The sequence below is a fragment of the Dreissena polymorpha genome, chromosome 3, assembly GCF_020536995.1.
Source record: "Dreissena polymorpha isolate Duluth1 chromosome 3, UMN_Dpol_1.0, whole genome shotgun sequence".
Taxonomy (NCBI): domain Eukaryota; kingdom Metazoa; phylum Mollusca; class Bivalvia; order Myida; family Dreissenidae; genus Dreissena; species Dreissena polymorpha.
Genome location: NC_068357.1, coordinates 129,421,768 through 129,710,125, shown reverse-complemented (window position 1 = coordinate 129,710,125; position 288,358 = coordinate 129,421,768). Strand labels below are relative to the sequence as shown.

At 35.5% G+C, this 288,358-nt stretch overlaps 1 protein-coding gene and 3 long non-coding RNA genes across 4 annotated transcripts; 1 reads left to right on the top strand and 3 right to left on the bottom strand.

Moving 5' to 3' along the window:
* Positions 1-146,158: 146,158 nt before the first annotated feature.
* LOC127872589 (breakpoint cluster region protein-like) lies at positions 146,159-242,971 on the bottom strand. Its single transcript, XM_052415916.1, has 21 exons — positions 242,960-242,971; positions 213,042-213,163; positions 212,150-212,305; positions 203,949-204,140; positions 189,950-190,054; positions 169,174-169,216; positions 168,085-168,137; positions 164,005-164,148; positions 163,490-163,626; positions 162,872-162,939; positions 161,537-161,649; positions 159,167-159,383; positions 158,346-158,450; positions 157,853-157,924; positions 156,525-156,727; positions 152,784-152,840; positions 152,094-152,170; positions 151,748-151,809; positions 150,253-150,330; positions 147,720-147,854; positions 146,159-146,797 (listed from the first exon to the last, which is right to left on the bottom strand). The coding sequence occupies exons 2-21, from the start codon at positions 213,051-213,053 to the stop codon at positions 146,469-146,471; spliced, it is 2,358 nt and encodes a 785-aa protein (XP_052271876.1). The 5' UTR covers positions 213,054-213,163; positions 242,960-242,971; the 3' UTR covers positions 146,159-146,468.
* LOC127871435 (uncharacterized) lies at positions 193,179-194,907 on the top strand. Its single transcript, XR_008045336.1, has 3 exons — positions 193,179-193,355; positions 193,706-193,775; positions 194,748-194,907. It is a non-coding gene; the product is annotated as an uncharacterized LOC127871435 (long non-coding RNA).
* Positions 197,982-199,426, bottom strand: LOC127871436 (uncharacterized). Its single transcript, XR_008045337.1, has 3 exons — positions 199,337-199,426; positions 198,922-199,000; positions 197,982-198,002 (listed from the first exon to the last, which is right to left on the bottom strand). It is a non-coding gene; the product is annotated as an uncharacterized LOC127871436 (long non-coding RNA).
* A 10,876-nt stretch (positions 242,972-253,847) lies between the features above and the next one.
* Positions 253,848-257,180, bottom strand: LOC127871434 (uncharacterized). Its single transcript, XR_008045335.1, has 6 exons — positions 257,131-257,180; positions 256,822-256,894; positions 256,286-256,435; positions 255,633-256,047; positions 254,882-254,953; positions 253,848-253,962 (listed from the first exon to the last, which is right to left on the bottom strand). It is a non-coding gene; the product is annotated as an uncharacterized LOC127871434 (long non-coding RNA).
* Between the last annotated feature and the right edge of the window lie 31,178 nt (positions 257,181-288,358).

Genomic DNA, 288,358 nt, shown 5'->3' with positions numbered 1-288,358 from the left:
AAAGGTGAAGGGACTCTCAATTTAAATCACAAAGGAGGGAGAGGTGGAGTGAAGAGGGTTGTAAAGTGTGGGGTTGTGAACATTTATTACATTATCTTCCAAAAATGCGGAAAAAAAATGCAAACAAAAATATATTTTTTTTTTACAATATATTCAAAGTTACTAAGTCAAAAAGGGCCATAATTCCGTAAAAATGACAACCAGAGTTATGCAACTTGTCCTTTTACTGTCCCCTTATGATAGTTTGCGAGTGTTCCAAGTGTGAAAGCAATATCTATGATACTTTAGGGGTAAAGTGGACCAAAACACAAAACTTAACCCCAATTTCCAATTTTCTAAGTATAAAGGGCCCATAATTTCGTCCAAATGCCAGTTAGAGTTACATAACTTTGCCTGCACAGTCCCCTTATGATAGTAAATAAGTGTTGCAAGTATGAAAGCAATAGCTTTGATAATGTAGAAATAAAGTTGACCTAAAAACAAAACTTAACCGAATTTTCAATTTTCTAAGTATAAAATAGGCACATAGTTCTGTCAAAATGCACGCCATAGTTATCTACCTTTGCCTGCCCAGTCCCCTCATGATAGTAAGTAAGTGTACCAAGTTTGAATGCAATAGCATTGATACTTTCTGAGAAAAGTGGACCTAAACGCAAAACTTAACCGGACGCCGACGCCAACGCCGACGCCGACGCCAAGGTGATGACAATAGCTTTTTTTTTCAAAAATTGATGAGCTTAAAAGATACTGGTATAACCATTTTCTATGATTTTGTGTTATAACCCCCAAATAACCATTATCTATGATGTTGTGTTATAACCCCCAAATAACCATTATCTATGATTCTGTGTTGTAACTCCCAAATATTTCATAGTTTATTTTATTAACATTGGTTTCCTTTTTTACTGGAATCCGTGTGCAGTTTTCATTAATGGAACAGAACTGTGTAGGTTTTAAAACATCTGCTTCATCTTGTAAGCGTAATTTCATATTTTCCACACCTTCAAGGGGAGATGATTCTGAACTTATTCTAACGTTGCTCATTTACGATAGGGGTTGAGTACTCATTGATATGAAAGCACTGTAAAAGTTTTAATGTGTTTACGAACCCCCCCCCCCCCCCCCACCTTCTCAAACATATTTCATGGGCATAATAAAAACAATTTTTTTTTTACAATAAAACAGCATATTTATTCAAATTAAAATCAAAACAAAAAGTTAACATAGAACACAAATAAAATTATTTGATTCTACTGGGGCTCGAACCTTGGGCCTCTCACATGTGAAACGAGCGTGTAACCACTACACTACGGAACCGCTTGAAAAATCACCTTCTAACTAAGATATCAATAAGTGACTGTAGTGTAACGGTTATCAATAAAGCAATAAACCGTGTTATCGCTGTCGTCTTGTAAAATTAAAGAAAATACGCGTTAACCTAAACTCGAACAGCAAAAGTCTGCGCTATTGTTAGAAAAACCACAAAATAAATATATTTTGATTATGTTTTGTTTTTATACAAAACCAGAAAGTTTCACAGGTTCGCGTATTTCCCAAGTCCCTGTGATCTTTTATTATATCCCAGTCCCTGTGATCAGTTTAAAATTTAAAGAATTAGCTTTGCATTTTTGGCAATAAATGTTTTAGTAAAAAGGCACAAATGCAGTCCTTATTTACACTAATTTACACAAAAAATCACCACTATGCAAGATATTCTGACAACAAAAATATATACATTGATCCGTTAAATAACTTCTTCTCCCATAAGCGAAACATAAGCGTATTACACATGAGTCGCCGCACTTCAGTGCGACGCCTAAAAGCGGGTTTTCAGCCTCATTGTGTTACTTGTTTAACAAATGCTTGTATATATGAAAATCATCTGTAATAAATGTTCAATCGTTGCAGGTATGTTTGCAAATATGTGAAACATACATGTAACAAGGATTTTGTGTCGTTTTCATATTGTAAAAGTGTTTATGATGATGATCAGTGTTATTGTTGTGATTAAATTCAATTAAACACATGAATTTGATATATTCATACACGTTGTTCAATAACCTTAAAACAAATTTTATCGCTCAAATAAAATAATGCTGTAATAAAGTAATTAATTGAAAAGTGACAAATGTACGTTTATGCAATGTCAACGGACTATTTCAGTGTTATCCAACCTATAAATGTACAGACCTTTAACTAATAAGAACAGTGCAGGTACATGTTAAATCAAATTTTAATTGGCATATTATCTTATAATTCAAATAAATTTGAATAATTTCAATTAAAAAATATGAAGTTTCCGCCATTGAAATGTTACTTACAGCTACAATAAAGTCAGATCTTTCCAATTATTTTTCCATTCAATGATAAATGCATATGAACAAGAACAAGAATCTTCACGTCAAAACTTGATTTCTTACGCATATGACGTGACAATATCGCGATCATAACCTATAGCCCACATCACCATTTCATACTTATCATCGTTTCCAAACAAGAGAAGGTTTGTGTCCCAGTAAGCTCGATACTTCGCTGTTATATGATTATGGACAAGGAGCAAACAATCAAATAAAATAACCGTCCAATAAAGTTACCATGAACTAATTAATTATTGCGATTACATAAAAAATGACCAACTTTACGCCGATATAGACATGTTTACTCGAATTTTTTGAGGCACCATCGTTATGATCGGGATCTAAAATATTTGTGATTATCGACACATCTACTCTGTAGGTACAAACAAGGTTTACCAGGGTCCGGTTTAATAAAAAACTACAAAACACGACTGTAGTCGCGCGACTGTGCGGTCGACCGACGGTTGTCGGCCGCCAACTGACAAATTGTCGCGTTCACGGAGAAATTTGCGGCGACTGTGGTCGCATGACTGTGTGGTCAGTCGACTGCGGTGGTTGTAGTCGCTATTTTTAGAAAATTATCACTTCCGCCATCAACATTGTTTTATTTATTGTGCGAAAACTCATATCACGAAAAGTAAATCTTAAATTTGTTAAAATAATATGAAATTATTTGTTTAAATAGAATTCGCTTGCGGATTCTTCGTCAAAGGTGTGTTTGTAATAATATTCATTAAGTGTTCAAAGTTCAAATACAAAATCTGACGAATGAAATAAAATCTACTACTATGGTTCACGCGTCTCTGGACAATGTCCTTTCGCGTGTCAAAATTGCAGAACCTCAAACATACTTGCCGACGCAGTTTCAAGATGTTGGTACTAAAGACCGTACATTTATATGAATATTCACCGTATACCAATATGAATTAGTGCGCTCGACAAATCGGACGGAAGGAAGGATCGAATGAATAATGCTCGTAGATCGAGGAAAACGCGTGCAAAAACTGCATTGTGGAGTCTGGATGTCTACGGAAGTCTTTAAAACCAAATAGCGGGTTTGCAATCAGCTCTAGAATTCACTTATGATTATGGACATACTGCTGAGACATTTTTGTTAAAATGTTCTTTTACATCTGGCTTCTAAATCTGCCCAATAATTATTGCACTTAAAGGTTTGATACATTGCATTATCGTCTGCAAAATTCATATTAATGAGAATCTATCTAAATGAGGTTGATATTTCTATTTTATAGGATTGAACTTATGACACTTTATCTGGGCAATGATCGTTTTGTTAATTATTCATATTCCATTGTAAATTTCACTTCAACTTGATACACATACTCGAATAATATGTATGGGACTCTTCTAAATAAATCTAGGTACATGGTGCTGAGAAAATTGTATTTTGGGGAGTTCGTTCCTGCATATTTTATAATACTGTCAACATATCTGAGATTTGCTTTATTGATACCATGCTGTTTTGTCTAAAGTAAACGGTATTTTTATACGGGATATATTTCACATCTGATCTGAAAAAAAAACGTCATGAATTCGTACTGTCGGTACTAGAAGATTAATGAAATGAATATTTGAAGCATCTGTCAGTATTACAAAAAAGTTTACTTACACTTATCTTGTCTGTATTTAAGATATTAGTCTGGTTATTGATGGCTCAAAACTGATCTAGTAATCCGAGTGTTTTTTAGCATTATTTTTGTGATTTAATTTTATTATTGATGTCTTTATCAATATATCATTTTATTTCTCAACCTACAAAAATGACGTAATGATTCATGAGGGAAAATACTAATCCTTTATTTGTTGATATTTGTTTCTGTTTTTCCCTTCATTCGTTGTAACCACAAATTCTTTCTTCTAAAAGCCATTATTCATTATTAATATTGATGTAGGTTATATGACTCATTCAATATTGTTATTACAAAATTACATTGGTACTGTTTCTTTTATATAAACACGAAGTGATGAAGCTATTATTGGAGTAACATTAAAGTTGTGCACATGTAACTAAGTATCAACACCATTTTACTTTACACTTTACTGCATGTATAAATCATGTGTGCGTATGGTATAAGTATTGCCGTTTTTTATACCATGGTGTATTTTTACAATTTTAAAAGAATGCTATCAATATACATATATGTTGTCATTCCATATAGTTCAGCATATATATGAGCCGTACTCTGTCAAAAGTGGGTTAAATGCATGTGCGTAAAGTGTCATCCCAGATTAGCCTAGGCAGTCCGCACAGGCTAATTAGGGACGATATTTTCCGATGTTATGATATTGTTCGTTTAAAGAAAGTGCCTCCTTAACAAAAGTCTATTTTAGGCACACAGTGTCGTCCCTGATTAGCCTGTGCGGACTAAACAGGCTAATAGTGGAAGCTACTTTACGCACATGGATTAAACCCCCTTTTTACAGAGCACGGACCATATGTATAGTAATGCGTCAACGGGACACGTTGAATGTAAAATCCGTGCCTTCAACTGAATTCATCTCAACGTACGTGTACAATTTGCGAATTATAGGCCAAGATAAGTTCAAAAGAAAGTTGCCCTTAATGAGCAGTTTATTGAATGATATTGGTGCACATAAACCCGGGATTATTTGCGCATTGCCTTCCTGTGGGACTAACCTTTAACTTTCAGTGAACAGTTTGCACTCCTCTCTTGTATTAATACTACTCTTTATAAACCGGGAGAAAAATAAATGACGCGACGTTTAGCATCATAAAACATATTTATCCCATTGTTATTAAGGTAAATCAATTAAGTGCATTTCTTCTAAACTACTGATATGTATTACTTTCCCTTGCTCGAGACATCCGTGTATTGGATGGGAAATACGCATATTGATGATACAATATTGTATAAATTTCGGAAACGTATTCTAGATCTAAAGCAAAGGTGTCTATGAGCTCCAATAGCTCTCTCCTTGGTAAGCGAAATCGACAGAAAAGTTCATCATCATTGTACATGTCTAATGGATTCAACCTATCTCTAAAAACTCGCTCTCTTCGAAAATGTCTTCGCATTCGATGAATGAGGCCGCCATGATTAAGCTCGAAACTATCCGCGTTCATTTTGCACGGGTTTTCAATGCCGACAAAGAGTCAAGCGACGAGCAGTCGTGGTGTGAGAGGTAGACTGCGGTCGCTCGACAATATGTCGAACAACGCGCGGTCGATTGACGACCGTCGCTCTCCATTAAACACGGCTATCGTCGCAAGACGATTATTCGCTGGTACAACCATAGTCGCCCGACCATGGTCGCTCTCATTAAACCGGACCCAGTTGTAGTTGTAACATGTTTATTATACTTGTCCTTTGTACGGTTTATGTAAATGTTTACATAATTTAACATGGGTCAGTTTGGTTTAAACACTATTTATTTAGTTCAATAGAAAGTACATAAGTACATATAAGCAATACAATACAAACATACATATTATTTTCAAACAATACACAAGGCAGGAAGAAATTGCAGTATTGCTTAATATAAAGGCTGTCGGATACAATTTGACAGAATTGAGAAAAAAGCTCGAGGCTTATGCTATGTCTCTCTTCTGTCAGTTAGAAGCGCTGCTGATATGGTGTAAACAGCCGAACGTGTAACAACAACGTATAAAAATGACAAAATTTTGAAACATATAGTTCAGTGATTGGTATTTGAATACCGTTTAGAAATGGAGAAAATATATATGTTGTAATACAAATCATATAACAGGGTAGTATAGATACCAAAAAATGTAATAAGTTGAGAAGGAAATGGAAGGAAGTGTAAGAGTAGAGTTCGAGTAAAAGAAGTTGCGATAAGAAAAAAAGTAGTTGCGGGACGGGGCATCGTTAGCAGAAATGGTTTGTTCCTGAGATGAAGTAGGAATAGAACCTATGACTATCTCGGATGAAAGACTGAACATGTTTGAAAATTAATGAATCTACTTCGTATGATCCATCTTTAACACTCAAAAGAAGTAGTTGCAGAGTTTTTGGTTGAAAACTGGACAGATTGTCAAAAAGTATAACCCTTTTCACAGTATAAATGGGAAAATTGAAGAAGAAAGGATATGTATCTTTAATCTCACCACATTGACAATATGGACTTTGTACAATTTTTTTTGCGTACAAATGTTCATTTAAGCTGCTACAATGCATTCGTAAACGTGCATGTAGAATATTAGACTGCCGCTCTCCATTGTAGTAATGCTGGGGAATTATTTTTTTTTCTTTGTTTAGATTTGCTTTGAAAGCTGAGAGAGAAGGAGCTGTTCTTACAGATTCAGGTTAATTGTTCCATAAGTTTATAGTTGATGGTAGGACAGATCGTGAAAAAAGTTGTGGTTTACATTGAATGATGCGAATATTGTTTGAATTGTGAAGTGAATAATCCGAACTAACTGTCTCCAACGCTAGAGGGGATCAGATTACACAAATAGGGGGGGGGGGTGATATAGAATTATACATTTTATAGAAATTTGTAAGTAAATGTTTTGTTCTCCTATTGTTTAATGGTTCGAGAGCCGTTTCATTATATCGTTTCTGCAAAGATGCTAAACGTGTTCCTCCGCTGATTATTCTTGCTGCGTCCTGTTGAATCTTTCAAGTTCAATTTCATCTTGTGTAGTAATATTGTTCCAGACTACATCAGCATATTCGAGAATTGGTCTGATAAATGTTGTGTATATTAATAGAAGGGACTTTCTATCGAGCGTCAACTTGAACGTTCGCATTAAATTAATTCTCTGCCATGCTTTCTTCTTGATTGATTCAATATGGTCGTGCCAGGAATATGAATCAGAAAAATTTAAGCCGAGATGTTTATGAGACTAAACCTCAGTGATTTGGCAGTCGTTGAGAAAAAGAGGGGATGAATTGGGCGGTTGACTTTTCTAGACATTACTAAGTATTCGGTTTTGGATGGAATGAAGTTAACCAACCACTTATCAGCCCAAGAATGGATTTTTGCAAGATCAGAGTTAAGATGGTTAGCTGCATCATTCGGGTTGTCGACGATTATATATAGCGCAGTATCGTCTGCAAATACGCGAATTGGACAGTGAATATCTCGTACAATATCGTTGATGTATATAAGAAAGATGTGGGGCCCTAATATAGACCCTTGAGGAACACCAGCATTTATCGGTAATGGGTCAGATTGGCAGCCGGCGATTACAACACACTAGATCCTCTCCTTTAGGTAGTCTTTGAACCAAGATAGAAGATTTCCAGAGATACCACATAGTCGGAGCTTGTGAAAAAGTCCTTCGTGCCATACTCTATCAAATGCCTTAGAAATGTAACAAAATACGGCTCTAACCTCTTTTCCTTCGTCGACAGCTTAAATAAAGGTGTGATATACCGAGCCTAATTGGTTGACAGTGGAATGTTTTGGTATGAAACTTGATTGAAATGGGGTTATTAAATCGGTAGCCCTTAAATGGTTAAAAATGTATTTGTGGAGGATTCTCTCCAGACATTTACTTAAAACGCTTAAAAGGGAGATTGGTCTATAATTTCCAACATCCTGAGGATCAGACTTTATGTGAAGTGCACAAACAATTGCTTCTTTCCAACTCCGAGGGACTCTACCAGTACTGATGGAACAATTGAAAAGATTTTGTTGTGGACCTGCAATTTCAGATTCAATATGCTTTAGAACTTGGCTATTTATTATTTCTGGTCCTGATGCCTTTTCCGTTTTCATTACTTTTATTGAATCTAAAACATCTTGACGGGAAATGATGAAATCTTGAAAAGACGGGGCAATCTGGCTCATGGGAATGTAAGTTGTGCATGTGAGTACTGGGTATAGTTAAAGTAGATAAAGATTGGAAAAAGGAATTTAGGATATTTATGATATTTGCTTTGTCAAGAGGTGACTCATATATTGTACCATTATGAATTAAGGGAGGCAACTCGTTATGTGAGGTGTTTTTATTTGTGAATTTATTTAATTATTTTCCAGCAGTCGGATGAGGAGTGTTGATTTTCACATATTTGTTTTGCAAGATTATCAAAGTGAACTTCTTTTGCTGACTTTACAAGATAATTGACCATATTACGTTGTTGGCGATAAATGTGCCAATGATGGTCTGAATTGGTAGCCTTGGCGTTTTTGTATGCTCTTTTGCAGCGTCGGATTTCTTTTCGAATATTACTATGCAGCCTTGGAAGATCAGCTATTCTTATTGTAACTGTTTTGGATGGGATAGTAGCTTCGCAGAAACAGATAAGTAAACGTGTGAAATTTGAGGTATATATGTCAATGTTATTATCGCAGCAGTTGTTCCAATCTAAGTTCTGCACAAGTTGTCTTAGTTAAGTGTAGTCCCCATCTTTGTAATTTCCATATTTTACGTTTAAAATTTGACCCAACTTTTCTGTTGAAGTTTATGACGCAGTAGACTGGACAATGAAACCGAACTTGTTGGTCAAAAAAAGGTTCTCCGACGCCACATTTTAGCACTGTCAATGATGATGTTAACATAAAAAGGTCAAGAAGAGAATTTAAGGTTTCAGTGAAATGAGTAGGTTCCTTAAGGTTCATGTTCATTTTGAAAAATGTGGGACCCCTAGCATTCAACTCAAATTTGACTAAAGGAAGAGTGCCACATTGATAATGTATACATATATGCTTTAATGGATGTTTTTCCTTCAAACTGCTACCAATTGTGTACATCAACGTATCATAACATCCAAAAAATCAATCAAAATACAAAGAGATTTTAACACTAAAATATACATTATTTTCAAAAATCTGAATCATGTTTATTCCACGTATTTCGGCGGAAAATTATATAACTAGTGAATGATATCGACATTGACGAGGGCAAGTTACGCTTAAATAGTAAAAAAAGTTTGCATATCTAGAAATATCAAAACTCGAACACATGTCATTTCATCACCATGGGGGCAGCCATTTTTAAATTAATAAAATAGAAAGAAACATGCTAAAAACTCACTCATCGCCTAATTGACATTCCATACGGTTGACGATGACAAATGCATTGGATTGTAATCTTTCCGTTGATGTTTGCAAACTGCACGATCAGACCTCATAAACACTCAAAAGAATAACTATGTAAGAAGCATTTCACCAATGTTTACAATCGTTGTCGAATCACATATACTTTATTATTGCGCATAAAATAGTACGCTTACAGACTGACAGAAAGATCTAGATTACTCCGTTCAATTCATCACGGTATACTATTCTATTGATAATATATAATAATACATCGCTTTAACAATCTGAAAGTAGTAATAATTCTTTTAAACGGAGTTTTTAATAACGAAAGTGAAAACAACGGAAGTTGGTTGGATATTCTGTGAGATGCACTTCGGCTCCAGAAAAACAATACAAATTAACTAAAAAGACGTGTGGGGGACAATTTTCAGCTGGAAACTATTTCAAATAGGGTAAGTGATGATATCTCTACGCGGTCATTTCTGTTATTTAGTGCGATCTCTTGCTGATTAATGTTAATAGTTGTTTTACAAGTTGCCACCAAACTGTCAAAATAAGCATGTGTTATCTCAGGTATGTGTATACACATACCCGGTTTTCACACCACTGCACGTGGTTTCGACCGATTTGTTTTGCACGTTTTTCTACGGATCACAGCGATGACCACGCTTTCAAATGGGTATAATGAATCGAAATATAAAATCAATCGTTTTGCCAATTTCTTTATATTCCTTAACAATTTTATATGTCGTCTGCAATCTATTTCAATTTGAGATGGTTTAAAATTTGCAATTTGGTTGAGAGGTAAATAACAAAATTGTTAAGCCTTTGAAATAGAATTGTGACTCTTATTATCCACCATACCTGGATTGTTAAAAAGTAGTTACGTTTTAGTTATTTTTAGAACTATGTTTAGGATATTTATCCAAAAAAGGCAGTTGAATAAAAACTCATTTGTTGTTTTATGACAATAATTTTCTGTGAAATGTTGCTAACTTGACCTTGTATATGTATATAGCTTTGTATTTATTCAACTTAAGGTAGTGCATATCATTCCTTACTTTAGATTGAGATTTTGTAAATTAGTGTAAACAAGTATTGGTTTTAAACCAAAATACGAATAAAGCACACAAATATTGAATGTCAAAAATGTGTTTATGTTATTCTATCCGTCTTTAGCTTTAAAATGATATATAGTTTGACCATATTGTACCACATTCAATGAAGAAAAACCAAAGCGAAGTTTTAATGAATTTTATCCCCCCCCCCCATGAACCTTAATAACCTGTGTGAGATTGTACTGTAAAAGAAGGGAGTTCCTACACTGTGGTTTATTCATGTCGAGGTTGAAATCACCTGTGATAACAATGTTTTTAATACCTGTGTCAAAGGCTACTGAGATCGAATCGTTTATGCATTCTAGTATATAAGGACACTAGTTAGGTGGTCTATAGAAAGATCCAAATAAAAGACGCCTTCCCTTGGTACGTTATTCAACCCATAGACATTCTTGATCGTCTATTTGTAGGTCAGGTCGCTCAATGGCAAAGAGATAAGATTTTATGTACACTGGAATGCCTCCATTGGGATCGTTACGTCTATCGCGTCTAAACGGCGTATGATAGGAAGGGAAAAGTAAGTCGGCAGTGTCAACTGTTGAGCTGAGCCAAGTTTCAGTAAAAACTATTATGTCAAAATTATTAAGGTCGGCATATAAAATATATTTCTTGGCGAGGAAGCTCTGAACGTTGTAATAGACAATTTTAAGATTATGCGCAAATGCATCAGATATGGAAGATGAAAAAGATGTACCTGTAGATAAGGAAAACATATCAAAGTAGTTGTCGGGTCCTGGATTTTGGTGGACATCGCCTCCTCTAAGAAGAAGAATTGCCATCCAGCAAACTAACTCGAACATATTTATTTGTTGAAGCCCTTTACTTTTCATTGTGAGGGAGTAGAACAAACCAATCCTCATGCTGTAAACACCTATGTCAATGTACATTATGTAATGCCCGAGTGTAACAGATAACTGGATTAGGATTCGCTATCGTGCGCCCGGCCCGCAAGAAATGGAAGATAGAATGGAAAAATTATGACAAGAGAAGAATTGCAAAAATAAACAAAAGTTTGAGGATATTTGTTGGATTCGGTGGAATATCGATTTTCCCAGAAAAACAGCGAAAAATATCGATATTTTCACTGTTATTTTTTTCATTGTTTAAAAAAAGTGAAATACCAGTTTATTCTACTGATATTTCTGTATAAATCACCGGAAAGCATAGAATAAATAAGCATCCATTAAAGTTAATCTACCGCAATTGTGTTAATTTGTATTGCTTGTCATTTATCCGCAGGTCAATAGTTAATGGTTGTGGTGCAATCGTTTTCGTTCTTGGACACTGCACTCCCTTCAATGAGATTTCTTTACCTTAATATCTCATATATGAACTTACAATTCTTTTGGGAGTAATGGTCCAGACAACTGGATAAAACAGCAACAATATGCTAACCCTTTATTTTTCGAGGAACATAATTGAGAATTCCTGTGCTAGCCCCCAATCACAGTATGTTGGGGTATAATAATAGTCAAATTTTCTTTTTCTTTCATCCAAGACTACAACTTTAAGAAAGCCATTTTTCCCTTTATTTTTATTGATAAACAAGGTTTTGTAACAATCTATACTATACATAGATAGCTTTAACAGCACAATGTGGCTCACTTGAAACTGATTGTTTCCTTGTGGTGTTAACTTATTTTTCATGAAGATCTAGAAAAGGAAGGCATTGTGAGTATGAACAAACAATTTGCGTCTATCCGATCTAGTTGAGTCTTGTAACCGAGTTCCTACTTTTATTTATTTGAACATTCTGATCAACTGCCATGAAGATCAGGTAAAAAATGTAAGTGTTAACATGGACATTAATGATTTTAGTTATTGATCAAATGCTTGGAAGCACATCACCCACTTTGGAACGTGACCTGCTAATCACTGAGACTAGACCTTGTGACCTTAATGTTGCATATGCTACTTTCAAGCTTGTCTTTGAAATCATTTAAAATAATGTTCTAACCAATTTATCAGTGGATCAAATAGAGAATGTGACCACTAAAGTATTAACAGACCTTTTCTTATATTTGAACTAGTGCCCTAATTTTTGATAGAATATGAGACCCAAAATGACATAGAGGTGACTAGTTTCATAAGAATCTGACAAAGAGTAGAAACCCATATTTAAACATTGTAAAATGATATCTTATGGGTTCACAATAAACTTTGGATAAAATACAACAGACAAAGAGTGATAACAAAAGTTTACCTTGTCACATCATAACAAGTGAGAAAAATAACCAAAACTATGACATCATATAATTGCTCAGTTACTTCCAATAACAATAAAATGTGACTTTTGAAACAAATACAATTCCTTCCCTTTCTTACTACAGGCTGTTCTAAAACAAGATAGCCCTGTATCGCTCACCCAAAACTCCTTCTATAGTGTCAAAAACTTGTTTATGATTTGACTAAGTTGTAACCTAGCTTTAGCCTGCACATGACCAACTTGCAAATTCAGCTTTTGATTTGATTAAGATGGACATTGTAAGCAATTTTCATGAAAATCAGGAAGATAATGTGAACTGTAGAAAGGTAAAGGAAGTTTTCTATATTTTGACCTTATGACCTAGTTTTTGACAAAATACCAACTTTCAAACTGAAACTTTATTTCATCGAGATAACATTCTGTCCAATTTTCACGAAGATCTGGAAGAAAATGTGACCTCTGGAGTGTTCACTAACCCTTTCTGTGATTTTGTTTGTTGACCTAGTTTGGACCACATATGACCTACTTTCAAACTTAACCTAGAATTGACCGAGATGAACATTTACCAACAAAAGACAAACAAGGGCTGTTTGTAAAACATGCATGCCCCCATATGGGCTGTCAGTTGTAGTGTTAGCCATTGGGTGAATACATTTTTTGTCACTGTGACCTTGACCTTTGACCTAGTGACCTGAAAATAAATAGGGATCATCTGCCAGTCATGATCAAGTTACCTATGAAGTTTCATAATTCTAGGCCTTACTATTCTTGAGTTATCATCAGGAAACCTTTTACTGTTATGAGTCACTGTGACCTTGACCTTTGACCAAGTGACCTGAAAATCAATAAGGGTTATATACCAATCATGATCAATTTACCTATGAAGTTTCATAATCCTAGGCCTTACTATTCTTAAGTTATTATCAGGAAACCTTTTTACTGTTATGAGTTACTGTGACCTTGACCTTTGACCAAGTGACCTGGAAATCAATTATATATATATTACCAGTCACGATCAATGTACCTATGAAGTTAAATGGTCCTAGGCGTAAGCATTTTTGAGTTATCATCTGGAAATCATTAAAATGTTTTGACTCACTGTGACCTTTACCTTTGACCTAATGACCTGAACATCAATAGGGGTCATATGCCAGTCATGATCAATGTACCTATGTAGTTTCATGATCCTAGGCCTAAGCATTCTAGTCACTGTGACCTTACCCTTTTATCTAGTGACCTGAAAATCAAAAGCGTTCATCTGCCAGTCATGAGCAATGTACCTATGAAGTTTCATGATCCTAGGCCTAAGCATTCTTGAGTTATTATCCGGAAACCATCTGGTGGACGGACCGACTGACGGACTGACCGACATGTGCTAAACAATATACCCCGAACAAGCCACATAAGAAATGCAGCATAACAAATTATAAAAGTAAAAGACATTTGTGCAATGATATCTTTTCTTCAAATGGTAAGATGAACAAACAAGATGGCCTGAAAGGCCCAAAGTCGTTCACCTGAGATAACAAGATATTATTGGGACAAATATTGTGACCAAAATTCATGAAGATCGGAAAGTAAATGTGACCTCTCGAGTGTTAACAATGTTTTACTATAGCAATATAAGGAAAAATGCCCCACCCCCTCGCAGCCATGTTTTTCAACCAATTGTAACCATTTTCGAACTGATCCAAGTTATCATTGAGACTTATATTCTGGCCAAATTTTATGAAGATTGGAATATAAACGTGGCATCCACAGAGTTAACAAGGCAAATGTTGACGGCTCACGACGGCCAAAAAAGCGATCACAAAAGCTCACCATGAGCACGTTGTGTGATTACACTCAATGCGTTTAATTTTTTCTCATAGGCTTTGCCATTAACCTTTAGGGTATGGATGGCTTTGTTATTATGTATTGCTATCACGTACCTGCAATAGTGTGTGTATGTTTACAATACACAAAGCATATGACATAAATAGACCTATTGAGCTTATAATAATCTGATTACTATAGCCAGGTCAATTAAGGACTTAAACACATTTTTGTTGTCCTGATTTCATGAAGGCTTGAGATATTTATGCACATAGAGTTTCAAGATATGGGATTATCCACAAATAAAAAGTATTTTTGATCTGTGTTGTGCAGGCTCTTTTTCCATGACTGTCAAAGTGAAATTTCCATGTGAAAAGGATGTCAATTTTTTCATTCAACCATTGTGTATAAAGAACGGTTCAGCATATAATTTGCCATTTTGATAGGAGATGACCAGGGTGACAGAGAAAAGGAATATGCATTTGAGATCTGGTCAGAACTCCATATAAAAGTGGTTATATTTAAAAATGTTTAATTATCACATGACCATGGACTCTAGATCTTCGTGACATGACTAAGGTTCTAAATTAATCTAGTATGAACATTTGAACTATATCTTTTGAAAACAATTAAAAAATAATATTTGATGTACACATTTAATCTACCAATGTTTACAGATACTACTTAACATATATTTGACTGTATTGAATGTAGGAACTAGTTAAAATATCCATTAGAAAAAGAGATCAGGATATGAAATATTCATTGCCTGAAGCAAAGACCCTGGAGCTTTGTTTGTATATCTTTAAACACACTGATTAAAGAAGTAAAACAATGCATTGATACAACAGAGGTAAAATCATCCCCTCTGAACAAAATGATACATAATTATATATCATATCTTTTTATCTGGATCTGGATAGGTACACAGCAGGATGTTTAGGTGTGCGCGCTGCGGGTGAGATATAGGAGTTACTTATATTTTGGATTTAATTTAATTCACTGAAATTCATCACTGAAGTTACAGTATGATCTCATTTGATATACATGTACATGATTGTATCAAGCAAAATATATTAAATAATTATCAGTATTAATTGACTGTCATGATTTCAGTATCATTAAAATGATTTCATTAAAGTCTCAGTATCATTAAAATGATTTCAGTAAAGTCTATCATTCATATGCATCAATTTTGTAAATATCAATATAAGTAAACTACATGAAAACATTTTTGAAACAAGGGCTGTTGGTAAAACATGCATGCCCCCAATATGGGCTGTCAGTTGTAGTGGCAGCCATTGTGTGAATACATTTTTTGGCACTGAGACCTTGACCTTTGACCTAGTGACCTGAAAATCAAAAGGGGTCATCTGCGAGTCATGATCAATGTACCTTTGAAGTTTCATGATCCTAGGCGTAAGCTTTCGTGTGTTATCATCCAGAAACCATTTTACTGTGTCAAGTCACCGTGACCTTAACCTTTGACATAGTGACCTGAAAGTCAATTGGGGTCATCTGCGAGTCATGATCAATATACCTAAGAATTTTCATGATCATAGGCGTAAGCATTGTTGATTTATCATCCGGAAACCATTTTTCAAAGTTGTGTCACTGTGACCTTCACCTTTGACCTAGTGACCTGAAAATCATTAGGGGTCATCAGCGGGTCAGGATCAATGTACCTATGAAGTTTCATGATCCTAGGCATAAACGTTGTTGAGTTATCATCCGGAAACCATTTTACTATTTAGAGTCACCATGACCTTAACCTTTGACCTAGTGACCTGAAATTCAATAGGATCATCTGCTAGTCATGATCAATGTATCTATGAAGTTTCATGATCCTACGCATAAGCGTTCTTGAGTTATCATCCGGAAACCATTTAACTATTTCGGGTCACCGTGACCTTGACCTTGGACCTAGTGACCTCAAAAGGGGTCATCTGCGAGTCATGATCAATGTATCTATGAAGTTTTATGACCCTAGGCATAAGCGTTCTTGAGTTATCATCCGGAAACCGTTTTACTATTTCGGGTCACCGTGACCTTGACCTTTGACTTAGTGACCTCAAAATCGATATTGGTCATCTGCGAGTCATGATCAATGTACACAATGAAGTTTCATGATCCTATCCATAAGCGTTCTTGAGTTATCATCAGATAACCATTTTACTTTTTCGGGTCACCGTGACATTGCTCTTTGACCTGGTGATCTCAAAATCAATATTAGTCATCTGCGAGTCATGATCAATGTACCTATGAAGTTTCATGATCCTAGGCATAAGCATTCTTGAGTTATCCTCCAGAAACCATCTTTTTATATTTGTATGCATTTGTATGTGTTTGAAAAAAATGTATAGTCTTAAATGACATCTTCTGACCATGCCTGTCCTAGATTTCAAAATCCAGGCTCTGGTCTGACACATTGGTTACATAATGTCGTGGTGGTGTAGTGGATGAGGTGTCCGCCTAGCGATCGGGAGTTCGTGGGTTCGCTCCCTACTCGGGGAGCAATCTCATTATCTCCTCCACAGACACCAAGTACTGGTTCTTCCCAGGAAACGGACTCGACAATGTCCACATCTGCCTGTAATAGGCCTTCCTGTAATAGTCAGCAATTGACTATAGGAAGTACAAAGTAGAAGAAGTAGAAGTTACCGTTAAACTGTTACCAGGCTTCTGAATTTAATTAGCCCTGTCACAGGAAAATGGAAGTCTAAACAGTATCCAATTAAACTATTTGTCATTGTCAGAAAACCGCCTTAATGTCTCTTTTACTGAGATACAGTTCATTTAAAGCGATATTATGGGCATCTAACAGTTTATAGGTGTCTATCGCAACCGTTTTTTATTTTTGGTGTTTTCACTTCATATTCACTTATATATTAATGCAGCATCAACATACTAAAACAATATCTCGGAAAGAGAAAAATAATGCATTTGAATATCAACCGTACTTTCATTTGACAACTGATGATGCATGTACGTTTTGAACCAATATTTAGTTTTAGTGCAGATTCGTTCATACGACACAAAGACACAATTTTGTTTTACGGATCATTTCGGCTTACACGACTGGGTGGGTAATGTAAGAATATCGAATATAAAATATATTTTATAAACAACTGGTAGCAAGATGGGTTGCAGAAAATTGATCAGTATCCACAATTTAACTAACTCTTTTGATCTGTTAATTCTTTTCAGCTCAATTCAACAGTGAAAATGCCCATACTATCACTTTAACTTTAAAGGGATCTTTTCACGTTTTGGTAAATTGACAAAAATTGAAAAAAGTTGTATCGGATTCGCAAATTTTCGTTTTAATTATGTCATTTTTAGGAAACAGTATTACTGAACATTTACCATGGTCTAATATAGCCATTATATGCATCTTTTAAAAATCGTAAAGCGTTGCAACGCGAAACGATTGAATAATTTGGAGAGTTATGTTGTTGTTGTGTAATTGTGTGAAACTACGAAGATTGCTTATATTAGGTATAAATTGCGTCAACCATTTATACTTGGCAGAATAGTCGAGCAGGCTAATGCGTTTTTACTCCAGGACTAAGGGGGTCACTGGTTCGAGCCCTGCTGCGGACTACTTTAAAAAAAATATTTATTCTTGATTTTTATCTGGAGCTTTTAAGATCCAATGTTTACATTTATCAATATAAAGCATTTAATGACTAACTTCAAAACATGTAAAAATCTGTGAAAAGGCCCCTTTAACATAATATCTACTCCTATAAATATGAGGTCGATATACATGGACTAAACGGTAAATTACGTCTAATTATTTGGACTAAAATGATATCAACTACTTAAATAGAAAGAAGAAAGAATTCATACAAACCAGTAAGTTGAGTAAAGAGTTTGTAATCAATGTTGTATTTCAGGACAGCTTGGTGATATGCAAATCCGATATGACATGATGATATCGGGTATCATAGCCATTTAATAAGTCGCAAAATGCTCGAACAAAATTTATAAAGCAAAATGTGACTTAAATTGATAACTAAAATTATCAGTATCATCAGTATGCCAGTTTTGTCTTGTCAAGCTGTCGAGATCCAGAAAGTGCTTCATTTACATTGAATATATCCTTCGAATTCCATTTATTGTTGCATTACTAAATAGCAAAACAAGCCGAATTAAGCTGTAAGAAAGTTTTGACACGAGTGTTATCAAGTCTCTCATTGGCGAAGCCATTGTTGTAGAAAGTGATCCATTCACATCGAATATATCCTTCGAATTCCATCCATTGTTGTCATTAGCGGAGATTTAGTGAATAAATAATTCATTTATCATAAATGACAGCTTCTAAATAGCGATACAAACAAATTTATGCAGTAGGAAAGTTTTGACTCAAGACTTTCATGGGGGCGGCCATTGTTGAATGTTGAAACACGAACGACAACTCTGCTAGGAGAATGTTATCAATGAAAATCAACGAGGTCGAGGTATTTCGATTAGAAAAATCGAGTTATCTCAATCGGACTGGCTCGGTCTTTTACATAGGTCGCCATTGTGAAGATTTTTTTGATGGTTATCCAGCATCGTCAAAAAGTCGAAATTGTAATCGATGAGCGCGTATTAACATAGAAGTACAATACTCTACGCAACATGGGCTTAATAATCATGCCGAAAATTGGCGAGCTTTTTACAAAGCTTGTAGTATATGCCAATGAGGCGTGTAAATGAACGCCGAACGGGAGAGTCCGTGTTTGTACAGTGTGCACGATTTCCGCAAGCTGAAAATAAGATACATGTGCACTGGGAGTGTGTCAAAGAATTAAAGATTACAGTTTAGGCACAAGTTAGAGGTGATAGAACGTGTTAAATATATGTTTTGAAGTTAGGCCTTTGCAAATAGTTTCGGGTGTAATGGCTTTTTGAAATTGCCTCTTAATGGATTATTTTTAGTAAGAAGTGTGCAGTTGCATTGAACACAAAAAAATGGATGTGTTTGTTCACCAAAGTGTAGATATTCATATTTCAAGCTAGTGGATTTATTCATTCGAGGATTTGTTACCAGCTGTTATGGGCGTAATTACACACCACAATTGAAAGCAACATTCAAACAGACATGTACAAGCAATGAGTCTGGCAAGATCTCACAAATCATAGTAGAAGGTAGAATGTCACATAAATGAGTTTGTAAAAATCAAGTTATTTATCGTAGGATATTATAAAGTAATAAGAAAGTAGAATATACCAAAAGAAAGAATACATAGTTATTTTGGGGAGTGATAAATATAAGAAATGTATGCAACTATGTGTGTGTGTAAATAAAACAAAAGAAATGTATGCAACTAAGTGCATGTGTAATTGTTGGGTACAGATTGTACATTTAACGTTTTTATATATGCAATGGTAGTGTGTACTTGACGTTATTTGTTTGAACACTTATATTTGAAGGCAAAACGTGTGTTGTATGAGAGCATGAATAAATGACTTCAAACAGTAAATTAATTACATTCAGTCAACATAACAACACAATAATTCTAAAACAAATAAGTAACTGTACAAACAAAATAAGTCATCTAGCATCTGAGCTTAAAACATTTGAGTGCTATTTAGTACACAAACAATATAAGCACTAAGTTGTAGTTCAACATATTAGAATATAGCTGATCTATAGCAACAGACTTTGGAAAATATAAGTGTTAGAGAGTTCACAGACAATATATAATTAAGCTGCTGTATAAAATAAGATAACTTATGCAGTTAGGTTCAACTTCATAAATGCTAGAGAGTACACATAGTAAGATAACTCACCCAGCAGGCTGAGGTTCAAAAATGAGTTTTACACAGTACCATCAATTATATAAGACACATTTCATTAACAACATTTTATACACCATAATAATGTATTTGTTATAACATATATTATGTACACCATTGCAACATTGCCATCCATTATCCCCACGTTTTTCGGAAAAAAGTGGGGATATTGTATTGATGTGCGTCTGTCCGTCCGTCCGTCCTGGCAACCTGATCCTCCGACACTATTAGCACTAGAACCTTGAAACTTACATACATGGTAGATATGAGCATATGTGCGACGGTGACAGTGACGGAATTTTGATCTGACCCCTGGGTCAAAAGTTTTGGGGGTTGGGGTGGGCCGGGTCAGAGATTTTCACACATTTTTTTTGTTATTTTTACATTAACTTCTTCATTTCTGCACCTATTTACTTCAAATTGATACTGAGCCTCTCTAATGACAATAAGGTCAATCTCAACAATGCGTGGCTCCATTACCAACCCTAAGGCGCCCCGGCCACATGGCCACGCCCACCCAAACTTGCCTTTTACTATAATTTCTTCATTTCTACACCGATTCACTTCAAATTGATACTGAACCTCTCTTATGACAATACGGTCCATCTCAGCTATGCATGGCCCCATAACCAACCCTAGGGCATCCCGCACACATAGGCCACGCCCACCCAAAATTGCCTTTTACTATAATTTCTTCTTTTCTACACCGATTCACTTCAAATTGATACTAAACCTCTCATATGACAATACAGTTAATCTCAACTATGCATGGCCCCATTACCAACCCTGGGGCGCCCCGCCCACATAGGCCACGCCCACCCAAAATTGCCTTTCACTATAATTTCTTCATTTCTACACAGATTTACTTCAAATTGATACTGAACATCTCTTTTGACAATACGGCCAATCTCAACTATGTATGGCCCCTTAACCAACCCTGGGGCACCCCGCCCATAATAAGCCACACCCACCCTAAATTGTCTTTTACTATAATTTCTTCATTTCTACACCGATTCACTTCTAATTGATACTGAACTTCTCTTTTGACAATACGGTCAATCTCAACTATGCATGGACCCATTACCAATCATGGGGCGCCCCTGGGTCAAACATGCGGCGTGGGGATACGCGTCTGCCTCTGCCACGCCATTTCTAGTTATTGTTTGAAGTCGCATAAAATATATTATTGCTGAAAAAGATATTTTTACAAGTATGATTGTTTCAGGGCATTGACTTGTGTAAAGAAAAATATATTAATAACAATAATAAAAATTTAAATATCCATTTGTAGATGACTTGTATATCAACACAATCCTAGTTTATACATTTCAAGTTATGAATGAATTAGACATAAGATTTGATACATTGATATTATCTATGAACACTCTAAATACACCAACATCACATGACCTCATTTTGATCTTGACATTGATGTTTCTCTAACATGTATCAGAAAAACACAAGAAAAACTTGTATACTTTAATCAATGTTTTCTATGAGTGCTCTCAAGACATCCACAACATCTGACCTCATTTTTACATCGAAATCTACCTACTGTGGACGAAGACATATTAAGATTGTCAAAATTCTTAGTTTACCCAAACGGATAGGTTTTGTAAAGGTTTCATCATGAAAGGATGTAAATCATGTGATATATGAATAATGTCAACACACCAGCATCACCAGGCCTCATTTTGACCTTTTTATGTCCCCCACCACTATAGTGGGGGACATATTGTTTTTGCCCTGTCTGTTGGTTTGTTGGTTGGTTGGTTTGTTTGGGCAAACTTTAACATTTGCCATAACTCTGGCAATATAAAAGATAGCAACTTTATATTTGGCATGATTGTGTATCTTATGGAGCTGCACATTTTGAGTGGTGAAAGGTCGAGGTCAAGGTGATCTTTCAAGGTCAAAGGTCCAAAAACGATTATTAAAGCGGCGCAGATGGGGACATAGTGTTTCCAAGAAACACATTTCTTGTTGGACTAAGACTTAACAGAAGGTCAAAATGATTTGTTTGCCCACATTGACCATTTGATGAACACTACTACTTAATTAAACGCTTTGATACATCAATGAAACACAAAGTCAGCACATCCATATCACCTAACCTCATTTTATTATACCCCCATTACTGGTAATGGGGGATATATAGGAGTCACTTTGTTGGTCTGTCTGTCGGTCTGTGTGTCTGTCGGTCTGTCTGTCCCGCAAATTTCATCCGATCTTCACCAAACTTGGTCAGAAGTTGTATCTAGATGATGTCTAGGTCAAGTTTTAATATGGGTCATGCCGGGTCGAAAACTAGGTCACTGGGTCACTTTAAGCGGTTTTAACCAAAAGTTTGTCCAAACCATAACTAAGTCATTTATCGTTAGATTTTAAGATGACTTGGTACATTTGTTCACCTTCAATGGACGGTGTGTCGCCCGAAAGAATTATGATGATATCTCCAAGGTCAAGGTCACACTTTGAGTTGAAAGATCAAATGCTTGTCCGGGCCATAACTTTGTTGTTTATTGTGAGACTGAACAATTATTTGGCACATTTGTTCACCATCATGGGACTGTATGTCACGCGAAAAAATTACGTCAATATCTCCAAGATCAAGGTCACAATTTGAGTGCAAAGGTCTAAAATGGCCATAAAGGAGCTTGTCCGGGCAATAACTATGTCTTTCATTGTAAGACTTTAAAATCATTCGGCACATTTGTTCACCATCATTGGACGGTGTGTCGCGCAAAAGAATTACGTGGATATCTCCAAGGTCATGGTCACACACTCAAAGTTCAAATTTCAAAAATGGCCATAAATGAGCTAATCCGGGCCATAACTATGTAGTTCATTGTGAGATTTTAAAATCATTTGGCACATTTGCTTGCCATCATTGGACAGTGTGTCGCGCGAAAGAATTGCACCAATATCATCAAGGTCAAGGTCACACTTTGAGTTCAAAGTTTAAAAATATCCATAAATGAGCTTGTCCGGGCAATAACTATGTCGTTCATTGTGAAATTTAAAAATCATAATGGCACATTTGTTCACCAATATTGCACGGTGTGTCGCGCGAAAGAATTATGTCAATATCTCAAAGGTCAAGGCCACTCTTTTAGTTCAAAGATAAAAAATGGCCATAAATGAGCTTGTCCGAGCCATATCTATGTCGTTCATTGTGAGATTTTACAATCATTTGGCACATTTGTTCACCATCCTTGCAAGGTGTGTCATACTAAAGAATTATGTCGATATCTCCAACATCAAGGTCACACTTTTAGTTCAAAGGTGAAAAATGGCCATAAATGATCTTGTCCCGGCCATAACTATATCATTCATCGTGATATTTTAAAATTACTCTGTATATTTGTTCACAATTATTGGACGGTGTGTCATGCGAAAGCATTACGTCAATATCTCCAAGGTCAAGGTCACACTTTGAGTTCAAAGTTCAAACATGACCATAAATGATCTTGTCCGGGCCATAACTATGTCATTCATTGTGAGATTTTAATTTTTCTATAAATGTCAAGGCTGGTAACATAATTTTTATCGGCAAGTCTAGACCAGATGGTCAGTAATTAAATTACACTAAAATACCAATTGAGGTGAAAACAAATTTATACTAGTGTTTAATGGCATTTTTATCAGAAAAAAAACCCCCTACATTTTGGCACATACCCCTCATTTATTGTCTGTAATCTGCAGCTTTTCAGCCTTTTTCCAGCCTCATTGATGGTAGATTTTGTTTCAGGTGTTTCCCATCATCAGAACACTCAGAACTTGAGGAAGTTTGTTGGTAGATAATAAGCCTCTCACAGCCAATAGTATATAAAGTATGTTGCAGTGTTTGTGAACACTTTGTAATACATATGTATTTGTTATTTTAATTCCTGCATCATTGATCTTTTATGACATGTTAACACTTAAGAAAAATTCAATTGTTCATTCAATCTGACCTCTTTAGAGTCTTAATATGGTTTATCTACAGTAAAACAATTTGGTTGTAAAAATCCAGGTAAAGACAAACTGCCATGTTGTTGCCACAGGTGCAAAGAATTGTAATTCGATTTGTATCAGGTAAGCTTTAATTCCAAAAACTTGCAAATTTGGGATTTGGTTCCTTGTAATATACTTATCTGCTATACTTAGGAGAAACATATTAATACCTTGGTCCCTTCTATCCGCCAGCCAAGAAATGGTAGTTTCATAAAAAAAGTCGCCAGCCTCAGTGAACACTTTTCTCCAATCGAATAAAGACCATGTTTCCTCATGGTGAATGTTGTCTAGGCAGACTTGTGTGGGGTGGACTCAGCTTGGTGAATGTTGTCTAGACAGACTTGTGTGGGGTGGACTCATATATTCATGGTGAATGTTGTCTAGACAGACTTGTGTGGGTGGACTCATATTGGGGAATGTTGTATAGACAGTGGTGAATGTTGTCTAGGCAGACTTGTGTGGGGTGGACTCAGCATGATGAATCTTGTCTAGACAGACTTGTGTGGGGCTGACTTATATATTCATGGTGAATGTTGTCTAGACAGACTTGTGTGGGGTGGACTCATATATTCATGGTGAATGTTGTCTAGACAGACTTGTGTGGGGTGGACTCATGTTTCCTTATAGGTGAATGTTGTCTAGACAGATTTGTGTGGGTGGACTCATATATTCATGGTTAATGTTGTCTAGACAGACTTGTGTGGGGTAACCTCATATTGGTTAATGTTGTCTTGACAGTGGTGAATGTTGTCTAGGCAGACTTGTGTGGGGTGGACTCATGTTTCCTTATGGTGAATGTTGTCTAGACAGACTTGTGTGGGGTGGACTCATATATTCATGGTGAATGTTGTCTAGACAGACTTGTGTGGGGTGGACTCATATTGGTTAATGTTGTCTAGACAGTGGTGAATGTTGTCTAGACAGACTTGTGTGGGGTGGACTCATATATTCATGGTAAATGTTGTCTAGACAGACTTGTGTGGGGTGGACTCATATACTCATGGTGAATGTTGTCTAGACAGACTTGTGTGGGGTGGACTCATGTTTCGTTATGGTGAATGTTGTCTAGACAGACTTGTGTGGGTGGACTCATATATTCATGGTTAATGTTGTCTAGACAGACTTGTGTGGGGTGGACTCATATTGGTTTATGTTGTCTAGACAGTGGTGAATGTTGTCTAGGCAGACTTGTGTGGGGTGGACTCATGATTCCTTATGGTGAATGTTGTCTAGACAGACTTGTGTGGGTGGACTCATATATTCATGGTGAATGTTGTCTAGACAGACTTGTGTGGGGTGGACTCATATTGGTTAATGTTGTCTAGACAGTGGTGAATGTTGTCTAGGCAGACTTGTGTGGGGTGGACTCAGCATGATGAATGTTGTCTAGACAGACTTGTGTGGGGTTGACTCATATATTCATGGTGAATGTTGTCTAGACAGACTTGTGTGGGGTGGACTCATATATTCATGGTGAATTTTGTCTAGACAGACTTGTGTGGGGTGGACTCATGTTTCCTTATGGTGAATGTTGTCCAGACAGACTTGTGTGGGGTGGACTCATATATTCATGGTTAATGTTGTCTAGACAGACTTGTGTGGGGTAACCTCATATTGGTTAATGTTGTCTAGACAGTGGTGAATGTTGTCTAGGCAGACTTGTGTGGGGTGGACTCATGTTTCCTTATGGTGAATGTTGTCTAGACAGACTTGTGTGGGTGGACTCATATATTCATGGTGAATGTTGTCTAGACAGACTTGTGTGGGGTGGACTCATATTGGTTAATGTTGTCTAGACAGTGGTGAATGTTGTCTAGACAGACTTGTGTGGGGTGGACTCATATATTCATGGTGAATGTTGTCTAGACAGACTTGTGTGGGGTGGACTCATATACTCATGGTGAATGTTGTCTAGACAGACTTGTGTGGGGTGGACTCATGTTTCGTTATGGTGAATGTTGTCTAGACAGACTTGTGTGGGTGGACTCATATATTCATGGTTAATGTTGTCTAGACAGACTTGTGTGGGGTGGACTCATATTGGTTTATGTTGTCTAGACAGTGGTGAATGTTGTCTAGGCAGACTTGTGTGGGGTGGACTCATGATTCCTTATGGTGAATGTTGTCTAGACAGACTTGTGTGGGTGGACTCATATATTCATGGTGAATGTTGTCTAGACAGACTTGTGTGGGGTGGACTCATATTGGTTAATGTTGTCTAGACAGTGGTGAATGTTGTCTAGGCAGACTTGTGTGGGGTGGACTCAGCATGATGAATGTTGTCTAGACAGACTTGTGTGGGGTTGACTCATATATTCATGGTGAATGTTGTCTAGACAGACTTGTGTGGGGTGGACTCATATATTCATGGTGAATTTTGTCTAGACAGACTTGTGTGGGGTGGACTCATGTTTCCTTATGGTGAATGTTGTCCAGACAGACTTGTGTGGGGTGGACTCATATATTCATGGTGAATGTTGTCTAGACAGACTTGTGTGGGGTGGACTCATATATTCATGGTGAATGTTGTCTAGACAGACTTGTGTGGGGTGGACTAATATATTCATGGTGAATTTTGTCTAGACAGACTTGTGTGGGGTGGACTCATATATTCATGGTGAATGTTGTCTAGACAGACTTGTGTGGGGTGGACTCATATATTCATGGTGAATGTTGTCTAGACATACTTGTGTGGGGTGGACTCATATTTTCAGTCTTGCCAATGTTTAATTGGATCCAACATGCTCATCATACTCAGATATTTGCAAAATCTAAACAGAAATCAATTAAGTTAAATGTCAATGATGGAAGGCCAGACCAATCGGCAGAAGTGTTAAGAAGCCAGGAAAACTGAGAAGCATTTTCTGTAAAGAAAAACCATGTTTTTAAGTGAGTGCAATTTTACTGTAAACACATGACATAATTTCCAAACAACAAACTTATTTTGTAAGATATTTTAAGCTATTATAACAAAAACGCTGTCTTTTTATGGATTTATTTACCATTGAATTTTGTTTCATGTTATTCCAGAAGAAAGTCAAAGATTTGAAAAGTTTGTTGTTTTCATGCTCCATCTCTTTCTCCACCAGAGCAGTTTTCTTTCTGATAACCAGCTAATCAATAACTTACGATGGAAACGATTGGCAAATGTGATCTCTCATTCCGATCAATTTCTCATAGCATGCAGTTGGCAGACTTATAGAATGACAACTCCATATATTTCTAGAAAATGCGATAATTCATGTCCTTAAATATTTTTGTCTGGCAACTTATTTTAGAATTATGCATTGTTGAGAAATCGATAGCTGTCTTTTATGTTTAACTGGAGGTTGGTGGAATGTTTTGGTATGGAATGGAAGTAGAGTAATATTGTCACTAAAATAACTAAAATGAATTTACCATCCATTGCCATTATATTACAGACATATTCAACAATACCATGTTCTTTGAAATAGCATAGTATTGTACCATCTTATTCATAAAAGCATTTGTTTAAAATATTATTGTGTTTATTCCTTTCATTCTTTTGAACCTTTTCAATTATGTACAATATGCTTAAAATATGTTTGCATATACATGTATGTCTGATTGAAGTTCTGTGTGGGTAGCTACACGGTGTGCGGTAACCATAAAGTAAGCTGTGAATTTATATTAAAATTAGAATTCAAATCACTTGTATAGCTATAAACCTGTCAGTTTCAGCATGTTCATTTCTATTCCCGATGCTTTGTTTGTGTTTCCTGTATGTTTTCCTGGTACAATTAATCTGACAGATAAATCTGGCCTTATCATTGACCGGACTCTGACTTTAGGGTTGGATAGTAATGAGAGACAAGCAGTCTTAAACATGATATGTTATTGATGAATTATTTCATGGGTTTATTTCTTGGAGATTGGACAAAACAGAGCACGCTGGGGATTTAATACTGATCTAATGAGGTTATGACTCCATATTAAGACTCTAAATGGAACTGACTAATGATGTAGAAGAAATTGTTCACTGTAGCAGATTGCATATCAGATATCACAGAGGCTATATTTTCTGTGTGGGTTACTTTAAGGGCATTGTTTGTTGATTGTTGAAGTTGTGATATTAAAACTGAAGGTCAGGTTATGAGATGAATGGTTTTCGATTGAAAGAGTGCCAGATAATGAACCTTTTGTACATTCCAGTTTATGTTTTGTTATTTCTTCTCAAGAACTACATTGCATATTGCATCAGTTCATTTAGTTTATAGGCCTCACGGTTTTAAGATTTAATTTTACAAAGAGGTTCATTTTGCTGTTATGACCACTTTAGTCTTAACTTGGATATGTTTCTAACAAAAACCCTTTCTCATTTCACATACCGGCAGTGTTCATTCTGGGCCAGATTGCAGGATCAGCCATAAATTTAGTGGGCCATTTAAAGATTATGTAGGGGCCACCTGATTGCAGGATGTATGATAACTACCAGCTGTATGTCTATTCAGAGTACAAAATGTGCCTTTCCGAAAATTCGAACAGCCTTAAAAAATGTTACTTTTACTATGCTTTTTGCAAATGACACAAAAGATTAAATTATTTTTGTCATCGAATGACAACCACGTAAATTTATCTAACGCCCCTTTCTGGAATTTATGATCATCTACATTTTCCGAAGGTTTCAGCATTTGTTCGCTTGACCAGCAGACGATGTTGGCCTACTCGCTTCGGCCGAAGCATCTGATGTTTTGCCGCCATTCTGATCAGAAGTCCTTTCACTTTCCCTTTGTTTTTTTGTTAAAAAAAAGGTAGGAGAGTTCGTCTCTCGCTGCTCTCCTTTTCTTCTTTACACTTTGACATGTTTAAACACTTTATTGTTTCTTAAAAACGTTTGAAAATTGCAACATAATATTTTTAAACACTTTCTAATGACGTACAGACAGTTTGCTAACATGTGACATCTATCAACCAATGGAAGTGCAGGATTCAACACAGTGCGCCCGCGGTAGCCAAGCAACGGTTATTTTCCACCTACATTTCGACTCAGCAGACCCGTGTTTAGAATTCTCAGTACGATTCCGTCGCTTTGTTTTTCATAATAAAATCTCCCACTGATATAATTTTTAATGCGCCAATTACATTATGTATGCGCCCGAATGGCCCACTGATATTATTTAGATTGCGCCCATTAATATTTCGATGCGGGAATCTCGCAAGGGTGCTGCCCACAATGAACACTGTACCGGTAATAAATGACATAAGTTTACTTAGGCATATTAGTCTGTTTTGTAATTACTGCATTGTTACTTTCCTAAATTCATAATGATATCAATGATATCATTATACTAATGATAATTTAATTAATAGCTTCACTTCCTACAGTGTAAGTGTTGGTCGTATATTTAGAAAGTGTCAAACTTAAATTTATCAGATAATAACCTACTCTAATTAAGCAGAAAATGATACAAAATTGAGTGAATGAAAAACTTATTCTGGGTCAGCCATTCCCTGTAGATAATAATCAGCATTTACTGCATTCTTCACATTCTTCTCATCCTTAATCTACCAGTTTGTACATAACTACTATATCACAAGAGTATTTCATTTCAATCTTGTTCTTTTTTGTGCTGAATGAGTATTGTACATTGTATACCATTAGTTCATTACTTACAAACTATAAAAGAAATGTGATTGTTCTGGGTCAACTGTCATGTTGAAAATATACCTTTGTTTGTCAGGTCAAAACAGGGTAAGTATATATCTTAGAAAGAAGTTGTTTTTATTAAAGGTCATGTGAAATTTAATATTATTTGAACTTCTTAAAATAGTTTTATCTCCACGTTTTTCGAAGAAAAAGCGGGGATATTGTGGTGATGTCCGTCGGTCCGTCCGTCCTGACCACCTGCTCCTCCTACACTATTAGCACTAGAACCTTGAAACTTACATACATGGTAGCTATGAGCATATGTGCGAAGGTGACAGTGACGGAATTTTGATCTGACCCCTGGGTCAAAAGTTATGGGGGTTGGGGCGGGGCCGGGTCAGAGATTTTCACTCATTTTTTATGTTATTTTACATTATCTTCTTCATTTCTGCACCGATTTTCTTCAAATTGATACTGAGCCTCTCTTATGACAATACGGTCAATCTCAACTATGCATGAACCCATTACCAATCCTGGGGCGCCCCGGCCACATAGGCCACGCCCACCCAAAATTGCATTTTACTATGATTTCTTCATTTCTACCCGATTCACTTCCGATTGATACTGAACTTCTCCTATGACAATACGATCAATCTCAGCTATGCATGGCCCTATTACCAACCATAGGGAACCCCGCCCACATAGGCCACGCCCACATAGGCCACGCCCACCCAAAATTGCCTTTTACTATAATTTCTTCATTTCTACACCGATTCACTTCAATTTGATACTGAACCTCTCTTATGACAATACGGTCAATCTCTGCTATGCATGGCTCCATTTCCAACCCTGGGGCGCCCCGCCCACATAGGCCACGCCCACATAGGCCACGCCCACCTTAAATTGCCTTTTACTATAATTTCCTCATTTCTACACCGATTCACTTCATATTGATACTGAACCTCTCTTATGACAATATGGTCAATCTCAGCTATGCATGGCCCCATTACCAACCCTGAGGCGCCCCGCCCACATATGCCACGCCTACCCAAAATTGCCTTTTACTATAACTTCTTCATTTCTACACCGATTCACTTCAAATTGATACTGCCCCTCTCTTATGACAATACGGTTAATCTCAACTATGCATGACCCCATTAACAACCCTGGGGAGCCCCGCCCAAATAGGCCACGCCCACCAAAAATTGCCTTTTACTATAATTTCTTCATTTCTACACCGATTCACTTCTAATTGATACTGAACATCTCTTATGACAATACGGTCAATCTCAACTATGCATGGCCCCATTACCAACCCTGGGGCGCCCCTGGGTCAAACATGCGGCGTGGGGATACGCGTCGGCCTCTGCCGCGCCATTTCTAGTTATCTTATTACTTGAGGCTTATAGAAACAAGATACATATTTAGCATGATAACTTATTAACATATATTAGTTCTGAGAAGGATTCATCATGGTGAAAATATATCAGGGGGGTAATTGCTCAATTGAAGTATATACATGGCCATTATATATGGCACAATAGATTTGATAATTGGTTAATGCACACATTTTATGTAATTCTTTTGGTATAAGTACCTAATTTTCAGTTATATGATGCTGTTTACTCATTGTGTACAATGGACTTAATAGATGACTCACTTTTGTCATAATCTTGTAATGTTACAACAGAGACGTAGATAACAGAGATAAGCAGGTCGCCAAATATCGGTAAACTCTCGCCCGTCGCGGGTTTCGGCGAGATAAGCGCGCAACTGTTTGTCGGTTGCCACGGTAGTTAACACGCTTATCAATATTCCTGAAACACGCTTTCGCGTTTCAGTTTTTTTGCGATTTGAAACAAATAAACTGTTATGTATTATTAATATTAGAATGTATACGGTACTATCAAACAATTGTAATGTGTCAATTAAAATAAATCACATGCCGCATTGTTGTATTTAGCGATTTTATTCGCCTCCAGTTTGAAAAAACACACACCATCATAACCGGTATTTAATGATGGCCTTTGAAATACGATAAATTCAAATAATGAAGCGATCATAATCTTACGACAAACAACTAATAATTGGTTGTTTTAATTAGATTTTTGTTTTTCAATTTAATTGCAGTGTTTAAATTTGATAAATCCGACTGCCATTTACGTGTAGTATAATTTGAATAAAGCTCTGAACAAATTCGTATTATTATGGAGATAATCTATTCTTTGTCGGCTCTAATCGACTGTTTGTGTTCATTGTTCTCTTTAATGACCGCTAAATTCAATGCACGATTTTTCCAATTATAACATTACCACCTAGAGTACATGTATAGAAATCTTCAGACCCGTATACTGTGCCATTCTCCGTAATTAAGCATATCGATCCAGTTATGAAGTTACTTTCCTGTGGCTTCACAATGTCTGAAACGGATATTGTGTCATGGGATGACGAGGATTTAAATCTGGATTTACTTCTAGTTATACCGATTATGATGAATATTGTGATAGTGAATTATGATGAATATTGTGATAGTGAATTATGATGAATATTATGATAGTTAATTTGTTCAGGACTTTACTCAGTCAGTTGTGTATGAGTGCCCAGAATGCAAAGTTAATGAAAAGAACATATGGATTCCGTATGGTGTAAAAAAGCATCATCTAAACTTGAAAAGTATGTTCTCTCATGTACATTATGATTAAGTGTGTCCCGGCTTCTACAGAGGTGCCTATGCAACCATTTATGTGATAAAGTCTCTTCATAAACCTCTGTAGTAACAATTTTAGTCGGTGCAATAAAAGAATGCATGAACATAGTTTTTACAGTTTAATATTTCATCAAAACTTCATATTTCATGAACAAATATCAATACACCTTCCATAACAAAAATTAAGCAATTTATCCAACATAACACATATTAAGCAAGTTGTTGATATAACAAATAACATATTGGAAGAAAACAGCTAATATTCTGCAGTTATGCAGGCAACAAACATGTATTTTTTTGTAAGCTAATGCATAAGAGCCATTATCGTTTGAGGCAGGGTATTAATATTGCTGAAGAAAAACCATAATCACATAATAATTTTTCATCATGGCGATTGGACTATAAATGTGACTTAGAGTGTTGACATGTTTTTACCATAGCCATATAAGGAAAAATGCCTCGCCCCCTGGCCGTGTTTTTAAAACAACCGGAACCATTTTCGAACTTGTCCGAGAAATCATTGGGACACATTGTTTGACCAAGTTTCATTAAGACCGGACAATAAATGTGGCCTCTAGAGTGTTAAAAATGTTTTTTATAGCTATATTTAGACATATAAGGAAAAATGCCCCACCCCCTGGTGCCAATGTTTTTCAACCAACCAGAACCATTTTTGAACTTGCCCAAGATATCATAGGGACACATCTTCTGACCAAGTTTCATGATGACAGACCATACACCAGAACCATTTTTTAACTTGTCCAAGATATCATTGGGACAAATGTTCTGACCAAATTTCATGAAGATTGGACAATTTATGTGGTCTGTAAAGTGTTAACAAGGCAAATGTTGATGCCCGACAATACACTGCGCATGACAGACAAAAGGTGATCACAAAAGCTCACCAATGACACACTGTGCTTAGGTGAGCTAATTGGCACAAAGATAATCACTAGAAATGTGTTCCCACAAAAAATGGTCCTGAGCAACTTCCTAACAATGAACATACATACACAATAGTGTGTCCTGCTTTATTTACACATACTTTCATGCTTAATATGTTTTGCCATTGCTTTGATCTGAATGTAAACAGAGCATTTCCAGGTCTCTTGCGTGCATATGGACAATATATGGCTTTGGATCACTTCCTTAAGTATGTAACACTCAACCCTGATAGGCACATTGATCTCAACCTGGCAGACTCCAACGGCAGCTGAGCCTGGTTCGGTTGTTGACGATGACAAACCACACATAGTTGCTTTGTCTTCATACAATGCGATGTTGAGAGAAGTATCGTCCTCAGTTCTCAGTTATGGATTCATCCTCATTGAGCAGGAGACTATCGACAAGTGCTGTTCGGGATGATTCATCAAGTAAATGTCGAGATCGCTTTTGCACCCCATCACTCAGTCGCTCCCTCCTGGGCCTGGCCAAACTGAAAATACCAATTAGCATGGCAGATGAGCACCAAATCATATGATATTTATTATATGCTATTCTAAATTTTGATGAAAAATATAAATACCTCATAAAATTTATAAAGAAGGCATATAAACATGCATTTTTAATGTTTCCTAATGAATTCATGAATACATTCATTGTCATATTTCAGCAAATGAACATAGAAAGACAATTAACAACCAATCCACCATTTACACCACACGATACCTGGTAATAAGTCAAAATTTTGTCTTGTTACCAGGTATTGTGTGGTATTAAATATTACCTGAGCTAACCCACCTTATTAAATTACTTTACTATCATAAATTGATCAACAAGAACCATTAGGATTAATATTAAATTCTTATATTAATAATAACACGACTAAATTTATAAATTAAATCATATATTTAATGATTAATTAATTTAAACCTTCCTCAACTTATAAAACAGAAGCACTTTTTAATTAAGCACATTCATCAACGGTTTGAACTACACAAAAAAAACTATTATTTATACGAATTTACACAAAGTAATATTGCGAATGAGTATGATGCCTAATTATACATGATTATTATAAAAAGTTGATTTAATTTGGGAGGGCTAATGATATGATCCATAGAACATGCTGTCACCATATCTGGCACCATACTGTCTCTGCCATAATAAATTTTAGATCTATCTACTGATAATGCATATTTCACCCATATAGCCATAAACTAGATGACTGAATTGGCAGTTCTGTATGGAATATTACATAACATTAGTAACTAGGGTCAATTTTTACATCTGCCTTGGAAGGTTTTTATGGATATTTGGGAAAGCTAAGAAAGGAATAAAGGAATCCCTACTGTGTGCACTTAAATTTAATGCTAAGTTTTATTGTTTTTGAAATCAATAATAATGAGGCATTTAACCATATTCATATTATAATGAAATTTCTTTATTGTAAATTAACATCCACATGTTGAAATTGAGCTTTAATTCTATTCAATACTGTCAACTGTCTCAGAATGCTTGAAATCAAAATTTTCCCATAATCTTTCTCCTCGAATTGCCAGCATGAGTCCATTTCTTTGTAACAAATTTATTTTTTATTCATTTTTGTATAATTTCAATCACATTGGGATTTAATTATTTTAAAATAAAAAGCAATTTTAACACAGTCTTTAAGCTTTGTTGCAGAAAATCAAAAGGGCTGAATTAAAATGTCTTAAAAACTGGGTCAATTAAAAATTGCACAATTCCATTATTTAAAGGAATATCACAATGAAATTATGGGCAGCCATAAAACTAAATCTGCACTGTAAAATAATTAAGTTTATGTTACAGGCAATAGTATATGTTTTAAGTTTTAGTGATGACAGCTATGAAGGAGTTGAATGGAAACTTTTTATGGATAAAACATTCACCTGCAAAATGGGGTGTATAAAATATGGTGTAACTTTCTTAAGCAAAGAAATATCACTATGAAACGGAGGAGCTAAATAAAGTTCAATCAGCACTGTAGAAAAATATCAGTTATTATATGAAGCCATGTACCCCTTTTTAGCTTTGGTCGCTCAAAATATAAAAAAATTTGCGGAAAATCGAAACGGCTGTATGCAAATACCTGAAAAACAGGATAAATTACCACTTGCAGAATTTCATTATTTAACGGAATGTCAAAATGAAAATTTGGGCAGACATAAAACTCATTTCGCATGCCAAAAAAAAGATACCATATTTGATGCGATCCATAGTTTATATTTGACGTTTTAGTCGCTGCAACTATGAAATGTTTGGATTGAAACAATTTTTGGCTTAAAGAAGTCACCTGCAAAGTGGGGTAAATAAAATATGTTGTAATTTTCTTATGCAAAAGAATATCACACTGAAAATGTGGGACTATATAATTTACAAATAGCACTCTTTAAAAATATAAGTTATGATATATTGCAATGGACCCTTTTTTTAGCTTTGGTCACGCAAAATATGCAAGGTTTTTGCGGAAAATCAAAACGACTGAATGCAAATACCTGAAAAAACAGGACAAATTAAAACTTGGATAATTTCATTATTAAAAGGAATATCAAAATGAAAATAAGGGATGCCTTAAAACTCAGTTTGCACTTTAAAATGATACCATTGATGATATGATCAATAGAACATGTTGTCAGTTTTAGTCGTTAAAACTATGAAGAGTTTGGATTAAAACAATTTGTGGCTTATAGCATGCACCGACAAAATGGGGAAAATTTAATTTGGTGTCAATTTCTTATTCAAAGGCATATAATAAAAGTAATGATATGATGCAATGCACCCTTTTTTTAGCTTTGGTCACGCAAAATATGCAAGATTTTTTGCGGAAAATCAAAACGACTGAATGCAAATACCTGAAAAACAGGACAAATTAAAACTTGGATAATTTCATTTATGAGAGGAATATCAAAATGAAAATAAGGGCAGCCTTAAAACTCAATCCGCACTTTAAAATGATACCATTGATGATATGATCCATAGAATATATTGTCAGTTTTAGTCGTTAAAACTATGAAGAGTTTGGATTAAAACAATTTGTGGCTTATAGCATGCACCGACAAAATGGGGATAATTTAATTTGGTGTCAATTTCTTATTCAAAGGCATATAACAATGAAAATATGTGACTTAATAAATTACAATTAACACTTTAAAAAAATATAAGTAATGATATGATGCAATGCACCCTTTTTTAGCTTTGGTCACGCAAAATATGCAAGGTTTTTGCGGAAAATCAAAACGACAGAATGCAAATACCTGAAAAACAGGACAAATTAAAACTTGGATAATTTCATTATTGAAAGGAATATCAAAATGAAAATAAGGGCAGCCTTAAAACTCAGTCTGCACTTTAAAATGATACCATTGATGATATGATCCATAGAACACGTTGTCAGTTTTAGTCGTTAAAACTATAAAGAGTTTGGATTAAAATAATTTTTGGCTTATCGCATGCACCAACAAAATGGGGAAAATTTAATTTGGTGTCAATTTCTTATTCAAAGGCATATCACAATGAAAATAGGTGACTTTATACATTACAATTAGCACTTGAAAAAAAAAATAAGTTATGATATGATGTAATGCACCCTTTTTTAGCTTTGGTCATGCAAAATATGCAAGGTTTTTGCGGAAAAATCAAAACGACAGAATGCAAATACCTGAAAAACAGGACAAATTAAAACTTGGAAAATTTCATTATTGAAAGGAATATCAAAATGAAAATAAGAGAAGCCTTAAAACTCAGTCTGCACTTTAAAATGATACCATTGATGATATGATCCATAGAACACGTTGTCAGTTTTAGTCGTTATAACTATGAAGAGTTTGGATTAAAACAATTTTTGGCTTATAGCATGCACCAACAAAATGGGGAAAATTTAATTTGGTGTCAATTTCTTATTCAAATGCATATCACAATGAAAATATGTGACTTAATAAATTACAATTAGCACTTTGAAAAAATATAAGTTATGATATGATGCAATGCACTCTTTTTTAGCTTTGGTCACTGGAAATATGCATGTTTTTTTTATGGAAAACCAAAATGGCTGAAAGCAAGTATGTGAAAAATAGGGTAAAATTAAAACTTGCACAACTTCATTATTTAATGGAATATCACACTGAAAATATGGGCAGACATAAAACCCAATCAGCACTTTAAAATGAAACCATATATGATGTGATCCATAGTTTATATTCGAAGTTTTATTCGCTAAAACTATGAGGAGTTTAAATAGAAAATCAAATGCATCGGCAAAATGGGGTAAATAAAATCTGGTGTAATTTTATTATCTAACAGAATATCACTATAAAAAGGTGTGAATTCATTAAACCGAATCAGTACTTTAATACAAAAATGAAATTTAATAATATTTAGGTCATATTTTCTTAGTTAAATGTGTCACAAGTATACTGCAATTGGAGCAAAACGTGTGTTTACCGAGAATAGCGTAAAAATGCAGTAATGTTCGTAACGATTCTTACCGTAACCTCCAATGATGTCCCTTGTTTACTGAACTGGTCTGGTGAAAACATTATCCAGCAATTTAAAAATAACATATTCAGTCAATGTCAACAAAGAACTCGCTCTAAATTCGCTCTTTAGTTTGTAGCTTTTACCCGCTTCGCAAACAAAATGGCGTCGTCTATATTTTTCTTCAAGTCTCGCGAAATCCCGTAACGGGCGAGAACTCGGCACGCTTTATTATATAAAATGGGTGACCTTCCAGTCTCTGTTATCTACGTCTCTGGTTACAAGAGAATGGAAGTGGGTCTATGCTTTTTAAGATAGGAGAAATATCAATATCAAACAATCTTGGAATTTGAAACCGAAAATGTCCAAGATTATTTGGATTGTTGATAAAGTAACATTTAATTATTTATTATATAGATGCTTGCATTATGTAAGCATGTCTATTGGAATGAGTGCAAGTTTTTGTGATTTCTATAACATACGGGTACAAGCATAATTGATAATCATAGGATGTGCATAGCCACAGTTAGAGAATGATAAAGTGATGTTAGTAAACCATTGAGATTTATCCTGTGTCAACATTGCAGTAAAAACAAATGTCCTGCCATGTGATTTGATTGTTGATTTCAGTCTGTTTTATTGAGCGTGTCATGGTAACAATTAAATAGATGATATATTGTGAATGAACCTATGGATGGTTGTGTACATACACCAAGCAGTGATGTAATTTATAATCAAAACAAATTAAACAAAGGTAAAATACAGTATGAGATGTTCAGCAAGTCTATTGTAGGTGGTGTAGTGCACAGTAAATGCTATACATGTGGAAATAAGTATCATTTTAATGGTATTTTGAAGTTACAAAAATTATTTTACAAAAATATTATTATTGAGAAAAACATGTGATTAATGTAGAAACACCTTAATGATGAGAAGATAAATAAATAAATATGTCTACACAATTTATTATAAGTTGAATTTGATAAATGGGATGTTAAGCGACATTATTTAAGCAAGTAGTAGACATGGTTGTCGTATAATACATTTACTTGAATAAGTTTCGCATGTGACTGGTATTAATAAGATTTGTTTATGACATCGATAACGGATTAGTAGAAAATTGTGTTTAAAACATGTAAGATTATGCTTTTCTACTAACAAAACTCTGAATTTAAGCACAATGACATTTCATAGGTCTGTTACATCAAATTATAATCCAAGATGTGTCTGGTTTATGCGGTTAAACATGAAATATACCGCTGATTTATCAAACCGAAGTCAAGTTTCACTTTAAAAAATGCAATTTAGGTTTACAACTGTGTTTAATGACGCAATTTTACAATTTCCAAATTGATCTATGTATCGTTAAGCCACTGGTGTGTTTAGAAATGTGTAGGGTGACCCAGTTATCAGAAGTAAAGGCTATGATTATTACTTTTATTAGGCGTGATCATGTCTCTGACAGTATACGTATATGCCTCGCTACGACAACGCTTTAGCGTGTATGCGTTTTTCACAGAAGACGTATTGGTTATCTCTTGAAGGCAAAATAAAGAAAAGTTTTTTTTAATACAGAGTCATTGAGTGGCTGGATGTTTCCTTTGAGGAAGAGGTAGTAACAACGGCACAATATGATCCGAAGCGCACAGTCGACACGGTAATGCACATTATTATGATATAATTAAAATCACGACAAGGCCAAAGGAAACGATTCAAATCGAAAATCCATATATAAGACGACAGTTGAGAGTCGAGAACCTAATGTCGTCAGTCTCAATAAAAAGGACGCATCTTCTCCTCGTGACAATCCCTTATACGTTTATTTTGATAGAGAGAGACGATAGGTTTTCAGCATACGGTACTCTTTATCAAATAACATTCGATTCTCGTTATCCCCAACTCGCTTATCTCAAAACGCTGCTTATGTCAAAGTAAATCATGTCCCAACTTCGATCATATTTATCTCATACGGATTTTTATTTTTACATTGTATATATCAAAGCGATTTTCTTGAAAATCGGTTATCGTCAACTAATTTTGAGATGAATTTCATGTTCGTATACATGATTTTATCTGTAAAATCCACACCTGTAACAGCCGTAAGGTGTGGAAAGTAGGACCCCAATGGCACAAATCAGCAATTGCATAACCAGTATATTGTTGTAAAGGTGTGGCAGTGGGTTTCTGTCACAGGTTATTGTGTACTGCGTACATGACGGCCGGTAAATTAACCTCGTGTTACAATGCGGTTAAGGCACAGTCTCACTATGATACCGGCGGGCCCGAGTGCGTGATCAGGCATCTACCGGGATAAACCGGGGCCCTACCGGGATGATCCGGTGCTCCACCGGGATGAACCGTGGACGACCAGGGACAACCGGGGCTCCACCGGGGAAGTATAAAAATGTTTAATACCTCCGGGATGAACAGGGAGTCACCAAGTAGGACCGGCAACGACCGGCGTGGCACCGGGTACAACCGGGACTGTACCGGGAAAAACCGGGACGGCACCTTAGCTCCACCGGGGCCCAAACACACCCCAGCAGAGCCACGGAAACGCCCCGGTGGAGCCCCGGTAAATGCCGGCAGAGTCTCTTTATAGCTACGTTACATAAGTAAACCGGTGCTCTGACGGTGCCGTCCCGGTTGTTTCCGGTGAAGTCCCGGTTGTTTCCAGTGCCAAGCCGGTCATTGCCGGTCCTTCCCGGTAACTCCTGGTTCATCACGGATGTATTAAACATTTGAATACTTTCCCGGTGGAGCCCCGGTTGTCCACGGTTAAACCGGGGCGTTGCCGCAGCTCTGCCGCGGTTTGATGCCGTTATAGCCCCGGTGAGTGCCGGCGTAGTGACGGTATACCGGGGCTCTGCCGGGACTCTGCCGGCTTTCAACGGGTTCAACTTTTTCGTTTGGATGTTAATGCGCACAGTGAAACACGGAATCTTTTGCACTGGAAAATAGCAGTTTGCAGTAACTGCAAACTGCATGTGATATGTCCTGAAATGGATACAGAATCTTCGTTGAGCAACCTATACATTAAATTTGTACTTCGTTGCGCAACCAATACATACTCTGTGCGAAACCTATACATAAAGCGACTTGTAATTTCCTTCAAAACAAAGCATTTGAATGATTAAAATATATGTTCGTAACCTGTTTTGTACTTTAAAATGTGAAATGTACACTGAATCAAAGTAACATGTAGTTTTATTTAATTTAAGTTACCGTAATTGGCTATTTTAACAGAATAACCACCTTATGCATTGCTTCAATTCGAAATATTTCGATTTTAGCTCAAAATAAACTTAAAGGTTGCAACTACGCGCATTTGTTATTAGTTTGTTATTGAAAATAAGTACCTAGCATTACTGGATGCTCCGTTCTCTAATCCATAAACACCAGAAAAGATGAAACTCGCCTGATTAAGTAGTGTATTTACACAATGTTTTCGTAGTTAAACATATACCCGACGTCGTAGCGAAACGGACTACGCTTTGACCTCGTCAGCCCCCAGTGGTATTGTTGAGATGAGGAAGTCAAAAATAAATATATATGTTTATACAGGGCTTTTTTTTCCTGACTTTGTGAAGCGGCCTTGGCCCCTCACTTTGTGAAAAAATGAGTCTCGAACATGTCAAAATTTTGAAAAATTGAGTCGCGAACTTCTTAAAATTGTGAAAAAAAGAGTCGCGAACTACTTAAACTTGTGAAATTCAAAGTTCAATGCATTAGTATAGTTAAAGCATGTTAAACACTTGAATATTATCAAAATTTCATGTCCTTAAGTAATGCAATAAAGCATTATTTTCCTTCTATGAATACTGCATTTGATACAATAACAACACATATACATATATCTGATTTGCAAAACATTCATGTACCAAATGCAACTAAAATACCTGGTCCCAACACTTCATTACAACAGGAAAAACATTTATAAACATAGAGCATTTCAAGGGCACATAACTCAGACATGTTCTGGACTTTACAGCTTTAAAACTCTGTTCATTTTACTCTTGAAAATGTTAATAATTCTCTCAATATCTGAAAACGAAAATTCCTTCTTCATTATATTTTTCATGTTCTGTGAGCCTGACCCTCGCCAGTGCATGATGATCTCCCTTGGAGGTTGTCATTTGATCTGAAACATTAGGAATACATTGAACAACAGTACTTATGTAAGAAATGTAAACAAGTTATTTTATTTTTCACATTTTTTCACAAAGCATAAATAGACTACATACAAAGTTTGAATCATGAATATGCGTCATAAATATGCATTTAAATTACAAAAATATACATAAAGGGACCACATTATTACTTTAACCAAGATTTACAATCGTAAACAGATACGAATAACAAGTCACGGTCATCAATACAAGAGGACGTTTTGACTAGCTTCCATCAATAATTTGCCGCGGCAGATGCTTTCACTTTTATCAAATGACTTCTTATAATGTTATCAATGTGCATGTTTCAAACCTTACACCTTCTATAGAAAGCTTTTGTTTCTTCACTGTTATCCCAAATTTCAATATTTCGGGATTATTTTGCGTTTTTTTAAATTTTCTTCGTGTAGTAACGAGCGTTCCGCGTCGCCATTTTTTTTATAGTGACGTTGCTAGGCAGATCTTTTACTATTTACGCCGGTTTCACCGGTTACACAACAATTTAAAGTAACAATAACGCTCAAAATTATCGAATATTTCGTTAAATAAAGCTAACCCATACAAAAATCAATGTTCCTTTTAGCAAAATGCAAAATTTCAACGTTAGATGTTGTCTGGTAGAATTGATTTAACGAGGTTCAAAATGCTTGTTTTTATTTTTTTGTGGCCACAAATAATTCCATTTATATCTCCCGTGAAATATCCGAACATTAACGGGCGAATACGAGATTGGATACGGTAAGCGTCGGAAGCATAACGTAGCCCTCATGAATAATCATTCTGTGAAATCAAAATGAATTCTGGGTAACTGGAACTTAGCGAATTCGAAAATGGCTTGTATAAATTATGCAAATGAACGCAACCCGAATGAATCCGATCCTGACTCGATAGCGAAAGTAGATTACATCGTGGAACGATATTTAGATATTTAGATGCTTAAAACTTGCCGAATGCTTGTAATATAACGTTTTTACATCAATGTTACTTGTTTTTAGGGTCTTCCTACTGTAATTAACCATCGTATGGTACTACTTGTTGTCGAATGTTTTTATATAGCATAATACAGTAGCCGTATGTATTGGTGAGCGTGATAGTGACTTTAAAATCGATTAAAACAAGCGAACATCGGTAACGCGAGTCGACAATTTTTCGCAATATCGGAATTAAAAACGAGGTTTTGAAACTTATATTTTTGTTCCAAAATGGCCGTTTTTGACAGTTTTGAGCACGAAAAGTCCGTTTCACGATTTAAAACGGCCGTTTTTGTAAATATTCACGGACATGTCAGGTTTGTGAATTGGCCGTGTCAAAATTGTAAAATGTCCGTCCACGGCCAATCGCAAAGAAGGAAAAAAGCCCTGATTTAATATACATATAGATATAAGTAGCAACTTGAGTACTTTTTGCAACATTTTGAGGTAATAATGTGGCAACAGTATTATAATAAACAATACATATTGAGAGCGTTTGTGAAAAACACGCACAATATTTATGGATTTGTTCATGATAACCATATATTGATACTACAAGTACAACTACAGGTGTATTGAAACTTATACACTTATGTATACAACATATTTACACTTGATGGTGCTAATTGTCAATGAGTTGGGGTAGTCTACTAGTACTTGTTGATTCTTTTACATTTATGAATGCATATTTATACAAATCTATCCAATATACATGATATTAGTATTACTTGTAAGAAATAGGTAATAGCAAACAACTTCGGTAGAATTGTAACTTATACACTTATGTATAAAACATATTTACACTTAATGATATTAATTGACAATTAATTATGGTAGTCTACAAGTACTTGTTGATACTTTTACATTTTTATATCATTATACATATCTATCAACTATACATATATCATCGTTATAAGGTTTAGAGTTCACATACTCATGATCTTTTATTTATATATGTGTTATGGTATATATCAACTTATACATGTACATACATATTTATACATTCATGTGGTAAGGTATATATCAACAAATGCATATATACTTATACATTCATACATACATGTACACACATATATGCACATACAAACACACTTATACTATTTTTTAACTTGGATGTTAGGGTATGCATTCTTGTACCTTATATGGGTGGGAACCGGGTACATATTAAATAGTCATTAAAAAGGATGTTTAATGGAATGCAGAAATTGTTTGAGAAAGATTGACTAAAAACAATATTAAAATTGAAGGTCAAGTCAACACTGGGTATTAGCTCATGCATGTGAAAGATTGTGATTTGCTTCAGGCCAAATTTAGAAAGTTCCTGGATGGAAGTGATCTTGATTTTCTGTTCCTGGTTCTTCAACTTAATGAATATGTTTCCATCAAATGTCCATGTATCTGCTATGGGAGACTGTGGGTCGTGTTTCAATTGTCGGCAATGGAAAGCAATTTCCCTTCTCATTGGGGTTAATTGTTCATCGAGGAACACTTTGCTTTTATCAAGTCTCAGTTGTTTTCTTGATTTAATGAAATCTGTCTTTGCTTTGTAGTTAGTGAACTTAACTATTATGTCTCTGTGTTTACCATCATTCCTTTTTGGAGGTCCATTTCTGTGGGACCTGTCGATATCTGACAGGACAATGTTGGAACTATTATCTTTAGCTATTTGTATGATGATATCATCAGTGGATTCCTCCTTTGTTTCAGGTACATTGCTGACAATGACACAATGACGCCTGCTGTATTGATTGGCATCGTCCAGATCTTGTTCAAGAACAGCAACTTTGTTACACATGGTTTTCACAGAAAATTTCAGTTCACTGATTTCATTTAAAAGAGGAGTAACATGCTCAGCCACACATGCCTGGACCAGCCCACGGATTTAATCATTGAGGGAGATTCTCAATGTGTGGACAATTCGTTGAAGATCAAAGTCGGTAATGAAGGACGGTGGCAGCATTTGGATGGGTGTTGACTGCATAGTGGGTGGGGAGGTCATGAATGGTGGAAACTGCTTCTCAGGGGACATGACGTAGTGATGTTCTGATGCACCTGTTAGATGTACAGATGACTGAGGAGTGTTATGGCATGGTATAGAGTTTAGCGACTGTTGATTATTCACACAGTTTCTATTAACGAGTGTTGAGTCAAGAGTGTCTCCATGAGTATTACTGTTCGACATTTTGTGAACTGAGTCAGCTATATGAGAGTCGATGGTGTAATTGGGCGAAAACCAGTCCACACTTGACCCTTCAGTACTCTCCGATTCGTGCTCAGATTCAGTGTCTGTAGTTAATCTGGACTTTTTATCTCGTTTTGTGTTATCAGGGGAGACAACTTTATGTTTTTAACACGGACCCGTTTTGTTTGTGATTTATTAAGATTGTTTGAATCTTTGGAAGGAGAGACACTGGACGCTAGATCACCTTTACCCATTAGACAGTTCTGCTTTATGATTCAGGTGAGGTTAACTTAGTTGTAGACCGGAAACCGGAAGCAAACTCCATATTTCAAACTGTTATTAAATATTTTTTCCCAGAATATGCTGTCCTATTTATAGCTCAGCTTCCTATACCTTTATCAATGATAATCAGCGAGGTATGCCGATAAGAAAAATCGAGCTATCTCAATCGGACTTGCTCGGTCTTTTACATATGTCGCCATTGTGAAGAATTTTTTCATGGTATTATAACTTATAAGAGCTTCTTCGCAGCATCGTCAAAAACGGTACACATATAGAGCATGCCGAGTCAAACATAACGAGTTTTTTACCCTAAACGGACCAAAGATCATTATTCTAGGTGATTCAGTTGAAAAATGTTTAGCGTAGTTAATTTTGAATGCGTTCTGGTCATGGTATTTTCAGTGTTTATTACAGACTACCGATGGCTTGTGCATACCTCTTGTATATGTCATCACGCAGGGTTGACAAATTGAGGCTAGGCTATTGTTTTGCAACCAGTTCATTTATTGTGAACCGTTTATAGTTGTACACATATCTTTAACAATGTTAATCGACCAACCGTCAGTACTTTCGATCACATGTTAGCTGTTGTTTTAGTATAAGTAATTTAATGACTGAAAATTTTCTGACGCTTAAAAATTTTGAGATAACCTGAAAATATACATATTTCATCTGCGTTTGGATATCCATGCGTATAACGTCAATTACTGACATGTAAACGTGTGCTAAATAAAGAATAAAAATATATATACTGTCAGTGTGCTAATAATGATGAAATAATTTGATCTTGAAAATTTTCTTTCTTCTGTAGTAAATTCAGCTGGAGCCTATTCGTGCTACTTTTTACTTCACCTAACGATTTCAGGAAGCCCAAAATTCGACAATTTAGACGATTTTTGGGCATTACGTGTCCACGCATGACCAAAGAAAAAAACAACAACTGTTAACTATCATTTTAAGTAAATAAGCCGCCGTTGAAGTAAATTAATGTTTCAGTCATTTTCTCACGAAAAACATGCTGATTTAGTGATACTTAAAACATAAATATATCCACACAATACAGATTTATCTGAGGAGTAATAAAAAATGAAAACCAAGTAAAGCAATGTAGGGTACCCACACACACACGCACGCACACACGTGCGCTAGCGCGCTCTCGCACACAAGCACTCATGTACGCACGCATACACAAGCGCATCTCTAAAATCGGTTTAAGATATTTTAAGCGTTTGAACTGTAAAAATGGACTATTTTGCGATTGTGTTCACATTTCATATTTAAAGAAGCATGGAAGCTTAATGAGATAATACATTAACGTACTCCCGAGTGTAATTTAGCTTTAGATTCGTTTTTATGAATGTCATGACATATAACACATCAGAACTATGATTTTACGAGCGAGAATTGTTTGTTCCAAATCTGTCATAGGCATTTCCATTAACAAATTTATTTTACTGATAAACCATTTGTTGAAAACGACTGTCTTCTTGTACGCACCGGGACTGAAAATATCAAGAATCAACACCCACCAAGCAGACAGATCAGGGAACCTGTTCATAAAAGGAATGTAAAAGCATGCATTATTTAAATCCAACGTCTGATATTTCTTGAACAAATAATCACGATGTTTTGTAACAGTGGACAAAATACGAATATGATATATATGTGACATGTATAAATACTTAGTATATGTCTGCTTAATAAAGTTTGTTAAAATTATGATATTTTCCGTTTAGAATGCCTCAACCAACGTGCACGTCGACACTATAACATACGAGCTGCTGGCAACATATATTTTTACAGTATTATAGTTAAAGGAAACACTCAATGTGGCTAAGCAGTTTCCATACATTTTTATAGAACAACTAATAATGGAGAATTCCTTTTCCAACTCGATCTCTAAAATCAAAGTGTAATGCAACGTGTTGCACAATAGCTGAACATATGTGACACAATTTTCCATCGCAAGGCAGATTCGATTTTTGTTTGGGTTTCGGCTTTGACACAATAACAGTTATTGGAAATATACCAGTCACAAAAACACATAAACACATATTAAAATTATCACAATAATTAATACCATTAATTATTGCAATGCATCTTGCAAGACAATAACTGTTAAATAATGGAATTGTTAAATAATTTCAATAGAGCATTCGAAGAAGGATTAATTGATGTCAATACACGTATCAGCTAAGTTTTTTTTATTGTAATCATGATATCAAAACATCTTAGCATTACGGCAATCCATTTTCTATTGCGGAGTTTGGTATACATGCGAAACATTTATATTTTCCTACATTAAAAGCAGAGTAATTAAACAGTTAAGCAAACTCAGTACATGTAACATGCTTTTTAATATCTTCTCTTTGCCGTCTATTGCATTGGTTGACGACAAGTAATGGTCAATAAACGCGTTGGCAATTAATTTTAAGCAGAAACAAAAGAAGAAGAACAATACCGGTCGATATAAGATGTATGTACAGCCAATATGGATGGCTCGAAATCCTTTGGCTCCAATTTCCTAAAGGCTCAAAATCTCATCAAAGCACTTACTTTGTATTGCTTTATACTCATGATTATTTATATCATTTGGCTCGAATTCGCGAGGGTGGGATATTTGGATGGCTCACAATGTTTCGTCAGTTCCGGTCACAGTTTTCACACTTTCTTCACATTATGTTAGAAATCGTTTGGCTCGAATTCCCGATGCATGAAACTTTTCTTGTCGGACAGCGCGAGTTCAATCTATCGGGTTTTGACTGTATGTTCAAGATGGCATAGTTCGCATTCATATATGCTTTTCTCACTTTTAACGATGTTTTTAAATAGTTCTTAAGTTATATGAGATACAATACTCAAAACGCACTCACTATGATACATCATTTGGTGACAAGTGGGTTAGCGTAAGGTTATAGAATTCTATAATTTCAGAAATTGCTCGATGTGTGCGTTCCATACTAATGGTATGAAAGATCGATACCAATATGACGCGTACCACTGGAGTGCATGGCACTTATTGCATTGTTGCTCACAAATATGGTATCACATATCACAACATACTTTTCCACTGGTCGAGCGAACTGAACATTTCTGTTGCAATCAAACGTTGCATATTTTATTTACAAGAAACATAAAAGGCAAATCAATGACTTCAATTAGTGAAATGACTCCTAAATTGTGGCATGTGAAATATTAAGTAAAATTTTGATAAATTAAACTACAAAATATGAAAATTAAAAACATACGCACAATTACAAATGTTTAAATGAAATAGTAGCATTATTACCATGGCAATGCCAGCAGGATGTTATCCTTTTACTATTTTAAATTATCATTTCATACCATAATGTAACGTGCCCATCTTGCTTTAGGCATTGTTTGAATACGATATGTGATGCTAGAACATAACCGCTTTACAGTTAGTAAAGATCGGGATCATAAAAAGTGAATGCTGCTCCTTGCTAATCAACGACCCACATCCCTTTCTTTAGGTGCTTCGTCATGGTAAAAAAAATAACACAAAGTGTTTTGTCAAAATATGGATGTCCACACACTGCACTTAATATTAGCAAGGAATATGATGTTAATCAATGATACGTGTTGTCATGTACATTGCTCCATGCGTAATATCAACTCACAACTAGTTGTGTCTTACAATTTAGTCTAGCAACCATTTACTAAATAATGTTTATGCATATTCGAAGGGGATATCTGATTCAAAGTACTTATTTATACTTCAATCCATGTTTCCAACCCAGAATTTTATATAAATAAAGGCTTGTTTCACTGCAAATAAAGGAGCCGTGCCCTGTGAAACTTGGGTCTACTGCTTGAACGTAAAGTGTCGTCCTAGATTAGCCTATCCAGTCCACACAAGCTAATCAGGAACAACACTTTCCGCTTGTATAATAGTTTCTGTTTAAAGAAAGTATCTTCTTAGCAAAAATCCAGTTGCGGACTACACAGGCTAATCTTGGACGACACTTTACGCACATGCATTAAATCCCCTTATCGCAGAGCACGGCCCAAATACACTTCAGAGTAGATTACTCTGATAACGTTCATAAAAGGCAATATAAAAATATTCATGTTTAGAATTAACATTGTTTTGAAGAAACAAAGAAATGAGTGAAAACTGTGATAGGGTCAAATGTTTCTCAGGCAAACGTTATAGTCATTACGGAGTTTAAGACAACATCATAAGCAAACTGATGCTATTGGTGGCGTCATATACATCACCAACTAAACACCGCTAAACGATGATTATAATAATAATAATAATAATAATAATAATAATAATAATAATATAATAATAATAATAATAATAATCTATTTTTTCTGAAGGTAACTCATTAAGACTTTTTAAGAACATTAATTTCTTTTTAATTACATTTTCCCATATGTTCACACGACACACAGGCACGCACACGCACACACGCGCACACACACATACACACACATACAATTAATTACCATATCTTAATTAACACGACCAATTACAATATCAAGAAGTTACCAAGAACAGCCGCGTACATTATTGTACAAAGTCAGAACTTAAAAACGTGAAATACATTATTCTTAAAATAGTTTACGATCGATAGAAAGTGACTGATATACATAAATATTATACACGTAATATATAATATAATATTACAGAAAACAACATTCATGACCAGTGTTCACAATAGGATATGAAATCACACAACTGCTATGAAGAATAGCCTACACCTCCTTGCGAAAAAATAGTTTGAAAAAGCAATATGTATATATTTGTTTGCAGAAATTAAATCTACAGTAATCATTGCGACAACGTATGGAGTATTGACTTTTGAAAAGGAGAAACAAAATGTTACTACGCGTGAGACTCATTTTGCGCCTCAATAAGGAAATATTTCTTAAGCCTACGTTTGAAAGTGGTGAGAGTGAGCAATTGTCGAATACTAACCGGTATATGGTCCCATATTTCCATACCAGAGTTACTAAACGACTTTTTTTAAAAGGTTTGAGTGAGGTGTTTTATGCGTCAAATCATTGTTCGATATCGATCTTAAATTGTAATTATTGTTTTTTACCATTTTAATCAGGTCGTCGATATATATTGGCGTTAACTTAGGAAGAGATTTGTAAATAACTATACTTGTGAAATATTTACATCTGTTTTCAAAAGAAAGCCATTGAATTTTTTGTGCTAGGTCATAATCATTTATATTTAAATCATTTCGTAATATTACTCTTAAAAACCTTTTTTGCAGTTGTGATATTCTGTTTATGTCTCTAGTATTTGCATTTTGCCATGTGACACATCCATAATCAATAATTGGTGTTACGTACGCATTATAGAACTTAATTTTCATCTCAGGTGTTAGAAAATATTGTATACGCATGAACAGTGATAATTTCGAAACAAGTTTTGAAAAAGTTTGATCAACATAGGCCTTCCAATTAAAATGTTTATCAATATGGATACCTAGAAGTTTTGGGGTTGCTACATGTTTTATTTTTTAGTTATTTACAAACAAATTTAGATCTTCTGAATGTTTTAGTTTTTGACGTGATCCTATAGTCATGCAAGTAGTTTTATCTGGATTGATTGCCATATTATTTATCATACACAAATTGTGTGACCTTAGTAAGTCGTATTGAAGTGTGCAATTTATCATCGGTTATATTATTCCCTTTACAATGGATTGTTACATCGTCAGTATACATGTCAGATTCTGATGTAAGTTATAAGGGTAGATCAAAAAAAGGTTAATATGTATTGTTTTCTTTAGTCGTTTGTGATTTTTAAGAAAGAAAAAACTGAATACTTATGAATAAGGATGAGTTGCATAAAGTGGGTAGAAAGCGTACTGGACTTGTATATGAAAGTTTAATGTGTTTCCATTTTTGTTCAAATATATGAAGTGTATCATTGTTTAGAGCTATTTCTTTTTCAAGTTGAATCTTTTGTTTCTTGAAGTTTTAAATAATTGATAAAACAGTTCATTGTAGGTTTTTGTTTTCTGTATTTCATGCTGAATATAAAATATTTCATTAGTATAATTATGTAATTCACAGCGTTATTAACCTCTTTTATTTTGAAGGTATTTACCCCTAAACTGATGTCTAAGAGAGAGAGTTTAATATTTAATTGTTGTTTCTCTAGCATGGTTGTCAATTGATTCCATAGAGATTGAATATGTTTACACTCCCAGAAAAGGTGTTCTATTATTTCAATATGTTCACTACACATATCACATAGATTTGTGTTGGATAGGATGCACTTAAAAATATATTTATTTGTAGCTATGATTCTCTGGATGTATTTGTATTGAAAATTTCTCAGTGTGCTATCAGTAGTTGATTTATATGGCATTACATATATTTGTTTCCAATTAAATTCTTTTTCTCCAAGAAGGTTTTGCGATTTAGTTTGAGCTTTGGAGATTCCGGAAGGGTTTTTAATTTGAAGTGTGTTAAATATTTTGTTCGTTTTGTTTTGTTTTGCAGTTATGTTTCCTACAAATGTTTTTTGAGTACATGGTATGTTATTTGTATTGGTAGCAGCTTTAATATGTATGAGTATACTTTTGATCAATGTGTTGTACATCAAGAAATTACTTGTAGGTATTCTGTATATGTAGCATAAGTTTTCAAAAGAATAGAAGTCGTTTATTCTGTAGTCGTACAATTGATCTAAATATTTCATGTTCCGTTCGAACCAATTTTTATAGAAAAACGTTTTATTGTTAGTAGTTATATATTTATTGTTCCATAAAATGATTTTACTGTTTATTTTGGTTTCTAAATTATGAGTAACTTTACACAATGCCGATAGAACATTCGATAGAAATATGTTTTTGGTTGAAATTTCGTTTAAGATATTAATGTCGATATTACATTCAAAAAGTAAGGAGTCACCATAAGTGTTTAAAATTTTCTGGTAGAATAATTTCCATTTACTCGTATTGGTATTATCTAAATATCTTTTAACCCAACTGCGTTTGATTGCATTCAGGAATGAATCAATGTCCGTTAGTCTGATACCTCCGTGTTCCACTGGTTGAATTAATTGAGTTCGCTTAACTTTATCAGGTTTACCATCCCATATGAAATTAAATATTTCTGATTTTATATCTTCCATAATATCATTTGGTGGGTTTGGGAGAACTGTTAGTGTGTAAATTAATTTAGGTAGCGCAAACGTTTTCAACACCGTGTTTTTTACCGATTAGTGTTAGTTTACGATGCTGCCATGATTTTAAACAATTTTTATATTTTAGTAATTAAGGCAATATGTTTTTTAGAATTGTTTCATTTTCATGGTTTGTAAAGGTTATTCCTAACGTTTTTGCTTCATCTGATGTCCAGTTGAATTTTATTTCTTTTTTAAGACGAATATTAATTTGTTTATACCGTAACTTATCATGCAGGTGTCTGATGTTACTCCATCTGCAAGAATAAGTTGCGAAAGGTTTGTAGATATGATTTGAAAAAATCAAAGACGAATTAGAAAAATGATATAGTTTCAACTTTTGCAGAAGAATGGTGTGGTCTACTAAGTTAAATGGTTTTTTGAAGTCCACAAAAACAGTTCCTATCAAATAACCATCGTCCATACAATTTAACCATGTATCAACGAGTCTGATTAAAGCAGTTTGGCATGAGTGGTTTTGTCTAAAACGTGATTGGTGTTTATTTAGTATACATGTTTCGTTTAAATATTTATTTAATTGAATGGCTACATGTCTTTCAATTATTTTAGAAATTGTAGGTAATAAAAAGGTTTAAAATTATTAGGATCATGTTTATCTCCTCCTTTATGGAGAAGTATGACACTTGCTAATTTAAGTAAGTCTGGAAAGACTCCAGTTGAAATAGAAGTTTTTATTAATGTCGTTAGAGGTTGTACAATATAATCTTTGCAAAGTTTAAGGATATTAGGTCCTATTCTGTCTAATCCACTAGTTTTATTTGGATTAAGCTTATCAATTAGTGTAAGAACTTCCAGAGGCGATATATATTCTAATTTGAACGCTCGATTACCCAATTTTTCATCTAAGAAACATTTTCAATATTCACAATTTTCAGTTTGAAAACTGTTTTCTTAATTATATGAGCTATGTTAACAAGTGTTTGTTAAGTTCATTAGCCACAATCTGTTTTCCACTAACATAACCATTGTATATGTTTTATGTATTAGGTAAAATTGCACTTTGATTTTCACTATCATTGGGTATGCTTTTGATAGTTCGCCACAATTGTTTAATATCTTTCTTCTCTTTAACAACATTATTGAAAAACGCTCTCTTATTTTTCTTAATTATGGAATGCATTTGTTTCTCCATATTTTATACCGATCAAAATTGTTGCAAGTTTTAAATGTATCCCTTTTTAATCTCGCCTGCTTTATTTCATCAAAATACCATCCAGGCTGATGTATGCGTTTAACCCGCTTACTATTAATTGGCGCATGCTGGGAAAATACTGTGTTTCATATATTGTATATAGTCCTTAGGGCCAAATTCGGATCATTGGTAGTTTCTATAATATTTATATCATATTGGCCTAGCTCTTGTAGAAAAAGTGTTTCGTCAAAATGTTCAAACGATCTATAAGTAATTATTCTATGTTCAGATATAGACTTACTTTTCAGATTACAAATGAGTGTACACGTGATTGGATAGTGGTCACTGAGGCCTATTACTGGAACGTTAACTTCTGATACGCAAGATATTGATGTTGTGTATACATGATCAATTATTTTTGACGACGTTTTTGTTACTCTGGTTGAATATTGAACCAGTTTAGCGAGTCCGAAATCAAGTACAGTGTTTGCCCATTTTGTATTATTAAATTTATTTGGTGAAGAAAATTCAATGTTAAAATCGCCAATAGCTGACCAATTCATATTAGATTATTCTGCAAATTCCATTTGTTTCTCAACGGAATCTATCCAAGACTGGGGACTGTTTGGAGCACGGTAGATAAAGCATAGAAGATGTGATTTATTAGTTTCGATAGCTACCTGTAGCCATAAAGTCTCAATGTCCGAGGATTCAAGATCAAAGCGACGGACAAAGCTTATGTTCTTTTTGAGATATAATGAGTCCTCCGCCAGCCTTTTTTGATCTGTCTTTACGTTCAAATACGAAGTCGTTAATTAATAGATCTGTATCATTAATTGAACCTGTTAAAAACGTTTCACTCAAATCAAATATATCAATGGACCCTGGTTCTCCCATTATAAGTTTGAGTTCATCTAATTTCGGAATAATGTGTTGAATATTCAAACTTGCTACATAAATACCTTGTGTGTTGAAAGTAAAAACGTTTTTATGAATCAACAATTTATCCTTGAAATGATTATTTGTTTTGAGAGGAGGCACTTTCGACAAATCAACGTTTTTGTTAACATTTGTGTATTTTATGATTTCATAAAAGTTTTTATGTGGATGTTTTGCGAGTTGAATTTAGTGTTTGCTGACCTTAATAAAGTAGTCGGGAAATGCACAACCAATCAATGACAGGATATTCGTCACATGACGGTTTTTTACCAATCGGTGCACAGCATCAGCCTCAATGTTGGAAAATTTCTGGAGGAGAGTCACACTTATTGTTTACTCAAAAACCCACCGCCACCCCTCCTCCTCCCCTGTCACTGGTTGGCTTTGCTTTTTCATACTCTTATTGCGGGCGCTACAGGCAAGTTTTTTAATGGGTTTTCATGAGTAAATAAGTTAGACATGATATGTCCGTCAGTGTTTTCCTACCATAATCTGTGATTTCGGCAATCTTCTGTCGAGTGGTTTGCTAAACAGCAATGTCTTCACGGTGGCCATCGTCCGCGCAGCTGAAAGTTTCTATTTCCAAACTGGCGACCGTTGTTCTGGAAACGGCCCCTTATTCCATATGTCGCTCCTGTCCACGGTGGCCAAGAGTAACGTGTTGCGGCTCTGTGTGTTGATTGTCTCGCAGACGTATGTTTGAACTTCACAATTGGAGTTACCGCGTTTATTGTCGAAACCAGTCTACTCAAGCATTTTTGACACAGGCGTATACTGTCTTTGAAATAAAACGGACGAATTGTGGTGTTGTTAGCGTAAATGAACGAATGATAGCAGTCAATGAGAACAGCACCGTTGTCCATACACAATTTCTGTATTTCTTCATTTACTGACCCGATATTCGTGTCCGTTCGCGGACAGAGAGTGCATAAATATACAGTGGCGTGGAGCCTCAACTGTTGAGCGGAGCGTTTCATACACACTGCGTGATGTTCCGGAAGCTGCATCATTACCTCCGACATAAATAACTATTTTGTGTATTTTGTTATGTCTTCAGTCAATAGACGAGTGTAAATGTCTCTCGATTTCTTACCGGGAAGTGTACGTACGTCAACATTGCTCTGAAGGCCACGCTTACTTATACCCTTTAGAATTGAGTCTCTTATTAATAACGTTCTATTTTTGTTCAAGTCTGGGTTTATATACGAATTCATTAGTATGTGCGTTTCCGCTTTCTGTTAGTTCCGACGTGTTCTGCGAATATTTCCTTCATCAAATGATTGCGTCGCGGGAAACGTTATACAATCATTTGATCGTTGCACTGTGACTTTATTGCTTACTAACGGATGAGTTTCCGGTTTCGATTTCGGCGCTGTTTTAAGCGTATCCGATATTGCTTGTAATTTATTTATTATTCCTATATCCACTGATGGGAAATAATCATTTAATTGTTTACTAGAATGGCTGATTTCATCAATGGCAGTATGAATATCATTGAAATGCGAAAATCTTGTATTTCACCAACACGCAACGTTGTTGCCTGTATATGATTTTGGAGTTCCTCGCGAATTTCTGAAAATGATTTCACAAGTACGTCAATTTTAGTTTCCAATGACTTCATGTGGTCAAAGTCAGTTGAAGTTTCTGATTTCCCATGTACATTTTTCTCATGCCTCGACTTTCGCACATTTTCCACAACTTAATTTAAGGCACTAAGTTCTTCACTACGTCCAATTGCCATACAATCTTGAACATTAGCAACACCCGAAGAACATGATAAAATTAAGCGTTGTATTGTTGCGTTTATCTCATCTTCGGTCGTGCCATGTTTGATCAAGTTCTGTTCACCAAACTATAGTATTTCCGGTAGATCATCGCGTATTAACACATTCATCTGTTTACCATTCAATAAACAGGAACTCTGTGTGTAGTACAATTTGATGGTATAGACACCCTGTCGACCAAGTGAAAGCTTGTATTTGGTTTCAATTAAGAATCCCTTTTTGTCATGCACCGGGATATGTTGACATTTATATTTCAATTTTCTGCATCTATAATATTCATCAGCAGATGTTTTGAACAGTTTATACATTCCCGCATTTAATATCAATTTCAAACCACCACCTGTTTCACACACAGTAATTTCATCAAGTGTTGTTGAATATAATTTCTAACTAAATGATTCACTTTTGTTTAAGTCAAAGTATCTCACCTCCGTCATGTTATTCAAACTCTTGCTAGAGATGTCCGGTGGCGACGCTCGGATGGCAATGTCTTCGACATTCATTTTCCGCCAATTTTTTTTTTAATTTCCGTCAAATTTAGAATAAATTGTTGAAAATTGTTGATTATTGTTTTATCAATAACTGTTTTCCTCAAAATTTTGCAAAAATTGTTTGAATATTAATTTATTTCTTTATTTTTTTTATTTTACTGATTTAAAAGTTGTTGTGGCGTTAACCGGACGTGACGGATTGACCACTAAACGATCTGAGTCATTAAAACATTCTTTCACAAATCCAAAATTAGTCATACTAGTCCAAAATAATCACTGCATATAAAAAAACACACCACAATTTGAATTATGATTGAAAACAAAATAACTGTGTAAAGAAATTATTATGTTCATACCGGTTATTATAATTGTACATAGGTCGTGTGTTTTGGAATGTTGAAAGTTAGATAAATTCTGCAGGGGCGGAGGTGGAATTACAAATATTATGCTAGAACACATAAATATCAGCTGTTATTTATATTTATTATTTATGATCAACGTTTATTTGCATTTTTCGGATTTCATAATTGTATTGAAATTTTATTGTTTACATTCCCATACAACGCATGAAAACCCGCGGTAAAAATACACCCTGCTATAAAAACGAGAGCTTGTCACAGTAGTGCCAACTCCCCGCCGAAATTTGATTGCTTTTATGACAACATTTGTTTTAGAGATTAGAATAATATTTGTAAAACATGGCACCTGTGTCATCTATTTATATTTCAAGGATCAGTTAGTTATATAGTGTTGGTGTTATGCTGTAGAGAATAACATATATGGAATGAAAGAAAGGGAGGTAATTAAAAAAGAAGACTATAAACAGTTACTGTTCTTGATCAGTGTATTTTTCCTCAAACTCATCTATTCATTTTACAGTGAATACTTCAGTGTTCAAATTAAAATATTATTTGTAAAATTAGATAACGGGAGATATTAAAAATTGAAAAGCTTAAATATTTACTATGAAATTAAATTAAACATAATTTAGAATTATGAATAAATTAATAAAATATTTATAAAAAAGGGGGATACTTAAAAAAAACTAGGGCCGAAAGAGTTATGGTTCATGCTCACTTCACTTCTCCTACTTGCCATCTGTTTATATTTCTAGTATCAAGTAAATCCCTTCAGTAGATTTAGAATTGTGCTCCGAACAAAAATTTATTTTGAAATTAAATAAAGGGAGATAATTCAATAACTAAGGTAGATAGAGTTATGGTTCTTAGTCACTGCACTTTTTCTTCTTGCCATATGTTTTATATTACAAGTTTCAAGTAAATCCCTTCAGTACATTAAGAGTTATGTTCTGGACAAACATTTACTTTGAAATTAGATAAAGGGAGATAATTCAAAAACTAAGGTAGATAGTGTTATGGTTCTTAGTCACTGCACTTCTCCTGCTTGCCATCTGTTTATTGTCCCCTACCGGTTTCATCGGAGGTGACTTGTAGTTTTCGCTCTGTGTGTCTGTCTGTCTGTGAGTCTGTCACACTTTTCTTGATCCTGCGATAACTTTAAAAGCTCTTAATATTTGTTCATGAAACTTGGAACATGCATAGATGGCAATATGGACATTATGCACGTCATTTCATTTTGTTCCTACGTCAAACATTCTGATTGCTATGGCAACAAATAGACTAGAAGTACTGTTGAAAATGGTGGTTTTCTGGATCCTATGATAACTTTTAAAGTTCTTCATATTTTTCCATGAAACTTGAAACATGGATAGATGGCAATATGGAGATTATGCTAGTCATTTCATTGTGTTACTACCTAAAAAATTCTGGTTGCTATGGCAACAATTAAAAAAATAAAATCCGACAATAGTGAAGCCGGTAGGTGACATATATTGCTTGGCAATAGTCTTGTATTTCAAGTTTCAAGTAAGTCCCTTCAGTAGATTTAGAGTTATGCTCTGGACAAACATTTACTTTGAAACTATATAAAGAGAGATAATTCAAAATTTAAGGTAGATAGAGTAATGGTTCTTGGTCACTGCACTTCTCCTAGTTGCCACCTGTTTATATTCTAAGTTTAAAGTAAATCCGTTGAATAGATTTGGAGTTATACTCTGGACAACGTTTCGGACGGAAAGACGGACGCACAGATGCACAGACGCAAAGACGGACGGGACCAATTACTATATCCCCTCCGATTTTTTTTTCGGCAGGGATAACAAGCTAGACGTTTTCAACATTTTAGTTTTTAGAACGTAAAGATATTATTCATAAATGGTATTTTGCAAAATCTGGCATTCATAAAAATGTATATATGATCATAGTAAATACAGTACGATATTTATTTGGTGGATGGCAACGTTAATCAATAAAGGCGTTTCGTGATGTCTAATCATATCAATTGTTTACTGATAAATGTTCAATATCTAGTGGCGTTGACGTCATTTCGTCGTTGCTTACCTTTTGTAAGAGCTGAAAAAGATTCTAAAAATGCCTTTTTGTAAAAAGTAATTTTATTGGTAGTTGTTGACTTATTAACTGTTTAGTTTTTCGCTTTCCGAGCCTTCTGCGTGGGCATTGGTATAAAACACATTCACATACGACCAGTTTCCACAAACAAGCCGATAAATCTTCTACGGGCAGATATTTTGTCATATGTAATGACAACGGGTATACAAAAACTGGCTTTATTGTTTCGATTAGATTGTTGGATCTTATAAAAAAGAATTATTTTTTTTCAAAGCTGAAAGGAGACATGAGCATGGTTGGGATTTTTTTGGACAATGAATTCCCTGAAAATCATACATGGAAACTAAGGAATATCACACAACCAGAGAAGTTCATGTTTAATACCGTTGACCTACGGATCCTCACGACACTAAACGTAACGGTTGTTGTTTTTGGAGTTTGGGCCCTACTAGCTCTGAGAAGGACAAGGAAAACCCCTGAAACCGCCAAGTAAATAGTTTTATAATTTATCTTTTATTTATTTATTCAATTTAAACGTGAACAACTTTTTTGTATTTATTTTTCTAAAAATTGTATTTATTCGACGAACAAATAATATAGTATAGTTTACAAGAATATTTGACGTTTTCAAAAATAAAAAAGTTACATGTGCACCCATAGCCCAATTCGTTCTTAATCGCTTTTGATTACTTCACTTACTTGTTGCAGAGTAATATTTTAATACCGACCGAGACAAATGTTTATGAAAGAAATAACAAAAATAGTAACTTATTTTTATTCAATTTGAGATTACTACCATATTTGTTAAAGCGGGATAATACGATGTTGTCAAATATTTATTAATTTATATCAAATGTGTAAAACAACTTATTAAAGTTCAATATAAATTAAAATACAAGTTAAGAAGAACATGTGTCGAAAAATGCGAAATAGGCCAGATATTTAGTTCTGAAATCGAAAATGTATGCACAGTCGAATTCGCCATCATGTAAATCATGCATGTACGATGAGAATCTAAATTTAGTTTAACGGTTCATTTTAAATTCCTGCAACGATATCTATTCATACGACACACGAACACTAACTAAAAAGACGAATGCTTCGGTTATTGTAGGAAAATATGTACGAAATATCTTCGTCACAATCGGCTCGGGGCGCTAATTTGTCTTTGCTGTATTTGATGAAATTCGTCTTCAATGTATAATTTTTCTTGCCTATTTTGTGTTATTGTAACATATTTTATCAATTTATTACAAGTTAACACATATAAAAATCGTAAAATCTCGCTTTAAGATATGTTAAAAAATAAAAAATATTTTCAAACCGACGAAAACATTTTATAAAAAGGCTCTCTATATATTAGAAGTTATCTTGGATTATCTGAAATAACAATCAATGAAAAATAAGGAAAATGCAAGAAATACACTGCAATCTTTTATTTAAATTAAAAATATAACCCATACATTTTGAGCTAAAAGGCACTCCTCAACAATATATATTTAGTCATTAAGAACAGGCAAGACTTTATTTTACCTTGTCTCTAATAGCTTTATATCTTAAATAAAAATCGTATACTGTATATTGAAGACCAAACTTAATTGTCCATTATTGACATAGAAAAACATGTTGGGGATAAACATATAGAAAAGGATTATTGAATTTAATGAATTCACTGTACACGGATATTGACTATTTAAAATGCAAATGGCAAACGTGTTAAACAACAATAATGAACAACAATACAACAACAACAACAACATGCACCAAAGATAACATTGACACAAATTAACAGTGTATTACACATTACCTGTTATTCTATAAAACCTTTATCTTCTCCGAGATTGGAAACACTATAAGTGGTATTGTTTATATGGACAAATACATCAAAAGGAGTATCTATGCTCTTACATAATACTATGACATTAATACAAATAAATGTATTCGAACAAAAACTAAACATAAATCATTAAAACAATTTGGCTTAACTCTTGGAGTAGTGTCTGATATTTTCTTACAAAACATGATAATTTATTATTTTGAAAACAAAATTAACGGTATTGATAGCGTTAACATGATTGGATTATTAATATTATTGCACCGCTGGGAGAGGTTACTATGGTCAAATTATTATGTCTATCTTTACTTAAACATATATTAGTACCCCTATCAGCAACAAAAAAGAGGCGATGAAGTAAATTAACAAATTATTGTATGACTTTATTTTGGCACGTCGAAATTCAACAAAAGCTTATATCATTGTTAAAACATAAAACGAAGGCGGATTTAATATGAACGATACATGTTATTTTGATACAAATAAAACACCATTACATGAATATAAAAATGCTTGAGCGGGTCGGCAAGCTTTTCATTGACCGTTCCAAGACTTTGATTCCAATGTGCATCATGTTACGTGCCCCACTGTAGTAATGTTATAAAAGCGGTAGATGTTATCAATTCCTCACCTGTCTTGACTTTCAATGTTTTCTATATAGAGAATAATAGGTTAGTGTTGATTATAGATCAGGTTTATCATGCGAGGCTTAGAAAACAAAAAGCACGAGCTTGACATGTTTTTGCGCTTGATTTATAAATTAAGGATGTATTGCCCTCTCTATAAAATAACATATACGCTTTTTTTTGCAGCTTATGCATTGCGATTTTTCTCAAATGTTGACAAAATGAATTTGTGCTCTTTTTTATTCTTAAAATGAAACAAAACCTTTATCTGTGTATCTTCTCATACATTTAGCATCTAAATATAAAAATAGACTTTAACTATTCTTAACGAATCATGTTAATTCGTTGTCTTCTCCTAAAACGATTAATTTAAAAAATAAGTGGCTAATGGTATATGGTTTTGTTTGCAAAATCAACAATAAAACATATACGTGAGGTAATGAAATTAATTTGTTTAACGTGTAAAACACAATTTAAAAAACTGAAGCAAATTATATTATATAAAAATGAACATCCTAGAAGTTTTAACTCCGAACACCGTACAATAAATTACCAATGATATTATGCTCATGCTTTGATCTTCATTTGATGTTAAGTGTAAATATAAGGTGTTAATTGTGGATATCTGTCAAACGGACTTCTTGTAACAATCGCTTAATTATATATATTGTCGATGTGGTCATCGATTTTGTATCACATGTAACTCGATTGCTTTACAATGCCATTTTCAATAGTGTTTACTTATAGATCTCGACGCCACGAGTCCACGGGAAGCGGCAACTAAAACCATCTTTCGGAATAGAAAATAGAATATTGCTTTCTGGGATATAATGTAAATCCGTTGTAAATAGGTGTTATAGTCAAGTCCCGGAAGCCAAAAATTACAAACTATAAAGATACGTAATATATATCAACCATACATTATTATATGTCACTAAAATCGGCAACAATACGTAACAATACGTTAGCTGTTAAACGAAATAAGTAGCAAAATGTAACCTATCTATGTTTGAATATATTGTTATACCTTTATTAAGTTAAATAAAAAAGCAACACAGGGTTCCTTTAAACTTCTTTTTTTTTCATAATAGATTTCAGTTTATAGTGAAAACAGTAGATCAAAACTAATATACACAACTTCAAAAATGCATTCCTGCATCTTGTATTGTATCTTTCTCGATGTTATGTGACTGGGAATAGTTTAATATGATTACTCAGTATAAATACCGAAAATAAGTATTTGTTTACATTATAATAGGTACTTACGAATGGGATGGTTAACGATCTAGCAACATGTTTCATCTGACTGAAAAATCGATAATTTTCAGAATGAAACTACCTATACATTTCCATTTTCAGACTGAAAAAAGTTTTCCGATTTCTGTAATTATTTAAAATACTAGTTTCAAAAAGCATTAAATGCTTAAATAAATATTATGAACACGAGATGTTCATAAATTGTATGTACGTATTTTTATAGTTTGTTATTATAAGGGTTCTATGGTCCGTCAAGCTTTAAATGTATCATTATATACAAATTCACACAAAAATTTCAGATTCCTAACTAAAGGACTTCTATGTTTCGACATATGCGCCGTTGGACTGTTGACGGGGGCCAAGTTCGCTTCGAACGTCTACGTTCACCATATACTTGAACTCCATGGACTTTCTTCGGCCTTTCTTTCGTACTTCACTGTTGGTATTATGTCATTAGAAAGACTAATTATGTTTTCAAAGCCACTGTTTTACTTGAAGCAAATGACAACCGTTAAGATAAAAGCTACTGTGCGTAAGTCATGGGCTATTTTCTATCTTGTTTTCATGTTTGTCCGATTCGTGCCTTGTTATTTATACAACACAAATATAAACATTTTTTTTAGCCAAAATGAATGCTTTAAGACGTCTGAGCCGTTTTTCGTGACGGTAATATTTTTCACTGTTTTAGTATCCGGTGCATGCTACATAAAGATAATTTACATTGTATTCCGCGAATCGTCCGTGAAAGGTGTTCGTAAACATCTGAAGAAAACAGTCCGATCCTTTAGAAACTACAAATCTACTAAATTGTATTTGTATATGCTGTAAACATATGTATAACGGCGATCGTTCACGCTCTCGTTATAACAAACGTCATACCATTACAAGACATACAAATATATGTAGACCTAACGAACTCATTAAACTGCATAATGAACCCGATACACTACGTGCTTTGGTTAAAGGAATGCAGAATGGAAATGCTGAGAATTATTTTTACATGCTGTCCATGTCTAACCTCTAAAGTGAAAAAAATGCGAATGAGCATATATAAAGTGGTCACAAACGTTAGAACTGTTCCTATTGAAACGGACGTCAGTAAAGCACCAGTGCGTCCGGAACTTCATATATAACGTTAAGAAACGATTATTTGATCATAGTTCAAGCACTCATAACACACACGTGCTTTCAAACAGGATTTCAACGAAGTTGAAAATACTGGTCATGAGATGTGGGTATGTCGGGCGGGCGTTGTATATACCTTACATGCAGGCCAAGCTCAGGAAAGGATAAGGGTTAAAATAGGTCAAGGTAAAATTCTCTTTCACTTGTAATAGAAATCGAGCGATTTTGCTCGATAACTAGATAATATTTATATAAATTGCACTTGCATTGTGTGCGTAGTCAGAATTAAAAATAAAATGTTGCGGAATGCATGGAATGTCTAAATTCTCATTGCTTTAAATATAAAAATGAACTCAATAACATAACTCTTTTTATTAAGGTATTTCACGTACAATGTAAATGTTGGTACACTTTTAACTTGCAAATCAAACTTGGGATTTCATTAGAAGCCGTTCAAGGTCCATCATTCAACATTTTTAAAAGTATTGCCTACTTTATAAGTTAAGTTTTGATTGTATGACTATGTTGACATTATGTTAATTGATACCTTACTCGCAGACAAAGTGTGTGGTTGCATTTAACGACGTTTTGCAATATGCAGGACACCGTTACTTCATACATAAAATCGTTTCAGCCCATAAGCTCGCTCTGAAACGTTACTTCCATTTAGCTCATAGTACATTGAGCATGGAATTGCACAATTGTTTAATAAAATTTATTAGACATAATTATGTTGATAATCTGCATGGTTTGTTGACTTGTTGTTGTTTGTTTTATATCAATATACAAATTATTGTATAGATGTACATTATTTCTGTTAAGTGTTTAAGCATTGTAGGCTTGTTTGTGAATATGTTTAAGTGTAAACTTGGTATAGTATATTTAAAATAAAAAGTAAAAATAAAACGATTGTGTGAGATTCTATTATTTTGCTAATGTTTCTAATTACGGTAAATCAATTGTTTAATCAATTTCATTCATATTTTAATTGCTTATATAACTATTCCGTTGTGTCAGTTAGGCATACATTTAACCCAGTTATGCCTAGCGGACTCTCCCATCCTTCTAAATTGGATCAATTTATTTCCAAAATTAGGGATGTCTAGTATATGTATTTCTATATTTAGAATATTTCTTACAGAAATTCATTTAAGCAAACAGCGCAGACCCTGATGAGACGCCGTATTTGCCAAGGCTTTTTTCTAGACGCAAGGCATAAATGGGTTACAAGTAACAAGAACGCAGTGTTTTTTTAAGCTGGTGCACGGTGTCGATTACCGAATATAATGCATCCAAACGTATCTTACACATGGGCATTACGTTTCCGCCATTTTAACGATGCTTACTAATAATATTTAAGTCAGATCATTACAAATATGTGTTATGACAAATGCACCGGAACACTAATGTTAAAGTCAGAATGTAATGTATCGAACACACACATAAAACCAGTGAGACTCATCAGCGACCGATAGCCAGAAACACCTTTGCATTATTATTAGCGTAATATTTATGCAATATTTGAAACATATATATGCGGTATTTAAATCTAGATCAGTTTAAACAAAACAGCTAACGTTAACTGACTTATTTGTATGACTGAATTACTGTAAAGAAATAAAGAAGTAATTATTTGTTTGGGTGAGGTTCGCGCTTGTCTAACATTTACTTCATTCTTCGTGCTTTGGTAGTAAATGAACCACATAAGCAAATAGAGGCTTTGAATTCGGTTTGAAAAACCCATAGGAATCTTGCTTTTCTTTACTTGCTATCCTCCTCAAGATGCTCAGAAAGTAGGTTTTTCCCTTCATAAACTTGATGTTTTAACCCGAAAAAGGGATATTTAATTAATGTTTAGCCCATTTATATGTTTATGCTTTGAATTATGAAAAGGGATATTCAATAAAGACTCCCAGTTCTTCATTAAGTTGATGTTTGCAATGTAAAAAAGAAAGGAATTGATTGTATTGTGAAGTTATGTTCAGTAAGTGTATTTTGCATTTAATATGATTTCACAAACTACATCATATTGTGAGTACAATAAGCTACCTAATGAAATTATTACCGACCATATTGCCCAATGCATAAAGTTAAATGTAATAGTCAATATTACTGACAAGAAATTGCCATCACTTTACTGGATACCTAAATTACATAAGACGCCATATAAAAGTCGTTTTATCGTTAATTCAGTGTCTTGTACCACCAAACAATTATCAGTGTATCTTACATCTGCATTGAGTGCTATTAGATATCATATAGCTAAATTTTGTAATAAAGTTTATGAAAATAGTAATATTAACCTATTTTGGTCAATAAAAAACACCTTAGAAGTTATTGATAAAATTGAAAATAAAAAATATAAGGTGTCGCAGGTAAGTACTTATGATTTTTCGACACTATATACAACGCTTCCTCACGCTTTAATAAAATCCAAACTTGTTTCTTTGATTGAAAAAACTTTTGCAAGAGAGAAATGTTTGTATCTAGCTTTAAACACTAAAACAGCTTTTTTTACTAATCAGATATAAGATAATTACATCATTTGGACTGGTCTTGACTTTTGTGCAGCACTTACTTTTCTTTTGGATAACTTGTTTGTTGAATTTAATGGTAAAATATTTAAACAAATTATTGGCGTTCCTATGGGTACTTATTGTGCGCCACTTATAGCTGACCTTTTTTTATATTGTTATGAAAGCGAATTTATGTTAGAATTATCTAAAACTAAGCAAGTAGATTTGATTAATTGTTTTAACCTTACTAGTAGGTACATTGATGACATACTTAATTTAGATAATCCATTATTTGAACAATATATTCACAAAATCTACCCAAAAGAACTAGTCTTAAATAGATCGTGTATATCCAATACAGACGCTGCGTATTTAGACTTACATTTAACTATTAATAATAATTTGATCAAAACTAGTTTATACGACAAACGGGACGATTTTAACTTTGAAATTGTGAATTTTCCGTTTCTAGATGGCAACATCCCTAAAGGACCTTCCTATGGTATTTACATTTCGCAGTTGGTACGTTATGCCAGAGCATGTTCGTGTATTAAAGATTTTAATGATCGTAATCTAATATTAACTAAAAAATTGCTAAAACAAGGATTTTTGTATCATAACTTAAGAAATAAATTTGCTAGATTTTACTCTAAGTATGGTGATTTAATTTCAAAATATAATGTTTCTTTAAAATGGCATTTAAATAATGGAATCTCCCATCCATCATTTTACGGAGATGTTTTGAAGCGTGTCCGCAAATTAAAATATGTTAAACCAAATGTTCATATTAAACTTTTCAATTTAATTAACTTGTTTTTATCAAAAGGATACGATGCTTATGTACTTAAAAACACGTGTTTGATGGTTTTCGATTCACTATATCTTTCTTCCCTTAAAATTTGGAATCATTAGTGATATTATAGGCATTTTTCACTGTTGAATAAAATTGTGTCATTGTGTCGTATGAACAAATCTGCATGAATACTACATTATAGGCATTTGTCACTGTTTAATAAAATTGTGTCATTGTGTCGTATGAACAAATCTGCATGTAAACTACATTTGGACTCAAATCGTACATCAAATCATTTCTGTCTTCAGTTGTCAAAACACCTATATACTGTTTGATTCCAATAATGTCGCTTTAATGGAATTACCATTTGTATTCATTTGCTTCTTAATATTAAATCACGTAAACTTGTTTTATTAGTAGCACAGCCCGATTAATATTTTTATTTAGTACTGCCCTTGGAATTTGTTCACGTCATTATGTCATTATGGATTTTTGTGACGTCATACGACCGACTTTCCCAGTTGTAATCTACATGCATAGGTCATTGGGTTTATAACGTTTCATTTTATTTATATTTTCTCTCTGATAGGCGTTTCTTGTTTGATTTAATTATTTTTAATTTGTTTAGCAGTCACATAAACAACCAAGCTATGTAATATGGAATTTTTACACCCATTATTGCTGCTTCTTCCTGTATTTGCGCGATGATTATCTGAGATATTAACTCTATGTTTCTACATTCTCAAATCTTTTCTATAAAGAAGGAATGTAGTTGACAATTGTTAATAGTTTTATTTGATCGTTCGTCAAAAAGTTGTAATTCTGTTACTCTTGTATCTTCAATGCAATTGAGTAATTAAATAGTAATTAAATTGAATGCGTTTTAATTCCCTTTTATTATTGTTTAATTTGAGTTACAATGCTATGACGTTAAATTTTATTTACACTTGAATGTATTATGAATATTGCTGGGCCAAGTGTGAGGTTGAGCGCTCTATAACCAGGTTTAAACCCCCAATGCTTTGCATTGACCGTTCCAAGGCGGTGACCCCAGCTTTATTCATATTTTGTGTTTATGTTGGTTTGTATTGTGCTGTATTGTGCTGTTTTGTACTGTTTGGGCAATCGGTCACTTGCCTTAAATAAAGGACCAACTAATTGTTTTTAATGAAAATTCAATACTGCTCCAGCAGCTGGAGTTTCACTTCTTTATATTGAACTGTGAAGATGGCTTCACTATGTGAAGATGTAAAGATGGTTGTTTTTGCCTGTCAAAATGTTGATGTTTGATATTTGAAGATGATTTGTACTAAATAGTGTAGCCTTTCCTAATGTCGATGTTTAAATTGTACAGAGTGGTGTTTAGTTAGTAATTGCAATATTTCAAAGGATTGTTCATGTTTCAGAATGTTAATGCTGGCAAGGTAAATATGTTTGTTCAGCGAGTGGTTGTTGCTCTTCCGAATGTTCATGTTGGAATTGTTTATAGTGATGGACAGTAAAATATAATTAACTTTTATAATGTTGATATTTGAAATTTACAGAGTGGTGTGCAATTAATTGTAGTCCTTCATTAAGTTGATGTTTACGATATAAAGAGAGATGTCACTTAAAGGCTCAAAAACGTGTAAATGAATGTGTGTCGTTATTTGATTCATCGCTCCCGGTGTGCATGTAAGCTTAGTTTGTGTTCACCATAACGGGCAAAGACGGTTTCCTTCGGGTACTCCGTTTCCCTACCGATAAAGAAAAAACAATGAATATATTTCAGTTACAACGAACTAGGTATAAATTGCAGCGATAATATCAATTTCGTTCGAAACTTTCATAGTCCGTAATTAGATAATTAAGGAGTGCCAATAAACACTTGGACTATAACATAATGCATCGTCAGACATTGAAATACATCTTACACTTCGAAATATATAAAAACATATGAATGCTATGGTATGTTGTAAAATTTCAAATAACGACCACACAGAGGTTTCATGACTTTAGTGTTGGCTTTGGTTTTGATTAAGGCCAAGCAGGTACAACTTTACAACATATTTCTGCTGATTGTTTAAACACGATTTAATAGCTTAATATGATATATATTTGAAAGCATAAACATTTCCGATTTATAGACAAACATATGAACATCAGAACAACTAAGCGACGCTCACGTGTTTGCTGTAATTGGCAGATAGATTATATCTTAAAAGTGATGTCATTTGGAATATACCGTTTCGTCGCATACTCAAAGGTGCCCTTGATATTTTTATGGAGTACAGAGCTTTACGTTGTATGTGGGCTTTTCGAAAAACAAAACACACTTTAAGCAAGTGAATAGCATATTAATGTCAACATGGCATTATATAAATCTTAAAAAATTACATGAATATAAACAAGAGTGGTTCATTAATGTTAATGAATCTGTTCAAAGCCAATACGTGTACAGAGAATTCCCACATAGTGTTTAGAAATCCGTTATAAAATTTGACTTGAAAGAGTAAAGTCGCTCGTAAGAGTTTAATGATATGTTTAAATACTGGGCTTGTAGTAAAAAGGAGTTACATTCGTGTTTAAGAATCTGTTAAAAAGTTTACTTTTAATTTTTAAAAAGTAGTACCTGAAAATTTTAATGATGTGTTGTTTCTAGCAAAGCACCATACTTGTTACAATTCATTATTTGCTCGTTTTAGCTCGATCGGCGTTGATTACAGTTTTTGTCGTCAGGTGATTGTTTTATTTGTGGACCTACTATTTTATAAACTGTAGAGATGTAATTAATCCATGTTATATCCATACCGCTATTTAAGGCGTAAACAATAGTAGTAGAGCTATGAAGCTGTCACATTTTTTGTCATTTTAGAATTTACTAAAAAACTGTAGTATGTGGAATCATTGTAAATACATAAAACAAGAAAAAATATCAAAACATAATTTGCGTGTCATGTTGCTCGAAACCGGGACTTATTAAAGCAGGATTTTAATTTTGTACTGTAGTATAGGCCTAGTATCACGAACATACTTAAGTCAATATTTTGACTCAACTTTGAGATTTTGCTCAATTTTTTAGATGAGTGTAAACACCTTGCTCAAGTTGGTTATCACGAAACGTTTTTGAGTACTGAGTCAGACTCATCTCTGAGTTTGAGCAAAAATATTTGAGCAAGCGTTCGACCTGTCTCAAGTTTTAAAGCAGTACTCAAACATTCAACGTTTACGAGGGCGTTATCCCATTGAACGCGTTTTTTTGCGGACAGCAGCAACCCGTTAGACAAAGTAAGCGAAATATATTGATTTCACCCGGAAACTATTTCTTTATTTCATTGTTGGATTGCTAATTAATGAATTGGACACCGACTCGTCGTTCATTGCCGATGCAACCTTTGCCGTCAGTTTTGATAGTAAATAGGGCAAAGAAACCTTTGTTCAACAACTGTATAATTGTTAAATTGCATTGATTTTCAAATGGCAAATACGTAGAATTGTTGGCTATTTTTTTATATTAATTATATTCACATTTATGTTAATTTTCTGTATAATGGCCTCTATATAATCGAAACTCATACTCAAAAAACATGTTGATGCATATTTTTAAAGAGAAATTTGTTTAAGATAATCGTTAGCGCGTTTTACGACATCGGATTTGGGCGGGAATACAGCTCGGGTACAGTCTAATATCGACCGGGTACGATTAAGTATATTTACCGTACCCTGGGTACATGTAAGTAAACTTGAGAGTACCCGGGGTACATATAAGTAGTACCCGAGCCGACAATGACCAATCGAGCATCAGTAATATCTTAAACAATTGTCTTAAGTTAAGTATGAACTCTTCTTCATGGTTCATTGATGTTGTGTCAAGATGGCCTGGTGCCACACGTGATGCTTCGGTGTTTGACAGCAGTGGCTTAAAGATAACTGTGTTGCATTAATTAAAAAATAGATCAATTCACAGCAATATCGGAGCATTTATTTTGAACTCTTTAAATAAACATTATGCTTGTCCTCTTTTTATTAAAGTAATTGTTCCAGTGTATTTAAATGACACTGTGCATATATGGCTAATACATACACAAATAACATGTTTTATAGGCTGTTGACAATTTTTATAAAGGAACATACAGTATAACTTTATATTGACACCAAATAAACCTCAGTGGAAACAGCACAATTTTGTCAATTAAAATGTAGAAAATTGTTTTTTGATTTTTCAAGATGGAGGGCATTTTTTTAGACTCTTAGTGCTATGTTAAAGAAAGACTTGTGATAATTTGTTTTAGATGTCTGCATCACACTGCTGGACGACTGCATTTCAAGCCAAATAGGTGCTGTGAAACAGCACATGTTAGCATGCGCCGGCACAAACTGTGCTTGAAATTATTCATTCCGCTGATAGAGGTAGAAGTTGGGGACATGATCGATCATGCGGTTACAAACAACACACCAGTACAGGGAGCAGCAGTCAACAAGAGGCAGCAGCTGATCGTACTGTTTAGTTGAAAATGTCTTAAAGTGATAGTTATAAATATTTAAAGTGATATATATCCAAATAGGCAGAGCTATACTACACACCCAAATATCAGTTTTTGCTTCCTCATGCTTTGGTTCAAGTAAACACCCAATACCGGGTTATAAGTTTGCGAAAGAAAGTGTAATTAAATATTCTTCATATTTATTGAAGCTTCAGATCATATACTGAAGCTACTTTTCCCTATGAACACTTTTTTCAAGCGATTTTTTTTCCAACTGACCATCGGCTCTAGTGGGTATTGGAGATCAGTACTGAGAAACCTCAAAGTGAAGTTGGCTTTTAAATGTATTTTTACCTAATAATAGTGAGTGAACAGTATATAAACATGGATATTATTGTCATATGAGAAGCTTGGTAAATAAACAATTACATATATTTGTTAAATGTTATAACTCATGTACTGAAAAACATCCTTGATATGATGCTTTGTTAAAGAATCAAGTCTTTAGTTACCCTAAAACTATTATTTATGTTAAAACTGTTATTTACCGGTGCAATTTGTTTAGTAATTTTATAAACATATTTATGATTATAACATTTACTTGTTGTCTTTTTATAACAAATGCAATTGCATGTGTTTTCAATGAATAACACATTTAGAACATTCATTTTTATTTAGAGTTATTTATAATATTTAGAGAGTACAATATACACCTCATGTCATATCAGTAAATACAGATAAAGATTTATGGAAATAATTGAACGTTGAAATATTTCTTTTTTAGAGACACGAGTTGGGCACGAGTTCTTCATCCAAATATTTGTGTATGTCCCGAAGAATGTCATTTCTTGTTCTGGACTCTTTAAGCATTCGTTCTGGGTTTATGTGAAGCTGTGTATTCATGCTTGACATGTCACTGCAAGTTAATAAATTTAACAGTTTAAATTGTATTTATTAAAAAAGATATGTATTAGACAAAACATACAGATATTTCATGTATCATGCATGCGTGGTTGTTGAAAATAAAACAAACACTTAATAATAAGACTTCAATGCTTCATGAGCTGGTTTTGGTTCTAAAAGCTTTTGTATCATAAAATTTAACTAGCCTTACGTAATTAAACTTAACATGTGCATGTGACTCTCATGCCCTACATTCCAATTACGTCATTAAGTATATAAATATTGAAAAAGAATTTAAAACAAACACAGACACACAAGTTTACACCCTGGATATTTGATAATTTATGTTTAAACAACAAAGCATCAGTAATGTATCCCCATATTACAGATATCCACACAACCCACAATTTAATTTACCAGACATACTAATTAATAGTCATAGACTAAGCATATATATAAATATACCGCTAGTGCTATTTTATCATAAAAACCAAACACCAAAGTTCTGTACAGTTTCTAGCATTTTCAATGTACTTTATGTGTTTAACAAGACATGTGCCTGTTTAAAGTGCTGATGGATAGTAATTTTGCAAGGCAACTAGCCCAAACAGACTAGTGCTTTAAAAACAAGAGCACCGCATAACGGGTGCCAACGCTTGGCTGCGGGTGCAGTATTAAATAAATGAAAGCTTGTCATTTTTTTGATTTTTTTTAGAGGTCACAGTGACCTTGACCTTTGACCTAGTGACCAAAATATGGGTGTGGCGTGTATAACTCATCAAGGTGAATGTGCATATGAAGTTTCAAAGTTGTAGGGGAAGCAGTTTGATTTTAGAGCCAATGTTAAGGTTTTAGCACGCCGGACGGCGGAAGACACGACGAGCTGGCTATGACAATAATACCTAGGGTTTTCTCAGAAAACAGCCGAGCAAATAATTAAGTTAAAAACTGTTACATTGTGGGCACAAACTATTCACTATAGAAAAGTATACCTCTTGATTTTGTATTCTCAAACATTTTTATAATTTCTTGAACAGTTATGTCGCCTTGAAGCTTCCAGTTGCTAAAATAAAACAAGTGAAGTATGTAAGTTACCTATTAAAATGATGAAAAAACTGAGTTAAGTGATCTTAATTGATATTTTAATGTGTACAAGAGGCATGGCATTACAAAACCCATCATTCACAAGAACATGACTAAAATGTAACACAAAAGAAGCATAGGCTACATTATAGCAAACCACACATTTCTTATTTACTTCTGACACTTTCAGTCATGTATTGTCATTACAAAATTGTACAGGCTATTTTTGGGTTTCCGTACATTGTAATCTCTAGATGTATATCACATGTTAAACACATTAAATGATTTACTTGAAAAAATAATAATTTGCACACACACTAGCTCATTACCTTCGCAAATTTGTCAGCATAGATTTCCATGTTTCCTCTCGCATCGTATAGTCGTTTGAGCCCGTTTAGCTGACTGTACAGCTCATCGTAATAGTTTATTATTTTTTCAAACAGACAGAGCCTTTCGTTTTCAGAAAAAATATTTGACCTAGGCATTCTCACTCTCGTAGACGAAAAGAAAACTGACACTATTTCCCGTAAAAATGTTATTAATCAATCACCTTTTGAAGAACGTCGCTTACATCTTTAACAAATAATAAGTATTTGAGTTGAGTCGGAAAGTTAAGTCGGTCTCAACTGAGATGAGTTTTGAGTTCGTTCGTGAGATCCCCGTCATACTCAATTCTCAGCTGAGTGGAAAATCAATTCTCACTTGCTGAGTTGAGTTTAAAACTTAAGAACGTTCGTGATACTAGGCCATAAACGCTATTTCGAGACTCATCTTGAGTTCGCATTTGAGCAAACAAGTTTACGGCATGAAATGTACACTACAGTTATTGCACAGATTTTTGAACAGCTATCAATAGTTGTCGCTGAAGGAATGTGTACTTTGTAGATATTGTAAACATGTTTGTGTAACTGTGAACTTACTGAGTAACTAAGTCAACACACATCCTACCGATGTAGCCCTCGAAATAAACAGCTATTCGTTGGAGACCACTCGCAGTACTGAACGTTTACACAGGGTCACTGAACGAAGTGGATCCGACGCTTTGCGGCCGCGACGGGTTGCTGCATGAGCACCGTTGTCAGTAGTCTGGATTACATGCCCCTGACACTTTTTGTTGGGTCAGGCACACATGATTGATGGCGGCAGCCATTGTGTTCTTCAAAATGGATCTTTTTTTTCGGAGCAAGCAGTTTAAATTATAATAATCGGTACGTTTTATTATAATTAATATATTGGCGACATCGATTTTTCTTGTTTTTGTACGTCTAACCTCAATACATAGATATATATATATGGCTATATTTCAAAGAGAACGGATTTCGGATATACTTTTATAACGCATCGATTTTTTTCATTCTTTATAAAGTACCCGTAAAAGGTACTTTCCCAACTGAAGAAAAACTACAAAATTCGCAATTGCTGTCTGACAATGTCCCAAAGGGAAAGCAGATTCCTTCAATTTTGTTCCAAAAGTGCATTATCTGCAAGTTAACAAATAAAATGAGCACTATCTATCTATTTATACTGCAACGCCCTCTTTCGAGTATTATGTGCAGGTGCGCTGTCAGTGCAAGAAATTTAAGGAAGAAATGTATAGGAGACTAAAAGTAATACTGTACAGTATTTGTGAGACCTGAAATAAAAGTTGAAAGTGTTAATTTAAGAAATCGAATATATAGTTAAAAGAGATAAAAACAATATTTTCAGTTTAAACATGGTGGGATAAGGTGGTCACCGCCTGTTTGAATTGACCCAGGGTAGGGACCTGCACACGCTCAGATGGCAGTGAGTTCCAAAGAATAATGGTAGCTGGAAAAGGAATATTTATAGTTATTACAAGGGGTTAGTATCTGTCTGTATGAAAGAGGTTGTGAGTGTCTGGAAGATCTGAGTGAATGTTGAATGTAATGGGGTAAGGAACTGCAACCAGCCCATCCACAATCTTGTAAAACATTAGGAGTCTGGCGTCAAACCGCCTATTTTCAAGGGAGCGCCAACCTAAATTACCTTACATTTGGGAGACACTGCTGTATGGTGAATAGTCCATTGTGACCCATCGCGCAGCTCTGCGCTTGACCTTTTCCGTTTTTTTGATGTTCTGTTAGGTTTAGTGACATAAGACAGAACATGCATATTTAAGCTGAGGTCTGACCAGGGTTTTATAATCGAATTCCCTTACGCTTGAATTTTTAGAGGGGATGTTATGTTTAAGGAAGTTAAAGGTCTGGCTTGCCTTGGTTGTAACCTGATTTATATGTTTGTTCCAGTTAAGGTCTGAGAAAATAGTGACGTCTAGGTACTTTGCATCACTTACAGTTTCTAGGACTTGGCCATGGAGTGAATATGTGGACCTAAAGGGGCGTGATATTTAGAAATGTTCACTTAGAGGGATTAAAATCCATGTTCCATTGGGCTTCCCATAGTTGTAACCTGTCAAGGTCTTGCTGCAAGATCCTTTTTTGGGAAGTATTGTTGAAGGTGATGTAAACAGCAGTGTCATCGGCGAATAACATCACCTGTGAAAAAATATTTTCAGGCAGGTCATTTATGTATCAAACAAACAAGAGGGGACCTAGGACTGAGCCCTGGGGAACTCCGGATGTTACGGGGATCTCATCTGATGCTTTCCCATCTACTAGGACGGACTGACTACGAACTATCAAGAAGGATTTAACCCATTGTAATGTATTGCCTTGTACTCCATGCTCGTGAAGTTTATATAGGAGTTTTAGATGGTTAACCTTATAAAAGGCTTTGGAGAAATCAAAGAGGACTTAATCAGTTTGGTGGCATTGGATGAGGTTTCTTGATATATCAAGTGCAATGAGCTGAGTTTCACATGACCTTTTTTCCATAAACCCGTGTTGTAGATCATAACGAATGTTATTGACCTGATAATGTTTTTTGATATTGGATGCTACAATATGCTCAAGTAATTTACAAAGGACGCAGGTTAGGGAGATAGGTCTATAATTGGCAGGATTGCTCTTATTTCCCCAGTCTTTTGTTATATTTTAGAGATCAGAGGGACAATCTGGACGGAGACGTTTTTCCGGACAATAGGTTTAAGATTATCGGGGCCACAGGCTTTATCAATTTTAAGAGAAGTTAGTAATGTCTGGACAACCTTTACTGAGACGGTAACCTTGGGCATGGATATATTAGTGATGGGACTTTCATTTTGCAGAGTTTACATAACCTTATTGGAGACATTGGATGAAGACCGATTGGAATTGACGATTTTATATGTTAGCTTTGTATTTGTAGTCTGAGTGGAGTTTGTTGTTTTCTTATAAAGGCGAAATGCCTTGTGAATCCCGTTTTGCATTTTTTGCTAAAGAGAAGAGTTTCTTGCGGGCAAATTTTTGACCTTCATGATGACTACCAGAATCGGTTTGACCAGTTTCGGATTCAAGGACATATTCTATGTAGTCATCATATGCCTTTTTGATATTTGTTTTGACCTGGCTCCTAAGTTCTTTAAACTGTTTTCTTAGTTCGGGGGTGGTCTTCTTTTGAAGGTTCTCTTTTTCTGATTCGACGTTTAATGCTTTGGGTGATCCAGGGTAAGGTGGGCTTTGAACCAATTCTTTTAGTTGGGATGAAGAGGTTCATTCCTTCATGGATTAGTCCCTTCAATTCTGACCACAAGTCCTCCACTGACTTAGTTTCGTAACCTTTGAGGAGAGAGGGGGACCTTGAGTCAATGAATTTTTGGAATTTGACCCAATCTGCTTTTTATAGAGGCTGACTAAACGGGGTTTTTGAATGTATGGTCTAGGTTTGACTCTTAACTGCAATTTGATTATGTCGTGATCGGATATGCCAGCTATATTATTAACATTATTTACCAAGGTGGGATTTGAAGTGAGAAAAAGATCCAGTGTATTGTTTAACCTAGTTGGTAAGCTAACCATTTGTTGGAGGGAGAAGTCATTTATAATGGATAAAAATTCATCATATAATTTAGGGTGAGAACATCCAAGTTTAATGGACGGGGTGCCTTCAGTATCCCAGGATAGTTTTGGGAAATTAAAATCACCACTTAACCAGATTTTACCTTTTATTTTGTTGGCCATTTCAAGGGATTTCCGTAGTTCGTTTAAGCTGTCTTCATCATGTTCGTGTGGCCTGTAGTATGACGCAATATAGAGAGGCTGAGTACCAAATATTTATATTTTTAACCAAATAATTTCACAGTTAGTATTTAGCTTTTTCATTTCCGAGACGGCAATAGAATTTTCGACCAGGATGAAGAAGCCCCCACCCGGTTTATCTGTGCTCCTATATTGTCTAAAAGGGGTGTAACCTAGATTAGGGGGAAATATTTCACTATCGGTATGTTTGGAGGTTAACCAGGAATCGGTGCCAAACACTATGTCTGGGAGTTTTGAGTGAATGAGAGTTTGGGGGTCTAATTTCTTGTTTACAACAGATTGACAATTATTTGTTAAAGTTTTAAGGCCCGAGATAAAGCTTTTGGTGTTCTTATTGTTCCCTGTTTGGAGATTACTTTTGGGAGGGTTAATTTCTGTATCATGGTCGGACAAAGAAGAGAAACTGTTGTCTGATGAGAGAGACGTTTGTGAAGTGTGAGACGAGCCTGCGAAATTTGTAGAATTACAATTTGTGCAGCACTAGAAGGACTGATTGCAGTTAACTAGGTCAGAGTACTGATCTTGGCTGATGGATTCACAGTGTATGTGGAACCAGGTATCACATGTGTCACATAATATGGCAGGGTCATTGTCTAAAATATTTATGCCACATGACCCACATGGATAATCCGGACCTGGGTCTAACTCAATGTCCGCTGAGAGTGTGAGCAATAACACTATGAAATAGTTTTTCGAAATAGTTGGTGCACCGGCAGATGTCTTCTTCATTTTGGAGAAAATAAAACCTACTTGCATATTTTCGGTTTAAGGCTGTTTGGCTGCTTGCAGGGCCTACGAATACAACTATCTGGGTGATAAATAGTTTTATTTTGGCCAGTAATAGCACTGAAAAGTGTAAACAACATGACAGGAAGTAAACTTTCTGTAAACATTATTACTTCCGCTGCATAGTCAAAATATCATGAAGGTGAAAGACGAATGACCGGAGCTGAATAAAAACTGGGAAAAAACTCACCAATACCGAGCTTGCGGGAGGTTCCTACCTACTTTATGTATTAAAGTGGTATCAAAAAGTGTTTATACATAAAAATTTCCTGTCTGGAACCAAGTTTAAAACTGACAATATGAAAACAATTGTTTTCAGAAAATTTTAGCGAGAGCGAAGAAAACAGCTGTTAGTTCCACGACGCATGCGCAATGCGCAATGCATTTACACTGAACATTTCAAGCCAAAATGAATGTTATTCAATATTTTAGTAGATTTTTGCTTTCATATCAAGCAATTAAAAAACCTATAATTCACGATTGGAAGATTTCACGTTACGAATTTTCCCAATTCAAGTGTTTTTTGCGCTAATTTTCCCAATTGGTATTGTACAGGTACTTTTCCCAATTAAGGAAGAAAAATCGCTGTAACGCAATGTTTAAGCAAAGCCGGATTTAAGGTTGACATTAAGTTTGACATTAATTTGTTAATAGGAGTACTTTAGTAAACATGTTCATGTGTTAAAAATATTTTCACACTTCCAGGCTCTATATAACCTCTAAGTCAAAGGCAACGGCCACCGTAGATTGGTAGCGGATCTGTGGTGTAGTGGAAACGCAATGGCTTTACAATCCAGAGATCGCTAGTTCGATCCCCCGCTGCACGTAACATAATTACTTTCGCATGAGAATTTAAACCGAGAAGCAGTGTACTAGGTGCTATACACCGGGCACTAAAAGACCCAGGATCACCTCTGGAATGGTTTGTCTCCTGTATCTTGCAAATGCAAAGTGACAGGGGCAGGTAATCCAGACTACACGCAGAGTTGTCTCTCACAAACACCTCTGCAACGGGCTCGCAGCCATAGATTGCCAAGAATCTTGATGAGTATAAACATTACCACCACCTGTGATTGTAGCGACCGGTCAACCTATGACCCTTTCATTTATAGTCGTTTGACATACATGTAACAAGAAATTCCTCTCTTCAATTATTGTATTATGTTGTACTTGTACTGAAAGGTTTTATACTAGTAAATGTATATTTTTAATAAGAACTGTTCGCAGACTATGATAACAACTATTTCTTTTTTCTTATTAGATTACTGTTATTATTTTGGTGTTTCAGTATTTTGATATTTCAATTGTTGTAGTTAAACAAAATTGACATTATTAAAGAAACAAAAACATGAGAAAAAGTCCCTTTAACTGGTGGCATATTTCTGGGATATTAATAGAGAAAAACAAACCCATACTATCTTTTTAGATTTTAATAACAGTATTCAACACATGTGCTTAGGAGATACCATTTAAAAAGGATAAACACATTACTTGAAAATACATGAACAATGAAAAAACTGAAGTTAAGCTGTAATGTATGCAGATTCACAGATGTGTGTTATGAAAGAAAGATCCGCTAAAAAAATATATTAAGGAAAGTTTTACATTATACCACAAATATTTTTATGCCCCCGGTAGGGTGGCATATAGCAGTTGAACTGTCCGTCAGTATGTCAGTCCGTCCGTCCGTCCAAAATAAAACACTTCAACATTGGCCATAACTTTTTAAATATTGAAGACAGCAGCTTGATATTTAGCCTGCATGTGTATCTCACTTCAACATTGGCCATAACTTTTTAAATATTGAAGACAGCAGCTTGATATTTAGCCTGCATGTGTATCTCATGGAGCTGCACATTTTGACTGGTAAAATTTCAAGGTGAACATCATCCTTCAAGGTCTAGGGATCGAAAAAACAAATCCAAGGGAAGTAATAAGCTTTAACTGGACATAATTATCTGACCTGCCAAATTATATATATTTTTTAAATAAATCAAAGTTGCGCAGTAGGCGTCTTTGTGTTTCTGACAAACAAATCGTGGTAAACGGTAAAGGTCAATGTCATCCTTCAAGGTCTAAGGTAAAAAATACAAATCAAAGGGAAGTAATAAGCTTTAAAGGGAGATAATAATTCAATATTGAACATAGCAACTTGATATTTGGCATGCATGTGTATCTCATGAAGCTGCACATTGAGTGGTGAATCAACAGTCACGGTAGTGGCTTTTAATTATTTGCTACTAAAAATAGAGATTTGTTTGAGACAATTATTTTTGAGGGAAGTAATTTATATAATTATAAATCTCATATTATATATTTACTTACGAAGAATTTAGCTTCTTTTCACAGTTACTGTACATATTTTTTATTTGGATTATTTATAACTCAAATGAATGATTTGTCAAAGGTTTTTTTCAAATGATATTAAAATTTCTTTACTGTGCTAATTTGTGAATGGTTGGTTTCATTATATACATCTGGACTTATGTCTATAGGTACATGATGAACTCTTTGATAAACCACAGGCCTTGGTTGTCAGTGATGTCTGACATGGTTATTTTTACTGTCTACAGAACCCCCCCCCAATTGGATTTGACAAAAGCCAAGGGAAGTAATAAGTTTTAAAGGGAGATAATTTCTATACCTGCCACATGATAAATAGAAATTTAATTTAAAAGCGGCGCAGTAGGGGGCATTGTGTTTCTGACGAACACATCTCTTGTTTTTGAATGTTTATGGTCTTAAAAATGCTTAATTTCCTCTAACATGCCTTTGTATTTTAAGATAGAATACTTTCCTTCCCAGAGGAAAGAGGTCTTGGTTCAAATCTCAGCGGGGCTACAGCATCGTCGGATACCCACGTTCGACCCATTCCGTTGCTCTCCATTTATCGACCGTGGGACATTACGAGCTCTTTTCACCGTTTTAGGGTGTGTCAAATCCAGTTATTTCATTGGATTCCTCACGGTTTCATGAGAATTTTTTTGACCAATGATTCAACTCGTACTATTGAGACTTCGGGTTTGTTGTCAAAATTGCATCGTCCGTAGAAATGGAATTTCTTTGTGCATGCGTATACTTTAAAATTGAGAATTTAAACGACTTTCAGAGTAAAAGTATCTCTAGTCTCTTAAAAGGGCGCGATGTCTTTTTAAGCACTCGGACAGGTAGATGGAAAAGCTTGTTGTATCAAATCGCAATTATCCAGGCGAAGCATTGACACCTCCAAAGCGAAATTATTTTTGTAAACTGCGTTGTCGTTGGTCTACTGAAAGGTTACAGTTAAGGTCAAAACGGCGTGTATTGCTTATATTGTCCCACGGCTAATGCTGAAGAGTAACGGAATGAATTAGTCGTGGGTATCCGACGATGGGCTACAGAGGAGATGCATTTTGGGACAAATGATTGCATTTGCTTTTATTGTATTTGCTTTACTTTATCCGTTAACTCGTCAAAATCAACATGCAGATGTATTGAAAATAATCTTTGTTTTTACATAAATGAAATGACATAAACCTTATGAATGGACATCATCTTTTTAATTTGTTTTAGTCACTTAAACTATCACGCAAAATTCAAATGCAAAAGAATAAAATTAATGGTTATAATAAACTCAATAAAATACAAACACAGCATAATTCAAAAAAGGAGAGAACAAAATAAACTCAATAATTACATGTTTATTACAATTTCACACTTTATAACAGTTTAAATAACCGAATAATAAATGATGATAGTAATGTACAGGTATTTAAATACATCTAAATACTAAAAACTTGACAAATGATGACTTTGCCTAAAATTCCTTTAAATCCAAGACCACATTTGTGAATTTAAGGTTTGAAATTGTGGGTAAAGAATAGGAATTGTGTATGTGTGCACATGAAGCGCCTAAAAAGAGGAAAAAACAATTAACTGGGTTTGCAACTGACTTCTGGATATCTTCTAATTGAACTCATACAGTATGTGGCTTGGAATGGATTTCCATGTTGTTGAAAAGCCATTATTTGATGTCCTGGGTTTGGAAGGCAGATCAGTGTAGGAATTCAGCTACTTAACTTTTTCTGTGGAATCTGAATGTTCCTTTACGATCACTTATCCCCTTTTTCACATTTGAACTCGTCAACATTGAACAAGGGGGGGGGGGAGGGCTGAATATCTCATGTCTGATTTTGACACTTTTCTAATGATTATGTTACTGGTGAACAAATGCCTTTTTTATTTATAGGGATTTTTTTTTCAATAAATATCCATATATTTCATGAAAACATACATAATTTCATATTTATACAATTTTAAAGCTATACATAAATGATTGTGACATTGTGTGTTTCATTATTGATATATTTTGCAGACAAAAATATAATACAAACCCTTTTCATTAGAGTTGTTAAATGGCAAATTGACAGTATGACCATTGCCTCATTTTGAAACAAGGCCATACAATTTGATTATATTTTTATCGTCTAAGGTGTGACCAAACTTTTATGATCAAGCGGAAAATTAACACCATCGGCACGAATAAGGCTGACTGATTGAATCAACCAGTGATAGATTCATTAAAATTATAAGAATTGATATGGTTAGTGATTTTGAAAGTTTTGTGCCCACAGATAAGTAGGTTTTACAAAAATCTAGCATTTATGGAGTAAGTCTGTACTTAAATAGCTCCAAGAGACTGCCAAACAAGTATTTTGTTTTGATTAAGATATAAGCACTTCCAATATTCATCGTTAAGAATGGTAATTTTTCTGTGATTGTCAATAACTGCATAGATTGAACGTTGTGAATTTGCTTTTTTGTCTCTTTTACTACCTTTTTATATAGTATTTATTGCCTTTTTAAGATTTACTTTCAAGTATTTACCCAATAATTGTAGATCTTAAATATTCTGTGATACAAAATTGTAGGTTTGTTAACATCAAACAACCATATCCATAATATAATACTGAATTAAGACTGATATAAAATATTATGGTATGAGATGGTTTTCTTTAAAGCAGTGTTTTGCTAGTCATATTAAGTTATACAAGCAAATTCGTTGAATTGATATCACCCGCATGTATGCCTCTTGACACAAAGGTGTTATATTTGACACTCAAAAAAGCATTTTTTTCAAGATACAAAGGTCATAACTCCATTATTAACAGATGGTGTACAATGCCATTTGGCGTGCATCAACCTCTTACCCATATATATATACTCATACCAAGTTTCAATGAAATCCGCCAAAGCACTTCCAAATTATGGCTCCAGACGGACGGAAAGACGGAAGAACGGACGAACAACGCCAAAACAATATCCCTCCCCCTATGGCGGGGAAAGCAAAGCGGTATGATAAAAACAATGTTTAGGATTACATGTATACAATAATCACTAACTGTGAAATTTACCACAATCATGAAAATAATTATTTAACTGTTTTACAGATTTTTTATGTACTCATCGTTTTTTTTACTCCTGTCTGATTCTTCATTTCGAAAAGTCATGTGGACGCTAAACATATAATCAAATCTGTATGGGCTATTGCATTATACATATACAACTTTTGGTTATCAAGGGGCCTTTTCACGTTTTGGTAAATTGACAAAATAAAAGACAATTTTTTTAGATTCGCAAATTTTCATTGTAGTTATGATATTTGTGAGGAAACAGTAGTACTGAACATTAACCATGCTCTAAAATATCCATAATATGCATCTTTTGACATTTTAAAAATTGAAAATAATAAAGCGTTGCAATGCAAAGCGATTGAATAATTTGGATAGGTCTGTTGTTTTTGTTATATTTTGTCATACTACAAGGATTGCTTATATCAAGTATAAAAAACATCACTAATTGTATGTGCACTGATGGCCAATTGGTCTAAGCGATATACTTTTACAGGGGTCTCTGGTTGAGCCCATTTGAGGGTTTCAATTTTTCTTTGTTTAAATTGTATTCTTGTTCTTTTACTGGATCTTTTTAGATCTAATGTTTACATTATCAATATTAAGCATTGCAAGACAAACTTCAATACATGCCAAAATATGTGAAAAGGTCCCTTTAGAGACATTGATTTATGAAACACAAAGTGACAGTTAATACATAAGTAGTTCGCCGCCATTTTCAACGGTTGCCTGCAGTACTAAAATATAGAACGACGGGAACCAGAAAACGTTGTCTTCTGTTTAAACTGACCATACCGATCTTGCTTCATGGCATATTTATCATAGTCCGCGACACAATCAAGGTAACAAGTGGCATCGAGGTATTATTTTAATATATTTTTCATGAATCATTTTGCGAAAGACATTTCAAGTATTGATCCATTTGAATTTCTCGCATATTAAAGGGGCCGTCCAATTGATTTTGGTTCAGACAAAAAATAAAATTATTTTTTTTGATATTAAAAACGATTATCGCCTTTGATTTAAGGATAGAAAAACCCAAAGCAGACACAAGGAAGCATAACAGAAACCAACGCATACGCCCAAGCGGTTGGAAATTCTATTTTGTATTTCAAAAACGCCGCACGGCGTTTTTGGACCTTAAAATAAATGGAGCTGAAAATCAGCTGACAAGTCACGTGGTACATGGTACTGTCATTTATTTTTTGCATAGAAATTACATTATTTCAAAAGAAAGAGATTTACCTTGTTGAGCAAATAATTAATTTTCATTGAATATTTTTGATAAACCAATTAAATATAAAATACATCATATTTAAATCAACATTTTTTGTGAAAATCACTTTTCACAAATACGAATTTGCGGTCGGAAACTGAAAGCTATCCTTTAATCCTTCAATCAGAGTCTTGACGATCCTCGTGGATCAACCGAGTTGTAGCACCCGTAAGGCTTCTTGGTTATAAGTAAATTCCCAGCACTTTCTTAGAGCAAACACTATTACTTGACGAAATTGTAGTGAGCGGACGCGTGGATGTAGTAATTTTTGACAACTCAAAGATTTTAAAGCGTTTTGTATGCGATGTAAAAAACAGATGCCGGCATTGAAACTCAATTCTGTGAAGTCTCTGACATTCTGCTTTGGAAAGTGTGTGCTTTTTTGTAAAGTACAGTACAATCAATGAAAGCGCTAACTTTCTGTTGTTGTGTGTACGACTGCAACAAACCTGGGAAGGTTTCTTCGATCACACTCTCAATGTCTCGGAGAAAAGGATCTCGAACCGCAACCAAGCCCGAACATTCGAGGAACATGTGTTGAAGTGTCTCAGGAGACTCGTAGCGCACTCTGCATGTGTCATCGACCTTGTTTTTACTAAAAGCTGCCCGATCACTCTGTAGAACGCACTTGCCACACATAAACTTGAGTTTGAGTACTTGCCGGTTCGCATAGTATGTAGAAACCGCCTCTTGTTGTAGAAGAGGATGTGGTTTTCCTGGCTTCACCATTTTCTTGTTAAGATTTTGTAAAGTTTTCATTGTTTTTGATTCAGTTATTGCCTTGTGTAACCATATATTGTCTATTGTCTTTATTAACCGTTCTCTTCCAGTGGTCATTCTGTGACGTAATAACCCCGTAGAGATAAATAAATTAATTAGTTATGTTTATATAGTATAGACATTTAATTACATATATATATTAATAATATGATAGGAAATTGTAGGTGGATTTGTTCATCACAAGTTTTAAAATATCTAGGCTAATTTCATGTACATACTGGTTCAAAATATTGGAAAACTTTATCAATAGATGAAAGATAAAAGAATAGTATATTTAGATATGGTGTATGTTTAACAACAATAGAGGGGTCGACGCTGTTGAAATAGGGATTTGGGCGGTGGTGTTTTGTTTGCCTTGGACACACAAAGTTGCATTGATTATACAAAGCGTTGCACCGGGAAACGTACTTCATGTAAAAACTTGAACGATTTAGTTTATCAAGTCCCAGGTTGCAATTTAACCAACCAGCAATCAGTACGTGCAGCATTTGACCAATCAAAATTTAAATTCAGTTTAAAAATGTAAATTATTTAGATATGGTGTATGTTTAACAACAATAGAGGGGTCGACGCTGTTGACATAGGGCTTTTGGCGGTGGTGTTTTGTTTGCCTTGGACACACAAAGTTTCATTGATTATACACAGCGTTGCACCGGGAAACGTACTTCATGTAAAAACTTGAACGATTTAGTTTATCCATTCCCAGGGTGCAATTTAACCAACCAGCAATAAGTACGTGCAGCATTTGACCAATCAAAATTCAAATTCAGTTTAATGATGTAAATGTTTGGTAATGAGAAGGCAGACCGCGCTGAGATCTTGAGGTGTACGGATCGAGAAAGATCCAATCATGTAGCTATTTATCAGACTGTATTTGTAAAACTGGAAGATATTAGTTATGTTAAACATTACATTGGACTAGAAACTGATATATGGTGTTGTTGAATATTTCATCCCACATTATGCAGAGAAATTAACATTCATAGAAAGGGACGAACTTGTCCCATGCGCGATACAGCAAAATGGTAGTTAATGCAAATCTCGTCATCATGGCGAAACGCGCATGACGAGAAATCGAATGATAGGCTACACACCAATAATTTTAGAGTGATGAACATTGTTAGTAACTAAGTGTCATCCATGAACAATGAACGATTACGCGACACAGTACATTAAATGGTGACCGTGTACCAGTGATATTTGAACTAAGGGGCACTAACGATTGCGAAGCCATGAACCACAACGCGAAAGACCTCCATTTCTGCAACTTCTGTAACCAGTAACAACGACCGTGAGCCGGGAACAATGACATCAGACCGCACATATTCTGCAATTTCCGGTGAGTGACTGTTTTATTTCCTGACGCTTGTATCAAAATGGCAGATCAAATAATCCCTCATTTTTTTCAAAATTAAAATGAACAAATTAAAGATGTTAAAACGGCCATAAGCACTCAGACTATTTCACAGGTTGTACAATCATTTTATGGAAATTCAAAAGAATTTAAAACTTGGATTAAAATGTAGAAAAATATGGAACGCTTACCAATTTAGATGAGAATAAATTAAAATTCGTTGCTTACCAATCTAGTAAAGGGCTTGTTAGTGACTACATACATCGCCTTTTGAATGACAATCAGACAGGGACATGGTCAGATTTAAAGGAACAGCTGAAATTAAAATTTGCGGAAATTCAAGACCCACAATATGCTTCCTCATTATTAAAGACGATTAAACAAAAGGCGGACGAAAATGTTCAACTATACGCTTGCAACTGATGCACGAAAACATTGAAGGAAATTTAGACATTATTGAAAAACAATTAGTAGAAATTTTTACAGACGGATTATTGCACGACTATCTGAGACTTAAATAAATGCGCGAAAATCATGCAACCCTATTATCTGCTGTTAAAAGCGCAATACAGGAACAAAGTATCAGGGCTAGATTTGAGTTACGACCGATAATATTCAGACAGATATCGATTATATTAAGTCATCTATTGTTTGCACATATTGTAAGAAAACCGGTCATTCTATTGAAAACTGTCGCCGTAGGCAACGCGAGATAAGTGCATATACGGTAAGACGAAACGGTCATACGATAGGACAAAAAGGTAACGGGCGCAAGAACGAATATGACAAAAATTGGAAAAGTAAAATTGATTGTAGGAATGTGGTAAATTAGGACACTTTAGTAGGGAATGTACTCAAAGAAAAACGTACATTAATCGAAAAAACTAGGAAATTCTTACAAAAAATGGGGTCTATGGTAAGAATGAGAAAGTCGAGACATATAATATCGCTTTGTGTGGTAGTCCAAATTCTTGTGTTATTTCATCAGGTGGTTTTTCAATTTAGGAGCCTCATTGATTCCGGGGCCAAGTGTTATATCGTGAGTAAACGTACTTATGATATGTTAAAACAAAAACCCGCACTGATAATTAAAAAAGTAAATCTAAAGTCGGTAAATGGAAATTCATTACATGTCCACGGTAGTGTAAAATTGAGATTCAAAATAGGGAGCATATATAAAGAGCACATGTTTTTTGTAGTGAGTAACATCAATAGAAATGTTATCTTAGGAAGATACTTTTTACCAGATAATGGTGTCCGTTTGTACTTTGATTTAGGATGCTTGAGATTTGATAACTGTTTTGTACCTCTAGAGGAAGATGTACACCTTTCAAAGATAGCGAGATTAACTAGGCATTCTGTTTTAAACCCCAAACTGCCTATAGACTCTTTGCTCAAGCGAAAAGGAACTGAATACGTTCAAATAAAAATTATGAATTCAATGGAATAAGCAAGTCTTTCTTTGATAATTAACCTGGTTTAACAATTGTTAACTCAGTCGTCAAGACAACGCGTGATAGACAATTTCCTATTTTAATTATAAACAATACACACAAAACTAATAAGACTTAGACGTCACTGTGCCATAGGGCGAATAAAAGCGGTAAATGATAATGAAATATGTTCGGTACAAGAAGTTATCAAAAATAATCAGCCGAAATCAGTATTACTGTGAAACCATTTATTTTCGTCAGCACGAAATTTCGTCCTTTTTAAAAAAATGACTATTTCGTCAGCACTTAAATTCGTCCATTTCTGGTTTTGAAAAAAAAGCGTCCGATTTGTTTGTAATGTTTGTAATACATGTAATACGCGGTTGCGAAAAAATCGGGACTGGGAAAGAGGGGTGAAACTTGTTAGTCACTTGCAGGAGGTGGGCCTTGTTTTGCATATGCCAATTAACAAGTCTGTTATTTCAGGTGATAGTAACTGTCCCTTATTATTTTATGTCATTGACACGTTCTTTGTTATGATTAGCGGATAAGTGGGTCTGAATAACCGTTAACGCGTGTTTTAAACAACGAAGCCAATTGCCAATTAGACTTTTTCCATTACAATCACGGTCAAACTGATAACAATCTTACCTTTATCGGCGCCAATTATAGAAGGTGCGAACATTATGGGTTATAATTAGCGTTAGCAAATTATTTTGGTCATATTTCATTAAAGTTTCAAGCGTTTTGCATCGTAAATATTTGATCATTTTTAGAACAGTAATTTGTCGGAAATGTCACTGTTAACGTGGCTAAAAACAGGTCCTACACCTACCCGTTCACCGTCTGTCCCAGGTCTACCCGATCCTGCTAATTCTGCATCACAAAAAGAAACCAAACAACCAAACACAAATCAATATGTTCTTTATTAATTTGTAATAAAAGCGCAGAATATATTTCAGTCAGGTGTTGATCACACATCATCATATTTTAATTACGTTTAATAGTATTGTCTTTAATCCGGATTCGCCGCGTGTTGGCTGTATAATCTGCAACACCCCTGAAAAACACAACACGAAAAATGGGTAATAAAGTTGTTAACAATTAGCGCTAATCAACACTATTCTACCTAAACGAAGTTGCCTTACTGCGTTCGCGTTTTACAGGAAATGTCAGTTGTCAGTACACTGTATAATGTACACCCCTTTGTGTCAAAACCGGATTTAACTTGAGTGTGAATATTCGACTGTTTCATGTTCTTTGTATCAATACCATCCGGGTATCTGTACTATATGTATACCAGTCTACAAACAAGGTGCGCGCTTCCGCATATGGGTATTCAGACTTTCAAAACATTGACCTACGGTTTAGCGTTCATGCCGTCGAACGCATTTAGCAATATAACTCGTTTTTTTTCACTATTTCTTTACTTGCAAAAAATTAAGTGGCTTATAACTTATCTTGCAATCTTTTTTACTCGCATTTTGCGAGTGTGCGAGTGTTAATTTCGAGCCTTGTGTATATGCGTGGATTACGCTGGATTTAAATGCCTCATGCCTACGGTAATTCAGTCTTATTTGTTTCAAATATGGGACATGATTGTTCGTTAGGATCTTGAATTCGTCTATCGGTAGAAGGACGAAAAAGACGAAAATTAATGTCTGACGAATAATAATGGTTTAAAAGTATCTAAAGATGTAATCTTATCAGATTTACATGTAGCTGAAGATCAAAAAGAAAATATTCTCCCGGTACTATTAAAATACAGAACTCTCTTTGCAAGAAATAATTTAGAGTTAACTCAAACTTCATCAATAGAATTTACCATAAATACAGGGAATCATCCGCCCATTAAATTGAAGCCGTATCGAACACCATTAAACAATAAGGTATTTATAGACAAAGCAATTGACGAAATGCTAGCCGCAAACATAATAAGTACATCAAGAAGCCCGTGGAGTTTTCCTATAGTTTTAGTAGAAAAAAAGAAAAATACACATAACTCAAACAAAGATAATAAAGAGGAAAAAAGGTTTTGCGTTTATTTTAGACAATTAAACAAAATTACAAAACCAATTGCCTATCCATTACCACTAATAGATGATATATTGGCGTTTTTAGGTAAAAGTAAATATTTCACCAGTTTAGATTTGATATCGGGATATTGGCAAATACCTATAAAGGAAGAGAACAGAGAAAAAACGGCTTTTGCTTCAGGATTTTGGGGTCTATTTCACTTAAACGTGATGTCATTTGGGGATTGTGGTGCTAGTGCTATATTTCAAGAATTGGCTAATAAAGTACTCAAGGGTTGTGAAGAGTTCGCTTTGGCATACCAGGACGATATACTAATATTTTCACCTGACTTGCAATATCACTTATCGCACGTAAATACCGTAGTACAGAGTCCCAGTAAACATAACCTAAAGCTTAAGCTATCAAAATGTCAATTTTTACAAAGAGAGACTAGATACCTAGGTTTTATCATAGATCAAAACGGTATTAGACCGGATCCATTAAAAGTGGAAGCGATTAAACAATTCCCTAGACCCAAGTGCATACGTGATGTACGATCTATCTTAGGTGCAGCGGGATTTTATAGGAGATTTTGCCCTAAATATTCTGAAATGGTTGAGCCTCTTATTAATCTCACGAGAAAGAATGTACCATTTACATGGTCAAAACAATGTGAAGATAGTTTCATACAATTAAAAGATTCATTCACACAAATTCCTTATTTAAGTTACCCACAACCTAATAAGCCTTATATGCTTCTGATAAATGTATAGGTTCTTGTTTAACTCAAAAATGCGTAGATAACGAAACTGGGGATTATGTGGGCGTAAAGCCGAAATTTTTCATATCGCACAAGTTAAGCCCCACGCAATGCAAATATAGTAAAATTGAAAAAGAATGTTACAGCATATTTTACAGTCTAAGTAAATTACACCATTATTTGCACAATGCTGAATTTGTTATCAGAACAGATCATAAGCCGCTTTAGTACTTGCTCGAGAGTCCGATGCAAAACAAGAAAATACAATTATGGGCCTTAAGTATAGCGGGTTACAACTGTAAAATTTAATATATATCGGGAAAAAATAATATTATTGCCGACTTTTTAAGCCGACCTCCAAACACCAGAATAAAAAATAATCAATGCGATCAAACAGAAATAGAATTAGATATAAAAGATAAACATTTTACGATTAATTCGGAAATAAATAAACAAGATCAAGCACGCGAAATTAATGTAATCGACTCTACACACATTGACCACAGACAAATAATTGATAATATTATTACCCCGCAACCACTCCCAGCGAACGACACAGCGTCGAATGATAGCATATCAGGGCTTTATATGCAAATAGAACAAGAAAAAGACCCTCATATATCTGAGATTAAAGCGAGATTAAGATTAGGGAAACAAAACAAAAATGAAGATGATAGATATATTATGGTTGATGGAATACTGTACTACATATCAAGCGTAGATGAGGAACCTACTCTCAGGCTTCTTGTACCTAAACACCTGACTGGTTCAGTTGTCAAGCAATATCATGATGAAAACGGTCATCCGGGATCTCAGAGGCTTTTTCATACAATGAAAGAGAAATATTACTGGCCTAAAATGTTCAAAGAATTGAATGATTATGTATCTAAGTGCATTATATGTCAAAGTAGAACCTTAAAAGCAATTAAAGCTCCCATATCGTCAGATACCTCAATATTATAGATAATGCGGGCAATATCCGAAAACGCTTTCCGGAAATAGATATATAATATGTTTTGTAGATCAATACTCAGGATACATAGAGGCATTCCCATCACGAGATAAGTCTTCTGATAGCGTAATACACCTGTTAATGAATGAAATCTATTGCCGTCAATCCTGTCCTGTACGAGTTATAACTGATAACGGTAAAGAATGGATGCTACTATCTACAACCAGATGTCATATACTCTTCAACAGGACGTCTCATCTCTTCACCCTGACGCCACATCACCTCTAGCAAGATGTCAAAAATAAACACTATTCATAATGGATTTTCCATATCAGTGACGCATTCCACTTCATTGTGATTGACATTAACAATGTATAACCATTTCAACATTGTGTTATTTCAGCAGAAACACTCGTTAAAATTTAATTAATAATTTGCAGCTTTTCATCGTATATGTGTTTTGGTCACTGGTGTTTTCATGTATTTCATGGTTTAGTAATTCCATTTAAAAGATTTTTTTCATCGTATCTGTTAATATGAACAATGTTTTCATGTACTTCCATACCTAAAATCTTATAGATTTTTCTGTATCATAAAATACAGAAAAATCAAATTAAGGGGGAGAGTTGTGTGACGTAATAACCCCGTAGAGATAAATAAATTAATTAGTTATGTTTATATAGTATAACAAATGATAGACATTTAATTACATATATACATTAAATATATGATAGGAAATTGTAGGTGGATTTGTTCATCATAAGATTTAAAATATCTGGGCTTATTTCATGTACATACTGGTTCAAAATATTGGAAAACTTTATCAACAGATGAAAGATTAAAGAATAGTATATTTAGATATGGTGTATGTTTAACAACAATAGAGGGGTCGACGCTGTTGAAATAGGGATTTGGGCGGTGGTGTTTTGTTTGCCTTGGACACACAAAGTTGCATTGATTATACAAAGCGTTGCACCGGGAAACGTACTTCATGTAAAAACTTGAACGATTTAGTTTATCAAGTCCCAGGTTGCAATTTAACCAGCCAGCAATAAGTACGTGCAGCATTTGACCAATCAAAATTCAAATTCAGTTTAATGATGTAAATGTTTGGTAATGAGAAGGCAGACCGCGCTGAGATCTTGAGGTGTACGGATCGAGAAAGATCCAATCATGTAGCTATTTATCAGACTGTATTTGTAAAACTGGAAGATATTAGTTATGTTAAACATTACATTGGACTAGAAACTGATATATGGTGTTGTTGAATATTTCATCCCACATTATGCAGAGAAATTAACATTCATAGAAAGGGACGAACTTGTCCCATGCGCGATACAGCAAAATGGTAGTTAATGCAAATCTCGTCATCATGGCGAAACGCGCATGACGAGAAATCGAATGATAGGCTACACACCAATAATTTTAGAGTGATGAACATTGTTAGTAACTAAGTGTCATCCATGAACAATGAACGATTACGCGACACAGTACATTAAATGGTGACCGTGTACCAGTGATATTTGAACTAAGGGGCACTAACGATTGCGAAGCCATGAACCACAACGCGAAAGACCTCCATTTCTGCAACTTCTGTAACCAGTAACAACGACCGTGAGCCGGGAACAATGACATCAGACCGCACATATTCTGCAATTTCCGGTGAGTGACTGTTTTATTTCCTGACGCTTGTATCAAAATGGCAGATCAAATAATCCCTCATTTTTTTCAAAATTAAAATGAACAAATTAAAGATGTTAAAACGGCCATAAGCACTCAGACTATTTCACAGGTTGTACAATCATTTTATGGAAATTCAAAAGAATTTAAAACTTGGATTAAAATGTAGAAAAATATGGAACGCTTACCAATTTAGATGAGAATAAATTAAAATTCGTTGCTTACCAATCTAGTAAAGGGCTTGTTAGTGACTACATACATCGCCTTTTGAATGACAATCAGACAGGGACATGGTCAGATTTAAAGGAACAGCTGAAATTAAAATTTGCGGAAATTCAAGACCCACAATATGCTTCCTCATTATTAAAGACGATTAAACAAAAGGCGGACGAAAATGTTCAACTATACGCTTGCAACTGATGCACGAAAACATTGAAGGAAATTTAGACATTATTGAAAAACAATTAGTAGAAATTTTTACAGACGGATTATTGCACGACTATCTGAGACTTAAATAAATGCGCGAAAATCATGCAACCCTATTATCTGCTGTTAAAAGCGCAATACAGGAACAAAGTATCAGGGCTAGATTTGAGTTACGACCGATAATATTCAGACAGATATCGATTATATTAAGTCATCTATTGTTTGCACATATTGTAAGAAAACCGGTCATTCTATTGAAAACTGTCGCCGTAGGCAACGCGAGATAAGTGCATATACGGTAAGACGAAACGGTCATACGATAGGACAAAAAGGTAACGGGCGCAAGAACGAATATGACAAAAATTGGAAAAGTAAAATTGATTGTAGGAATGTGGTAAATTAGGACACTTTAGTAGGGAATGTACTCAAAGAAAAACGTACATTAATCGAAAAAACTAGGAAATTCTTACAAAAAATGGGGTCTATGGTAAGAATGAGAAAGTCGAGACATATAATATCGCTTTGTGTGGTAGTCCAAATTCTTGTGTTATTTCATCAGGTGGTTTTTCAATTTAGGAGCCTCATTGATTCCGGGGCCAAGTGTTATATCGTGAGTAAACGTACTTATGATATGTTAAAACAAAAACCCGCACTGATAATTAAAAAAGTAAATCTAAAGTCGGTAAATGGAAATTCATTACATGTCCACGGTAGTGTAAAATTGAGATTCAAAATAGGGAGCATATATAAAGAGCACATGTTTTTTGTAGTGAGTAACATCAATAGAAATGTTATCTTAGGAAGATACTTTTTACCAGATAATGGTGTCCGTTTGTACTTTGATTTAGGATGCTTGAGATTTGATAACTGTTTTGTACCTCTAGAGGAAGATGTACACCTTTCAAAGATAGCGAGATTAACTAGGCATTCTGTTTTAAACCACAAACTGCCTATAGACTCTTTGCTCAAGCGAAAAGGAACTGAATACGTTCAAATAAAAATTATGAATTCAATGGAATAAGCAAGTCTTTCTTTGATAATTAACCTGGTTTAACAATTGTTAACTCAGTCGTCAAGACAACGCGTGATAGACAATTTCCTATTTTAATTATAAACAATACACACAAAACTAATAAGACTTAGACGTCACTGTGCCATAGGGCGAATAAAAGCGGTAAATGATAATGAAATATGTTCGGTACAAGAAGTTATCAAAAATAATCAGCCGAAATCAGTATTACTGTGAAACCATTTATTTTCGTCAGCACGAAATTTCGTCCTTTTTCAAAAAATGACTATTTCGTCAGCACTTAAATTCGTCCATTTCTGGTTTTGAAAAAAAAGCGTCCGATTTGTTTGTAATGTTTGTAATACATGTAATACGCGGTTGCGAAAAAATCGGGACTGGGAAAGAGGGGTGAAACTTGTTAGTCACTTGCAGGAGGTGGGCCTTGTTTTGCATATGCCAATTAACAAGTCTGTTATTTCAGGTGATAGTAACTGTCCCTTATTATTTTATGTCATTGACACGTTCTTTGTTATGATTAGCGGATAAGTGGGTCTGAATAACCGTTAACGCGTGTTTTAAACAACGAAGCCAATTGCCAATTAGACTTTTTCCATTACAATCACGGTCAAACTGATAACAATCTTACCTTTATCGGCGCCAATTATAGAAGGTGCGAACATTATGGGTTATAATTAGCGTTAGCAAATTATTTTGGTCATATTTCATTAAAGTTTCAAGCGTTTTGCATCGTAAATATTTGATCATTTTTAGAACAGTAATTTGTCGGAAATGTCACTGTTAACGTGGCTAAAAACAGGTCCTACACCTACCCGTTCACCGTCTGTCCCAGGTCTACCCGATCCTGCTAATTCTGCATCACAAAAAGAAACCAAACAACCAAACACAAATCAATATGTTCTTTATTAATTTGTAATAAAAGCGCAGAATATATTTCAGTCAGGTGTTGATCACACATCATCATATTTTAATTACGTTTAATAGTATTGTCTTTAATCCGGATTCGCCGCGTGTTGGCTGTATAATCTGCAACACCCCTGAAAAACACAACACGAAAAATGGGTAATAAAGTTGTTAACAATTAGCGCTAATCAACACTATTCTACCTAAACGAAGTTGCCTTACTGCGTTCGCGTTTTACAGGAAATGTCAGTTGTCAGTACACTGTATAATGTACACCCCTTTGTGTCAAAACCGGATTTAACTTGAGTGTGAATATTCGACTGTTTCATGTTCTTTGTATCAATACCATCCGGGTATCTGTACTATATGTATACCAGTCTACAAACAAGGTGCGCGCTTCCGCATATGGGTATTCAGACTTTCAAAACATTGACCTACGGTTTAGCGTTCATGCCGTCGAACGCATTTAGCAATATAACTCGTTTTTTTTCACTATTTCTTTACTTGCAAAAAATTAAGTGGCTTATAACTTATCTTGCAATCTTTTTTACTCGCATTTTGCGAGTGTGCGAGTGTTAATTTCGAGCCTTGTGTATATGCGTGGATTACGCTGGATTTAAATGCCTCATGCCTACGGTAATTCAGTCTTATTTGTTTCAAATATGGGACATGATTGTTCGTTAGGATCTTGAATTCGTCTATCGGTAGAAGGACGAAAAAGACGAAAATTAATGTCTGACGAATAATAATGGTTTAAAAGTATCTAAAGATGTAATCTTATCAGATTTACATGTAGCTGAAGATCAAAAAGAAAATATTCTCCCGGTACTATTAAAATACAGAACTCTCTTTGCAAGAAATAATTTAGAGTTAACTCAAACTTCATCAATAGAATTTACCATAAATACAGGGAATCATCCGCCCATTAAATTGAAGCCGTATCGAACACCATTAAACAATAAGGTATTTATAGACAAAGCAATTGACGAAATGCTAGCCGCAAACATAATAAGTACATCAAGAAGCCCGTGGAGTTTTCCTATAGTTTTAGTAGAAAAAAAGAAAAATACACATAACTCAAACAAAGATAATAAAGAGGAAAAAAGGTTTTGCGTTTATTTTAGACAATTAAACAAAATTACAAAACCAATTGCCTATCCATTACCACTAATAGATGATATATTGGCGTTTTTAGGTAAAAGTAAATATTTCACCAGTTTAGATTTGATATCGGGATATTGGCAAATACCTATAAAGGAAGAGAACAGAGAAAAAACGGCTTTTGCTTCAGGATTTTGGGGTCTATTTCACTTAAACGTGATGTCATTTGGGGATTGTGGTGCTAGTGCTATATTTCAAGAATTGGCTAATAAAGTACTCAAGGGTTGTGAAGAGTTCGCTTTGGCATACCAGGACGATATACTAATATTTTCACCTGACTTGCAATATCACTTATCGCACGTAAATACCGTAGTACAGAGTCCCAGTAAACATAACCTAAAGCTTAAGCTATCAAAATGTCAATTTTTACAAAGAGAGACTAGATACCTAGGTTTTATCATAGATCAAAACGGTATTAGACCGGATCCATTAAAAGTGGAAGCGATTAAACAATTCCCTAGACCCAAGTGCATACGTGATGTACGATCTATCTTAGGTGCAGCGGGATTTTATAGGAGATTTTGCCCTAAATATTCTGAAATGGTTGAGCCTCTTATTAATCTCACGAGAAAGAATGTACCATTTACATGGTCAAAACAATGTGAAGATAGTTTCATACAATTAAAAGATTCATTCACACAAATTCCTTATTTAAGTTACCCACAACCTAATAAGCCTTATATGCTTCTGATAAATGTATAGGTTCTTGTTTAACTCAAAAATGCGTAGATAACGAAACTGGGGATTATGTGGGCGTAAAGCCGAAATTTTTCATATCGCACAAGTTAAGCCCCACGCAATGCAAATATAGTAAAATTGAAAAAGAATGTTACAGCATATTTTACAGTCTAAGTAAATTACACCATTATTTGCACAATGCTGAATTTGTTATCAGAACAGATCATAAGCCGCTTTAGTACTTGCTCGAGAGTCCGATGCAAAACAAGAAAATACAATTATGGGCCTTAAGTATAGCGGGTTACAACTGTAAAATTTAATATATATCGGGAAAAAATAATATTATTGCCGACTTTTTAAGCCGACCTCCAAACACCAGAATAAAAAATAATCAATGCGATCAAACAGAAATAGAATTAGATATAAAAGATAAACATTTTACGATTAATTCGGAAATAAATAAACAAGATCAAGCACGCGAAATTAATGTAATCGACTCTACACACATTGACCACAGACAAATAATTGATAATATTATTACCCCGCAACCACTCCCAGCGAACGACACAGCGTCGAATGATAGCATATCAGGGCTTTATATGCAAATAGAACAAGAAAAAGACCCTCATATATCTGAGATTAAAGCGAGATTAAGATTAGGGAAACAAAACAAAAATGAAGATGATAGATATATTATGGTTGATGGAATACTGTACTACATATCAAGCGTAGATGAGGAACCTACTCTCAGGCTTTTTGTACCTAAACACCTGACTGGTTCAGTTGTCAAGCAATATCATGATGAAAACGGTCATCCGGGATCTCAGAGGCTTTTTCATACAATGAAAGAGAAATATTACTGGCCTAAAATGTTCAAAGAATTGAATGATTATGTATCTAAGTGCATTATATGTCAAAGTAGAACCTTAAAAGCAATTAAAGCTCCCATATCGTCAGATACCTCAATATTATAGATAATGCGGGCAATATCCGAAAACGCTTTCCGGAAATAGATATATAATATGTTTTGTAGATCAATACTCAGGATACATAGAGGCATTCCCATCACGAGATAAGTCTTCTGATAGCGTAATACACCTGTTAATGAATGAAATCTATTGCCGTCAATCCTGTCCTGTACGAGTTATAACTGATAACGGTAAAGAATGGATGCTACTATCTACAACCAGATGTCATATACTCTTCAACAGGACGTCTCATCTCTTCACCCTGACGCCACATCACCTCTAGCAAGATGTCAAAAATAAACACTATTCATAATGGATTTTCCATATCAGTGACGCATTCCACTTCATTGTGATTGACATTAACAATGTATAACCATTTCAACATTGTGTTATTTCAGCAGAAACACTCGTTAAAATTTAATTAATAATTTGCAGCTTTTCATCGTATATGTGTTTTGGTCACTGGTGTTTTCATGTATTTCATGGTTTAGTAATTCCATTTAAAAGATTTTTTTCATCGTATCTGTTAATATGAACAATGTTTTCATGTACTTCCATACCTAAAATCTTATAGATTTTTCTGTATCATAAAATACAGAAAAATCAAATTAAGGGGGAGAGTTGTGTGACGTAATAACCCCGTAGAGATAAATAAATTAATTAGTTATGTTTATATAGTATAACAAATGATAGACATTTAATTACATATATATATTAAATATATGATAGGAAATTGTAGGTGGATTTGTTCATCATAAGATTTAAAATATCTGGGCTTATTTCATGTACATACTGGTTCAAAATATTGGAAAACTTTATCAACAGATGAAAGATTAAAGAATAGTATATTTAGATATGGTGTATGTTTAACAACAATAGAGGGGTCGACGCTGTTGAAATAGGGATTTGGGCGGTGGTGTTTTGTTTGCCTTGGACACACAAAGTTGCATTGATTATACAAAGCGTTGCACCGGGAAACGTACTTCATGTAAAAACTTGAACGATTTAGTTTATCAAGTCCCAGGTTGCAATTTAACCAGCCAGCAATAAGTACGTGCAGCATTTGACCAATCAAAATTCAAATTCAGTTTAATGATGTAAATGTTTGGTAATGAGAAGGCAGACCGCGCTGAGATCTTGAGGTGTACGGATCGAGAAAGATCCAATCATGTAGCTATTTATCAGACTGTATTTGTAAAACTGGAAGATATTAGTTATGTTAAACATTACATTGGACTAGAAACTGATATATGGTGTTGTTGAATATTTCATCCCACATTATGCAGAGAAATTAACATTCATAGAAAGGGACGAACTTGTCCCATGCGCGATACAGCAAAATGGTAGTTAATGCAAATCTCGTCATCATGGCGAAACGCGCATGACGAGAAATCGAATGATAGGCTACACACCAATAATTTTAGAGTGATGAACATTGTTAGTAACTAAGTGTCATCCATGAACAATGAACGATTACGCGACACAGTACATTAAATGGTGACCGTGTACCAGTGATATTTGAACTAAGGGGCACTAACGATTGCGAAGCCATGAACCACAACGCGAAAGACCTCCATTTCTGCAACTTCTGTAACCAGTAACAACGACCGTGAGCCGGGAACAATGACATCAGACCGCACATATTCTGCAATTTCCGGTGAGTGACTGTTTTATTTCCTGACGCTTGTATCAAAATGGCAGATCAAATAATCCCTCATTTTTTTCAAAATTAAAATGAACAAATTAAAGATGTTAAAACGGCCATAAGCACTCAGACTATTTCACAGGTTGTACAATCATTTTATGGAAATTCAAAAGAATTTAAAACTTGGATTAAAATGTAGAAAAATATGGAACGCTTACCAATTTAGATGAGAATAAATTAAAATTCGTTGCTTACCAATCTAGTAAAGGGCTTGTTAGTGACTACATACATCGCCTTTTGAATGACAATCAGACAGGGACATGGTCAGATTTAAAGGAACAGCTGAAATTAAAATTTGCGGAAATTCAAGACCCACAATATGCTTCCTCATTATTAAAGACGATTAAACAAAAGGCGGACGAAAATGTTCAACTATACGCTTGCAACTGATGCACGAAAACATTGAAGGAAATTTAGACATTATTGAAAAACAATTAGTAGAAATTTTTACAGACGGATTATTGCACGACTATCTGAGACTTAAATAAATGCGCGAAAATCATGCAACCCTATTATCTGCTGTTAAAAGCGCAATACAGGAACAAAGTATCAGGGCTAGATTTGAGTTACGACCGATAATATTCAGACAGATATCGATTATATTAAGTCATCTATTGTTTGCACATATTGTAAGAAAACCGGTCATTCTATTGAAAACTGTCGCCGTAGGCAACGCGAGATAAGTGCATATACGGTAAGACGAAACGGTCATACGATAGGACAAAAAGGTAACGGGCGCAAGAACGAATATGACAAAAATTGGAAAAGTAAAATTGATTGTAGGAATGTGGTAAATTAGGACACTTTAGTAGGGAATGTACTCAAAGAAAAACGTACATTAATCGAAAAAACTAGGAAATTCTTACAAAAAATGGGGTCTATGGTAAGAATGAGAAAGTCGAGACATATAATATCGCTTTGTGTGGTAGTCCAAATTCTTGTGTTATTTCATCAGGTGGTTTTTCAATTTAGGAGCCTCATTGATTCCGGGGCCAAGTGTTATATCGTGAGTAAACGTACTTATGATATGTTAAAACAAAAACCCGCACTGATAATTAAAAAAGTAAATCTAAAGTCGGTAAATGGAAATTCATTACATGTCCACGGTAGTGTAAAATTGAGATTCAAAATAGGGAGCATATATAAAGAGCACATGTTTTTTGTAGTGAGTAACATCAATAGAAATGTTATCTTAGGAAGATACTTTTTACCAGATAATGGTGTCCGTTTGTACTTTGATTTAGGATGCTTGAGATTTGATAACTGTTTTGTACCTCTAGAGGAAGATGTACACCTTTCAAAGATAGCGAGATTAACTAGGCATTCTGTTTTAAACCACAAACTGCCTATAGACTCTTTGCTCAAGCGAAAAGGAACTGAATACGTTCAAATAAAAATTATGAATTCAATGGAATAAGCAAGTCTTTCTTTGATAATTAACCTGGTTTAACAATTGTTAACTCAGTCGTCAAGACAACGCGTGATAGACAATTTCCTATTTTAATTATAAACAATACACACAAAACTAATAAGACTTAGACGTCACTGTGCCATAGGGCGAATAAAAGCGGTAAATGATAATGAAATATGTTCGGTACAAGAAGTTATCAAAAATAATCAGCCGAAATCAGTATTACTGTGAAACCATTTATTTTCGTCAGCACGAAATTTCGTCCTTTTTCAAAAAATGACTATTTCGTCAGCACTTAAATTCGTCCATTTCTGGTTTTGAAAAAAAAGCGTCCGATTTGTTTGTAATGTTTGTAATACATGTAATACGCGGTTGCGAAAAAATCGGGACTGGGAAAGAGGGGTGAAACTTGTTAGTCACTTGCAGGAGGTGGGCCTTGTTTTGCATATGCCAATTAACAAGTCTGTTATTTCAGGTGATAGTAACTGTCCCTTATTATTTTATGTTATTGACACGTTCTTTGTTATGATTAGCGGATAAGTGGGTCTGAATAACCGTTAACGCGTGTTTTAAACAACGAAGCCAATTGCCAATTAGACTTTTTCCATTACAATCACGGTCAAACTGATAACAATCTTACCTTTATCGGCGCCAATTATAGAAGGTGCGAACATTATGGGTTATAATTAGCGTTAGCAAATTATTTTGGTCATATTTCATTAAAGTTTCAAGCGTTTTGCATCGTAAATATTTGATCATTTTTAGAACAGTAATTTGTCGGAAATGTCACTGTTAACGTGGCTAAAAACAGGTCCTACACCTACCCGTTCACCGTCTGTCCCAGGTCTACCCGATCCTGCTAATTCTGCATCACAAAAAGAAACCAAACAACCAAACACAAATCAATATGTTCTTTATTAATTTGTAATAAAAGCGCAGAATATATTTCAGTCAGGTGTTGATCACACATCATCATATTTTAATTACGTTTAATAGTATTGTCTTTAATCCGGATTCGCCGCGTGTTGGCTGTATAATCTGCAACACCCCTGAAAAACACAACACGAAAAATGGGTAATAAAGTTGTTAACAATTAGCGCTAATCAACACTATTCTACCTAAACGAAGTTGCCTTACTGCGTTCGCGTTTTACAGGAAATGTCAGTTGTCAGTACACTGTATAATGTACACCCCTTTGTGTCAAAACCGGATTTAACTTGAGTGTGAATATTCGACTGTTTCATGTTCTTTGTATCAATACCATCCGGGTATCTGTACTATATGTATACCAGTCTACAAACAAGGTGCGCGCTTCCGCATATGGGTATTCAGACTTTCAAAACATTGACCTACGGTTTAGCGTTCATGCCGTCGAACGCATTTAGCAATATAACTCGTTTTTTTTTCACTATTTCTTTACTTGCAAAAAATTAAGTGGCTTATAACTTATCTTGCAATCTTTTTTACTCGCATTTTGCGAGTGTGCGAGTGTTAATTTCGAGCCTTGTGTATATGCGTGGATTACGCTGGATTTAAATGCCTCATGCCTACGGTAATTCAGTCTTATTTGTTTCAAATATGGGACATGATTGTTCGTTAGGATCTTGAATTCGTCTATCGGTAGAAGGACGAAAAAGACGAAAATTAATGTCTGACGAATAATAATGGTTTAAAAGTATCTAAAGATGTAATCTTATCAGATTTACATGTAGCTGAAGATCAAAAAGAAAATATTCTCCCGGTACTATTAAAATACAGAACTCTCTTTGCAAGAAATAATTTAGAGTTAACTCAAACTTCATCAATAGAATTTACCATAAATACAGGGAATCATCCGCCCATTAAATTGAAGCCGTATCGAACACCATTAAACAATAAGGTATTTATAGACAAAGCAATTGACGAAATGCTAGCCGCAAACATAATAAGTACATCAAGAAGCCCGTGGAGTTTTCCTATAGTTTTAGTAGAAAAAAAGAAAAATACACATAACTCAAACAAAGATAATAAAGAGGAAAAAAGGTTTTGCGTTTATTTTAGACAATTAAACAAAATTACAAAACCAATTGCCTATCCATTACCACTAATAGATGATATATTGGCGTTTTTAGGTAAAAGTAAATATTTCACCAGTTTAGATTTGATATCGGGATATTGGCAAATACCTATAAAGGAAGAGAACAGAGAAAAAACGGCTTTTGCTTCAGGATTTTGGGGTCTATTTCACTTAAACGTGATGTCATTTGGGGATTGTGGTGCTAGTGCTATATTTCAAGAATTGGCTAATAAAGTACTCAAGGGTTGTGAAGAGTTCGCTTTGGCATACCAGGACGATATACTAATATTTTCACCTGACTTGCAATATCACTTATCGCACGTAAATACCGTAGTACAGAGTCCCAGTAAACATAACCTAAAGCTTAAGCTATCAAAATGTCAATTTTTACAAAGAGAGACTAGATACCTAGGTTTTATCATAGATCAAAACGGTATTAGACCGGATCCATTAAAAGTGGAAGCGATTAAACAATTCCCTAGACCCAAGTGCATACGTGATGTACGATCTATCTTAGGTGCAGCGGGATTTTATAGGAGATTTTGCCCTAAATATTCTGAAATGGTTGAGCCTCTTATTAATCTCACGAGAAAGAATGTACCATTTACATGGTCAAAACAATGTGAAGATAGTTTCATACAATTAAAAGATTCATTCACACAAATTCCTTATTTAAGTTACCCACAACCTAATAAGCCTTATATGCTTCTGATAAATGTATAGGTTCTTGTTTAACTCAAAAATGCGTAGATAACGAAACTGGGGATTATGTGGGCGTAAAGCCGAAATTTTTCATATCGCACAAGTTAAGCCCCACGCAATGCAAATATAGTAAAATTGAAAAAGAATGTTACAGCATATTTTACAGTCTAAGTAAATTACACCATTATTTGCACAATGCTGAATTTGTTATCAGAACAGATCATAAGCCGCTTTAGTACTTGCTCGAGAGTCCGATGCAAAACAAGAAAATACAATTATGGGCCTTAAGTATAGCGGGTTACAACTGTAAAATTTAATATATATCGGGAAAAAATAATATTATTGCCGACTTTTTAAGCCGACCTCCAAACACCAGAATAAAAAATAATCAATGCGATCAAACAGAAATAGAATTAGATATAAAAGATAAACATTTTACGATTAATTCGGAAATAAATAAACAAGATCAAGCACGCGAAATTAATGTAATCGACTCTACACACATTGACCACAGACAAATAATTGATAATATTATTACCCCGCAACCACTCCCAGCGAACGACACAGCGTCGAATGATAGCATATCAGGGCTTTATATGCAAATAGAACAAGAAAAAGACCCTCATATATCTGAGATTAAAGCGAGATTAAGATTAGGGAAACAAAACAAAAATGAAGATGATAGATATATTATGGTTGATGGAATACTGTACTACATATCAAGCGTAGATGAGGAACCTACTCTCAGGCTTTTTGTACCTAAACACCTGACTGGTTCAGTTGTCAAGCAATATCATGATGAAAACGGTCATCCGGGATCTCAGAGGCTTTTTCATACAATGAAAGAGAAATATTACTGGCCTAAAATGTTCAAAGAATTGAATGATTATGTATCTAAGTGCATTATATGTCAAAGTAGAACCTTAAAAGCAATTAAAGCTCCCATATCGTCAGATACCTCAATATTATAGATAATGCGGGCAATATCCGAAAACGCTTTCCGGAAATAGATATATAATATGTTTTGTAGATCAATACTCAGGATACATAGAGGCATTCCCATCACGAGATAAGTCTTCTGATAGCGTAATACACCTGTTAATGAATGAAATCTATTGCCGTCAATCCTGTCCTGTACGAGTTATAACTGATAACGGTAAAGAATGGATGCTACTATCTACAACCAGATGTCATATACTCTTCAACAGGACGTCTCATCTCTTCACCCTGACGCCACATCACCTCTAGCAAGATGTCAAAAATAAACACTATTCATAATGGATTTCCATATCAGTGACGCATTCCACTTCATTGTGATTGACATTAACAATGTATAACCATTTCAACATTGTGTTATTTCAGCAGAAACACTCGTTAAAATTTAATTAATAATTTGCAGCTTTTCATCGTATATGTGTTTTGGTCACTGGTGTTTTCATGTATTTCATGGTTTAGTAATTCCATTTAAAAGATTTTTTTCATCGTATCTGTTAATATGAACAATGTTTTCATGTACTTCCATACCTAAAATCTTATAGATTTTTCTGTATCATAAAATACAGAAAAATCAAATTAAGGGGGAGAGTTGTGTGACGTAATAACCCCGTAGAGATAAATAAATTAATTAGTTATGTTTATATAGTATAACAAATGATAGACATTTAATTACATATATATATTAAATATATGATAGGAAATTGTAGGTGGATTTGTTCATCATAAGATTTAAAATATCTGGGCTTATTTCATGTACATACTGGTTCAAAATATTGGAAAACTTTATCAACAGATGAAAGATTAAAGAATAGTATATTTAGATATGGTGTATGTTTAACAACAATAGAGGGGTCGACGCTGTTGAAATAGGGATTTGGGCGGTGGTGTTTTGTTTGCCTTGGACACACAAAGTTGCATTGATTATACAAAGCGTTGCACCGGGAAACGTACTTCATGTAAAAACTTGAACGATTTAGTTTATCAAGTCCCAGGTTGCAATTTAACCAGCCAGCAATAAGTACGTGCAGCATTTGACCAATCAAAATTAAAATTCAGTTAAATGATGTAAATGTTTGGTAATGAGAAGGCAGACCGCGCTGAGATCTTGAGGTGTACGGATCGAGAAAGATCCAATCATGTAGCAATTTATCAGACTGTATTTGTATAACTGGAAGATATTAGTTATGTTAAACATTAAATTGGACTAGAAACTGATATATGGTGTTGTTGAATATTTCATCCCACATTATGCAGAGAAATTAACATTAATAGAAAGGGACGAACTTGTCCCATGCGCGATACAGCAAAATGGTAGTTAATGCAAATCTCGCCATCATGGCAATACGCGCATGACGAGAAATCGAATGATAGGCTACACACCAATTATTTAAGAGTGATGAACATTGTTAGTAACTATGTGTCGTCCATGAACAATGAACGATTACGCGACATTTCTCTGTTGGAAACTCGAGCAAATCTTCTGGATCGCCAAGTTCGTACAGCCAGAATAACTTACGGATGTCTGCAAACCAACTCGCGCTATTGTTGTTCTTTACAGTCAACTGTCTTACAGCTATACGACGTTCCACGGCACTTTCATTGTGTAGACACACATTGTTAAACATGATTAAAGCTCTCTTGTGTATCTGGATTTTGACTGGCAGGAGACCACTTATTGAGTAGATTGCAATGTCAGGTGCACTACTAAGTAACACAAGTAGTTAATTGAGTATTCGTTTTTGAGAGGTTTCGATTTTTTCTATTTGTGTCTTTTAGGTAAGATAACTTCAAGTCCATATAACAGAATATGAATGATATGCATTTTCAAAATATGTAGAATTGATAGGACGTCCAAACCACCAGCACCATATAATCCTGACGACATAAAGCTTTATACTGTTCTTCTTACCCTTTGAATATTGTTATTAACATTTTATTCCGCTGTAGAACTGATAGTGTGAGATCGTTTCAAACCTAGATGAGTACTGGTATCTGTGTTTGTAATTTTATTTCCATATATTTCAAAGTCTTCTTCGACTATTTCCTTTCTAGAACTTGTAACGACTTTTAGAGCTTCCGTCTTTTTAGGCTGCAAAATATATCTTTCATAGTTGGCAAATGTTTCGGCCATACTTATAAGAACTGATGTTTCTCTTGGTTTTTCAGAATTCAACGTAACATCGTTTGCACATGCACTAGTGTTACATCTGACATCACCTATAACACATCCTTCTTCCGCCATCTCTAAACGTTTCAGCAGAGGATTGATGTAAATCTTGTATAGGTCAGTACTGGTGATCCCTCCATGTCTCACACCTTGTAGAACCTCAAAGGCATCTGATCTTGAATTTGTCAATTTCACAACACTAGTTGACTGCTTATGAATACTGTTAAAATTGTCCAATTGTCTATCATTAACGCCAGAGTGGTATAACCTGCGTAGTAGGTGATGTTGATCCACAGCATCGAAAGCCGCTTTTGAGTAGAGGAACACAAGATCAATGTCCTCTCCGTTATCTTTTTACTCGCGGGAAACCTCCTCGACTATCAACGCTGTGTGATATGGTGAGGTTTTGGCAGTGAACCCCCGTTGGAATGCACTCTGGTATTTTTCAAGAGTTGGAACAAGTCGTTATTTTAGAACCATTTCAAGAATCTTTTCTATAACAGGTAGCACGGTAATTATAAGCTTCGTTTCTAGAACCCTTATTTTTGTTTACCAGTGTTAAAATACCAATTTTCATACGCTCAGGCACGTATCCAGATGACATAATATAATTCAAGAGTTTCAAAATCACATTTTGTAGAATAGGACCTCCATTTAGAACACATTCATTCAATAGATAACCCATGGTAGTCCATGTTTATTCCCCGTATTGCCTTTTGAATTTCCTCAAGAGTAATTGGCTGTATTTCTGTTTCAAAAACCATATCACTGATGTGGTTACACTCTTTGATTACTGTTTTGTGATATTCATTGTCAAAATTTGGATTATCTGAATGTTCAGCTAGCGCTTTGAAATGCTTCTTGAAAGATTCACCATTTACATTTAAATCTTCAATGAAACAATTCCTTTTTTTCTATTCTTATTGATAAGTTTGTGAAATATCTTAGGATCAGTATTCAAGATGGTTCGGACAAAAACAAGTGCGAGTGTTAATAAAAGACTCAAAATAGCAAGAGAGGCAAGGTTCAGTCGTAATAAAAGGGAAAGGATAATAGACATTGGTATTCAGTGTGATCGATGAAGAGGAGTTAAAGAAGCTATTGGGATTGAAAAGGACGAGAAAATGATGGAAATATTGATCGATGCGTAAGTCTTCTTCATATTCATTTTGTGTGTCAGAGCAACTTTTCTATCAATTCCCGTAATTATTTTGCTACACAATGAACACGATTTGACTTAAACACACACACAAACCCTTTTGTTTATCTGATCCTAAAACTTTGAACTCTTAAGCTAACATTATAGTCTAAATTTGACCCCAAAAAACATTATCGTGGGACGAAACGTCTTAGGGTCGAAACGTCTTGCTTCCTTTCTAAGATTGTTTTCTTACTGGATGCAATAAGAATAGATGCAGTGATTTAAGATAAAAATTTAATACAAAGATATGTTTATTTGCGAAACTTTACTCTAAAGACGCTGTGGATTTATTTGTGATTTAACATTTGACATCCATCCTGTTATTGGAATATACAACCATTTTTTTAAGTCTCAAGTGAATTACCCCTGCTTTCCCTACATCACTAGAGTCTAAAGAGCAGTGTTTGCAAATGAGTCGTTCTCGATTAATTGCCTTTAGATGAGACCATATCATACTGAAAGTCAGAAGCCAGTGTCAATCATAATAAATACTCAAGTTAATAATACTGTTATTTATTCATAGTTGTGAAACCGGCTAGAACATATACGCCTCGACTGGGAATCGAACCCAGGACCTCTTGAGCCATAAACGGACAGTCTACCACGTCGCCATAAAAGTTAGCTTCTAGGGGATGTAGTACAAATGCCGTTAACCTCGCTTCAGTTGCAAACAAAAACGTAATAGCTTTGGACTAATAGTAATTATTATAATTTATGTCACTGATTAAATTTAATAAATTATAAGCATATTATGCATATGCATTTATTTTTTGTTATTTATTTTTTGTTATAGATATTTAGACTCTCATTGTAAGGATATTCCTGAACTCATTGACCCTTGCAAAAGAAAATTGGAAACTCCACCTGCAGGTGTCAACAAGCGTCTGGATATTAGACGGATGGAATCAACATCTATGCCAGGCACCAGTTCAGAAATCTCAGAGCTCCTTATTTCATCTGTCTCAGAAGCATCGTCTACAGATGAATGGTAAAGGTATTGTTTACTATCTTTCTTCATCTTTTAACAAATGTGGTATCCCCATAAGATTTATTCTGTGTTTTTGGGAGCATTACATTATGATTAGCAGATACTAATTTTTTTTAATGTTGTATTATATAACTGTAGGTTCACTAAGGCAAACATTTGCATGTAGATTTGAAATTTATTATGATTAAATATATTTCAAATTTCTTATTAAAATCATGTTAATCGATGTTACAATATTTGGCATTCATTGACACCTGAACTGAATATACAGTAGCCATTGTAAACTACATGGGTAGTTGCAAGGTGAATTATGTGGCAAATAAAACTCATTTTTGAATATGATACAGTTGCTTAATTTTGATACTTAAAAGTAAGGCTGAATGGGTCAAGTTCCCCGTGGTTACTAATTCCCCGTACCCCGGATACTTTGAAGTACACTTCACCGTACACCGATTTTCAAATGATACTTTTGGGTACCCCGGTATACTTACAGGTACCTCATCTTTCCAATAAAAAAAATCTTACCCAAATTGTTTTCGTACCCAAAATTTTCGTACCCACATTTTTTTCGTACCCAAAATGTTCGTACCTAAAAAAATTTCGTACCCAAATTTTTTTTCGTACCCATTTTTGTTTGTACTCAAATCTTTTTAGGCATAATGTTTTCGTACCCAAAATTTTCGAACTCAAATTTTTTCGTAACCAAATTCTTTTCATACCCAATTTTCTTTTTGCACAATTTTTTGGAACCCAAAATTTTTGTACCCACATTTTTTTCGTAACCAAAATGTTTGTACCCAATATTTTTTCGCTCCCAATATTTTTGTTCCCACATTTTTGTCGTACCCACAATTTTCTTACCCACATTTTTTTCGTACCTTAAATTTCGATACCCACATTTTTTACATATGGGTAAAAATTATGTCAAAAAATGGGAAGGAAAAAAAATGGGTACGAAAAAATTTGGGTACGAAAATTTTGGGTACAAAAAATTATGTCAAAAAAAATATTTGTGTTTGAGAAAAAAAATTGGGTACGAAAAAAAATTGGGTACGAAAATTTATGGCACGAAATAAAATGTGGGTACGAAAATTTTGGGTACGAAAAACAATTTGGGTACGATTTTTTTTCATACGAAAGATGGGGTACCTGTAAGTATACCGGGGTACCCAAAAGTACAATTTGAAAATCGGTGTACAGTGAAGTATACTTCAAAGTACCCGGGGTATGGGGAAGAAGTACCCGGGGGGAACTTGACCCATTCAGCGAAAGTTAGGAAAAGATAGTTTTATACGCCATTTCCACTATTCAAGAGTGAAGAGAATAAGTCTAAAATTAAGTTTCAGTCTTTATAACTATGTGTCTGAATCAGCATTCTTGCCTGGTTAGGACTTAGGAGCCAATACAAATGTCATCCTGATGAGAATGTATACTGTAAATGAAAATAGTTTGCCAGTTTATAGCTTGCTGAAAATGAATAGTTCATGTATGCTTTTTTAACTGAAAGCAAAAACATCAAACGTCTTGTAATTTGCAATGTATTGATATGCTAACTATATGGTATGAGTAAAAGCATGTCTGCAGCTTTCAAAATTCCAGTTTTTTTTATTGATATCTCAAGATTTTATTGGAATCTCACTTTTTTTGTTTCAATCTTAAGAATGAGTAAATTCGAACTCATTTAAGTTGTTAGTATACATTGATTTTATAATTACATGTATATGTGTAGTTAAACAAGCGGCTAAATCTTTTGGTTCTTTTTATTTTCAGACAAGGTATAGCTGTAACCAGCAGAGAACCAAAGATAGTAACAGCATCAATAACCAAGGGAACAAGGTTCTCAAAATTTTGATATTTTTGCAAAATTAATGTTAAGTTGGACTGCTAGTTCTCTAAATGCATAGATTGTACAAAACTTTTAATGAAGTGATTGGACATTTAAGTTGATCCTATTATTTTGAAATCTCCAAACCAACCCTTTGATATGATGGCATGGTCCTTGTCATTGGCACTCGGCAAATATCAGTTTAACATTATTCGGATGAAGATCAAAGGTTTTTTTTATAAATTGGTCAACAGAATGACTTTTTAATTTAAATGGAATGATAATCATTTATGTTTGTCAACATTTTGTCAGTTATTAAGTTAACACATTTAAAAATTTGTTTTTATCAATATATTGATGCGCCCCACCTTTTGTTCAATGATATTCGGAATATTAATATTTGTTAATAAATTATACTATTTATGTAGTAAATGAACACTTACCTTTTAATACATTTATTAACATTCCAAGAGTTTTGATGATCACCAGTGAGGGAATTTTATTTAAATACGTGACTGCATATTTTTATGTCTATACAGAATGCATTTTATAAGTAAAACCCCCCTCACTGTAATTTTAGCTTCCATAAACGTTTAATTATTTTATTGTTGCTAAACACTTGTAAGGAGCGAAGCAGTTTCTATGTTTAATGGCGTCCTGATAGGCAAATTCTCCATTTTTTAGTAATATGTATCCATTTCAACTCACCACAGAGTTTTAGTAGTTATTTTCCTCTATGTCATATATCATATCTCATTTTACTAAAAATCGCTCATGGTAAGTCCTCATCAGAGCTTTGTTTACATTCGCTATGGCGGCCATCTTGGATTCTTAGAACTTGTCGACCCGGGTCGATTTGCCTTAGTTGGTCGTTCGATCATAGGTCGGGTCGACCGGGTGCTGAATCGACCAAGGAAGATCAGCGTTCTTTTGGAAGCATTCCGGTTCGAGCCTTCACGAAGAACGGTCGTATTTTTGTATCGTAAGAACTAAAGAGGTGCTATTCGGTGGATGATCAAGAGAACAGTTAAACTTGAATCGCCGATCCAGTTTGCAGATAAGGTTTTCTACTTTCTTTCTTGTAATTGTTTCGCTTGAAATTTCAATCGGTTCAACTTCATGAATTGTCTCATTTTTTTACTTGTTTGTTTACATCCTGTGGTGACTCATCCGAGATACAGATTCTTCATCTCATATTTTAAGTCGATTAACGTTTTCTGTATACGTAGAAATAACTGCTTAGCTCCACGAACCAGATATTCCAGAGTCTTATATATCCGCTGTTGTAATCCAACAATCGACGTACGTTATACAGAATAAATCTGTAAACTTATGGCGGCGTTATTTTGCTTGAAACTTGTTACGGCTAACTAATTAAATCAATACGGGGTAGTACAAAACGGGGCAGTACGCTACAACTTTTTGGTGACGGCGGTGGGATCCCATTATTTAAATGTGGATCCCGTGATATGAACCCTTATAGTGAAAATCTAAATCCTGAAAGTCCTACACGCAGTTTATAGAAATCAAAGCACTGAGAGCCTCACATTCAGACGAAAGTTATTACAACAGCTGTCAAGAATAAGCCTTTATATAGCAGCTTTGTCAATCAGCTATTGTAACGTTGGATATACAAAGTCAACACAATACGTTTTAAAGACTTTATTGCTTAGCGAAACAAACAACAATAGCAACTTAAAAAATAAATAACAACAAGCATAATATTCATTTTGTTCGTGACAAATGATATTTCAGAGTATTGTTGGTATATATATCATTATATTGGTCCATGATGGCTGCAAACAAAGAAAATAAGGATGTATCAAGCGACTCTGAGGTTCATTTCAGAATTAACAGGGACAATACAAATTCCCGCTCAGATGAGGAAGACAGACCTGTTGACCAACAACAACAGGTAAGTGACGCAGACACCGAACCGGAATCCGGGTCTGAGTCACAAGTCAGATCCGATAGGGTAAACGAAAGGAGGAGACCTAGCGAAGCAGTGAGACAAGGTCAGTATAAGAAGGGCTTACTGGGGCTTTAAGGGATCTGGTTTCAGAAGTAAAGGATATCCGTGCTGGACAGACACAGCTTTAAGCCCGCATAGAGCAAGTACAAATAACAGGTACAGAAAAAGGCCCGCAAGTTCAAGCACAGACTACATCCAGTGATCCTCGACTGAATACCAACAGCCCACCCTTTGTAAGCAGGAATTCAACAGACCCAGCACCAGCAGACCTTAATGGTAACTCCTATTATTATAATCCCAGACACCAGGGCTACCAATACATGGGCGATCATGGTAGGCAACATTTCTATAATCGATCAGATGATTTTGCATGTAGTGAACCTTACAGGCAGAGACCAAGAGATCTAATGAAGGTCCCTGCGTTTGACGGCAAAGAAGAATGGCGTGTCTGGGTAACACGCTACGAGACCATAGCAGATCGCCTCCAGTTGGACGAGGATCAACGCCTTGACCATCTCTTACAGCGATTGGAGGGGCAAGCCGCCACAGTAGCATTCACTCTTCTACCACCCGCGGTGTTGCACAACTACAGAGACCTCAAGGCTGAACTATCAAGTAGATTTCAGTTGGTGGAAACGACAAAAATCTTCGAGGCAAGGTTTACAAGAAGAAATCAGCGTCATGATGAGAGCGTTGAAGACTACGCGTCAGAGTTAAAGATGCTCTACGATCGTGCCCATCCACAACGAGACCGAAGAACTAGGGAAGAAGATCTTGTACGCCGCTTCCTCGACGGGCTACAAGATTAAGAGGCCCGTTTTGAAGTTGAATTCCACAAGGAGCCTACAACAGTAGATGAAGCGGCATTCAACGTAGCAACTTATCTACAGATGCGAGGAAAGCAAGATGAAAGGCGTTACAGAAGACCTACACGTCGGGCTACAGAGAAGCTCTCAGAGCCACAGTTTGATACTAGTGGAACAATAATGGCAGTGGTCCAGAGATACAGGTGGTAAGTGCTTTTCGTACAGTAATCAGCAGCCTAGGCATTATAATGAACCTAAAGATGAGATCCTAACAAAGATCCTGAAGCGACTGGATGATCAAGAGAGTAAGTATGACACTGCGAAAAAGGGAAAGCCTAACAGAAAGCAAGATGTTGTTTGCTACCGGTGCCAACAGAAAGGTCATTTTGCCAGGGAGTGCCCCGACAAATGTTTGTATGGTGATCAGGTAACAAAGGTCGATGGCGATGACAAGTCTGCTCCTTTAAACTTCCAAGGACCAGCCCTTGTGGCCAGAGGGAGGTCCCAGTAAAAAGTACCGAAGGCCAAAATCAAGATGACAAAACACAGCAAGTTACGAAGGAGTGTGCTCGGGTTCAGAGGTCCAGGCCATCAGCGGATGGGGTGTATGTAAAGGGAACAGTGAATGGGTTTCCTGTTACATTCACAGCCGATACTGGAGCGACAATGACCATAGTGTCAACCAGGGTGTTTAAACAGATAAACCCGCATGCATGTCCCGTAGTTTATAAAACTGACCGGTTGGTTGGTGCAGGAGGAGCACCAATAAAAGATGTTGGTCTAACAAAGTTAGATATTAGCCTTGGACCTCTACAAGTGGCAAGGGATATCATGGTGGCGGACATCGAGGATGATGCTCTGCTTGGGTATGATATTCTGAAAGGTAAAATTGGGAGGCCGGCAGACATTCTTTTGAGTCAGAACAGAATTCTGTTAGACGGCATGGAGATACCAATATTCCAGGTAGGGAAGATTGGAAAAGCAAGGAGAGTAGTGGTGGCAGAAAACATGACAGTACCAGGCCATGCAGAAGCCGTGGTAAGTGTTTATATATAAAGGTTTGAAGCAGATGATGACGATACGGAGGCAGACTACGTAGTCGAGCCTAACCAGCTATTTAAAGAGAGGTACCCTTTGCAAATGGCAACCACATTAGTGAACCTCAATAAGGCTCCAACATGCAAGGTAAGAGTTCTTAACCCTTATCCAACGGAAGTAAACCTGAGACAGGATGCAGAAATAGGAATAGCAGAGAGGATGGAGAAGATAGTCTCGGTACTGACAAAAGCAGAACATCAAGCAGAAAGTGACAACTTGGTGGCCGTAAGAAGAATCACTAAAAGGTCAGACGAGGTAAAAGTAGTTAATGATGAACCAAATGGAAAAATACAGGTCCCAGCGCATCTAGAATCATTACTGCGAAAATCTAGTGAAGATAAGTCTGACGTCGAAAAGAAAGCGCTAGCAAGCCTGTTGGCGAAACACGGTGACACCTTTAGTAAAGATGAGTGGGATCTTGGGTTGACCCACTTAGCTGAACATAGCATAAATACTGAGGATGCGGCACCAATCAAACAGCGACCAAGACCTGTACCTTTAGCATACACTAATGAGGAGAAACAAGCTATTGAAGATCTGCTGAAAAAGGGAGTCATAAGGAAAAGTACCTCCCCCTGGGCAAGTCCTATCGTACTAGTACGAAAGAAGAACGGATCAATCAGACCATGTGTTGACTACAGACGGCTGAATGCCCTTGTCAAGCCGGATGGTTTTCCCATGCCCAGAGTACAAGAGTGTCTTGATGCAGTCGCAGGAGCAAAGTATTTCAGTAGCCTCGACCTCACATCTGGGTATTTCCAGATACCGCTGAAGGATAAAGACATTCCAAAAAGCGCCTTTGTATGTAAATTTGGACAATACGAAATGACGCGAATGGCATTTGGGCTTAAAAATTCGGCCAGTACTTTTCAAAAAGTCATCGAGCTGGTTCTTCATGGTCTTCAGTGGGAAACATGCCTTGTATACATTGACGACATCGTGATCTATGCATCTGACCTGGAGCAACATATGCAACGACTTGAAGAAGTACTGACACGCATCAAAGAAGCCGGACTGAAATTGAAGCCGGATAAATGCAACCTGCTACAAGAGGAAGTGGTCTTCCTGGGTCACATTGTAAGCAGCAAGGGGGTGCGCCCCGAAAGCTCCAATATAGCCAATATAGTAGAGTGGCCTAGGCCTACTACACCAAAACAGGTAAAGCAGTTTGTGGCAACTGGGTCATATTACAGGCGCTTTGTAAAAAACTTTGCCAAGATTGCAAGGCCCCTTACGAACTTGACCAAGGTCGACAGTGCCTTTCATTGGACAACAGAATGCGAGGAAGCATTCAATGCGTTGAAGCAAGCCTTAATTGGTCCAGATGTGATCGGCTACCCATTGAATGAAGCAGGCAGCTTTTACCTCGACACGGACGCCTCCGGGATCGGACTTGGGGCGGTGCTCTCTCAAATGCAGGAAGGTCGGGAGCGCGTGATAGCCTACGCCAGCAGGGTAACCAATAAAGCTGAACGGAACTACTGTATTACAGAACAAGAACTCCTAGCAGTCGTCTACTTCATACAGTACTTCCGTCAGTACCTATTGGGAAGGCACTTTGTAGTAAGAACCGACCATCAGGCACTTGTATGGTTGTTCAGTTTGAAAGAGCCGAGCAGTAAGATCGCGAGATCGATCGATATATTGTCGAGGTATGACTTCACAATAGAGTACAGGGCAGGTAAAAGGATGGGGCATTGTGACGCATTGTCCAGATGTACGAATCCCAAAGACTGCAATTGTCCAGATATAGACATGATGGAACCACTCAAATGTGGACCTTGCAAGAAATGCCTTAGGCGATCCGAAACAATGGCTCTGGACAGAAAGGTAAGCGACCAAACTGAGGACCAAAAGTGCGCAGTTCATGACAAGGTCAAGAATGAGGAAGATGGCACAAAGATTGAGCCGGTAAGAGCCGTTTCAAATGGTAATCGAAACACACCCGGCACATCGAGAGATCAAATAGTACCCGAAAGCAGACAACCATGGGCAGCTATCTTCAGCACAGCAGAAATGAGTCAGAAACAGCAGGAAGATGCACAGATCAGACCAATCCTTAAAGCGAAGTTGGCCGGAGTCAAACCTAAGCAAGATGATATGCTCGACAAAAGTCCAGAAACCCGGCACTATTAGATCATATGGGACACCTTGGAAATACACTCTGGTACGTTGTATCGAAGGTTTCAGAAAACAGGTAACGGTGATGATCGTTTACAGCTAGTGGTCCCACAAGCTTTACGTACAGATGTGATGAAACAGGCACATGACCCAGTAACTGCTGGACACATGGGCATCAAGAGAACCAAACACCGAATCCTGGAAAGTCACTTCTGGTTCGCGCTGAAAAGTGACGTCACGCTATATGTCCACCATCGCGATATCTGCGAAGCCGATAAGAAGCCGTCAAGAAAGCCAAAAGCTCCACTGGGACACATAAGAGTTGGAGCTCCATTGGATGTGCTTGCACTTGACTTCACAGGTCCCTTTCCCATAACAGAAATAAAAAACAGGTATGTCTTAGTTCTAACAGACATTTTTTCTAAATATGTAGAAGTAGTAGCAGTACCAGACCAGACAGCTGAGACATGTGGAAAAGTCATTGTGGACAAAATCGTAAGTAGATGGGGGACACCACTGTCGATACACAGTGACCAGGGCTCAGCATTTGAAAGTAAGTTAATTCTGGAGTTATGTGAACTGCTAGAAATCAAGAAAACCAGAACGAGTGCTAGAAACCCAAGAGGGAATGGACAGGTAGAAAGGTTAACCGGTCATTATTGAGGATGATAAGGTGTTACCTAGCAGACGAACAAGACGAATGGGACTTGCACCTTGAAGCTTTAGCAGGAGCGTACAGAGCGACACCACATGAAAGCACGAAGTTATCACCAAATATGGTGATGATTGGGAGAGAGGTGAGACTACCAAGCAGTGTAATATTTGGACATGTGAACCCCGCACAGAACCATGATATTTCAGAAGTCGATTTTGTAATAGAAACTAAGGCGAGGCTCCAACGCACGCATGGCCTGGTCCGGAAACAATTACAGAAGTCGGCCGAAAGAAGCAAGGAGATACACGATGTAAAGTTGAATTTCCTGCAATACCAGGTGGGCGACTTAGTTTGGTTCTTGCATGAAGGCCGGCAGGTAGGTATAAACCCAAAGTTAGAGAAAGCGTATGATGGTCCGTTTCCAGTGATAGAAAAGAGGTCCCCAGTCAATTTCACTATCCAGATGGGTAAGAATGGTCCAATACGCAACACACATCACAACAAGCTGAAACCCTACCGGGGCCAGAACGCACCTAAATGGGCAAAAGTCTTGGCCAATAATCTGAAACAGAAAACAAAAAATAATTAGAGCCGAGCTGTAACATACGTTATAACAATTTTTTTCCGCGCCAAATTCAGATGGTAAAGAAATCATTTACAGTTTAAACAAAGCAAAACAGAACCAACAGTTATACACAGGAGTCACCACAGGTTTACAAGTTTTATCGCTCCACATTAAACGTTTCTTTAAAATGCTATATTTTCAGATGAACAGGTTATCCAATGGGGGTCTCGCATATCGTTGTAGCCATTGCGGCAAAGTGGACAGAAAGGGGAGACTGGTGGCCCACATACTGAGAGACCACGTACCAGAAAAGCAAGTTCCCTTTTTCTGCACCCTATGCAAGTTCCGGTGTGAAACCAGGGATGATTTACTAAAACACCTCACCAAATACGCGGGCCATGTGAGGGCAGTTGGCAGCAATCAGAACATTGACCTTAAACAGATACTTATCAAGTCCAACGTTCCTTGGTTTGTGTCAGCTAACGATATGACCCCGATAAGGGAAGAATACAATGACATGTTTATGGATCCAGAGGAACCAGCACTTCCACCATGGCTCCTGGATGTGAGGCCGTTGAAGAGGAAGGCGGACTTCTCACCATCAACCATGTCGCTTCCATTAAGTCCGCAGTATACAGATCAGAGGTACGTGCTACCCAGATAAATGGTAGAATCCCAGGAAATATTCCCTGACCAATCAACTGCTCTTGTTAACCCAGCACTGTACACGGCCCCTAGCTTTGATGAAGATCCTTTGACAGCACTGGTCCAAACCTTGAAGACACCACAGTCATCGCCTAAGGCCCGGGCAGCCACACCTCTCCAGGACGAACCAGTGGACATTCTTCCTACAGAACAGGACAAGGCGGATCCACTTCTCTATGAGATAATATTAATGTCAGAAAAGGCGTCTCAAACAGAGAAAGGACAACCCAATGCCGAACTGCAGGCTATCCAGAGAGCATCGGAGACAGCTGCTCAAGCCTGTCAAGCCACCGCCAGGAACACCGCAAGGATACTGGACGAGCTTCGTCGTTTGGAACGCAGAGTAACTTCCATCGAGAGAGCTATTGATAGTCGAAGGCGGGACAAGGAAAACATGAGGCCGCGAAAAATGTAACAATGCCTTGGAAATGATCGCCTTCTGCTTGAATTGCAGGGGCCCACTAAGTGCTGGTAATCCACGCGGGCACTTGGTGGGTATTCGTCGCGCCTGCTGGGAAGCGGGCCCACGTAGTACCAGTTGGTGCTATCTGGGTATTCGCTGATCACGGCGTGGGTGGTCAGTCCGTACTGTGCATTTGTCGCTTATGGGGGCATGGTACGGGTATTTCCCCCCCCCCCATCTGTGGACTCTTCTTGAAGATCTTTACCTGTGAAAATAAATATAGACATTTAATTTATACAACATGCACAGTTAACTTACAAACTATTACAAAGTGTCAGGACAATTAAAACAAATGTGTTAAGATTTCTGTGATACATAAGAGTGCTCAATTTTATTTAATAACATTGTGTTTAACTTCAAGAGACATTCTTGTGTGTGTGAACCTCAAGTGACATTTTTAAGTGTATGAATACACTGTGTAAGATTTCTGTGATACATAAGAGTGCTTAATTTTATTCAATTATATTGTGTTTAACGTCAAGTGACATCTTGTGTGTGTGTGAACCTCAAGTGACATTTTTAAGTGTATGAATACACTGTGTAAGATTTCTGTGATACATAAGAGTGCTTAATTTTATTCAATTATATTGTGTTTAACGTCAAGTGACATCTTGTGTGTGTGTGAACCTCAAGTGACATTCTTGTGTGTGTGAATACACTGTGGAAGGTGACATTTTCAAAGTGAACAGTGATTTTGTGATCTCAAAAGTAAATGATCTCAATTATTATATATTGCTTGTTCTTGTTAACAGTTTAATAGTTATATCATTGTTGGTACCTCATTGTTTGTTAAGGCTGCATGAGCTTAGCCTTCCTGCAGGAGGGGGTAATGATGCGCCCCACCTTTTGTTCAATGATATTCGGAATATTAATATTTGTTAATAAATTATACTTTTTATTTAGTAAATGAACACTTACCTTTTAATACATGTATTAACATTCCAAGAGTTTTGATGATCACCAGTGAGGGAATTTTATTTAAATACATGACTGCATATTTTTTATGTCTATACAGAATGCATGTTATAAGTAAAACCCCCCTCACTGTAATTTTAGCTTCCATAAACGTTTAATTATTTTATTGTTGCTAAACACTTGTAAGGAGCGAAGCAGTTTCTATGTTTAATGGCGTCCTGATAGGCAATTTCTCCATTTTTTAGTAATATGTATCCATTTCAACTCACCACAGAGTTTTAATAGTTATTTTCCTCTATGTCATATATCATATCTCATTTTACTAAAAATCGCTCATGGTAAGTCCTCATCAGAGCTTTGTTTACATTCGCTATGGCGGCCATCTTGGATTCTTAGAACTTGTCGACCCGGGTCGATTTGCCTAAGTTGGTCGTTCGATCATAGGTCGGGTCGACCGGGTGCTGAATCGACCAAGGAAGATCAGCGTTCTTTTGGAAGCATTCCGGTTCGAGCCTTCACGAAGAACGGTCGTATTTTTGTATCGTAAGAACTAAAGAGGTGCTATTCGGTGGATGATCAAGAGAACAGTTAAACTTGAATCGCCGATCCAGTTTGCAGATAAGGTTTTCTACTTTCTTTCTTGTAATTGTTTCGCTTGAAATTTCAATCGGTTCAACTTCATGAATTGTCTCATTTTTTTACTTGTTTGTTTACATCCTGTGGTGACTCATCCGAGATACAGATTCTTCATCTCATTTTTTAAGTCGATTAACGTTTTCTGTATACGTAGAAATAACTGCTTAGCTCCACGAACCAGATATTCCAGAGTCTTATATATCCGCTGTTGTAATCCAACAATCGACGTACGTTATACAGAATAAATCTGTAAACTTATGGCGGCGTTATTTTGCTTGAAACTTGTTACGACTGACTAATTATGTCAATACGGGGTAGTACAAAACGGGGCAGTACGCTACAATATTGATTCATTGTATGGGTTGATTAATAAACTTAAAATGCTTGTCAATTATTGTATGATGTCATTATATTTCAGTGTTGGAAATCTTACTTCTTCAGATACAGATGATTTATATGATGTTTACTATGATCCATATGATCCATCTTTTGATCTAGGTTCTTTTGAACTGTCAATTGTGTGAGTACCCTCAAAATAAAATATTTTGAATTTTTGTAACAAAATTTTATACTTCATTTCCAGAAATTCGCTTTGCAATATATGTTTGTTTTTTAATTATGTTCCTCTAATGATTTTGCAGAACAAATAATTGCCATTTTGTTTGTCAATCTGTCTGTTAGCCAATGTCCAGTCCCTTACTCTTAGAACATTGAGACATGCTAGCATGATACCTCATGTATGTACTTTACTTTACAAATTAGGTGAGCAAACTGTGGAGATTATAAAATAATTTTTATTCATGGGTACATGATAATGATAATGTTTCATCAGTGTACCTTAGAAAAACAACTATTATATTGCTTTAGAAATCTATTTATATATTGTTAGGATTTTTGTACTTATACCTAAAGGTTTATGGATGACCAAAGAATTGTACTTAGCAATTTTGCAATAATTTTGCCTTTACTAATAAGAAAAAATTATATATAATTTGAGTAAAACTTTTTTTGGCATTATTTATTCAGTGCCCTAGATCAGGATTCCTCTGACGAAGAAGACAGGTAGATGATAACATCTTCACAGATGTTATTGATATTGAATACCCTGAAGATGACGTACCAGTGGTTGACATTGACTTGAGTATCAACACAATCACTATCTTGACTGAGAACGATGTTCTTGAAGAAAAGGTTATTGTTACCAAGTCATCTCTTCAAGCCCTATTACTTCAAATTCATCACCCTTGTTCCAAATGTGGAGGGATTAGTGTTCCGGAGACAAAAAAAGTTCGTGGCTGTACCGTTACAGTGAGCTGGGTATGATTCATTTTTATCAAAAATACACAGTGCTTTAATGTTCTACCCTAAAGTATTAACACCTGAGCTTTAAGTAAAAAATGGAAGCAAATTATGATATTTTATTATATTGGGTAAAGGTACCTTTCTAAATTTATTGTTTGACTAGGACCAGTGTAGTATTCGATGTTTTTTTAAATTGTATTTCTAAATTTAGGTGTGCAGTAAGGGACACTCAGACCATTCTTGGGCAGGACGCCCAATGCTACCACAGGGGGTTCTACTCCTTAATGATCTGCTTGCTACTTGTGTGCTGCTGTCTGGAAACAACTGGAAAAATATATCTTTGTTTGGCAAATTAACGAATCTGCGACTTCCAGGAAGAGGTACATTTTTCAATGTACAAAATAAATGTATAATCCCAGTTGTTGACAGGTATTGGAAAATGGTTATACAGGAAAACATCAATTGTGTAAAAAAACAGCCATTAGTGATGTCAGGTAAAGCATTAATTCACTCATTTTCTTGTTTATGAATGAAATGTTAGAAAAAAAATATCTCATAAAAATAAAAGCTGTTGTGGAATGTATATAATTCTATCTGTTTCATATCCTTTAAAAATCTGACTTGAATCTTAATGTGGATTATTGTAATGACTTATAAAAGTTGAAATCTTCCAATAGCCTTAATCATGATAGATTTATTTATGAAAACAAATCTATAGTCATGAATTAATACTGATTTTAATACTTTTTCGTCTAAGGCCTAAACGTTAGTCATAATAAGATATCTTAGTAAATAAAATCAATCCCGCACTAAGACATAATTCTTGAGCAGAATGACAATTAATGACATGTTTATGAAGTCCCTTTTTATTGGTAGACATTTTTTACTCAAACAAAATTTTACACAATTCAAAACTCATTTGAATTTTGTTTCTATAGGTGACGGAATAATGGATTTTCCGTGCTTCTCATCATAAATGTGCACATATACTATGATGAATCAGACAAATAAGGCAATACTTGCCCTGGATGTTGTTGACAAAAGGAAAGTGCATTAAAGTCAACTAATATGGAATTTAGGGGCTTTGAAAAAAACCTTGACGTGCTAATAAATAAGGATAATTTAAATATCCAGGAGGTTGTCACAGATGCTCACCCACCAATCTCCGGAAAAATAAGTACGTAGTAGTTGCTCAAAAATTAATTTATTCAAATGACAAGGAAGGCTAATATATTCATCCCTGAATCAGTGTCACAGTTTTGAATACACCTTCTGTAAAATTGATTTAAAACAAGATAGATCTTTGTCTTTTAAATGAATATACAACATTACTTAGTCCAATGACTTCAATTACATTTAAATAGGTCCTCCTCTGGTCATATTGGAATAATCTTAGTTTGGTATTTCATCCAGAAATTAAATTGATCCTTTAAATTATTTCCTTAAAACTTGACATATATCTTCAGGTGGACTACACAATGTCAATAAGTATCATTTACACATTGTATTTATTCTTGATTAAATATTTGGCCTTTTTCAAAATGAACATGTTGTCAACAGCTGACTTCTCATGTTAATTAGCATAATATAAGTTTTACAAAGTTAATTATCTTTTTTATTTTCTGTGATATCCATTAAATTGAATACTAAAACTGTTTTTTGTGTTGTCCTTAATTTTAGGGCAGAACTATGGTACAATCAGGCATTCATATGGCCTTTGGCAAGGAGCAAAGAACTTGAATATGAAGATTGCTCAAGTTAGAAGTATTGTTTGTTGAAATTTTCTTATGAATCAAGAAAGTGCTAAGCAATGCATATTTCATTAGTCTTGCTATTGTTGTGTACATTTCAATTGTAAAGTTATATCATTAATATGTATGAGGCATGTTTTTATAAGTTTAACCTTGAAATATGTAAACATTATCATTTTATTATTGCTGTTGTATGTCCAAGTTGCATATCATATGGTCACATACCTGTATATGTGTCATCATGACTTAGATTCTTAGACGTATTTCACCAGATATCTGAAGTTGATTTTACTTTGTTACAGGTTGGAGCAATGTTGGCTAATCCATGGCGAAAACACATCACTTCTTTCACTGTGCAGAACACAGTTATGGATGTTGTGAAACTATGATTGTAAGTCTAAGTAAACTAAATAATTTTGTAATATGTGAAATATTTCTTTTTATGCAAAAGGCAACTACTTTAAGGCATTGAGTTGACATTTTTTTTAAAATGACATTAAAATTGATCTTCCCTGACCTTGTTTCTGAAATATGATGGCCCTCGGATCGCCCTTTAGTGTTGCCATGAATTGTTCATGACCTAATAAATTTCAGTGAACTACAATGGCAAAACATGAGATGCACCCTTAATAACCTTTCATCTATTTTAAGTCTCGGTAATCATATATTGTGAAGTAATTGATTTTTCATCGTAATATTGTAAATATTGTAATGCTTTCTTTTTCAAGACAAGATTTACATCAGTTATGAACCATGTAGTCAACAAACACAATTGCATGACTGGTAAATGTGGTAATGGACCTATTGAAGAAGACCGAGACAAACAGTGGTTGAAGAGAGGGGGTCCTGCTGTCAAAGAACTTGGAAAGGTAATTTTTGACAAACGCTTATTGAGATCTATGAAGTATTATGTCACTGCCCAGTAAGTATTGTTATAAAACATGCATCAAAGTAAAAAAGATTACAGAAAATAAATTTAATATATGTTTCAAAATGATAACAAATATATTTACAAACAATTATACCATGTCAGTTAGTTTAAACAAAAATGTCAGCGTAACACGATTCAGAAATAAAATTAATCACATGCTCATTAAACAAAGGAATTTATGCTCTTTCTTTTTGAGAATTTAAATTTTCATAATGTAAAAATGATGTAACCTTTATGACAAGTCACGTAATAACCTGCCTGAATGACTAAAATATGAATATATTATTTCATCATGTGATAGTAAAAGTATTTGTGAACATGATTTTTGTATTTGTTCACAGCATGTTTAAACAACTAGTAGTTAATCAAGAAATGAATTATGATTATGAATATGTCAAGGCATTGGTGTTGAATTAGTTCATATATAGTGTAACATCATCAAAGTCCTAGAGGCAGATTTTCACATGATGAGTTGCATGATATTTTCTGAGTTTTATTTCTAAAAGATTTCTTTTTTAGCTATGCTGTTATAGATGCAGATGTCAATTAGCAGCAATGGATTATTCAAAACACTTGAATCGTCCTGTTTTGTTGGACAAAGAAGGAAATGAGAGGTATTTTTGTTACAACTTTATAATGGTAGATTTATAAAAAAAAAATACAATTTTGAATTATAAGGATCAATTTACAGATTTATTTTTACTTATTGAAAGTTTTTATTATTAACAATTCAATTGAATACATTTTGCAAACAATGCACCTGCCATAAAAGAACTTCTGTAGCATGGTATGCACAGAATCAGTCAATTTATATCATGGCATATTTATGGTCTATAGATCTTGATTCTCGATTTGTTTTAGCAATTGTCATTTCATTTTTCCAAACATCATGTCAGTTTTAAAACAATCTTTCAGGAGAAAAAGAGTGTACTCAAAAGCTGCTGGTAATCAGAAATGATTAACTGTTAACATGTATAGGTGTCCATCATCATTTGACAGAGCATTTTGTCTGTTTGAGCCTAACTGTTGAAATCTCCAATAAGTATTGTAGCTATAAATTAAATTAAACATTGACTAAGATGGAAATGAAATGTATCTTTAAAATGTGTGAATGACAAAGACGGCGCTTTGTAAATGAATGCAAATTGTTTTGCATCACAACCAATTTTTACATGAAGGTCCAGAATGTCAAGGTTTTCATCACTGAAAGTAATGCTGTTAAGAATTCTGAGATCTTGTGAAATATACACAATCAAACCATGTGGAGGTCTTCTATTTGGATTTTTACGCTTATTTCACATAGTTTGAGTCTTGCTATATCAACATCTGTAGCCTGATTTACTCTGAGCCTGTTGAGTAACTCGGAGAATTCAAGGTCGTCTTTTTGTCTCATTATTTCAGTTAGTTCAAAAATGATAAAATGTTTTTTCCAAAGGTTGGAAGCTAACGCTGTAGCATCACAAATTAAAGCATAAAATATCCAATTGTCACAAACAGGTTTTAACTGATAAAGATCACAAACTGCAATGACACTTACACCACCAAACGGTATTCTTGTTCATTTCAGTTCTTGAAGTCTTTGAGCAATGAAGCATAGCATGGAATTGATAACCATCGAAACTTCATCAATGATTAATACTGATAAATTCCTATATTTTGATCGGAATGAGTTCAATTTTGCACAAGTTAATGTTTGATCAGATTGCTTATACTTTTGCATAAATGCTGATAAAATAGTAGAGCCATTCATATTGAAGGCAGCTTTGCCAGTACAAGCACAAAGAAGCACTCTTACGTCATCAGCATTTTCCCCATCTTTCATGTTTAAAAATCGATATAATGTTTGGTACAACACTTTTATAACAACACTTTTTCCAACGCCAGCACCTCCGTTAAGAAATGTGTAAATGGGCTCATCTCTGGTTTTGATCCAATGAATGAAATGTAGAATTGGTTTTGTTTTGTATTTAGGTTACGCATGAGTTTTCTGTAGTCAGTTTCAGATAAAATATTTTCATTTGTTACAGTTGTTGGAGCAGAAACATAACAACCTAGTTCATAACAAATATCATATTCTTTGTGTTCAAATACTCTATCAGGATTGGAGTAAATAAATTATTCAGAATAAATAGGTTCTTCCTCAGCAGTGTCGCATTTCATGTGTTCGGTACTTGGTGCTATGTCATCAAAACCATCACAGTCTGCTTCAACTACATCTCTAGCTAGCTCTAATTCGTCTGCAAAATGTTCATACTCTTTACATTTGGCATCAATGATTCTCTGCATAGACAGTGAGATTTGAAAGTATCAAAATTTCCGAGCAAATCTTTGTCTTCATCTGAACATGGATAAAATAGCAGCAGCTTTTCTCTGAAGTGATTTTCTTCATCAGTTTTTTTAAATTAAAAACGGACATAACGTATGACTTTCTTATTTTTCTTTCTACATATTTGTACACCATTTTATAATGTAAGACTAGTATCATCAGTTGCAAATGTTATATCATCATACTCATTAGAATCCTTGCCATCATCTGCAACAAGATTTTCCTCACTTTCTTCATCATTTAATTTTAGAAAATTGTCTTGATAATTAATGTTGATCTGAGAAACATTATCAGCTAAGCAACAATTTTTTAAAGCTGATGGACGCCTATAATATCTTTTAAAGAGGTTGTCTGACATAACATCTGTTGAATCATTTCGCATTTCATCAAGCAGTGATTTTTTCTTTGACAATTAAATACGTTGATTTTCAGGGAAAGTGTTGATAAATACAACATCTCTGGTGCTCCTTATGAGTGACATTCCAATAACTAAATACACAGCTTCCTGGGCACTTACTTCAACACTATTTGCAAAGACATTGGAAATATGTTGCACTTGTCTCTTGATATCAAGATTTCCATTACTTGCTTCTTTTGCTGCAGCAAACATCAAATTACTCATACCTCTCTGTGATTTACTTATGTATGAAACAATGTACATCGCACATGCATAAGGGTCAAGAACAAACTGAATGTCTATGTTTGCCTTCCAAGCTTTCAAAACAGATTCATTATATAAATTGATTCGTATGTCTTTAGGAGATCGCTTTAAGAAGATGTTGGAAGCTATCAAAGAACTTCGTATGCACTTGATGAAATTCTGCTCCAGGCATGTGCACAACAGTTTTGAGAAACTCCTCATTATTATATCATATCGATCTTTCTGTTCATTTATTTCCGTTTGAAAATTTTGATACAACTTATGTTTGTCTTGGTTTGAGAGAGTTGAGGCAGTGGATAACCAAAGCGACACAATTTGTCGTCTCTCTTCCTACAGGTTCTTGAGAGTTTATGAAGTTGAAGTTCATTTAAGGAGCCAAGAGCATCATTTTTAGAACATCACTTCAAAAATTGATTCACATAAAAAGATATTTTTCATTGCTGTTAACTCCATCCATACAAGCATGTGAATGTGTGGAGAACCACGCTGTTGGAATTAAACTCTGTAAAAATAATCTGTTTATTTACCAAGTGGTTTATGCTCACTTGTCAGCACAATGTTGATAAACTCCTGAACCTTGTGGTCAAAATATCTTGAACATTTTACAGGATCTTTTTGTATTAGCTTTATTTTTTCTTCCCAAGTAAGATTTTCAATCTGTGTACTATTAAATTCCTTTCCTAGATTCAACTTTGAGAGCATTGTTAGTAGATCAGGCCATCAAGTATCAGCAGAAGATAGTAACATAAACTATGTTGGCAACCCTAATTGTCTAATCATAGCAAAACATATTTTACCTTGTTTCCAAAATAGGCTGGAGAATAGCGCAGTTGCTTGAATATGTAATAGCCCTCATCTTTTTTAACCATATTGAAATTTGGACCTGTAGCCTGAATGACAGTTATGTTCTTGCTGCTATCTTGGCATCTTCGAACAGCAAGATTAACTTTATCATTTAATTGTTTCATTTGCATTTTCTTCAGTTTAAAAAATATGTTTGGAACACGGTTAGCAGCTCGTCTATCTTAATTGCGTACTTCCCAATTGGCAATGTCGCTAAAATAAACTGGAACAAGCCTTTGATCGTTATCCAATCATCTCTGACCACAGAAATTAGAAAGAAAACAGAGATATTCTGCATCTATATCTTGATATAAACTCAATGGCCTTTGACCTTCACCTGGGGCAAATGTGAAGGTTGCATTTCTATTTTCAATATTTGCATCATCTAAGAGAGTATCAATGTTTCCAACATTTTCTTGAAACACTTCTTCAGCATCTGAATCATAAAGGCCTTGTTCTGATCCATTTTCTCAGAATGAGTACCATCAGGTAGTTAGTTATCTGACGTGTTTAACAAACAATGTTTTACTTTATCAGACTTGGACTCGGTAACAGTTCTTTTCCAATCTTTATCTAATGTAAGATAAGTGTTTTTGTACAAATCACTTTGTTTAATTAACCAGTCCAAAGCAGCTAAAACAATCAATTCTTCCGAAAAAGCACAGGATGTATAACATCTTTTTCTTTAATTTCACAGCAATTGTTATATTTTCATCAAGCGGTCTTGGCAGAGCGTTAACAACAGGTTGTATATCAACAGGTACATTAACAACATTTCCTTTTATAGACAACTGTCGTCCCCTGGGCAATTCTCGTATCTGCATGAAAGGTATTCTTAAAGCAATAAGGCGTCCCTCTAATGGGTGAAGATCCAATTCTTTTGGCTTAACTGGCCACTGCATGCCATTAATTACTGACAGCTTTGGTATTTTTCTTTGGGCGATATTTACTTTACATGTAGTACAAATCCACTGTTTTGCATCAACAGACATCAAAGTAGTCAAATACTTTTCCTTGTCTTCTTTTGACAGGCATGTAGGTCCAGAACACTTTTTCGAAACCAGGTTTGTTCACAGCAACTGCAGATAAAGATTGCCCAATCTCAATTGCTGCATGGAATTTTTCAATACTATAATTCATAGTTTCACTTGACTTCCTTTGTTTAGAAGCAATACATTCATACTCTATGTAATCATGACCTTTTCTTTTTGCTGCTTTTTGCGATCGATTTGATGCGGCTTCTAAACTGTTATTTCTCAAAATTTTCTTTATTCGTTCTGTTTCTTAATTATAAGGATCTGATCTTGCTTTCCTCTTTGAATTCAATGTTCTTTGTTTTTCAATAAGTTGTATTGTGGGTGATTGTCTAAAGGTTCTCTTTGCGACCCTTTCTTTTGTTTGAAATTCTTCATTCTGCCTTGCTTTCCTCTTTGAATTTAATGTTCTTTGTTGTTTAATAAGTTGTAATGTAGATGATTGCCTTATGGTTCTTCTTGCGTCTCTTTCTTTTGCTTTAAAGTCTTCATTCTGCCTTGCTTTTCTCATTGAATTCTTTGTTCTTTTTCTCTCCATGAACTTATTTTGTCCTAATGGTCTAACATTTCTTCTAGATTCATTTTCTTTCAGCCTAAATTTGTTAGATTGTCTTTGTCTTTAATTGTGCAAAGAAAGATATGCTTTTCTTTCAATGTTCTTTGTTTGTTTATGAATTTCATGTCTCTGTTTTTGATCATTTAAGTATTTACTTGTCAAAGTTGCTGAAGTGTCTTTAGTGCAGATTTGCGGAAAACTTTCTTCATAACATAAAGTATTGTTTTTGTTTGATGACTCATTCTTTGTTTAGTAACAGAACTATTGTTTACATTTTTATCCCCAATAATCCACATGTCATGTGCTTTAACAACACCAATATCATCATTTGTGTAGTCTTCGGAGGGATCTTCAGCGTAAGTTTCACAGCAGTCGTGATCAGTTTCACAATACAATCCGACCGGCAGCAATTCAGTTCCTCCAGTGATGCCAATATGCATACTTGTATACATAGAGTACAAGAAAAGTACTAAATCTTCTTAATTATTGAAAGGTTCTAAGGCTGATGTGCCGTCAGCAGATGATAAACCATCTGGACCATGAGAGTGGGAGTCATATAAAAAATACTTCTCACATTTATGAACACTGCCGAGCAAATGACACCAGTCATAATCATTGTATGAACTTTGATCAAAAGCAGTATAGAAGGCTTCGTATAAAGATGGCAAATGATAACTATTGAATGTTTGTATGCATACACTTGAAACAATGTCATTTTTATTAACAATTATTTGTCTATCAATAATATTCACTGAATTTGGAAGTTCTTCAAAGCACAATAGTTTATTAATGAACCTGTTTGCTCTTTTTAAGGTGCAGACTCTTTTACTGTACACAAGGTCTCCAACACAGAGAATCTTGTCTAAATGAGCATAAAACATTTTTTGTGCATTAACTACCACGTGATTTAAAACTTAATCTACAATCAGACTGATCGAAAGATCCTGTAACTATATTTGAAAAAGCCATCCCATGCAATACATTCATGTTCTGTTGTGTAGACTTTGACATTTGTTCACTGTCAGGATGTTTTTGTTCATCACTAATTATGCACATTGGAAATTTGTTGGCCCATACCTATAGACATAGTTGTTTTCAATACTTGTGATGTTAATAATTCGAGTGTTAGCATCAAGGTCATGAACATCTTTTGTTTTGATATGCCTCTTTTGTTTTGAGGGTGTTTTGAAAGTTTCTGATTGAATTGTCAGCAACATATCTGTAGACGTTTAACATGAACTATTGTGATTGCGCAAATCTTGCTCAAAACTGTTGTTATCCATATGTAACAAATCTTGTTTTGCTTCATTATACTTCCGAGCAGATTTGAGATTTTTATGTATAATCCCATTGCATGCTTTCTGTTTTGTTTCTTTTTTTGAAATTCAGTAGTAGCACGAGCTTCTCTCACTGCATCCTTTATAGTTTGTTAAGGCTTGATTGCATGTGCTTGCTTTCGCATACATTTCGTAATTGTTCGTGTAGCTTGAGATATAGACGGTGTTGCTTCAACCACACTTGTAGTACACTCCAAAACAGATTCTGTGCCAATCATCATATCTGAGGTACAATTTGTAGCATTTTCTGAGGCATTCCAGCACAATTGGTTTTCATGGAGTTCATATACATGTATAAACAACTTGCCTCAGATGTAACAATAGGGCGAATCATACCCACATCTGAATATTATGACCTTTTGTCAGATGATGCAGACCCTTGGGAATCTGTGGGGCTTTTCAGACCCTCAACAATAGGTTTACCAGAGTTCTCAAGAACTCCATCACCACCACCCTTCTCTGAAATCCTTTTCTGCCTCATCATCTTCCTTCTGGCAGCACTTCTCTGCTGAACAGAACGTTTTTTTTAACTTGGGCATCCTCCTAAAAAACCTTATGTTCACATGTGGTGAAACAATACTGAATACATTTCACAAAACAAGCATGCGGTAAGGTCTGGGTAACATTTATCTATTATTAACGTAATAATGTCTTGTATAATAAAAAGAAAATAATGGAGACAACATGAAACATGACAAAAGCATGAAAAAAGGTCTAAACGCATAAATCAAAAGTACACTTTATAATGGGCGATTTATACGACTTGGAAAAAATGGTATGCTCATAAAGATTGTCACCATGTTTGAAGATGATATTATTTAAACAAATTGAGTAAACTAAAAAAAGATGTCATATAACATGTATACTAGGCAAGTATCATTGAGCTTAACTAAGAATGTGACTAACAGTATTTACAAAGTTTCACTAGAGACATACACAGAAAATTACCAACCCCTTGAGAGCCGTGTTTTTAAACAAACAGAAACTATTTTCAGACTCACCTTACAATGATATTTCCAAATAAAATGTCAATCCTGTTTAAAACACATATCTTTGATAATCACACACAAAATTAACGCCTCATCAATAAAGTAAAAAAATCAATAGATCATGTTCAAAACACAAATCTTTCATAATCACACACGAAATTCACACGCCATTAATGAATAAATTCAAAAAATCAACAAATCCTGTTTAAAACACAAATCTTTCATGATCCCACAAAACATTCACACCTCATCAATAAAGTGTGTGCCTCAAAAATGATAACTTCTCAGAAATCAAAGACCAGGCATCAACAGTCTTTGATGCAGTTACCAGCTTGGGCCTTTTACATAAGTATCATGTTCCAAAACATTACAAAGACTGAGACACAGGGAGTATCAAGTTACTGATCTAAAATAGAGCATGGCACCAAGTTACTGATCTAAAAATAAAACAACAAGGGTCAATCTGAGATGTGTATTGATTTGTTCTGTTATGCATGTGGCTAAATGGGTCAGTGGGATAAATAAAGAGTGCATTCATGATTGGAGGTCAAGCAATTACAGGGAGAAACAGTTTGTTCTCCCCTAAGATATCTTCTGCCAAATAATTATTACTACATAAAACTTCTAAAATATTTAATAAAGACTACGTGTATTTAGAAAGCATAAAACATGTTTGTTGCTGTTAATCACCAACCAATCATCCTCAAAAAGGAAAAAAAATCACCAAAGGTTTTTTTCGAAATTGTACTATATATCTTATAATCAGAATTAATGTAAATGCATGAAGATAATGAATATCATAATATGTATTCATTTGATTCATAGCGTATATTGGTGGTACTTGAGCAATATAAGGAAAACTGCCCTGCCTCAGGCTGCCATGTTTTTTAACCAACCTGAACTATTTTCGAACTCATTCAAGATATCATTGGGAAAAATCTTCTGAACAAGTTTCATGAGATTGGACTGTTGTTAAACACCAACCAATCATCATCAGAATTAAATGTGGCCTCTATAGTGTAAACAAGGTTTGACTATAGACATATATAGACAAATTCCCCAACCCCTGGGGGCCATGTTTTTCAACCAACCGCAATCATTTTTATAACTCGTTCAAAATAATATTGGGCGAAATCTTCTGACCAAGTTTTATGAAGAAATGTGGCCTCTAGAGTGTTAACAAGTTTTACTAAAGCAATATACAGCCAAATAAGGAAAAAAGCCCCACTCCCTGGTGGCCATGTTTTTCAAGCAACTGGAACCATTTTCAAACTCTTTTGAACAAGTGTCATGATGGTCAGACAATAAATGTTGCATCTAGAGTGTTAACAATGTTTTACTATAGCCATATAAGGAAAAATGCCCTGCCCCCCCTGGTGTACATGTTTTTCAACCAACCCGAACCATTTTCAAACTCGTCCAAGATATAATTAGGTTGAATCTTCTGACCAAGTTTCATGAAGATCGGACAATAAATGTGGCCTTTAGAGTTTTACTAAATCCATATAAAGCCATATAAGTAAAAATGCCCCGCCCCTGGTCGCCATGTTTTTCAAGCAACCGGAACCATTTTCGAACGTTTTCAAGATATCATTGGGAAAAATCTTCTGACCAAGTTTCATGATGATCGGACAATAAATGTGGCCTCTAGAGTGTTAACAATATTTTACTATAGCTATATAAGGAAAAAAGCCCCGCCCCCTTGGCGGCCATGTTTTTGAACCAACCGCAACCATTTTCGAATTCATCCAAGATCATTGGGACAATTCTTCTTACCAAGTTTCATAAAGATCGGAAATAAATGTGGCCCCTAAAGTGTTAACAAGTTTTTACTAAAGCCATATAAGGAAAAATGCTCCGCCGCCTGGTGGCCATGTTTTTATAACAACCGGAACCATTTTCAAACTTGTCCAAGATATCATTGGGGCAAATCTTCTGAACAAGTTTCATGAGATTGAACTGTTGATAAACACCAACCAATCATCATCAGAATTAAATGTGGCCTCTATAGTGTTAACAAGGTTTGACTATAGACATATATGGACATATTCCCCACCCCCTGGGGGCCATATTTTTCAACCAACCGCAATCATTTTCAAACTCGTTCAAAATAATATTGGGCAAAATCTTCTGACCAAGTTTTATGAAGAAATGTGGCCTCTAGAGTGTTAACAAGTTTTACTAAAGCAATATACAGCCAAATAAGGCCCACTCCCTGGTGTCCATGTTTTTCAAGCAACTGGAACCATTATCAAACTCTTCTGACCAAGTGTCATGACGGTCGGACAAAAAATGTGGCATCTAGAGTGTTAACAAGGTTTTACTATAGCCATATAAGGAAAAATGCCCTGCCCCCTGGTGTACATGTTTTTCAACCAACCCGTACCATTTTCTTACTAGTCCAAGATATAATTAGGATGAATCTTCTGACAAAGTTTCATGAAGATCGGACAATAAATGTGGCCTTTAGAGCTAAACTAAATCCATATAAAGCCATATAAGGAAAAGTGCAATTCAGTTCCTCCAGTGATGCCAATATGCATACTTGTATACATAGAGTACAAGAAAAGTACTAAATCTTCTAACATATTGAAAGATTCTAAGGCTGGTGTGCCGTCAACAGATGATAAACCATCTGGACCATGAGAGTGGGAGTCATATAAAAAATACTTCTCACATTAATGAACACTGCCGAGCAAATGGCATCAGTCATAATCATTGTGTATGAACTTTGATCAAAAGCAGTATAGACGGCTTCGTATAAAGATGACAAATGCTAACTATTGAATGTTTGTATGCATACACTTGAAACAATGTCATTTTTATTAACAATTATTTGTCTATCAATAATATTCACTGAATTTGGAAGTTCTTCAAAGCACAATAGTTTATTAATGAACCTGTTTGATCTTTTCAAGGTGCAGACTGTTTTACTGTACACAAGGTCTCCAACACAGAGTATCTGGTCTAAATGAACATAAAACATTTATTGTGCATTAACTACCACGTGATTTAAAACTTAATCTACAATCAGACTGATCGAAAGATCCTGTAACTATATTTGAAAAAGCCATCCCATGCAATACATTCATGTTCTGTTGTGTAGACTTTGACATTTGTTCACTGTCAGGATATTTTTGTTCATCACTAATAATTGCACATTGGAAATTTGTTGGCCCATACCTATAGACATAGTTGTTTTCAATACTTGTAATGTTAACAATTCGAGTGTAAGCATCAAGGTCATGAACATCTTTTGTTTTGTAAAGCCTCTTTTGTTTTGAGGGTGTTTTGAAAGTTTCTGATTGAATTGTCAGCAACTTATCTGTAGACGTTTAACATGAACCATTGTGATTGCGCAAATCTTGCTCAAAACTGTTGTTGTCCATATGTAACAAATCTTGTTTTGCTTCATTATACTTTCGAGCAGATTTGAGATTTTTATGTATAATCCCATTGCATGCTTTCTGTTTTGTTTCTTTTTTTTAAATTCAGTAGTAGCACGAGCTTCTCTCACTGCATCCTTTATAGTTTGTTAAGGCTTGATTGCATGTGCTTGCTTTCGCATACATTTCGTAATTGTTCGTGTAGCTTGAGATATAGACGGTGTTGCTTCAACCACACTTGTAGTACACTCCAGAACAGATTCTGTGCCAATCATCATATCTGAGGTACAATTTGTAGCATTTTCTGCGGCATTCACATCACACGTGGTTTTCATTGAGTTCATATACATGTATAAACAACTTGCCTCAGATGTAATAATAGGGCGAATTATTCCCACATCTGAATATAGTGACCTTTTGTCAGATGATGCAGACCCTTGGGAATCTGTGGGGCTTTTCAGACCCTCAACAATAGGTTTACCAGAGTTATCAAGAAAACCATCATCACCACCCTTCTCTGAAATCCTTTTCTGCCTCATCATCTCCCTAATGGCAGCACTTCTCTGCTGAACAGAACGTTTTTTTTTAACTTGGGCATCCTCCTAAGAAACATTATGTTCACATGTGGTGAAACAATACTGAATACATTTCACAAAACAAGCATGCGGTAAGGTCTGGGTAACATTTATCTATGATTAATGTAATAATGTCTTGTATAAAAAAAGAAAATAATGGAGACAACATGAAACATGGAAAAGCATGAAAAAAGGTCTAAAAGCATAAATCAAAAGTACACTTTATAATGGGCGGGTTGTACGACTTGGAAAAAATGGTATGCTCATAAAGATTGTCACCATGTTTGAAGATGATATTATTTAAACAAATTGATTAAACTAAAAAATGATGTCATAAGAACATGTATACTAGGCAAGTATCATTGAGATTGAACTAAGAATGTGACTAACAGTTTTTACAAAGTTTCACTAGAGACATACACAGAAAATTACCAACCCCTTAAGAGCCTAGTTTTTAAACAAACAGGAACTATTTTCAGACTCACCTCACCAAATAAAATGTCAATCCTGTTTAAAACACATATCTTTGATAATCACACACAAAATTAACGCCTCATCAATAAAGTAAAAAAATCAATAGATCATGTTCAAAACACAAATCTTTCATAATCACACACGAAATTCACACGCCATTAATGAACAAATTCAAAAAATCAACAAATCCTGTTTAAAACACAAATCTTTCATGATCCCACAAAACATTCACACCTCATCAATAAAGTGTGTACCTCAAAAATGATAACTTCTCAGAAATCAAAGACCAGGCATCAACAGTCTTTGATGCAGTTACCAGCTTGGGCCTTTTACATAAGTTTCATGTTCCAAAACAATATAAAGACTGAGACACAGGGAGTATCAAGTTACTGATCTAAAATAGAACATGGCACCAAGTTACTGATCTAAAAATAAAACAACAAGGGTAAATCTGAGATGTGTATTGATTTGTTCTGTTATGCATGTGGCTAAATGGGTCAGTGGGATAAATAAAGAGTGCATTCATGATTGGAGGTCAAGCAATTACAGGGAGAAACAGTTTGTTCTCCCCTAAGTTATATTCTGCCAAAAAATTATTACTACATCAAACTTCTAAAATATTTAATAAAGACTACATGTATTTAGAAAGCATAAAACATGTTTGTTGCTGTAAATCACCAACCAATCATCCTCAAAAAGGAAAAAAAACCATCACCAAAGGTTTTTTTCGAAATTGTACTATATATCTTATAATCAGAATTAATGTAAATGCATGTAGATAATGAATATCATAAGATGTATTCATTTGATTCATAGCGTATATTGGTGGTATTTGAGCAATATAAGGAAAACTGCCCTGCCTCAGGCTGCAATGTTTTTTAACCAACCTGAACTATTTTCGAACTCATTCAAGATATCATTGGGACAAATCTTCTGAACAAGTTTCATGAGATTGGACTGTTGTTAAACACCAACCAATCATCATCAGAATGAAATGTGGCCTCTATAGTGTTAACAAGGTTTTACTATAGACATATATGGACAAATTCCCCACACCTGGGGGCCATGTTTTTCAACCAACCGCAATCATTTTTAAATCTCGTTCAAAATAATATTGGGCAAAATCTTCTGACCAAGTTTTATGAAGAAATGTGGCCTCTAGAGTGTTAACAAGTTTTCCTAAAGCAATATTCAGCCAAATAAGGAAAAAAGCCCCACTCCTTGGTGGCCATGTTTTTTCAAGCAACTGGAACCATTTTCAAACTCTTTTGAACAAGTGTCATGATGGTCAGACAATAAATGTGGCATCTAGAGGGTTAACAAGGTTTTACTATAGCCATATAAGGAAAAATGCCCTGCCCCCTGGTGTACATGTTTTTCAACCAACCCGAACCATTTTCAAACTCGTCCAAGATATAATTAGGAGGAATCTTCCGACCAAGTTTCATGAAGATCGGACAATAAATGTGGCCTTAAGAGTTTTACTAAAGCCATATAAAGCCATATAAGGAAAAAAAGGAAAGATGCCCCGCCCCTGGTGGCCATGTTTTTCAAGCAACCGGAACCATTTTCTAACGTTTTCAAGATATCATTGGGAAAAATCTTCTGACCAAGTTTCATGATGATCGGACAATAAATGTGGCCTCTAGAGTGTTAACAATATTTTACTATAGCTATATAAGGAAAAAAGCCCCGCCCCCTTGGCGGCCATGTTTTTGAACCAACCGCAACCATTTTCGAATTCATCCAAGATCATTGGGACAAATCTTCTTACCAAGTTTCATAAAGATCGGAAATAAATGTGGCTCCTAAAGTGTTAACAAGGTTTTACTAAAGTCATATATAGCCATATAAGGAAAAATGCTCCGCCGCCTGGTGGCCATGTTTTTATAACAACCGGAACCATTTTCAAACTTGTCAAAGATATCATTGGGGCAAATCTTCTGAACAAGTTTCATGAGATTGAACTGTTGTTAAACACCAACCAATCATCATCAAAATTAAATGTGGCCTCTATAGTGTTAACAAGGTTTTACTAATAGACATATATGGACAAATTCCCCACCCCCTGGGGGCCATGTTTTTCAACCAACCGCAATCATTTTCAAACTCGTTCAAAATAATATTGGGCAAAATCTTCTGACCAAGTTTTATGAAGAAATGTGGCCTCTAGAGTGTTAACAAGTTTTACTAAAGCAATATACAGCCAAATAAGGAAAAAAGCCCCACTCCCTGGTGTCCATGTTTTTCAAGCAACTGGAACCATTTTCAAACTCTTCTGACCAAGTGTCATGACGGTCGGACAAAAAATGTGTTAACAAGGTTTAACTATAGCCATATAAGGAAAAATGCCCTGCCCCCTGGTGTACATGTTTTTCAACCAACCCGAACCATTTTCTAACTAGTCCAAGATATAATTAGGATGAATCTTCTGACAAAGTTTCATGAAGATCGGACAATAAATGTGGCCTTAAGAGCTAAACTAAATCCATATAAAGCCATATAAGGAAAAATGCAATTCAGTTCCTCCAGTGATGCCAATATGCATACTTGTATACATAGAGTACAAGAAAAGTACTAAATCTTCTAAATTATTGAAAGGTTCTAAGGCTGATGTGCCGTCAGCAGATGATAAACCATCTGGACCATGAGAGTGGGAGTCATATAAAACATACTTCTCACATTTATGAACACTGCCGAGCAAATGGCACCAGTCATAATCATTGTGTATGAACTTTGATCAAAAGCAGTATAGACGGCTTCGTATAGAGATGGCAAAGGATAACTATTGAATGTTTGTATGCATACACTTGAAACAATGTCATTTTTATTAACAATTATTTGTCTATCAATAATATTCACTGAATTTGGAAGTTCTTCAAAGCACAATAGTTTATTAATGAACCTGTTTGCTCTTTTCAAGGTGCAGACTGTTTTACTGTACACAAGGTCTCCAACACAGAGTATCTGGTCTAAATGAACATAAAACATTTATTGTGCATTAACTACCACGTTATTTAAAACTTAATCTACAATCAGACTGATCGAAAGATCCTGTAACTATATTTGAAAAAGCCATCCCATGAAATACATTCATGTTCTGTTGTGTAGACTTTTACATTTGTTCACTGTCAGGATGTTTTTGTTCATCACTAATAATTGCACATTGGAAATTTGTTGGCCCATACCTATAGACATAGTTGTTTTCAATACTTGTGATGTTAACAATTCGAGTGTTAGCATCAAGGTCATGAACATCTTTTGTTTTGTTATGCCTCATTTGTTTTGAGGGTGTTTTGAAAGTTTCTGATTGAATTGTCAGCAACTTATCTGTAGACGTTTAACTCTTGTTTTGCTTCATTATACTTCCGAGCAGATTTGAGATTTTTATGTATAATCCCATTGCATGCGTTCTGTTTTGTTTCCTTTTTTGAAATTCAGTAGTAGCACGAGCTTCTCTCACTGCATCCTTTATAGTTTGTTAAGGCTTGATTGCATGTGCTTGCTTTCGCATACATTTCGTAATTGTTCGTGTAGCTTGAGATATAGACGGTGTTGCTTCAACCACACTTGTAGTACACCCCAGAACAGATTCTGTGCCAATCATCATATCTGAGGTACAATTTGTAGCATTTTCTGCGGCATTCACATCACACGTGGTTTTCATGGAGTTCATATACATGTATAAACAACTTGCCTCAGATGTAACAATAGGGCGAATCATACCCACATCTGAATATAGTGACCTTTTGTCAGATGCTGCAGACCCTTGGGAATCAGTGGGGCTTTTCAGACCCTCAACAATAGGTTTACCAGAGTTCTCAAGAACTCCATCACCACCACCCTTCTCTGAAATCCTTTTCTGCCTCATCATCTCCCTACTGGCAGACCTTCTCTGCTGAACAGAACGTTTTTTTAACTTGGGCATCCTCCTAAGAAACATTATGTTCACATGTGGTGAAACAATACTGAATACATTTCACAAAACAAGCATGCGGTAAGGTCTGGGTAACATTTATCTATTAACGTAACCGACCGCAACCATTTTCGAACTCATTCAAAATCATTGGGACAAATCTTCTTACCAAGTTTCATAAAGATCGGAAATAAATGTGGCCCCTAATGTGTTAACAAGGTTTTTCTAAAGCCATATATAGCAATATAAGGAAAAATGCTCCGCCCCCTGGTGGCCATGTTTTCATAACAACGGAACCATTTTCAAACTTGTCCAAGATATCATTGGGGCAAATCTTCTGACCAAGTTTCACGATTATCGGAAAATAAATGTGGCCTCTTGAGTGTTAACACGGTTTATTAAAGCCATATAGGGAAAAAGGCCCCGCCCCCTGGCGGCCATAATTTTCAACCAACTGGCATCATTATCGTACTCTTTTAAAAAATTATTGGGATGAATCTTCTGACCAAGTTACAAGAAGATCCGACAATAAAGGTGGCCTCCAGAGGGTTAATAAGGTTTTACTTTAGCCATATATAGCCATATAAGGAAAAATGCCCTGCCCCTTGGCAGCCATGTTGTTCAAGCAAATGTAACCATTTTTGAACTCATCCAAGATATCATTGAAACCAATCTTCTGACAAACAAATTTCATGAAGATTGGACAATAAATGTGGCCTCAAGAGTGTTAACAAAGTTTTAATATAGCTTTATAAGAAAAACTTCCCCTCCCCCTTGGCGGCAATGTTTTTCAACCAACCGGAACCATTTTCGAACTAATCCAAGATATCATTGGGACAAATCTTCTGACCAAGTTTCATGAAGATCGGACACTAAATGTGGTCTCTAGAGTGTCAACAAGGTTTTACTAAAATTCCCCGCCTCCTGCTGGCAATGTTTTTACAGCAACCGGAACCATTTTCGAACTTGTCCAAGATATCATTGCGACACTTCTTCTTAACAAGTTTCATGATTATCGGAAAATAAATGTGGCCTCTAGAGTATTAACAATGTTTTACTATAGCCATAAAAGGAATAATCAGATATTATTTGGATGAATTTTCTGACCAAGTTTCATGAAGATCTGACGAAAAATGTGGCTTCTAGAGTGTTAACAAGATTTTGCTATAGCCATATAAAGCCATATAAGAACAAATATGCCCCTCCCCTTGGAAGCAATGTTTTTGAAGCAAACGTAACCGTTTTCGAAGACATCAAAGATATCATTGAGACCAATCTTCTGACCAAATTTCATGAAGATTGGACAATAAATGTGGCCTCTAGAGTGTTAACAAGGCAAATGTTGACGCCGCACAACGGACGACGGACAACGGACGACGGACAAAAGGCGATCACAAAAGCTCAACATGAGCACATTGTGTTCAGGTGAGATAAAAACTAATGTGGTAACCTGCCGTTCTCTATATTACACTGACAGTATTTCACCTTTTTATTGACTTTTTATCTACACATGGCCTCCTGTATCATGCACGATACCCCCTAGGCCAACTAACACAGGTCCTTTGGGTAAAGGCCATATTGGAGATAATTCCCTAGCATGTGATACAAATGTACACACAAACACATTGTCCTATCTATAGTATTAGCTGGACCTTTGGATGAGGGCGTCTTCATACATATCACTTTCATATTCTAAACAAGATTACTGCAAATAGTTATAAATTCATCATACATTATTTGCAATAAATAACTTATTTAGAAAAAAACATCAAAAAAAAATTAACAAACAATATATGTAATAAACATGACAATGGCTGATAAAACATGTATTCCAGCATTCCTGTTTATGAGAAAACCATGATAGCGCATATAATGTATGAAACTGTATGATTCTGTAATAAAAAAATCACGAATGGTCTCATTAAACATGCAACGCCACATGTGTGATAAATTTCCATGATACATTTTACAAAATAAATTACATATACATGTACAACTATTATTGACTTAACATTTCAGCATTACTTAATCACAGCAATGTGCTATGGCAAATTTGTAAGAAAATGTGAACATTTTCTATCTGTTTCAAAAGACCTGTTACCTAGAAAATTGCATAAAAAATTAAGAGGTACTATTTTAGCAATTTGTCACCAATTTAACAGAACTTTACCAAAGTCATAAGCAATTCATGAAAAGAAGGCAAACAATATGTTCGGAATAAACAGTCTTCGTAAACTGAAGAAAGCGCAGGTTTGGGGCATATTTAAATAAGCAATTATTTTCTTTGGATGCTGATGAAAAATAAGTATTAAATGCATGAATGGGCTTCAGAAAAGCTGAATTATTAAAAAAAAATGATTTTTTTAACCATTATACAAGAGGCATAAAAATAATAGAAGTAATACAAAACTTACTGAATACAAAGCATATAAAAGTCCCAGTCCACAAACATACACTGTTGTAGTGAACTTAACTTCATTTTTATTCATTAGAATAGATATCATAGTATTAAGAATTAAATTATCTTTGGTAGACAGAGATTTTTAAGACAGAAATATGTAATGTTTGTGATTCATATACAGACATAACATTTAAAGAAGGGTTCTGTTAATTGTTCCAAGTTGTCTATGCATTATTTCATGTCAATAATCATTTTTCTTACATTTGATAACGCATACAATTGCTATTCATGAAAATGTACTAGTTAATTGGCATAAAATAAAAAGTGCCAGTTATCATCACTTTATTTTCATGAATTAGTTCATTGAAGTGTGATAAACAGGGCAAACCTTATGCAAGAAGCCCTCTCTCTACTGCAATGTATCCAAGATTTTTTTTTAAATTCAATAAAAAACATCAACTAAATTTAAAGCTGTTGAAAATAAAAAGTTTCACAGTATTCAACTATCAAAAGTACATTCATTATCTGGTCTTCAAAATAGCACATCAGAAAGGCTCTATAAAAACTATACAAATGATGATTGAACAGATGCTTGGTCATACAAAGCTATCCTAGGCAAACATGATCATTATATTGTAAGTCAACATGCAAAAGAACTGAACACTTAAACGGATTGGTCCATATTATAGCGCTCTCAAAAGATCAAGAAAAATGCTGACAGCAATGGGATACAATTCTTCTTCAGTTTCTAACAGTGATTCACCTATGATTCTCCATTTCCAATTATTCCCATTGAATCTATCACATTGGTAATATTGTCAAAATACAGACACATAATTATATAACATCACACTCTCATTAAAATGTACCAAGAATGTATTTTCACTTACTGTCGACAAAAACAACAGCACTTCAAACTATTCCAAAGAAACTTGGTGACTTGTACATGCAAATTAATTAAGATAAACTTTCAGCACAAAGAACTGAACAGACACGAATAATAGACTTGTTTACCATAAACTGACATACAAAACCCCAAAATTTAACGCTCCTTAAGATGCCGACCTGCGTAAGTTCTTTCCGCTATTTGCCAACTTGAGATAGTAGTAAATGATCTCCGTATACGTATGCGTCCTATCGTCCTTAACAGCTCGTCTCATCTGCACAATTGGGTCAATGTCCGTTTCCTTAACAGCAGGGTGCATTAGAATGGGGCCAAATATCGTGGCCAGATTGCTAAGCGACATCTTGTTTTCTGCACTCCGCTTTGCCACGCGTATCATGTGCTCCAGCATGGAGACTATCGTGTAGTAGTTTGCGTCTGGAAGCCCATGAAGAACCTCCAGCATGCATTTTTCCTTCGTCTCCTCGTGCTGAAGCTCTGGACAACAAAATGACACATCTCCACTATTCCCAGTTATCAATATCAACAATTTCTGATTGCACGAAATATGTTATCACCATGCCAACAAAACCAAAATGCTTAAATTTGTCATTGTCATATTGTATGTTAAATTTGGCCACCAAGGAAAAATAATATTTTAAGCGCTGGTTATACAGCAATAATAAAACCATCTAGAAACAGTGTGTATTCAAAACATAAATGTAGTAGTATATTTTTATTATATAAAATTCAAATTACCAATAGAAAAATGTCACACTCTCTTTCTTTACTGATTATCCCGACATAAAAATTTATCAATGAATCAACCATGAGGCTTGAAATGTGTGGATACATGTTATTACTGGGTGCATAATGGTCATTGAAAATAGATTACCAATACATTACCAATAACTTAACTTTTGGCCAAAAATATACATAAAAGCAACATGATATTTGACTCATCAGTGTTACTGATTCTTAAATTTAACTGAACATTTCATACACTGAACATCATGATGGCAATTCCAGCTTTCACATTCAGCAATTTGTTAAATAAAGGGAGGTAACTTCTGCAGTACTGAATATCACAAATGAGAAAAGGGACTATTGAATTACTATTATAACCCAAGGAAAATATCAGAGAACTTAATTATATACCTCATTTTAATAAATAATATATATCCATTTAAATAGATAGCCTTATTTCATAATCATCTATTTTATTCATACCCTTGCCTTCTAATGAGTTTCTCTAAAGACAAATTTTACCATACCCGGTACACTAAGACATCCTCCTCAAATAATGAACTCAAGGCCTTCTTAATGGATACATTTATTGTCAATGTGTCAATCATGAGTATTATTTTTGTCACATTTAAATAGGATTATGTGAAATAGACACTACACATGTCACACATACGGTTAGTTTGTACGAAAGACTGGTAGCAGGAGTCAGTTAAGAGAGGCTCAGGAAGCTCCCTGAAGTACAACTTGAGAACCCCAGTGATCGTGTGGATATCGGCCTCCTCTGCAAAGTTATTCGCTGCAACTGATTCTGAAATGAATGCAATTACAGGAAAAAGTAATATTAAGGTATATATAAGCCGGACTCTGGGAAAACTCGGCTTAATTCTTGAGCTTAGTGTTTACCTTGATAAGTGTGTACAATGTTCAAAGGCTTATCAGGATTGACACTTTCGGCTTTCATAAAAATATTGGTTTAGACGAGGTCTCTTCTAAAACTAATCCAAAGACCGAAAGGGCTGACGATGATTAGCCTGTGCAGACTGCACAAGCTAATCCGGGATGACACTATGTATATGCTTTAAGCCCTGTTTTCCCAAAACGGATCTTATATTATGGAAAGGCAAGAGAAATCTTTATTTTTTACAAAATTTGTTGACAGTTTTACATTCAAACCAGTACAAAATACTGTTAAAAATGTTTGAAAACTAATTCTTAATACCACATTTTTATATATTTCAATAATATACAGATTTTGAAAGATATATCATAGATAATAAAAACACAAAGCACAATAATAAAGAGACAAACATATATCTTCAAGATCTAGAAGCTTTTTTTTCTTGAAATGCAAAACCATTGCATATGTTTTTACAACTAAGAAAAACATATTTTGTATTGCAGATACATGGAACAAAACCAAACTAAATCAAGAGTTCCTTCTGCAAATGCGTTTATAACCTGTGCCTCAAAAGAATACTCTGTTTAGTGTGGCTGCATAATAAAGAATTGAAATAACTAGTAAGGGAATAGATGTAACAATATCTGTAGTCAATAATGTCCAAGTTGGTAAGAAACTTTCAAGGAAAAATACTTAGAAACCTATAAAGCTCTGAAAAATAAAAAAAGACAGCTAAGCAACATACGTTTCTAGTACAGCGTATTTTTCATATAATGGACTGATAAAAAGCTTTTGTACCTGCCCAAAATCTTGCATCATATTGATGTGAACAATGCCAACAGGTTTGTCTCAAAATTCAACTTAATTAATAAAAACCAGCTATTTATAGCACATTATGGCGTTTGACCTCTAACTGTGAACTTGACCTTTAATGCCATGGGACAGGACACTCAATTTCATTATGGCAGTCGTTGGTGATTAGCTATCTAAAAACCGCATACCTAAGTTACAGAGCAGACGTGATTTTAATGTCAACATTTAACCTTAAATCTCTTAAAAGAACCTTAATGTCTGAGGTAGGCAGACAGGTTTTGCACAAATATTGCTGTCTTCTGATGGTTACCATTTTTGGTAAAAGCATGATGAATGACAAAATTACATTTAGGACAAGCTGTTTTACTGCCCAAATCAATGTTTCAACTCTTAGTGTGACCCTGACCTTTGAGGTAGTGAGATGAGTGTTACACACAACACATCGTGTTGATGGATTGCATTTGAACCAAGCTATGTAAAACGCGTTTTGGAGTATTGCAAAGTTATGGAATAGACAGGAATGTTAAAGCTGCCTTATGGCTGAATTTGATCTTAATCTCTAAATGTGACCTTGAACTTTAAAGAAAAGGGACAGTTTTCAAACATAACACACTGACTTCCGTTGGTTTACATTTGTGACAATATATGTGCCAAATTTGGCAAATTTATGGATAAAGTTAACATTTGACCTCTAAATATGACATTGACCTTTGAGGTCGGAAGATGTATGTTACACGTGACACATTGTCTTATGAAGATGGACAGTCATGCCTTGTATTTTCAAAATGTATCAACATATTATGGCTAAATTATGGCTTAGAGGAAATTCTGCACAGACAGACAAAAATACAGACAGTACAACTATAATAGGCTGCCTTTTTGAAGGGGGGCACCAACAAGGAAAGAAAACACATGATAAATATGTATCATGTGCTATAAAGACAAATTCAACTAAACTTAAATCTTTTAAAACCTAAATCCATCCGTGCAGAAAAATAAAAGCACAAGTTTGGGTATTTGATATGTATCATTACATCAGGATATGAATTGTTAAAAAACACAAAATAGGTGTGTGAAACTATTCTACTTAACATTCAATACTGCAAATAGTGCCAAACTTGTATAAAGGCAGAAGCTATATTATTGTTTGCATAATTTTTAAGCACATATCTTAAAGTCACTAACCTTCCTTGGTTGCTATTGGTTTCCATACAAAAAAATAATTTAATAGCACTAGTGGTTTAAAGTGAATAATTTCATATCAATATCTAAACATTAAGATAAAACTTTCTGAATACATTTGTATACCCATTCAAGCTTGAGAAAATTTAAATAAATTTTTGTGGAAGAGGAATAAAAATTGAAAAATATTGACTCTACATTTCAATCACTACTTTCTACAGATTGTTTCATCTAATTGTCTTACAGCTCTAATTTATTTTGTATGTTAGTCAAGCATTGTAACTCCCAAAACAAATGTGATGACTGAACTTACTTTTGTCAAAGAGTTTTTTGCATTGCTGTATATCAGATGTTACTCCAGACACTCTGTATATGCCGATTTTATCTAAACCTGCGGAATATAGAGCAACATCAGAATGTTATCAGGATTGTTCACTGAAAACACACATTCCATTTTAATTTTCGCTATTATCATAATAAATAGATTAATTTGTTCAATATCAGAAAAAGTTAAACATCATTTGAAAGTCTTTGATAAAAAAGAATTTTTTGGACACTTGTAGTTTAAAAAAAAAATTGGTATCTAAATTTTTGGACAGGAAAAATATATACTACTCAAAATTTGCAAAGGATAACTTTTTATTTTCACATTATCTTCAATTTTGTATTACATTCATTTTAAATTGTTATTTTGCAGGTTTTGATATTAAAATGTGTGTTTTTGATTTTATTTGTATGTATTGATTTATGATTGATGCGTGACGCTGGCTAAATCTAGCTAGGGGTGAACTTCAAATTACACGTACTATTTAAAGTGATCCTTAGCAAATTTTCAATAGGATATATTATTTTTAAGTTTCAGAAAACTTAGAGTAATTACCGTATTACAATTAAACTCCATTCATTTGAATGCACTTCATAAATTGTTATCTACAAATTACAGCAAGAGAAACAAGAGCTGTCAGAGGACAGCGCGCTCGACTATTCGAGTGCTTGACAGTATAACGTAAGCCATCATGGAGAGGGGGGGGGTATAATGTGGGTGTGTGGTCATTTAATAGATGATATTTCAAAAATAAGGAAAACAATATTTTTACTGGGGTGGAGCATGGGGGATGGTTTGGGTGGAGTGCATTGTGGTATGTCAGGTAAGTGTTGTTTTGTCAAAGTATGAATCAAATGTGATCATAAATAAAGAAGTTATGGCAATTTAAGCAAAATGTTCAATTATCTAATTATAAAAGGGGCCATAATTCGGTCAAAATGCTTGATACAGTTGTCTGCTCTTGTTAATAGATTGGGATCATGTTTGTAAAGAAGTATGCAAAAAATGAAAGCAATATGTCAAAGGACATAGAAAATATTTGAGGTGGTACGCAAACTTTAACATAGATTTATCAATAATATGCAGATTTTTAGTATAAAAGGGGCCATAATTCTGTCAAAATGCTTGATACAGTTGTCTGCTCTTGTTTATAGATTGGGGTCATGTTGGTAAAGAAGTATGCAAAATATAAAAGCAATATAACAAAGGACATAGGAAATATTTGGGGTAGTACACAAACTTTAACATTTGCACACTAACGCTAACGGGAACGCCGACGCCGGGGTGAGTAGGATAGCTCCACTATATATATTTCATATATAATAGTCGAGCTAAAAATGTCTTCAAAATATGCCGTTAAAACAAGGAAGCTTAATGCCAATATGCACCATCAAAGACCTTTTGTAAATATGAAGTGTTTATTTGAAGATGATAAAAACATAAATGGTTTCAAGCCTGCAAGAACAGTCAGCTGATAACCTACCTCTTTTCTCTACATGCTCAATACAGATGGTGACAATCGATGGCACAGTTTTGTTTTCCCGCCTGGAATTAAATAACTTTTCTTTGGAAGCCCTGATGTGAAGCCTCAATGTCTTTAAATGGTAATAAAACTTTTCTTGGTTGTTTTATAGCAGATTTATTAATATTTAATAATTATGCATCATATCTTCACAAAAACAGAAATTAAATTTAATTGTTTGGTTAAGGCTTCTGTATAAACATTAAAGCTTGCAAATTGTTTTGACTTCATCATAAGTTATATCTTGTATTTTAAATTAATAATGTAACAAATTAAGTCAGAAAAAAAATGGAACAAGAATGCTCACCTTGCAACATTTGCAATTTTTACACCGAAAATTCCATTTGAAGCAGGAGTGTGGCGTATGGATATAGTCAGGGACACCTACAAACAAACATAAGTGTTAAGGGATAGAGAAAAAAGTATCATCACATTCTGATAATGTCAATATAGAGCATGCCTTGTTTTTTTCCTTCATATAAAAGTGGATAATTTATCTTATTATTTATCTTATTAGTAAATTGTTGCCAATCTTACAAAATAAGAGCTCTGCAGTCAGAGAAAGATGCCCCCAAACAGGGCCTTGACACCCATCAATCCATCCTTTGATGACATATCAAACAGAAACCAATTTAACGATGAATGTCACAGTGACATTGACCTTTGAACTAGTGACCCAAATTTCAATAGGGGCCATCTACTGTCCAAGGCTGATGCACATATGACGTAACAAGCCAATCGGTCAAGTCGCTCACAAGTTATTGACTGGAAACAAACTGGTCTACTGACAGACAGACCCACAGACCAACATCATGCAAAACAATATATCCCCTTTTTTTGAAGGGGGCCTAAAAAAAACTTTCCATTTGAAATCCATTTTTTTTTACAATTATAGTGTTGATGAGCTCATTCAGGCAACTGGACATTAAAAATAAAATTTGTACCATCAAATATTTACCCAATTGCCAATAATGAGTTACAAATGAAGAATACTTACATCATTCATGGAAAGAGTTTTCTCATTAAACTTGGAATTCAACCAAGACAGGCTCAGCTGAAATATAAGAAAATTAGCTAATTATGAAGCAAATAATTGATAAAATGAGAATTTGTTCATGCTTTCATTGTACCCAACTTTAACATAAGTATGCAGGCGAAAAAATGCAACTATTTGTTCCACAAGAGCACTTATGCAAATGCTAAAACCACAGTTTATGTGTGATTTGTGAAATTAAAGAACCATTGCATAAATAGTAAACTAGAGTGTAAACATGATTTTACTATAGCCATATAAGGAAAAATGCCCCGCCCCTTGGAAGCCATGTTTTTTAAGCAAACATAATTATTTTCGAACTCAATCAGGATATCATTGAGACCAATCTTCTGACCAAATTTCATGAAGATTGGACAATTAACATGGTCTCTAGAGTGTTAACAAGGTTTTACTAAAGCCATACATAGCCATATAAGGAAAAATGCCCCGCCCCTGGTGGCCATGTTTATCAAGCAACCAACCATTTTCGAACTCATCCAAGATATCATTGGGACAAATCTTCTGACCTAATTTCATGATGATCGGAAAATAAATGTGACCTCTAGAGTGTTAACAAGGTTTTACTATAGCCATATAAGGAAAATAGCCCCGCCCCCGTGGTGGCCATGTTTTTCAACCAACAGGCATCATTTTTGAACTCGTCCAAGATATTATTGGGATGAACCTTCTGACCGAGTTTCATGAAGATCGGACTATAAATGTGGCCTCTAGAGTGTAAACAAGATTTTACTATAGCCATATATAGCCAAATAAGGAAAAATGCCCCGCCCCTTAGCAGCCATGTTTTTTTATAAGCAAATGTTACCATTTTCGAACTCAACCAAGATATCATTGGGACAAATCTTCTGACCAACTTTCATGAAGATCGGAAAATAAATGTGGCCTCTAGAGAGTTAACAAGGTTTTACTCTAGCCATTAAGGAAAAATGCCCCACCCCCTGGCGCCCATGTTTTTCAACCAACCGGCATCATTTTCAAACTCGTCCAGAATATTATTTGGATAAATCTTATGACCAAGTTTCATGAAGATTGGACAATAAATGTGGCCTCTAGAGTGTTAACAAGATTTTACTATAGCCATATAGCCAAATAAGGAAAAATGCCCCGCCCCTTGGCAGCCATGTTTTTCAAGCAAATGTTACCATTTTTGAACTCATCCAAGATATCTTCTGAGCAAGTTTCATGGAGATCGGAAAATAAAGGTGGCCTCTAGAGTGTTAACAAGGTTTTACTTTAGCCATATAAGGAAAAATGTCCCGCCCCCTGGTGGCCATGTTTTTCAACCAACGGGCATCATTTTCGAACTCATCCAAGATATTATTGGGATGAATCTTCTGACCAAGTTTCATGAAGATCAGACAATAAATGTGGCCTCTAGTGTGTTAACAAGATTTTACAATAGCCATATATAGCCATATTAGGAAAAATGCCTCGCCCCTTGGCAGCCATGTTTTTCAAGCAAACGTAACCATTTTCGAACTCATCCAAGATATCATTGAGTACAATCTTCTGAACAAATTTCATGAAGATTGGACAATAAATGTGGCCTCTAGAGAGTTAACAAGGCAAATGTTGACGGCGCACGACGCACGACGGACAAAAAGCGATCACCAAAACTCACCATGAGCACGTTTTGCTCAGGTGAGCTTAAAAGCAACCAAAACCATTTTCGTACTCATCCAAGATATCATTGGGACAAATCTTCTGACCAAATTTCATGATGATCGGAAAATAAATGCGACCTCTAGAGTGATAACAAGGTTTTACTATAGCCATATGAGGAAAAATGCCCCACCCCGTGGTGGCCATGTTTGTTAACCAACCGGCATAATTTTTGAACTCCTGCAAGATATTATTGGGATGAATCTTCTGACCGAGTTTCATGAAGATCGGACTATAAATGTGGCCTCTAGAGTGTTAACAAGCTTTTACTTCAGCCATATATAGCCTCATAGGGAAATATGCCCCAACCCTTGGCAGCCATGTTTTATAAGCAAAGGTTACCATTTTTGAACTCATCCAAGATATCATTAGGACAAATCTTCTTAGCAAGTTTCATGAAGATCGGAAAATAAATGTGGCCTCGAGAGTGTTAACAAGGTTTTAATATAGCCATATAAGGAAAAATGCCCCGCCCCCTGGCGGCCATGTTTTTCAACCAACCGGCATCATTTTCGAACTCGTCCAGGATATAATTGAGATTAATCTTCTGACCATGTTTCATGAAGATCAGACAATAAATGTGGCATCTAGAGTGTTAACATGATTTTACTATAGCCATATATAGCCATATAAGGAAAAATGCCCCGCCCCTTGGCAGCCATCTATTTCAAGCAAACGTAACCATTTTCCAACTCATCCAAGATATCATTGAGACCAATCTTCTGACCAAATTTCATGAAGATTGGACAATAAATGTGGCCCCTAGAGAGTTAACAAGGCAAATGTGCCATATAAGGAAAAATGCACCGCCCCCTGGCGGCTATGTTTTTCAACCAAACGGTATCATTTTCGAACTCGTCTAAGATATTAATGGGATGAATCTTCTGACCAAGTTTCATAAAGATTGGACAATAAATGTGGCCTCTAGAGTGTTAACAAGATTTTACTATAGCGATATATAGCCATATAAGGAAAAATGCCCCGCCCCTTGGCAGCCATGTTTTTCAAGCAAAGGTTACCATTTTTGAACTCATTCAAGATATCATTGGGACAAATCTTCTGAGCAAGTTTCATGAAGATCGGAAAATAAATGTGACCTCTACAGTGTTAACAAGGTTTTACTATAGCCATATAAGGAAAAATGCCCCGCCCCCTGGCGGCCATGTTTTTCAACCAACCAGCATCATTTTCAAACTCGTCCAAGATATTATTGGGATAAATCTTCTGACCAAGTTTCATGAAGATCAGACAATAAATGTGGCCTCTAGAGTGTTAACAAGATTTTACCATAGCCATATATAGCCATATAAGGAAAAATGCCCCGCCCCTTGGCAGCCATATTTTTCAAGCAAACGTAACCATTTTCGAACTCATCCAAGATATTATTGAGACCAATCTTCTGACCAAATTTCATGAAGATTGGACAATAAATGTGGCCTCTAGAGAGTTAACAAGTCAAATGTTGACGCCGCACAACGCACAACGCACGACGGACAAAAGGCGATCACAAAAGCTCACCATGAGCACGTTGTGCTCAGGTGAGCTAAAAACAACTATGTTCCTCAAGAGCACATTTTGTAATAGCGATGAAAATGCTGACCATTTTCTACAAACAATCATTTACAAGGCTACTTCCATATAGTATATTGATGACATCATTATGACTATGATAAAGATAAAATGCCTCTGTATGCTATGCAGCTATGCTGACACAACATATACAAGTGTACCTCACAAGCACATATTGCAATCGCGACTTTACTAGGATGGCTGGGGTCAAGATGAAAATAAAATTTAAGAAACGATCCATATACATTTACATGTTTGCCTCAAGAATACACTTGCACAGAGGTCACAAAACAAGGTAATTCACAGCACATTTGACGTCACTTTTTTTATTATTATATATGATGAAAAATCTAAAAACCGTAGAACATTAGACCATGATGACATCCCTATGAATGCTATCATATGACAAAGATATAAAATACAAATACATTCCAAAAGGATAAATGTATGCACCTCAAGAGCACATTTTGCAATGATGACATCCCCCTCATCAGGCCCCATGGCCTGGTAGCAGAGTATGCGAAGAACCTGTGAGCCGTCAAGGTCTAGCTCAAAGTCCTGGTTCCAAGAGACGTCTGCCTCGTAGCGACACGTCCGCGTCTGCGCCTTCTTGTAGAAGTGACCGTAGGAGTCCATCTCCAGACAGCAATACATATCTATAGCAAAAACAGCTGCAATAAGGACATGTATAATATAAAGCCGTGAATAGTAAATTTAATTGTCAAGAATGCAGGGAATATACTTGTCTTAAGGACTATGATGTATGTCTATTTAAAAATTGGACAAAAACTCTCAACAAGGAATAGTGATATTATATTTTCAAAATACCCTAACACTTTAAAAGCAATTAAACCCATATATTTTTCCATGAAACCTTTTTTTTACTGCAAATACAGTCAACCTTTTATTAACATAACACAAAAGGGTGTAACCAAAAGTGGTCTCTTAGTAAAATTGTCTTTAATAAAACACCATTCTGGAAAAAAGTAAAATCATGGTCAGTATCAAATTCATAGACCTATTATGTGATACACCTACATGTACCTTGGTTAATATTCAAATTATATATAATAATCCAGATAGTAGTGTAGTTAAACATATCATTACCTTATTTTGAAAATGTGTATTCAGGGGTTGATATATTGGAACTACTTGGCCTTTCGCAGAAAGTTAAGACAAATTTTTTAATTGTTTCAAAGCTTATGCCAAGTAATTACGATTGCAAATAATTGTAAATAATTGGGACTGATGAATCACGTGTTCAAAATCAGCGCATCTGGAAGAGCACTTAACCGTTAACTCCAGCTTCGTTCTCAGTAAAAGATTTAAAAGGCAGAGCTATGCTTGTGCTATTACACAATTGCTTTAGCAAGACAAATAAAAGCCAAATTTATATATTGGCGAAAAAGTATTGTTTGATGGGTTCTTGACATGAAGCCGCTTTCCTTTGATAAATCGGCGATCAAGTTTATCCATTAAAGATCAAAAGATTTTCAAATTCTACTCCTACAAGTTTGTGGTCGCTAAATCAAATATTTGGACATCAAAATGCTAAAAAATCAGCCGTCGCTGGTCACTTAAGACAAAAGTCGCTTAATACAATATCAAAATAGAGTGAAAATGCTCAGGGGAATTCATAGTGGTCCCATTATACAAAGGTCCCTTAATTCATAAGGTCTCATCCACAAGATTGACTGTAAGCACTCACTTAAACTAGTTCTTGTTCAAAAGTTAGTACAAAAAAGTATGGAAAACAACAGTTTGTATGTAAATAGACTCACCACATTTGCCTCTTGTCAAGCCCTGCATTTTGTGAATAGTTACATTGAGACTACCAGTCAATATTTCCTCATCTGTAATATTTTAATAAAAGAGCACTTAACAAGAAAGCCCTGAGATATTATGCACCAAGGATATAATAAGATATACTCAAGGGATCACATAGACTGGTTTAAAAACCTGTTAAGAAGTATTGGCTGTGTTTGTTACTAATTTAGGGGATCATTGATCAAAATAAGAATGATTGCTCAAATCTTTTGAAGTCTCCTTTTAACACTTTCAAAATGTGTTTCTGTATAATCAAATCACAAATAATAAAACAACAAAATTAAATTTACATTAGTAGTTGTGATAAGAAAACCTTGTTTTTTAAATTATAAAAAAGGACTTAAAGCAGTAAACACATTCTATTCAGGTCCAACAAACAGTGACAGTTCAATCTGGTTTGTAACGTTTACAAAAGTAATGAAGATACCATTTACGCCTTCCACATACCTGTCTTCAGCAGTACAGTGCCAATGCCATTGACCTGTGTATGCAGCTTGATGGCATTAATGAGCTGCTCACAGTCATGAGTGGACAGCTGAACTGGCGGTAACACTGTGGAGGGAAGAAGTACAAGCATGGGTACACTTTGGTGTGATATACATGAGTTATCATGAACAATAAAGGCACCGACTCTTCAGTCAAAACAGTTCTGTTCAGTTGTGACATAGTAAGTTGGAGTCAATATAAAGCATGTTAGAATACAAATAATACTTGTTGATCACACTTGGTTCTCAAATGACCAACAGCCCCAAGCATAAATGTCTGGTATCAATTCATTCTTTCTTTGCATTTGTGACTTATTAACCCCTCGACATGTAAACTTTGGACCATGAGTTATTTGTCGAAAAGTGAAAGTCCATAAATTAACTATAATCTATATGTCTGTTTTAAGAGTTTTGCTGTACTCAGGTTAAATACAAAAAATATACATGGTAACTTTGAACTGAAAAAAGTGGCATCACAAACGTCAACTAACACATTATGCAACAAATGATTTTTTTCCCATTCAGAACCAAAAATAATATAACCCCTTTTAATGGGCAAGGAACATAAAGATCAATCAATGTGAACTAGTGCTTCAATCTTTCACTTCATGACTATTTTGAAGCTCTAACTCAATAACTCAAGAAATGTGAAAATAGTTTGCTCCACAACCTTTAAACATTAAATGTAGAAAAACCCTGACCCAACATCAGAAAATTTCCAAAATATCTCCCTCTCCATGGGCATAATGGGTTCAGTTACTGAAAATCCAATACAGCTCTTACGTTGACATTTGACGCGCTGAGAATCAATGGCCTCCCTCCACTCCTCTCGCTCGTAGTCCGTGGGAAAGAGGAAGGTGCGGGGCGCAAACCTTTCCACAGTGAGGTTCAATGGTAACCGTGGTAACCCCTCCACCAAGCTCGCCTCCTGCTCCTGAATCTTCTTCTTCAGTTTCTCCACATTCCTCACCGCTTTCTTCTGGGTCAGAGAAAAGTGCTTCTGTGGAGAAATAGAAGTGACAATAGTAGCAATTAAACTGGAGTAACTTAAATGAAATTCCTACTTTCCAGGTTACATTTTATAACATGTTTTGTAACCTGAAACAAATACAACTGTGAATGCATAGAATTCTTAAATAAGTCCCATGAAATAATACATAACACTGTATATATAGATGCATATTATAAAAGGGTTTATGAAATTATGAGTAACAAGCAAATTCGTTGAATTGATATCCCCCGCCAATATGCTTCTGGACACAAAAGTGTTATATTTGACACTCAAAAAAGCATTTTTTCAAGATACAAAGGGCCATAACTCCGTTATTAACAGATGGTGTACAATGCCATTTGGCCTGCATCCTCCTCCTATTGATATACATACCCATACCAAGTTTCAATGAAATCCGCCAAAGCACTTCCAAGACATGGCTCCGGACACACAAAAAAAGCATTTTTTCAAGATACAAAGGGCCATAACTCCGTTATTAACAGATGGTGTACAATGCCATTTGGCGTGCATCATTCTCTTATCCATATATAAACTCATACCAAGTTTCAATGAAATCCGCCAAAGCACTTCCAAGATATGGCTCCGGACGGACGGACGGACAGACGGACGGACGGACAACGCCAAAACAATATCCCTCCGCCTATGGCGGGGGATAATAACAAAAGCTCCATATTTGGAGACGAATGCCCCCCTAAACAGGGCCTTGTCACAGGATTTTTTGCAACAAAACTGACCATACGAGGTAATCTTATCATATGAGTGTGGCTTAAATAAGATTCTAGATGACACAGAATTATGCACTTCAGTTAAACCATCGTTTATAGCAAATGGGTTGAGAATATTAAAGTATTATAACTAGGGGTCGTCAAACGTACAAGGCCTATGCACATGTGAAGCATCAAGCCATTCAGTCAATTTCTAGGCAAGTTATTTATCAAAACAATTGTCACACTTATTGTGACAATGACCTTGAGATTCGACCTTGTGAGCTCAATTTCAAAAGGAGTCAACAACCGATATACATGAGAGTATCAAGCTAATCGGTGAATCAGTTGTTGAGTTATTGATCAAAAAGGATTTCACACTTTGTGTTACAGTGAACTTGACTTTGACCTATTGAACCAAATTTCAATAGGGACCATCTACTGTCCAACGCCAATGCACATGGAAAATATCAAGCCAATCTGTCCCTCCGTTCACAATTTATTGATCAGAAACAACTTCACACTTATTGTGACATTACCTTGCTTAATACTCCTGAGAAAAGAGACAATAATTATTTTAAGACAGTGCATTATCTGAAATCAGTTTTAGTTCCATAATTATTTATTTGTTCTGATTATATCATTTAAGTTTTTGGGAACCAATGGACAACAAGGATATCAGTAAAACTGATGGATGCTCCCCAATGTTTCTTTGTCGATATATGGGTTAATTGTGTGGAAAAAAAGTGTGACCTTGAGAAAATCTATTATTAGCCTCAGTGACTTTGACCCCAATGACGTCAAACCTCATCAAAAGGTAGAGGTCCATGCAAGGTACCTATATGCCAAATATGTAAGAGATCGGTAAAATAGTGAAGGTGCTATGAGAAACTGTAACAAAAGTGTGACGGAAAATCTATTATTAGCCTCGGTGACCTTGACCCCAATGATGTCAAACCTCATCAAAAGGTAGAGGTCCATACAAGGTACCTACATGCCAAATATGTAAGAGATCGGTAAAATAGTGAAGGTGCTATGAGAAACTGTAACAAAAGTGTGAGGGAAGGAAGTACAGAAGTACAAACTGGCAACTATATGCTCCCCATATATATATATATATATATATATATATATATATATATATATATGGGATATATATATATATATATATGGGGAGCAAAAAAAGATAAACAGACAAACAAAGGAAGGGACAGCCAGACAAAGTGTCAATCCACATTATATACCTCATTTCATGATCATTTCTAATGCAGTCTTCAAGTTTTAACAGTAAAATTCTTTTTTACTACTCTAAGAATGTTAAAACACCTTTAGGGGACTTAGAATGCCCCAAGAATAATGATAATAGACAGTCCTTATGTGCAGAGTGGCAACCTAGAGAACAGCAGTTTCTTGCACGTCTGCTTTAAGGAGTCTCACCTCTTTGTTGATATCTGCCCTCAACATCTCCTCTCTCAGCTCCACCTTCAGGTTGCCTATCTTATACTTCAGCTTCTCCAGGCTTTCCTTCAGCTCATACTTCACGCTGCCCTCTGGCAATAGTTGCATACATATTGACAGGTTAGAATATTACAATGGAACTAGCCCACGCCTGAGAGTAGGTGCTAACATCACACTGACAACCTTTTTTTATTCAAACAACCACACAAGCTTAGCACACTTGATCACACAATCATGCTCACTAATAAACTTTCAATAACAGACAATTTTTTCATTGGTTTCACATACTTAACGGCCATTTAACCCAAGGAACTTGTGTTAAGAACTTATTAATGATTTGTTTTTCCTACATGTACACTAGAAAGCTCTTTTTACGAATGATCATAAAGTTTGATTGTAAATCCATATTAATAATAATTATTTAGCTACTCTGGCATAGTTTATTTCTAAGAACCCCTGATATTTATAACAGGAAAACAAACCCTTTCAACAGTCTATTATATGTTTTTTCACAGTGGGCGGCATTTATCATGTCAAAGGAAGTTACCTTACACATTCTTTAGCAGTAAAATAGAAGCGCAATAAACGCTATGACCTCAGAGGTAAGAGGCAACAACTCAAATTGATTTGAGTCCTTACTTTTTGCACCTCGAAACAACTGACTTGTGACGGCTGTTTACAGATTAAACACGGCTTTCAGTGTGAAATATACTGGCTGTTAACCGTTGTAGACAGGTGACAGTTATAAGGTGTAAGTTATAAGGTGTAATATAGAATGATTTTCATTAGGGCAATCTAGACTGACCGCAGTAGGCAGGTGACCACTGTTCTCAGGTGACCGTTTAGTCAAGTTGGATTGTATATGTCTTGCATGAAGTTTGAATCAAAATTGTAATCTCCAAAATAATTTGAACAAGAGTTAATATAATCAACTGCATTTCATTTTGATAAAGCAGCATACAAGCATATCGTCCCTTGTAAGCCACAAAGGCATATCAGCCCTTGGTGCATATTTACTTACAAACCCTTTGGGCAATCAAACGACAAATTATACACAATTACTTGTATAATTATACAATGGAAAATTTCTTGTAGATTCAATATGAAGAGGAAACGAATGTGTGAGATACAGGAGATACAGGAGATACAGTTGTTGTTTTTCTCAGTGTTTGTTTGTTTTTACACTTGCATGTTTAACTCCAATAATCTCAAGCAGATTCATGCAATATGTGACCATTTTATACCCCCAGTTTTGAATGATAAAAAGAAAAGGTTTTATTATTTGTTTACATAAGTGCCTAGTGCAAACTTTACCTCTAATGTGCATTTGAAGTGAATGCAAGGGAAGGCTCCAAACAAACTTAAAGGACACATCTCTCAGTCTGTAAATAGAAAAGAGAGTATACATTATTTTAAAACACAAATGCACACATTTTATGGTTAAATAATGAGTAATTCAACATTCTAAGGCAGGAAGCACTTGTATACAAATCTTATGATAAATGTATGCAGAATGAAAATGAGTTGGCTGTAAAAATGTTGAACAAAATCAACAATTCTTAAAAATGTGAAGTACATAATTATAATCCAATAAGGAATATTTTTCTACATCAGTTAAGTTAGTAAAACCTACAAATAATAACATTTTCCAAAAATTTAATACTAAGTAACACCCACATTGATTACATAAATACATTACTCTATTCCTGTGCTCCAGGTCCATGAGTTAAAGTCAGTTTAGTCTCCAAATGCTTTTAAGATTAGATGCAAGATAAAATACAGGAATGCAATGACAATTTTTTAACCTTGCTTCCAAACGCTAATGCTTGGTGTACAAAGTCTATTTCAGTAAAAACTGTGAAAACAATAATGCTTTCAGGAATCAAAGCTCAATACCTAGTGATAAAGCAAGGAAAGCAATTATTAGCATACTTGGCTCCTCCCTTGTGTTTGGTGCAGATGAGGATGTCAGTGAAGAGGAACACGTAGCGGAGGTGTCTTGTGCCCTTCTTGTCCTTAGAGACCTCCATCATGAACCCACTCTTCACCAGTTGTCTCCCTTCCTGAGACTGCAACAACCATAAAAACAAACATCCATGACATTTTGCTTGAATCCAAATTGATTGTAAATTCAATGTATAAACTAGACAACCTAAATTAAGACAATACTTAAAAGAAGGCTTAATACACAATTTGACATTATTATTCAATTACTACTGGTAGCTCTCCCAAACCTTTAACATTCTGTTTCCCTACACATTTCAAATATGCATAGTTCACTTAGAAAATATTTGCGAATCTACTGCAATCTACTTTATCCACCAGCTTTTAAAACGCCCCACTTTATCCTCTGACACCCGACCAGGTCCCAAACAATACTCACTTGATCCCATCATCTCGTACATACTAGGACACAAAATGAAAGTGTCTTCCCAATCCATTACTACCTTTCCCCTCACATCACGCTCCCTTACCGTGCTGAGTCCATGAAAGGCAGAGTTGTACACACGGAGATTCTCCTCACTCAGTTTCAAGACTTTTTGAAGTACCAGATAGTCTGGATGTGACTCAGGGGTGTGCTTTATCAGGTCCTGAAACACAATTCACACTCTAGAAAAAAGTGTCTTAAAGCATGTGCGTCAAGTGGCGTCCCAGATCACCCTGTGCAGTCTGAACAAGCTAATCAGGGGCAAAACTTTATGCTTTCATGGCATTTCTGGGTGACAGAAGTATCTTCTATGCAAAATCAAGTTGAGGCAGACAATGCTCTTATTGAGGCAGACAATGCTCTTATTGAGGCAGACAATGCTCTTATTGAGGCAGACAATGCTCTTATTGAGGCAGACAATGCTCTTATTGAGGCAGACAATGCTCTTATTGAGGCAGACAATGCTCTTATTCGAGAACAGACAATTTATCATGCAAAAGTCATACAATCTTCATAATGATTACTTATATACTGGTGAAATTGACTACAAATAACCTTAAAAAATTCCTTTCACAAGAACATTTCTTCATCCATTAATTATTAAATGTTGACCACACAAAATCTATAGTGAGTCTGATAGCCCAAAATAATGTGTATACCCAATAACATCATTACATGTTGTATTACAACATAAAATATTTCTGATCTATTGATATTTGTACAAATGCTTCTGGTTATGTCTACTTCAATTATTACAAAGCTTTTTAACCACGTTAAATGTGTTTCAGACCAGGGAATGCTTTTGTCTATGCCTTTAAGATATCAATTATATCTTAACATGTTTGTACCTAAAAATAAATTAAACAAGAGGTCCTGAAAGGCCCAAAGTCGCTCACATGAGATAAAAAGAAATGACCTGTTTTTTGCAGCCCAAGATATCAATGGAACAAATGTTCTAACCAAGTTTCATGAAGAAGGAACAACAAATTGCCCCCCTGGTGGCCATGTTTTTCAACAGACCGGAACCATATTTTAAATCGTCCAAGATATCATTGGGACAAATCTGACAAAGTTTCATGAAGATCCGACAATCAATGTGGCCGCTACAGTGTTAACAAGGCAAATATTCATGACGCACAACGGAAGACAGAAAATTGACAAAAGGTGATCACAAAAGTTCACCATGAGCAAAAACTATTATACTCATTAAGCTTGTCACCAGGTTTTAAGATGATATTATTTAAACTAATCGAGTTAACTAAATCAAGATATGATCACAGCATTTGTACACTGCAAGTGTCATTCAGATTAAACTAAAAATGTGGCTAAAAGTATTCACAATGTTTCACTATAAACAACTGTAGGCATACAAAAAACTACCACCCCCTGAGAGCCTTGATTATAAACAAACATGAACTATTTTCAGACTCAGCTTGCAATTATATTAAATAAATTTTAATAAATTTATATTGTGTTTTAAAACACAAATCTTTGATAATGTGGGATTTGTATTAAACAATAAAACCCAGTTTATTTTAGCAGAAATGTAGACCCTCCAAAGGAGAGTATCTTGAGCATACTAGTATGTTGATCAATAAAGAGTCTCAAATTCCTGAGAAAGAGTTACTGCCCATTCTATAAACAGAAAGTTCTGAGATCACTCCCTTTCTGGCATTGGATTCCAAGGCTTAAACCTACAGAAAAAATAGAAATCTACATTAATCTGCAGAGATATTTCTTAGTTATATAACAAAAGCGTCACAAAATGTCTGGAAGAGGTAATCCAGCAGAAAGGAAAAGGAAAGCCCAAACAAATCTGCCATAAAATCAGGAAACTAGAGTGTTCACAAGCTTTTTTACTATATAACAAGGGCTGTTTGTAAAACATGCATGCCCCCCATATGGGCTGTCAGTTGTAGTGGCAGCCATTGTGTGAATACGTTTTTTGGCACTGTGATCTTGACCTTTGACCTAGTGACCTCAAAATCAATAGGGGTTATCTGCGAGTCATGATCAATGTACCTATGAAGTTTCATGATCCTAGGCGTAAGCTTTCTTGAGTTATCATCCGGAAACCATTTTACTGTGTCAAGTCACCTTGACCTTTGACCTAGTGACCTGAAAGTCAATAGGAGTTATCTGCGAGTCATGATCAATGTATCTATGAAGTTTCATGATCCTAGGCGTAAGCGTTCTTGAGTTATCATCCGGAAACCATTTTTCTAAGTTGAGTCACCGTGACCTTGACCTTTGACCTAGTGACCTGAAAATCAATAGGGGTCATCTGCGAGCCATGATCAATGTACCTATGAAGTTTCATGATCCTATGCATAAGTGTTCTTGAGATATCATCCAGAAACCATTTTACTATTTCTGGTCACCCTGACCTTGACCTTTGACCTAGTGACCTGAAAATCAATAGGGGTCATCTGCGAGCCATGATCAATGTACCTATGAAGATTTATGATCCTAAGCATAAGCGTTATTGAGTTATCATCCGGAAACCATTTTACAATTTTGGGTCACCGTGACATTGACCTTTGACCTAGTGACCTGAAAATCAATAGGGGTCATCTGCGAGTCATGATCAATGTACCTATGAAGTTTCATGATCCTAGTCATAAGTATTCTTGAGTTATCATCTGGAAACCATTTAACTATTTCCGGTCACTGTGACCTTGACCTTTGACCTAGTCCCTTAAAATCAATAGGGGTCATCTGCGAGTCATGATCAATGTACCTATGAAGTATCATGATCCTAGGCCTAAGCTTTCTTGAGTTATCATCCGGAAACCATATGGTGGACGGACGGACGGACATACGGACGGACCGACATGTGCAAAGCAATATACCCGCTCTTCTTCGAAGGGGGGCATAAATATTACAAAAAAGATCCAAACCATTTTCGAACTCAACTGTCGTATCCAGGAAACAAATGTTCTGACCAAATTTCATGAAGATTGGGCAAAAAATGTGTCTTCAAGACTGTTCACATCTTTTCACTTTATAGTTTAAAGTTTATACATATAGAGAAAACTGCCCCACCCCCGGCGGCCATGTTTTTCCACCCATCATGACCATTTTCGAACTCGTCCAAGATATCTATAAAATCGATGATTAGAAAAAATTCATGGTGATTAGGCCAAAAAATGTGACTTCTTGATGCTCACAAGCTCTTTTTACTATATAAATATAAGGAAAATGACCCCTACCCCTGGCGGCCATGTTTTTTTTTACCGATCCTAATCCATTTTTGAACTCAACCGTCATATCCAGAAAACACATGTTCTGACCAAATTTCATGAAGATTGGTCCAAAAATGTGACTTCTAGAGTGTTCACATGTTTTCACTATAAACATATAGAGAAAACTGCCCCTCCCCCTGGCGGCCATGTTTTTTCACCGATCTGGACCATTTTCGAACTCGTCCGAGATATCTTGAAAACCAACGTTTTGACCAAGTTTCATGATGATTGGCAAAAAATTGTGACTTCTAGAGTGTTCACAAGGTTTCTCTCTAGGCATATAAGGAATATTGCCCCGCCCCCTGGCGGCCATGTTTTTTAACGGACCGGAACCATTTTTGAACTCAACCAACATATCATTTATAGAAAAACATTTTGACAAAGTAACATGAAGATTGGGCATCAAATGTGACTTCTACAGTGTTCACGAGGTTTTTCATTTTTTTGAGCTAGTGACCTAGTTTTTGACCAAGCATGACCCAGTTTCGAACTTAGTCGAGGTATCAATGGGACAAATGTTCTGACCAAGTTTCATGAAGATCGGACAATGTTCCTCTAGAGTGTCCACGGGGCGAAATGTTGACGCCGCACGACGGACGATGGACAAAAGGCGATCACAAAAGCTCACCATGAGCACGTTGTGCTCAGGTGAGCTAACAATTATTAATAAATTATTTATTTACCCCCCCCCCAAACCCATCAGTATTTGGTTAAAAATAAAAAAAAAGGTTCCAACACAATTTCATCTTAAAATAAAATGGAGGGGAAATAAAATCGCCTAAAACTTATATTATGCAGCAGAACAATTTGACAATAGAAGCTGAAAATATCAAAAGCTAGGAAGTTGTACCTACATAAAGAACAAGATGGTTTGTCTGTATTCTTTGCACAGGCTTCAATAAAACATCTGAAAATTCAACAAAAATAACGATCAAAACCATTCAAAGCAATTGAATTATATAATGATATTCTTATTAGTGATGTTCAAGTAACAATTAGAGATGGAAATAATGGGAATGTCTATCACGAGAAACTGACACTTTAAAAATGCAAAAATAAAATTATTTAATATCAGTGTATTATAATACATTTACATTAAATTATAAAACAAGTCTTCATGTTCTAATTGCACAAGCGATACTTGTGACAGGTAAAAGACAAACATAACAATGCAGACTATTTATTATTTATATGATTGGAAGTCTTTGTATATATAAGCAACGCTCAGGGTAAATTGGGCTTAATGCATGTTCTTAAATGTGTGGCGCAAAATTGGCCTCTGCCTGCAGGGATGACACCTTCTGCTTCAATAACAATTTTCATTTAAAGGAAATCTTAAAAATGAAAATCATATTAAGGCAGAAAGTGTTTTCCATGATAAGCATGTGCACACTGCATGGGCTTATCTAAGACAACCATTTTAGCAAATGCATTAGGCCTTGTTTTAAAAAGCACAGCTTATATACATGCATACTATTTACTGTGTGTGTAGATCAAAAACACTTCCTAGAGTAGATGTTGAGTGGATCATTAAACAATATCCCTGTATCTAATTTGTCAAGACAGCAACACAAGTGGGGCTTCCTGACCATATCTACATGTCAATAATTGTTTAATTCTACAATATTAATTAATATCTCTAGAAGGTCAATGTTCATAATCAATGCACAAGGTTTTAAAACGCTAACATTTAGGCACTATGTAAAGCAATGTTTGACCAAAATTATTATCTCTGAGTGTTCTTTCCAACTCACACAGATATTCAGCAATAAAAAATACCCATACACAAACAGAAAAAGGTAAGGGACATTTACTAAACGCTAAAAGCATCAAAATATTGTAGTTTTGTCAAATGTGCTGGACTTCCATATACCGGTAGTGATGCTACTTAATTATAAGACAATCGAGGCTATGATGTTACCATGTAATAATTATGTACTTACCTTCTAATTTTAGACTTTCCCCTTTGAAGTTTTTCATTTGTTCCTGAAATATAAGGCATATGTTTCAATATCACTGTACAAAGCCTATATAAGACCTCAATTCTTGCCACAGAAAGCCCTGGTCCAACTGGTTATGTCAGTTTTATGATTATTTGTGTACTGCATGTTTAAATACTGACATTGCAGATAAATGGCTTTGGAAAAAAGGCTGTCAAGTGGCATAAAGTTTTAAATAAAAAAATAAAAACATACACTAACTAAATGTAATGATAACTGTTTCATTATTAATGCTCTAGTATGTGAATTACAAAACTAGTAAATGTAGCAACTATTTTCAATGCAATAATGCATGGTAGCTCTGTAGTTCAAATGAATACAAAATGCACAACACGGGTATATCATAAAAATTCGTCTCTTATATCTCATAAAATGTATGTTAAAGAATTGCAATATAAACAATTAATTATAATAGTACATCATTCTTCAAATAACAAATAGATCAAATGAGTTGTGTTATGGGAAAACTAGGCTTAATAAATGTGCTTAAAATGTAGTCTCGGATTAGTCTGTGCATTCTGCACGACCCTTCGTGCACTTGCATTAAGCATTACCCAGAACGAGGCTCAATTGATACTGAATAATGTAGTAATTTCATCAGAAAACACATACTACTAGGTGGGCATTTAACCAAATGAAGATGAATCTTAAAAAACTCACTTTTTGAAACAACTATTATGAACCAGGAAGTATATGATCAATAAGTAACAAACAGACACCAACCAACATTGAGATATGCTTATATTTGATATCATAAGAAAAAGACTTATATTGCAATCAGTATGTCAACATCTACAACCCCACTGAAATGTTGTATATACAATTTAGAAGATATTTTATTGCATAGTCACAACATATTTTTAAATAATGAAAGCTTAATCAAACAGACTCAATCTGAAAAAGATCCACTGTGATGAAATCAAATGATATCACACCATACAGCACCCCAACAGTCTGCCTAAGACCTGAATATTATAGTGACATATGCTGACAGAGTAGCTCCAAACTAGCCTGCGCATCAATCCAGTCTGGTCAGGAGCTACACTGTCAGCTATAAAGTCACATACGTTGTCATGGTCTCACCTCTACACTTTATGACTCATCAGGGAATACCAATGCAGAGGTATATCAATTGAAAGCTGCACTGTTTGCATATGCAGTAAGGTCCATTTTTTGCATGATACTGATCAAACATAAAATCATCTTCTTCATTTGATCATTTCTAGTAAAGCGGCATCTGGCAGGTCTGTTGCATATGAAACCTTAGGATGGTATTGAAATTCAATTGTGTGCTTATTTAAATGTTCTTATGAAATGCACAATATATCCTAAACGTAACATAATAATACATTTAAGCATTTATTGTAATTTATGTGCTAGCGGTAGGGCTAATGTTTTTTAAACTCCATCCAAAGAAACTTAGGAGTTTGGAGAATTTCACATGTTGACATATTTGGATGACAATAATCAAAGTCATTGTATGTGTATATACACCAATCAAACTTATAATGCACAAAAAGTCTCCTTTTTTGTCTAGAATGAATTAGATAACCATGTTGAGCACCTTGTTTATGACAAACAGCGAGAAAGTTGTATAGCACTCACTAGACCTGTTTGATGAAGATTTAACCCATATTGTAAGTTGATCAGAGTCTGAATTTGGTTTGGAAGTTTGTTGAACAACGCCACAGATTCAAGAAAGCGCTTTGACTTCTTAAAGAGTCTAAATGAAATCGTTTTACCAACACCACTTGGTTTTTAAACCGTGTCGCAACCGCGGAATGCATGTAGGGATAGTATGTTCTGGCATATGTTTTCTCCAAAATCCTGCTGTAATTTGCGTATATTTACTGACTTGGTTTTTTACCTTGACTCACTTTCGAGATGGACTGAATTTCCTGTCGATCGATAGTAGTGACACAATAGCACCAATAAATCTGTGGCATCACCTATGACTACCTTATTAGTAATTACTGCATGTTTTAGAGCGATTTTTACTATTTCATAGTCTGCATCAGCCGAACATTTTGTTACATTGCTTCTGTAATTTATCTGCTAATATATTGATAAAGTGCTGTTTATTTGCACTGTTTAAGAGGAAGGCTTTCTTGGTTGTGTTCATCAACAGCTCTTCTTCCACACTCACCTTCACTTCTTCCTTTCCATGTGTTCTCGTTTTATGAACATTGTCCATAGTAAATGGTCCTGACATATATCCATCATACACTACGTGGCATTTTGGGTATTTTCGTTGAAGAAAGCTAATGTATATGTCACAAATTTCACCATGTGTTCTTCCCAGAGGCCGATTCAGTTTTTGATATAAGTGTCCTATTTCAACAACGTAATGGCTATCTAAATCATCTTGCTGTAATTCACTACTAGAAACTCCTTTTGTTAAATCCGCACCTAAGGATGCCTTCTGTGATTCTCTAAGCATATTCTTTCTTTCAAATAGGGAAGCAGGATATGTACTAGGCTTGTAGTAGAGGAATTCAGGTAGATCATCTAATGGTACAGATCCTTGAGCTGCTGTAATTAACCTTTGAAAAAGGATTTGGGGATCTGTATTTTCCTTTTCTTCATAATTTTTTACACAGGCATTGTCATTCATTGTTTCAACCTGTGATTTTCTGGAAAATGTATATTTTTGAATGCTCTTCCCTTCCATACTTTTGATGATTCTTTCTCCCACCTCTCTACCTTTATCTGCATTCACGTATTCACCTGCTAAAACACCACTGGATATGCTTCTGAAATACTTCTCTTCCGTTGTAAATAGATTTCTATCAGTAGTAATTAATCATCTTCTGAACATCTTTTCCGTCCCTACTTTGTCGTGATTTCCCACATTCCTTGTGTTGTTCGCTTGCTTCATACATCCTGCCTGTTAAATCCTGCATTTGAATATTAATTTCAGAACAGGCTGGCCTTGATAAAATCCACTGGGCCCTCTGATATTCATTGATTCCTCTTCCTCTAGTCAAGCCCCCTACTGCCTTTAAACTTCTCATTAACATTTGCTCAATGATAAGATCAGTTGAAAGTCCTGCAAAATATCTATCAAATCTCCGAACTACATGCAAGCCCTCATGCTTGTAGACAGAAGGGTGAGTTGTTGGTAGTTCCAGCATCTTGTTTAAATATATGTATACCGATTTTTTGTAGTTATTATGTCCAGTTGAAGCGAAAACTGGTAACATTTTTCGAAGGGTCTTTAAATGTAAAAACCTGTTACCTGTTCGTTCTGCCTTTGTAAATCTGAGTAGAATGTCGACCATTTCAATATAGTCAATCCAAAGTTGAGCTGTTCTGAACTCGTTTAATTTTTCTATAGCCGGCTTCAGTGTTTTGACTGCTTTGTTTACAATATTCGATTCTTCAACATATTGAATGTCAACTTCACCGAGTAGCAACTTATCCAGAAGTGACATAGCTTTTTTTCAATGTTTCTTCTTCAACCATGTCATCTTCACAAAGGGACTCTACGTCTGTATCATCTGGTTGTAAGCCTCTGTTTCAAACCATTCGTAATAAGACGTTCCTTTGTACTTACTTATGACTGTATCACTATCCAAGTTCTGATTATATTTGTCATTTTGCGGCTCCTCGAGAGTCATTTCTTGTTGTTGATTTTCATTAGTCGTTTTCAAATGATCTATCCACACTAGTGTCTCTTAATAATCTGAAATCGAACGTTTTGTCATCATCATCTTCTTTCTCTTCATCATCGTCATCATAATCACTTGTCTATATCTATTATCTAATATGTCCCATATATTGATTCTGGTTTTTGAGAACATGGTTTATAACAGCGGTCATCGGATCAATAAAATGAAAATGTTTTGTCAATTTATTATTATAATGGTAACGGACATGTTATATAAATGGTTTTTCAGCAAATGCTGTATACTTACATGGTTTTATCAGACACATTGCGTCATTTTTATATCGCTTTCAGACTTCTGTTTATATCTTCCGCCATTTAGTAACATACAACGTCATCATTTTACTACTGTTGATGACGTCATTTACAGTTTTCATATGAAAGTACCCGAATGGGGTACAATATTTGCCATCATTTTCATTTCTGTTTTCTAACGTGTTCGTTCTTAATACTCGCGCCGCAGTACGTAAATTACGAAACAATGTGAATACGGTAACCATGTGTTTTCTTTGTGTTAAAACAGGCAATGGCCTTCCAAAATTGATATTGTGACCTTAAATTTGATTTTGACCTTGACCTTGACCTCAAGTATTAAACATGATAAAATGTGTTTATTTAATCTCAATAAGTTACAGGAGTATTTATGTTTCCATTCTCAATCATAGTTTTCGACGAGTCAAATTAACAATTTTCCTCTATTTCTACATTGTTGATGGCGGCCGTCTTGAAGCCATTCTGGCTGTTACCTTGGCCAGATATTGCTTTACTTCAAGCAGAGAAACATGTTTTACTTGTACTCTTCTACCGTAAAGATGATTATATCAGCATGCACCATTTACTCTTGCAAACGTAACTTCTTTGTGGTAAAATTGGTAATTTTCTTCAAAATTTGACCTTTGACCGTTAAAATGACCTTGACCTTGACCTTAAGTATGTCAAAGACAGGTGATAACATTTGTTAATCTAATGCCAATAAGTTACAAGAGTATTTATAATACTATTACTACCTAATCATACCTTTCGCAAAGTTATATTTCTGATTTTACACCTGATCTTAACTTACGGCGGCCATCTTAGACGCCATCTTGGATTCTGAGGTTTACCGGATGGGAATTTTTGGGAACTTTGTGAATTCAGAATCTACAAGCTATAACCTTTTAGAAAATATATGTTTCAAATCTGTTCTATTTTTGTCCGGGTTTAGACTGATTTTGGGTTCCACAGCCTCGTCTAAAGAGAATTAATGAGGTATCCGGAATAGCCAAAACAATTTAGCACAAACAGAGGAAGAAACTTCCCGTTCAGGAAACTAGGGGAATCCCCATATTGGTTTCCTGATCGGGAAACTCATCAACAAAATTTGCATTTTTATTCCCGAAATTAAACAGCAATTTTATGGTGGGTTCAGAAAATCGGCTGGGGGAAAACTTTAATATACAAAAAATCTGTTTTTAACACCACCTTTCTGTAGAGGAAATACATATCTAAATTTTTACCGTGCACATTTTTTTTAAGTCCCTGGTTTTCTTACAATGCGGTTGCAAAGTTTGTATAATCTACGTCAAAATGTTAAAATCAGTGGTTTCCCGAATTAGAAACCAAATTTCCTGCGAAGACGTATTAACGCGAAAAAGGGCGTTGCTACCCAAATAAAAACGTAATATCGAAAAACAAACACACTATAACGCTAATAAACGTGCAATAACTAAAAATAAAGGCATAATTATGCGAAATTAGAGCTTTGTCACAGACGTGACGAATACCCCCACATGCCGCATTAACACATAATATTTTGCATGTTGTCTTCACAAAAAACAGTGGACACCAAGCTCAATGTTTAAAACGCACTAAGTGACCCCGTGACCTGGTTTTTTATCCTGCATGGCCCATGTTCGAACTTGACCTACACATCATCTAGATACAACTTCTAACCAAGTGTGGTGAAGATCGGATGAAAACTACTTGAATTAGAGAGCAGACACCATGCTGAATGTGTTAAACGTACTAAGTAACCCCGTAACCTAGTATTTGACCTGCCATGACCCATGTTCAAACTTGGCCTAGACATCATCTAGATACAACTTCTGACCAAGCTTGGTGAAGCTCTGTTGAAAACTACTTGAATTAGAGAGCGGACAACATGCTGAATGTTTTAAACGCACTAAGTGACCCCTTGACCTAGCTTTTGACCCGGCAAGGCCCATGTTGGAATTTGGCCTAGACATCATCTAGATACAACTTCTGACCAAGTTTGGTGAAGATCGGATAAAATTTACTTGAATTAGAGAGCGAACACGGACCGACCGACCGACAGACCGACAAGCTCACTCCTATATACCCCCCTAAACTTCGTTTAGTGGGGGTATAATAAAGGCATACAAATGCTAAAAAGGCGTAATAATGCAAACTTAAAGGCGTACAAACGCTAAAAAGTGGTAATAACGCCAAACTTAAAGGCCTACATACGCTTAAAAGGGCGTAATAAAGCAAAGTAAAATTATTATTATTACGTTATTACGTGTTTGTTATCGAAGTTACGCCTTTATTTGCGTAAATAAGACTTCTATCTATTTTTTTCCAGTGGTACTTATGGGCTTTCGTACTTTTCTGATCTTAGTTCTTTGGACAATTTTCTAATTAGGCTAAATTTTCCAGTATGAATGCTTATTCAACAACAAACACCAAGAAAAGTTTGAGCACAATTTATTTTCTTGAAAGGTTTTGTATTAAAATGTCAAGGCTGGGACGATTTGTAACAAAACACAGATTTCCCCGAGAACGGCGGGAAATAAAAGTTCAAAATGACAATCCATGTGCCAAGCGGGAAGTGTGTTCACTCAAACAGTGCACTAAAACAGTGCCGATAACAGATTTTTTGTATATTAAAGTTTTCACCCAGTCCATTTTCTGAACCCACCATAAAATTGCTATTTTATTTCCCGATCGGGAATAAAATTGTAAATTTTGTCCATGAGTTTCCCGATCAGGAAACCAATATGAGGATTCCTCTAGTTTCCCGAACGGGAAGTTTCTTCCACTGACAAAAAGCACAACGTTATTCTATTAATACTAAAATGTGATTATCTGTTTTTACATAAGACAGTTTTAATCAGAGTAAATTCTTTGGGCATTATTGGGAAAAAGGTGCACACATTTCTTATTTCATTATAAATAAAGATAATTGTTAGAAAATTTAACTCAAATCACTCATTAGATTTCACTGCCAATATTGACAGTAGACCGTGTGTATCCATAGTATCAGCCCTGACTTAAAGGGACCTTTTCACAGATTTCGGCATGTATTGAAGTTTGTTATTAAATGCTTCAAATTGATAAATGTAAACACTGGAACTAAATACCACCAGTAAAAAAACAAGAATGAAATATAAAACACGAGGGCATGAAAGTCCCAAAGTTGCTCACCTGAGATACAAAGGAACTGACCTGTTCTCTGTGCAACCCAAAATATTATTAGAACAAATGTTGCAAACATGTTTCTTAAAGATTGAACTATAACTGTGACTTTAATAGGGTTAACAAGGTTTTATTATAGTCATATAATTAACCCATGCTTTTCAACAGACTGTAGCAATTTTTGAAATTATTCGAAATGTCATTAAAAAATTGTTCTTGCCAAGATCAATAAAGACTTGACAATTAGTGTGCTTTTAGAGTGTTAGAGTGTTCACAAGGTTTTACTACAGCTACATCAGCGAAAATGCCCACCCAAGTGGCCATGTTTTTCAACATACCAGAACTAGTTTCTTCCTCATCCAATATATCACGGAAAAAATGTTCTGACCAAGTTTCAAGAAGATTGGACAATAAATGTTATTTCTATAATAGTGTTAACGATGTTTACTATAGCCATACAGTTGTATAAGGGAAAATGCCCCGCACCTTGGCAGGCATGCTTTTCAACCAACAAACCGGAACGAATTTCCAACTCGTCCTAGATATCATTGGGAAAAATCTTCTGATTAAGTTTCATACAGCTCAGAAAATAAATGTGTCCTCTAGAATGTTGAAAACGTCTTACTGTAGCCATATAAGGAAAATGCCCCGCCCCCTAGCTACCATGGTTTTTAAACAAGCGTTAGTCACTTTGACAGTGCTCAGCATGTGAAACCGAAAGTAAGCAATGTAGATACTTGACATGATCACAATCCAAACAACAACGATCACAGCATTTGGGATTCTAATGTTTGTAATGATTATTGGTCATGTTAATTCTTTTAACTTTTTGGTATAACACAAACTATATAAATACCAAAAGCTAACACTTCACCTGCATGTAAGTAGTATCATGTATCCTGTAAATTTAAAATTGCAAAACCAGGCCTAACAGTGTGGATAAACTATTATTGTTACATTTCCAAGTATATAGATAAATGGATCATTTCAACTAAAGTCAATGCCAGTACAATATAATGATTTCGAAAGTGAAAAACGTATTGCCACTTCAGTGTCGATATGCCATTTTTGTTTCTCCAAGTATATAAATATATGGATCAGTAATCAGTGTTCATCTCCAAGTTAGTGCCAGTGTAAACTCATTGTAAGATCCACTAAATGATCAAAATTTCGAAAGCAACTCCAGTCAATTAAATATAACAACTCAAGTCTCAACAGTGTGGTTATGCCATTATGGTTTCAACTCCGAGTATATAGATATATGGATCAGTAATCAGTGTTCAACTCCAAGTTAGTGCCAGTGTAAACTCATTGTCAGATCCAGTAAATGATCAAAATTTCGAAAGCAACTCCAGTCCATTAAATATAACAACTCTAAGCCAACAATGTGGGTATGCCATTATGGTTCCAGCTCCAAGTACATAGACATATGGATCAGCAATCAGTGTTCAACTCCAAGTTAGTGCCAGTGTAAATTCCTTGTCAGATCCAGTAAATGATCGAACTTTTGAAAGCAACTCCAGTCAGTTAAATATAACAACTCCAGTCTCAACAGTGTGGGTATGCCATTATCGTTTCAACTCCAAGTATATAGATATATGGATCAGTAATCAGTGTTCAACTCCAAGTTAGTGCCAGTGTAAACTCCTTGTCAGACCCAGTAAATGATCAAAATTTCGAAAGCAACTCCAGTCCATTAAATATAACAACTCCAGTCTCAACAGTGTGGGTATGCCATTTCAACTCCAAGTATACAGATATATGGATCAGTAATCAGTGTTCAACTCCAAGTAAGTGCCAGTGAAAACTCCTTGTCAGATCCAGTAAATGATCAAAATTTGAAAGCAACTCTAGTCAGTTAAATATAACAACTCCAGTCTCAACAGTGTGGTTATGCCATTATGGTTTCAACTCCAAGTACATAGATATATGGATCAGTAATCAGTGTTCAACTCCAAGTTGGTAACAATTAATATTAAGACATGGAACACTGGCTTTTAACTATTAATTTCAGCATATATTTTTTTATTTGATACCAACTTTTTATCTCCTAGTCTCCACTGATAAAAAAACACCCACAACAGGTACCAATGTATGCGCATCTGTAGTCTTGAAATGTGGCACGTGATATAACAAAAAAGTAGTTATAAATCTTCAAATGATAATTTATTTTTTTCAGCAACATATATTAATTTATGGTCTAGCCAGTAATTTTCTATTACACCTGATAAACCTTCAAGTTGAGTGAATATCAAATCTAGAGTTGATCCAAAATCCGTTGTGGCAGAATTGATTAATTTGATTAAATTATGGTAATTATTTCATTTTAAAGAATCGCATCAAACCTGACGATATAAACACACTAAACATTCGTTCAGTGTTTTTAAAGGACATATTAAAGGTCTGGAATAAGGTAAACTCACAAAATAACATCACACAAATCGGAAAAGAAATTATTTGGAATAATTCATTTATAAAAAATTCAAACGGTTTATTTTTCTATAAAGAATGGCATATTAAAGGAATCAACCATGTAGAACAAATATACGACTATGGAACAAGTCAATTTTATATTTTTGAGCAATTACAAAACTTGTACGGGTTAAATACCAGAGATTTCCTGAAATACTTTAGTCTTATAAAAAGTGTGCCACTAGAATGGAAAGAAAAGCTGAAATCTAAAAACATAAGTAATCAACCGCAAGAATATTTACTCTCATCAATTTCAGAGTCAACTAAAATCTGCAAATTAGTATATCAAAAACTCGTACTGTCAAAGCAAATCAATCCAATTAAGGTAATTGCTAAATGGGAACTATATTTTAATAAAGAAATAGAAACGAATAAATTGTTTATTCAACCATTTAGACTGACACATGATACCAAGCTCAGATCATTCCAGTATAAATATATTATGCAAATTATTCCAAACAATAGCTATCTATTGTTATGTGGTTTAACACAATCCAATATTTGTGATTTTTGTAGTATGTCAGTAGATTCGAATGTGCATATGTTTTGGGAATGTCCTGTAATTCAACATTTTTGGAACGGTGTTAAAGTGCATATCGAACAAACAGCGAATTTGCCGTTTATTTCATATTTTGATTATGAACATATAAGCTTCTGTAACGTTTCAGCAGGTCATTCGAACATGTCACAGATTGTTAATTTTATCACATTGTTGGCAAAATTTTATATTTTTAGAAATAAGTGCCAGAACAATATACCCAATATTAATCATTTTATAACATTTCTTCAGAATAGGCTCAAAATTGAGGAGATAATTGCTTTCAATAAAAATCAAATAGAAACTTTTAGAACAATTTGGAATAGTTTTTTAAGATAATTCATTTAAAATTGTAGTCTGAATATGCATTTTATGCTTCGATTTATTTGTCGAATTGTATTAAATTATTATTTTGCTACAGTCTCATGTAAGACTCTCGACAGATGTTTGTAGTATTGTTTTTTCTTTGTATTTTTTTTCTGTTATTACTCCATGCGTGTAAGTGTATTGTGTATTGATCAATACATATATATATATATATATATAAAAAAAGAAAAAAAAAGAATTGATTAACTGTTTACATGCATAGGTGTCCATCATCATTTGACAGAGCATGCTGTCTGTTTGAGCATTAATGTTGAAATCTCTAATACATATTGTAGCTATAGATTGAATTAAACATTGACTAAGATGGAATTCATTTTTTTTTAATTTGTAAATGACAAAGACGGAGCTTTGTAAATGGATACAATTTGTTTTGCATCACAACCAATTTTTACATGAAGGTACAGAATGTCAAGGTTTTCATCACTGAAAGTAATGCTGTTAAGAATTCTGAGAACTTGTTAAATATACACAATCAAACCATGTGGATGTCTTCTATTTGGATTTTTTTTTCATTTTGATAATTCCTTATCACACTGAAGCCTGCAATCGAGTTGTTTTCATTAGAATCTTTGGAACATAAACTTGTTTCTGCAAATGCAGCAATGTGTGCAGATAGTACATCATGATCAACCTTTATATCATCAGAATGCAAGTTTAAAGACCTGCAATTATTGAAAACAATTTTGAAAAACTGATTTGAATCAAGCTGCTCTAAGGGTTTATAACACAGTTAAAGTGAAGCATGTTGTCGCAATCTTTTCATTTCTGCATGCATCAACGTGCAATGCAAGTTGATTGATATTCAAAATTTGTAATTTTGATAGAGATCTTACTCTACTAAGTGCAACATAATGCAGATGTGGAACTTTTCGAATTTTGCGCTGTGATAAATCAATCACAACTTTGTCTAAAGTTCTTCCTTGAGCTCTGATGGCTGTAAAGGGAACTGAATTCTTTGGGATGTTTTCCTGTTATTAGTAAAAGATCTTTCAATATAAAATATAGGTGTCCAGTTAGCATCAATTTCTGCATGATAAAATGCACGATTCTTGTATTTCGCTCTTGTTTCCTGTCCGGCTATTTCACTATCTAACTGAACCCAAATGCTTGGACGAGTAGTTTCTGTCTGTTTGCATTCAATATACTTGACAACACATGTTGCACCATTTGCAAGCCCATTTTCTGTATGAATGTTCACAATTAAGTCATAAATCATGTCAACTACTACAGTTAGAGAACTGTGAAGGTTTGCAGTTTAATTTGGATCTTTGGGCAAAGTCATAATTACATTTTCTTGCCTGTCTCTGGTAAGCTTTGGAAAAACCACGCTGGTAAAACTTGATATTATAACCTTTTCTGTGGCCATTGTACTGATAAGAGAATCATTGAAAGAGTGCATGAAACAGTTCTCTGCAAAGAGATGCGGGGGGGGGGGCGTTGATGTCATACAAAGGAGAGGAAACGCTTATTAAACATACTTTGAGTCTTGCCATATCAACATTTGTAGCCTGATTTACTCTGAGCCTGTTGAGTAAATCGGAGAATTCAAGGTCGTCTTTTTGTCTTATTATTTCAATTAGTTCAAAAATGTTAAAATGTTCTTTCCAAAGGTTGAAAGCTAACGCTGTAGCATCACAAGTTAAATCATTAAATATCCAATTTCCAAGGGAGCTTAAACAATCAATGGGCGAACATTTTCCGAAAAAGCACAGGATTTAAATGACATCTTTTTTTGAAATTTCACATCAACTGTTATATTTTCATCAAGCGGTTTTGGCAGAGCGTTAACAACAGGTTGTATATCAACAGGTACATTAACAACATTTCCTTTTATAGACAACTGTCGTCCCCTGGGAAATTCTCGTATCTGCATGAAAGGTATCCTTGAAGCAATTAAGGTTTCCTCTATTGGGTGAAGATCCAATTCTTTTGGCTTATTTTGCCACTGCATGCCATTAATTACTGACAGCTTTGGTATTTTCATTTGGGCGATATTTACTTAACATGTAGTACAAATCCACTGTTTTCATCAACAGACGCCAAAGTAGTCAAATACTTTTCCTTGTCTTGTTTTGACAGGCATGTAGCTTCAGACACCCTTTGTCGGAACCAGGTTTGTTCACAGCAACTTCAGATAAAGATTGACCCAATCTCAATTGCTGCATGGAATTTTTCAATACAATTATTCATAGTTTTACTTTACTTCCTTTCTTTGTTTAGAAGCAATAAATTCATGCTCTAGGTAATCATTACTTTTTCTTTTTGCTGCTTTTTGCAATCGATTTTATTTAGCCTCTAAACTTTTATTTCTCAAAATTGACCTCTTTTTCTGTAGTCGTTCTGTTTCTAAATTATAAGGATCTGATGTTGTTTTCCTCTTTGAATTCAATTTTCTTTCTTTTTTAATAAGTTGTAAGGTAGGTGATTGCCTAAAGGTTCTCTTTGCGATCCTTTCTTTTGTTTGAAATTCTTCATTCTGCTTGTTTTCCTCATTGAATTGAATGTTCTTTCTTTTTCAATAACTTGTATTGTAGGTGATTGTCCAAATGTTCTCTTTGCGACCCTTTCTTTTGTTTGAAATTCTTCATTCTGCCTTGCTTTCCTCTTTGAATTCAATGTTCTTTCTTTTTCAATGAGTTGTATTATAGGTGATTGCCTAACGGTATTCTTTGCGACTCTTTCTTTTGTTTGAAAGTATTCATTCTGCCTTGATTTTCTCATTGAATAGAATGTTCTTTCTTTTTCAATTGTTGTATTGTAGGTGATTGTCTAAAGGTTCTTCTTGCGTCACTTTCTTTTGCTTTAGAATCTTCAATCTACCTTGCTTTTCTCGTTGAATTGCTATAGGTCAATTTTTATTATAAAGTAATTTATGAAGTTTATTAAATAACGTTTGAACTAAACTGTGTTGTGCTGTTTTATTGTTTTACAAGTATCCGTATATTAAGTTAATTAAAAAAGTAAATCACGAGTATTCTGTGGGAATATAAATATAGTCAGTTGTTTATTCAATTTATTCGTTAAAGTCGTTTTTCTCTAGGTAAAGATAAGATCAGTTCATCTAATCTATACAGTTGCACGTTAATAATTTGACTAATACTCAGATCACTCCTCCCTTTTCCCGTGCACACATAGGTTCAATGTCGATCTCGTGCATCAAATGATTGCTATAGTCATTCGATGATTTACTTTCAAAGACTTAACATCTTTGATATATTAATGATTTTTAATATCATTAATAAATGTATATTTCAGGTAAATGTGTTTATTAATTTCATTATGTTCGTTGTTTTAATTGTATTTTGTATTGCTTGTATTTAAATGATCACCGTCGGATCATGCATTACTTGTATTTGTCTATTATTTATATTATTGTTAGTGGATTCGATGCTTTACTTTCAAAGAGTTTACATCTTTGATATATTAAAGATTTTTAATATCATTAATAAATATATATTTCAGCCAAACTGAGTTTTCTTCCACGATAGAACCCACAAAATAACCTACCGATAACATTGGCGCCCAACAAGTCGTCGTGGTATTAAGGAAAACAAGGGTTGAAGTATATTGTTCAACGCTGAATCGTCGAGCATCATAATTTGCTCAAATTGGCCAAATACGCCTTTGCTATTTGACATAGTAGAGACATATTTGGGAGTTATTCCCAAATACACAGTCGACTGAACTTGGATTGTTTAGTGACAAAACGCGTTTGCTGAACGTTTTATGGTCTGTCTGCTCACAGAGAAACCGTTCCCGGGAAATTCACGGTATAAATGTGCACACATTAACTTTTACGTACGTACGTCAACGTCAGGATTCTTCATTCTACGTTACCAGGACTGGATTCGCCGTTCAGTCTGGATAGTGCATTGACACTCGTAATTGGACTTATTACATACTGTTTAGGACTAAGTATATTGTTTTGTTTATTCTTTGCTGATCCGACGGATTTTGGTGAGTTTATTTTTCTGTTTATATTTGTTTGCATCAACTTGTATGTTATTTGCAATTTTGCGTAAAATTAATAACTTAGTTGACCATCGAAATTATAAAGTTTACTTCGATTTCAAATTTTATGAAATTTCGCATATTGGTCACTGGTTATCTTAGTTTTAATTTAAGACGCAGCTGCGAAACTGTTGATTTAGATGTATTTGATATACTTGCTTTATTGATAACATTTTAAGCTAAGTTGGAAACTTAGTCTACTTGTCTCGTTCACTAACTGATGTATTAACACCGCTTTACTTAAGCACGCAATAATCAGTAAAATCGGTGTAAGCCAGTAGTGCAGAGCTTCAAATTCTACCAGTAGACAGACTAGTATTATGGTGGCATCCCTAACTTATTATCATTCAGATTTATATCCTTTTAATTTGTCCCGATAGTCACACTATCAGGTTTCGATTTTAAATATTGTAAACAAGTTTTTCATATTTCTGTAGACGTTATAGCATCGACAGAAATATTTATCAAATATTTTTACACCAAAATTGAACATGAAACAATGCATTGTAATTTATTATGTGAATGATACACAGTATTTGTATTATACTCATTGGTAATTCGTCGTGATTTTCAGCATTTTGCACGCGAGAGAGTGGCGCGCGTATGGCTCGATAAAAGCGTTAATTTTGATTGCTGTCAGAAATAGTGGAATTAGCACAATTGGAAGCGTTTAAGACTATCACGCAGGAGAACTGAGTTCGATTCGGGATACCGGCACGTAAAAACAAATTTGGAAACTTTCAAATGAATGGAAAGAACATAACCACATTTCAAATAAATTGAAAGAAAATTAGCAAACTGAGTGCGTCTAGGTTTGAAAATAAAATTAAATATATTAGGCCGTGAGCCAAGAACACTTTTGCTACCCCCCCCCTGGGAATTTTTAAGACTCTATTTTTTTTAATCCTCTATATCCCCTGAGTCTCATGACACATGGTTTGCAATTGGCTAGCGGGGCGTTACGGAGAAATTTAACTTTAAAATATATGAGTGAAAAACTTTTTTTAATAATTGGTTTTAGATTACCTTTCAAGCAGAATGCAAATTTAGAAAACAACTTATCTTAACATTCTTTAATAAAAAAAAAAGATTGTAATCATTCAAAGCATACGTCTTATGTTTACATAATGATATTTTCTATTAAAATATATGTGACACATATATATTTTACACATATTTGTATATGATTCATACACATATTCCTTTAACATACTTATTGTGTGTCAAACATTTTACTTCAGATTATAATCACATTATTCTATCAAACAATATGCCAACAAGCTTGGTAAAATAATGACAATAATCAATTTAACAATTATTAATCATGATGATAATAATAACAATTATAGTGATAATAATAATGATGATAAAGTCATACATAGCAATTCATCTCTCAGGCAAATAATAGACCGATAAATACTCAACATTGAAGATATTTATAACCTGATAATTGTATAATCTTAAATATAGTTACTATTATTATTATAATGAGTATTATTGTTATAATAAAAATAACCATAATAATAATAATTATTATTATTATTATTTTATACTTTCAAATCAAAGTGTTTCTAACGATTTGTCATTGTTTTCATTTTCATAGTTAGGACACAGGAGTTAAATCACTGATCATCAAACACTTCATCAAGCAAATTGTCAATTTCAATACTATCATCATTTTCATCCTCATCCAGATTGGTTCTATCCTCTTGCAACTTTGTACAGAGTATGTCACTAGCTCACTGGGGAAAATGTCACTATCAGTGTACACATATTCGATTCCGTCTGCACCAAGTTTCCAGCCACTATTTTGAATCAGGCATGCAGGGATATCTTTCATGAGCGTGTAACCAAATATATGTTTGGAAATTAGCACGTCTGGTGTGCATGTTAAGTGTTGCTTTACATGGAGGTAGCAAACTTAAGGAAATAGTTTCGCATGAGTTCAGAGTATTACCTTTGATCTCACTTCTCTTACAGAATGTATCAAACCGGAGCTTATTCACATCTGAGTAATTTGGCTTTCCATACATATAACATACAAAATTCTCAACTTCCAGTAACAGGTAATCACTACACTCCTGTCTTTCTCCAAACTTGGCAAAGGTACGCATTTTTCTCGAGAAGCTTTACTGGACCTACTTTCCCCCTTCTCACAAATGCGCTTACAGTATCACAACCAGTAAAGCAGTGAATTGCGGGTAACACTGAACACAAGTCATTTCCCTTTGCTTTTACAATCTTTTCCATGTCGATGAGTCTTCGTTTGTTTCCAGTTCCGGTATCAATTAGAATTGAAAGCTCAATTTGTTTCCAATATCTAATAAGAAGCACTAAGACATCTGTATCGGGTGATCTCACAATTATGGTGTTGATGTCAGGCTGAAATTCTTTGATGTGCATGCAGTGTAAAATAATTCTTGTATCTGCTTCCTCTTAAGAGGAAAACAGAGATTCATCTGGAACTACCTTAGTTATCAGTCCGTCATGTGTTGTAAGCAGACAGCATCGTTCACCAAGAACAAAATAAATTTGACGATCCTTAAGTTGCCCTGCATATTGGTCAGTGCTCCACTGTTCCAATAGTAATTTTAGAAGCTGTGTTTTGTTATAATCGTTTGAAATAAAACTTTTCCAGTCCCTTTGCGTTTTGGTTTTTGCACCTGACAATAGAAATTTTGGTACCTCGACGTTTTTTTCGGCGTAAGCTGTATTAAGCCAGCTTTTCACCCTGACTTGACCTTTGTAAGTGTCCAATAATACTCAAATAAAATTTCCCGCGGCTAGGTACGAATGAATACACTTCATTTATTCCATTGGCTGATTTGAGTATAACACCAGAACATTGGAAACATATCCGCGTCTTTGTAACACTGTTTTACTGCATGAAACAATTTTATCTCTAATGAAAAGGCTCAATAGATAGAACAGTTTTACAATCAATTTTCGACATGAATACAGTTTGTGCGTTCACCTTTTATTTTCAGAGAATTTACAGCGCAAAAGCGTTTATACTAAAGGCTATGTTGTCATATTTAGTACTTACTTGCATTGCATTTAAACCCGCGAGGTTTCGGGTCATTACGCGGCCATTTGTGAAAGTCAGAGTTTATATACAGTTCATCACCGGAGTTCGCAGAAGGGGTTGCGATCATTGTGTTACACCGGTCTTACTGACAATAACGTAGTGACTGTAATGCATTGCATTCCAATCCGCAAGGTATCAAGGTCAGTTTGCGGTCAGTTGCAGAAATCTTTATATAAACGCCGTCTCGTAAACTTTGTGCACTTGAAGTCTGTTTTGATCAGAGAGATACTAAATAAAGATATTCGGCGATATTATTGTGGTATGTCAATCATCGATTTTTAATATGGTTTCAACATTTGCATGATAAGGACCAATTTTGATAAAATTAATTAGAAATATTTATCCATTTGGACCAGTTTATTAAGCATGAGCACAATAATTCACAATACTATAATTATGCAATTAAATAAGATTCGAGTATTGCCGGCTGACCTATATGCACTCGTTTATTTTCATGTTTCTTGTGTTTTTCTATTCTGTAAATATAGATATCTGAGTAATAATATCACATAAAGCAAAATAAGCCACGAAATCTGGCGCAACACCCCGTAATTGATTTGCTTATGATGTAGCTAAGAACTGCGCAGAAAAAAGGCATCCGCTACTTTTTATCTCATAGAGATAACTTTTGATCGTTCATAAACATCGACCACAATCAACGCCGTATATCTTTTTTAAAGATATTTCTTGTTTCAAATGATTTGACAGAAGTTTCGTGGTAGGTATCCGTGACAAAATCAACACGACCACACTTTGGAAGGTGACCAAAAACCATCTTAGCTACTTCTTTAAAGGTATCAGGATAAAATTTAAAGAAAACACAAATAATTGTGTGGGATACAAAAAGTTGTTTAAGGGATATGAAACGGTACATGTGCTAATATTCTGTTACATTCGTGTTAACTGAGGAACATATAATTAGTACAGATAATAACATACAATTTTGAATGAAATAAAGTCTTGCACATAGATATATAGACAATGTACACATTATTAAGTACAACCGATGATTCCTTGATGCAGCCTTGATCCATAACAAAATAGTAACCCAGTCAACAATGTTAACATGGAATAAAAATGTATGCTAAAAGAAAGCAGTCAAACATTCAGCATTGGCAATATATGCACTGCATTCCTAAGACAATGGTTTCAAAGTAACAAGTGTACAAGGTGCCCTTTTGCTTTAAAATAACAACAACAACTTACAAACACGCTTGCAGCACTAGCTGGTCTTTTTTGACTTTGAAAAGTTGCCTGTAAATGTGTAATCAATAGTTGTACAGTCCAAAATTTAGTGAGATATGTCATGACCAAAATCGGGTAATTTGCATTTCGCAATTCAAATCTTAAACTTTTCTACATTAAGTATAAATGAAACATGCTATGTGATTCATGCATTTCAAAATAAAGCATTAAACACTTAATTGGCTATAGATTCAATGTATATGTTTTACTTAAATCCACTCAAATTAAATCTGGCCCTTAAACTGTCTGTACAGACCCTTACACTCTTCCATACCTAATATTGTCATAAAATTGTAATTCTCATTTTCAACTCACTTACAACTTTGCAACTTGCACATATTTATAAGTATAGGTAGTGGATTAAAGATTTGGCAAAAAAATGTAAAAGAGACTTGGATTTTCTCAAATGAATGTATGAGGTATCCGGAATAGCAAATACAATTTTTGAAAAAAAAAGCACAATGTTATTCTATTACTACATGTGATTATCTTTTTTTACATAAGACAGTTTTAATCAAAGTAAATTCTTTGTGCATTATTGGAAAAAAAGGTGCACACATTTCTTATTTCATTATAAATAAAGATAATTGTTAGAAAATTTAACTAAAATCACTCATTAGATTTCACTGCCAATATTGACAGTAGAGCATGTGTATCCATAATATCAGCCCTTTCTTAAAGGGACCTTTTCACAGATTTTGGCATGTATTGAAGTTTGTTATTAAATGCTTCAAATTGATAAATGTAAACACTGGAACTAAATACCACCAGTACAAAAAAACAAGAGATGTGTTTGTCAGAAACACAATGCCCCCTATTGCGCCGCTTTGAAATAAAATTTCAATATATCATTTGGCAGGTTTAGAAATTATCTCCCTTTTAAAGCTTATAAGTTCCCTTGGATTTTATTTTTTTACTTTTGACCTTGAAGGATGACCTTGACCTTGACTTTTCACCACTCAAAATGTGCAGCTTCATGAGATGCACATGCATGCCAAATATCAAGTTGCTATCTTCAATATTGCAAAAGTTATGGCCAATGTTAAAGTTTTCGGACAGACCGACCGACGGACGGACGGACGGACAGACCGACGGACTGACGGACGGACAGACCGACGGACTGACGGACGGACTGACCGACCGACAGACAGACAGACAGACAGTTCAACTTCTATATGCCACCCTACTGGGAGCATAAAAATAATGAAATATAAACAAGATCACCGCATAACAGGTGCCAATCTCGGCTGTGGGTGCAGTTTTGAATAAATGAAAGCTTGTCAGATTAATTTTTTTTTAGAGTGACCTTGACCTTTGACCTAGTGACCCAAAAATGGGTGTGGCATGTAGAACTAATCAAGGTGCAGCTACATATGAAGTTTCAAAGTTGTTGGTTGAAACACTTTGATTTAAGAGCCAATGTTCAAAAGGTTAAAAATATGTAAAGGTTTTAGCAGGACGCAGGAGGACGAGCTGGCTATGACAATACCTCGGGTTTTCTCCGAAAACAGCCGAGCTAATAAAATTAGGTTGGAGTACACATGACCTACTAGCCAATGAATACCGGAAATCATGAGAATGATTGTCATAATAGTCATTTATAAACAGCAAATAAATCAAAACTTCTGAAAATTGAATAACATATACTGTCCAGCACTTCTTCGGTTTTTTTTTAGTTGACTCATAAAACTACTTATACCATGAAGAGGGCTGGAACTATGAGAATAAGGGAAACTTCTTATTCTTGTAAACTGTACATATTCACTCTGTCACTAAAAACATATGACGAGTTTTCATTAAGTCTAATACGTGCCCAAAAATGTTAACCAAACTGCCTTTCCCTTAAAAACTGACCCGTACCCCTAAGCCCTCAGACAGCATTTAGACAACACCCTACCTCAAGTAGGGTCCTGGCTTCCTCATTCCTCTGGAAATTGCGTATTGTCTCCACGGCCTTCTGATAGTTGTGAACATACTCCTCATAGCCCTTAAAATACACCACCTGAAATAGAAGACAATCACAGGAAATATATCGTCTGAAATAATGGCAAATAATGAAAGACACGTGAAACAGCAGAAAATAATTTGCAATACACCTTATGAAGAATAAGAAATATTGTGAATAGCAAGGAATCTGAAATGATTAAAAATCATGTTAAATATACCATCAGAAAAAGCAGGAAATAATTTGAAATATGCCACCTACAATTAATAGCAGGAAATAATGTAAAATACTGATAAAGCAGAAAAACCTGAAAAGCACATAATCTCAAACAGCAGCAAATCATGGAAAAATAACACCTGAATTAACAGGAAATTGTGTTATGGCCATTGAAAGGATTTCATGACAAAAAAGTTATGTGGCCAGGCTGGGAATCAAGTAGTCACAAAAAACAAACTAAATATCTATACCACCTTTAATTTTGAACATTTGTAACACACCACCTGAAATTTTAACTTACCAATTGTGTCAACTTGGATTAACAAACTAGCTTAAAATTATTCTGATTAAGTTACATTCCATCTATGATCTGCAAAATTGAAATATGCTGAACATGTTAATCTTTGTCTGTGTGTCCAGGCATGTTTAGGTAGGGAACAGAGATTACTTAGTACAATGTTGCTCAAAAGCATGTGTTATCAGATAACAGAGATAGCCTACTGTCAAGGCAAGATTGTTAAATCCACAGCTCAACACAGGAAAAAATGGCTCTATTTGGATAATAATACTTTTGAAAAACTACCAATAAAATGTATCTCAACTGTTTTTATTTAACAAGAGAAAAAAAATCAGTTTATTTCAAAATAAGCAACTAATATCTCAAAACAACCTTTTGAAAATGAAAAAAAACTATTAATAATACACAGAGGTGATGGTATTTTCCCTTGAGATATGTGTAACACAATATCATATAAATACACTCTGCAATTAGTTAAGTTGTCAACAGTATGAAACTCTCAGTCTTAAAAAATGATAGTATGCTCTAAGCTATGAACCTAACACAAACCAGTTCTTCAATCTGCTTTCCAAAATGTCAAGACATTGGCCTAGTATCTGACTGACTAATGGGGTTATTTACCCCGAGCACACTGCTTAACATATAACTCTGCTTAAAAAGGTCGAAAACGGCCATAAAATGGACAGCCCGATTTTACTGGGCTGTACCATTGATATAAATATAAAACTTTGCAGTGTTGGTGCGGTGCCTTAATAAAAATCTATTGGTTTAAAAATATATAACCTTTATATGAAGCGTTAAAAAGACGCAGTACTTTACAGTGGATATGCCTATCGCTGTTAAAAAGCGGCGTTTTAATTGGTTGATGCGCTTATAGAACGATGGCGCTGATTGGCCGAAATTTCTTATTACGGATTGCCAGTAGGTCAATCCGTTTTATAAATAGATTTTCCCACGGCTGAATTTGTACTTTAAGAAAAAGTAAACAATAATAGTTTATATGCAAAAAATATAAATGAAAGAAAAAGATGATAAATCCAAAAGAACTTGGACTTATTTTATAGTTATAAATTATTATGTTTATGTTATGTTACTGTGCTTATTATTAATTATTATCATTAATATGATGTTGTTATTGTATGTTATTGTTTGTTTTGTTTTTTAAGGAGGAGAGAGAGAAAGAATAGCCCAATTTTTATAAGTAAAGATGGTGAAAACACACATACTGTTGTATGTGGCATCATCATTACCAGACCCATTGTTCAGTATATACTGCAATGGGTTTTGTTGGAGTCTTTAGACTTTGTGATCTGTGTTTTAAATGTTAGAGTCCAAATAGGACTATTTAAATATAAGTCTTATAGAAAAAAGGGATACACATATGTGTATATGTTTGAATAATACAATTGTAATACTTGAGGGTTTTCCAGATCACAAAGTGGTTGAACATTGCCACAATATGTTTACAGTCATACACAGTCAAGTACCATTTTTATGAGTATATTTAAGGTTTAAACTAAATGCCACACAACAAGATCTAATCATTGGTGAGATATGTTTATATATATGAACTTTAATTAATAGGGATGCCAGAGCCTGATTTAACAGCTCTCAAATGTAAAGTGAAGTTGCATGTGTACATGTAATTATATGAAAAGGAAAGGAAAAAAAGACAATATATGATAACACATAGGGAGTGTAACTCTCAATTATATATTAATGTTGCAGTTAAGTATTGAGTTGTTAAAAAGTAATGAGTACAAGTTTATGTATGTGGCTCAATGTTGAACACTTGCAGACAGTGAATATAGCCGTAATGCTCCAACGTAAGACCCTGTCTGTATGGAACTTAAGGAAGATTGGGCTATGGCGAAGAGAGGTCCCCCCAGAGTGGCCTTAAAACAATATTTAAAAGTGGATTTAGTAAAAAAACCTTATATGTTAAGGGCAATAACTTACGTGTCTCCAAACGGTCACCTTCATAGGGCCACATAAAAATTAAGGGTAAGACAATGTGCTTTACAGTTAAAAATGAGACAAAAACAGCTAAATTTGTACAAGAAAGTACATTATTTACAATATGTACAGAACTATATGCATTTATATATTTAAAATACATGTTGCCACCCTGGAGGGATGAAAGAAGGAGAGATTTTAGGAAGTGTAGGCCGATGTGGGTGGGGGAAGAGAAAAGCCAGCAGAGGTGGTGTCACTCAGTTGTACTAAGGGAGGTAATTGTGGTGATGGAGACTTCAATGGTTGTTTCCCCTGGACCAGAGGGAGTGCACGGTAAATGAAAAATAGTTTGTATACTATTGAAGGAAAATTGATAATGGTAAGATATAAAATGGTAATAGGACCAAATATTACCTAGATGCATTAAAATAAACCCAAAAAGCTCTAGTCTAACCAATAATATTGGTTAGGTTGGCCTAGTATCACGAACGTTCTCAGGTTTTAAACTCAACTCAGCAGATGAGATTTGAGTTTCCACTCAGCTAAGAACTGAGTATAAAGGGGATCTCACAAACGAACTCAAAACTCATCTCAGTTGAGATTGACTCAACTTTCCGACTCAACTCAAATATTTATTATTTATTAAAGATGTAAGCGACGTTCTTCAAAAGAAAATTGATTTATAACATTTTTACGGGAAATAGTGTCAGTTTTCTTTTCGTCAACGAGAGTGAAAATGCCTTGGTCAGACATTTTTTTCTGAAAGCGAAATGCTCTGTCTGAAAAATAATAAACCATTACGATGATCTGAACGGTCAAATAGACGGGCTCAAACGGCAATACGATGCGAGCTGAAACATGGAAATGTATGCTGACAAATTTGCGAAGGTAATGAGCTACTGTTTGTGCAAATTATTATTTTTTCAAGTAAATCATTTAATGTGTTTAACATGTGATTTACATCTAGAGATTACAATGTACGGAAACCCAAAAATAGCCTGTACAATTTTGTAATGACAATACATGACTGAAAGAGTCAGAAGTAAATAAGAAATGTGTGGTTTGCTATTAGTATTATGTAGCCTACGTTTCTTTTGTGTTACATTTTAGTCATGTTCTAGTGAATGATGGGTTTTGTAATGCCATGCCTGCTATCACATTTAAAAATCAAGATCACTTAACGCAGTTTTTTCATCATTTTTATAGGTAACTTACATACTTCACTTGTTTTGTTTTAGCAACTGGAAGCTTCAAGGCGACAGAAATTTTCAGAAATTATGAAAATGTTTGGGAAAACAAAAACAAGAGGTATACTTTTCTATAGTGAATAGTTTGTGCGCACAATGTAACAGTTTTTAACTTAATTATTAGCTCGGGCTGTTTTCTGAGAAAACCCAAGGTATTGTCATAGTCAGCTCGTCGTGTTTTCTGCCGGCCGGCGTCCACGGTGATAAAACCTTAACATATGCTCTAAAATCAAAGTGCTTCCACCTACAACTTTTAAACTTCATATGTAAATTCACCTTGATGAGTTCTACACGCCACACCCATTTTTGGGTTACTAGGTCAAGGTCACTGTGACCTCTAAAAAAAATATATAAAAAATCTGACAAGCTTTCATTTATTTAATACTGCCCCCGCAGCCGAGCGTCGACACCCATTTTGCGGTGCTCTTGTTTTTTAAAGCACTAGTCTGTTTGGGCTAGTTGCCTTGCAAAATTACTATCCATCAGCACGTTTAACAGGCACATGTCTTGTTGAACACATAAAGCAAATTGAACATGCTAGAAACTGTACAGAACTTTGGTGTTTGATGATAAAACAGCACTATGTTTATATATATGCTAAGGCTATGACTATTTATTAGTATGTCTGGTATATTAAATTGTGGGTTTTGTGGATATCTGTAAATATGGAGATACATTATTGCTGCTTCGTTGTTTAAACATAAATAATAAATTATCCAGGTTGTATATGTGTGTGTATGTGTTTGTTTTAAATTCTTTTTCAACATTTATATACTTAATGACGTAATTGGAATGTAGGGCATGAGAGTCACATGCACATGTTAAGTTTAATTTCGTAAGGCTAGTTAAATTTATGATGCAAAAACTTTTAGAACCAAAACCAACTCATAAAGCATTATAGTCTTATTATTAATGGTTTGTGTTATTTTCAACAACCACACATGCATGATTCATGAAATATCTGTATGTTTTGTCTAATACATATCTTTTTGGAATAAATACAATTTAAACTGTTAAATTTATTTACTTGCAGTGCCATGTCAAGCATGAAGACACAGCTTCACATAAACCCAGAACAAATGCTATACGAGTCCAGAACCAAAATGATATTCTTCGGGACATAAACACAAATTTGGATGAAGAACTCGCGCCCAACTTGTGTCTTTAAAAAAAGAAATATTTCAACGTTCAATTATTTCCAGAAATCTTAATCTGTATTTACTGATATGACATGATGTGTATATTGTACTCTCTAAATATTATAAATAACTCTTAATAAATATGAATGTTCTTATTGTTTTATTCACTCATGCAATTGCAACTGTTATAAAACAAGAAATGTGTTTGTCAGAAACACGAGACCCCTATTGCGCTGCTTTGAAATTAAATGTCAATATATAATTTGGCAGGTTTAGAAATAATCTCCCTTTTAAATTATATTACTTCCCTTGGATTGTATTTTTAGCTCACCTGAGCACAACGTGCTCATGGTGAGCTTTTGTGATCGCTTTTTGTCCGTCCTCCGTTGTGCGGCGTCAACATTTGCCTTGTTAACTCTCTAGAGGCCACAATTATTGTCCTATCTTCATGAAATTTGGTCAAAGATTGGTTTCAATGATATCTTGGATGAGTTCGAAAATGGCAACGTTTGCTTGAAAAATATGGCTGCCAAGGGACAGGGCATTTTTCCTTATATGGCTATATATGACTATAGTAAAATCTTGTTAACACTCTAGAGGCCTTATTTATTGTCTGATCTTTATAAAACTTGGTCAGAAAATTCATCCCAATAATATCTTGGACAAGTTCGAAAATGATGCCGGTTGGTTGAAAAACATGGCCGCCAGGGGGCGGGGTATTTTTCTTATATGGCTATAGTAAAACCTTGTTAACACTCTAGAGGCCACATTTTATTTACCTAACTTCGTGAAACTTGGTCAGAAGATTTGTCCCAATAATATCTTGTTATCTCAGTTGAGTGACTTTGGGCTTTTCAGGCCCTCTTGTTTACTTTTGACCTTGAATGATGACCTTGACCTTTCACCACTCAAAATGAGCAGCTCCATGAGATACACATGCATGCCAAATATGAAGTTGCTATCTTCAATATTGCAAAAGTTATCAAACTTTAACCAAGGTTAAAGTTTTTGGACAGAATGACAGACAGACAGGCCAAAAACAATATACCCCCGATCATTCGAGGGGGGGGGAGGGCATAAAAACAACTAAATGTTATAATCATAAATATGTTTATAAAATTACTAAACAAATTGCACCAGTCAATAACAGTTTTAACATAAATAATAGTTTTTAGGGTAACTAAAGACTGTATTCTTTAACAAAGCATCATATCAAGGATGTCTTTCAGTACATGAATTATAACATTTAGCAAATATATGTAATTGTTCATTTACCAAGCTTCTAATATGACAATAATATCCATGTTTATATACTCTACACTCTCTATAATTTAATAAACATACATTTAAAAGCCTTCGTGCTAATTTCACTTTGAGAATTCTCAGTACTGATCTCCAATACCAATAAGAGCCAATGGTCAGTTTGCAAAGAAAAATCACTTGAAAAAAAACGTTAATAGGAAGAAGTACCTTCTTTTCTGCAGCTCGAATAATTATGAAGAATATTTAATTACACTTTTTTTCGCAAACTTAAATCCCGTTATTGGATGTTTACTGGAACTAAAGCATGAGGAAGCAAAAACTGATATTTGGGCGTGTAATATAGCTCTTCTTATTTGAGAAATATAAAATTTACGGCAATATATCACTTTAAATATTTTTATCACATGCCATACCCTGTTCCCCATGTAATATAACCATTACAAATATTTTTATCTTACACATGTGTTACATAATTTTTAAGCGTTTTCATTGGCTTAGATTTCGTTTGATTTCCAAACGCATTTTGTTATTTTGCTGAAATGCTGTTGCCACATCAAATGACATCACGAAATGCAATTAACATTCGGGATTTATCATAATGTTTGCGTAAATATTTATTTGCTCATTTAAAAACATGTGATAAAAAGATATGACACTTGTTGGCATTTCATAAAAGGCGAGCTTACTAACACCAACATTCCTGGACGAGTTAAATAAAATATGGTATGATATGGCAACTCGTGCCAGATCCTATATATAACAATCACTTTACGACATTTTCAACTGAACAGTTCGATCAGCTTCTGCCTCTTATTGACTGCTGCTCTCTTTACTGGTGCGTTGTTTGTAACCTCAGGATCCATCATGTCCAAAACTTCTACCTCTATCAGCGGATTGAATAATTCAAAGCACAGGTTGAGCAGGCGCATGCAAATTTTTGCTGTTCCACAACACTCGTTTGGCTTGGAAAGTCAGGCATCCACCAGTGCAATGCAGGCATCTAAACAAATATCACAAGTCTTTCTTTAACATAGCACTTAGTCTAAAAGATTGCCCTCCTTCTTGAAAAATCGTCAACAATTTTCTACATTTTAATTGACTAAATCATGCTGTTTCCACTGAGGTTTATTTGATGTCAATATAAAGTTATTCTGTATGTTCATTTTTTTAATATTATCAATAGCCTATGAAACACGTTATTTGTGTCTGTATTAGCTATTTATGCACAATACCATTTAAATAACTTGGGACAATTACTTTCATAAAAAGAGGACAAGCCAAAGTAGATTTAAGAGTTCAAATAAAATGTTCAGATATTGCTGTCAATTGATCTATTTTGTGAATTAATGCAACACGTTATCTTAAAGCCACTGCTATCAAACACCGAAGCATCATATGAAGCATTCTGCAATCTTTACACAGCATCAATCAACCATGAAGAAGAGTTAATGTTTTACTTAAGACAATTTTTCAAGATATAACTGATAGCTGAATTTGCTTAAGCATTAAAGAATAGAAGCTTGATTACACAGTGCTCATGGTGTCAATTATTGGTAGTTAATGTTATTATTGCATGTACATACAATAATCATTATTTTATGTCAAAGATGATAAGCAGTACACTAGTTCAATCTGTTATGGTATTCCTCAGCTTTATTATCAAATTTATTATGAGGTGATGAATCATAAAACTGCATTTACATTTACCTCATGTTGGCATCAATGACAGCCGCTCAGTAATGTTAATAAACCCTTTCCTGCACACGTCAGCTTCTTCAGATTCAGCTGGTTTTATAATTAGAATTACAGTTCCGTCTACTGCTCCAACTACATTTGGCAGCCAACATTTCTGCTTCAAAAGCATAAAAGCTGGTTCTTGTGGAAATCTGAAAATATCAATACAATTTTATTCAACTTAGTATAACAATTGGAAATAAGACAAAGGCTGTTTGTAAAACATGCATGCCCCCCATATGGGCTGTCGGTTGTAGTGGCAGCCATTGTGTGAATATGTTTTTTGGCCCTGTGACCTTTGACCTAGTGACCTGAAATCAATAGGGATCATCTGCGAGTCATGATCAATGTACCTATGAAGTTTTAGGATCCTAGGCGTTAGCTTTCTTGAGTTATCATCCGGAAACCATTTTTCTATTTCGGGTCACTGTGACCTTGACATTTGAGCTAGTGACCTGAAAATCAATAGGGGTCATCTGCAAGTCATGATCAATGTACCTATGAAGTTCCATGATCCTAACCTAAGCGTTCTTGAGTTATCATCCGGAAACCATCTGGTGGACGGACAAACATACGGACGGACGGACCAACATGTGCAAAACAATATACCCCCTCTTCTTCGAAGGGAGGCATAATAAATATAATGAAATGGACATTTACCCATTTTGTTTATACAACAAAAGATTATTCTAAATATTAAAGCTCTAACATGGAAGTCTATTCAAAATCTTTTAGTATTAGCCGAGGTAAAGATCTAAAATCTGGGGGCCTCGGGTCCCCAGACCACCGTTAGTGTCGAGGCCTGAATATCGTAGTTAAGTATTGTTCAATAAATTTTGTTGAAGGTCACAATATACTAAAAGATTTCCTTAACAAATTCAAAGTAAAAGCAATAATTTTAACAAAAAATAAAGTCAAACTTTTGCATGTAGAGACCCCCATAACCATACCTTTTCTTATAGAGCATTCCAAGACGAATTGATTTAAACAATAAAAAAACATAGATCATGTGGTATGTAAAAAAGAACTCCACGCGAATTAACGGTCACTGTTTTATGGCCATATTTTTACCGGTTTTATATCTCCAGTTGATGGTTTCCTGCCAACGCCTTTTGGTAAACGGCCTTTCTGGTACTATACTGTATCCAACCTAAAGCAAAACAGTTAATTTCTAGAATGCAGCAATGTTTTCCTTACCACATGCACACAGACATGTTCAATAATAAAGTCATGGCAAGTGTCCATAAAGAGAATTGTGTCTTCAAATAAAAGGCGATTTCGTTTTTAGAGGGTATAGCATTGAACACCAAAAGTAAATAGTATACTGATACCTGAAGTATTACACGTTCAACACTACAACAGTCATAAGCGGGTGGGGTAAATCAGTCTTCATTTATTTACATCGATTAATACACGCTGGCAATTATCGAATGAGTAAACATAAATAATGTATTAAGAAACACCAGAATTTTAGAAAAAAACTTACTTATTATCGTAAGATTTCATGTATACAGTATTAAAACATTTATCGTTAAAATGTTTTGCTAAAGCCAAGGCATGTGTTGTCAAATGCTCTGTCAACAAAGGGGAACTACTCTATACGTTTTGGGGTTAAAGACCCGTTAAATTCTACGTATTTGCCATTTAAAAATCAATGCAATTTAGCAATGATAAAGGTGTCAAACAAAGGTTTCTTTGCCCTATTTACTATCAAAACTGACAGCACATATTGCATCGGCAATGAACGACGAGTCGGTGCATCCAATTCATAAATCAGCAATCCAACAATGAAATATATAAATAGTTTCCGGGTGAAATCGATATGTATCGCTTACTTTTTCTTAAGGGTTGCTGCTTACCTCAAAAACGCGTTAAATCGGCTAATATCCTCGTAAACGCTGAGTGCGTTCATCAAAAGCGGCCATGTTTGAGTACTGCTTTACAACTTGAGACAGGTTGAACGCTTGCTCAAATAGTTGTGCTCAAACTCAAAGATGAGTTAGACTCAGTAGTCAAAAACGTTTCGTGATCACCAATTTGAGCAAGGTGTTTAAACTCATCTCAACAATTGAGCAAAATCTCAAAGTTGAGTCAAAATATCGACTTAAGTATGTTCGTGATACTAGGCCCTTGCTAAAGGACATAACAACAAAATCAAGGTATTGACCTTATCGCGATGGTCCTCGGATGTTTCGCCCCCAAGACGTTTCCGCCCTGGTCGTTTCGCACCTGGTCGTTTCGCCCCCATATTAGGTGCGAAACGACCAGGGACTAGGTGTTGAGTAGTTTAATTGGTAACCATTATATAATCATCAAAGAAAGTACCCTGAATCAATAATGTAAGTATATTAGTGGAACACTAGGTGTTGAGTAGTTTAATTGGTGACCATTATAATCAATAATGTAAGTATATCACGCATTAATCCGACAAAGGGTAGGTGATAAAAGCAATTAGCCACCATAAGTATATATATTAATGTAAAATGAATGATCGAGACCTTTGTTTTAGATGTATTTATTTTAATAGACGCTATGCAGTAATTAAACAATAATTCCTTCGTTTCACAGGTATTTCTCTTGAGGAATACAAAGCCACTGTGACGTCAGGATGCGAGCTTGACTTCGTCTGCAGTCCTTGTTCTAAAAAAGAACAGACACATAGATCAGAGGCCGATATTGATGTCGCCAAATATTAATATTCTACGTAATTTATATATACAGTGAACAAACAATAACATACATTATACATTTTCATAGATATTTGTCAGTGTTTTTGCGACTTTTTAATAGTTCCTTATATACATTTCAGGATATCACCATCGTCTGAACTCGAGAGCTGGTCACCGCGGTCTGTCATTTTACAGATTAGTACCTGTGCTGCTCAGTGAGTGCCAGCATGCACAGCGGCACGCAACCCTGATAGCATCCGGCAGCAATGACGGCACAAATAGAGGCCGTCAGTACAGACACCTCTCCCAAAAAGTCAATGATTTATTTGAAAAATACTCTGCGGGAGAACTTACGACCACTCACTACCTGCGTGCTTGCGGAAAACTATACGGACCGCCAGACATGGAGTGATGTACGCTGTCGAACTCACCTACCTGCGTGCCTGCGGAAAACTACTGAAATATCGAATGTGTTCAAATAGACCCTACGGACATTTCTTCGTGTTGTCATGTTTATGAACTTCATAAACTATATAAATAAAGAATGCTTTCATTGTCGTTTTATGTAACTAAACTACTAAAAAATGTTAATTAAGTGACACAAGTTGCATTAAAATGTCAGAAAAAAACATGAAATATATATTAAAACATGTAATTATAACATAAATAATACTTGAAAAATATGCATTTTTAATTCATATTGTCACATTAATTCAGATGCTGTTTAAAGTCTTGTTTTCTTTTCAAGGCAGACACAGGAGCAGAAAATTAAACATTAATGTTACTTAAAAACATATAACATTAAATTTTAAGTTAGCTGTAGAGTAATACAAGCCTTTTTTTTTTAAGAAATACTTTTGAAGCTTTATTGTGTTAATATGAAATTTTATCTTCATGTAGAGAACAAAACTATATCTCTCAGTGACTAACACAATCAAATTGGTCATAGTGACTGCTCATTGTGTTTCGAAGTTACATGATTACATGTTCATATACTGACTCTACGGACTTTTCTTTGTGTTGCTTATACGCTGTTGTGTTTATGTAGTTCATAAAATTTATAAATAAAGAATGCTTTCATTGTCGTTTCATGTAACTAAACTACTGAAATATCGTATGTGTTCTTCATGTTTTTTTACACTGTTATTCTACGTTATTGTATGTCAAATGAATAAATAGGTCAGAAAAAAATATCTGTTTTTAGTTTTTTGTTACTACTCTAGAGTCTAGACTATAAGTTTAGTCATTGACGTGATAAATATCCTCTTATTAAAATTATATAATGGTCATCAATTAAACTACTCAACAACTATTGTTCCGCTAGTATGGGGGCGAAACGACCAGGTGCGAAACGACCAGGGCGGAAACGTCTTGGGGGCGAAATAACTAGGGTGCGAAAAGACTTGGGCGCGAAACGTCTGTAAATCATCGCGATGACGTCACAAAAGGGGCAGTCCCTTAGCGACGGTGAAAACAATGCCTTAGATACGGTCGATTTACTACGCTGATTGAGCACCTCTGCTGATATTTCGTCAATTGCATTCCTATTGGGAAGTCGATAGGTAATAAAATGTCCTGCAATTGGTGTTTACGATGTCTTTTGACTATTATGATGGGTTAGATTGCACTTCGAAAGCCCGATATGATCAGAAAATAAAACTAATTGGACTTGATGAATGTCCGTACAAATTGCAAGCTGGATGTTGGAAAAATGACTCGACCAAGTGGCCGATGATCGAGTACGGCGACATTCATGATTAACTTTCTCACTGAGACACCGGGTAAATTTGTTTATTCTGTAATAATGGGAGTATCCTTGTAGATGTTGATGTAATGAGTATTGTCGTTCTTTTCAGGGTTCATTCATCTTCGAACATTATAATTATATTTCTACTATGTCAATTTATCATGCTAATGTGAAGCTGTAAAATACGTAGGGACATCTGGTACATGACTTACTGAAAGCCTTAGTTGTGTTGATTGTAATGAGTACGAGTGACAAATATTAAAATTAACACACATATATCTGTATAAATATTTGTTTTTCAAATATTATTTACCCCCGTTGGTGTCAAACGTAATTTCTTTTTTTATGATGCCGATCGTTTATTGTCGTAACATAAAATCTTAATACGGAATGACGTCTTTTTAATTAACTGATACTCGCTAAATACGTTACTTGTTTTTTTACGTAAATTTTATAATTATTAAATACTTTAATAAATTAATCGGGCTAGTATCTTTCCGGTGTAAATTTCTGATGATCTAAATTGAACATGACTTTATATTTGACCATATGTCACATATCTTATTTAAGCAACTGTTAAGTACATCGGCGTTAATTATTCATCCAAATGACTGCTTAATACTACCAGAAAGAGGAGACATGGTGGCATCTATCGTGTTAAATGACACGTACTGTCTGGACCACCCAGTGTGGTTTATGACACCTTTTTGTCAATTAAGTTTGGACAATATTTGATCAAAACGAGATAATCGGATTATGCAAAACAAAGGGGCAATTAAACACCAGAATACAAAAGCTTACACGATTTTAAGACTGATGCAAACAATCAAATGAAAAATATTGCATTTAATTTAATTAAATGTTTATTTAAGGTGTCAACGTGTTTTATAAAGCAACTGTATATTCAATTATTTCGGCATTACAAATTTGGCTTAAATGACTGCTCAGTATGACAAGAGATGACATAGAGGTATCATAAATTGTGTTTAATGACCACATGTGGTTTATGCAGAGCCCCAAGTATAGGTCCCCAGCTGCTTTATGACACCGTGTTTTCTTCGTCTGGACAGTATCCGATCATAACGAGATAATCGGTTTGTGATGAAGAAAGGGGCATTCAAATACCTAACATGCGGAAACAAAAAGTGTCGAAATTGGTGTGAATTAAATAAAAACAATAACATTGATCATGATAAGTTGTTTAATACGTTACAGGGTAATAAGGTAACAAATATAGAGGTTCAAATCAGCTATATGTTGCATATATTTAAAATTTATTGGTTGTTTGTTTTCATCTTTATTTGTGTTCGTTCATTAAATTAAATTTATTATGAAAGAATTTCTATTTCTGGGTATTTTTATTCTAAGAAATGGTCGCGAAGATGTGCCTTAACTTAAGAAAATTGCGAGCAGTGTTAAATATGTCAATGCAAATAAAATGGCGACAGCGCTTTTGTTTTCACCGTCGTCAAGGGGCATGTAACTCTAAGTGACGCAAGTGCCCGGATGTTGCGATAAGGTCAATTTAATCACATTTATAAAAAAAAAACTCATAAATTATTAACAATACCTGTGTAATTTCAGAGCAGAGAAAGCAAACATGTTTACTCATTATTCACATGAGTACACCTAACATTCAGAGAATAGCCTTGAGCAATTGCCGTGACAACCAAGTTACCCACCAATTTTTTGACAGCCTCAGCTATCTGCTGGTCATCTGACCAGTTCTTGACCTTGGCCTCCAGCTCACTCACGAAGGTCTTGTGGATCGTGTAGAACTCATCCATCTTGTAAAATATCGTGGTGACATCCTCAGGATCAATGAGGTGACTAGGTTTTAGCACTATTGACAAGTTTTGCAAAAAAAATATTTCCTGAAAAAAAAATATTCACATGAAAATGCTTCTGAGACAATGCCTCCAAAAAAGATAGATCAAGTCAAACATGATTTGGTACACTAACATTTTGTCAATGAAATTTGAAATGGACAAGACAAAGAATTGTTGTTCATTATCATGTACATAAAAAGCTCTTGTTTTCCATCCACTATTAACAAGAAATGTGTTGGTCTTTTGTGAAATATTGTTTAATTGACATACAACTTTAAAGTAATGACAGTATTTAACACATTTTTAGCATCAGTAAAAAAAATGTAATCTATGGCATGCAGGTATGACTTCTCACTCACCTTGACCAGCTGGTCTATGACATGCAGGTATGACTTCTCACTCACCTTGAACAGCTGGTCTATGACATGCAGGTATGACTTCTCACTCACCTTGACCACCTGATCTATGACATACAGGTATGACATCTCACTCACCTAGACCAGCTGATCTATGACATGCAGGTATGACTTCTCACTCACCTTGACCACCTGGTCTATGACATTCAGGTATGCCATCTAACTCACCTTGACCACCTGGTCTATGACATGCAAGTATGATTTCTCACACAACTTGACCAGCTGGTCTATGACATGCAGGTATGACTTCTCACTCACCTTGACCAGCTGGTCTATGACATCCATGTATGACATCTCACTCACCTTAACCAGCTGGTCTATGACATACAGGTATAACTTCTCACTCACCTTAACCAGCTGGTCTATGAGATGCAGGTATGACTTCTCACTCACCTTGACCAGCTGGTCTATGACATGCAGGTATGACTTCTCACTCACCTTGACCAGCTGGTCTATGACATGCAGGTATGACTTCTCACTCACCTTGACCAGCTGGTCTATGACATGCAGGTATGAAATCTCACTCACATTGACCAGCTGGTCTATAACATGCAGGTATGACTCCTCACTCACCTTGACCAGCTGGTCTATGACATGCAGGTATGACTTCTCACTCACCTTGACCAGCTGGTCTATTACATGCAGGTATGACTTCTCACTCACCTTGACCAGCTGGTCTATTACATGCAGGTATGACTTCACACTCACCTTGACCACCTGGTCTATGACATGCAGGTATGACTTCTCACTTACCTTGACCAGCTGGTCTATTACATGCAGGTATGACTCCTCACTCACCTTGACCAGCTGGTCTATGACATGCAGGTATGACTTCTCACTCACCTTGACCAGCTGGTCTATGACATGCAGGTATGACTTCTCACTCACCTTAACCAGCTGATCTATGACATGCAGGTATGACTTCTCACTCACATTGACCAGCTGATCTATGACATGCAGGTATGACTTCTCATTTACCTTGACCAGCTGATCTTTGACATGCAGGTATGACTTCTCACTCACCTTGACAAGCTGGTCTATGACATGCAGGTATGCAATTTCCCTCACCTTGATCAGCTGATCTATGACATGCAGGTATGACTTCTCACTCACCTTGACCACCTGATCTATGACATGCAGATATGACTTTTCACATACCTTGAGCAGCTGGCCTATGACATGCAGGTATGACTTCTCACTCAGCTTGACCAGCTGGGCTATTACAAGCAGGTATGACTTCTCACTCACCTTGACCAAATGGTCTATGACATGCTGGTATGACTTCTCACTCACCTTGACCAAATGGTCTATGACATGCAGGTATGACTTCTCACTCACCTTAACCAGCTGGTCTATGACATGCAAGTATGACTTCTCGCTCACCTTAACCAGCTGGTCTATGACATACAGGTATGACTTCTCACTCACCTTGACCAGCTGGTCTATGACATGCAGGTATGACTTCTCACTCACCTTAAGCAGCTGGTCTATGACATGCATGTATGACTTCTCGCTCACCGTAACCAGCTGGTCTATGATATGCAGGTATGACTTCTTACTCACCTTGACCAGCTGGTCTATGACATGCAGGTATGACATCTCACTCACCTTGACCGGCTGGTCTATGACATGCAGGTATAACTTGTCACTCACCTTGACAACCTGGTCTATGACATGCAGGTATGACTTCTCACTCACCTTGACCACCTGGTCTATGACATGCAGGAATGACTTCTCACACACCTTGAGCAGCTGGCCTATGACATGCAGGTATGACTTCTCACTCAACTTGACAAGCTGGTCTATGACATGCATGTATGACATCTCACTCACCTTGACCAGCTGGTCTATGACATGCAGGTATGACTTCTCACTCACCTTGACCAGCTGATCTATGAGATGCAGGTATGACTTCTCACTCACCTTAACCAGCTGATCTATGAGATGCAGGTATGACTTCTCACTCACCTTAACCAGCTGGTCTATGACATGCAGGTATGACTTCTCACTCACCTTGACCAGCTGGTCTATGACATGCAGGTATGACTTCTCACTCACCTTGACCACCTGGTCTATGACATGCAGGTATGACATCTCACTCACCTTAACCAGCTGGTCTATGACATACAGGTATGACTTCTCACTCACCTTAACAAGCTGGTCTATGCGATGCAGGTATGACTTCTCACTCACCTTGACCAGCTGGTCTATGACATGCAGGTATGACTTCTCACTCATCTTGACCAGCTGGTCTATGACACGCAGGTATAACATCTCACTCACCTTGACCAGCTGGTCTATGACATGCAGGTATGACTTCTCACTCACCTTAACCAGCTGGTCTATGGCATGCTGGTATGACTTCTCACTCATCTTGACCAGCATGTCTAGGAGATGCAAGTATGACTTCTCACTCATCTTGACCAGCTTGTCTAGGAGATGCAGGTATGACTTCTCACTCACCTTGACCAGCTGGTCTATGAGATGCAGGTATGACTCCTCACTTACCTTGACCAGCTGGTCTATGACATGCAGGTATGACTTCTCACTCACCTTGACCAGCTGGTCTATGACATGCAGGTATGACTTCTAACTCACCTTGACCAGCTGATCTATGACATGCAGGTATGACTTCTCACTCACCTTGACCAGCTGATCTATGACATGCAGGTATGACTTCTCACTCAACTTGACCAGCTGGTCTATGACATGCAGGTATGACTTCTCACTCACCTTGACCAGCTGGTCTATGACATGCATGTATGACTTCTCACTCACCTTAACCAGCTGGACTATGACATACAGGTATGACTTCTCACTCACCTTAACCAGCTGGTCTATGAGATGCAGGTATGACTTCTCACTCACCTTGACCAGCTGGTCTATGACATGCAGGTATGACTTCTCACTCACCTTGACCAGCTGGTCTATGACATGCAGGTATGACTTCTCACTCACCTTGACCAGCTGGTATATGACATGCAGGTATGAAATCTCACTCACCTTGACCAGCTGGTCTATAACATGCAGGTATGACTCCTCACTCACCTTGACCAGCTGGTCTATGACATGCAGGTATGACTTCTCACTCACCTTGACCAGCTGGTCTATTACATGCAGGTATGACTTCTCACTCACCTTGACCTGCTGGTCTATTACATGCAGGTATGACTTCTCATTCACCTTGACCAGATGGTCTATGACATGCAGGTATGACTTCTCACTCACCTTGACAAGCTGGTCTATGACATGCATGTATGACATCTCACTCACCTTGACCAGCTGGTCTATGACATGCAGGTATGACTTCTCACTCACCTTGACCAGCTGATCTATGAGATGCAGGTATGACTTCTCACTCACCTTAACCAGCTGATCTATGACATGCAGGTATGACTTCTCACTCAACTTGACCAGCTGGTCTATGACATGCAGGTATGACTTCTCACTCACCTTGACCAGCTGATCTATGAGATGCAGGTATGACTTCTCACTAACCTTAACCAGCTGATCTATGAGATGCAGGTATGACTTCTCACTCACCTTAACCACCTGGTCTATGACATGCAGGTATGACTTCTCACTCACCTTGACCAGCTGGTCTATGACATGCAGGTATTACTTCTCACTCACCTTGACCACCTGGTCTATGACATGCAGGTATGACATCTCACTCACCTTAACCAGCTGGTCTATGACATACAGGTATGACTTCTCACTCACCTTAACAAGCTGGTATATGCGATGCAGGTATGACTTCTCACTCACCTTTACCAGCTGGTCTATGACATACAGGTATGACTTCTCACTCACCTTAACCAGCTGGTATATGAGATGCAGGTATGACTTCTCACTCACCTTGACCAGCTGGTCTATGACATGCAGGTATGACTTCTCACTCACCTTGACCAGCTGGTCTATGACATGCAGGTATGACTTCTCACTCACCTTGACCAGCTGGTCTATAAAATGCAGGTATGAAATCTCACTCACCTTGACCAGCTGGTCTATAACATGCAGGTATGACTCCTCACTCACCTTGACCATCTGGTCTATGACATGCAGGTATGACTTCTCACTCACCTTGACCAGCTGGTCTATTACATGCAGGTATGACTTCTCACTCACCTTGACCAGCTGGTCTATTACATGCAGGTATGACTTCTCACTCACCTTGACCAGATGGTCTATGACATGCAGGTATGACTTCTCACTCACCTTGACCAGCTGATCTATGAGATGCAGGTATGACTTCTCACTCACCTTAACCAGCTGATCTATGACATGCAGGTATGACTTCTCACTCACCTTGAACACCTGATCTATGACATGCAGGTATGACTTCTCACACACCTTGAGCAGCTGGCCTATGACATGCAGGTATGACTTCTCACTCACCTTGACCAGCTGGTCTATTACAAGCAGGTATAACTTCTCACTTACCTTGACCAGCTGGTCTATGACATGCAGGTATGACTTCTCACTCACCTTGACCAGCTGGTCTATGACATGCAGGTATGACTTCTCACTCACCTTAACCAGCTGGTCTATGAGATGCAGGTATGACTCCTCACTCACCTTGACCAGCTGGTCTATGACATGCAGGTATGACTTCTCACTCACCTTGACAAGCTGGTCTATGACATGCAGGTATGACTTCTCACTCACCTTAACCAGCTGATCTATGACATGCAGGTATGACTTCTCACTCACCTTGACCAGCTGATCTATGACATGCAGGAATGACTTCTCACTCAACTTGACCAGCTGGTGTATGACATGCAGGTATGACTTCTCACTCTCCTTGACCAGCTGGTCTATGACATGCATGTATGACTTCTCACTCACCTTTACCAGCTGGTCTATGACATACAGGTATGACTTCTCACTCACCTTAACCAGCTGGTCTATGAGATGCAGGTATGACTTCTCACTCACCTTGACCAGCTGGTCTATGACATGCAGGTATGACTTCTCACTCACCTTGACCAGCTGGTCTATGACATGCAGGTATGACTTCTCACTCACCTTGACCAGCTGGTCTATAAAATGCAGGTATGAAATCTCACTCACCTTGACCAGTTGGTCTATAACATGCAGGTATGACTCCTCACTCACCTTGACCATCTGGTCTATGACATGCAGGTATGACTTCTCACTCACCTTGACCAGCTGGTCTATTACATGCAGGTATGACTTCTCACTCACCTTGACCAGCTGGTCTATTACATGCAGGTATGACTTCTCACTCACCTTGACCAGATGGTCTATGACATGCAGGTATGACTTCTCACTCACCTTGACCAGCTGATCTATGAGATGCAGGTATGACTTCTCACTCACCTTAACCAGCTGATCTATGACATGCAGGTATGACTTCTCACTCACCTTGAACACCTGATCTATGACATGCAGGTATGACTTCTCACACACCTTGAGCAGCTGGCCTATGACATGCAGGTATGACTTCTCACTCACCTTGACCAGCTGGTCTATTACAAGCAGGTATGACTTCTCACTTACCTTGACCAGCTGGTCTATGACATGCAGGTATGACTTCTCACTCACCTTGACCAGCTGGTCTATGACATGCAGGTATGACTTCTCACTCACCTTAACCAGCTGGTCTATGACATGCAGGTATGACTTCTCGCTCACCATAACCAGCTGGTCTATGACATGCAGGTATGACTTCTCACTCACCTTGACCAGCTGGTCTATGACATGCAGGTATGACTTCTCACTCACCTTGAGCAGCTGGTCTATGACATGCATGTATGACTTCTCGCTCACCGTAACCAGTTGGTCTATGATATGCAGGTATGACTTCTTACTCACCTTGACCAGCTGGTCTATGACATGCAGGTATGACATCTCACTCACCTTGACCAGCTGGTCTATGACATGCAGGTATGACTTGTCACTCACCTTGACAACCTGGTCTATGAAATGAAGGTATGACTTCTCACTCACCTTGACCACCTGGTCTATGACATACAGGAATGACTTCTCACACACCTTGAGCAGCTGGCCTATGACATGCAGGTATGACTTCTCACTCACCTTGACAAGCTGGTCTATGACATGCATGTATGACATCTCACTCACCTTGACCAGCTGGTCTATGACATGCAGGTATGACTTCTCACTCACCTATACCAGCTGATCTATGAGATGCAGGTATGACTTCTCACTCACCTTAACCAGCTGATCTATGAGATGCAGGTATGACTTCTCACTCACCTTAACCACCTGGTCTATGACATGCAGGTATGACTTCTCACTCACCTTGACCAGCTGGTCTATGACATGCAGGTATTACTTCTCACTCACCTTGACCACCTGGTCTATGACATGCAGGTATGACATCTCACTCACCTTAACCAGCTGGTCTATGACATACAGGTATGACTTCTCACTCACCTTAACAAGCTGGTCTATGCGATGCAGGTATGACTTCTCACTCACCTTGACCAGCTTTTCTATGACATGCAGGTATGACTTCTCACTCATCTTGACCAATTGGTCTATGACACGCAGGTAAAACATCTCACTCACCTTGACCAGCTGGTCTATGACATGCAGGTATGACTTCTCACTCACCTTAACCAGCTGGTCTATGGCATGCAGGTATGACTTCTCACTCATCTTGACCAGCATGTCTAGGAGATGCAAGTATGACTTCTCACTCATCTTGACCAGCTTGTCTAGGAGATGCAGGTATGACTTCTCACTCACCTTGACCAGCTGGTCTATGAGATGCAGGTATGACTCCTCACTCACCTTGACCAGCTGGTCTATGACATGCAGGTATGACTTCTCACTCACCTTGACCAGCTGGTCTATGACATGCAGGTATGACTTCTCACTCACCTTAACCAGCTGATCTATGACATGCAGGTATGACTTCTCACTCACCTTGACCAGCTGATCTATGACATGCAGGTATGACTTCTCACTCAACTTGACCAGCTGGTCTATGACATGCAGGTATGACTTCTCACTCAACTTGACCAGCTGGTCTATGACATGCATGTATGACTTCTCACTCACCTTAACCAGCTGGTCTATGACATTCAGGTATGACTTCTCAATCACCTTAACCAGCTGGTCTATGAGATGAAGGTATGACTTCTCACATACCTTGACCAGCTGGTCTATGACATGCAGGTATGACTTCTCACTCACCTTGACCAGCTGGTCTATGACATGCAGGTATGACTTCTCACTCACCTTGACCAGCTGGTCTATGACATGCAGGTATGAAATCTCACTCACCTTGACCAGCTGGTCTATAAAATGCAGGTATGACTCCTCACTCACCTTGACCAGCTGGTCTATTACATGCAGGTATGACTTCTCACTCACCTTGACCAGCTGGTCTATTACATGCAGGTATGACTTCTCAATCACCTTGACCAGATGGTCTATGACATGCAGGTATGACTTCTCACTCACCTTGACCAGCTGGTCTATGACATGCAGGTATGACATCTCACTCACGTTTACCAGCTGGTCTATGACATGCAGGTATGCCTTCTCACTCATCTTGACCAGCTGGTCTATGACATGCAGGCATGACTTGTCATTCACCTTGACCAGTTGATATATGAGATGCAGGTATGAATTCTCACTCACATTAACAAGCTGGTCTATGACATGCAGGTATGACTTCTCACTCTCCAGGATTCCTTTCACCACCAGGTGCCGCATCCTTAGTTGAGCTGAGCCATACTGCAGACCTGTATCAGGCTTAAATGTCTTCTCTAACTCATCTTGCTCACCTTTCTCATCCTGAAAAATGTGAATTGAGAGGGCTTTTAAATATACTAAATTGAAGTTTAAAAGGAAATACTGTCATAACCTTATAACAGTCACAGTTTCTTCTTTTTAATTCAGCTGTCTGAATTTATGATCATTCATCTGAGACAATAAACAATTTGTTCATTTTCTTCCAGTGATCTTCACAAACAAAAAATTAAATTGTTTGTTGTAATGGTTTCTTATAAAATTGATTATTTAGAACTTTTTTTTAAATATAGAAATATTGAGTTTTCGGTTCAGTGACTTTACATTTTGATATTTAATTGAATACTATTATTCATAGTAAACTCTGAAACCTTGTCAACCATCTGATAAATTGATTTAATATTAAATCAACATTAAATTTCTCTATATCCCAAGGGCTGGCTGCGAAACAAATAATCTGCCAAACATTTGGAAAAAAAACGAGCCCTGGCAATCAAAAATGGGTCTTCTGCCATATGCGGCAAGTGAAGTGCCAGACCAGCTTCCACCTCTGGGCAGTCTTGTCCAAGGTACCCTGTCCCCTTTTGAGACCACAAAACCTTGTGAGACACTAATGAACAAAGTGAAGATCCTGACCAGACTGGACCTGCTGGTATGTAGCTACAGTGGTGAAATATATCGCCAGATCTACTTTCACATGAGAAAGGTCATACAATAATTTCACATTCAACCCTCTATGATCTCTTCACAGAGCATCATAAAGGGGAGGGTGTCTACTTACATTGTCGTCCATGCTGAAGTAGGTTTCGGACCTAGGCTCCTCACAAATAGGGGAGTCCAAGTAGCCATCGATGCTGTCACTGCGATGCAGGAACACCTGGTCTCCGTCCACTGTCACGCAGGCTGAAATATTGCATATATGATTTTATATTTTATTTGTTATTGTTAATATTAACAGTATTTCAATCTGCAAAGTGGGTTCTGTAACACCCAGTGGTCTTTTGAATTTACAAGCTGTCACTGGGCCATATGGTTGCCATGGACAACACTGTGAAACACTGTAAATAGGTGTAAGTGAGACAAAATTAAGTTTGTCAATATAATATTTATTGAAAATTTAAGTCTATGTGACATCATATTTATGGACATGATTACAGCAGAAATAAGATGCTGTGTTCATTAATCACAGATGCCCCCAGCCTAAGGAAGCCTTGTAAGTATTGATTGATTGGCCCATTTGAATATGTCTGAATATGTTCTGATTGATCGGCTCAGTTGAATATGTCTGAATATGTTCTGATTTATTGGCTCAGTTGAATATGTCTGAATATGTTCTGATTGATTGGTTCAGTTGAATATTTCTGAATATGTTCTGATTGATTGGCTCAGTTGAATATGTCTGAATATGTTCTGATTGATTGGCTCAGTTGAATATGTCTGAATATGTTCTGATTGTTTGGCTCATTTAAATATGTCTGAATATGTTCTAAGTGATTGGCTCAGTTGAATATGTCTGAATATGTTCTGATTGATTGGCTCAGTTGAATATGTCTGAATATGTTCTGATTGATTGGCTCAGTTTAATATGTCTGAATATGTTCTGATTGATTGGCTCAGTTGAATATGTCTGAATATGTTCTGATTGTTTGGCTCATTTGAATATGACTGAATATGTTCTTAGTGATTGGCTCAGCTGCATATGTCTGAATATGTTCAGATTGATTGGCTCATTAATGAATACGTCTGAATATGTTCTGATTGATTGGCTCATTTGAATAAGTCTGATTATGTTTTGATTGATTGGCTCATGTAAATAGATCTGAATATGTTTTGATTGATTGGTTCATTTGAATATTTTTAAATATTTTCTGTTTGATTGGTTCATTTGAAGATGTCTGAATATGTTCTGATTGATTGGCTCATATGAGTAAGTCTGAATAAGTTCTGATTAATTGGCTCAAATGAATACACTGTAACTCCAATATAGCGCGGTCAATGGGGTCCAAGCCGCGAAACAGCATTATAACGGATCCGCGTTATAGGTTTTGAGCTCATTTACTGCAGGGCGCTATAAAAAAAACAGGTATAGAATAGCCTACAATATAGGTCATGTATATTGCCATGCTGTGTTGACGCAAAAACATGCATATAAACCGAATCGTATCGATAACAGTATACATACCGCTTTTCTTATGTGCACATTTATCCGATAATCCAATAAAATTGCAACATCACTTAAAAAATAATAATCTTGAACATTAATGACGATATATGTTTAAGAAATTCGTAAACACAACCGTACGCATATATGCCATTTTCAGAAGTGTTAAGAGTACAGTGCATTATGGGGCAGAGCTTTCAATGGACGAGCGACTTTAAATTTAGATTGAATGCAATACGACTCATGTACAAAAAATTGTTTTATTGCGTCATAGTGAAACTCTGTTAACAATTACCGGTACACTGCGTTCGCATGTAAATAAATCGTCTGCATTATTTAATTTCTTATACACGAACTGAAAGATTAAATGACATAATAATAGAATGAATAAAGCAATCAACATGTGATTGCCGCCATCTTTGAATTGTCTGAAAATACATGAAGTTGCATAATACGGATTTGAATCAGAAATCAAATGGAAGGTTGGGGAAAAAATGGGATCCAAGCACCCTCCGCGTTATTTTGGATTCAGCGTTATAACGAAGCGCGTTATATTGGAGTTACAGTGTATTGCTGAATATTTTCTGATTGATTGGCTCATATGAATATGTCTGAATTTGTTCTGAAAGTCATGGATTGGCTCATTTGAAAATGTCCAAAGGAAGAGCAATGTCATGTTAAAAAATAAAGTCAAACCAGGTCAACCAACAGTAAGTCTAATTGATATTAAGGGATTGGTAAATTCTGGTAAACCAACAGTTTTGACATTCTGATTTAGTGATAGCCAAACACAAGGTAAATGTGAGGGTCACAATGAGGTGAGGTGATATGGGTGTGTTCATAGTATTCTTTGAAACACATGCAATTGTTAAAGCTTTGTAAAAAGCAGTAGTGAAAAGAGTAAGAGTCATTTTGGAACAACCAAGAATTTGGACCTTCAGAATTATTCGAAGCCCAAAATAGGGTCGATGTAGAGCTAACAACAAGGTCAGTGGTAGTGTGCAATCTTTGTAGGAAGCATAATTGATGTGTAAGAAATATGTCGTTTGGGGTTAACCTCGTACGAACAGTAGACCCTTGGGTAAGAAGAAGCGGTCCGTATCTGCAATAAATAAGGACTATGTATATTTTGTTTAATCATGGACAATTGTGCATGTACAAGTTAAAAGTCTATTAATGGAGCTACTAATTATACCTATAAGGTAAAGACTCAAAATGGTGATGAAATTTTACATGTTGTCAAACTATAATCAGTATGGGCTGGATTTACACCAGAAATATCTCATACCTGTTGTAAGTATCATATTTGACACTTTGAAGGTTTACATGTATCTTATGAAAACACTCTGAAACTATTAACAAGAAAATTGAAAACAACTTGTATCAAGTAGATCTCATTAAAACTCGATTAACCTTATGTTACCTTTTAAGTACAAGAATGAACTGAAAATAATGACCACTGAATTTGTGATGATAAAAAAACACTTGCTTGGTTTGAAATTTCCACCAGTAATAAATATTGTGAATGTTAAAAACGATGTTTGCAAAGTTTTTCCTTTTTGAATAGTTGTAGACTTGAGCCTTTTGCAAAAATAATATTGCTTAATTGCTGAATGTAGCTAAAATCAAGTAAGAAGCCGAGATATTGATTCTTTATTATAAACCCACATTACACGCATGTACAGCAATTGAACCACAATATTTTCCATTTGTACTGTCGTACCAATGTGTGTCAATACCCAAGCTTTCACAATCATTTCAAAACAAAGTTTGATAAGCAATCTTATAAACCAAACTTGATTGAACATCTGTACATGAAAGCTCTGAGTGGTTGATAAATACGTACTTATTATTAGTAACACTAAATTGTATTGTTGAATTCTATTCCGAATCAAATTTTCAAGAAACATTAATTTGCCTCTTTAAACAGAAAACATAAATTCACCTCTTATAAAAATGAATTATAAATGTTACACTGAATTTATGATCTCAACAATTGAGTTCAACTTGAAAAGTTTGGGACATGGATATCCTAAAATGCATTATATTTATTAAAAGCTTGTTCTTAATATTATTAAGAAAAATGACAATTTAAAAACACAGTTTGTCATATATTCAAAAAAGAATGTATGCATTATATTTTTAATAAGCTAAGTAATACTCCTGACAATAAAGATCAATACTGAAATATATTCAAAACAAGATGTGTTTGTGAAACATTATATCCCCCCATATATTTGACATTTGACTTTGAAGGATAACCTTTACCTTGACCTTTCACCACTCAAAATGTGCAGATCTATGAAGTACACATGCATGCCAAATATCAAGTTGCTATCTTCAATATTGCAAACGTATATATTAAATAAGCGATTTTGACCCATATATTTGACCTTTGGCCTTGAAGGATGACATTGACTTTTTTACCACTCAAAATGTTCAACTCCATGAAATACACATGCATGCCAAATATGAAGTTGCTATCTTCAATATTGCAAAAGTTATGACAAATGTTAAAGTGTGACGCAAACCAACATACAAACCAACAGACGGGGCAAAATCAATATGTCCCCCGCTATAGTGGTGGGGGACATAAACAAAATTCAAATCAGACGGATCTTAACGCCTTCGTATCGCTGTTCATTTAAAAAATACGAAAAAACTCCCATATGATAAAAGCATTTAAACTGCCATTCAAAGTAAAAAATCTGCCTAGTGCATTTGTAGTACCTTGGCTTCTAGTGGTCCCAGGTTCGTACCACAGGACACGCATGCTATTTTATCTTTTCCACGTTAGTATAATTTTCGTCATTTACTCAGTTTTTCAGTAAATTCATTTCATTACTTTTTTAAGAGAACGAAAGTCAGTAAACAAGGCCCTTTATTAATGTGTTGCTGTACTTTTTTCCCCTGACAAGGGACAAATAATATCGAAATTGAGTGACATAGGCTCCATTTGAACCGAAATAAAATACAATTATATTTCATTATAGTTTGATTGCAAAACAGGCAAATTGTCAACCTATAGTACATTTTATAGCTGATTGTTCTATTCCTCAAATCTTGTCTTAAATTTTTTCTATATATATATCAGCACCGAATCACAGAAAAGCACTCGATTTCTCTCTATATATACATGAAAGTAAGCTATAAAGGCCATTTTTAATGGATTGAAAAGATGTATATATGTATTTAGTCGATAACGACTTCAATAATTATTGATTTAAATTTAAATATAAAGCACAATAACAATTTTACGCCACCTAAAAGCACTCCCGCGTAAGGACAGAATCACCGAAAATCACTCAAATATTCTATATATACATAAAAGAAAGCTATAAGAGCCGATTTTGATGGATTGAAAAGATGTATATATGTATTTAGTCAATGTTGACTTCGTTAAATATTGATTTAGGTTTAAATAAAGAGCACAACAGTATTTTTTGGCCACCGAAAAGCACTTTTTTGACTGTAATGCGGCTCGAAGTCTATAAAAAGAGGGTGTCCTGAAGAGTTGACTAAATTTCAGCAAGTAATATTAAACCAAGCGCGTAAACTTAAAAAGGATATATCCTTATTTCCGTTCTCAATTTAAAAATTCAAAACATTTTTAGTTGATGATGTTATGCACGTTAAATAAATATATCAGTTCTTCTTTTCAACCTGATGCCTGTTGTCTGCTACTGTTTCTTATCATAATTGTATATATAACAATACACAATCAGCGGCCGAGCGCCGTTTGTTTAAAAAAAAATAAACTGCTATTTTATGAATATATCAAGCACGTACACTTAACAAAATAAATACGATATTTCTTTATTTAAAGTAGAATTTTGCAAAAGTAAAGCGCTTTATACATAACAATGTTTCTTTCTGGTTGAGTAAATAAACAAAATAAAACAATATATAACATATAATATTTGTACATATTTTATAAAAAGAACTATAATGATACACTTGATGTTTTAAAATTTTGTTAAGTGCGCGTGCCATTGAACGTCGAGTTAAGCGACAGGTGCGAATTAAATTACACATAATTAAAAACTGATACTATTCTGTCAGCTTGATTTATGTATCATGTTTCATCGCGACAATATGTTCATTGTTTCATTAAATTGTGTTTAAAATTTAAACGATTGAAATTATGTCAGAAAATCAGCTTTTCGCATTAAATGACATTTAACATAACGCCAGCAGACCCGAATGAATACATGTCATTTACTCCAATCAGGTAAAGAACAAATACAATAATAAAACAGGGGAAGTCTACACTGTGTATTAGCAACCTGCTGTGGTGATCACTATCTTATCAGCTCAATACACAGGAACCTGGCTACTGTACTGGAAACATTGGATTTACAGCCAAAATAACTGATTTCATTTATTGCTTAAGTGTTGTGTACTTTAACAATAAACAACGAGAATTGATCCACATTACCGTTGCACATTTTTATTAAATTAATTAATTTACTGAATTTACAGAATTAAAGACGGCGCTAATAAAGTGTGAAGGTGGAAATTAAGAAATAAGATCCATTTTCGCATGACACTGGCAGTATAGCATGAAGTCTTATATAAATAAGACACATTTAAGACATGGATAAAATATAAATAAGACACAATTGAATCTTTCATTTCTTCAAAACATTAGCACGTAGTCACATATAAATAAGATACATTAAAGACCAGAATACAGTATAAATAAGACACATGTGCATCTTTCATATCTAAAAAACAACATGTGATTCTGAAGCAATACATTTGGTTTAAACAATATTTATTTGGCTATTCATATACAGCATGTAAGCAATATGATACAATACAAACATACTAGCAACATTCGACGAAATATGCTTAACAAAAAGGATTGCAAAGTATAAATTGACAGAATTGAGAATAAAGCTTGAAGCTGATGCTAAGTCTCTTTTCTGTCCTTTGGTGGTGCTGCTGATAAGGTGTAAAAAATGGAGCATATGACTACGATGTAAATAATGTCGAAACAATGAATAGCGAATAATATAAGCATTTATAAGTATACAGTATCGAAATGAAAAAAGGATAGGGGAAATAATACAAAAGCGTAAGATGATGATGTAGATAGCGAACGAAAGATATTACGTTTGTATACATCAGCATTATTAATTTGTAATAAAGAATGAGATAAAAGTCACAGAGTTATCGCGACTTTAGAAAGTTACGATAATAAAAGAAACAGTTGCGGGTCGGGGCATCATTAGCAGGATGAGGTCTGTTCGTGATGTGTGGAAGAGAAGAAGTTGTAAAGTTATGGGTTGAAAACTGGAAATATTGTCAAATAGGATTGCTCTTTTATCATTATAAATTGGGCAAATGTAGAAAAAGTTGTATGTGTCTTTAATCCCTCCACATTGACAATATGGACTTTCCGAAATGTTTTTCGCAGTACAAATGTCCATTTAAGTTGCTGCAATGCATTCGCAGACGTGCATGAAGAACATTCAGCGTCCGCTCGCCATCGTAGTAATGCATGGTGATTTTTTGTTTGTCTTTGTTTAGATGTGCTTTGAAGGTAGAAATACATTTATTACTGACACTACCTATTCTAAAAGTCGGCGGATGTATATCCAATTTTGGGCAATAATACCTCATAACAAACAAAACGTAGTATAAATATGCATGAAATATAACCATACTAATTAAATCCGTTTACACACAACGGAAACGCAATTTTACATGTAAATGGAGAGAAATTGAGTGCTTTTCGGTCTTCACATGAAGTGCTTTTCGGTTGGTATATTGCCGATATATACCATTTTAGTCCTTCAGCCAAGTACCCAAAATTGAGGTGGGGTGTACCAGTAAGGGGGGCAAAACTACACCTATATATCTTGGAAGATGCATGTCAGTAGCATATGAAAAAGGTTGATAACAGTCTACCACAATCGGACCTCCGGAAAGTTGTTTTTTTCAAGATGGCCGCCAAGACCTATTAATGATCATAACTATGTTACTATCCAATCAAATTTGATGAATTTGGTGTCTATACCTAGATTTCAAGGGCCAAAAAACACATAATGATCATCAGACAGAGTTTAAGTTTAATATAGTACACACATATTCAACATGCCGTCGAAAATTGCCGCCAAGATGGCCGCCAAAACCTATTTATGATCATAACTATGTAACTATCACCTTAAATTTGATGAATTTGGTGTCTATACCCAGGTTTTAGGGGGCAAAGAACACATTAATATTATCAGACAAAGTGTAAGTTAATTATGTTACACAGAAATTTAACATGGCGTCCAAAATGGCCGCCAAGATGGCCGCAAAGATGGTCGCCAAAACCTATAAAATGATCATAACTTTGTTAATATCCACTCAAATTTGACGATTTTGGTGTCTATACATAGGCTTTAGGGGGCAAAGAACACATTAAGATCATCAGACATTGTTTTAGTTTATTTTATTACACACAAATCCAACACAGCGTCCAGAATGGCCGCCAAGATGGCCGCCGAAACATATTAATGATTATAAAATATAACTATGTAACTATCCACTCAAATTTGATGAATTTGGTATATATAAACAGGTTTCAGAGAGCAAACAACACATATATATCACATTCATATCATCAGACAAAATGTAAGCTAATTATGTTACACAGAAATCAAACACGGCGTCCAAAATGGCCGCCAAGATGGCCGCAAAAACATATTAATGATTATAAAATATAACTATGTAACTATCCACTCAAATTTGATGAATTTGGTGTATATGAACAGGTTTCAGAGAGCATCAACACATTAATATCACATTTATATCATCAGACAAAAAATGTAAGCTAATTATGTTACACAGAAATCCAACACGGCGTCCAAAATGGCCATCAACACAATACGAAGGACCACAAGTCCGTCCATAACTTGTTACTCAAACGTTATGGTTGTTATGTAAAATACCATAGTTTAGGAGACCAGAAACATTTTAATCGAATTGAGGTTATCACTAAGGAGTTGAATAATCATAAAATCCAATTTACGACATTTGGAAGAGAGAATGAACCAGCACATGACTTCATGATAGGACCAGGTTTTATTAACTTCTGTAGACTTGATTTTTTACCGTTGATGAAAATCATTGAAGATTAATTACAGCCTGAATAAGCACGAGTTCTTTCAAAATGTTAATATTATACACTTTGCGTTCCTTTGACTATTTATTTACATAAAAGCGGAAGAAGATGGTCTTATTGTCCCTTTCGGAGTAATGCAGGATCAAGATGAGCAAATCTGTATCCTCGCCCACCAACGTTGTGGTGCAACGACGGGATCGTTATACTGTATTTAAAAATTTGAACGTCTGCATCCCCTAAAGACAGAACAACATAGCATCCCATTTTAGTCAGAGTTGTGCTGATCAGAGCAATCTTATCATACCGGCCTTGTTTCTGTCACGAGACAAAAAGTCTTCCTTTTTTACATGAGCATTCTGTTTCTTTGCTGAAACTCACAATATGATTCACGTTACCGGTGCGTTTTGTCTTTGTTACAATCACCGTCTTCGTAGCCATCAAACCCCACTGTCGCTTGTCCGTAATGCCTTTCACTGAATCAACATAAGACTCGGCTATTGCGTTATATGAGTCGCCATTCTCAATGGTTAACGATGCAGCAAAGTGCCACCATCATGCATCTGTTTCATGAATACAGTTCATCACAGCCTCACAAGTTGTGTCTACAGCATACTATCAAATTGCCTGAGCGATCTGAGGCTTATCTGCTGTACAAAGTATGTTCTTGGCTTCAAAGAAGGCAGCAGGATGGGAGCTCAGTTCATAAGACAATACGACTGCAAGGGAAGGATCTCCATATTTTGAAACCACCAGAAAACGCTGGAACAGAAGAGCAGGATCAAAAGCACTGTCAGAAGCGATCTTAACAGCCAAGCTATTTCAAAGAGACTTGGTTCTGTATTTTCTCGTGAATTTATGAGCTAAGATCGACTTTCCTATGATATCTCTTATGATCGTTTTCCAAACCGCCTCAATTGCATTTACATTCACATGTGACCCAGCCACTATCCCATTGACCATGTTACTGAGAGTAGAGTCAGCTGTGTATGGTTTTCAGGTTGTAATCTGTATCTGAATTTTCTCTAGATCACAAGAATCCCCTTTGATGTACGCTTCAATTGAGTCTTTGTGTTGTGTACTTGTAGAATAGGTCAGGTCTGTGAAATCCTGCATCGCACTGTTGTGCTCGGATGTTGCAGATAGGGTCCAAGGGGTTTGCATTTCCTCGGTCATTCCACTGCCGCGAGTTAGACCACATGTGCTCTATAAAAACATCATCAATGTTTGCTCAATAACAAGATCAAGTCCTAGCCCAGCCTAGCACTGATGGCTCCTACAAACAACGTGAAAACCAATACCGAACTTTCGATAAACGTCCGGGTGCGTTTCTTCTAGGTTGCTTATTTGCTGCAGATATATGTAGTAATACGCAGATTGCAGGTATTGTATCCAGAAGCAACAAAGATGGATAGCAAATTGGGCACTGCCTAATGCATCAACCAACACCCAGTACGATATGCTTTAATCAACACCTTTGAATTGTTAATCATAAGCTAATAATTCAGCCATACTATGCTTGTCTTTGAGGTCTGGGCAATTTCATGTTTCTTCTTCTCTGTAGCCCTCTCGAGTTTGATCAAAATCGCATAACATATCATCTGCTAGCGTCGTTTTTCCCCTCAAAAGGGAAGAGTACAAATCCTTGGCATGATCCAGCAGCATCTGAACGTCTGGATCTTCCTGGGTCATTTTGGCTGAAAGCTGGCTGTGAATGCACTTTTCAACAAGAAGATGGTCCCGTGAAGCCCTCTGGACAGCTTTTCGTGTCCCCCCCCCCGCAAGTTCATACGTTTATGAAACATCCAAAATTCTGAACAACATTTTCAACTACTTTGTGGCGCATCAATGATGATTTCTTCAGCTTTCCAATAAAAGGGTTGGTCAAACGTTACAATGGTGTGAAGGTTGTGGCAAGGTTGCAAACTAAGACTTATGTTGACAGAATGCACGCTTTGTCCCCATTGTACAAAATAATCATAGGCAAGAATTTGACTGACCACAGTCCAGGGTTCTGGCTTTGCTGATGCAAGATACGCATCATTCCCTGCCAATTCAGTGTTGCCTGAAGCTGAAATATCGATCCTCTTATCAAAATCCAGAAATTGCGGCAGGTCCAAACTATGGCGTTTCACATAACAAGCATCACGTCAAAAGTAATGGACTTGCGGTCCTTCGTATTGTTTCATTGGACGCCATGTGAGATTTCTGTGTAACATAATAAACTTAAACTATGTCTGACAAACGAAATGTGATCTTTACCCCTCGAAACCTCGGTATAGACAACAAAATCATCTAATCTGAGTGGATAGTTACATAGTTATGATCATTAATAGGTTTTGGTGGCCATCTTGGCGGCCATTTTGGACGCCATGTTGGATTTGTGTGTAATAAAGTAAACTTAAACAATGTCTGATAATCTTAATGTGTTCTTCGCCCCTTGAAACCTATGTATATCCACCAAAATAACCAATTTTGAGTGGATATTTACATAGTTATGATCATTAATAGGTTTTGGCGGCCACCTTGGCGGCCCTTTTATTCGCCATGTTGGATTTGTGTGTACTATTGTTAACTTAAACAATGTCTGATGATCTTTATGTGTTCTTTGCCCCTTGAAACGTAGGTATAGACATCAAATTAATTAAAGTTGAGTGGATAGTTACATAGTTATGATCATTAATCGGTTTTGGTGGATATCTTGGCGGCCATTTTGGACGCCATTTTAGATTTTGGTGTAATATAATAAACTTATACAATGTATGATGATCTAAATGTGTTTTTTGCCCCTTGAAACCCATATATAGCCATCAAATAATCAAATTTGAGTGGATATTTACTTAGTTATGATCATTTATAGGTTTTGGCGGCCATCTTGACGGCCATTTTGGACGCCATGTTGGATTTGTGAGTATTATTGTACGCTTAAACAATGTCTGATGATTTTACGTGTTCTTTGCCCCTTGAAACTTAGGAATAGACACCAAATTCATCAAATTTGATTGTATGGTTACATAGTTGTGATCATAAATAGGTATTGGCGGCCATCTTGAAAAAAAAATCCGGAGGTCCGATTGTGGTAAAATTTTGATATGTTTTAAAGAAGCTTCTACCCTACCAGGTTCAGTTAAAATACCTTTTGTAGCAATTTTTTTGTGGTTGAAGGTATTTTTCTTTCATATATTGACCCTACTATTTTGGAGGCTCGCTAGCTTTTAGGAACTGTTCTTGCAATCTCATTAATATTCATAGATATGCAAATGTACTAATTTGCATATAAAACTGCAGATAATACTAGGAAATAATCATAATCTTCATTTTAACACCAAACTTTTTTTTCTAGAACCAATTTTGAAGAAATATTTGAGAATTATACTAGCTAAACTAGCTATTTAGTCAAAGCCTGACGGTTGCCATAGAAACAGCTCAATAATAACTTATAGCTGCCCAACTGAGATTGTTATCACACAATTTGTTTCTTTATATTTAGTATACAATCAAGTAAGATAGGTGTTGTTTTGCCCCCCTGAGTGGTACACCCCAACCCATCTGGCTGATAGACTAAAGAGCTTTTTTCCAGGGCGTCCAACTTTGACCATTTTTCCTTTGTTAGGGGATAGTCCAAACTAAATTATTAGATCTTCCATTTTATGTATACAAAATCAGGCATCTTTCATCCCTTCTGGTCATTTTCTGGGTCAGCATGAGAGAGGCATCTGAAGTATAGAAGGTGGATCAGACCCCGCCCTGCTGCTGAATACCCCAATTCATTGTATTCAGGTGAGGGATCAAGGGTCATCATGGCCCTCTTGTTTGTTTACAATATTTTAACAATTCACTGTACTTTATTTTCAGGCTGAAGAGTCGGGAAAAAAAAGAATTGAAGAACTTGTTCACAAAATACAGTCATGGAGGATGAACATGAGCAAGGAAACTAGAAAGAAAAATTCTACAACAGTTCCTAAGGTATCATAACCAGCCAGATTTGAAAATAATTTCACATAATTTATTCTTGGGTAGTCCTCTACTAACATTTGTCAAGAAATTTAAATTCATATTGAAGTCTGCATGCCATAGCTAGCAACGAAAAAATATTATTATAAAAAAACATGAAAAATCAAACACTAGCCTGATTAGAAACTAATTTCACAGAAGTGGTATTTGAGTAGTCCTCTGCCAAATTTCTCAAGGAATAGAAGTCCGCATGGAACTCTAATTGGCATAGCAAACGATTGGAAAATAATATTATATATCCTTTTGACTCCTACTTCAATGTGTTCAGCACTCAGCCAAACTGCCACCTGAGTTTTAAATAATTTCAAAAGAAAAGTCCTTTTGTACTAAGATTACTCAAGGAATTTGAAATCCATATGGACCTCTAGTTTTATGCCCCCCCCTTCAAAGAAGGTGGGAAATATTGCTTTGCAAATGTCGGTCGGTCTGTCCATAGACCAAACAGTTTCCGGATGATAACTCAAGAATGCTTTAACCTAGGACATGAAACTTGATAGGGAAGTTGGCCTTAACCAGAAGATGGAGCCCTATTCATTTTGAGGTCAGTAGGTTTAAGGTCAATGTCACAGTGACCCAGAACAGTGAAACGGTTTCCGGATGATAACTCAAGAACAGTTCGGCCCAGGATCATGAAACTTTATAGGGCGGTTGACCATGACCAGCAGATTACCCCTATTGATTGTTTTCAGGTAAGTTGGCCAGAGGTCAATGTCACAGTGACCTGGACTGGGTAAAACGGTTTCCAGATTTTAACTATAATGCTAGGGTAAGGATCATGAAAGTATAGCCCCCTTCATGGAAAGAGTTCGCACAGCCTTAAAAGTTCTTAATTCAGGACCCATTCTTAAAAAGAGCTTAAAATTAAAAGCCAAACGTTACTGAAAGCATCAAGGGAGGTATTTCGTGTTCGACGAGCTCTTGTTACCATATCAACTAATAGGAGGTTTCCGTAAAAAATAAATTAAAAAAATGAGCCACTGGTTTGATTTCAAAATAATTTTATAACGGTTATCCTTCAAAGTGTATATGGAAATAAAAGTCCAAATGGAAGTCTGGTTGTCCGGTTAAAAATTAAAAACTGACATAGGTACTTTTGTAGCTCGTGGACTATGGTTAGCGATACAGAGCCATCTTTGCCCACTTGTTTTCTTTATTACGGTACAGCTTATTTACTATTAGCTCTTATAGTTTGTTGATGGGTTTATTTCAGATTTTATGTACAAAATTCACATGGTTATTTTTCATTCAGTTGGGTATCATCACATGGTTTAGCAATGTAAGACATGAGTATAACCTGATACTAGGACACTTAATCCTGGGGCAAGAAATTATGTTTTAAGGTAAATGCTTAACCTTATTAGTTTTTTTTTAATGCTATAGAGAACTTAAGTTTGATCCAACCTTGATGATTTATGGTCAAAATGATCTTGTTCAATTTCAATCTGGATCTCATTTGTAAAATAATTATGGCCAAAAACTGCAGTCAATTTGTCAGTAGAGATGTTAATGGCAATCATGCCCCTCTTGTATCATTTACTGAACCATCAATATTTGTCAATATTGTCATATTGATCCGGCATATTGTTAACTTATAAGAAATAACTAAAAAGTATTTTAGTTGTAATTAGAAATAAGTAATAACTAATAAAAAAATAAGTAACAAGTAATAACTAGTAAGAAATAACTCAAAAGGAATAAGAAATAACAAATAAGAAAAAAACAAGAAATAACAAATAAGAAAAAAAAGTAAAAATTAACATGTCAATACAAGACAAACTTGATTTTTGGTAAAATTTACAAAATGTTCCGTGTTGACATGATTTTCAGAGATGCCAGGTTATATATGTTTGCAAATTACGGCCTGTATGTCTATCTGTACACCAGAGTCTTGTCCCTTCTATTACTTAACACGTTTTAATCCGAACTTCATTAAACTTATCTAAGTCAAGAAGTCCTTTGACATATTACTTTTAATACATTACCAACATACCACCGACCTGTAGACAGGATCAACAACTTCACAAAACTTTCTCAAAATAACTGCTTTTTTATTCATACTAATTAGTATAAAATTAACTTTCCTTGTCCATATATGACTAAAACATATATGTATGTCTCTGTCTATCTTTCTTTTCTCAGCCTCTGTCTCTCTATCTCTGTCTGTCTATCTGTCTGTCTCTTTCTCTCCCCTCTGATAGCACCTGTTTACCTTGTTTGTTTTCTTAGGTACCTTAAATGGTGACATTCCTATCTCAAATTGGACTCACTAAGGTAGGCATACCTGTTTTGCAAACGAGGGCATTCATTGACACTGTCCCAATTTGTATGCCCCCTGTCGGGAATTCATAACGTTGACATTTATCCGCTAACATGCACGCGACGTCATGTATACTATCGACGTCACTTCTTATGTTGTACATATACAAGTTCGTATTAACGTTTATTAAAAGGTCGAACCAAACGCACGATTCCGTAGTTTATTAACACTATACGATCATACGCAACATTTTGGTGCCGTGAATAAAAAAAAATGCAACTTAACAAACTCATTTCGTTGCGTGCAGCTCAGCGTCGAATAATAGCGAAACAATTTGAGAAACTCGAAGAAATTTCTTCAACCTCCGAGTCGCAGAAACTACTGGACATCATTCAAGAGAAGACACATACGATCTGAGGATTGAATAAAAAGATCATCAACCATGCAGACCTCGGAGATATAGAAACTGAACTATTCGACAGTGAGGAATATACCATTGAACTTGAAATGAAAATACACAGATATCAAGAAAAAATCAAGACATTAAATGAGACAACATTTGAACAAAGAGATGCAAATCAAAATCATTTCACGACGGGCGATGTACGGCATTCAACGCAACCGGAAGAGGAACGTGTTCCAACCCAAACATCTAATAGAGAGAATTACGTTACTGCGTCTACTAAACTTCCGAAACTGACATTGCCTACTTTCAGTGGTAACATAAGCGAGTGGCAAACATTTTGGGACTCATTTGACTCAGCGGTGCACCAGAACCCAATACTCACGGATGTACAGAAGTTTTCGTATCTTCGATCTTTAATTGAAGGGAGCGCAGCTATGGCGATCGGTGGATTTCCGTTGACAGGCAGAAACTACCAGAATGCGATCGAACTATTGCGGGAACGCTACGGGCAGACGCACAAAATCATTGATAACTTCATGACATTATTATTAGAACTTCCGCCACCCCGCAATTCCGTACATAGTCTTCGTGAATTTCATGACAAAATGGAAACCTATATCCGGGGTCTAGAGTCACTGGGACAGTCACAAGATTCGTTCGGAGATCTACTTGTTCCAATCATTATGAAGAAGCTCCCACCGGATGTGCGACGCAACCTTATCAGGAGCCACGGAGATGACAAGTGGCAGCTTCAGGAGCTACGTGTGGCTATCGGGCGGGAAATCAGAATCATGGACGCCGGCTATAGCAACGATCACGAATTTCATCTCCCGACTGCCTCATTCCTCACAGCTTCAAAAAGGGAGGTAAGCCGTCCCATGAAAAGTAATGTCAAACCGCTGATATGTCCATTTTGTAGTGAATATCATCAACCCCAGGTGTGCAACAAGATTATAGACATTCACCAGAGAATTGACATTGTGAAAAGCAAACGCTTGTGTTTCAATTGCCTGAACCACCATAAAGTGTCGGGCTGCAAATCTAAATTTCGATGTCGTCATTGTAAAGGTAAACACCACAGCAGCATTCGCACAAAGAAGACGACACCCGCTTCGTCCATGAACCCGGAAGCCATTCCTTTCAAGTCGGCTATGACCAACAGTGCAATCTTACACACAGCCTCCCATGATAGAACAAACGTTTTATTGAAGACTGCTGTAGCCTAAGTTCTATCCCAAAGTCATAGTTCTTCCGCCAACATTTTACTTGACGAGGGTGCACAGCGATCCTTTATTACAGAGGACCTCGCGAGCGTTCTACATCTCCCTGTTACCGGACATGATACAATTTCTCTGGCTTCGTTTGGTGGAATGTCACAAGGGGTTCGGTCCATACCTACAAGCGAGATTTACCTGAAAAGCGAGACGAGGGATTTGATAAAACTGGAAGTTCTTGTAGTGCCAACGATAGCAGTGCCATTACAGAACATACCCACAGAAATACGTCATTTGGAGTATCTGAGAGGTCTGAAATTAGCCCATCCGCTCACAGAACACAACAACGATCTGTTTGAAATTTCGCTTCTGGTTGGTGCGGATTATTATTGGGATATAGTTGAAGACCGAGTTATCAGAGGCAACGGACCAACAGCGGTGAAATCGAAGATTGGTTATTTGTTGTCGGGACCACTTCCGGTATCAGGACATCGAACCACTGACCTACACATGATGAATGTCATCAGCGCTCCACCAAGTACATTTGAAATGGAGAAGTTTTGGCAGCTTGAGTCTATGGGAATATCTTCAGAAGAGTCAACAGACGGTACTTCCGGTAACCTTCAAGAATATATGTGCAACAGCATTTCATTCGAAGATGGTCGGTATGTGGCAAAATTACCCTGGAGAGATTACCACCCAACTCTACCAACCAACAACGATATATGCAAGGGACGGACAGAGGCTACCATACGCCGATTATCTCAAGAACCGGAAGTGTTAAAGACATATGGAGAGATAATCGCCGATCAGCTTAAAGGAGGTGTCATTGAGAAAGTAGACCAACAAGAAGACGAACACACAGTGCATTACATTCCACACCATGAAGTGAAAAAAGACTCGGTAACTACACCAATACGTATCGTATATGACTGCAGTTGTCGCCAATCTCGTGACCAACCAAGCCTCAACGACTGTCTTATGTCCGCCCCACCTGAATTGAATGACCTTACGGGGATTCTTCTGCGGTTCAGGATGCACAAATATGCGGTAGTCACTGATATCGAGAAGGCGTTTTTACAAATTGGTCTTCATGAATCTGACAGAGACGCCACGCGCTTCCTGTGGTTGAGTGACCCGAGTGACCCGTGCAGTCCACTGACCACATATAGATTCAGGACTATTCTATTTGGTGCAACATGCTCGCCATTCATTTTAGGTGCCACAATTCGCAAGCATCTTGAACTAAACAGTAGTGAATGGGTGACCGATTATTTGAAAAGGGATTTGTACGTTGACAACGTGTTATCAAGTTTCTCTAATGAACAAGATCTACTTCAGTTTTATTCAACTTCGAGAAAACTGATGTCAGCGGCAGGTTTCAATCTACGTGCTTGGAACTCAAATAGTGAACAACTTCGTGCTAAGGCGTCTGAAGAGAAATTGCTAGACACGGACACTTGCACAAAAATTCTTGGAATGCAATGGATTTGTAAAGAAGATACATTGACGTTTGCGGAAATACAGATAGAAACAAAAGGTGTGATTACCAAACGTGCAATTTTACAACAAATCTCACGAGTATTTGATCCGCTAGGATTACTGAGTCCTATTACAGTAAGGGCGAAGATTATTCTTCAAGAATTGTGGCAACAGAAATTCGATTGGGACAGCCCATTACCAATGGATGTACAAGAAAAATGGCGTAATGTTGCGTCGGACCTGAATTCTTCAGTCAAAATCAATTTCCGACGTAGCTACTTCCATGGCAACCATGACGTCATTGCTGAAACAAAACTTCACGTATTCTGTGATGCCAGCATGTCGTCATACGGCGCGGTAGCATACATTTCCAGGGGTTTCGAGACCACGCTGATGATGTCAAAAAATCGCGTCGCACCGTTGAAAAAGTTAACCATACCGAGATTGGAGTTAATGGCGGCAGTGACAGGTGCCCGTCTGTGCCAACATATCATACAACAGACAGGACTCTCCGATGTGTACTTGTGGTCTGATAGCCAGATCGTTTTGCGCTGGCTAGTATCAAAGAAAACGCTACCACGATTTGTTCAGAACAGACTGACAGAAATATAAAGTTTGACTCAGAACCGGAAGTGGAGGTTTTGCCCGACTCATGAAAATCCCGCCGATCTATTGACACAAGGGTTATCAGCATCACAACTCCAATTGAGTGAACTGTGGTTCAAAGGACCGACGTGGCTTTCTACACCCGATGCTTGGTCGGAGTGGCAACCGACGAGTGACATGGTTACTGTGGCAACAGTAACGGCAACAAATAATTCGTAAGAATTTATTGACGTGAAAAGATTCAGTTCGTTTCAGAAACTGATCAGAGTGACTGCCTATGTTCTGCGATTTATTCATTATTGTCGCAATGAACGAAAACCAGCAGGCATAAAGCTAACCATTCAAGAAATGACAGAAGCTGAAACAGCATGCATTCGAACCTGCCAGATGACATCATATCCTGAAGAAATCCAGTGTTTAAAAGATAACAAGAAGGTATCGCCGCTTGTTAAACAGCTTAAGCTTTTCATGAAGGACAATGTGATTCGTTGTGGTGGGCGCATGCATAATGCAGCCTTAGAAGAAGAGACGAAACATCCGATTTTGCTGTCGGCAAAGCATGCATTTACGCACCTGGTAGCCAAGGACGCCCATGAGAGGTTGCACCATGCCGGACCCAGCTCAATTATAACACTTTTGAGAGGAAAATACTGGATACCAGCTATACGTCCATGCGTTCGTTCGATATTACGAAAGTGCGTGATCTGCAAAAAGGTTTCTGGTAGACCATACAAAGCACCAGACCCTCCTCCGTTACCGAAGACAAGAGTGTCAGACGTAGCCCCGTTCACGTATACAGGTGTTGACTATTCCGGGGCTCTTAGTGTGCGTGACACTAACGGAAACGACATGAAAACATACATATGTCTGTTTACCTGCGCCAGTACGAGAGCCGTTCACTTGGAACTGGTACCAGATCTGTCGGCGGAGTCATTCCTGTTTGCATTTAAGCGCTTCTGTAGTCGCAAATCAACACCAAAAATTATGATGTCTGATAACGGCACGACATTCACGGCTGCTGCTAGACATTTGAATAATTTGTGTGAATCTGCGGTTGTGCGTGACAAATTCAACAACCGATTAATCGATTGGAAATTCATCCCTACAAGAGCCCCTTGGTTTGGGGGTTGGTGGGAAAGAATGATCGGTCTCACCAAAAATGTATCGAAGAAGGTACTTGGTAAAGCGTACGTGACATATGAAACACTACAGACTATTGTCACTGAAGCAGAAGCCGTTATCAACGACAGACCCCTTACTTACGTCACTTCCGGCGAGCTAGGACAGCCGGAAACATTGACGCCTGCCCATCTTCTATATGGAAGACGGATAACGTCACTTCCTGTCGAGCCTGCGACATTGCCAGCAGATTATTGCATCAATCGTTCGTCGCTTGTGAAGCAAGGTACTCGACGAGTGCAACTCATACAGAACTTCCGCGATAGATGGCGACGTGAATACCTGACGGTACTCAGAGAAAGAAGTCAAGTACGGGGAAATAACAACCAGACGATATCAGTAGGCGACGTCGTACAGATTCAAGATGACTGCCCGAGAACGCAGTTGCGCTTGGCCGTTGTGGAGGAACTCGTGCCGGGAAATGACGGACTCGTTCGTTCGGCGAAAGTTCAAACAAAACATGGACTCACTCATCGACCAATTGTGAAACTTTATCCAATTGAAGAATGTGAAAACAATATCTAGAGACTGTTTATATAATGTGATAATAGAGACTTTATGTGATTATTGTGATAAGCAGAGACTTACGTTAATTTAATAACACTTGTTAAAATAATTTCATGTTATATTTTACTGTTGTTAGAATTTATATCATTTCGAGGCCCGGAATATGTCGGGAATTCATAACGTTGACATTTATCCGCTAACATGCACGCGACGTCATGTATACTTTCGACGTCACTTCTTATGTTGTACATATACAAGTTCGTATTAACGTTTATTAAAAGGTCGAACCTAACGCACGATTCCGTAGTTTATTAACACTATACGATCATACGCAACACCCCCCTACGAAAAAGAGGGGTCATATTGTTTTGCTGGATGTCGGTCTGTCGGTCTGTCGGTAGACTTTTTCGTTTCCGACCAATAACTATTCAAAAAATTGACAAATTGGCTTGATACTTTCCATGTGCATTGGCCTTGGACAGTAGATGACCCCTTTTGCAATTGGGGTCACTAGGTCAAAGGTCAATGTCACTGTTGCTCACACCAAATGTGAAAATGGCTGCCGATCAATAACTTGTCAATAATTGTTGTCAATAATTGACCGATTGGCTTCATACTTCCCATGTGCATTGGCCTTGGACAGTAGATGGCCCCTATTGAAATTGGGTCACTAGGTCAAAGTTCACTGTCACATTAAATGTGAAAATTGATCCTGTCAATTACTTGTCTACGAATTGACTGATTGGCCTTATAATTTCCATGTGCATTGCCTTGGACAATTGATGACCCGTATTTCAGTGGCTAAATCACACAATAGTTATGATAAGATTAACTCTTGTGGTTAGTTTTTTTGCACAAATTCCTGTGTCATGGCCCTGTTTGGGGGGCATCAGCCTCCAACTGAGGAGCTCTTGCCATTTTCTTATATCTTGGCTCATGTTGTCATTTTTTTCCGATGAAACAAGATATTGGTCAAGGCAAAAGTGAAAGGGGAAAACACACTATATACAAATTATATATTGGATATCAGCACTTTTCAAATAAAAAGTACAGAGTCGTCACTAAGACAAAAGGAGGAGGTGTACGAAAAATGGATTACAATGCAGATGAAGATCTAACTGTGGAAAAAATTATTGAAAGAGGTTTAAAAAATATTTCCCAGAGGGAAAGAGTCAGTTAGGTTACTTGAAGGACATAAATTTGTTGCTCGGCAGTTTTGCTGGTGAAAATTTAGACCGATTTAACAACACGGAAGGCAAAGCATGTTCTTTTCAAGAATACCTGAAATCTCACGGGCTCTTCTCTTCACAGTACCATTGGTATATTAGAACAAAGCTATAAAAAGACTTCAGAATGTACTAAGTCTATGGGAGTTCAACAATCAGCTGGCAATTTGGATGAGAGGGATGGAGAAGAATTGAATGTGGAAGAAACAGTGACATAAAAAGCAGATGAAAATGCTGAAGAAGACATGGCAAGGGTGTTTTTTTAAACAACACTATGCCTGGAAATATGAACCTTAAGTAGAAAAGGAACAAGGATAACGTCATTACACAATAGAAATTTAAAGTATCAGTGGTATAAGGATGGCATTCTTGTTCTTGAAGGGATGAATGCATCAGTTTTAAAAGTTACATGTCCTGTAAAATATTATGTTGGAATAATTGTAGATGAGAAGTTGTACACCTTTTAGGCTGAGTGTTAAGTAAAAGAACAGCTGAATACTGTATGAAAACACTGACACAATCAACCCAGTCATTGGCTACTTCACCGACAGTTGGTATACAGTCATAAAAATTGGACACTCAACCACAGACATTGAACACTCAACCACAGACAGGGAACACTCCGACACAGACATTGAACACTCAACCACAGACAGGGAACACTCAACCACAGACAGGGAACACTCCAACACAGACATTGAACTCTCCGCCACAGATATTGAGCACTCCACCACAGACATAAGACACTCTGCCTCAGACATTGAACTCACCACCACAGACATTAGACACTCTACCTCAGACATTGACCACTCAACAACAGGCATTGAATAATCAACCTCGGTCATTAAACACTCCAGCACAGACATTGAACAGCCAATCACAGGAATGCAGCACTCAGCCACATACATTAAACACCCAAACAGAGATACTGCACATCAACAGAGTCATTGGCCACTTCACAGACAGTTGACATACAGTCCACATTGAACACTCCACCACAGACATTTAACACTCAACCACAGACATGGAACACTCCACCACAGACATTGAACACTCAACAACAGACAGGGAACACTCCACCACAGTCATTGAACACTCCGGCACAGATATTGAACAGCCAATCACAGGAATGCAGCACTCAGCCACAGACATTAAACACCCAAAAACAGATATTTGGCACAACTTGCACAGTACCAAGAATAAATTTGGCCGGGATAAACTTAGGTAACAAAATTTTCAGAGAGGGGTTTGGTGTTGTGTATGAAGGATCGTGGATAGGCACAAATGTGGCTATCAAAGAGATCAAGGTTCATGTTTCATATTTGTTTTTAATAATGGCAATTTCTGCGTCTGTTTGTACTTTTATCTTGAGATTATTTAGAAAATATTGAAGTATGGAATGCATTTATTTATTTTCATGTTAAAAATAAAAGTTTTCATCATAATAAGTATAGAATCCAGAACATGATTGTATACTTTTTTGTCGATAATACCAAGGAAAGCCTTTTCTTTGCTTAATTTTATTTCAATGTTCACGTCTTTCAGAAAGTGTGGCAGTTTTGTCTTGAATAAGGTGCATTCCCAAAATAAATGGTCTTTTTTCAATATTTGATTGGCAAAATTCACACAAGCTACATGTTTTCAGTCCAGATTTTGTTAAAAATGTATTTGTTTGTATTATTCTAGATAAAAACTTATATTGTAAATCTTATCATCAAAGTACAATAACCTTTGCTATTCAATATTATTTTTGGGTTTTATTCAGTTAAATAAACTGTAATATTTAAAGAACGCACATTTGTTTATCTTGTTTCTTTCATGTATGCATATATATAATAATACAAATGTTTAACAAATATCTCAACTGGATCGGTTGTGCATACATTGCAAAGTTCGTGGTAAAGTGTGCATACCATTTGACACGCTTCCTTTTCAAAACTAAGATTTACACACAATTTAATCATATTTAAATGGTTGATTTACATCTGAAATGATAACACCGATTATGTGAGAAGTAGATTATCATATTTTATGCCCCCTGTAGGGTGGCATATAGCCTTTGAACTGTCTGTCCGTCCGTCCATCCGTCCATCCGTCCGTCCGTCCGAAAACTTTAAAATTGGCCATAACTTTGGCATATTGGAGATAGCAACTTGATATTTGACATGCATGTGTATATCATGATGCTGCACATTTTGAGTGGTGAAAGGTCAAGGTCATCCTTCAAGGTCAAAGGTTAAAAAAACAAATACAAGGGAAGTAACAAGCTTTAAAGGGAGGTAATTTATAATTATCATTTGGCAGGTACAAATCATTATTACAAGGGAAGTAACATTTTTTAACTGCATGTGTATCTCATGGAGCTGCACATTTTGAGTGGTGAAAGGTCAAGGTCAATGTCATCCTTCAAGGTCAAGGGTAAAAAAATCCAAGGTAAGTAGCAAGCTTTAAAGGGAGATAATTTATATTTATCATTTGGCAGGTACAGATCATTTTTACAAGGGAAGTAATATTTTTAAAGGGATTTATTTTTTAATCAAAGCGGTGCAGTAGGTGGCATTGTGTTTCTGATGAACACGGCTCTTGTTAATTTTCAAACTAATGATTTAACAGTAGTAGTAAAAGCTGTATCAATATTTAATTTATGCACTTTGATGTCACAATAAATAAAAATGGCTTTTCCAATGATGCGTCATTTTGAAATATTTGAATCTTCAATAGTTATGCTCCGATTAACATTTTCTCACCATTGTGTTCCACTAAACAAGGTCTGTACTATAAAGTCTCATAATTTTCTGCCTGCTTTTCCTTTAATTGGCTTCCTTATTTACACCAAATACTCTAGTATTTCATAATTTATAATGATTAAGAAGCTTTGTTGCCACCTCTTTATAATCATATGCATTATGAATATTCTAAGAATTTGGCCTAAATGCCTTATAGATGATATAAATTAGCAACTTTTATTGAACTCCTTATAGGGGTATTCCACTACGACCCGATTCCCCACGATTTGTCCCGATTTCCAATATTTTGAGGTCGGGGACATTCGTAACTCAATCGGCGAAGGTCCTAACTCATTCGTAGCTAGTCGCGGGCGAGTCGTGAGCTCCCAAAAAATCGCGGCCAGTTTTTAAACGTGTTTAAAATTTGACCAAGACCTCCAAGACTGAATTTAATCGCAGTTGACTCGTAACAGTGTCGTAGTGCGTTCTTGGGCGTCGTAATGGAATCTTAGGTAATTCGTGACTCAATCGGGGAATCGGTGATCACGTGATCTGTCTACGAATCATTTACGACTTTGTAAAGACTCTCAAGAGTTCACCCCGATTGAGTTGCGAGCCCGCTAAGATTCTCGCGATTTAGTTACGAAACAGTAACGATTTTGTAAAGAATGATAAAAAAATAATATTTTTCCATCATGTTTTGTTGTCGAATAACCCACAGTAAGGAGTATAGATGCGTAGGAATAAAATCACGAATGCGGAGCACGAGTGCTTTGATAACACGAATCTATACTCCTTACTGTGGGTTATTCGACAGCAAGCCATCATAGAAAAATATTATTTCTATTCTTACACGATTCTGATTGATTTGCTTCAAGCTTTTGGACGTGAACTATATTTTTCAATACTCCGCCCTTCTTAGTACAAAGTTCACTATTTAGTGACGTCATTGAATTGTACAAACATTTGACGTCGTTTTCATTCATAAATATTTTGCAAATTACGTCACTTTCATTGAGAACAACACTCATAGAAACTAAATGACGTCACATGTGTTAATTCTTATGAAAAGCTGACATGCTATAAGTGTTTTCTTAATTACGTTTCTTAACAAACAAATTCTTAGCAGGCGTGGTCATGCCACTTATCACCAAATATACAATGTGTTGTTTCATTACATTTATATACGTGCTACATTTTTTTACATTTCTTTAAGAGCGGGATTTAAGCACATGCATTTTACTGCAATATTTTCTTTATTTATTCGGAACTATTTTCGAAACATTAAGCTCCGCCCATAATTTATTGCAGAATAACCCACACTTTATTTCCTTCTTTGTCTATAGAAAACAAGTCGCGTGCCGTGTTAGAATAAATATCAGTAGATATTGGCGCCGAATTCATGGGTGCGTTCGGTGTGGTCCTAGCTTAGTCGTGACCGATCTGCATCGTTCGTAGTACAGTCGCAGTAGATTCTTACACATCGTAGTGAAGTCGCGACCCTATTCGCAAGACTTTAACCGAACCCCACGATTCGTCGTAACTCAATCGTACCACTGTCGTAACTGAATCGCAGACTGTCACGAGTCTTCCCGATTCAATAAATGTAAGAAATCGTAGCGAATCGTGGGCTTGTTTTTGTAGTGGAATAGGGCCATTACTAACTCAATCTTTTGAAAATGTGTTCTAATTCTTTAAAATATAGGAAAACTTAGACCGCTTTCATGATGGCAACCGATTTTGAAAGGTACTCGTCAGTTATTACCCCCAATAAGTTGAACTTCAACAATTGAAGGTCTAATTGTTACCAGATATCATGTTATGACTTATTTAGTGCTGTTGATCATAATCTGAAAGCAGGTGCTAGATGCGAGACCAAGCAATTTCCATCTAAACATAGGAAATATTTCTTGAATTTTTTTATGCACAAATTCAACTTCACTTCAATATGCATAGTTCTAAGGTAGACATTAAGAATAAACCAGGATTTGGAATAATTCATATATTATACAAACTGTGAAACTACCTGTCTACCCTTGATAAGACTATAAGTAATGTATTTACAACAATAATGCTAAACCATGAAATGAAGTTTTAAATTTATGCATCAAAAATGTGATATTTCCAGAGATTTTGCCTACTTTCTTAAGATGTGTGTGTCCCTTTGGAAAATGGGACGTGTATGTATTACGTTTGTTGGTGGCGTCGGTGTTGGCGTCCCCTAGAGCGTGTACAGAGCATAACTCAGTCAATATTGTATAACTTGAATTGACTCCAAATCTGTTGTACATCTTTATGTCAATGTCCGTGACTGCAATGCGCAATAATTGTCACTCTGCACTTCTTATTAGCTTGACTGTTCGAAGAATAGTGGGGCTTTCCTACTTGCCCTTGCGTGGGCGTCTGCATAGCACTTTCAAGGTTAAAGTTTTGCATGCAACATGTTTCTAACATCATATCTCAGAAACCACTGAATATTTTTGTTCGTAACTTCATACATGTCTTTACTATTCTCATAGGACACTATCCAAGGCCCATAATTCTAGCATGGATTTTGACATAAGTATGGCCTTTTTTGTACTTTGAAAGTTTTTTTGTGCACATTCAATCTTCAAAACTACTAAAGGTTCCCATTTGAAGCGTACTACACATGTATGGGATCATAATTGATGACCACTTTCCAAGGCACATAACTCTTGTATGGATTTTGACTGAACTTAAACATTTCCAAGTTAAAGTTTTGTGTAAAACATCAGTCTTCAAAACTACTGAAGGTATTCATTTGAAACTTAATACACATTTACAGGATCATAATTGATGACAACTATCCAAGGCCCATACCTCTAGTATGGAGTTTGACTGAATGATGGCCCTTTTTGTACTGAAATAAATTCAGGTTTAAGTATTTCGTGCAACATCAATCTTCAAAATTATTAAAGGTATCCATTTGAAACTTAATACATATCTACGGGATCATAATAAATGATCACTATCCAAGGCCCATAACTAGAGTATGGACTTAGACTGAAAAATAACCCTTTCTGTACTTAAACAGTTGCTTCTTTAAGTTTTAGAAGCAATTGACATCAATCTTTAAAACTCTGTTAGTAGGTATTCACTTGAAAGTTAATACATGCCTGAAAAATTATTGGAGATTACTGTCAAATTCCCATAATACTGACATCTGAAATGAATTTTTATTTAATAATGGACTTTTTTTATTCTCAAGTACCAAGAAAAGTCCTACTGACAGCTCTTTTTGAGTTATTGCCCTTTGTAATTTTCATACTTTGTTTTTGTTCGGGCTATTTCTCCTATACTATAGAAGCTAGAGACTTGAAACTTCATATATGAAGAATATTTTTAGATGAAGTGCAGTGTGAATAAAATGTTACTCTGCATCTGTTATTATTTTAGTTATTGCCCTTTTAAATGGCTATACTTGATTTTTATCAGGTTTTTCTCCTATATATTATAAAAGCTAGAGACTTGAAACTACAAATTTAGATACATTAAGATATCATTGACAGAAAGTGCAGTACGCAAAAGATGTTACTCCGTACCTATTTTTTGTCGCCTGCTACAAAGTAGCTGCGACATATAGGGATCACTTCTCCGTCATCTGTCTGTCTGTCTTTCACAAATCGTTTCCGGAGCAAAACTCCTTTAGTATTGAATGTATCGACTTCAAACTTTTTAATGTGATACAGTTCATTGAGGGAAAGCGCAGTGACAAGGAATCATAACTCTGGGTGGTCTCCCTTTGTTTGAAAATCTTTTCCGGCGCATAACTCCTACAGTATTGAAGGTATCGACTTCAAACTTTATACAATGACAGGCGACACATGTGATTACTTATCGCTCTTGTTTTTTTACTTATTTCCCTTTGGTAATTTTCATACGTTATATTTGTACGGGCTATTTCTTCTATATTATAAAATCTTTAAACTTGAAACTTCAATATGTGGACGAATTTTATTGAGAAGAAGAACAGTGTACGAGAACTGGAACTCTGGTTCTCATATAATTTAAGTTATTGCCCTTAATTTATATATTGCCCTTAAGTTATTATATGGTAGATTTTATTGGGAAGAAGCGCACTGTCAATAACTGTTAATCTGCACATAATCTTCATTTAATTTTGATAAGTTCAACTTCTAAAAAACCGTTAGCTTCAGTCCCAATGCATCTTCACCTAAAAGATCATAACTGTTGACAAATATTGGCTAGGTCGAAAAGTCTTAATTATATCATACGGTTTAGCTAGAACTGTATCATACGGTTTATAAACCGTATGATACGCTTTAAACCGTATGATACGCTTTTAAGACTTTTGGACCGGTTCGTACGTTAAACCGTATGATTCTAAACCGTATGATACGAATCGTATCAGACGGTTTATGACGGGTATTATTAAATAGATTTATTCAGTGTAAACCGTATCATACGGTTTACGCTTAACCGTATGATACGAATCGTATGGGATACGGATAGGTCCAAAAGTCAGATGTGTATCATACCATCGTTTCAGACGGTTTAGCTAGAACAGTATCAGACGGTTTTGGGGTCATAAACCGTCCGATACGATCGTATCAGACGGTTTTGAATTTGAACCGACTGCACGCTTAACTGTTTGATGCGAAACCGTATGATACGATTCGTATCAGACGGTTTACGATTCGTATCATACGGTTTAGCGTAAACCGTATCATACGGTTTACACTGAATACATCTAATTTTAGATCTGATTGGCTGATTGGATATTGAATATTACCCTTCATAAACCGTCTGATACGATTCGTATCATATGGTTTCGAATCATACGGTTTAACGTACGAACCGGTCCAAAAGTCTTGAAAGCGTATGATACGGTTCTAACTAAACTGTCTGATACGAATACGACTTTTGGACCTATCCGTATCCCATACAAAACAGTATGAAACGGTTTTAGATAAAACTTCTTATGGGATACGGATAGGTCCAAAATCGTATTCGTATCATACCATCGTATCAGACGGTTTAGCTAGAACCGTATCAGACGGTTTGGGGGTCATAAACCGTCTGATACGGTCGTATCAGACGGTTTTGACTTTTGGACCGATTGTACGCTTAACTGTTTGATGCGAAACCGTATGATACGATTCGTATCAGACGGTTTACGATTCTATGGGATACGGATAAGTCCAAAAGTCGTATTCGTATCAGACGGTTTAGTTAGAACCGTATTAGACGGTTTATAAACCGTATGATACGCTTTAAACCGTATGATACGCTTTTAAGACTTTTGGACCGGTTCGTACGTTAAACCGTATGATTCGAAACCGTATGATACGAATCGTATCAGACGGTTTATGACGGGTAATATTCAATGTCCAATCACCCAATCAGATCTAAAAATAGATTTATTCAGTGTAAACCGTATGATACGGTTTACGTTAAACCGTATGATACGAATCGTAAACCGTCTGATACGAATCGTATCATACGGTTTCGCATCAAACAGTTAAGCGTACAATCGGTCCAAAAGTCAAAACCGTCTGATATGATCGTATAAGACGGTTTATGATCCCAAAATCGTCTGATACGGTTCTAGCTAAACCGTCTGATTCGATGGTATGATACGAATACGACTTTTGGACCTATCCGTATCCCATACCATACTGTTTAAAGCGTATCATGCGGTTTATAAACCGTATGATACGGTTTTAGCTAAACCGTATGATACGATTCTGACTTTTGAACCGGTTCGTACACCATAAGTAAGCGAGCTAATCGTGCGATTTCTTACTGTGTTTACGAAGCGTTACCTCGTCATTTTCAAGCTTGTCTGTTGCCAAAGTAGAGAGTCCACTGGTTGTTGGAGAGTCCTGTATATAATAAAGGCAATTAAGATTACGGGTTATGTTACACATGCTAGAAGCTGATGTTGAATTTAATACAAAAGGCCAAGTATAAAGAGAGTATTGTGTTCAATGATCTAAGCCAGCCCACTACAGTCCATTGACTACAACTAAAATAAGTAATGCTTATGCAGCATTAATTTAAGTAAAATGAAATGTAAATCGAAATACGTTCAGCAAAGATTTCATTAATATTAGCAATTGCTTCGAACTAGGTTAAATCTCGGATCGTATATTGATATCTGGAGTCCGTGGTTAAATATTGATCTGTAAGATATATATTAACATTTTAATAACGATGCCGATCGTATCTTAATATTTATATTAATTTAAATTATGGCATCAAATTTGAGCCAAATGATATCATTTCAAATAATATGCACTACGCAATAGCAATGAATTTAAATATATGCTTCACATATTGCATAAGATAGATTTCTAAGGATAGTGTTACTTTTGTTCCTTTGCATCAAGTTAATATCGTGTCTACCTTTATAGATATACAAATATACAGCATACATGTATATTAACATGAAACTAGACGAGGAGAAGACACCAAGTAATTGCCAATTGCTTGTTTCACTAATTAGTCATCACTTGGGTAGGTACGTGAAGCCCATTAACTGTTGTACAATTTTATGAAAATGACAGTCTACCGTCCGTATGCGTCCGTTGCATATGTCATATTACGTCGTGCCCTTAAGACACGTGATTGTGCACATGCTTCCGTCGGAAAATGCACACGTCACCATTGAGTGTTTCGATGCATATTAATATGTATGCATTACAGTAGGGGGATCAGTACACGTTAGCAACCGACCAGATAGGTCACAATTACTTCTTTTCGCGGCGCCGTTAGGCCGCCGCATAGATCTTGTTCATGATATTTTACGGATATTGGAAAACGTTTGAGTTTTAAAAAAATGAAAATAAAATAAATCGCAATCAAACTTGAAATGGACTTGTGTTCGTTATTGTGTTACATCGATTATGCGACATATGTTGTCACTATAAAAGTAATCCTGAATTTCTCAAAAAAGTTATAGCTATATGTAACGGATATGTGTGTATAACGCTTCAATACTAATATTATTTTCCAAAAACTACATATAAAGAATAATAAATCTGAAAAATGTAATTAACATTGGGTATAACGTACACAATATTGTCAAACAATGATTGATCTATCATATTCTGTGGAATATGATTTATTTAGCTTGACATTGGACATAGGGAAAGGTAGCGAGATATATGTTCGTAAAAAAATAATTGTAAATAAAATCTCATCGACCCAATTTTTTAAATAAAAGCACAGTTTAATATTCCATTTACTGATCAAATTTATATGTGGTGACTTTATTTTCCATTGCGACAATATTTGTGATATTGTTTTATTTAAAGATCCAGGACATTTCAGTGTAAGATTTTATTATCATTTTATGAAAGCTCATATGAAATACATGTTCACGAATAGCTGTGACCTTAAAATGTGACCTGGACCTTCAACTTAGTGATATGGTCCTTGCTTGCGCCAATTCATCTCTGTATGCTTGACTATTCTACTTGCTTTCACAATCATAGTTAGACTCAAGGCTATTATTTGATATTTGGACATGATATGTAACAAACACCTACTGGTCTGTGTTTTATTCGCGACAACCCCGTCAAACAATTATTTTCAGTTCTTTCACGGTATATAAACATATATTGATGCTGAACAAGTTATGCTCAGAGCAAAGTGTTATAGGTTTATTTAATATTATATAAGACATTAAACCTAAAATTTTAACATTGCACCTAGAAACCTTGTTCTCATGTGGGTGTGTCTCACCATGCTTGCTTTTTTGCCAAATTTTAGATGACCTTATGTTCTTGACAAAGCCTTTACTTTTCACTTAGAATTGTAACCTTGAGATTGGAACTTATAACATTCGTGACATGACATCGGAAAATCCATGACAATTTTTTTAAGTTCTTTGTGAAAATCTATAATGCTTTATTTAGCTATGCTCTGGACAAAAAGGACATATTATTGAATTGCAACAAATCACGGATTACAAGTCGCACGTCTAAACAACATCTGTGATGAACAAGCAAATACCAATTGATATATCCCTCCAAAGAAATTGTGTTCATGGATGGGTGCAAACCCTGAATTTACGACATAATCCGAAAAAAATGAAGGCTACTTGTTTTCTGCATTTCAATTATCCCCATTGATATTTATACACCTATGAAGTGTCATGTTAAAATCTTGCATCGCATCTGAGATATAGCCCTGAAATGTTATGTAATAAAACAGAACAAAGGGCAATAAATCTTTTGTAAGAAAGTGTAGGGTTATGGTTCTTAAGAATGGTACTTCTCCTCATTAATATCAATACACCCATAACAATTCATGTTGATATCTTATATTTTATATGGTTTCTGATATAGACAATCCCAGAATCGATAAATTGACCGCCGCCATATTGGCTATCACGTGACCCGCTGATCCTGACGGTACTGAAGAATTTGGCAGATTACACCGTAATCATAGTAAACACCCGCTTTATTCCAATAAACAGTACTTTATGACTTCGCACAGTAGAATTGAAAACAATTGAAACATGAAACCAAGGGACAAATGTATCACATCGTTAATCACTATTAATATATAAGTTAAATAAGAAATATACACGATATATTTATAAAATATGTGTCTCTGCAACAATATTCAGTGACAACACGTAATGTTTGAGGTCGAGTTTGCTTTGTATGCATACCTTTCCGTAATGCCTTTGTATAAAATTTAATTATTTCTTTATGGAATAAAATTATTCAATGAAAATTATAAAGGTTATAGAAATATCTAAAGTCCGAAGTAAACGTTGTGATTTGAGCGTAAATAGTGCCGGAGATATTAATGAGCGTACATTTGAAAGATTTCAGGACGAGGTAGACAATTTTATTGAAAAGTAGATATCTGCCTTTGTTTAAGCCTGTATTATTTCTCATTAAATACCGTACTTCTATAGTTCCGGAGGTACTCAATAAGAAGCATTGTAAGATTCAAGACCGAGGCCGACTTTTTTAATTGAATAGTACATATTTTTGTTTGTCTAAACATGTTCCATTTCATTATTAATATTTCCCGTGTAAGTGTCATTTTAAAGGTAATATAAAATTCTATAGCCGAAATGAAGTTTGTGATTAAAAAATTGGTCCAGAAATATTTATAAGCGAACCTCTGTAAGATTTCAGGTAGAGGCAAACTTTTTTAATCAAAAGTATGTATCTGGTTGAGTCTAAAACTAAAGTGCTTTTTAGCAATTTCTGTTATTTATAAATCGATCTCAAGCTAATACAAAAATCACTAGCCGGATATGAATTTTGTGATTCTAAATGAACAAGTACCGGAGCTATTCATTTGCAAAACTGTGTAAGATGTCAGGACATGGCATACTTTTTTATTGAAAAGGACATATCAGCTTTTGCCTATAACGTTCTTATATTATTATTATTGAAATAACGTTTAACATGTAATATCAAAGTTTATAGTCTGATATAAACTGTTTTGGGCTGTTCTCAATATGTTCTGATTTCATTATTGATTAAATTGTCTTAAGTCAATAACATCTAAATTCACGATAAACATGTTCAACATAAAAAATATGGAGCCTTAAATAAACTTGAATAGTTCCAAGTGTGTTCTCTATATTTCCTAAACGTATGTCTTTATTCAATTTTCGTTATAAAGTCTAAATTTACGATTAAAAAATAAAAACACGAAAAAATAAGTGATTTTTTTTCTTCGTTTCTTATGGATGATTAATTTCAGCAAGATAAAGGTCTTGAAAAAAACATCAGCGATAAAGGAGAGAACGAATCCGCTCAATGGAAGGCGATGTCCCAAGTGTGGATTTAAAGCGTTTATGGGTATGCACGTGACACCGCCTGTCTGCACATGTGTAGATACCGTAATTAAGATAACATATCACGTGTCACCTTTAAATAACATGTTTAATGACAATCAAGACCTTATTCTCGCCAGAGACCTATACAAATAGGTCCCTGTTCATGCTGAGTTTTATTACTCTTAATTGAATGTAGATGAACCTTATATCTTCTAATTACGTAATAACTGATATTAAAAAAACACGAACTATTACGTTATTATCAGATCGTTAACAGAAACTTTTTAAATCTTCAAATATATTCGATAAAATCGTTTCGCCTTCTTGTTTTCTTCAGGGACCTATACAAACATATATGTCCCTGTTGTTTTCTTCAGTACCGTTTTGGAGGCGCGCGCGTGTATTCAGGGCGGTAATCCGGGAGTTATCAATTTCTGGGATTGTCTATAAAGCCCTAAATAGTTTGTACGAACGAATGGACAACGCCAATTTGATATCCCTCCGCCTTTGGCGGGGAATAACAATACCCCCATAGACCACAGTCGTGCAAAAACAGTATTTAGTGCCACATAAGTTTTAGGTGGGGGCACAAACACGACTAAGAAAGTGTACCTGTTAAGAATACTTTGATCGTTTACGAAAGAAATCTGTATTTTGAAACAGGAAGTGTTTTTCCTTTATTAAAATTTACGTGGGAAACATCAAGGCCCAGAATTGCTTGCCTACATTGACTCTCAGATACTTAAGTTATCTAAGCTGGGATATTATTTTTCAAGATTATACTGGTACAAGTAGAAAAACGTGTTGTTATAGACAGAAGTCATCATGGATGATTTTGATGTTCTTTTTATCTGCTTCAAACAAAAACTTAAGATTAACCCTTTCAGCTGATTTAAGGGTACTTATAGTTTTAATCGTATTTTATCTTATTTATTAAGCAATTGTTATATTAGAGTAATAAGCATGTTCAGATTGAACAAGGGCTGTTTGTAAAACACGCATGCCCTCCGAATGGGATTTCAGTTGTAGTGGCAGCCATTGTGTGAATACGTTGGAAACCATTTTACTGTTTAAGGTCACTGTGACCTTCACCTTTGACCTAGTGACCTGAAAATCAATAGGGGTCATCTGCCAGTCATGATCAATGTACCTATAAAGTTTCATGATCATAGGCCTAAGCATTCTTGAGTTATCATCCGGAAAGAATACTGTTTCGAGTCATTGTGACCTTGACCTTTAACCTAGTGAGCTGAAAATCAATAGGGGTCATATGCAAATCATGATCAATGTACCTGTGAAGTTTCATGATCCTAGGCGAAGGGTTCTTGAGTTATCAACCAGAAACCATTTTACTGTTTCGAGTCACTGTGACCTTGACCTTTGACCTAGTGACCTGAAAATCAATAGGTGCCATCTGCCAGTCATGATCAATGTACCTATAAAGTTTCATGATCCTAGGCCTAAGTATTCTTGAGTTATCTTCCGGAAACCATTTTACTGTTTCCAGTCACTGTGACCTTGACCTTTGACCTATTGACCTGAAAATAAATAGGAGTCATCTGCCAGTCATGATCAATGTACCTATGAAGTTTCATTATCATAGGCCTAAGCATTCTTGAGTTATCATCCGGAAACCATTTTACTGTTTCGAGTCATTGTGACCTTGACCTTTGATCTAGTGACCTGAAAATCAATAGGAGTCATATGCCAGTCATTATCAATGTACATACAAAGTTTCATGATCCTAGGCCTTAGCGTTCTTGAGTTAACATCTGGAAACCATTTTAATGTTAAGAGTTACTGTGACCTCGATATTTGACCTAGTGACGTGAAAATCAATAGGGGTCATCTGCCATTTATGATCAATGTACCTATGAAGTTTCATGATCGTAGGCCTAAGCGTTCTTGAGTTATCATCCGGAAACCATTTGGTGGACGGACCGACCGACGGACTGACCGACGGACCGACATGTGCAAAACAATATACCCCCTTTTCTTCGAAGGGGGGGGGGGCATAATTATGCACTACCAATTACAGCACTCATTATATCGAAATATAGAAAAAAAAGCAATCAACTTAAAGCGACAAGTATATGATTTTCACTCAAACGCAAATCAAACTATAGAGACCTTATGTATGACTATTGAGCCTTGACTTGAACGAATATGATATGATTACTTGTATAAGGCCTGGTATCTACATGTTCTGTTATTAAGCATATGTCTGATACCTATAATGAGAACATGTATGACTTCAGTTAATTGTATCCTAGCCCCTCCCTATTGTTTAAAGAATCTGTTGTGTATGTTACATGTATGCTTTTGGGTTAATATCAGTATCATAGTTGACACAAATTATTTTATAATGTTGCAGATTAAAAGCTTATGCAATGCCGCTTTTTGGAACGGTTCATGGTTTAAATATAGGAGCCAATTATTTCGTATTGAAGTTACAAAAGAATCCTTTTAAATACAAACATGACAAATATTTTTTAACGTTGAAATATTTATGTTAATTAATCGTATTCACAATATTAAACAAGAGAAAGCTATAATATAATGCGGGTAGAAACCATTATTTAATGGAAAACTATTGCAATTTACTTATTAGCTGTTGGAACATAGCACATTTGAAATATTTACCGTCATATTCACCTCATGACCGCTCAACAGCATTTCATGGTTATTAAGATCTTTTTGAATCTCATCATATTCTTGTTCCAATTGCCCTTCTTTTTCAATCAACAGCTCAAGTTGGTGACTGAAAACGCAACACAATCTTTTCGATAGTTGTCAATACTTCCATGTTGGGAAAAGAGTCATGTATTTGTATGTATGTGAGTGTGATGCGAGTTCATTCTGTTTATCAATATATACGTTTATTATATAAAATTGTCTATTCGCTCATAAATATTGTTCATTGTTTTGTCGTTCTACATCTTTTTGTTCGAAATAGGATGCAGACCTATGCTAAACGTTTGAACGCTTAAAAGGTTCAAATATTTGTAAAGGTTCTAACTAACTAACTGTTACGAATGGCGCTAACAATTCCAAATTACTTATGTTTGGCAAAAACTCTATATGGGGTATGTTAATCCCTTTATACGTAGATACGTTTCGGTTTCTTACTTATAATCACATATAAGCAGTTTATTTAATTAATTCACTGGCTGCGCTTCACTGCACAGGCAACTTAAGCTTCTCTGTTTTTTATTGTTTCCACTTTAGCATGACTATTAATTGTTAACACATACTGATGACAGAAAAATGTACACCCATGTGGTTAATCGACATATTGCTGACACCATAATATACATTTCTGTACCATAATTGTGTTAACCCTTACCTTGCTAATTAGCTGAGTCAAGCGAGAGGGTATCGCTGTGTATGTTTTTTTATATATATATTTTCTGAATATCAAACAGTATTTATGGTTAAACATATTTTGAATTATTGTGTTATATAAACATTCCCTAGTAATTCTTATTCAGTAAACATTATAACTGAGTTAATGTCGAAATGTATGAAAACTATACTTTATAAATATATGTTAGTATATAAGTTAGGTTTTAATGTTCAAATTCAAACTTTGATGATAATCTCTTTTTTGTAATGCAACAGCGATTCCAATAGTGAACGCTTGATAAAAAAGGACCAAACCTGGGTTCACTTCTAACGCCTAAGGTCCAAGCAGACTCTCGTCTCAGTACCTCGACAGTTTCGTTCAATGTGCTGCAATGATACAACAGTTAGGGTGTATTGTATTCATATGTTTTCGTGTATTGCAGGTTTAAACGTTGTATATCAATTTTTAGAAAGTTTGGGTTCGATAAAACTCAGGCGCATCAGTTTGTTGTAAATAGAGACGATACTACGAAATCTTACATCAATCTGTTTTGCAGTATTTTTTTCTTCTTCTTCTGGATGATCATGTGTTCTTCTTGTGATTCAATTCTGTAGAAATTGTATAATAAATGACATGCATCACGTGCAGATAAAATACTTTAAAATATTAATTTAACTGTAAATGGTTCCAATTTATGGAAATGTTCATAAGACCATTATTTGTTAAATATGTCTAATATAATAAGCAATATAGAGCTAAACCATCACATTTTGCGATTTTATCTAATAATAATTGTGACAATAAAAATTAAAGCAATTGTCTATTTATAATGATCATGCCAACATTTCACAACGTTATGATATTAATACAGTATTTAAATGCGATATTTACTGTCGTAGCCATTTGTTTCTGTCCTCGTTACTGTTAGACTTCACTGACCTAGAAATGTAAAGAATATATAACACGAATACTAGTAATTATTATGGTTATTATGAAAATTCGTTATTAGGATAATAAAAATAATAATAATAATTATTATTATTATTATAATCCTTCTTCCTCTTCTTCTTCTTCTTCTTCTACTTCTTCGTTTTCTTCTTCTCCTCCTCCTCCTCATTATCATTATCACCATCATCATCATTATGGTTATTATTAAAATTCATTATTAGGATAATAGTAATAATTTTATCATCATCATCATCATCATCATCATCATCATCATCATCATCATCATCATCATCATCATCATCATCATCATCATCATCATCAAATATAACACAAAATAGATAACATAACTATTTCAAACATTTCAAACTGTTTCAAATTGTTGATTAACAAGACAAATACTGTAAGTTTATGTAAAAAGAAAAGACATTACACTTTATTATTAGTTTTTACTCAACGTACTGTAATGACAAATTTAGTTTTTTAATTTCGTCTTCTCTGAGTGCTATATCTTGTTGTAGAAGGTCCATTTCCTTCACTAAAGTTTCCTCGTTTTTCACACAGATCTTTCTCATATCTTCTAATGATTTTGCTATCGTCAGAAGTTCACTGAAATCAATAATAACCACCATGAACAAAGAAAAAGTTTTTGATCATTCGCTGCATCCGCACCAATGTTCAATCAGACTCTTATGCAAATGGTTTTGCTTATTTGAGCAACTCGATATGATACATTAAACTTATAAATGTTTTCATTTGTACTTACAACAGGAAAACTCGAAGTTTTCGTTAAATGAAAACTCTTTATATTGAAAATAAACCGCGTAGATTAACAAATACATGTAATGCATACTTTCAAATTCTACTTTAATTTGTTTAAGATCATTTTCCAGTTTAAATAATTGAAACTAAAACATGACAAAGTTGAGTTTGGTGAGCCTTGACCAAAAGATTGGTCGCAAAATACAATGGGAAAATATTTTGACTCTCAGAAAGATGTCATTAAATTACAAGCGCAGTCTGTTTTCCTCTATGTTGCACATTTGATTAATAAGCATCAAATAAAGTTTGTTAAACTGGGTATGTATTTTTTAATTGATGGTAAATTCTTATTTATAAATTAATTTAAACTAGTTATTAACTAACTAATGAACTAATTAACATAATAAAGTTAAAAGCCACCATATTTCGATTTAAGATACCAAGTATGAAAAATAGAGTATAATTAAAAACTTAAGTTATTTCAGGATTTATCAATGAGTCATTTAGCTAATTACTGATGTATAAATTATTTACATTAACAAGAAATTAAAAAATCAATGTCCGTTTTTATTAACACATGAAACTATCGATTTCCCGCCATCCCATGATCTAACCAGCCTATAATGTTTTTTTATATATTACAGCCGATAATGATTGGAGACCTTACCTAGAATGGGCTGTGGATATTTGAGATTTTAACATTTCACATTCCTTCATTGGCTCTTCATATACTCCCCGGTACATTTGAATTGTTTTTTCCTGAAACAAGTGCCACATATATTGCCATAATTTGCTGTTGATAGAAAAGGGATAGAATAAAGGGGACGCCAATGTTCTCGCACATGCATCCTCGAATTAACGGAAGAAAACGTGCATCTTATATGTTTTCTATATTGATACATTTCAAAAATGCTTTCTAGTAGTTATTTCTATAATGAGAACATGTATGACATCAGTTAATTGTATCCTAGCCCCTCTCTATTGTTTAAAGAATCTGTTGCGTATGTTACATGTATGCTTTTGGGTTAATATCATTATCATAGTTGACACAAATTATTTTATAATGTGGCAGATTAAAAGCTTATGCATCACCGCTTTTTGGAACGGTTCATGGTTTAAATATAGATGTCAATTATTTCGTATTGAAGTTACAAAAGAATTCATTTAAATACAAACATGAAAAATATTTTTTAAAGCGGGACTGCACGATTTTGTCAAATATTTATGAATTTATATAAATGTGTAAAAAAAACTTGTTATGCATATATTTCAATATAACGTAAAAGAAAAGTTAAGAAGAACATGTGTCGAAAAATGCAAAATAAGCCAGATATTTAATTCTGAAATCGAAAATGTCTGTACAGTGGATTTCGCCAACATGTATATCATGCATGTATGATGTGAATATAAATTTAGTTTTAAGAATCATTTTAATATCCTGCAACGATATATATTCATACGACACAAGAACACTAACTCCGTTCCTAATAAAAAGACGAATGCTTCGATTATTATCAGAAAATATGTACGAAATATCTTCGTCACAATCGGCTCGGGGCGCATATTTGTCTTTGCTGCATTTTATGTATTTCTTCTTCAATGTATACTTTTTCTTGCCTCTTTTGTGTTATTGTTACATATTGTTATCAATATATTATAATTAAACACATATAAAAATCGTGCAGTCCCGCTTTAACGTTGACACATATATGTTAATTAATCGTATTCACAATATTAAACAAGAGAAAGCTATAATATAATGCAGGTAGAAACCATTATTGAATGGAAAACTATTGCAATTTACTTATTAGCTGTTGGAACATAACACATATTAAATATTTACCGTCATATTCACCTCATGACCGCTCAACAGCATTTCATGGTTATTAAGATCTTTTTGAGTCTCATCATATTCTTGTTCCAATAGCGCTTCTTTTTCAATCAACAGCTCAAGTTGGTGACTGAAAACGCAACAAAATATTATCGATAATTGTCAATACTTATCAAGCATTAACACTTAGCTATTTCCATATGAGGAAATGTGTCATAGATTTGTATGTATGAGAGTGTGATGCGAGTTCATTCTGTTTATGAATATATACGTTTATTATATAAGATTGTCTATTCGCTCATAAATATTGTTCATTGTTTTGTCGTTCTACATCTTATTGTTCGAAATAGGATGCAGACCTATGCTAAACGTTTGAACGCTTAAAAGGTTAAAACATTTGTTAAGGTTCTAACTCACTAACTGATACGAATGACACTAAAAATTCGAAATTACTAATGTTTGGCAAAAACTCTATATGTGGTATGTTAGTCCCTTTATCCGTAGATACGTTTCGGTTTCTTACTTATAATCACATATAAGCAGTTTATTTAATAAATTCACTGGCTGCGCTTCACTGCACAGGCAACTTAAGCTTCTCTATTTTTTATTGTTTCCACTTTAGCATGACTATTAATAGTTAACACATACTGATGGCGGTAAAATGTACACCCATGTGGTTAATCGACATATTGCTGACACCATAATATCCATGTTTATACCATAATTGTGTTAACCCTTACCATGCTTATCAGCTGAGTCAAGCGAGAAGGTATCGCTTTGTATGTTTTTTGCTATTTTCCGAATATCATACAGTAGTTATGGTTAAACATATTTGAATTATTGTGTTATATAAACATTCCCAAGTAATTCTTTTTCAGTAAACATTATAACTGAGTTAATGTCGAAATGTATGAAAACTATACTTTATAAATATATATGTTAGTATATAAGTTAGGTTTTAATCTTCAAATTCAAACTTTGATGATAATCTCTTTTTTGTAGTGCAACAGCGATTCCAATAGTGAACGCTTGATAAAAAAGGACCAAACCTGGGTTCACTTCTAACGCCTAAGGTCCAAGCAGACTCTCGTCTCAGTACCTCGACAGTTTCGTTCAATGTGCTGCAATGATACAACAGTTAGGGTGTATTGTATTCATATGTTTTCGTGTATTGCAGGTTTAAACGTTTTACATATTTTTTTAGAAAATTTGGGTTCGATAAAACTTTATCAGTTTGTTGAAAAAGTTTTTTTAATTTCTTCTTCTCTGCGTGCTATATTTTGTTGTTGGAGGTCTATTTCCTTCACTAAAGTTTCCTCGTTTTTCACACAGATCTTTTTCAATGGGAAAATGTTTTGACTCTTAGAAAGATGTCATTAAATAACAAGCGCAATCTGTTTTCCTCTATGTTGAACATTTGATTAATAAGTGTCAAATAAAGTTTGTTTAACTGGGTATGTATTTGTTTAATTGAGGATAAGTTCTTATTTAAAGTTAAATTTAAACTAATTATATAAAATAATAAAGTTAAAAGCCGCCATATTTCGATTTAAGATACGAAGTATGAAAAATATAGTATAATTTAAAAAATTAGTATAATTAAAAAAATAAGTTATTTCAGAATTTATCAATGAGTCATTTAGCTAATTACTGATGTTATTTACATTAACAAGAAATTAAAAAAAAAACAACGCCCGTTTTTTTTTAAACGCAGGAAACTATCGATTTCCCGCCATCCCATGATCTAACCAGCCTATCATGTTTTTATAGATTACAGCCGATAATGATTGGAGAACTTACCTAGAATAGGCTGTGGATATTTGAGATTTTAACATTTCACATTCCTTCATTTGCTCTTCATACATTTGAATTTTTTTTTCCTGAAACAAGTGCCACATATATAGCCATTATTTGCTGTTGATAGAAAAGGAATAGAATAAAGAAGACGCCAATATTATCGCACATGCATCCTTGAATTAACGGAAGAAAATGTGCATCTTATGAACGCGTTTTCCATATTGATAAATATCAAAATTTCTTTCTAGTAGTCGTCCAAATTGCTATGAAAGGCATAATATTGCCGTTGTGTAGTGTATGCGGTGTCCGCCTAGCGTAATCTTCCCCTAAAGATCGCAAGTTGTGGTTGTACTCAGAAAACGGAATCGAGAGTGCCTCAACAAGCCTTGGTCTTTGGATGCAGTCGAACCAAAAATTCCTAAATTAAATATTAAATGCATAAATAACACACGTTTTATTGATGTACTTGTTTCGCAAATTTGATGACACAATTGCCGTTACGGTAGCTGAGTGGAGTTTTCATTTACGCGCTTTTGATACGGAAACTAAAATATTACTCGTCATGATTTTTAAACGGAACATGATCAAAGATAAGTGTCGGGATTATTTGACGAGCTAAAATAAAAGTTGTTTTTCGTACACATGTTTCTATCTACCTGGCTAGCATTTAGAGCTTCCAGAAAACAGCTCCTTTCCGACAAACGTCGGAAATGATAATCCTGATGTTTGAACATCTTTTCCGCTTGTCTCAAGGATGACTGAAAGATCGCTGTTTTTTCCTCAAGCGAACGCTTATCAGTTGGTTCCTAAGAATGGATATACAAAAAGACATGATAGCAAACGCGCGAATTTGTTTATAACACGGTGGGATACCGCATAATCAGTATATTCAACGATACGAAATAGTTTGTTTAGAACCTTTACCAGGACAGGTTAAGGAAACAGACTGATTATGATACGTAACCTTGAAAAGGGATAACTTCAAACAAGACAAATCCGGACAATTCCTGTTCTCTATAATACTTTTTCATAGTCTTTAAAATATGTTGATATCAGTTATATTCAATGTTAAACGTTGTGTAAACACTTTGAATTAAATAATTTGATAGGACATATTCCATAATTTGTCAAAAAGCTTTTTCTCTAATTAAAGGAAAAAATTTCACTTATTCGGATCCATTTGTTGAGTTACCTGAATCCGAAGTATCATTTCCTTCGCTGCAGATCTTATATCTGAGAATACCTTTTCAAACGACATAACGCCACTAAAATGGTTAAGCAACAGTTATAAAGACTGTTACGAAATCTTTTAATTTAAATTGGTCCATTATATACAATATGTGAGTATATCTATAAATAAATATGTGTATATCCAAGAATTAATATATTTAACCATACCAACATTCAAATATACATATGTGGACAAGATAAACCGTCAATTGTATGGTACATAAAAGTTGTTAATTTATACAATATCTGACAAATTTATGAGTTCATGTACCTGTATTGCTTATTTATGTCGTTGTCAACGTTACATATGTATTGTCTCTGAAAGATAAACACAGTAAAAAAACAATACTTCAAAAGACACTGTTTTTTTAAATTGATAAAAACAATGGTTCGGTGTAAGCAGATGATTGGTAGGAATGACTGGTGCTAAATGTGAGTTCTACCATCATCTGTTTACATGTATTATGTAAAACAAACTGTGGCGTACAAGGAATAATACATTAAAACATGATAATTTGCAAACAACAATCGATTGATTCCACATTGCACAATCGATTGGATTAAACATAAATTACTGCCAAACTATGTTGGAAGATGTTTTCAAACAATGTGAAAATATTTATGTCTATATGATGGTAGATTATGAACGTTGTGATATTGTGACGAAGTCACACAACTATATCTTTAGTAAAAAGTACATTTAGGTTATTTCATGTATTTACATCATTCCATTTGATAAATTCCTATATGAGACCCACTAGACGGTAAATCAATTAGGTACAAGGTCATTCCATTGCACCTATTGGTATCTCCCGCCCAGCGTATGATTTTTAATATTCTGTCTGGAAAATTAATACAGTGCGTGTTCATTTTTCTATGTAGTTGATAGCCATGCACTCGTTCAATGCATTTGTATTTATGTGCCTAAATGTAAAGTGTTTATTTTAAACTATTGTACACAACGCAAGAACATATTTTCAAGACACTTATTACTACTGAATTATTTTTATTAATGGAGTTCTTTTGACATAAGTTTTACCTCACCTGAGCACACTTTGCTCATGGTGAGCTATGGGATACCGTGTCCGTCAATGACGTATCCGTGTGTCCATGTGTCAACTTTATATTAATAAGAAATCTCCTAAATTCGTTTCGGTCCGTTGATTTATTAAGCCATGTGACCTTTTGAAGTGTTTTTAACTACAAAATCTCATCTGAAACCCCGTGGTGTAGATGTTTAATTGGTTTATACCATAGTTGTGTAGCATATTCAAAGTTTATTAAAATTATGCTCCCAATTGCAAAAACGAGCTCGGCCCCGAAGATCCCCGCTTAAATATACACTTATACAAATATATGGAATGTCTTTAAATTTTCATTTTCGGAAACTTAAAGACTAAAATCTTTCATGCATAGTGTGTAGCATCATCTAAAGGTTCTGAAATAGTGTTTTAAATTATGTACCATAGGGTCAAAACTGGTCACGCGATTAGAATCACCAGTTTTAAGTTTACGTGTATAAATAAAACTCTGTAAAATCGTCATATCTGAAAGCGCAAATGTATGTATGTATGTAGCATCTTTCATAGGTCTTTTACAAAATTGTTAATAAAATATCCCTAGATCCCTATCCGAAAACATTTAAAAATTAACATGTCTAAGATCTCAACACCCATGGCTTTAATATTCAATATAAAACAAAAATATACAGGTCGGCTACACAGTTTGTTAAAAAAATGACTTAGGGTACACTCCGGTTCACAATGGAAAACTTTACCAGGAAAAGCACGGTTTTAAATTATGACAGTTATACTGCACAATACTTATTTTTAATGAATGCGACATTTACCGTTGTTGTTGCGACATATAGCGGCTGTAAATTGTGGCGAAATTTGTACGGCCAATGCGTTAATGCGGCAGTATGTTTTGCGACATTTAGCGTTGGTCGTGATCTGAGCGTCAGCCTTGCGATGTATAACGCCAAGCACAGGTACTTGAAAAAAAATTTGGTCCTTATATATTTATAATAAGAGAAAAGGTATCCAACGATGATTTCATAGGTGTATTTAATAGCACAATGCAATAGCAGGCAAGATCAAACAATGCACACATATGTCGTTGCCGACGTAGTTCGAAGGAAAACTGAGTAAATGAAAAGCGTTCTTGGAGTTTATAGCAAAGTTCTTGTTTTATTGTGAAAAATCGACCGAAATTGCCTTCCGTCATAACTGACGTTTGGACGTCGAGAATTACACACTGCGATTTTGGAGTCATATTTGTGAAACTTTTAGCTGTTTTGGACATGGACATGTACTTGGTGGATTTTCATTAAATAAAAGGTGTTTAATCATAGATGGACTCTTCCTACTGGCAACCCACCCGATACGACTCGAGTTAGTCTGTTCAACAGGCCTTAGGTTAACGGAGTTAGCCTGTACGGACAGGCAATGGTATTACCATCATACCATTTGGTATGGGGTTAGCCTCTAGATAACCTGGCTCAAAGATCTACAAATAAATAGTTTATTTATAGATAACGAAGGAAAAGGGATTAGGCTACGGTATCTCGATCTTCTTGATTATGTATTATAAATATTGAAAGAAAAACGCCTTTTTAGGTCTTAAACCAATAAAGAATGGAAATATTGGTTATAAATTTATATTTTATTCAATGAATTTAGAACATTTTAAGATTAAATATATTGCACACTGATAGTGAATAGATTAATAATTTTGAAAACACTAGGGATTTGTTTGTAGTTTAATTATATTAAAGTATGAAATGCCAAAAATAATAATCAATAATTGTAAACAGAACAGGGTTTCATTCAATCATTTATTTATGTATTAATGTATTTATTTATGTATTAATGTATTTTTTATGTATATATTTATTTATTCATTCATTCATGCGTTTATTCATTCGTTCATGTATTTCTTTCTTTATTTATTTATTCATCAATTTATTTATTTATCTATCTATTTATCTATTCATTCCGTTTGTGCGTACGTGAGTTTGTTCATTGGTTTATTGGTTTGTTCGTTCGTTCGTAATTTCTTTCAGTCAGTCAGTCAGTCAGTCAGTCAGTCAGTCAGTCAGTCAGTCACTCACTCAGTCACTCAGTCAGTCAGTCAGTCAGTCAGTCAGTCAGCGAGCGAGCGAGCGGGCCGGCCTGTCGGTCGGTCGTTCTTGCGCTCGTTTGTTATTTTGTTCGTTCGTTCATGCGTCCGTCAATTTGTTTGTTCGTTCGTTCGTTTGTGCGTTCGAGTTTTTCTGCGTTCGTTATCATCATCATCATCATCATCATCTTCATTATCATCATCAGCATCATCATCATCATCATCATCATCATCATCGTCATCATCATCATCATCATCATCATCATCATCATCATCATCATCATCATCATCATCATCATCATCATCATCATCATCATCATCATCATCATCATCATCATTTTTATTTTTATTTCATTTCTTTATATATTTTGTATTATTTGTACTGTATTATATTAAATGCATATTATGTTAATGCTGCCACGTTAAAACAAACTAAATGTTGAATGAAGTCACAAAAATCAATTGGTGATATCGTCACATAGCAGGAGGAAGGGTGCCTTGGGTACTTTATGACATCTCATGCCGACAGGGTGATTGATGTCGGTGTGTCATGCTACATTGTCCTGTTTATTGGACCCTTTATGCGATAAAGCCGCTTTTAATAATTGCTTAACAATACGAGACTGCGAAAACAAATTCCACAGGTTATTTATTTGACTCTTTCTTTGTTTCAATTTATATTAAAAGTATATTGATTATCTTAAGTGTGACTGTCTTTAGTTTAAAGATTTAATACGAAATTACATTTAAAAAAAAGTTATTAATTTACCAAAGCAATTGACTCTTTTACATGTATTTATTTTTTTTGAAACTACGATAATGGTATGATAATAAGATGCTCGGTGCATATCCCATTCGTGAAAATTAAGGTTAAAATAAAACGTTTATATTTAAATCACTGATTTTTTTAAGTTTTAAGTCGTGTATCAAACACATCAAATGGGCCATGAAATACAAAAGCAGTCTGCTTTTATTTCACTACGATGCATCTATCGCTAGCAATTAGTGACCCCTATCATAAAAACACCATGGTATGAAAGCGCGATGAAATCAATAATTTGCCGATAGATCGGTGATAGGGTGTCAAAAACAACGCTAGATCACTTGACTAGTAAATATGGTTTGTTAATTGGGGGCAATACAGGGATTAGCAATGGTAATTTAAGCCAGACAAAGCTTGATTAGCGAATTTTATTGTGAACTTATAGTAAATAGGTCGTTTTTTACGAATCTCGGGACAAATTGTGCCACATCGGGACAAACACCTCAAAAGCAGGACTGTCCCGCCAAGATCGGGACGTCTGGCATGTATGTTCATATGGCATATTATGTATGTAGCATACGTCTGTTCTCAACGATCGAACTATATGGTATTTAAGTATTTAATTTAGACGCAGTTGTCTTTCCACACATTCTTATCACACATTTATGACTACTTGCGTTTCTTAATTGGACAATCTAACCACAACACTTTACGACAGAAAATTTAAGTCAGACTAATAAAAAAGGGAGCGGGCCTATGTCTGATCTATATGAGATAACTTGACGCTCAAATGGATAAGAAAGGGATCATCACAGCAGGTTGCTAATACACAATGTAGACTTCCGCTGTTTTATTGTTGGAACATGTTTGTTTAGGAAGCATAGGCAAAATAATATGGAATCCAATTTTGAAATAAAAAATCGTCTGAAAATAGCGCCGTTGACTTTTTAATTGAAGAGTATAGATGACATCAAAGTCGAAGAAGTGATTTTCTAGACACCTGGAGATAACTGAGGACGACACATACAATTAAGTAAATAATAAAACAGCTAATACGCATCCCATGGAGGCAGATAATATCTTACTTAAAAGTCAACAGATTAGTTCAGGCTAAAAATCGTATTTTATAAAGGAATATAATTGCATCTCTGTCCGATTAGATGTCTTGCAAGTGAATGTTTATTTCAAATGTAGTATGTGCTATGATAGAAACCAACTTGGCGCATAAATTATTAAGTTATTTAATAACGTGCCTTGATTTTTTTCTCGTCTGTGAGAGTTTAAACTTGTATTATACTGTGCAAAGCACCCATGATACTTCACCGATGTTATTTCCCTTAAGACTTTTACATACGGACAAGTTTTGAATGTACACACATTCACATAGACAAACATTATTGCAAATAATCGTATCAATTTAATATTCATCAAGCATCTTACTTAATGACCAGGATGGTTTAATCGCCTTTCTATTAAATATATATTTTTTAGTAATATACACTATTTAAATTTAGAACGTTTTTTTTATAATTTTATTTTATTTTGTATGTTTGTTACACCAATATATTTCAAAAGAAAATAAATGCATTTAATTAACTAAAACAAGCTAAAAAGTTGAACACAAAATAAGAAAATAAATTATTAAATCCACAAAAAAAAATGAATGAATGAATAAATGGCTGGCTGGCTGGCTGGATGGATGGATGGAAGGGAGGGAGGGAGTTAGGGAGAGAGAGAGGAAGGAAAGAAGGAAGGAAGGAAGGAAGGAAGAGAAGAGGGATGGTGGAGGGCGGAGGCGGAGGAGGACTTAGTAGGAAGTCCTGGAAGGAAGGTAGCTTCCTTCCTAGGAATTCTTCCTTCCGCTTCCTTCTTCCTTCCTTCCTTCCTGCTTCCTTCCGGCCTCCTTCCTTCCGTCCCGTTGCCTGCTTCCTCCTTCTCCTCTTCCTTCCGCCGTCCTTCCTTCTCTCGTCCTTCCTTCCTTCCTTCCTTCCTCCTCTTCGCCTTCCTCCCTCCTTCCTTCCTTCCTTCCTTCTTCCTTCCTGCCGTCCTTTTCCTGAAGATCGCAGCTAAACTGCTCATTAGGACCTTCACTCCCTTCCGTCTCCGCTTCCTCAAGGTCTTAGGTAAGAAGGAAGAAGCAAGCAGGAAGAGCATGGACGCCAGAAGCAGGAAGGAAGCAAGGAAGGAAGAAAGCAAGGAAGGAAGGAGGATGGTTCGATAGATCCTGGGATGGATAGGATGGAAAGAACGAACGAACGACTCATGAACAAACGAACGAACCAAATGACCAACCGCACGAAGCACAAAGTAACGAAAAAACAAACGGAGACGGACGAAGGGATGGAAAGATTAATGAATGAAATGAACGAATAAATAATTAAATACAAACAAAAAACAAACAAGGAAAAGCATAAAACATAAATACATAAATGAATGAATAAATGAATGAACGAACGAACGAATGAATGATCGAACGAACGAACGAACGAACGAAAAAAAGAATTAACCAAAGAACAAACCTAAAAAGAACGAAATAACAAAAGAACAAACAAACGAACAAACAAACGAACGAACCGAGGAACGAACCAAAGAACGAACGAACCAACCAACCAACAAACAATAAACAAACGCACGAACTCACAAACGAACAAACAAACGGATGGACGGACGGATGAAACGATAAATGAATGAATGAATTAATAATTAGATAAATAGATGGGTAAATAATTAAAAAAATAATTAAATAAAATTACGCTCACACTTCTTGTTGTTGTTTTTTTTGCTATTGCATACTTAAATATAATTGTGTGTGTGTTGTTGTAGTTTATTTACAGGTCTTTTCCGCGTCTTCGCGACTACATAAGGTATCGACCTGCCCCTGTGCTGTTTCAGGGGGGACAACCTCCAGATTAATTCTTGTCTGGACGCAGCTCCGCCGAGGGAGTGCAGCAAGCAGCTCTGCCTTTATGGCCGCTCTCGTTGTCACCGGCCGTCGTCTTCAACCCCGAGGCGGTTTCCCCAGTACGTTGAGCGCACTGAGTACCGCCGCCCCGGGTCCACTCTCTAGGGCCACACCCTCGATGTTTCTGATGCCATCACCAGGTCCACCCCGTAAGTCTTCCACACTGGTAAGCTCGCTGTCCCGCTCTCTCCAGTCCCTCTCTTGGAAAGTATAGTATGAAAGCCACACTACCTCCTTGACCCTTGCATACAGAGTGGCTCGGGCCCCCGGTCTTCAAGATCCTGGAGACAGCGAACCCCCGTCGATTAACCAAGTCCTCTCTTGGAAGGTATAGTGTGAAAGCCACACTACCCCCTTGACCCTTGCATACAGAGTGGCTCGGGCCCCCGGTCTTCAAGGTCCTGTATCAGCGGTTGACGAGACCGCTGCATCTTCGGGGAGACAGCGAACATAGCAGTGTAGATGGTTAAATATAATTTAACTACATGTATCTTTTTTTTATTCTTCACGAGGTCTTTGAGGTCCGACCTGTCTACATGTATCAACAAATGCATAGTGTTTTTCAATATTATGAATCTTTTGTACATTTCACAGGTATTACAAATAAACCACGCGGTAACAAGATTCACTTTAGCATTTATTAAATTCAATCTTAAAATGTTATAAATTCATTGAATAAAATATAAATATATAACCAATATTTCCATTCTTTATTGGTTTAAGACCTAAAAAGGCGTTTTTCTTTCATTATTCTTAATAAATAATCGAGAAGATCGAGATACCGTAGCCTAATCCCTTTTCCTTCGTTATCTGTAAATAGACTATCTATTTAAAGATCTTTGAGCCAGGTTATCTAGAGGCTAACCCCATACAAATGGTATGATGGTAATATCATTGCCTGTCCGTACAGGCTAACTCCGTTAACCTAAGGCCTGTTGAACAGACTAACTCGAGTCGTATCGGATGGGGAACCACAACGACATATGTGTGCAGTGTTTGATCTTTCATGTTGTCGCATTGCGTTATTCAATACACCTGTGAAATCATCATCGGATACCTTTTCTCTTATATATATAAGGACCAAAAAAATTTGTTTCAAGTACCTGTAACGCAAAGTGCGCCATTTAGCGAGTGTGGAATATTCGGTCGATACAATCACCGAAAAGCACCGAAAAGCACCGAATAGCACAGAAAAGCACTCAATTTCTCTCTATATATGCAATATATCGTTTCTAGTGTGTGTTAACGGGTTAAATTAGTTATTAATGGTTATATGATTGTATGTCTATACTACATTTTGCCCAAAATGGTAAATATCGGCAATATACCGACCGAAAAGCACTTCATGTGAAGACCGAAAAGCACTCAATTTCTCTCTATATATATGGAAAAATTGCGTTTCTATTGTGTGTAAGCGGATTTTATTAGTGATAAATGGTTATAGTTAATGCATATTTATACTGCCTTGTGTTTATTATGATGTATTAATGCCCAAATTTGGATAAATATCGGCAATATACAGACCGAAAAGCACTTCATATGAAGACCGAAAAGCACCCAATTTCTCTCTATATATATATGAAAAATTGCGTTTCTGTTGTGTGTAAACGGATTTCATTAGTTATAAGATGAAGAAGAGAGGATTTGAAGAGAGCGGACGCAAAATTGTGTGCACAAATTTTTAACAAGTTTTAGTGTTTTAACGTTGTTTGAAATAGTTTTTTTAACTAACATATTGTGTTGAGGTACTGTATATATTCACGTTTGCTGTCCGGTTTGAAGCGCCTGAAAGGAGAAAAGACTGTTTTTTCTCATGGTTTGAGAGTTGAAAAACACGCGCTCCCAATGTCGGCCATCTTGTTTTTTAGTTAAACAGTCATAGTTTTTAAGAGGACCAAGAATGTTTTAACTTGTTTTTATACCGTTTTTATCGTCTTTTATGAACATTGATGTCGTGTGAAAAGGTTTTAGGTTTTATTTTTTAACAGATAAAATTTCTATGCATTAGTAGCTGTGCTCCGGTGACGTGGAATTGAAGGTCGGCGGAAGAGAGTGGTTCGTAGTCCAATACAGCGGTCTGAATTTTGAACATTTAACCTTGCATCCCTTATCTTTAAGACATTATCGTAAGGACTTTTAACGTTTTTGAAGAAAAACCATACGAATGTTGCATGATGGTATGTGTACTTCCCTTCATAGAGACAAGTTGAAATAGTAGAACGCCTGCCAGTGTTCTGTATATCCAGTGACATAAACAATTATCAATATTGAAATCGCGTGACCAGAATACATCATTCTGAACTATCACCATATTGTCTATTGTTTATATACTTGTGGTTCTTTGCAGTGTACCATTGCTTGTGTGCTTACCAGTGTACTATCAGTTCTGTGACATAAACAATTATCAATTCTCAAATCGCGAGGCCGGATCACATTATTTTAAACGAGCTGGCATTATATTGTTTATATACTTGTGATTCTTTGCAGGCTGTGTTTGCGAACCTTTCAAAATAACACTGCTATATGAAAAAGTTTTATAAATTATTACTCAGTGTCAAAGCACAGTAAACATACTAGTAATTATATAATTTTAACTAGGTCACTTTTGGCTCTACCTTCTTATTTGCTACTTATCTGTACTTTGGTACATAGCACTTCATAGACACTCAAGATCCAGACAGTCACGATGCAACTGGTGAAAAACACTGGCTTCGAGAGGACCCAAAGGCTGCGAGTCCCCAGGAACATCTACACTCCTACTCAAGATACTAAAACTGAGAAACTACACTACAAGGTTAACCCCAAAAAGGCCATACAGAAAAAGTTACTCGGTGCAACTATACCGCAGAAAAAGATGGAGGTAAGTGACAAGCATGGTACCCTTGTCATAGAAAACCTATCGTCTGCTGCATATGAGGTGCTAAAATCACAAACATTTGAATATTACGCAAATTGTGAGGACAAACAATGTGAAATAAAGAGAAGGGCCTCAACTGCTGAAGGGATTGAGTCTGATATAATTGTAGAAGAAGCTGTTTGTATAAAATTGAAAAAAGGTGGTCGGCAACTTTTCCGTGTTAATTTCTTCAACACTACAAATAAAATAGATGTAAATGGACATATGTACAAGATTTTTATCACAGATGACTTTCCAAAGATCAGTAAAATACTGGAAAAATATGACTTTATAGAACAACTAAATTGTATGATCTATGATGTTTGCTCTGCATTTTTTGACCAGCAAAATGAAACATGTGCCTCGAAAGTGTCATTACAGATTAAAGAGAAACAACAGATAGCAGATGATAGTCAGATCAGGATTGCTAGCTTTGACAAACATAGGTCAAGAACATTACACATACCTCAGCTGAATTATCATGAGGCACCGGAGGAGGATGTTACTGGTATGATGAATTTGGATGACTCAACTGAGCGTTGTACAGAGGAAGACGATAAAGATTTCCCTTGCACGGTCTGTAGTGAAGGTACAGAAGGTAAGACAAGCATAGAGTGTATGTTATGTGGAAAATGGATCCATAGAGTGTGCCATGAAAAAAGCATAAACTATGAACATTGTGAAAATGACTATACATGCATATTGTGTAAATGCCTTGATGATGAAGAGCCTGAAATAAGAAACAACCATTCACCTACATATGACAATGCTGATTGTAGCTTACATGTGCTGCTCGATGAAAATAAACATGAAATACATAACACAACTCAGCAAGTTCTAATCAATGAAGACATATCTGATGAAGCAGAAGCTAGATCTGTTAGCCCACACACTGAATTGAAGATAGCTGATAATATCAATCTGAATACTAGTGCTATAAATGATGACTCTCTTAGGTCAATAACTCCCCATAACCATGACAATTCAAATGATGCAAAGGAATGTCTAAACGCTCAATCTTCTATCCATGTAGTAGTCGATCAGAAAACTGCACCTCCTCCAGTCCTTAGACGATCAGAGACCAGATCACACAGCCATATTCCAGACAGTAAAGAACAACGTAGCATAGGTGAAGCAGGTGAACAAACCGTAGCAAGTAAGTCTCCACATACGCATGGACAAATGAACGTCATTACTATAAGACCAGAAACTGAACAACTAGAATCCGTCAAGATATCAAAAACTGCAAATAAGAATAACAAGATGTTAAATTCTACCTCCAATGTGATTACTCGAGAAGAAAATGCGATACCAAAAAATCAGAAAATTAAAAAGCAAACCCCAAAACCAGCTCTTGAACAACAACTTGCTGACTGTAAGGCCACGATACAAATGTTGGAAGCCGAAAATCGTGATTTTCAAAACACAGTGACATTACTAAGACACATTCAGAAAAATGAAAAACCGCTACGCAACAGAACCCAACTGAGAATTTAGAAAACGCCGAATTAAAAATGAGAAACTCTGTATTCGAAGAGAAAAATTTAGAAAAAATGTCTAACATTTACTTGAACATCATTCATAGGCTTGACATGCAAGAGATAAAAATGAAACAGGAATTTGAATGTCAAAACCTGAAATTTAAAATTCAAATATTAGAATTACAGAAAGAATTAGAAGATTCCAAACTTAGAAACAGAATGCATCAGGATCAACAGCCCATCCAAGCAGGAACCCGGATACCAAGTGCACCATATGGACAACATGTACCTCAACAATACGGAGTACCCTATACAACGACAGAGGCCTTTCTACCACCGGCATATCAAACACCATATGAGCTATACAAGTCAACCATGCAGTATGGATCGGCAAACAATCAGGTTCCACCCATGACGCTTGTACCCCCGACAATACAGAATGCTTGTGTTATGCCACCTTCACCTTATGTGACTACAAGACCTTTAGCACACTATGTTCCTCAGACGCACCTTGGTCCAGTAATAACAGGGACAACAGCACAACTTGGATCACATTTTCAAGGGACCCACACACCAATGATGAGAGCTACGAATCCTCCATGGATGCCGAGAGGTATACATAATATACCCCACCGTCCACATATTGTGCAAGGTCCATACACGCTCACCACATCATTCTTTCCACCAGGGCATTATGTGAATCCTGTACAGACACAAACTCAGACATCTCAGTCATCACAGCTGAATCGAAACATGCATACTGCGTCTTGTAACCAAACAGTGGGAACAGTCAACAATCACAACCCCGCAACAAACCAGCCAAATCACGTGATAGTAGTTAATGAGAAGACCATACAACACACGCCTGATTATACAAACCTGAGCCCAGATGTAATGGACCGAAATGACGAAGTAGCATCGCCTCATGAAGTAGCATCTCACACATATCAACAGCCTTCGATGGATGATCCTAGTATTATTGAAATAACACCAACACCTCGAGAAGATTACATCCTCAGAACTCAACAGAATCAATCTGTAAATAACTTAGGTGATCAAGAAAGCAATCTCAATAATCAAGACGCCATATTTTCTTTTTTAGAGAGAGGCCGCGCCTCAACTCGCATGGAACGGACACAGCATTAAAATTGGGTTCTATTAACATTCAAAACGTGAAATGTAACCAGGTGTATCTTAGAGAAGTCTTAAAAGATCATGATATTCTGTGCTGCCAAGAGCATTGGCTAATGAACTATGAAAAAGAATTACTGAATGACATTGATCCAGATTTTGAAGTATTAGCAAAATGTGTTGACGACCACAATCCTAGATTAGATTACAAATTGATTCGTGGTTATGGTGGAGTCTGTATATTCTGGAGGAAAAGTCATAACTCTAGTGTAAAGATAAGCAGTCAAGGTAATGACAGGACAATCATAGCTGAAATTGCAACGGAAAATAAACCAATATGCTTGATGAACGTTTACATGCCCTCAACTTCAAAAAACTCGGACGAAGAATACAAAGAGATGCTGATCGAACTTGAAGAATGTCTTGAAATTTATAAAGACTCTCATGAAGTGTGGAGATATGAATGCTTCAATGCAACAAGCTACAGGGAGAGACCATTTGCTACATAACTTTATCAAAGAAACACAACTTACATTGACCGAAAAACTGTGCGAAGCTAATACGTTCTTTCATCATAATGGGAAATTCACCTCAAAAATTGATTATTTCTTTGTCCAAGACACAAACGGCTTAAATATTGAAAACATCCATGTACACGAAATGAATTGTTTGAACTGTTCTGATCATACGCTAATTACTATGACTCTGAAAACTAATATTACAAGAAAGAATAGGAAAACTAAAACGAGCCACTATACTGCAAAAACAAAATGGGAGAAATGTGATGTTAACACGTACAGGAAGGAGATAAAGCGTAAAACAAATGATTTCTACAACTTAGGAAAACTGTCTACGGTCAGAGACAAAGTGAAATATGTCATAGACGCCCTACATACAGCTGCCAAACATTCGATACCAAATTATATGAAACCTAAAAGGCTGAAAAGGACAGGACGGGGAATATGGAATCCGCAAATAGGGAGATCCTCCAAAGAAGCAAAGATTACTTGTAATAAATGGAAAAATTCTAATAGAACATGTAGTGCTACCAAACTAGAACTAAAACAGAAAAAGAAGCTATTGCGCCAACACCAAAGACAGGCATATGCTAGACAAAAACATAAGCATGTTAATGATATAATGGAATCAGCTGACTCAAATGAAAAACTATTCTATACTCTAATTAATTAACAAAGGCAAACTGTAAATGAGAACATTCAAATCTTAAAAGTAAATGGAAAAGAAGTAAATGGAACAGAAAACTTATTAGAAGCTTGGAAAGATCACTTTCAGATACTCGCAACCCCAGAAGATAGAGAATTTCAGGAAAATGACAAAGTAACACTAGCACTTGAACAGAACAATATTATTGAGAATAGAATCAAGAATGGTCAAGAAACTTTAGAACACACCGACAACTCTGAGGTACAGAAAGCAATCGAATCATTGAATAATGGAAAGGCAGCAGATGAGAATGGAATTTCCAGTGAACACTTTAAATACGCAAAAGGTGAATTAACGCCCATACTTGTTGATATTGTGAATGACATTTTCAAAAACCTTGATGTACCAAACCCCATGAAATGTGGTATTCTAAACCCAATACATAAAAAAGGAAAGCATAAATTTCTCACAGATAACTACCGAGGAATCGTCATATCAGATACATTTGCTAAAATTTTAGAAATAATCCTCAAAAACAGACTTGACAAGATATTTAACACTATTCAACACCCGTTACAGAGAGGGTTTACAGAAAAGATATCGTCTATGAATGCAGCCTTCATTATCTCCGAGGCTATGGAGCATCATAGGGAATTAAACAAGCCTGTACTCCTAGCAACGCTGGACGCTCAGAAAGCATTTGATCGCATAAATCATGAAATACTTTTTAACAAACTCTTCCACCTTGGTGTACAGGGTCCATTCTGGTTACTTCTTCGAAACTTATACCGACAATCTACAGTTAAAGTCAAATGGGAAGGTCAATTATCCAATGAATTTGAACTTAAACAAGGCACAAAGCAAGGAGCACAACTGTCAACGACGCTATATAAAATCTATCACAACGATCTTTTGAAGTCTGTTAGTCAAAGTGCTCTTGGAGCCTCCATTGGAAATATTAACGTCTCGACTCCAACTTGTGCAGATGATACTGCTCTGCTCGCAAACTCGCCACATGAACTGCAAGCTATGTTGGACCTCGTTGAATTCAATACATCTCGTGACCTAGTCAAAATCAACCCGGACAAATCAGAAATTCTTACTGTCAAATATAAAAATACTGTAAAAGCAACTTTGAATGGACAGGAAATCTCTAATGTGTCAAATGTTAAACGTCTTGGTATTGATAGAAATGAAAAAAATACTGTCAACATAGAAGAAAGGTTAAGAACTGCACAGAGAACTATCTATTCTCTATTAGGTCCGGGTCTGCATGCAAGAAGGGGGTTCTCACCTATTGTTGCACACAAGATTTGGAATACCTACATAACTCCAAGATTCCTATATGGGATTGAAGTCCAAAACCTTACTCACACAAACCTCCTAAAGTTAGAGCGTTATCAGAGGAAAGTCTTAAAACAAATACAAGGTCTACCAGAACGAACATCAACATCAGCTTTATACACACTCATCGGTGGAAAACCAATTGAACTCCTTCTAGACAGGAATTATTTGGCCCTGTTTATGAATATTGCACGTCTACCGGAATCTGTTGAATATAAAATCCTCAGACGACAGCTGCTCGTGGCAGAACAAGATAGTAAAACACTCGCATCAAACGCTAGAAAAATATTGGGAAAATACAACTTACCAACTCCCGAAGAGCTTTTAGAGGAGGTCCCAACAAAAGATAAATGGAAGAAAATGTTCAAAAAAGCTTCGAATGACTACTGGGAAAACACTTGGCGACAAGAACTGGCCACCCAATCCACTATGAAGTATTTACAGGTTCAACACCCAGTGGTTGACAATCCACACAACTTGTGGAAGTCCACTCGCCTAAAGCAACATGAAGTACAACGTGCTGATATTAAAGCTCGGCTAATCACTGGTACCTTCATCCTTCAAACTAATGCTATGAAATACAACAAGAGCGAAGTGTCAGCAACCTGCAAACTGTGTGGATCAGATGATGAAACAAGGTAACACCTACTGGGGAGCTGCTCGGCTCTTAGCCAAATCAGAGAAGAAAACATAACACGATTGAAAGCAATTCTATCCAATGACAACATATTCACAACTATCACTCAAGATTCTGGTATGTTAATTCAGATTATTCTTGACTGTACCCACTCATCGCTAAAGGACCACGTCATATTGTCACGAGATCAAGAGACTGACAGAAAGATGGTCCCAAGCCTACTGCGAAAGACTCATCACGCACAGAGCTCAAATAATAAGTAGCAAATAATGGGTATCCAAACGGTACATAATATTCCTTTGAATAATATAACATAATTATAATGGTCCTCTCGCGTTTCGTTTTTCGATACTATGCACTAGACCTAGTTAACTAAATTGATGGCCGATCGCGTTTTCGTTGTATTTTGTAAATACTAGTCTGGTTATGCGCACTAGTTAACGTTGAAAAAAGTTACGCTTGAAAAAGCTGAAAATTATGTGTGAATGAATAGAAAAACCCATCCTCTACAGGGGAGTGCTCCCATGCCAAAGGGAGGAAAATCCACGACAAGACAAGACAAGACAATGGTTATATTGCATGCATATTTATACTACCTTTTGTTTATTCTGAGGAATTAATGCCCAAAATTGGATATATACCGGCAATATACCGACCCAAAAGCACTTCATGTGAAGACCGAAAAGAACTCAATTTCTCGCTATATATATATATGAAAATTTGCGTTTCTATTGTTTGTAAACGGATTAAATTAATTTTAAATGGTTATATTTCATGCATATTTATACTACCGTTTGTTTATTCTGAGGTATTAACGCCTAACATTGGATATATATCGGAAATATACCAACCGAAAAGCACTTCATGTGAAGACCGAAAAGCACTCAATTTCTCTCTCTATATATGAACCATTTCGTTTCTATTGTGTGTAAACGGATTGAATTAATTTTTAAATGGTTATATTTCATGCATATTTATACTACCGTTTGTTTATTATGAGGAGATTTGCATATGCGGAATAAACCCCCTTCCATAGCGGAACAAACCCGCTTCCATAGCGGAGCAAACCCCCTTCCATAATGAAATCATGTGTATGCAAAATGTGAAAGTGGGTTTCTTCCGCCATGCCGTTTTTAGAGAAGGGTGATTCTTCCGAAAGAGATTTATTCCGTGGTTCAAGTAAAACAAAGTAATGTTAAGTGTTAAAATTGAGATTGTACGATTTTGTTAAATATTTATGAATTGATATAAAATGTGTAAAAACTTATAATACTTATATTTCAATATAAATTCAACAAAAGTTAAGAAGAACATGTGTGGAAAAATACGAATTAAGCCAGATACTTAATTCTGAAATCGGAAATGTCTGTTCAGATTAAAACTTAAATTTACGGACCATTTTAATTTCCTGCAACGATATCTATTCATACGACACACGAACACTAACTCCGATCCTAATTAAGAAGACAAAGACACAAAAAAAAGTCTAAAGTCATCATTAACAACTTGTGAACGAACGGCCGGTACGCTTCTTTAATCAGCACAAAGCAGTTTGGAAATAGATTTTCGCACCTTCATTTAATTATATTCCAGATAATGATGAGAAGTTGTGTCATGATCGGCGCCTTTCATTCATGTCCGAAAAGTGCGGCTTGTGTGAATTTATGTACAGTTTTGTTGAATTACATTTGCTCAATTAATTATTCGATGTACGATGCGAATCTAAATTTAGTTTTAGTGCAGATTCGTTCATACGACATAAAAACACTATTTTATTTTACGGATCATTTCGGTTTAGAGGACTGAGACAGTCATGTTGTACCATAACACATACATAAACGTAGACAAAGTCCATTTCTGATTTCATTGCGTTTATTTCTGCTTATTAACACAACACAAGTTTTCCAATGTTCGCAAAATAATCTAAACTGTAAGTTCCATGTAATGGCCTTTTGGCCCTATTACAATAATAACTTGTGTGACCGAACTGACCGGCCGTCCCTTGCTCTCTAACTAACTTTTTTCTACTGACGAACAGTGTATTAATATAGATTGGAACACCCAATGCTGACGTGTCGATTTCCGACGGGATCTTGTGCACAACTACATGCCCAAATGTAGCGAATTAACATGGTATGCGAAAGACAAATAAGGAAGGTAGTCCGCTATTATTATGAAATCATACAACATTCAATCTGCAAGTTGCATACCGCATACATGTTTAATTAACGTGATAAGCAATGATTAATTGATTTGGTGTGTTATTCTGGTCGGTTTTGACGTTATTTATAATTACCATCTGTTTTGGTCATCTGATATCGTTCTGAAGCATGTATTCGCTAATTCATTAATTAGCTGGTCTCTTTGTATGTAAGATATTGCTTATAGTAGAAATTTAAGCCAATTGAATTTTTGTTGTTTACAATTTTCTAATGCGTATAATATTTTGTATACTAATATTTAATATATTATTTAACTTGTTACGTCACAATGTAAAATATCGAATATAATATATATTTTTATAAACAATTGGTAGCAAGTTATAAATATATCGGCAATATACCAACCGAAAAGCACTTCATGGTGTTTATCAGCTTATATGTAAATTGATGTATATGTTTTAAGTATTTCTAATTGACGTGAAACTCTTAAATAGAAATTGCAGCATGACTTTTAGTGAATGTGCTTTGTATTAATAATAGCGATTTTAATCGTTCCATTACAACCATTTATTGCGCGAGTATCGAGTGTACGCTGGTAACTTAACAAGCATTTTATTATGACTATTAATTTACAGCTCAAACACAAATTTAAAAAGGCGCGTATGCGTTAAATCAATAACAATGGATTATTGAAGATACAAAAAACAACATCTACACTTGAAATTCAATAGCTCCCCCAATAAGTGCAGAAAAAACAACGTGTCAACGTGAAACCCGTATATTTCCCTTCCCTAACATACCTGAATTAATATTGCAAAAAACAACGTGTCAGCATTGCTTCTCGTATGACCATCCTCCCCCAATTAATGCAATAAAAACAACGTGTCAACATGGGACCCCAAAAACGCACATGGTTGCCGGGTTATGGCCCCCTTTTCTCGCAGAAACGCAGGAAGAACCAAGTGTCAGCGGGTAACACACAAGTTCCCCCAATTATTGCAGCAAGAACAACGTGTCAACGCGTTCACATCTGGTCGGCGCCTGAGTATGGGGCCAGACCCTATTGAGTACGCAATGTATATATTTTTTTTTTTTTGAATAGTCGGCAGGGAATTTAATGTCAGGAAATCTTAGTAAATTGTTCTAAAATGTTTTGGCTAGGCACTTGTTGATTTCGATTCTCTGTCTGTCGAAGCATATTTTCTGTTATCGCGGACATTTCGAGAAATTTCCATGTGTCAGTATTTCTTTTACGTACACGTGCTCACATCCATTTCGTGATATTTCATTAACGATTTCGGTAATTCTTCTCACACTCTCTTTGGGTTGTGATGTAGGGGTAATGTCATTACCGCCGACAGCTACGATGAATATGTCCCCTTTTTCCTTTAGCATCTTGCCGTACAGATCTGTGTCCATTCTGTCCGGACAAGCAAGAGTTATCCCCCTGTAGCGGCCTTGTGCACGCTGAACTCCAGTCGGCTGCCTGTCGGGCTGATCTAGTTTCGGCCCGGGGTTTTCATTAGGGTCGTCGTCACCTACAGCCTTTTTAGCGAATTAGGCTCTATTTACATGGCGAGCGGGTATGCACCTTTAAGGACCCCTTTCGGACAACGAGTTTTCCCCCGGAAGTGCGCTAGTGCACGCTGAACTCCCGTTGGCTGCCTGTCGGGCTGATCTTGTTTCGGCCCTGGGTTTTAATTAGGGTCGGCGTCACCTACAGCCTTTCAAGCGTACATATTAGGCTTTATTTACATGGCGAGTGTGTATGCACCTTAAAGGGTCCTTTTTGGACAAACAAGAGTTATCCCCCGGAAGCGACCTAGCGCAAGCTGAACTCCCGTTGGCTTTCTGTCGGGCTGATGTAGTTTCGGCCCGGTGTTTTAATTAGGGTCTGCGTCATCTACAGCCTATTTAGCGAATGAGATTTTATTTACAAGGAAAGTTGGTAAGCACCTTCAAGGGCCCTTTTCGGACAAACAAGAGTTATCCCCCAGAAGCGACCTAGTGCAAGCTTAACTCCCGTCTTCGGAGCCTTTCAATATACGAAGATTTACAATCCTTTCAATTTCAGTTAAAAATACCCAACATTTTATAATTATGTGACATGTTTGGCTTACTTTATCTGAATATTGCAGATTTTGTATTCATTTGTATTGGTAATTTACAGGACAGAACAAAGGGTTATCATCCTTATATGTTTATGTAAAACAAGTGACCTCCAGCGTTAGGCAAGTTTTGACATCAGGGGCATAATGTTAAATAGTTCGGTAGATTTTTTTATATTCTATATACTAAATGTGTAAGTCATGTGCATTGCGGTTTAAGTTTATCAGTTTAAGTGAAGTTAATAAGCCCTCGGGTCTAGGGGTTACTAGTTTTACTTAAACCAGTTTAATTCAGAAAGGGAGAAACCCGGTTTTAATATGTCTTCTATGGCAAAAAAAAACATTGAACATATTTCCAAACATTGTAACAAAGCACAAAAGCAAGAGTATAAAGCGAGAGCTAAGAATAACTAATATAAATGGCGTTCTCTCCAAATTACTGTCATACACGGCATGTGCTCGAGTACTGTATTAACAGATATTGTTTTTGCAATTGTGTGTTAAAGTTGTTTAAAAAGCGACGAGTGTTTCATTTCATTTAAATTTAATGATCAAATGTACCAAAGTATTTCTATTGGACCTATTATGTGCTTTTTAGCAACCACTCAATATTGACACTGAATGAAGAAGACTACAAATGGAATTGCACTCAGAATCCTAACCAAATAAAGCTTTTAATCGTTCTAATTGACAAACGATCTGCATATATCATTAATTTACGACTGCAATAGCCTTGCAAAAAAACTATTTTGAGATTCATCGCCTCTTCCAATAAAGACCAAAACGTTTGTCATGATTGCACGAAGTCTTAAGAATTACGAATAATTGAAACGGTATTGAATTATATCTTTTGCATTCATAACCCTGAACAAACGTGTCATATTTATCCGCACTATGTATGCGATCTAATATTTCATCTCCGTTGCTTTTCATTGCTTTTAATTGCTTGCAATACTCAAGATTCAATCCCTTAAGGTATTATACATACAGCACACAATCCAAACACGGTGCATGCCTCAACTAAAAAAAATCAAAAACTAATTAACAAGATATCACGCAACAAAACATTTAAACCTTAATGTACTCAGGGTACAGAAAATATACTTACACGTGCCCAGCCAATTTAGACTTTAATCGAGTTTTATTCCCGCCCAAAATCCGATGACGTTAAACGCGCTACGGAAAACAAAACAAAATTCTCTTTGAACAAAGCCTGCCTCATCATGCTTTTTTAAGTGAGAGTTGCGATAATATAGTGGAAATTTTACAGAATATTTACATAAATATAAACATACTTAATTTGAAAATAATTCGCCGACAACGGCCAATTTCGCGTAAAAATTTCCGGGTTACTTTCAGTATATTTTTCGTACCAGAGATACATTTAAGTTTATTTAAGAGTACCCGGGGTACATTTAAGTAGTACCCGAGCCGACAATAACCAATCGAGCATCAGTAAGTTACCCTTAACATAGGTAACCAAATACCACAAGTGGCAACAAATTATAATGACAAAAATCAATTAAATTTTAAAAAGTCTAACATGAATAAGGCGTTGTCATGAATAATAAAAATAATCATGACCACATTTATCTGTTACTTATTTTCGATAGTTTTTTATTCTCTTCTTTATTTACACTGTTTTTTTTCATTCCATTCAAATGTGTGACACGCGTTCGGACTATTGTCAAAATGTTAATATGTTAACTAGTCCCGCACTCTGGATCAGCAGACGATTTATTGCTTAAATCTCACGGTGGATTCCGGAGATAGTTGATGTATCATGATTGCTAGTCGCTTTAGATAAAATAAAATCTTGTTATTCCTAAAGCGGCCCTTTAAGTTGCATACCAATTCGCAATGTAAATAGCGCATTATACGCTAAATAGGCTGTAGGTGACGCGGACCATAATTAAAACCCCGGGCCGAAACAAGATCAGCCCGGAAGGCAGACGTAGGGATTTCAGTGTGCACTAGGTCGCTTCCTCGGGATAACTCTTGTTTGTCCTAAAGCGCCCCTTAAAAGTGCATACCCATTCGAGATGTAAATAGAGCGTACTACGCGAAATAGGCTTATGTGAAGAAGAAACAACTTCAAACCCCGGGCCGAAACCAGATCAACCCGACAGGCAGCCGACGGTAGTTCAGCGTGCACTATGTCGCTTCCGGGTGATAACTCTTTTAAGTCCGAAAGCGGCCCTAAATCTCGTAATGTAAATAGCGACTATTACGCTAAATAGGCTGTATGTGACGCACACCATAATTAAAACCTCGGATCGAAACTAGGTCATTCCGACAGGCAGCCGACATAAGTTCAGCGTGCACTATGTCGCTTCCGGGGGATAACTTGTTTGTCACATTGGTTTACACACAATAGAAACGCAATTTTTCATATATAGAGAGAGAAATTGAGTGCTTTTCGGTCTTCACATGAAGTGCTTTTCGGTCGGTATATTGCCGATATTTACCATTTTGGGCAAAATGTAGTATAGAAATACAATCATATAACCATTTATAACTAACTAAACCCGTTAACACACACTAGAAACGATATATTGCATATATATAGAGAGAATTTGAGTGCTTTTCGGTGCTATTCGGTGCTTTTCGGTGATTGTATGCACCCTGGAATATTTGACGTTGCTACACATAAAAAATACACTGTAAGGCATAAGATTGATAGAACACAAGTAGTATTTCACGATAATGAAGAACGGCTGTATTGTATGGCGATTGTTTACAGATTAATAAGTAACATTTCAAATAACAAAGCCTTACCGTTAATGTTAACCTTAAATCACTTTACCTTTTAATAAATCTAACATACTTTTAACATTCTCACTTTTAACACTTTTACCTGCACTGACTGCGTACCTGTCGATAATACCCGAAAGGGAAGTTAGACAGTACAGTCCAACCTGTCAATAAAGACCACTCAAGGGATTAGGTCGTTGTGGTCTTTGTTCACATGTGGTCTTTATTCGCAGGGTTGATCGAAACTTTGCAAAATATGCTAGTAGTTTTTAAACATGTACCTTATCTATGTATGTGCTCTATTGTTTAAGTGTTTGAATACTTATGCATGTATAATGAAATAAAGGATTGAAAACACAGTTTTGTTTTACATTTGTATATTTATTACATGTTACAACACTTTCTACACTTGTGCACTAAGTCATTCACTGACGCGAATTCCGACTCACGCTTAGGGCGTTTACTTTCACAGTTTACGTTCTCCTCGAATTAGTCCATAATCTCACGTTTACGCTTTAAAATGCTCTGAATTTGAGTTTTTTCCTACGCCAATATCACTAGCCACTCGTCTACAACTGTGTCCTTTAACTAACAAACTAATGACCTTAACGCGTTGTTCCAACGTCAAGAACTTACACTTGGAAGCCATGATGGTTAACTTGAACTGACAATTTACTTTTCTATAATCTATGAACGTCTTATTACGGAGAAATTTAAGAAGAGAATGACTATCAAAATATTTGTCTTTAATAGGCATCGTAAATGATATGAAACCGTTAATTTCCTTAATGAGTTTATGAAAGCCCCAAATTTGTCTTTGATATTTTCGGCAATTAGTACATTAATCGCGAGTCACTTAAATACAAAGGCAAATTTTTACACTTTTGACAAACTGTCAATTGCATAAAAGAAGCAGGCGACTACCAATTAGCAATGCATGTTAAATAAACAAACAACTGCTATCGAGTGCAATAATCTGTCATTTGCCAATATCTCCATAGCGACCGACGAGTCCACTGGTAAGATGTGTATCACGTGACTACTCAGCGTCCTGGCGGCCATTTTGTTTTTTGAAAGTTGCGAAATCGTTGATTTTTATGATTGCAGTGGTCGTTGTAAGCTATAAAAATGGAGATTTGGGAATGTAAAAGGGTGGTCGTTGGTCTTTGTTCACATGTGGGCTTTATTCGCAGGTTCAATATATAGTGAAATCGTTCGGGAGGAAATCGGTGTGGTCGTTATTGACTGTTGGTCGCTATTAACGGGCGGTCGCTGGGGCAGGTTGGACTGTATATATATAGATAGATAGATAGATAGATAGATAGATAGATAGATAGATAGATAGATAGATAGATAGATAGATAGATAGATAGATAGATAGATAGATAGATAGATAGATAGATAGATAGATAGATAGATAGATAGATAGATAGATAGATAGATAGATAGATAGATAGATAGATAGATAGATAGATAGATAGATAGATAGATAGATAGATAGATAGATAGATAGATAGATAGATAGATAGATAGATAGATAGATAGATAGATAGATAGATAGATAGATAGATAGATAGATAGATAGATAGATAGATAGATAGATAGATAGATAGATAGATAGATAGATAGATAGATAGATAGATAGATAGATAGATAGATAGATAGATAGATAGATAGATAGATAGATAGATAGATAGATAGATAGATAGATAGATAGATAGATAGATAGATAGATAGATAGATAGATAGATAGATAGATAGATAGATAGATAGATAGATAGATAGATAGATAGATAGATAGATAGATAGATAGATAGATAGATAGATAGATAGATAGATAGATAGATAGATAGATAGATAGATAGATAGATAGATAGATAGATAGATAGATAGATAGATAGATAGCTCGCTACGCTCGCTCGCTCGCTTCGCTCGCTAGCTCGCTCGCTCGCTCGATCTCGCTCCTCGCTCGCTGCTCGCTCGCTACTCGCTCCTCGCTCCTCGCTCGCTCGATCGTCGCTGCTCGCTCGCTCGCTCGCTCTGCATCTCTCCTCTCGCTCGCTGCTAGCTCGCTCGCTCGCTCGCTGCTGCCTCCTCGCTCTCTCGCTCGCTCGTCGCTCGCTCTCTATGCTCGCTCGCTCGCTCGCTCGCTCTTGCTCGCTCGCTGCTCGCTCGCTCTCGCTCGCTCGCTCGCTCGCTGATCCTCGCTCGCTCGATCGCTAGATCTGCTAGCTCGCTCTCTAGCTTCGTGATGCTCGCTCTCTTCGCTAATAGATAGATCGCTGCTCGATAGATCCTGATAGCTAGACTGATGTTGTGTCCCGAGGCTTTGTTCGCGGAGAGCAGACATCTTTTCAATCTCCACGCAGAGTTGTCGTTCCTTGTAATGTAACCGTCGTGCAAGAGATTGACATCTTTTGTCGAATCGCGTTGTAATTATCCAAGTGTCCGACACTAACGGGAGTCCGACTGTGTAATAATTTAATATTCACCTTGTACATATTGCAAAAGGAAGTGGGTGGAGAAATGTCAAATAATAATTCCTAATATTAGCATTCTATATTAAGTTTGGAACAAAATGCAGAACTAAAATAACATATACTTCAGTGAGACATGAACCAGTTCTAATGAAATCTTTCAAAAAGAGTAAATAATCACATGTTTTCACCTTATAAACCACTTTCTTCTTGGGCGTTGTAATTCCTTTTTTTCTTTTTTTTTGTTCATCAATCCATTACATCCGGACATCATTGGTAGGCAAAAGAAAGACATAATCAAAGGGGAGAAATAGAACATGATAGTTTATATTTAAGAGATTATATTTAGATTTTATTGTTAAGCATGCCAACAAGTTGTTCTACTGTACTGAAACAAATAAAATTGAAAACAAGCAATAAATAAATCAATGCAAAATATACAACATATAAAAATTAACCATAATGGTATCTGTCTGGGAAAACTAACACGCTGGCACATTAAATAAACATTGAATGTAATTGTTTTTATTTGATTGTTTGCATCATTCTTAAAATCGTGTAAGCCTTTGTATTCCGGTGTTTAATTGCCCCTTTGTTCAGCACAAGCCGATGATCTCGTTTTGATTAGATATTGTCCAGACTTAAAGTGATATTATGGGCATTTTTCACTGTTGAATTGAGCTGAAAAGAATTAACAGGTCAAAAGAGTTAGTTCTAATGTGGTAAATGACCAATTATCTACAACTCATCTTGCTACCATTTGTTTATAAAAAATCATACCGGTACCCAGGGTTAAAAAAAATTGTACTATATGATTCACCCAACTGTATTCGACGCAAATACGATTATTTATCTTTTCCCGGAATCCAGTGAGTATTCGTATTTGAGCGTTACAATAATGTTGAATTCAATATGCTACCGACAGGAAAGAGAGTACATTTTAGATTATTATTAGGGATGGGAACGAATACTGGAAACGATATTCAAATATTCGTTTGTCATTATTCGAATATATTCAAATATTCTATTTTTAAACCTTATATTAAATGTCCGAATTTATGACCGTCCGCATCAAATTACTATTCTTGATTGCCACAAATGCCACTGTAAATCGTATCTTATGTGCAGCTTTGAAAAACAGGATATAGTAATATTTTTTTACAGATCATTGATTATTATGCTCTTTTTTTTAATAAATACTGTTTAGTTTCATTAGATGTAAGATATTTCAGGAAAACACATTACCGTAATTCTAATTAATTTCAATACTTATAATTAATCTGGATTACGTCCCATCGATAATATTTATGCTTTTGGTTTCGCTTTTTTTTAATAAAGAACCATTTAAGAACGCTTTAATTGGTTTAGATTTGAGAAACTAAATTCTGATTAGATAATCATTGATTTGATATATGGATAACGGAATTAAAACATACATGCCAGATCTCGATGGGACAGTCCCGCCAGTTTGGTGATAGTTTTGGCATCCCGATATGATACAATTTGTCCAGATATTCGTTAAAATGTTCTATAAATTCACAATAAAATTCGCTATTCAAGCTCTGTCTGGCTAAAAGTTACCATCGCTAATCCCTTTATTGCCCCCTATAGACAACCAACTTCTACTTCTCGAGTGCAACATTACCGGTATGTTGGGCGTAGACAGCTCTGTTAGACTGCATTTAAGAATTAAGGTTAACCAATCGCGAGAAAAAATCAGCATTTTCAAAGCTTAAACAATATTCTGTTTTCTGTACTCTTCAACTTGTATAAAGTACAGAAAGCTAAGTGAACAAAGCAATAAGTACACTTATCAACTATGTAATAATTAAAATAAATAAAGCTTAATTGAAACATAATTTTAGTGATGTTACGTATATTAATTCGGTAACTTGAAACGAATGAAGTTATCATTTTAAGTCCCCAATATTTAATGCTTAATGACATGACCATTAAATACATATTAGCTATTTAAATACAAACTTCAGTTAATTTGATACTCAGTGCAAGTGATTTCGTTCCAAAGAATTATTTTATGTCTATTTTACTCATTTCATATTTCAAATACTTTCACACTTTTATTACTTCAAAATTTATACAGCCGGGATTTGATCATAAATTTCGTGAAATTATGTACAAAAGCATGAAACTGTATTCATCCGGGATTCGATCATAAATCTTGTGACAACATATTTTAAAAATTATGTGTTCGTTTCGTTGTATTGCTTCGTTGCACCATGTGAATTACCGTGTCGCTAATGTAGACTAACCACAATAAATATATCATCCCGATAAATTAATGAGTTTTGCGATTCAATGCGTAAACATCATAACCAGACAGATCTTTTAAAGCCCCATTAACACTCAAAATCAACGAATATTTCGTTTATTATTCAATAAAATAAAGTTAACCCATACACAATCAGTGTTCCGTATATAATAGCCACAATTTCAACGCTAGACGTGGTCTGATAACAATGAAACTTGTTAAATCTATGTTACCAGACCACATCTAGCGTTAACATTTTGGCTATTGCTTTAAGGAACAATGATTTTGTATGAGTTAACTTTATTTTACGAAATATTTTACAAAATATTCGTTGATTTTGAGTGCTAATGGGGCTTCAAGTAATGTCTTGTACCAAGTTTCTGACTACAACGAGCAGGGTGTCCATTACTTATTAGGTAACGAGTGGCCGCTTTGGTTTGCTTTGAGTTTATGAAGATTTTCTTTCATTAAGTTCTTAAAAACGTCCACCTCTCTGTCAGTAAAGGGTTTAGCCCGTGTTTCGCTTATTTCTTTTGTGACAGAGTCAGAGGCCATATTGGACAATGTTCGTCTGACAAATTGCGCGAAAACGACGTCATTTTCAGGGTTGCATTGTTGATAATTTTACTGTGGTAAGTTAACACATTTTAATGGTTAGGTTACAGCGAAGTACTAGTAACCATCGTTTATACAAATACAATCATCTTTCGGCAACATAACCATGTAAATAACTGCGTTTATCGAGCTACTAAAGTTAATATTAACCACTGTTTATACAATTGACATCTGAGGTTAAAAACCCTGTCAAAACACAATTATTTTTTTAATGTTTATCAATATACGTAAATGTTTTACATAAAATTACTTTCATTTTCGACTGATTTTCAGAAAACAGTTTTTACATATTGCATGCATTGATAGTAAATCGACGATTGGTCCCTCTCCTTATACCATCCCGTCTGCCAATTATCATCTCGTTCATTGATGGAAGCTGTTATCAAAGCAATGACTTATAATGGAAACCAAAACTGCGACTTTGTACATGTACTTATATTTTTTTTTTAATATTTGCATAAAAATAGAATATTCGAATATGAATTTTGGATACGAATATTTGGCCGATTTTCGAATATACGAATATTCGGATATTCGGTCCTATCCCTAATTATTATTAACGGAACGTTTTGCCAGCTTCGGAAAATGACGGAAATTAAAAAGACAGCCTTCGACTATTGCCGAAGACTAGTGAGTCACTGGTTAATAATTTTGGATTATACCACGATTTATAACAATTACACATTGTACACAATACTTTCGACCGACTGTGTTGTATTTTTGTTATATCCCCGTTCAACCATTTTCGGATCACCTAAAGGGTTTTCAGACAAAAAATATCAGCTATGCTAAAGATAGGATTATTTTTTTGTTGTTGCATGGCAAGAAAATAAATCATTTCTACAAAGCAATGTAGCTTTTTTTGTGGTTTACCAAGACCTAATGGCATCTGTTCTGCTCCACATACAGAACTTCCCACAATGTTTTAATTATGTCCATCTTGACACTAGGAAATATGCCATACTCTTAAACAGTTGTTATAATGAATTCAAGACGTTATATAACATATATGATCATGTGGACGTTAACGTTTAATGTTAATTAACTGTGACGGATCTTGAACATTTGGGCAAATAAGCCCATCTTTTTTCTTCAACGTCCGGGTATTAATTTATAAGGACTGTGAGACGATAGGACCAGTAGTTTGTGGTTATAGGGTCTTTATGAAGCCTTAATTATTATATTCTGAAATTCGTTTTGAAAAAAAGATAACTTATTTGTTAAAAATAGTTTTAAAAAATACAAGTAACCAGTTATAACATTTTGATTTCTGTTTAGTATTGATGCAGAATAGAGAAGACCCAGTTTTGTTTATCAGTGTTTTTTGTAGAATACACTATTAATACGTTTAGAGCAATGCTATGCCTAGGTTACTATCCATAGTAGCAGACATACGGTTGTTTTGAAAAAAAGTCAATTATTTCCTTTTAATTTGCTGGATTTAGAAATGGTTGAATTTTGGAATGTGAAATACACCAATTTTATCAAGATTCAAACAAAATAATGATATTGTATACCGTTCTTATTGTTGATTTAATATTCTATCAATGTGTTGTTGCATATGTAAACAAAGTGTGTGCGCGCATACTAGCTTCAGGTATAAAATAATGTATTTCCGTGACTGATCGAAAAAGGTGGTTATTGAAAAACGGCAGTGGGGAATACATGTATGTTATATCACATTCATGTCGATCAGTCACAGAGTATAGCCAATGAAAGTGAATTTTCATATAAAAATGCTCTGCAACTTCAGTATCTGAATACAGATATAAAAAAAGCCCCCAGAATGCAGAATTTTACTTTTCGTTTTCAAAATTGTCTAGGGGGAGGATCTCCAAACCCCCCGATTGCAGGAGGGAGACACCCCCTCCACCACCTACCGCTTCGCCACTTCGTTGCTTAATAACAATCGTTGATGGGAAATTCGTACCCCCCTTTTCAAAACTCTGGCTACGAGCCTGAAAATATATATTATATTCGATATTTTACATGACTCACCCAGTCCTCTACGCCGAAATTATCTGTAAAACAAAAGTCTGTTTTTGTGTCGTATGAACGAATCTGCATGAAAACTACATTTATATGGAAGGGAAAGACCGCCAATAATATTCATCACCAGAAATGTTGCACGGGTTGAATATTTAGCTCATTTGTTTAACAGAGAATTTTTTAAATGCTTAAATACAACATTTTAATATCTGTTTTTTACAATTGTAAAATGTTGTATGTTCCGATTCTACAAAATCGATATGCAAATAAATCAATTATGAATATGGAGATATTTTCATTTTAATTTGATGTCCACAGTACACATGTGTAGACTTGTAACTTCAACAAGTTCAAATGTTTAAATACAAACATGTAACGTCTTAAACTTCAGATCTGAAAATGAAGAAGTTGATAAAAAAAACTACATTAGCATGTTGAATATTTTCTAAGATGTACGATCGGTTTTAGTAATCTGCTACAAGTCAGCTTCTAACAAGTGTACACTTTACAATTCTACAGATTACAAGTTGACAAATCACAATTCATCATTTTACAGGTTAATGTTATGTGCAGATGTGCAAAACAGATTCTATATAGCAGACTTTAATCCAGCGTATATCCCAGTATGTATTCGTCATCAGAAATTGAGTATGTTCAGCTTTTTGGCATGTGTATTATCCGGAACTGATTTAGATGCCGACTAAACTATTAATTGTATGATGTTTAGTTAATAAACATCATTCGCCTTCAAAGTGTATGATTTTTATTCAATAAACTATATTCATCTTCATCCGTACAATCTTGTTATATTTTTAAATTGCGATTGAGAACTAATGAAGCCCTATAAATCTGCACCCAGTTGACAATGACATATGCTTATACGATATTGTGCATTATAAAAAGATATTATATAGCTAATGCACCCCTATCGATCTGCATTGCGTGAACACATAGAGAGTGCTTGTAAGGGCTGTATTGCATTAAATGCGATATGAACACCTAATCATATACGTCTAAACACTCTTAGAAGGTTCTTAAATGGGGTTAATTTTGACAATAAAAAACGAATGCAGCCTTAACGATCTGCATGTGTTCCGACAGCCTTGACAGTTTTATATTTGTTTTATTCCGCAGCTTAGATTTACATGTGCTAATCAACAGTTTTAATTGGACAATGAACAAGATGAACATTTGAGATGTCTCCACCTTAAAAATTAACATTGTTGAAAATTGAAACATAAAATATCGAACATTTCTTATTTGAACGGATATTATTTGACATGTATGTATAATCTATAATTGCAAGATGAAACATGTCAGCTTAATAATCAACACGTGCAACATTTCTGGTGATGAATAATATTGGCAGTCTTTCCCTTCCATACATTTAGACTCACATCGTACAATGAATCATTTCTGTTATCAGTTGTCAAAACGAAAGTACGGTTGATATGCAAATGCATTATTTTCTATTTCCGGGATATTGTTCGAGTATATTGATGCTGCATTAATAAGTCTATTTGAAGTGAAAACACCAAAAATAAACAAGGTTTGCGATAGACACCTATAAACATAGCATATACTGTTAGATGCCCATAATATCACTTTAACTAACGAGTAAACGCGT

Coding starts and splice junctions, on each gene's coding strand:
- LOC127872589 (XM_052415916.1), bottom strand. Junction 204,141..212,149: donor TCATAGACCAGCTTGTTAAT/GTGAGTGAGAAT, acceptor TTTTTTTTTCAG/GAAATATTTTTTTTGCAAAA. Junction 169,217..189,949: donor AAGCCAGGACCCTACTTGAG/GTAGGGTGTTGT, acceptor CTTATATTTCAG/GAACAAATGAAAAACTTCAA.